This window comes from Geotrypetes seraphini, chromosome 10, assembly GCF_902459505.1.
Source record: "Geotrypetes seraphini chromosome 10, aGeoSer1.1, whole genome shotgun sequence".
In the NCBI taxonomy this organism is placed as follows: Eukaryota; Metazoa; Chordata; class Amphibia; order Gymnophiona; family Dermophiidae; genus Geotrypetes; species Geotrypetes seraphini.
In genome coordinates, this window is record NC_047093.1 from 127,332,057 (window position 1) to 127,566,976 (window position 234,920).

General features: G+C 42.4%; 5 protein-coding genes across 20 annotated transcripts; 4 read left to right on the plus strand and 1 right to left on the minus strand.

The window, feature by feature from the left end:
- The first annotated feature begins 764 nt into the window (after positions 1–764).
- Positions 765–30,760, plus strand: LOC117367999 (dimethylaniline monooxygenase [N-oxide-forming] 5-like). Of its 3 annotated transcripts, none has more exons than XM_033961187.1 (9): positions 765–1,423; positions 8,682–8,855; positions 9,961–10,149; positions 13,009–13,171; positions 17,402–17,544; positions 19,976–20,175; positions 21,501–21,856; positions 24,590–24,662; positions 30,141–30,760. In XM_033961187.1, the coding sequence occupies exons 2-9, from the start codon at positions 8,715–8,717 to the stop codon at positions 30,514–30,516; spliced, it is 1,641 nt and encodes a 546-aa protein (XP_033817078.1). In that variant the 5' UTR covers positions 765–1,423; positions 8,682–8,714; the 3' UTR covers positions 30,517–30,760. The 3 variants fall into 3 exon arrangements, with proteins under 3 accessions (XP_033817078.1, XP_033817080.1, XP_033817079.1); XM_033961189.1 differs by having other exon boundaries at positions 8,687–8,855; XM_033961188.1 differs by having other exon boundaries at positions 765–1,100.
- Positions 30,761–44,205: 13,445 nt separating this feature from the next.
- Positions 44,206–78,669, plus strand: LOC117368357 (dimethylaniline monooxygenase [N-oxide-forming] 5-like). Of its 5 annotated transcripts, none has more exons than XM_033961943.1 (9): positions 44,206–44,308; positions 51,491–51,628; positions 55,247–55,435; positions 57,590–57,752; positions 59,049–59,191; positions 63,140–63,339; positions 68,312–68,667; positions 74,260–74,332; positions 77,707–78,669. In XM_033961943.1, the coding sequence occupies exons 2-9, from the start codon at positions 51,497–51,499 to the stop codon at positions 78,053–78,055; spliced, it is 1,605 nt and encodes a 534-aa protein (XP_033817834.1). In that variant the 5' UTR covers positions 44,206–44,308; positions 51,491–51,496; the 3' UTR covers positions 78,056–78,669. The 5 variants fall into 5 exon arrangements, 4 of the variants coding, with proteins under 4 accessions (XP_033817834.1, XP_033817836.1, XP_033817835.1 ...); XM_033961942.1 differs by lacking the exon at positions 44,206–44,308 and adding an exon at positions 47,175–47,483; XM_033961944.1 differs by lacking the exons at positions 44,206–44,308; positions 74,260–74,332 and adding an exon at positions 47,174–47,483 and having other exon boundaries at positions 77,707–77,835.
- A 31,296-nt stretch (positions 78,670–109,965) lies between these two features.
- Positions 109,966–151,598, plus strand: LOC117368232 (dimethylaniline monooxygenase [N-oxide-forming] 2-like). 3 transcript variants are annotated; one of them, XM_033961669.1, is made up of 10 exons: positions 109,966–110,071; positions 120,637–120,774; positions 121,040–121,200; positions 124,298–124,486; positions 127,376–127,538; positions 129,463–129,605; positions 130,623–130,822; positions 137,250–137,605; positions 148,048–148,120; positions 150,603–151,598. In XM_033961669.1, exons 3-10 carry the CDS (start codon positions 121,069–121,071, stop codon positions 150,946–150,948), a joined length of 1,602 nt encoding a protein of 533 aa, XP_033817560.1. In that variant the 5' UTR covers positions 109,966–110,071; positions 120,637–120,774; positions 121,040–121,068; the 3' UTR covers positions 150,949–151,598. The 3 variants fall into 3 exon arrangements, with proteins under 3 accessions (XP_033817560.1, XP_033817559.1, XP_033817561.1); XM_033961668.1 differs by having other exon boundaries at positions 120,637–120,770; XM_033961670.1 differs by lacking the exon at positions 120,637–120,774 and having other exon boundaries at positions 109,971–110,071.
- A 2,458-nt stretch (positions 151,599–154,056) lies between these two features.
- Positions 154,057–183,918, minus strand: LOC117368048 (dimethylaniline monooxygenase [N-oxide-forming] 2-like). 2 transcript variants are annotated; one of them, XM_033961309.1, is made up of 8 exons: positions 183,489–183,906; positions 182,716–182,904; positions 178,904–179,066; positions 176,821–176,963; positions 166,643–166,842; positions 163,357–163,709; positions 160,336–160,408; positions 154,057–157,493 (listed from the first exon to the last, which is right to left on the minus strand). In XM_033961309.1, exons 1-8 carry the CDS (start codon positions 183,618–183,620, stop codon positions 157,139–157,141), a joined length of 1,608 nt encoding a protein of 535 aa, XP_033817200.1. In that variant the 5' UTR covers positions 183,621–183,906; the 3' UTR covers positions 154,057–157,138. The 2 variants fall into 2 exon arrangements, with proteins under 2 accessions (XP_033817200.1, XP_033817201.1); XM_033961310.1 differs by lacking the exon at positions 163,357–163,709 and having other exon boundaries at positions 157,359–157,493; positions 183,489–183,918.
- Positions 164,327–222,257, plus strand: LOC117368047 (dimethylaniline monooxygenase [N-oxide-forming] 2-like). Of its 7 annotated transcripts, none has more exons than XM_033961304.1 (9): positions 164,327–164,447; positions 193,209–193,472; positions 199,826–200,014; positions 201,118–201,280; positions 204,356–204,498; positions 206,481–206,680; positions 213,417–213,772; positions 216,331–216,403; positions 221,762–222,257. In XM_033961304.1, exons 2-9 carry the CDS (start codon positions 193,341–193,343, stop codon positions 222,132–222,134), a joined length of 1,629 nt encoding a protein of 542 aa, XP_033817195.1. In that variant the 5' UTR covers positions 164,327–164,447; positions 193,209–193,340; the 3' UTR covers positions 222,135–222,257. The 7 variants fall into 7 exon arrangements, with proteins under 7 accessions (XP_033817195.1, XP_033817197.1, XP_033817198.1 ...); XM_033961306.1 differs by having other exon boundaries at positions 164,427–164,447; positions 193,296–193,472; XM_033961307.1 differs by lacking the exon at positions 164,327–164,447 and adding an exon at positions 183,292–183,312 and having other exon boundaries at positions 193,296–193,472.
- The last annotated feature ends 12,663 nt before the right edge of the window (positions 222,258–234,920 follow it).

Sequence of the window (234,920 nt, forward strand, 5' to 3'; positions counted from 1 at the left end):
CAGGAAATTCTTTTTCACTGAAAGGGTGGTTGATCGCTGGAATAGTCTTCCACTGCAGGTGATTGAGGCCAGCAGCGTGCCTGATTTTAAGGCCCAATGGGATCGGCACATGGGATCTATTCACAGGGCAAAGGTAGGGGAGGGACATTAGGGTGGGCAGACTAGATGGGCCGTGGCCCTTATCTGCCGTCTATTTCTATGTTTCTATGTTTCTAATCCAGGTCACAAGTACCTGGCAAAATCCCCAAATATAAAACAGATTTTATGCTGCTTATCCTAGGAATAAGTAGTGGATTTCCCCCAAGTCCATCTTGCTAATGGTTTATAGACTTTTCTTTTAGGAAGTTATCCAAATCTTTTTTTTTAACCCTGCAAAGCTAACTGAAGGGAAAAGTTGGATTTCACAAAATGTACTTCCATACAGCTTAGAACTTAGTAATGTACCAACTTACTAGTTATTGGAAAAAGAGCAGCCAAGGCCACAGCACATCACAGTTAACACCCTCAAGGGGGTGTTACATTTAGACACAGTAAAAATACCCCTGCCACTAGAAAATTAGAAGGAGGGGGATAAATACAGAGCCACAAGAGTGCTGGTGGAATCTGAACCCTGGCGTGCCATGGGTCTCACTCATTCTGCTGGTCTAACCGCAAGGCTATGCTTTGCTTAATAAATTACTATTTAACTGGATAAACCACAAACTGTTCACATAAATGTGCGCATTTGTAGCTCTCTTAATGCCATAATCATCTCACGAAGCAAAAGGAAAGCCCAGCAATATTTAGAAAGATTCTGCAAATAGGGTAGCGAACAATCCTCCCCTTTCTCATACTGCCAGCTGTATTTAATGCTAAAAAGGAAAACAACTCTGAGGCTGATTTAAGAATTGGCTGGTATAGCCTTCCTCCTTCTCCTCTCCCTCCCTCCCTCCCCAACACACACATCTATTGCAATCATAAAGTTGCATTTTTGGAAACCACTCAAGAGTTCTTCCTATTGGTTTAGCGGTAACTGGCTTGCAAGAAGCAAAGCCCAGTACATAAGATTTTCTGGGGACAGTGTAAGCAGATTCAGAGGAAACAGCTGGGAGCAAACTTAGGCAAGTGTCTTCCTATGGTATAAGGCAGATACAATTCTACGATACTTATAGCATAATGATTTATCAAACAGATTTTTTTTCTTTGTTGTGGAATATGAAACGCCTGGTATTTCTCTCGTTTTCTGCAAGTGTTCTGATTTTTAAAGTTTGAAGCTTCAGAGGAAATCCATAAGCACCGAGTCAAGAGAATCGCTTTCGACTGAAAACAAAATAACTTATTTCAGTGACGGAAAACTACTACGAGGAGCAATCGTAGACATCTAGGAGCACCTCCAAAACATTTCAATGCCATTTCTTTCCCAGGGGACGGAAAAATAAAACAGGTGAAATCTACTTCATGAAAATAGATTCCGTTTACACTTCTATGAGAGAGATTCTTCAGTAGATTTTCAAATTGAATTTTAGCTGTGTAAATTCTTGAAGCTTTCTTTCAGAAGCACAACATGGGAAGGATGGGTGATATATACTGTAGAGTACCATGTATGTACCTTCTATACATGACAATAACTAGGACCTGTATGACAAACTTCAGTATAGTATTATACAGGAAAGGAAGGGTATTATACTTTCAACTGCTGTGTACTATATACTTATGTATAATATGGGGGCAAAAAACCACATGACATATACTTAGGTATAGTATTATATGGGGAGGGGTGGGTGATGGCAGATAGTGTGTTGTCTCTAATTAATTTGACATATACTTTGATATAGCATTGTATAGGAAGGGATGAGTGATATACTATATACCAGGGCCACAGTTTGGATAAGTAGATTCTTGGAGGGCCTCAGAAAAAAATAGTTCATGTCTTATTAAAGAAATGACAATTTTGCATGAGGTAAAACTCTTTATAGTTTATAAATCTTTCCTTTTGGCTAAGTCTTAATAATAATATTGTCATTTATAGCTATAGAGACATATGATCGAGAAACGGTTTTATTTGACTTTTGTGATTATGAGAAACATACCGAGGGCCTCAAAATAGGACCTGGCAGGCTGCATGTGGCCCTCAGGCCGTGAATTTTAGACCCCTGCTATATACTATGCTGTAGTCTCTAGTACATAAATCATCCTTCCCAGTACAATACTGAACTGCATGTTATATATTATTCATACCACAATAATTACTCTTCAGAAATTTGTCGAATTAGTCTATCACATATATTAAGTTTATCAAGTTTTATTTAAAATTTGATATACCGCTTTAAATAAATTGTCTAAGTGGTATACAGTATTAAGACTAGTAAAATTCAGGAGAAGACATTAGGTAACAAGATTTTACTGACTTACAAGATACAAATTGTATTGGGGGGGAAGTACAATTTGTAATAGGAAAGAAAGAATGTAAAAGGTCAACACATTGGGAAGGGGAGATGCTCTTCCTTCTAGATGCGATCTAGTGTCTACTTGTTAGATGCATCTTTAAAGAGGAAGGTCTAAGTTATTTCTGAATTTGTCCAATGAGATTTCTTCTCGAAGGTGAGAGGGCAGGGAATTCCATATTGTTGGTGCGGTAACCGAAAAGATGTTCTTTCTGGTGGTGTCATAGAATACATGCCGCGGGGAAGGGACCACCAGAAGATTCTGGTTGCTAGATCTTTAGTGTTCTAGTTGGGCAGTGTGGGATAAGAAGTCTATCTATGAATTCCGGGGTATGTGTTAACTTTGTTTTGAAGATAAGTAATGAGGGTTTATATATGATTCGATGATTGATTGGGAGCCAGTGTGATTTTATAAGCAAGGGGGGTGGGGGGTGACATGATCAAATTTTTTTGCGTTATATATTAGTTATAACTGCTGTGTTTTGAATGATTTGAAGTCTTCTTATCTCTTTTTGAGAAATACCCTGATACAGGAAATTACAGTAGTCAATTTGGGATATTACCAAAGAGTGTAGTAAGATATTGAGAAAAGAGGGTTCTAGTAGGCTCACAAGCGATCTGATCATTCTTAGTTTGTAAAAACTTTTCCTGACCACTGTTGGAAGGATAATCCATCGTCCTGGATAATATTGTACTGAACTATATGCCATCCATGAAGATTAAGGAGGGGTCAGAATACTATATTAATAATAATAATAATAAAACCCTTACCGCACATGCCCAGTTGACACGCCGTGATTCCTGCCTCCGTGATCCGTAGCTCTGTGGCAGAGACATGGTACTACAGCGTGTATCGCGTGCAGCACATGCGCCGCGTACATGCGTGCGGCCCTGTGGCAGTTTGCACGCATGCGGCGCTTTCCTCAACTTCCTCCAGGCTGCTGGGACACCTCTTCGTCCATCTCCGATGCCAGCTGACTTCCTGCTGCTGCCGGGGCGCCTCTTCTTCTCACTCCCGGACCAGCAGTGGCAGCAGCCGTGGCCTCCTCAAGCAGCTGCAGAACATTTACTAGGCCGGCCCACTTCGATATTGTGAGTCGGGCCGGCCTAGCAAAAGGCCCGAGGCTGCACGGCCTAGCAGATGCTGGACAGGGGGAGCAGGGAAGGAAAAAAATTTACTTCAAGGCTACTGCTGCACAGGGGGAGCAGGAAGGTTGCTACTGGACAGGGGGGAGGTAAAAGGAAGGGAGAAGGGCTACTGCTAGACAGGGGGAGTAGGGAAGGGGTGCTGTTGGACAGGGGGGAGGTAAAAGGAAGGTAGAAGGGCTACTGCAGTATAGGGGGAGCAGGGAAGGGGTGCTGCGGGACAGTGGGGAGGTAAAAGGAAGGGAAAAGGGCTGCTGTCGGACAGGAGGATCAGGGAAGGGGTGGTAGTGGACAGCCGAGGAGAGAGAAAGACAGAAAGAAAGACAGAGACAGACACATCTATTCTAGTACCCGTTAATGTAATGGGCTTAAAGACTAGTGATATATATTTTGACATGGAATGGTACCAGGAGGGATGGGTGATAAATGGTATGGATCAGTGCTTCTCAATCCTGTCCTGGAGGCCCACCAGTCAGTCAGGTTTTCAGAATAGCCCTAATGAATATGCATGGAGCAGATTTGCATGCCTTTCACCTCCATTATATGCAAATCTCTCTCATGCGTATTCATTAGGGTTATCCCAAAAACTGACTGACTGGTGGGCCTCCAGGACAGGGTTCGGAAACACTGGTATATACTTATATGTACTACACTTTTTTATAGAGTAGTGATTAGGAAGGAGTCAGTGTTGTGTTACATATACTTCAATATAATATTTTAAGGGGAGGGACAGGTGATATATTATTGGTTATATCCTTTTGCATAGGATAGTGTGGTTAGGGAGGAGTCACAATGCTGTGTGAAATATACTTAAGCATACTTTTGGTTGGAGCTATGCAACCTAAAGACCTGTTGCTTTTCAACCCAGTCCTCAGGGATCACCTGGCCAGTCGGGTTTTCAGGATACCCACAATGAATACATATGAGAGATATTTGCAAATGGAGGAAATGCATGCTAATATATTGAGCAAATTGAAGTTCGTGGCTATTCATTGTAGATATCCTGAAAACCCAACTGGTCAGGTGGTCTCTGAGGACTGGGTTGAAAACCAGTGCTTATAGACTATTGTGTACTGTAAATTTCCATATAGCACATTGCAATTAAATAAGGATTTGAATATTGTATAAAGCATACTTCTCTACAATAGTGATTCTCAACCAGTTTGCCAGGACACACTGGTGTGTCCCCAAGAGGTAGGAGATATGTCGCAAACTATTTGGTACGGTGACCCGTCAAACGTGTGCAGGACAAACAAGCTTTATTTTTCAGGACTCGTGTAGGGTTGTTATACTGTAGTTTATGTGTTTTGGGGTTGTTTTAATCTTTATACGAGTGGAAACAAACTAATTGGATGCTGTGTAGTCCTGGTAGTGACTTTAATTACATCCAGTTCCTGTTTGAGTTTGATGAGTTCCCTTGGCACATAGCACTCTGTCCCATGCCTCCATGTTTATAGAAAAATATAATTTCATAACACACTGCTCCAGTCTTCCTCAGCTTATAGTACACAGGACTACATTACATGACACTCTACTAGTGTTGTGGTGTTAAAATTGTAAGTTTTATGTTACACTGTACCTGCTGTGCACTACCTTGGGTGAATCTCTTCATAAAGATGGTGATAATAGGTCACAATACATAAATGCTGAGGCCTTCAAGCCCCTTCTCATACATCTTTTGTCACAAGTCCCATATAATTTTTGTCACCTTCTTCTGAACTGCCTCAAGAACAAGATATGGCCTCCAAAATTGAACAAAATACTCCAAATAGGGCCTCCCCAATGACTTCTGCTTAGGTAGTCAACACCTCCTTTTTTCTATTGGGATATGCCTCTCTCTATGCAGCCTAGTATCTTTCTGGCTACAGCCACTGCCTTGTCACATTGTTTTGCTATCTTAACTTTTAACTATCGTAATAAAAATTTTAAGTTACGCTGGTTCCAATCGTAATTATTTTAGCAAATTTTTGTATTATTCACCGTTATGATTTACGGCTATTGTAAACATAATGTAAAAAAGTCATACGTCTGTAAATTCAAATATTTTGTGTTCCTGGCTCTTTATTAGTCCATACAGACTGTTTATCCACTGTCTATGTCATTTTTGGAATGTCCCGTCATCCGGGACACACAATAGGAAAAGGTTAAGGTCCTCTGACACTGCCACTCAAGGTTTCTCTCCTGATCTGTGCTTATCAGCCTCTCACTCCCTAACAAATATGGAATTTTGGGTTTCTATACATAATCTAACATCATTCTTCTAGACCGCGTAACCATAGTTTCAATGCAATTTACATATTATATAAGAAATAACAAAAGAAACATAATAGAACTAATTATCAAGATATTTTGAAAAGAGAAAAGTTTTCAACTGAGTTCTAAAATGTTTAGAAGAACAGGCCATAAGCAATAACAGTCGAAATTATTTATTGTATGAAGCTGCCTGACATGCTAATGTACGATCAAGAAATTTTTTGCTTTTACAACCCTGAACAGATGGAAAAATGAACAGGGCATGTTATCTTTTACTATACTTATGAGATTCCATAAGAAATCTATTAGCCACATAAAGTGGAACAGTACCATACATAACTTTTATAACAAAAAGTGCATCGTTCTATATACTTCTTAAATTTTAACAGCCAGACTATTCTAATTTTCTAGATCACATCTCATATTCTCCACTCCATCCGGGATGTCTATTCTGCTGAAAATCTTTGCATCATCTGCAAAAAGCAGAAATTCCCTTCTAATCTTTTAGCAATGTCACTCGGAAATATGTTGAATAGAACTGGTCATAGTACCAATTCTTGGGGCACTCTGCTATTCACCTTTTATAATGCCAAATTTGTTAGACAGTCAGCACTTCACGGTATACAAAGAGACACATATTAGATAAGGCTAATTATGCTACTTTATTGGTTACATAAATTGTAAAGCAGTGATATACAAAGCACAGATAATTCAGAATGACCTCACCATGATTGATTATAACAACGCCGATTTCCTCACAACCGGGAATCTCCTTTTTAGGCAGTTGATAGAACCGGGTCAATCGTGGGACAATTTCTTTACAGTGCGCTGATCGATTCTAAAGAGAAAGCCCCAGGATGGCCTCTTATATACTATTTTATCCTGTCTCATACTCTGTTAGTTTCTGCAATAAACAACAGATGTTTCTTCCCAGCTGGAATGTTGCCCATTGTTTGACCTCCTCTCTTATCACTACCATGAGATTCACATTTCTTTCACACATACAGGCCAAATCCCAGCTTCTGGAAATGGCTGCACACCTTTCTTTCCTCCAAGTGAATTTCATTCACTGCCACCCTCTGACATCTATCAGCCAACCAGTTTCTAATCTAGTTTACCACTATGGGTCTTAACTTCAACTTGCTCAATTTGTTCACAAGCCTCCTAAAAGGAACCGTGTCAAAGGTTTTGCTGAAGTCCAAATAGACCACATCCAATGCATGTCCTTCATCCAGTTTTCTGGTTGCCCAGTCAAAGAAATAAATCAAATTTGTTGGACACAATTTTCCTTTGGTAAAACTATGCTGCCTCAGATATTGTAAGCCATTGGATTCTAGGAATTATATTATCCTTTCCTTCAGCAGCGTTTCCTTAATTTTTTCTACTGCCAAAATGAGGCTTACTTGCCTGTAGTTTCCCAATTCTTGTCTGTCACCATTTTTATGGAGAGGAACCACATTTGCCCTCCAATCCCATGAAACTTTCTCTTTTTCCAAGGATCTATTATACAATCTTTCTTCAAGAGGGCCTAAAACCTTTTTTGAGCTCCTTCAGTAGCTTTGGATATATATCTCATCTGGCTTTGTCCACTTTCAGTTTTTTCTAGTGGTTCATAAACACTTTCTTTCATGAATGGTGCAATATCTACTCCACTCCCATATATGTCTTTGTCAGCCAACAGAGGTCCTTCTCTAAGATAGAAGTATTTGTTTAGTATGTCCACCTTTTCCTCATCACACACCATATATCAATTCTGAAAAAAGTCTTATCACCTCTCTATAGGTCTCTAGCCATTTTTCTTCTGTTCTCACTTTAGCCAGCCATATTTCTCTCTTTACTTCTTTGAGTTATATACGGTATTCTTTTCTATATTCTTCTGTACTTCATTAATGTTGCCTAGTTTGCCTTTAGACGCTTGTTTGGTAAACCATATATATTTCATTTTCCTCTTACTTTTGTTTGCTTTCTTTTACAAAAGATCCATTGCTACTTTCAGTTTGGACCACTGACTTTCCACTTCTCTTATATTTTCCCATCCTGCTAGGGCACATGTATTCATTTTTTTCTTGCAAGCGAAGCAGTTGATTTGAGGTGTTTGGAGGCCTTCTAAGCCAGTACCGTGTTGTGGAAGAGTTTGTTGACCATTACTAGGCCTTTGAATATACATCATTTGTTGATCAGCAGCCAATGGGCAGTGCGCAATGCCAGGGTGATTGGGACTTGTATGTGGAGATTTTTCAGGAATTGGATGGTGGCATTTTGTACTTGTTATAGTTGAAGGAAATTTTTTTGCAGAGAGCCCAATTAGGAGCGCATTGCAGTAGTCCATAAGGAAGAGGATGAAGGCATAGAATAGCTGAGAGAAGTCCGGTTCTGAGAAGCATTGTCTGATTTTACATAGTTGTCAGAGGTAGTAGAACAAGGCAGATTCTACTTGTGAGATATGGTTAGAGAGCGAAAGTTTGCCATCCAGGGTCACCCCTAGGCTGCGTACTTTGTCTTTGGCCATCAGGGTGACCGATTCCCAAGAGATCAACGGGCAGGTGAGTTCAGAGTTACTCTCCATATAGCAGTTGAACCAGCGATATGAAAGCACTAATAAATGTTGATTTTGCACCCTCAAAGAACCCCTAATTAGCCAGAAATAACATTTACAATTTATAAACACTTACAAATAGATGTATGGATTTTGTAATTCAATATTGACAGGAATATACAGTATAATGCTGATTTACATCATGTTATCTTCCTTCCTTCCTTCCTATGTATGGTTCATGCAACAGACATGTGCAGCCAAGCTATGCTTCAAGGCATAAAACAAGACTATATCATCTTATAAAATTGGTCTTCTCCATACAGAACAGATTCTGCTGAACATCACCAACCTTGGCGATGAAGACCATGACAAAAAGGATTGCAGTGATTGGAGCTGGGTCAAGTGGATTGACTGCCATTAAATGCTGCTTGGATGAGGGACTTGAACCCACCTGCTTCGAGAGATCAGATGATATTGGAGGTCTATGGAGGTTTAACGTAAGGGAAACATTCTGCAGGTGTATTTTCTGTGGGATCATTAACACTCAGCATTAAGTCAGGAAATTTTAATTCTGCCAATATTTTTTCCTTTAATTAAAATTATATAACATAACATAATAACAGATTTCTATACCGCATAACCCTTAGTTCAATATGGTTTACAAAAGATTACGCTATGAGAAAATACAGATATAATATAATACACAGAGAATTAGCCAGCCAAAAATTTAGAAAAAAGAAACGTTTTCAAAAGTTTTCTATAATGTTTATAGGATGTTGATCTGGTCAATAATGGGCGAAATTCTTTGTCGAATTGAGCTGTTTGATAGGAAAGACAATGCCCATGATGTTTCGTACTTTTACAGCCCTTAGCAGAAGGGAACGTAAATAGGGCATGAGATTTTCTACTGTTCCCATGAGTCATAATAACAAATATATCAACAAGATAGAGAGGGGCAACACCAACGGCGACTTTATAATATAAACATCCCAACTTAAAAATTACCCGGGCCTCAACTGGGAGCCAGGGCAGCTCACAGTAATAAGGAGTTGCATGGTCGCACTTCCTCAGGCCATAAATCATTCTAACTGCTGTGTTTTGAACCAAAGTCAGCCTTGTACTAGTTCAGAATACTCAGTATATCATTTTCAAGCAAGTGAGGAAAGCGGGCACAGCATGGCAAATGGAATTCTTTCCATCTCCCCATCTGTGTGTAACGTCATGGGTTCATGAGAGGAAGAGCTGAGTTGGTGTGTACGTGTATGTGTGTTTGTATGACTACTGTTCCAATTCTGCATCAAGTGAGTTAAACCACTTCAGCATTCACCAGGAGAAGATTCAGACTCTTAGGGGCACTGTTCACTCTAGCTGGGCAAAAGTCCTCCGGTCGGTCGCATTACTGCCAGTATGTGTGTGTGTGTGTGTGGGGAGGGGGGGTAATGCTTCAATATTGTGTTTTCAATTGCTGTGAAAAGGCAGGTTCCTTGTAGTCCTGCAGAGCTTGTCTGGCCCTCACTTAAATACTGAGCCTGGATAGTTTAATTTGAAGAAATTTTGCTTATTGGAGAATACCTTGTGACTTTTCTTTGTCATTTGATGCAGGAAAATCCTGAAGATGGTAGAGCCAGCATCTATAAATCTGTCATCATTAACACATCAAAGGAGATGATGTGTTACAGTGACTATCCCATTCCTGATGACTTCCCGAATTATATGCACAATTCCAAAATAATTAACTATTTCCGGATGTATGCAAAGAATTTTGATCTTCTGAAATACATACAGTTTAAGGTAAGGTGTTATCAGCATTACTATCTGACTTGATTTTTAATATACTTTCCTTTGTATTTATTAAATTTTTATGTATTTTATGGATTCATATTTCACTCGATATACTCATGAATATCAGGTAAACCATCTGATTAACTGCAAATGGGTCTGTATGACCTACACAAGACCTATATACCAGCCTTTCTCATTGAAGACAGGGGACTCCTATCCAACAAATATTTTATAAAATATTTCCTTGTATACCCATCTAGGCCTGAGACCTTCCCACTAGTACAAATTTTAACTGCATATTCTATTCCATTCACGGAAACTGGCTCCTCCAGTCTAGCTCATACTTCCTCAAAGTTCTCAGGGAACTGTACAAAATCCAAAAAACTTTCTTTTTTCAGAAACCCCATGTTCCTCTTGTTGTTATAGCTCCCTATAAAACTCCAGATGCTGTAATTGGATATATATCTATAACGAGATATAAAAATACTCATCCAAAATACTCACATTCTTTTATACAATTCAGTTGCTCCCATGTCTCAGTCTCTGCAGTATATAGTCCATGGAACCAGTGTTCCCTTGGCCCCAAGGCTGCCCTGCTTTTATTTTATTTCTGATTATGTGATTCCCCCCAAAAACCCTACCAATCACATGTTATGCACCCATCCAGGAAGTTCTCTCCTGACTTCCTAAAACCACATAAATTCCACTGACCAGCTCCTAAACCAGGGCTAGTGGGAAAGGGGGGGGGGGGAGAAACCATCCACCCAATATGATTTGATGATCCTATTCCTTCCACAGTTCCCTCTATCATGCATTCTAAGAATATTAAGGTTCATATGGAAATGATAAATATGTGTTTTTTGATCCAGCCCAGGTGGAAGATTTTATTAAAGATAAACCTTTGTTGAAAGTTTAATTCCTTATATTTAGTTCATTTTTGGAGGATGATGTATAATACATATAATAGCCATTTGCCTGTTCCTAGATGGTAGACAGAAAGATTTGCTTTGATGTTTTATTTGTACTGGCGATCAGCTTTAATGTGGACTAGGATACGGTTGAATTAGTTTCCTCATATATTATGTTTAATTCCTGTTTGGGAATTTACATTTTGTATTTTTTTTTTGTGTTCATTCATGTATGTTTTGTTACAAAGATATTGTAATGAATAATCCAATAAATAAAGAATATTAAGGCTTTGAGCTAGCTTAAGGGTTCCAATCTCCTCTAACAACCAAGGCAGCCTTTTACATCCCCCAGCTCACTTTGCCCTCATGGCTAAAGGGGCACTGGCTTCTTGACACCTTTCACCTCAAAGCTACGCATTCATCCTCTAGAGACATTCACACATATGGTCACCACTACTTTCACAGACTCTAGGGCCACCTATTATAAGTTAGTATACTTTGCTGTCCTCTCAAATGGTGTTTTACTCACTCATGCATTCTTCAGACACATGTTCCTCTGCTTCTGAGTTCCAATCCATTTCACTTTCAGTCTCCATTTTGTCATGGAAATTGTCCTCTACCTCCATAGATGTAATTTCGCCAGAGAACCCTTCCTCCCCTTCTGAACCTAAAGACTCTTGCCTTCTTTGGTCAGGTTCTAAATAAATCTATGCTGGCTGCTGGTTTTTGCCTGGGAGCAGTGCTTCTGTCAGCTTTGTTGGGCCCTTGAACAAAGCTCCTGCGAGGCATAGGGATTGGAACTAGGCTTCCTGCATAGCATTCTCTGCCTTCTTGGAAGCTTGCTCCCTTCAGAGTTCCTTATTGCCTCCTCGTGTCTCCAGCTGTGCTTAATTTATCCCTCTGAGGTTTCTGCTTTGCCCTGTCTCCCTGGGCAACCACCGGCTGTGCTCAAAGCCTGCCATTTCTCTTTGAGCCACCCCATTCTTTAACCCTTTCTGTGTCAGTTAGTCTGACTAGTGGATTAACATGAGAGTCTGCAGTCTGTTTATAAAAGGAATGGTAGGGGATGTTAACAGGAATCCTACCCTTACTGCAGTATCCCTTCTTATCTGCACTCCCTGTTTTTCCTTTGGACTAGTGACAGACTTAGTGGGCTTGTTCCTTTCCGTAGGAACCGGAGCAGATTTCATATCTACTGGGCTTGAAACAGGGCAAGCACCAGTGGCAGGGTCTTCCCTGTCACGCTACATATAGAGTTAGGATGCTTTAGTTTAAAGTGATGAATTACTGCTGGAGGTTGAAGTGGTGTATGGACAAGTCGTTTAACCCTCCATTGTCCAGGTACAAAATAAGTACCTGTAGATAGCATGTAAACTGCTTTGATTGTAACCACAGAAAGGCAGTATATCAAGTCCCGTTCCCTTTCCCCTATTTGCAGTATGCAATGATTCAAACCAGGTGGGTCAAGGCAGGAAATAATGGACAGGTTTAGTTACAGCCAAGTCAGTACATAGACCTTCCAAGATGTATGCACCAATAAATTGGATAATGAGCTCTGAACTATCAATAACTGGGTGCTCACAACCAATTATAGATGTTAATTGGCACTCATTAAAATTTGCACTTGCATCTGGATGATGCTATTCTATAAGGCATGGCGCCTAACTCCCATGGTGTATATCTCAAAAGGGGAGGTGACCAAGGGCATGTCAGGGGATTCCAACAAATTGCATACAGAATTACAGAATTCTGCCTATTCGTGCCTAACATGGGTACTATCATTTACACTAGATTTTAGCAGGCTTAAATCTGGCACCCGAAGGTTAGGCATGAAATTTGTAGCTATTTTAACAGTACACATTATAGGTTCATTCAACTTCCATATCTGAACAGATACTTTAGGGTGACAAAGTCCTGAATCACTGTAATTCGGTCTTATGAATTTTCTCATGACTTCTAGACCACCGTGTGTAGCATCAAAAAGCGTCCAGACTTCTCCAGCAGCGGTCAATGGGATGTCACCACAGGAAAGGATGGAAAGCAGGAGTCGGCCATCTTTGATGGCATTCTAGTTTGCAGTGGTCATCACACCTTTCCTAATTTACCACTGCACTGTTTTCCAGGTAAATCAACAAAACACACTCCAAGATATGCTGCCACAAACTGAACTCAACACAATAATAAATTATTATTCCAGGTAAATCAAGCAAGAAGCATTCAGCAGTTTGTATGTGACATTGGGAGTCTATGGGGCTCATTTTTCAAAAACGAAAGATGTCAAATAAAACCCTGAATAAACTGGCACTTGGACATTTTAATTGCCCAAACATCCACGTGCCAATTTTCGAAACAGACTTCCTAGACATTATGCTAAGCTTTTTGATCTCAGTGCGCCCATATTTCAAGGGGGCATGTTGGAGGTATGTTATGGATGAGATTTGGGCATGCTTAGTGCTTGGACGTCTTGTGGCGATAGTCAAACATTTCCCAAGACATCCATGACACCATTTAGACATCCTGAGCTATACCTGTTTTAAAAGTGCCACAATGATACCCAAACTGACCAGATGACTACTGGAGGGATTAAGTCATGGCCCCTCCATACTCCCCAGGTGGTCAATGACTGCATCCCACCCCCCAAAGTTGTGAAGGAAACAATACATACCTGTCTCTATAACAGCAGCACGTGGTATGGGTAATTCTAGTAGCCTGGTGAGGAATGTAGTGAACCATAGAGAGGGGGATCTAGGCCCATATCCCACTCTACCCACTACATTTATTGTGGAAATTGTGAGCCCATTAAGAACCACTAAAACCTACTTATACTGCCATATAGGTGACACCTGCAGCCATAAAGGCTAATGGGTGGTAGACACATTGGTATAGTAAATATTAGGAGAGTTTTGAGGGTGAGATGTACACCTAGCACCCTTTATTTGAAGTTCACAGTGGTTTCTCCTAAGGTGCCCTACTGCCTTGCTGGTATGTCTGTGTGGTCAGTGTAGTATAAACTCACTATGGGGACACACCTGATTCTATACCACAACTTTTTAAATTCTCTAACTGAGTGAGTAGTGGTGCTGGCTGGTTGGTAGGGGGCACTGTAATGCGGTAATGGAATGGATAGTGTGCAAGACATGTTTGTGGAATATGTTGTAGATTTTTCTACATATGATGCCTCCTTTTCATATGGTTCTGGGTAAATCTAGTTAGATGCATGTATATGTTTTAGTTAAGGCCATGCCCAATAGAAACTTATGAAAAGTTGATACACAAATATAAACAAATCTGAATATGGATTGCAGCCAAGGCCAGAAAAACACTACAGATAAGGAAAAGCATAATAATATTCTCTTTATGTATTTTGCTATTAAGCCAGATCATAGAGGAAATCTGGTATTAGAGATACAACACACTTCTAGAGGTATTAATGACTCCATTTTGTATTAATCTTCCTCCATTTTGGTTTCTGTCCTTCTATGTGCTTGTTCTTTGTTAAAGGATTCGTGCCAAAAGATCCTCATTGCCTAATTGATAGCAGATGTTCTTGAGCTCGTTAGTTTGGAGCATATTTGATTTCACATTCCAATGCTGGGTATAGAAGAAAGGGTATATGTTTTAAAGAATTATGGAATAGGACTGAGATAGGAATGAAATATGAGTGTTGCTTGTGTATGGATGATGGATCCCATGAGTGATTATGAATGTATATTAAACATAGAAATTGGTTTGAAAACAGTATTTTATATATTTTAAACCTGAAGAAATCCTGAGAAGTAACACACCTGCAGTTTGACCTATTTGACCTTTCAGCTAGCCTACCATAGAAACTTGTGAAGGGAGGGCTGTTCAGCCCACATAGCAATTTCCAGTAAGGGAGGTTATTTGGGTTTTGTATGTGTCAGTGAAACTTGAAACTGTCAGTTTTTCCAAGGCAAGTTTTTGCCTGACACAGAAAGCTGTTTTGGATTCAAAGTTTCTGGAGGTATAGTATAATGGCAACCATGTTAAAAGAAATTTCTTTGTTTAAACCTAAGGATGGCCTCTGTTGGCTGATTGGTTGACAGGTGTGATGTCATACTAGGCATTGCAAAAGTATATAAGTGAACCTGGTGGCAGGGGTTTCTCGGAGATCATATTGGCCAGGAAAGATGTGCTTTGACATGCCTGACTTTCTATGATTTTCTTGCACAAATTATCTAATGAAAGATGATAATGATAATAAAGCTAATAAAAAAATAACCGATTGGAAAAGATTTGTGCAATTGTCATTATTCCTGGGCAACTAAGGGCAGGGTTTGGTAAGTTACCCTGTTCACTGAGACAGCTTTTAATTTAAGGCAAAACCATGCTTTTTGTTATCCTGAAATTAAAAATATAAAATATAGCAGAATTTATCATTCAACCTGGGCTTATCAAGCAGCTAAACTATGGAAAACTCTGCCTATTTAGATTATACAGCAAATTAACTTTAAGAGTTTTTAAAAAAGATCTGAAGACCTATCTTTTTGAAGAATTTGTACTTAAAGAAGTTATAATTGTAGGATAACCAATTCATAATTTTTGTATTAACCTGTTTGTTTTATGTAAACCGCTGTAAACTTCCTTGAGGTATTCGTGGTATATAAATAAAGATTGTATTGTATTGTATAAATGGTGAATGTAAACCACTTTGAATAGCAGCAGTACATAAGAAATATAAGTAAAGGCCCCCTTTTACAAAGGAGATTATTGCAGCAGGCCGTGGTAATTGCTCAGACAGCCAATGAGCATTGGAGCATTTGCAAGTAGCAGCCGCTGCCACGCCTTTGTAAAAGGGTAGGAAAATAAATAAAAACACAATAAATATGGTTATTTGGGGTCCCATTCCTTTAAACTAGCTGAATTGCCGCATTTTATCCTTTGGAATAAATGCCACAGGCCCCATAATGCATTGGGCTATTGTTGGAAATTCAGAACTGGACTCTCTCATGGAACGGCGCATCTTAGCAGCTTTTCTATACCAGATCACCTAAAGTTAGGGACCGATTTCATGTGTAGGTTATGGAATAGTAGCACATACATGCATGACTGTTGCAGTTGTATGTGCAAGTGTGAACCATACTCTCAATGGTATTCTATAACATATTATGCGAGGACGCACAACATATAATATGTTCATATAATGATTCAAAATGTTGTGTGATTGTGGAACCGAGGTACCCCCTCTTTAAACCCAGCATGCACCCCAAAAGAGGGAGAAAAAGCTTCAGACTAATGTAGTAACCACACAGAAAAAGCAGTATATCAGGTCCCATCCATTATAAGACCAGTGTTATTCCAGTTGATCTTTGGTTATTCCTATTCTTTCTTGAATTCCAAGCTTTTGTCTCCATTATCTCTAGTTGAAGGCTGTTACAAGCATTCACCACCGTGTCCATTAAGCCTGTAGTGAGTTTAGATCAGTGGTCTCAAACTCAAACCCTTTGCAGGGCCTCATTTTGGATTTGTAGGTACTTGGAAGGCCTCGGAAAAAATAGTTAATGTCTTATTAAAGAAATGACAATTTTTTATTTATTTTTATTTATTTTTTATTTATTTATTTTTATTTATTTATTTATTTTTATTTTTATTTTATTTTTATTTTATTTTATTTATTTTTATTTTATTTTATTTATTTTTATTTTATTTTATTTTATTTTTATTTATTTTTATTTATTTATTTTTATTTATTTTTTATTTATTTTTGGTTAAGTCTTAATAATAATATTGTCATTTATAGCTAAAGAGACATATGATCAAGAAACTGTTTTATTTTACTTTTGTGATTATGATAAACATACTGAGGGCCTCAAAATAGTACCTGGTGAGCCGCGAGTTTGACACCACTGGTTTAGATGCACAGTTTTTGTAAGGATATTTTTTTCATAAGAACATAAGAATTGCCGCTGCTGGGTCAGACCAGTGGTCCATTGTGCCCAGCAGTTCGCTCACGCGGCGGCCCTCTAGTCAATGACCAGCGCCCTAACTGAGACTAGCCCTACCTGAGTAAGTTCCGGTTCAGCAAGAACTTGTCTAACTTTGTCTTGAATCCCTGGAGGGTGTTGTCCCCTATGACAGACTCCGGAAGAGCGTTCCAGTTTTCTACCCCTCTCTTTAGGAAGTATCCAAAAACAAAGTCCCTGTAGGAAAAAGCGATACACTGCTTCAAAAAATTGGTTCAATAAAATGACTTGCAGGGATTTATTTTTTTTTTGCACTTTTCTCTTAATCGTGTTTGATCCATAAATCATGGCTATAAAACAGCTAACGTAAAAGCATTCAGAATTAGTAGGAGTATCTTTTAAACATATCACATTCTTCTCTCTTCATAGGAATAGAAAAGTTCAAAGGTCGGTATTTCCACAGCCGGGACTATAAGTTTCCATATGAATTTGTGGACAAACGGATCATTGTGATTGGCATTGGAAACTCTGGAGGGGATTTGGCAGTGGAACTCAGTGCTTTCGCTAAGCAGGTACGCTGATGAAAGACAGCTGTACAAGGAATATATTACTAATTAACTTCTTATGCTTTATTGTACTGAGGAGATAACAAAGCAGCGAGAATCGACAATAAATCTAAATCTGAGAGGAAAAAAATGCCAATTGTCAAATGAAAGAAAATAAATTGAAGGCGAGGGTAAGAAAAGTAATAGTCCCAGTAATATATTACTAATAATATATTACTTTTAAAAGTATGAGTTACCACTGTTGAGTAAGTTACTTTCCAAATGTAATATAAAACAGTCACTAGTTTCGTTAAGAAATGGGAATATGTCTAGTCTAGAAAGGTTCTTGTGAAAAAATAATGTATTACCTGTAAAAGTAATATATTACTAACCCCCCTCGTCTACGAATCTGCGCTAGCGTTTTTTAGTGCAGAGAACACGCTGAATGGCCCGCGCTGCTCCCGACGCTCATCGAGTTCCTATGAGCGTTGGGAGCAGTGCGGGCCATTCAGGGCGGCTCTCTGCACTAAAAACCGCTAGTGCGGTTTCGTAGAAGAGGGGGTAAGTATTTACCCAACTCTGTGAGAAACCATGTACACGAATTACATTGGGACAAGCAACAAGGCTGCTTGTCATCTGTGGTGCTGTACTCCAGCATCTGAGAATTTAGAAAAACAGACAGTGACGTTTTGGTGATCTATCTCAATACGATAGTGTGTAAATACAATACACTCATAAAGTATATATAAATGCGTGGAGAGGCATAATCAAAAGAAATGTCTAAGTCCGTTTGGGCCTAACTCACAAGTCGTCCAAAGTCGGACATGGGAAAAGGTCCATTTCAAAAAAAATATGTCCAGCATTTTTTTTTTTTTTCCGAAAATCATCCAGCTGTACATCTAGCCATTTGATCTTCCAGACTGCTAAGTCGTCCATCTTTATACCCCATTTTCGACCAAAAATTCGTCCAACTCAATAACGCTTAGAAAAAGACCTTTCGGACGTGGGAGGGGTTAGCAAAGTGATGGACTGGACATCCAGACATGGCAATAGAGTAATGGGGCACCTTACAGGGCACTGCCGTGAACTTCACAAAAAGGGTGCCACATAAACATTTCACAACAGCTCCCTTATAGGTCATGGTGAGCCCCCCCAAACACCCCCCAGAATCTACTAGACCTAAATATCTACCACCCCAATAGCCCTTATGGCTGCAGGAGCCACTTATATGGCAGTACAAAAGGATTTTGGGGGTTTTTGGGGGGTGCACATGTTTCTCCATGAATGCAGTGATTAGAGTAGCTTATGGGCCTGGGTCCTCCTCTCCATGGTTCACTAACCCACCTCTAAGACCACTTAAGCCACCTCTGTGCAGCTCTATTAGGCTTTCTTAAGCCATGTTGCCAGATGCTGATGTTCTGGAGGCAGATATGTACAGTTGCTATTACATTTTTTATTGGGGGGGTAGAGGGTCAGTGATCACTGGGGCTGTGTATGGGGGTCTGTACTTTGTGTCTACAGTGCTTATCAGGTCATTTTGGATACCTTTTGTGGACTTAGACCGGGTTTTAGATGGCCTAAGTCACAACGTCCAAGTTCCATCTAGGCAGTGTTGTAAAACCTTCGGTCTAGGACGTCCCACGTCCCGCCCAAATCCAGCCCTCACCATTCCTCCTAAAACGCCCCTTTTAGCTCTGGTCGTTCAGCAGCACCGTGAAGGCCCAAGTCGTTTTTAAATACGTCTAACACCCTGTTCGATTATCGGCACTTGGACGACTTTTATTACTGATCGCCCAAGTGCCGATTTAGGCTGGTTTGTAAACGTTTTTCTGTTTCGATTATGATCCCCACAGTCTTTAGTCATAAATTAGAGGTTCTCAATCCAGTCCTTGGGGTCCACCCAGCCATTCAGGTTTTCAGGATATTCAGAATTATTATGTGTGAGGCAGATTTGCCTTTCTAAAATTACCCCCATGAATCCATCTTGCGATATTACCAGTGATTTCGGATTTGGATTAATAATAATAATTTTATTCTTGTATACCGTCATACCCAAAAAGTTCTAGGCGGTTCACATCCGTTAATTAAGGTCCGCGATGACACACGGATTTACAAAATTTTAACAAAGTTACAGGCAATGAAGAGGGGGGCGTGGGGAACTCTTTAACTGAGATTTAGCAGAGGTAACGGTAATACAGAAGGTAGGGTTGGAAGGTATGAGATAACGAGAGAGAGACCAAGTGGGGGGAGGGGGTGGAGCAGAAGGAACGGGGTGAGTGTGGGAAAGGGGAGAAACAGGGGGCAAGGGGGATTAAAAGACCTGTTCGCGGAAAAGGTGCGTTTTGGGAAAGGGGAGAAGCAGGGGACAAGGGGGATAAATCCCCCCTAGTACCCTATCAGGCATCAGAAGTGATTTTTTTGGGATGTCATATGAATTTAATATCTATATTTTTTGCAGGTCTTTCTCAGTACCAGACGGGGTGCCTGGATAATAAATCGTGTTTGTGATGACGGCTTTCCTCTTGATGTGGTATTATACAGTCGGTACAAATATCTAATCAAACAGTTCATGTCTATATCTATGCTGAACGACTGGGCAGAGAAAAGAGCGAACGCACGGTTTAACCATGAGAACTATGGTTTAAAGCCCTGTCACAGGTGAGTTCCAGTGTACCGACATGCTATTTTTCAATGACTGTGTACATAGGAAAGTGTAAACTAAAACAAAAAATATACAGTAAATGAATCCTAGGATCCAGTCACAGACCTCAGAGAAAGAGAAATCTAATTAAGCTCTGGAACGCGTTGCCAGAGGATGTGGTAAGAGCGGATAGCGTAGCTGGTTTTAAGAAAGGTTTGGACAAGTTCCTGGAGGAAAAGTCCATAGTCTGTTATTGAAAAAGTCACAGGGGAAGCCACTGCTTGCCCTGGATCGGTAGCATGGAATGTTGTTGCTCTTGGGATTCCAGAACCCTCCTACTCCTTGGGTTTTGGACAGGTACTAGTGACCTGGACTGGCCACCGTGAGAACGGGCTACTGGTCTGACCCAGTAAGGCTATTCTTATGTTTTTATGTTTTCCCATGCACACCCCTATTGAAGATACTCCCAAGAGTGACTGTCTTTAACCTGGCATTATGGAAGCTTGGGCACACTTTGAACTGGACAGATTGAATCTAGATTTGAATTTTAGATTTAAATTATTCACTTTTTCCAAATTTGATCTCAGGGCGTGTTATGTCCAAGTGGACTTACAATTTCAGAGTACAATATTCAGACAGGTCAATTTACACCGGTAAATCATTATTTACCCAGGCAGTTGATTTATCTAGTAAGCTTTAGTTTGAATTCCTGTATTAATTTCTGGAAATGTGCAAGGCCAAGATACCACATGCATTGAAGTAAGAAACTATACGACAATCTTCTAGCGACACAGGCAGCGAAAACTGATCCTACCATCACCAAACTGATGATCAAAACAACAGACATTAAAATGTTTCGAAAAGAAATCAAAACATTTCTATTCAAAAAATACTTCCCTGCTTACTAACCTCCTCCCTAGTCGTACATGCTTTCTCCCCCGTGAATACCACATTAGTCAACTCCTCGAACCATACCGCCAATATATTCTCAGACTCCTAAACAAGCACCTCCATCTGTATCCAATAAACTTCTTCCTTCAATGTGAGGTAATTTTCTTCTGTTACCCGAATGTATTGATACTCTCCACCGTATTCCGTAATTACTTGAATCTTTGTTATGTAATTCCCTTGGAAAAATCCAGATATCTTCTAATTTGTAATTCTCTACCATATCATGTAACTTTCATGAATCTTTGTTATGTAATTCTCTCGGGATTGTCTAGATCTCTTCTAATTTGTAATCCGCTTAGAACCGCAAGGCACAGGCAGAATAGAAATCACTAATGTAATGTAATATCTCTTGAACCACCGTATAATAAAAATGATTTTCTTTACAAAACAGAATTGTTAGTCAGCACCCAACAGTCAATGATGATCTGCCGAACCGTATCCTAGCTGGAAAAGTCCTGATAAAACCAAATGTGAAGATGTTTACCGAAACGGCAGCCATTTTTGAAGACGGAACGGTGGAGGACAACATTGACACCGTCATCTTTGCCACAGGATACAGCTTTTCTTTTCCTTTCTTTGATGAACCTTCCTTAACAGTTCACAACAATAAGATCCCCCTATATAAATTCGTCTTCCCTGCTGACCTGGAAAAGATGACGGTGGCTTTTATTGGTCTTATCCAACCTATTGGTGCCATCATGCCTATAGCAGAACTTCAATGCCGCTGGGCTACTCGAGTTTTTAAAGGTAAAACTGCAGAATACTACAGGTACCTTTGAAACCAGAGAAAAAAAAAACCCCACATGACTGAGTTTGTTTTTTTCAGTTCAAAAATTTTTTATTGGTTTTGTGATAAAGCAAAAGGCATACAACAAGATCAAGGGATGCATAATACAAATGTAATGATTATACATATTATAACACAAGTACATCCAAAGATCAAGAACAGAAAAATAAGGAAAAGGGAATGAATTTGTGCAAAAAGTGAAACATGGCTCATCAAACGTACACATGCTCTAGAAAAAACATAGCGAAGAGCCATGAGAGTAACAATAATAATTTGGTAGTCCATACTGGATGAAGAAATGCTTATGTTTTGGTATAATAAGAGTAGTTTGGTATTAATTTAAAATGTTAATTTATGTCTTAGTATAATAGGAGTAGTTTGGTGTTAATTTAAAATGCAAAGAGTAAATTTAATTTAAAAAAAAAGACAAATTAAACAAAAGAATGTTAGGTCCAATGCTTCAACCATGAAGAAAACACTTCCAACCCAATTTTCCATTTGTCCCAGCAGCTTCTGCCCCCCCCCTCCCCCCAAAACTCTTGCCACATCTGTCAGCCTGTAGACTTTGTTTTATACTCACCTCAGACTTTGGAAAATACAGGCTATCAAGCTGAAAAATAGATAAATGTATGTGGGAAAAGAAGTGGTGCTGGCCTACCGGAGGCTGGAGTCAGTTTGAATATCCTCACATTCAAAATGGCGGCCGCTGACTGAAAGCAGTCCAGTGCCTTTTTGTGTATAGCCATAGGTTATTTAAAATGATCAGTTTTGCTCATTCTTTTTCATTTCATAAAAAAAAATTTGAAATATAACTGCAAATTTCATAAAGAAAAGTTTGCTTTATGTCAAACTAAAGAATGTCCACACTCCAACCCCAGGAACAGCTCCCGCTTAGCCAGCTATCCGTTGATATTCAGCGGGAGATAGCCAGCTAGCCCAGTGACTGGCTATGTCTGGTCACCGATGTTCATCGGCTGGCTGGCTAAGGCATGCAGTCAGGCAGAACTGCCTAAAAAGCAGGTCTCTTTTCAGCCATTAGCCTTAGCCAGCCAGCCGATGAAAATTGGCTTTGACAGCTAAGTATGAGCTACCGAACTTTGACCTGGATATTTTGAAGCTGGTGACCCCGGCATTGACATGCAGAAAACAGATCAACCCTCCCACGAACTAAGGGTCCTAATGTGCACAAACGAAACCCTAAAATGCTAGAGTCAGCCTGCAGTACAACACCCAAGGAATAGAAAGAAAGAGATTTCTTCCCCAACAGTGTAAAAATATAAAGACAACAGATGTAAATTCTCGAAACTGACAAATTTTAATCATCAAATTGAACATAAAATCATTTTTTCCTACCTTTGTCGTCTGGTTATTTTATTTTTTCTTATCATCTTGTTCCCAGCCTCTGGTTGAACTTTCCTTTGTTTGCGCTCTTAACTCTGTTTCCTATTTGCTGTTCACAGATTTTTTCATATTTGGCTTTCTTCCATTTTTCTGCCTCCATCTCAAATTTATCTACCTTTCCATCTATCCATGAATAGCATCTCCTCCATCCATGTGAACCTTGCTTTCCCACCCTTGCATTCAAGTGCTCCTCTCCTCTCTTTCCTTTGCCTCCCCTCCATCCATATGTGCCATGGCATGCCTCTCCTCTCTTCCCTTACCTCCCCTACATCCATATACATTGTTTCATCTCTCACCTCCTTTCATATGCCCCCTTTCTCTTCCTTCCCTCTCCATCCATGTGCACCATCCCTTCTTTCTCTCTTTGTTTTCCTCGCATCCAACATCACTCCTCTGTATCCCTGTCTGTTCCCCATGTCCAGCAATGCCCCTCTGTTCCTGTTCCTATGCTCTTTCCCCATCCATCTCTTTGCTGGGTCTCTCTTTCGCTGTCCATATCTAGGTTGTCCCCTTCCTTTCCTTCTTTTCACCTGCATCCATCAGCAATCACCCCCACAGCCACACCATTTCTAGCTTCTCCCCCTTTTCATCAGTATCCCTACTGCCCCTAACCTCACTTTGGCTTCACTTATTCAGTCTCTTCCCGAGTGTATATCTCTTCTACTCCCCCCTCCTTCTGCTTAGTTCAGGCTGATCTTTCTTTGTGAATCTGGCATCCCTCTCTGCCTGCCTACCGCCTGCCCGCTCGATGCTCTTACAGTCATCTTCCCCAAAGTCTTCCTGCACAGTCAAACTCAACTTTTTACTTTTCTACCCTCCCCACTTCACATGTCCACCATCCCTCCCTCCCCGCCTGCCTGTTTGATGCTTTTACAAATAATTGTCTTCCCAGCAGCAATTTAGCCAGGCTTTCTATGGCCAACCCCAGGGTTCTTTCTTCCGAGTATCCCTCCCATGCGGCAACAGGAAGTTGCTGCAGAGGAAAGGCCCCTGGTGTTGGCAAAAGGGAGACTGGCTGAATGCTGCTGGGATGAAAATCGTTTGTAAAAGCATCACGGAAGCAGGCAGGAAGGGATGGTGGGCTTATAAAGTGGGGAGGGAAGGGAGGGCAGGGAAACGGAAAGTTGAGTTTGACTTTGTGGGCCTCCTAAAAGGTCCAAGGGCTTTGCATTGAAGAATAGTGCTCTGGATAGAAGCAGTCACTATGAAGCCATGTTAATTTTCCTTTTATGTTCAAATGGTCTTCACAAGTAAAGTCTGGTTTACCTTCCATTTTCAATTTTACTTTCTAGGGCTTAACAAGTTGCCCTCAATGAGTGACATGAAGGCTGATATTGCCATGAAGAAAAAAGACATGGAGAATCGGTATGAACTTATACATACTGCATGACATATTTAAAGATGGATTATAAGTACATACCTATCAAAAAATTTTACCTTTACAGGTAAAATTACCTTTACAGGTAAAATTACCTTTACAGGTAAAATTTTACTTTTCTTTTGCTGACGCAGCTTCCCTCTAAGTTTCTGCACAAAGTTATACCTCTTTTGAAGCTGGCGTAACTTCTCTGCCCATGGGCTAATAGTTTTATTAAAAGGCACAACTATGTTACCACATGCTTACATGCAATTAAGTTTCCGATTGCCGTTAGTGATCTGTAACCTATCACTAAAATCGTCCATATTACCAATATTACGCCGATTTTTAAAAAGGGTTCCAGGGGTGATCCAGGGAAATGATACATCGGTAAGCCTGATTTCAGTGCTGGGCAAAATAGTGGAAACTTTTATTACAAAAAAATTACAGAACACATAGACAAACACGGTTTAATGCAGCGGTTTCAAACGCAAACCCTTTGCAGGGCCACATTTTAGATTTGTAGGTACTTGGTGGGCCGCAGAAAAAAAATAGTTAATGTCTTATTAAAGAAATGACAACTTTGCAACTCGTTATAGTTTATAAATCTTTCCTTAATTGCTTCTGATAGTTTCAACTATGCCCAACTGAAAGCAGTGCAATATGCAGAAAGTGAAGTTTAGATAGTTTTCCACTTTCTGCATGTTGCACTGCTTTCGCCGTAAAGGGATAGTCCCGTGATTGACCCAGTCCATCGGCTGCCTAAAAAGGGAGGTTTCCCGGCTGTGAGGGGCGGTATTGCTATGATCATGGTGAAGTTGTTCTAAATCATTTGTGTTTTGTATATTACTGCTATGCAATTTATGTAATGGTTAAATTAGTATAATAAGCATTACCTTGTGTATGTCTCTTTGTAAGCCATGAAGTGCTGACTACTTAACGAACTTGGCATTACACATGTCATGCAACATCAGAAAAATAGAAACAAAAACAGTGCATAACAAAGCCAACAGACAAATTCTCAACACTGACATAATTCAATCACTAAACTGAAAATAAAATAAATTTTCCTACCTTTGCTTTCTGGTGATATTAATATACTAATCATCTTGTTCTGCTTTCCTCTGTCTGTGCTCTAACTCTTTCCAGGCCTCCTTTCCATCTGCTATTTCTTTTCTCACCTCCTTTCTTCTTCAGTGCCAAACAGACAGACAAAAGGTGGGAATGGATCTTTCACATTCAGCTTTCTTCAGTTTTTCTTTTCTTTTTTGCCTCTGGCCACTCAAATCTTGCCTTCTTTATCACCCTTCTTCTTTTTAAATGTTCAGCTACCTCTCAATTCTCCATCTTCTCTCAGTCCCTAGCTCTCCCATTTCCCATCTCACTCCTTTCCCAGCCTCCTATTTCCTGCTATCGACTCCCCATTACCACATTTATACCAATGTACTCACTGCTCTCTCACTCATCTTGTCATCTCCCTTTTGGCCTCATCTAGATGGTTCACCACTTTCAGAATCCCTCTCCTTCTCTCCTCTGGTCAGGCTTTAACTCCTTGTCCCTATCTTCCCATCTCCTAGCATCTTCTTATCCCAGCTCTCCTCCCTCCTGCCCTCCCATGGGTCCATCTCTCCTCCTCTATCCCCATGGTCCAACATTTTGCTCCCACTCTTTTCTGGTTTTCTTCTTCCCTCCCCCCTTGATGCTGAACAATGAAATGGAGGGGAAAAAAAGAGAGATGCTGCATCTCTCTGCCTTCCATCCACAGGCCTAACACTTCCCTCCCTCCCTTCCATCCCAGATCCAACTTCTCTCCCTTTCTCTTCCTAACTGCTCCCCACCCATCTCTCCCCCTGCCTGCCTGCCTCACTTCCCCAGGTCTACCATTTCTCCCTTTCTCTTCCCAACAGTTCTCCCTTCAAGTATCTCTTTGCCTCTTAATCCACACCACCCCAGGTCCAACTTCTCTCCCTTCAGACCATTGCCCACTCTCTCTGTCCTCTGTTTCTGGCCCCATAAGCTCTCTCCCCATGCCCAATCTAGCACTTCTTTTAATACCTTCCCCCTCTGTACTAAAAAAAACAAAAAAAAAATCTAGACTTCCTCGGCCTAGTATGTTCTCCCTCCTTCTCTCCATGCCCATGCATCTCTACCTCACTCCTCTCCCACCACCATGTCCAATAATTCTCTCTCTCCCCCCAACAGTTCTCCTCTTTCTTCATCTCCCCATGTGCACCATCTCTTTCCCTCTCTCAGACACCTAATTCTCCCTTTCTATTCTCTCCTTCACCTCAGCATCTCTTTCCCTCACTCCCTCACTCCCTCCATTCTTCCATCTTATGGCTCATGCTCCCCTCCCTCTTTCCCTTCATTCTGTGTCCTAAGTTCATGTCCCTCCTTCCTTCCTTTTATAATTTGTCCTGTTTGTGCTCCTTCCCTCTCAAGTCCCAACACGTCCTTCTCCCTCCCTCCCTTATGTGCCACGGGTGTTTAGCTTCTTGCCGGCTCCCTCCTCCGTCTTGCTGCAGTGTTCACTCAAAGCTGCGGGCAGTGCTCCTACGTACCTCCCACGGCTGAGCTGGAAGCCTTCTCTCTGACATCGCAACGTCAACCGTAGAAGGCATTTAGAAGCTGCTATCTGCAGCTTTGAGTGAACACTGCAGCAAGATGGAGGAGGGAGCCGGCAAGAAGCTAAACACCCAGGCGGCAGAGGAAAATGCTGCATCACCCTCAAGCGGGGGCCACATGCGGCCCATGGACCGCGGGTTAGACACCCCTGTAGAGAGAAGAAATTGTTGCGGTGGGGAGATCAGGTACCTAGCAATCTACCAGTTGCGCTGATGCCAGGGGAGGGGCCCTGTGTTTCCAAGTTCAAGTTTCCAAATTTCTTTATTTTTGATATACCGTCTATCAAAATAAGTGTCTAGACGGTGTACAATATAAAAAGATTGTATGGGACAATTAAAATAGGTAAATAAAAACAATATTTTATCAAATATTAAAAATACTAGACGAATTCGAATTAACGTACATGAAACGGAGGGAAAGTAAGGGAGGGAAAGGTTATTTCAAATACATCAAAGTAAAACTAATAAAAAAGGGCGGTAAATGGGGAGTGGCAAAAACACTAGGAGGGGAATCATTAAAAAAAAAAAAAGTATTAGATGTTGCAAAGCTTCACATGAATCAAGGAATTAAGAGACTGAAGCTAATACTAAGGAATAAAGGCATCTTTAAAAAGGAAGGTTTTAAGCTTGGCTTTAAATTTTTCAAGCGAGTACTCTAATCGAACATCTAATGGGAGGGCATTCCACAGAGAGGGGGGCGGTAACTGAAAAGATGGATTTGCGAGTAGTATCGTAAAATAGTTCCCATATTGATGGTATGGAGAGTAAATTTTGATTATTTGAAAGGAGGGTCCTGGATGATGAATAAGGGATCAAAAGTTTATCTATGAACCCTGGTTGGTTAGAGTTTTTTGTTTTAAAAGTGAGGAGAAGTATTTTATAGGAGAGACAATGAGTAATAGGTAGCCAATGTGCTTTGCGGAGGAGGGGGGTGACATGGTCAAATTTTTTTGCACGATAGATAAACAGCAGTGTTTTGCAATAGTTGTAGACGACGGATTTCTTTCTGGGTTATACCTTGATAAAGAGCATTACAGTAATCTATAGTTGAAATTACTAGGGAGTGAATCAGGATGTTAATTGAGGAGGGATCAAGAAAAGAAGAGATAGAACGGATGAGCCTAAGCTTATGAAAACATTTCTGCATATCTGCACTAACTTGTTGATGAAAGGTGAGGTCTTTGTCTAGAATGACTCTGAGAAGTTTAACTTTACTATCTGTTTGAATTGGAGAGGAGTCGATACAGATGGGTTGACATAAATGTTCATCTGGAGAGGGCGAGAAAAGGATACTAGTAGTTGTAAGAATGTTCAGTGAAAGTTTATTATGCCGAAGCCAGAGGCTGATTTTATTGAGTTTTTGATTAATTTCAGTTATTTCATCAGGGGATGTAGGATTTAAGGGGGTGGAGTAGTTGGATGTCATCAGCATATGTAAATATGGTAAAGCCTATAGATTGATCCAGAGTAAGTAGTGGTGCCAGAAATATATTAAAAAGAAGGGGAGAAAGAATAGAGCCTTGAGGGACTCCATAGTTTTGGTAAATAGTGGAGGAGATAGAGTCATTGAAACTGACTTTATAGTTTCGGTCCTGAAAGTAAGAAGAGAACCATTGCAAAACTGTACCGGAAATATTGATAGATTCTAGTCGTGTAAGAAGTAGGGAATGATCAATTGTGTCAAAGTTGGAAGTGAGGTCTATAGAAATTAGAACAGATGCTGGTGGGGGCCATTGCCGTTGGCAAAAAAAATTGGAAAGTTGAGTCAGTGTGCCCCCCTGACAGTTTCGGGCCCTAGGCACGTGCCTACTGGGCCTGTCCATTAATCCAGCCCTGCAGCTCTCACCTCTTCCAGCACTGGCCACAACCACTATCTTACATCAAGCAGTCACTGCCAGGAGAGGTGCCGAATTTCACGAGAGGTACTTACACACGCACACACCTTACGTTCTGGAACGTTGCCCGCCTCACTGCTGTAATCTCACGCAAGGGCTTTCCTGCGTCTGTACACGATTGTCCTCGCCACTCCACCTCACAATCGCGTACAGATGCAGGAAAGCGCTTGCGTGAGGTTACAGCAGTGAGACGGGCAACGTTCCAGAACAATGGTAGCATACCGAGGGCCTCAAAATAGAATCTGGTGGGCCGCGAGTTTGAGACCATTGGTTTAATGGGACAGAGTCAGCATGGGCTCAGTTAAGGGAGGTCTTGCCTCACCAATTTTCTTCATTTCTTTGAAGGTGTAAATAAACATGTGGATAAAGGAGGACTGATTGACATAATATATCTAGACTTTTAGAAAGTTTTCTACGAAGTTCCTCATAAGAGACTCCTGAGAAAAGTATAGAGTCATGGGATAAGAGGCACTGTTCTGTTGTTCTCAAGTTAGGCGCCTACAGGCTAATTAATTTTTTAAAATTGTTTTTTAATAGCGCTTTCAATTATCACGACAACTACGAAAATTTAAGTTAGGTGCCTAGATCAGCGCCCCTAGCCAACCTATAAGCATAATTTATAAAATCTGGGCCAAATTCCGCACATATTGTGAAGCAATGCATTCTACACATTGACTCAACAGAAGTGAACAACGGTGCTAACTCAACATAAATACCGCGCAAGAGGTTTTTAGCGCTGACTGGCGTGTTGAATGCTCTGCACTGTTCCGACGCTCATAGGGACTCTAGGACAGTCGGAGCAGAGCAGACCATTCAGCGTGCCAGCCTCTTGCGCGGTTTTGTAATATGTAGCAGCCAGTGATAGCAAATTTCTGCAATAGTGAATAAATGAGCAGACCCAAGAGATAAATTTAAATATTGCGTGCATTTATGAAGGATGTGCTAATTGTTTTTCTTCTCTTCCCAGATATGTGGAGAGTCCACGTCACACTATACAAGTGGACTTCATGGAGTACATGGATGAACTCGCCAGGCAGATAGGGGTGAAGCCCAACGTGCTGTCTCTTCTCATTAAGGATCCAAAGCTAGCCAAAGAGGTGTTCTATGGCCCATGCACACCTTACCAGTACCGCCTGAAAGGGCCAGGAGTGTGGGAAGGAGCCAGGCAAGCTATCCTGACCCAAGGAGACCGCATTATCAAGCCCACAAAAACCCGAGTATCAGATAACCAAATGATGGACCATCTCTCCTCAGTGCCTTTACTTCTTAAAGCCGTCGCTGTCCTCTTTGTCCTGGCTGCAGTGTTTTTTAATTTTAGTTCATTTTCAGCCTTGCGGATCTAAAACGGCAAAACTATAACAGATTAGCTACATTTTTTTTTTTAACTTCTCACCATTGATTTTTTTAATCCCCCCTGCTTCTCCTTATCCATGAAAGAGAACTCGTTTTCCTCTTTCCATAGTCACATTTACCGTTTCAGTGGCTTGGTGCACTTTCACTAGCAACTGACAAAGCCCACTATTACGTCGCCATTTTTAAGACGTTTTAATGCAATGGAGGGGTGGGGGTCAGGGCTGTAGAAAGCAAGATATCATAGAAGTATCTAAATATAACTAAAATGGAATACTCTATAAAGTCTCCATCTGTTGGAATTAAAGAGGATGCTTTACCCTATGCATCTGTTTTGCATTTTAAAAAATAGGTTGAAAAAGTTACTTCTTAGTTCTCACTTTCAATTAAGGGATGCGATTGCCCTGAAAAATAGCAAAGTCTCTGGCGTATCTACATGAGCAGACATAATATATTTGTGACCAACTATCTAACATTATCAACCCTGTCTTTCAATGAGTGCACCAAGTTCTGGGTTTTGCCTCATGAAACAGTGGGGATGAAAGGTGGATGTGAGATGAAGAGATTGGAGTGCTTTTACCATTATTTGCAAACTTTATGGCCCGGATACAGTAAATGATACCCGTAGAAAGACATGGGGGAAGCCACTGCTTGCCCTGGATCAGTAGCATGGTATGTTGCTACTCCTTGGGTTTTGGCCAAGTACTAGTGACCTGGATTGGCCACTGTGAGAACGGGCTACTGGGCTTGATGGACCATTGGTCTGGCCCAATAAGGCTTTGTTAACCCCCTGAAGACTAGTAAAGCTACACCACTCACTATTATTTGGTTTACCATGTAGTGATTCATACTCCATCTGAAAGATGAAGAGATGTGAGTGCTTTTACCAGTATTTGCAAACTCTATGGCCCGGATACAGTAAATGGTACCCATGGAAAGACACGGGGGGAAGCCACTGCTTGCCCTGGATCGGTAGCTTGGAATGTTGCTACTCTTTGGGATTCTAGAATCTTGTTACTCTTTAGGATTCCAGAATCTTTCTACTCCTTGGGATTTTGTATGGAATGTGGCTACTCCTTGGGTTTTGGCCAAGTACTAGTGACCTGGATTGGCCACTATGAGAACGGGCTACTGGGCTTGATGGACCATTGGTCTGGCCCAATAAGGCTTTGTTAACCCCCTGAAGACTAGTAAAGCTACACCACTCACTATTATTTGGTTTACCATGTAGTGATTCATACTCCATCTGAAAGATGAAGAGATGTGAGTACTTTTACCAGTATTTGCAAACTCTATGGCCCGGATACAGTAAATGGTACCCATGGAAAGACACGGGGGGAAGCCACTGCTTGCCCTGGATCGGTAGCTTGGAATGTTGCTACTCTTTGGGATTCTAGAATCTTGTTACTCTTTAGGATTCCAGAATCTTTCTACTCCTTGGGATTTTGTATGGAATGTGGCTACTCCTTGGGTTTTGGCCAAGTACTAGTGACCTGGATTGGCCACTGTGAGAACGGGCTACTGGGCTTGATGGACCATTGATCTGGCCCAATAAGGCTTTGTTAACCCCCTGAAGACTAGTAAAGCTACACCACTCACTATTATTTGGTTTACCATGTAGTGATTCATACTCCATCTGAAAGATGAAGAGATGTGAGTGCTTTTACCAGTATTTGCAAACTCTATGGCCCGGATACAGTAAATGGTACCCATGGAAAGACACGGGGGGAAGCCACTGCTTGCCCTGGATCGGTAGCTTGGAATGTTGCTACTCTTTGGGATTCTAGAATCTTGTTACTCTTTAGGATTCCAGAATCTTTCTACTCCTTGGGATTTTGTATGGAATGTTGCTACTCCTTAGGTTTTGGCCAAGTACTAGTGACCTGGATTGGCCACTATGAGAACGGGCTACTGGGCTTGATGGACCATTGGTCTGGCCCAATAAGGCTTTGTTAACCCCCTGAAGACTAGTAAAGCTACACCACTCACTATTATTTGGTTTACCATGTAGTGATTCATACTCCATCTGAAAGATGAAGAGATGTGAGTGCTTTTACCAGTATTTGCAAACTCTATGGCACGGATACAGTAAATGGTACCCATGGAAAGACACGGGGGGAAGCCACTGCTTGCCCTGGATCGGTAGCTTGGAATGTTGCTACTCTTTGGGATTCTAGAATCTTGTTACTCTTTAGGATTCCAGAATCTTTCTACTCCTTGGGATTTTGTATGGAATGTTGCTACTCCTTGGGTTTTGGCCAAGTACTAGTGACCTGGATTGGCCACTATGAGAACGGGCTACTGGGCTTGATGGACCATTGGTCTGGCCCAATAAGGCTTTGTTAACCCCCTGAAGACTAGCAAAGCTACACCACTCACTATTATTTGGTTTACCATGTAGTGATTCATACTCCATCTGAAAGATGAAGAGATGTGAGTGCCTTTACCAGTATTTGCAAACTCTATGGCCCGGATACAGTAAATGGTACCCATGGAAAGACACGGGGGGAAGCCACTGCTTGCCCTGGATCGGTAGCTTGGAATGTTGCTACTCTTTGGGATTCTAGAATCTTGTTACTCTTTAGGATTCCAGAATCTTTCTACTCCTTGGGATTTTGTATGGAATGTTGCTACTCCTTGGGTTTTGGCCAAGTACTAGTGACCTGGATTGGCCACTATGAGAACGGGCTACTGGGCTTGATGGACCATTGGTCTGGTCCAATAAGGCTTTGTTAACCCCCTGAAGACTAGTAAAGCTACACCACTCACTATTATTTGGTTTACCATGTAGTGATTCATACTCCATCTGAAAGATGAAGAGATGTGAGTGCTTTTACCAGTATTTGCAAACTCTATGGCACGGATACAGTAAATGGTACCCATAGAAAGACACGGGGGGAAGCCACTGCTTGCCCTGGATCGGTAGCTTGGAATGTTGCTACTCTTTGGGATTCTAGAATCTTGTTACTCTTTAGGATTCCAGAATCTTTCTACTCCTTGGGATTTTGTATGGAATGTTGCTACTCCTTGGGTTTCGGCCTAGTAACCTGGATAGGCCACCGTGAGAACTGGCTACTAGGCTTTGGTCTGACCCAATAAGGCTATTCTTATGTTCTTATATTCTTATGTTCTTAGTTAGGCGCCAGAAAGATCCAAACTAAGATCAAATTCAACAAAAGGTGTTCTGTGCTGAGCACTCTTTATAGAATATTAGCTCAGCATGGATTTTGTGCCTAATTTCAGGTGCCATGCAGCGCTCACTTTCTTATTACAATATTTATGTGTGGTATATCTCACCAGGATGTGTACCAGAACTTAGTACATGTCCCAAACTCCTCACATCCAACAGCAAATCCCCAGCTCCTCAGAAGTACCACCTGGGCTCAAAGATTTTCACCGCCCTAGGCTGTGTGTACTATCTCTTCACTGGAGCAACAAACTTTATTTTGTATGATTTTATGTTATTTTTATAACACCCCTTAGGGGATATTCTATTCTTAAAAGTAATTAGCTTTTAATGTGGTCTTCCATTGAGGGGACATAGGAGCCGCCATGTTTCACCCGAACAAGGTTTTTTCAAGGCCTATCATCCCTTATTAGAACTTTACTCCGTCATACCGGACCACTGAATGGGTTGAATCACCTGAAGTCAATAAGGCAACGCTTCTATTTTACGTAGGACCAAACCATAAGAGTTTTGTTTTGGGGGTGTTCAGTTTCATGCGCACCAGCGAAGCCCAATCCTGAATCCTTGAAATGCAGGAATTTGCATGAGATGTTAAACCATTTACAGAAGGATCAGTTTATTTTCTTAGAAGAGTCTGTATTCAAAATATTAACCAACAAGTGACCGCATGTAGACTGTATTCATTTCTGATTAAAGTAGCATTAGATCAGGCTGATTTGTCTACTTTGTTGAATACTGGGATTCAATTCCTATGTTCTAATAATGATAATTTTATTTTTTATATATCGCCCTACCACATAGTTCTAGGCGGTTCACATACAGTAGTAAAAATATACAATCAGTGAATAAAATACAATATTCTAAAAAGTTGAACTAAAATTATACAATAGGTGAATAAAATACAATATACTAGAATACAATAAAATTCCGTATAAATGTACTAGCTCTAAGATCAGTTTATAATTTACCAGTCAGTAATCTGGGACATCAATTTACAAATTTATCAAATAAATCAGGTTTTTTTTTAGTTTTTTTTTTTAATTCTTTATTTATATTTTGGACATATTATCAAGAATAAACTTCTTGTACAGAATATGATTAAGTCAACATGATAGAAACCTTCAAAATCATGAAGGGCATAGAGAAGGTAGACAGGGACAAATTTTTCAGGCTGTGGGGAGCCACAAGTACAAGGGGGCACTCGGAGATAATTGAAAAAGGACAGGTTTAGAACAAATGCTAGGAAGTTCTTTTTCACTCAGAGGGTGGTGGACACATGGAACGCGCTCCCGGAGGCTGTGATAGGCCAGAGCACGCTACAGGGGTTCAAGGAGGGTCTAGATAGGTTCCTAAAAGAAAAGGGGATTGAGGGGTACAGATAGAAGTAGAGGTAGGTTGTAGGAATAGTCAGAAACCACGTCGCAGGTCATGGACCTGATGGGCCGCCGCGGGAGCGGACCGCTGGGCACGATGGACCTCTGGTCTGACCCAGTGGAGGCAACTTCTTATGTTCTAACATAATAAAATAAACAAAAGAAGTAGCATTTATATAACAAAATTACTTTTTACTCAATCAAATTTAAAGTCCCAAAATAGAGGTCCAAGATGTTCCTGAGTGAGAAAGCTATTTAAAAAGAAAAAAAGAAAAATTCAAGTTACAAATTAGGCGGTCAGATGAGAATGGACCAAGAGTAAATTTATGCATTGAGATTTTCTTTATCCCCTTCAAGGCGCCTCCTGGAGAGAAATCCTGTCAACTGAGAGGGTTCAAAGAAAATATAATTGCAAGATTTATACTTTACAATGCATTTGCAAGGATATCGTGAAAGAAATGATGCCCCCATTACAGCGACCCCAGGCTTAAGAAGCAAAAATTCCTTCCTTCGCTTCTGAGATTCCCTTGTCACGTCCGGAAATATTTGAACTTTATATCCAAGAAATTCGATATGTCTATTCTTAAAATAAAGCTGTAATATCCAATTTTTATCTGGTGATAATAAATCAGTTTTTAGCAATTACCTAAAGGACATATATGAATGAGCTTAAGAAATAAGACTTTCAATGAGTAATGCAACATGTCGCATATTTTAATCGTTGATATGATAGCACATTATAACACAGCAGCTAAAGCTTGGGATGCCGATTGAGTTCTGCCTCCCTGTCGTTTATAATGCAACTTTGTGCAAACTTAGATCGCATGCTTTCTGGAACGGGACATCAATATTATGAATGATGTCGCACAGTAATGAACCATTCATTAAGTACCATCTAGCTGCCCTATACGCCTGGAATAAACGACCTAAGTTTGTCTGCCACACCCCTTCCCTTGTTTAAAAGCAGACTGGCAATCCATAACCCTACTTTCCACCGCTCACCACCCTAGCCAGCAGATTAACCATCCCCCCATCCTGGCATGCTGTTTGGCTGTCTAGATTGTAAGCTCTTCAGAGCAGGGACTGTCTTCTCTGTGACTCTGTACAGCGCTGTGTGCGTCTGGTAGCCCTATAGAAATAATGCACAGTAGCAGTGTGAAGATTTTCAGTCTTTGGGAAGCAGAGCTGATTGTGATGTCATAATGCCTCATTCCACCAATAAGAGCTAACCTCCTCAGTGATGTCACAATGGCTTGATTGTCCTGTATTCCCTTCTGCCCTTCCAACCCAGCCAGCAGATTAACCGTTCCCCTTAACTGTATCCATGACATCCTGTTTGGCTGTCTAGATCAGTGGTTCCCAACCCTGTCCTGGAGGAACACCAGGCCAATTGGGTTTTCAGGCTAGCCCTAATGAATATGCATGAAGCAAATTTGCATGCCTATCACTTCCATCATATGCAAATCTCTCTCATGCATATTCATTAGGGCTAGCCTGAAAACCCGATTGGCCTGGTGCTCCTCCAGGACAGGGTTGGGAATCACTGGTCTAGATTGTAAGCTCTTCAGAGCAGGGACTGTCTTCTCTGTGACTCTGTACAGCGCTGTGTGCATCTGGTAGCCCTATAGAAATAATTCACAGTAGCAGTGTGAAGAGTTTCAGTCTTTGGGAAGCAGAGCTGATTGTGATGTCATAATGCCTCGTTCCACCAATAAGAGCCAACCTCATCAGTGATGTACTCCTTTCTGCCCTTCCAACCCAGCCAGCAGATTAACCGTTCCCCTTAACTGTATCCATGACATCCTGTTTGGCTGTCTAGATTGTAAGCTCTTCAGAGCAGGGACTGTCTACTCTGTGACTCTGTACAGCGCTGTGTGCGTCTGGTAGCCCTATAGAAATAATGCACAGTAGCAGTGTGAAGAGTTTCAGTCTTTGGGAAGCAGAGCTGATTGTGATGTCATAATGCCTCATTCCACCAATAAGAGCTAACCTCCTCAGTGATGTACTCCCTTCTGCCCTTCCAACCCAGCCAGCAGATTAACCGTTCCCCTTAACTGTATCCATGACATCCTGTTTGGCTGTCTAGATTGTAAGCTCTTCAGAGCAGGGACTGTCTTCTCTGTGACTCTGTACAGCGCTGTGTGCGTCTGGTAGCCCTATAGAAATAATTCACAGTAGCAGTGTGAAGAGTTTCAGTCTTTGGGAAGCAGAGCTGATTGTGATGTCATAATGCCTCATTCCACCAATAAGAGCTAACCTCCTCAGTGATGTCACAATGGCTTGATTGTCCTGTACTTCCTTCTGCCCTCCCAACCCAGCCAGCAGATTAACCGTTCCCCTTAACTGTATCCATGACATCCTGTTTGGCTGTCTAGATTGTAAGCTCTTCAGAGCAGGGACTGTCTTCTTTGTGACTCTGTACAGCGCTGTGTACGTCTTGTAGCTCTATGGTACCCTGAAATGCATCACCCATCGGTTACTGTTGCTTTCATTGTTTATTAACAATAACGTTTTGTCAGCCATTAACTGTGGTACAGATTTTTCTTTAACTGTAAAATCATGCTCTTAGCATGCATTTTTGTCTCATTCTTTTCGCTGGGGGGTCAGTTTTATAAAGAAGTTAGGCGCTAATGAGCCGATACTCAAAACCTATCGCCAGAGCTAGTGGCAATTAGCACCTGACTAGCGCCACTGTTGGTGAGCACAGAGGACTCTGGCACAGAAGATAATGCGTGCACCAAAGATTGGCGTTAAAAAGCATGCCTATGTAGTTAAACCAATGTTGATGAGGTCATTTCCTGTTGCCTCCCAATGCTCAGAGAACAGCGCAGGAAACAAAGCTGCCCTTATCACTGAGACCTAACGGCAGTTCCCAGCAGGCATTAGGGTGTTTGAAGAAAGAATTTCCCATGATTCTGTCTGTAAAATTTTTCCAAGCTCCTAGTTCAGTGACAGCGAGACAAATGCGGCAGCGAAACGAGTGTGTACGAGTTAGAGCAATCCTGAAGCTGAAAGCACTCATTGGTGCCTGTTTCCGGTTTAAATATAATAATAATAATAATAACAGCTTATATACCGCAATACCGTGAAGTTCTATGCGGTTTACAAAAGATTAAGCAAAGGTACAAATTGACTGACTTCAAGAGGGGAAGAAGAAAGAGAAGTCATTAGACAGGAAATTCATTGTTGAGGAGAAAAGTGATCAAAAGGACAGTAGGTCGCTATTGAGAGGAAAGAGATAAGTGGATCAGTTGTCAAAATGTTTTAGGAACAGGTTTCCTAAATTCCTCATAAGTAGAGGGCGAAAGTAATTGTTCTAGGTCTTTACCCCATGATGCTGCTTGGTGTGAGAGAAGGAGTTCATGGTGTTTTTTCAGTTTGCAACCTCTCACTGGGGGGGGAAACGAAGTTGGAATGTGAACTTCTCTGGTGTCTGTTGGTTGAGAAGGAGAAAAGGTCAGTCATGTATTTGGGGGGCTTTAAAGCAGAAACAGGCAAATTTGAACTTTACGCCTGCCTTCATCGGCAGCCAATGTAGCTGCCGGTAGTAGGGTGTCACGTGGTCAAATTTTTTTAGTCCAAAGATTTAGTCTGACTGCCGCATTCTGCAACAGTTGTAGGCGTCGCATATTTTTTGGGGAAATTGCCAAATAGGCGATGTTACAGTAGTCAAGCAGGCTTAGTACGAGGGATTGGACTAGGGTTCTAAAAACCGATGTAACAAAATAAGCTTTAAGGGATCTGAGTTTCCAGGGAGTGAAAAATCCCTTTCTGATTAAGGAATCTACTTGGTCTTTCATGGTTAGGCATTGATCCAGAGTTACACCTAGTATCTTTATGGAGGGCTGGATAGGGTAACTAAGGTTATTGATACAGAGGGGTGATTTAATGTCAAGTGAAAAAATGAAAAAAAACCGTCCAAGTAAAAAAATAGGATAGCTTATATTTATAAGCGCTGAAAATAGGCACCAATGTATGCGCTTATAAGACAAAAATTAAAATAATTAAAGAACCTCGAAGACAGTGAGATTCTATAACTCCCAGATGATAAGCTTTCACTATCAGATGTATTTTCCTCAGTTCCGTCAATTAAAGGTACAGGAGCCTAATGTCTGCCAATATTCCCTTATAAGGACTGTTATGAACTTTAGAACCGCTATGCTCAGTAGAGGTTCAGATTCACTAGAGCAGTGGTCTCCAACTCAAACCCTTTGCAGGGCCGCATTTTGGATTTGGAGGTCCTTGGAGGGCCTCAGACAAAATAGTTAATGTCTTATTAAAGAAATGACAATTTTGCATGAGGTAAAAACTCTTTACAGTTTATAAATCTTTCCTTTTGGCTAAGTCTTAATAATAATATTGTCATTTATAGCCAAAGAGACGTATGATCAAGAAACTTGTTTTATTTTACTTCTGCGATTATGCTAAACATACCGAGGGCCTCAAAATAGTACCTGACGGGCCGCATGTGGCCCCCAGGCCATGAGTTTGAGATCACTGCACTAGAGGATTCAGATAAATGACATTGTTTCTAACCTATTTATTTATTGCAATGTTTTGCGTTACAGAATGAACTATGGGCTAGATTCACTAAGCAAACCGATCGTGTATCAATCGGCTTGCGGCCCCTTTGCGCCCCGATTTTACTCCGGCCTGATTCACTTACCTCTCTGCCGATCCGATTCCGATCCGCGCATGCAAATGAGGAGGAACGACATGCAAAGTAGGCAGGGACCCGATTCGCTAAAGAAATCTTGCAAACCGACTGGGCTGGCCGATCGACACAAGAAGCGACTGCTGGGGACCAGTCACAAACGTCCTTTCCCACTCTCCAGCTCCAGCGCCGCCCTGCTCTCTGCTGCCCTGACAATATTTAGGAGCACTCGGGGCAAAGCATGATAGTCTGTTTAATTCCCCATGTCATTTGGAGAATTCCTCATTTGTTAATGTTTTTATTATTATTATTTCGCTGGACAAAGAGCAAACACTGTTTTTAAAATAGTGATAAAAATCATCTCTCTGCCCCGAATCTCTCCTGCCTGCCGCCCCGAATCATCACCCTGCTGTGCCCCGAATCTCTCCTGCCTGCCGCCCCAAATCGTCACCCTGTTGTGCCCCAAATCTCTCCTGCCTGCCGCCCCGAATCGTCACCCTGCTGTGCCCCGAATCTCTCCTGCCTGCCGCCCCGAATCGTTACCCTGCTGTGCCCCAAATCTCTCCTGCCTGCCGCCCCAAATCATCACCCTGCTGTGCCCCGAATCTCTCCTGCCTGCCGCCCCGAATTGTCACCCTGCTGTGCTCCGAATCTCTCCTGCCTGCCGCCCCGAATCGTCACCCTGCTGTGCCCCGAATCTCTCCTGCCTGCCGCCCCGAATCATCACCCTGCTGTGCCCCGAATCTCTCCTGCCCTTCCCCACACTGCGAGCCCATGGTTGTAACCTGCGGGTTAAAACCATGGGCTAGTAAAAGTAGTAAGAAAATTTTTAAAAAAGTCGCGGCTTAGATGGGTCTTACACGCATGCATCAAGAGATGGTCTGCGCATGCATCGGGATCGCACACTAGCGATCCGTGTGGTCAGAGGGGGGGGGGGGCGTTCTTCCAATCACCCTCATTTAAATTTTTTTGCTTTGGGAATTCATCGGGCCTGCACGGATCTGCCATGCAATTGAGGTTAGTGATTCGAGCCCGTACTATTTTATAGGACTGTCCTGGTGCCAAGAGGAATTTCCAAAACCTGGCAGTTTGTCTGGGCTTTGGAATTCTCCGAGTTCAGGGCCGCATCTGGAGGCCCTCTGCACATGCTCTCTTCACGTCTGCACAGCTAGGGACCTGCTCTGCTTATCTCAGGCTTTATTGCATTCTTTTACTGTTTTAATCTCCCTCACCTTCACTGGGAGTGCATTCAACTTCTGGGCACGGCACCAAGATGAACACAAATTTCTTAGAAGAATGCGATCATTTTTACAGTGCTATTGGATTACGCAGCACTTTGCAATAAGGACAAATACTAAAGTATTATAAATCCCTGACCTAAAGAGTTTGTAATCCAAGGGGTCTAAACTGCATAATTGCTCAATTACATGTACATTCATGCCAAAAACTTGCAACCCGAGCGTGAAACAATAATGAATTATGTCACATGCAAATACATGCAAAAGGTGGCTTGTATTAAACTTTGTAAATTGCATTATTGATTCCAGAGCTGTTGTTTACTCTCCTCCAGGATTAATGTAGAGCAGTGGTCTCAAACTCACGGCCCAGGGGCCCCTTGCGGCCCACCAGGTCCTATTTTGAGGCCCTCGGTATGTTTATCATAATCACAAAAGTAAAATAAAAGAGTTTCTTGATCATATGTCTCTTTAGCTATAAATAACAATATTATTATTAAGACTTAGCCAAAAGGAAAGATTTATAAACTATAAAGAGTTGTACCTCTTGCAAAATTGTTATTTCTTTAATAAGACATTAACTGGGGGGGGGGGGGTTCTGAGGCCCCCAAGTGTCCACAAATCCCAAAATGTGGCCCTGCAAAGAGTGGTTGATCGCTGGAATAGTCTTCCACTACAGGTGATTGAGGCCAGCAGCGTGCCTGATTTTAAGGCCAAATGGGATCGGCACATGGGATCTATTCACAGGGCAAAGGTAGGGGAGGGACATTAAGGTGGGCAGACTAGATGGGCCGTGGGCCCTTATCTGCCGTCTATTTCTATGTTTCTATGGCCTTGTAATTCTCTGGGTACGCGTTTCTTTACCTTTTTCGCTGTGAGGTCAAGTGTATTGCAGAGTTAATATCAGGAAGCTTAGCCCAAAACGACAGCGGAAACCAGAGAGGAGCTTAAATAATCAACTTGGTTCACTGAGAAAACTAGTTTAATAATTACAAGGGAAAATTCAATGCAATGAATCTGAAATACACAACTGGAGGCTTCACACGTAAGTCACAGCTTATTCTATGTATACCTAATTTATGAATAAACTGGTTTCTTTCCATAAATGAAACTAAATTCTTACATCAAATCAAAGGAAAACTATACATTACTCCTATTCTTTCTCTATGAAACAGCTCAAGATTCTGCAGAAGGGGGACCAAATCAGGAACAGGTCCCGATAGGTTTTCCATCCCTTTTATCAGCGACACGTCTGATAAAAGGGATGGAAAACCTTCCATACGCTGAGAGATTGGAGAAACTGGGTCTCTTTTCCCTGGAGAAGAGGAGACTTAGAGGGGATATGATAGAGACTTACAAGATCATGAAGGGCATAGAGAGAGTAGAGAGGGACAGATTCTTCAAACTTTTGAATAATAAAAGAACAAGAGGGCATTCGGAAAAGTTGAAAGGGGACAGATTCAAAACAAATGCTAGGAAGTTCTTCTTTACCCAACGTGTGGTGGACACCTGGAATGCGCTTCCAGAGAATGTAAAAGGGCAGAGTACGGTATTGGGGTTTAAGAAAGGATTGGACAGTTTCCTGCTGGAAAAGGGGATAGAAGGGTATAAATAGAGGATTACTGCTCAGGTCCTGGACCTGTTGGGCCGCCGCGTGAGCAGACTGCTGGGCATGATGGACCTCAGGTCTGACCCAGCAGAGGCATTGCTTATGTTCCTCTCCCTTCTTCCCTGAATAGTCTTTTATGCATAAATTCTAGACCATGTGATGGGTGGGAAAATCCCAAAGTCATGCATACGTGTCTTCAGGGCCCATGTCCTTCTTTGCACAACCCCTCCAAGGGTGGGAACAGAATCCACGACGCCAACCAATCTCCACTTGCCGGCATGTGCAACTCCCCTACATAGAGTTGCTAGATTTTACTATAGTAAAATCTAGAACCCCCTAAACCAACCCCTAGGCCCACCCAGTTCCACCCACCCCTGCTCTAGCCCCGCCCCCCGCTGTCTGCTCTTTTCGCAAAGAGGAAATCCGCGCAAGCCTTTGCTCACGAAAAAAAAAAAAAAAAATTGCTCACATGTACTTGTTCCTTTGAGGGAACTTTGCTCCAGGCCTCTAGTGGTAGTCTCACAGTACCACCACTAGGTTCAGGTTGCCAAATAGCAAACCTAGGGCTAGATTCACTAAGCAAACCGATCGTGTACCGATCAGTTTGTGACCCCTTTGCGACCCGATTCCCCTCTAACCTCTGTCCCGATCATCCTCCGATCCATGCATGCAAATGAGGGGGAACGGCATTCAAATGATGGCAGGCAGCGATTCACTTACAAAAATCCTGCAACACCGACTGGGCTGGCCGATCGCAAACAAGCGACTACTGGGGACCAGTCGTTCACTGCTTTCCAACTGTCAACTCCTGCTCTCTGCCTGCTGTCTACCCCGACTTTCCAGCTCTCTGCCCCCGACTCTCCTGCTCTCTCTACCCCAACTCTCTGTCGTGATTTTCTTCTGCCACCCTGCTCTGCCCCGAGTCTCTCCTGTTCCTTGCACCAACTCTCTGCCTTTTTCTCCTGCCCCCTGCTCTGAATCTCCTGCACGGCGCTTTGCCCCTGACTCTCCTGCTCTCTGCCCCAAGGCCTTCCCCTGCAATGCGAGCCCTTGGTTTTAACCCATGGGCTTAAAGCGGGTTAAAACCACAGGCTCACTGGGCTAGTTAAAAGTTTTTTTTTTAAAAGTCACTGTTCTTCGACGCATGTGCAGACCATCTACAGATCGTCTGCGCATGCGTCGGGTTGGGGACCTGATTCTGATCGCCCTCATTTGCATGAGGGCGATTCGTGAATCATACCCCTTGATACGGATCGGATCGGATCCCTCAGGGATCGATTCCTATCCGTGCCCTTAGTGAATCTAGGCCCTACTCTTACTGCATCTAAGAGAATGGTCCTCTAAATTTCTACCTGAAACAATGGATAGTAAAGTGACTTGGCTAAAATCACTAAGGGAGATAAGTGGATTTGCTTTTTATCATGCGGTTTTAAATAGAAGGACCTTTATGCCTCCTCCTTTTCCAGTGGGAAGAATATGCTGGTTATACTGTAATCAACTGCCAGAGGAGGAGATAACTACCTGCGGGTGGGTGTTTCTGGGTAAAGGTTAAGAATAAGCATGCCAAGGGGAGTTTTATATGATCTGGCCCTAGTTGGACAAGCTTGATAACAATTTAAAAAGAAAAAGCAAACATTTCACTGCCCTGACAAACTAGAAGACTGAACAGACATCTATCTCTGTGACAGGAGCGAGGAAGGCTAGCACGGCCGAAATTTACCGCAGAGGTAGAGTAATTCCCTTGTCTCTTCTCTCTCATCGCGATCCTTTCGCTTAGAGTTTCATACTTTTCGAATACCCAAGGCCTTTGCTGTGTTTAAAAGTGGCATTCTTGAGTGCTTTAAACGTGACACACCTCTGGATGCTTTAAAACACAGGTGTCAAAGTCGGTCCTCGAGGGCCAGAATCCAGTCGGGTTTTCAGGATTTCCCCAATGCATCTGCATGAGATCTATTTGCATGCACTGCTTTCAATGCATATTCATTGGGGAAATCCAGAAAACCCGACTGGATTCCAGCCCTCGAGGAGGGACTTTGACACCCCTGCTTAAAAGGATCAATGTGAGGCCTTCATGGTGGTCATCAGGGAAGCAGCCAATTTACTTACATTCCAACGATAAGTAGAAGGACTGTACAACAAACAGAAATACTAAATCTCCCTGGGAGTCTATGTTCAGGCTTATAAAAAGAGGAGTTTTGTTTACCTGCTATACCTTCTCTCATTTTAAATTTCTACAGTAATATGGAATTAATGCTTACTGATATGTTTGGGAATGAGAACTGCAAGGGTCCTGTGACGTTCAAATTTGTTTTTATTGTGAGTGAAGACAGGAAATAAACCAACAAGTCACAACTGTTCAAAGAAAACACATGACTCCATTCCCGGCCCCACCCATGTCCCACTATGCCCCATCCACAGTGCCGTACCCTGACTCTGCTTCCCATTAGTCTCCCCTCTACTCCGCCTACCCCCAGCACAGCCTCTTTCTTTCTCTCTCCCTCCAGCCCCCATTCGGGCCACCCCAGAGTTGGGTGTGGCTCTCAGTCTCCCCTGATCCCACATACCTCCTCCAGTGCTGCAATTTCAAACTTCGGTAGTGTTAGCAAACTGATCCTGCTGTCGTCAGTCTGTCCTGGATGCCTTCACTCTGCAGCATCTTGCCAACATGGGAACAGGAAGACGCTGCAGATTGAAAACTTCTGGGACAGGCCGACAGGGCAGAGCCATACACAACTCTGGGATGGAGGCTGGACTGGAGAGAGTGAGTCCAAAACCCGGACAAACGCCCTCTAGACCTAAAAACTGTCCGGACATGTCCAGGTAAATCCAGAGGTCAGATTATGGAGTGTTTCAGCTTGATGGGAAGATGGTGAGGTCCCGGACTGTGGAGCGAGAGTGAGACCTGCAGCTACGCACCAAAAGAAAAAAAATAGGGACCATATCCCTGAGGGTTTGTCAGTAGGGGAGGACAGAAACTTGACTGTGTGGATGCCCATCTCTGGGTGAGTGACTTCTGATCGCAGGGCCCCTGTGGAGTCTATAACACTTTAATCCTGTATCACTAAAGATCTCAAAATTCAAAAAACATACAGGATTAACCCTCAATTTGAGTAAATAAATAAAAAAAAAAATACGAGAAGTGCTCAGTGCCCGAGTCTCCCGGTAGAAGATCATTCAGGGACCGTCATTGTACTTTTGTACAATGCTACCTCATAAGTTTAAGTTTATTAGGATTTTATATACCGCCTATCAAGGTTTTCTAAGCGGTTTTACAATCAGGTACTCAAGCATTTTCCTTATCTGTCCCGGCGGGCTCACAATCTCTCTAACGTACCTGGGGCTCTGGAGGATTAAGTGACTTGCCCAGGGTCACAAGGAGCAGCGTGGGGTTTGAACCCACAACCCCAGGGTGCTGAGGCTGTAGCTTCAACCACCGCGCCACACACTCATTGTACATGCTGCCTCATATATATGTTAATAAGGTATCCTGTATATTTTTTTACATTTTGAGATATATTTTTACCATGCTTTGTAAACTTTGTTTTGCCATCTTAGTCAGACTTGCCCCAGGTACATTTGATATATTGTGAGCCCTCTGAGACAGACGGGGGAAAAAAGGGGACAATGTTTGAGTACCTGAATAAATTCATGCAAACCTTTCTGAGCTCTCCTGCGAGAACGGTATAGAAAATTGAATGAATAAATTTAAAAAAAAATTGAATATCTGAAGAGTTTTTGAATAGACATTTTGACCAATTTCTCTACTCTAAAGGCCTAGATGGAAATGCTTTGGAACAGCTAGGGTTAATAGATGTTCAGAAATAGCCCAGAAATAGCTAAGAAGAAAAAAATAAAATAAAATAATAATTTAAATTGAATCAGGTTGGGCAGACTGGATGGACCATTTGGGTCTTTATCTGCCGTCATCTACTATGTTACTAGAAAAACCCAGACATGTCCTTTTTTTTTAAGAGGACTGACCAGGTACCCAGAGGGATTTCCAAAACCCAGCAGTTTTTCCCGAATTTTGGAAGGCCTCAAACTCGGGGCTGCATCTGGAGGCCCTCTAGACATGGCCCTGAGCTCAGGGAAGGAGACACAAGATTCATGTGGGGGTGAGGCTGGGGAGTGGGTGTTGAACGGTGCGGAGCACGACAAGGCCAGGAGCCTTTTTTTAAAGAAGAAATCTACTAACAGCAAACGTATACTGTAATTATATATGTCCACGGAGAACCTACGTTACAGGTAAGTAACTACACTTTTTCTGAACGTGAATAACGATGTTTACAAGAAAGCTTGAAGCCAGGAAAAAAAAAAAAATGCACTCGAGTTTTCAGCTTCTCCTTCCCTTCCCTGCCTGGAAGCAACAGGCAGAGCTCCAGTCGCCCCTGGCCAGCAGCCTGCAAAATTCAGGTTTGCCTCTTTCACTTTCTCTCTCTACCTAGGAGAGAATCTGGCGCTTTTACATCTCACTTGGACTGTGCACTGCATGGTTGGATGTTCTGGGTTGTAATTGCAGTGTTTAAATAAAGAATTAAAAAAAAAAAAAAAAAAAAAAAAACAGCGATAAGCCACTGCTAGAGCTGAGAGAGGAGAGCGACAGGGACTCACACCCATAGAGCAAGTCGCCGTGGCCTAGTGCCCAGCAGGCCTAGTGCAGAGATTGTTTTCCAGCCTGAATAGACTGGAGTCTTACGCTGCCCCCCCCCCCCCCCCTCAGAGGAATGATATGCAAAGCTCCAGAAACGAGTCGGCTTCTAAATACTGCAGATGTACTTTTTCCTTTAAAAAAAAAATAGGAAGTCTGCGGAAATGCCCCAGGAAAGAAAATAAAAGATGCCACCTTCTCATTGGATTAACAATGCATTTTTGCACTAACTTTCGGGGAGTTAAAAGCTTCAGGTAAGGATATAAAACAACACTGTTTATTTAGTCAGTTTTCTATACCGTTCTCCCAGGAGAGCTCAGACCGGTTTTACATGAATTTATTCAGGTACTCCAGCTTTTTTCCCTGTCTCTCTGGGTGGGCTCACAGTTTATCTATTGTACCTGGGGCACTGACTTTCCCAAGTCCACAAGGAGCAGCACGGGGTTTGAACCCACAGGCTGTAGCTTTAACCACTGTACCACAATGGAAAGATGGGAGGAGGAGCTTCAGAGCAGGGAGAGATGGATGCCAGATTAGAAGTGACAAAGCAGTAGAATTACACGGTCTATAATATGATAGGAAACTTAGGCCCCTATGCACAAAAGGGTTCTCTGTGACTGCGTCCAATCCTCCTAACAGCCACTGAGAATCCTATGCAAATAGATTACAACCACTCATTAGTATTCTAACGAGTTCTCTTTGTGAAGCACTATAGGGAATGCCCCATCCTCCCCCTTTTATTAGTGGCGTACCAAGGGCGTGGGGTGCGGACCGCCCCGGGTGCCAGCCCTAGGGGGGGTGCATAGCCGGCATGGTCCGGAATCTCCCGCGCTCCTCTAAACAGCACCTGTACCTCAGCACAGAGCAGAGTCGGCAGCCACGTTGAAGTGCAGGAAGGTCCCGCGATGACTGCGTCTGCCGCCACCTCTGCTCCAGAAGACGTAAGTGACGTCAGAGTGTGGGGGGGGGGGGGACCAGCAGCTGCAGTCATCGCGGGACCTTGCCGCAACTCCTTGCATCTACCGGCCCACCCCCTCTGACCTCACTTACATCTTCAGGAGCAGAGGCAGCAGAAGCAGTCATCGCGGGACCTTGCTAGTTTGAAGGCAGAGAGGAGCATAGAAGTGTGGTGGAGGGAGAGAAAGGGGGTCAGGGTGGTATGGAAGGATGGTGGAGGGAGAAAAAGGGGGCAGATGCTCATGGAATTGGTGTGCAGGGAAAGGAAAGAGAGATATAAAGGGGAAGGATACTGGATGGAATTGGGTTGGAGGGAAAGAAAGTGGGGGGGAAGGGAGAGGAGAGAGTGAAATTCCAGACCATGGAGGTGTGAAAGAGGGAAGGGAAAAAGAGGAGAGGAGAGAGATGCCAGACCACTGCAGGAGGGAAGGGAAGAAGATGGATGCCAGACCAATAGGGGTGAAGGGAGAGATGGAAGGGGGAAGCATAAAGTTTCTGGAAGGGGAATAGAAAGAGAGAAGATGCCATATAGAAGGGGCAGAGAGAGGGTAGACAGTGGATGAAAGGAAGACAGTGACAAGAAGATGAGGAAAGCAGAAACCAGAGAAGACAAGGTAGAAAAAAACTTCTATTTATTTATTTTTTTGCTTTAGGGGAGATGCATCACTGTTTCTGTGGTGTTGTATTGCATGCAGAATCCAGCTTCTTGGTGGTTCAATTTAACCTTTTTCTACGTATTTCTATTTTATTCCCCCTTTTACAAAACGGTAGAGCGTTTTTTAGTGCCAGCCCTGGTGGAAACAGCTCTGATGCTCAGAACTCTGAGAGTCTGAGCTGTTACCACCATGGCTAAAAACCACACTACAGTTTTGTAAAAGGGGGAGGGGTTAGTTTGTGATTACATATTCCATACTAGGCGAAGGTGTTTTCTGAGTTCAAAAGACATGGTTTTCTGTTAGGATTGATTGTGCAGGATTGATCTGTACTAGTCTGGCTTGTTTAGCTTTACAATGGGTGCATTGATGTTGTACTGCTCACTGGAGTATGTAAGATGCAGCCTTTTCCTAGGTAATCTTGTGTGACGTGTGGAGTGTTACTAAAAATCATGTTTTTCATACAGATGGGGGGGGGGTCAAAATATGATTGGTCCAAGGTGCTAGGTACGTCACTGGGGAGGGAGCGCTGGGTGCAGATCCTGGCAGAGCAGGGCACTTGAATATTAAGCCACTTGACATATTCATGTCAACCATTTTCCTCCTTTTGGGGGGGAAAATGGGGGGGCTCGACTTATATTCAGATCAACTTATATTCAACTGTAAAGCTTAGCGCAATGAGATGGTTTGAGCGCTAAGTGGATCTACTGAAGCTTTGGAAAAAATTGTTATAAGTATTTTTCTGATACCCGAAGGACTGTTTGTGGTGGAAATTTGGTTAAATACTTCGGATTGATACTGTATGAGTTGATTTTGCTTTCAAACTTCAGCACATACAAGTTGTTTATTTAAAATTTCTTATACCGCCTAATCAAGCCTTCTAGGCGGTGCACAAAAAACGCCAAAACAATTCGCTGATTAAAATATAATATGAACAGAGACAAACCAAGGGAAATGACAATTTATAAAGACATTGACGAGCCGGAACAAAAGGGAAGAAGGGTTGGAACTACAATTGATAGACAGAAAGAGAACATTCACAGAAAATAACAAAGGAAGGGGGAACTGAAGGTAGAAACCTTTCCTGAATCTAAGTCATCCTTAGAAGGACGGTTTAAGTTTCAAAAGCATCAAGGAATAAAAATGTCTTTAACTTCTCCTTAAAATTGGCAAGAGTTGTTATTTCACGTAAGTGATTTAGAATACTGTTCCAAAGAGAGGGGCCAGAAACGGAGAAAATTGTGGTCCTCATTGTACTGATATATTTCAGTGAGAGAATGTAAGAAGGTTGTGAGCAGTAGATCTTAAAGTCCTAGTTTGATTGTATAGAATAAGTTGTTTATAAATTCAAGCTGGTTCAAGGTAAGTAAAAGAATTTTGTAGGTGATCCTATGTTCTATTGATAACCAATGAGCTTTCTGTAAAAGAGGAGTAACATGGTCATATTTTTTTTTGCGTTAAATATGATTTTTACTGCAGTGTTTTGTACTCTTTGGAGTCTTCTTATTTCCTTTTTCGTAATGCCTTTGAGGAGGGCATTACAGTAATCTATGCACGAGATAGCAAGGGAATGGATTAAAATGTTCAGGGATGAGGGCTCTTACAATTTTGCTAAGACGTAATCGATGGAAACAACGTTGGACGATTGTACTAATATGCAAGTGGTACGTAAATTTACTATCGAATGTAACCTCCAATAATTTTAAAGAAGGTACCACTTTTAAGTGTAAGAGGGGATTGAAGTGAAAGGCCATCTTTGAATGGAAAAATCATTAATTTCGACTTATTTATGTTCAAGGAAAGCTTGTGTGCGTCAAGCCAAGAGTTAATCTTTTCATACAGATGGGAGCTCTCTATCTGTATAATTTACGTAAATCTATGAAGCCCAGTCTTGGCATACACTGATTCTTACAGACTACTTTGTGAGCATGTAGTTTTCTTGTTTTGTACATCCAGTTTTTCAAGCTATGTAAGTGGCCAATCCAGAATTCCAAAGATGCACGAGAGTACAAGAATCACAAGCTGATTGATGGCTTGTATCTTATTTCTTGACGTTAGAGCACTTTTCAGTAGCAATTTCCGGCTGGCCTTTTCTCTCTGTACTTTGTGCTGGACTGTTACTACTTCCTCTACTCTTAGATATATATTTACCCCTTCCTGTTCAAATTCCTTGATGGCCAATCAGAGAGCATTTTAGTTTTACTCAGTTTTTGTCCTTAGCACATTTATCCAGGCCAAAAAGTATCCTGATGTCTTCTGAAAAGCTTTTATTAAACAGTTGTTCTACCAAATTTTGATCATTGGAACCGTAGACATCATCTACAAATAGCAGGTGTGATGTTACCTGTGGGTCGTTGCTTTGTAGCATCTGATGTGATGTCATTGTGAATTGATTCTTTTCTGTAACATCTACCATAGAATTATGCTTCATTAGAGAAAAGCATATAAATTATCTAAGTCATTCCATAGAGAACATTGAAGAAAGATGCTGATTTTGGAAGACGGGCCACATGTTAAAGACAAGAATCAACTTACTTGCAAAACCTAGTTGATAGTTTTACTATCAGGCTGATCAGTGTAATAACTAAAAAGTCATCCGATAGTCACATTTTTAAAATGTTTTTGCTGCTTGTAACATTACTTTGACACAGGGCACCATGGCGAAGAGAGTTGCAGTGATTGGAGCTGGGGCCAGTGGGCTCGTGTCTATCAAATGCTGCTTGGATGAGGGGCTTGAGCCCACCTGCTTCGAGAGAACAGATGATATTGGCGGGCTTTGGAAGTTTAAAGTAAGTGACCCAGCAATTCATATCAGACTGAACAGTGATCTTCTAGACTTTTTATCTGGCTGACCTCACAGACATAGCGCCCTACAAATCCAGTGACCCTGGCACTATTCAACCATTGTGATTTTAAATAAAGAAAAAATAATAATAAAATGTAAAATAAGTACTTTTAAAACCATACCATATTCTTTAAAATATGTGTTATTATTATTTGTAAATATTCAGTATGCCAAAAACGAATACAGTGTGGGGGCAATTCTGTAATTGGACGCCTTCATATAGGCACACCAAGGCCACACAGTAGGATTCTAGGGGCTAGATTCACTTACCCCCGATTCCGTGTCCGATCCGTGCCCGATTGCATGCAGGCTGACGAATTCACAAAAGGCCGGCATGCAAATGGAGACAATCGTTGACACGCCCCCCACTCACCACTCGGATCGCTAGAGAACGATCCCGACACATGCGCAGACCATCTGTAGACGGTCTGTGCAAGCGTCTAAGAGCTGTCAAAGCCGCAATTTTTTTTTGTTTTGTTTTACAACCCAGCAAGCCCATGGTTTTAACCCGCTTTAAACCCGCGAATTAAAACCAAGGGCTCAAAGTGCGGGGAAGAGCAGGAGAGTCGGGAGGGGGGGGGGGGCAGGAGAAATTCGGGACAGAGAGATAAATATTCGGGGCAGCAGAGAGCAGAGTGGCAATAGAGCTGGAGAGTCAGAAAGGACGTTTGCGACTGGTCCCCAGCAGTCGTTTCTTGGGTTGATCGGCCAGCTCAGTCGGTTTGCAAAATTTGTTCATGTGAATCGCATCCCTGCCTACTTTGCATGCCGTTTCCCTCATTTGCATGTGCAGATCGGCAGAGAGGTAAGTGAATCGGGCCGGTACACGATCGGTTTGCTTAGTGAATCTATCCCTAGGTACCCAGAATCCATTATAGAATAATAGTAAATCTCATTATCAAGACACCGTAATTTACACCGTCTTAAAGCTGGCATATGTGTGGGCACCTAAATATGGCTGGGACCCAAGTAAATGACAGTATTCTGTGAGTTATGCATGTAAGTAGGATCCCTGCCCTTGTGCCACCCATGCTTCATCCATGTGCACATCCCCCTCCCTTGAAATTGTACGCCATGTGTACGTTGAGAAGGCGCTTAAGTGCCTTGTTTCATTCACATGGATAAGTGCACACATAGTCATGCAAGTGCTAATATCTAAAATACCACTTCAAAATGCTTGATGTGATCAGCATTCATTATGCTCCTTATTACTGTATATATCAGCCTCCCAGATCCTCAGCGGGGCCACCACCCACTCAAATAATTCTCATAGTATGTGGCTTTATGCTCAAAATCGTCACTGGATCAATTTTATGCTACTTTTTAATTGTTAACTTATTTATCATTTAATAATTAAGTACTAAAAAGTACTTAGCTGAATGGTCTCGCCTCACACAGAGATAGATACACCGCCATGTTTCACCCATTGAACTTTACATAGATTTTCTTCCAAGGCTTTAAGCCAGGGATCTCAAAGTCCCTCCTCGAGAGCCGTATTCCAGTTAGGTTTTCAGGATTTCCCCAATGAATATGCATTGAAAGCAGTGCATGCACATAGATCTCATGCATATTCATTGAGAAAATCCTGAAAACCCAACTGGATTCGGCCCTCAAGGAGGGACTTTGGGGACCCCTGATCTAGGTTCTTCATATTGGTTGGATCTAGAGCAGAGGTGGGCAACTCCAGTCCTCGAGGGCCGCAATCCAGTTGGGTTTTCAGGATTTTCCCTATGAATATGCATTGAAAGCAGTGCATGCACATAGATCTCATGCATATTCATTGAGAAAATCCTGAAAACCCGACTGGATTCGGCCCTCAAGGAGGGACTTTGGGGACCCCTGATCTAGGTTCTTCATATTGGTTGGATCTAGAGCAGAGGTGGGCAACTCCAGTCCTCGAGGGCCGCAATCCAGTTGGGTTTTCAGGATTTTCCCTATGAATATGCATTGAAAGCAGTGCATACACATAGATCTCATGCATATTCATTGGGGAAATTCTGAAAACATGACTGGATTGTGGCCCTCAAGGAGGGACTTTGAGACCCCTGCTTTAAGCCATTCAAACAGACCATGGTGTCTAGTGGTAATATCTAGACGTGTGCATGCAAATCTGTCTAGCATCCTCCTTCTCATAACAAACATATCACATTTTTCACTCTCCCCCAGATCCAGCATCTTTATTTTCCTCCCTTGATCCTTTGTCTCTTCCAACATTCAGTTGCCATCAGCCCTGCCTTCGGCTCTGATCCTGCTAAACCGGGCAATAGTAACAAAGACAAAAGCCTTGGGAGCTTCCCTCTTGCCTGCATTGCTATAATCTCGGCCAGTCTTGATCCTGCCACTTAGAAATAGGAAGTCACGTCAGAGGTGGGAGGGATCGAGTCTGGCAGAGCCTAAAGTGACGCAAGCAAGAGGGAAAGCCCCACAGCTTGTCTTCGTTATTGTCATCCGGTTTAATGGATTTGGGGCCGAAGGAAGAGGCCATAGGAGTGTCTTTAGGTATCTGGCCAATCAGAGTTTTAGGCCACTCCAAATGCATGTTTCGCCACAGGCTGTTTCAAGGAATTCCCCCTTTAAATTGCCCATTCCATGTTACCCGCGTTGTAGTTCTCTATCTGTTATCAACGCGGGTAACATGGAATGGGGCAATTTAAAGTAGGAATTCCTTGAAACAACCTGTAGCGAAACATAGTCCTATGTTGGAATATGAACCCCCTAGCCGCGTTTATAAAGACGAGTATCTATTTAAAAGATATTGATTGAATAGAAAGCACTAATAAGCACTTTAACAGAATATTTAAAATATTTAAATAAATAGACCGATGAAGAGGTTGATGTTTTTGATCTGCAGCACCGCTGAGGTCTGCGAGTGGACTATTTAAGGCAGGGGTGTCAAAGTCCCTCCTTGAGGGCCGCAATCCAGTCGGGTTTTCAGGATTTCCACCAGTGAATATGCATGAGATCTATTAGCATACAATGAAAGCAGTGCATGCAAATAGATCTCATGCATGTTCATTGGGGAAATCCTGAAAACCCGACTGGATTGCGGCCCTCGAAGAGGGACTTTGACACCCCTGATTTAAGGTATAACAGATAATCTATTTTTCAAGATCATATGCATGTAGCATTATGAATGAATTTTTAGTTTTGTTACTTTTTGGGGTCATTTCGATTTCTGTTGCATTTCGATTTCTGTTGAAGAGGGCATTCAGAAAAATTGAAAGGAGACAGATTCAGAACAAATGCTAGGAAGTTCTTCTTCACTCAGAGGGTGGTGGACACCTGGAATGCGCTTCCAGAGGAGGTGGTAGGGCAGAGTACGATTATGGGTTTCAAAATGGGGTTAGATGATTTCCTGAAGGAAAAGTGGATTGAAGAGTATAGTTAGAGGGTTACTATACAGGATATTTAACAGTTAGGGAATAACATGTTTTAAGTAAAAGATCACTTACAGGTCATGGACCTGGGGGGGCCGCCGCAGGAGCGAACTGCTGGGCATGATGGACCCATGGTCTGACCCGACAGAGGCAATGCTTATGTTCTTATGTTCTTATAATCCCAGGAAGCCCCTGAAGAAGGGAGAGCAAGTATCTATAGGTCTGTGATCATCAACACCTCCAAGGAGATGATGTGTTTCAGTGACTTTCCCATCCCAGATGATTATCCAAATTATATGCACAATTCCAAGATCCTCGAATACTTCAGGATCTATGCGAAACACTTCAACCTTCTGAAGTACATTCACTTCAAGGTAAGCACCGTTCCATAATATCACTTTTCTATATCTTTAGCTCCCCATCTGCTGTTTATTTCTTTTCTTGTCTAGCCCTTACTCTGCCAGTCTAGCAGTTTGACCACCTACTTGCAATAATGACTTTACAAAATGACTCTCTAATTGTGTTCTCACATATTTTATAAATGCATTCGCACGTGGTAACTCAGCCCCTGCGCTATGCCCCGGGAATACCTGTAGATGGCGGTGTCAGGTCAAAAGCGTGCCGGGACAAAGGCGCGCGCAGACAATTGAGCGCAGCGCGGAGGTGCGCACCACACAACATTACTGTTTTTACGGCTCCGACGGGGGGGGCGTCTTAATAGAGATCACGCCGCGTTGTGGGGGTGTTGTGGGGGGTTGTAACCCCCCACATTTTACTGAAAACTTCACTTTTTCCCTGTTTTTAGGGAAAAAGTTAAGTTTACAGTAAAATGTGGAGGGTAACAACCCCCCAAACCCCCCCCCAACGCCGGCGCGATCTCTATTAAGTTAACTGGGGGGGCTCCCCAACAAAACCCCCCGTCGGAGCCCCTAAAAACTGTAATTTTCTTCGGCGCGCGCCTCCATCTTGCGCTCAGTTGTCGGCGCGCGCCTTTGTCTTTCGCCGACTTGTCTATGAACCGTAGATGGCACATACAGTATATGCGTATTGTCGCCCACCCGGTTTTCGAAGGCTAGAGGTTATATGAACAGAGTGAGTACAATTCTCTTGTAGGCTAAGAAATGCTTTATCTCATGAACCTATGCTCGAATTTGGATGGTCTTTGAAGCAAGGTATACAAAGAGAATATTTTGCCCATTTCAGGTTTCTATTGCCCAGATTTTCTCGTTTCTACAGGACAGCCCGAAAAAGAGCATAGCCCAGGTCTCTTTGAAGGTTCAGATAGCAGCTTTGGCTTGTTACCAGAATTGCCTGGGCTGCATTAAGATCACATCTGAATTCTGAATTCTGTGTGTTTCCTTAAATGCATGGCGTATGTGCGTCCTCTGAATTGTTTCGCGATCCCAACATGGAGTTTCAGTTTGGTCCTTTGGGCTTTGACAGCAGCTTCTTATGAACACTAAAGAAGACATCCTTGAAAGATCTTACGTTGAAGGTGGTGATTCTGGTCGCTATCTGTTCCAGAACTGCAAGTCTTGTCCTTCCAGAAAGCTTTCTTGTGTTTTAAAGAAGCAGAGCTTTGGTTAAGATAATTCCTTCCTCTCTCCCCAAAATAATTTCCCCGTTTCATATGAATCAAGTGGTGGCATTATTTTGTTTTAATTGTGAAGACCGAGGTGATAGCTGTAGTCTTCTTTGGCTCTTGGGTGTCTGTAGAGTGCTGTTGCAATACTTGGAACTCACGAACAGTTTTCACAGGTCAGACTCCATAATTGTGTTGTTTAACAGATCCAAGAAAGGTGAAGCTGCTAAAAAAACTGACTATTACACAGTGGCTGAAGAAGGTGATCATATTGGCTTATGTATTCAAAGGTCAAGGATCTCCTGAGTGCCTTTATGCACATTCAACCAAGGGTATGGCCATATCTTGGGCAGAATAGCTGTCAGTTTCTCCTGATGAGGTATGTCGAACACCACTTGGTTTTCCTTGCAGTCCTTTCCCAAGCTTTATAGCTTGGATATTTACGCCAAGGAGGATGCAACTTTTTGAGCTAGAGTCCTAGCTGCAGAGGTTGCATCATCCCATTCAAAGTATGGATTGGTTTGCTATATCCCATATATACTAGACTGATCTGGTGAACAAAAAGGAAGGAAAAATTTGGTCTTACTCTTTAATTTTCATTCCTTGAGTCAAACAGTTCAGTCCAGAAACTAACCCTATTACCTGTTTACTATTTTCTGTTACCTGGATTGTCAGTTACATTAGTAGCTTCCTGGTCAATTTAAGATGTGGTGAGCCAATGTTACACAGTGCCTCTTATAGGAAAGAGCTCACAGCTCTTTGGTCTCTATCTTTAACTTCTGGCTAAAGGGCATAAACCATACATTCTGGACTGGACTGGTTGGATTCCGGGAAAGATTGGCAGGTAAGACCAAAATTTTTCTTTTCAAGATTTATCTAGGTAAAATGACTGGATAAATCCTTAGAATGCCCACCTCATAATATTGGCTTCTCTCTTTTCATTTAGACCCTTGTTCGTTCTATAAGAAAACGCCCAGATTTCTCCCAGACTGGTCAATGGGATGTTGTTACAGAGGCAGATGGGAAACAGGAATCGACCATTTTTGATGCTATTTTGGTTTGCAGTGGTCATCATACAGACCCTCATTTACCACTGGCCTCTTTTCCAGGTAAGCAGGCAAGCTTTTGTGACAAAGTAAATAAAATATATTTAGAAGAAACTGAAGGAACTAGATTTTATTGTGTGTGATAGCAAGGATATCCTTTGATTTGAAACATTTCAAGTTGTGATCCAGGTTTTGGTTCTTCTGGTACAAACCCTATGAAAATGTCAAGACAACCCAAAAAAGTAGGAGGTGAATCATGGGATATTCAACCAATATATATAAGGTATTTCTCAAATGTATTGCTCTGGACAATCCTTTAGCTCTTCAGATTGATCTTTATTATAATATATCAATAGAATCCAACATGGTCCGTGTTCTGGCCCAATTGAGCCTGCCTCAGGGGTCAAAGAGTATATATCATATATAAATCATCCAAAACCAGATTCTATAAATGGCGCCTACATTGACAAGTAAGCCAAGTGACACCTATAATCAACCACTAGGTGCCAGTTATAAAATCCCACTTAGCAATTCCTAGATGTGCTTAGGCATCGCTAGGTGTCCTGGAGGTAGGCACCGTTATATTAGGCCAGATATTCCTTGACCTAATTTACCAGTACCTAACTTAGATGCCTAGCGATGCTAAAGTCAACCACACCTATTCTCTGCTCCTAACCATGCCTGATTTTCAGATAGGTGTCGGAGGGCCCTCGACGTAGGCATCGCCAGGCATCCTAAGAGCTTGGCGCCAAACTCTTAATTATTCATTTATTTTTTTTATTTTGATTGGCTGAAAACTGACTTGGTCAATTACCTCACCAATTAAGCAAATTTTTTTAAAAGTTGCACTTGGATTCCAAATTTAGACGTATCGCCAGACCAGCTTCCTCAGAGAACGCACTTCTGCATGACTGGAAAGCAGTATGAAGAACCTGAGATAAATCAGTGGACCGTTGTGGTCACTCTAGTCACGCAGAAGTGGATTCTCCGAGGAAGCTGGCCTGGCGATACGCGTCAGGAACCACAAGCCTTCAAAACTCCTTCAGCTAAGTGCATAAACCTTTATATATTTATGATGATAAGAACTGCACCGAGTTGAGCACATCAGCAGCATAGAAGAATATGTTAATTTTAAATGCTGTGATTGACCAAGAGAGGCACATTTAGGGGATAATCCCCAGTTATGATTTCTCTACTTTATTGGTTCTGAGCATATATAGATCTAGTTATATCGGGACAACTATATGGGTGATCTTGTTATATTTAAGCCAGTTTGTAGATTTTGATCTACCCAAAGAGATATATTTGTCCCAGTTGATGAGTTTGGGGCCTTATGTTTTAATGCCATTATCTCCCAAGGTATAGAGACGTTCAAGGGTCAGTACTTTCACAGTCGAGATTACAAGAACCCAGAAGAATTCCAGGGAAAGAGAATCATTGTGATTGGAATTGGGAACTCTGGTGGGGATATTTCTGTGGAACTGAGTCGCACTGCACAGCAGGTTTGGCTTATAAGAGATATATGTAAACACATATTCTGCATGCAAGACTTGGTAGCTAACTAGAAGTTATCAACTTACACAAAATTTGATATATATATCAATAAAATCTTTTGGATGTTATTTAAAAACCCCCAAATAATATATTTATTAGCTTGTTTAAAGAATTTAAGATTCTTTTGCCTTAGGTTGAACTCAGTTGTTATAGCCTTAGAGCAGTGGTCTCAAACTCAAACCCTTTTCAGGGCCAAATTTTGGATTTGTCGGTACTTGGAGGGCCTCAGAAAAAATAGTTAATGTCTTATGAAAGAAATGACAGTTATGCATGAGGTAAAACTCTTTATAGTTTATAAATCTTTCCTTTTGGCTAAGTCTTAATAATAATATTGTCATTTATAGCTAAAGAGACATATGATCGAGAAGCTGTTTTATTTTACTTTTGTGATTACGATAAACATACTGAGGGCCTCAAAATAGTACCTGGCGGGCCGCATGTGGCCCCCGGGCCACGGGTTTGAGACCACTGCTCTAAGAGTATTAAAAGGCAGAGGTATTAGATAGCTTATCATGTCTAAATTCTTTTGCTATAGTTTAAAAGTTAAATCTACAGCATGAAATGGTAGATATTAAACAGCTTAGCAGGTCTTAATTTAGTTTTATTTTCCATCCACCCCAGGCACATCGCTTCATTAAGAGAACATTTTTCATCACAGGGCATTTTTTTTTTCAGGATGCGATTCATCGTAAATAGTAATTATTCAAAGTTTAGTGAGAAGCAAACACAAATAAAATAATAACAAATATAAATAATTAATAAAATAAAATAATAGCAAATAAAATAAAATATAACAAATAGTCTTAAGGTCCCTTGTGTTATTTTAGGCATCCCTACTCCCCCTAGCATTCTAAAATAACTAAAGAAATCACCAATATTAAGATACAGATAATAGTCCAACAGCGAGATGGGAGTTGCACAGTATTTTGCACTGAATGCCACATGTATGATTATCTCCCATTTGATGAGAGGTCCTATGTGTTCACTCAGGCGCTGATTCTACAAATGGCATAAGAATATAAGAATTGCTGCTGCTGGGTCAGACCAGTGGTCCATCGTGCCCAGCAGTGCACTCGTGCGGTGGCCCTTAGGTCAAATACCAGTGCCCTATTTGAGTCTAGCCTTACCTGCATACGTTCTAAGTCCAGCAGGAACTTATCTAACCTCTTCTTGAATCCCTGAAGGGTGTTTTCTCCTATAACAGCCTCCGGAAGAGCGTTCCAGTTTTCTACCACTCTCTGGGTGAAGAAAAACTTCCTTATGTTTGTACGGAATCTATTCCCTTTTAACTTTAGAGAGTGCCCTCTCGTTCTCTCGATCATGGAGAGGGTGAACAACCTGTCTTTATCTACTAAGTCTATTCCCTTCAGCATTTTGAATGTTTCGATCATGTCCCCTCTCAGTCTCCTCTTTTCAAGGGCGAAGAGGCCCAGTTTCTCTAATCTCTCACTGTACGGCAACTCCTCCAGCCCCTTAACCATTTTAGTCGCTCTTCTCTGGACCCTTTCAAGTAGTACTATGTCCCTTTTCATGTACGGCGACTAGTGTTGAATGCAGTATTCCAGGTGGGGGCGCACCATGGCCCAGTACAGTGGCATGATAATCTTCCCCGATCTGTTCGTGATTCCCTTCTTGATCATTTCTACTGCCATTTCACCAGCCAATCGGGACACACATTAAATAAAAAATCCATGCCGCAAAGGGCAACAAGGGTCTGACTCCTGCCTATGGAGGTGTCTAGGCATGCCTACTGACGCCTAAGGCCGGTGTTGGTGTGTCTTGGGCATCCGTAAGCGTCCCTATGCATCTCTGTAGGCAGAGAAAGCCACCTTAAATGTAGGCCTGTAAAAAGCTGGCCTACATTTTAACTTGTCCAATATACACATCTATGACCTGTATTAATCTTCTAATCGACTCATTAATTATACAAATGTTTTTCTATGACATTTTCAATATCTCTTCAATACCTCTTCATCCCAAGCTTTTTCCTCTCAATTAACTCTTTTTATTGTTTAACCAGCCAACGCCATCAGAAGCGGCACTCTTTTGTGTATCAAACACAAGTTCTTTTTTGTAATTCTTAATTGTACTTATTAAATATTAAAAAGAGAGATTGCCGCCTGGGGTATTTGAAATCCTGATAGACGCCGAAGCAGCTGCAAGACATAATTGGGTGGGGATTGGGCTCGCTTGCCTTCACATACATTATCATTATCAGTACTGAAGTTAATGTAACAATGGGGAGGCCGCCTTCAGAAGATATGTGTCATATTAGGTGTTAGGATCTGCTGGTGCTGTAATGGGAACATGATAATGTACCGTAAAGGTTCCCATTGAATAATACAGCTATACAACCAATGCAGGTTAATATATGAAGTTTTTATTTTCCTATTCATAGATTCTTCAAGACTTATTTTGTCCTATGCCTTCTTGGTAATGTCAAAGAGACAGGGAAAGGTCACATTTTACCTTTTCTGCAATGGGGAAATGCTGTGCAGTGATCCATATGTGGTGTTAGACAACTAAGAAGAGGCTTCTTGAAGGTCAGGGCTCATTTAATTGGGGCCCCCTCATATTAGGAGGCCATTGGTGTTATGCTGACTTGGATTGCAGAGGGCACTGGTGACACTCACCTACGGAGGGTGCTTCAGATGTGTCTCCAGGCCCTCATAGAGACATTGTGGAGGGGCCTCTGGCCATGGTGCTCAAAGATATGCCTTCATTACCAGAGACAGAGCCCTACCAGGCACCAGGTGTAGTTGGGCTCTCTCCTCTCCTTACTACTCTAATCGATACCCTATATGGAAGTGACAGGGGACTCTACACCACTGAAAGGCCTCACCAAAACACACATTGCAGTCTCTCCTCTCCCCCATCACACCTCTCACACGCAGATTCACTCCCTCACTCACTCTCACTGAGACACTCTGGGGGAGCACTCACCCTCTCAATCATACCTTTTCTTCCTACACTTCTATCACACAAACAGGCTCTCTCACACTCACTCACACTATCACTCCTTCAGTCAGGACTCAATTTTTTTTTTTTTTACACCACCACTCCTCACACCACTAACAACCCCTAACACCCACAATGATTCGGATTCCACATATAGGACATTGAGATGCTAGCACAGTGACATCAACACATCTAGTAGAATGACCAGTACGCCGTATAATGGCCACTCCTATATGGAGTCTGTCATAGGGGAAAACACCTTCCGTGAATTCAAGACAAAGTTAGACAAGTTCCTGCTGAACCGGAACGTATGCAGGTAAGGCTAGTCTCAGTTAGGGAGCTGGTCTTTTACCAAAGAGCCGCCGCGTGAGCCGACTTCTGGGCATGATGGACCACTGGTCTGACCCAGCAGCGGCAATTCTTATGTTCTTATGTCTACACTTAGACGCATTGAAGGCTGCATAATCGATAGATTCAGACACATGGCAGAATGCTATTTACAAGGCGATCTTCTAGACGTTTAGTTGCACCATAATCAGAAGGCATATTTTTCATAACATGTCTTACCAATTATGGACACAAAATGTTGGACATACAGAGTTGTGCATGCCCGTTTGGACATCTACAGAATTTTGATTATGCCCTTCCACATCTACATATATTTTTGTGTAATCATTAGTATATTTATGTAGCTAATTTTGTAGCTGCTTGCCATATTTCTAAATATTTTTATCTAATAAATAATATATAATTCCACACCGGCATTATCTTCTTTTTTAAGGCAGAAATTCTAGAATCACAGGGATAGCTGAAGTGCTTTCATATTCCTAGAAGACGAGTCCAGAATAATTACCTACACTGTGGACCTCTAGGACCAGAATTGAATAGCCCTGGCATAGAACAAAATGTTGAAAGCAGTTCTGTCACTTTACACCCAGGTCTTTCTCAGCACCAGGCATGGTTCATGGATATTGAATCGGGTTGCAGATTATGGCTATCCAATAGATTTGTTGGGCACAACTCGCTTTCTGAACGCCATGAAACATACTTTACCATCATCTCTGGTAAACTGGATGGCAGAACTGAAGTTAAATCGAAGATTTGACCATGCAAATTATGGCCTAAAGCCCCAGCACAGGTAAGAAATGGGTATTATTTGCATCTTTCTCATTCTGGAACGTGAAACAATCAATATAAAAAGTTCATTTAGAGGTCTGTTCACTCAGGAACCGTCTTCAAAATAGCCCAACCAGATGAAACATTCAGGATAGAGGGGTATAGATAGAAGATTACTGCACAGGTCCTGGACCTGTTGGGCCGCCGCGTGAGCGGACTGCTGGGCACGATGGACCTCGGGTCTGACCCAGCAGAGGCATTTCTTATGTTCTTATGTTCTTAAACTGTAGAATTTTTACAAATTTTCAGTAGGAAAATTCTTTAAAAATTGTCCATGGCTGCAGTTGAATTATGGACTTTCTACCAGTTTTTTTTTTCTGCAGGCCAAATCTGAGTAAACACATATGGAAATTTTGAAAATACATTGCATACTTTAGTTTCTAATCTCAACCAAAGACTCTTCTCGGGGTCATCTTCCTTTTACTCAGTTGAAAATATGTAAGTTGTGGAATCCTGAGAGAACTTTTAGCCAAAAAAGGGTGGGCTATTTTCAAACAGATATAAAAAGGATGGAGTTGGTCCAGAGGAAAGCTACTAAAATGGTGCGTGGTCTTTGTCATAAGGCATATGGGGACAGTCGTAAAGATCTCAAACTGTATACTTTGGAGGAAAGGCAGGAGAGGGGAAATAAAATAGAGACATTTAAATGCCTATGTGATGTAAATGTGTATGAATCAACTCTCTTTCATTTGAAAGGAAGCTCTAGAATGAGAGGGCATAGGATGAAGTTAATAATAATAACAGTTTATATTCTGCAATACCGTTAAGTTCTATGCGGTTTACAATAGATTAAGCGAGGCACAAATTGATTGAATTTAAGAGGGGGGGGAAAGGAGAGTTAATAGGACCGGAAATGCGTTGTTGAGGAGAAAGAGATTAATAGGACAGAGGAATCACTATGGAGGAGAAAGAAGATGAGTGGGTCAGTTGTCTAGATACTTTAGGAACAATTGAGTTTTTAGACGTTTTCTGAATTCCTCATAAGTAGTTAAGAACATAAGAACATAAGCAGTGCCTCTGTCGGGTCAGACCACAGGTCCATCCTGCCCAGCAGTCCGCTCCCGCGGCGGCCCAAAAACAGGTCAAGACCTGTCTGAATCATCAGAAGGGGCTCCCCTGCCACCTTGGTTTCCCATTTAAGTCCTGCCTTCCTATCGAAGTCCTAGCCCTCCGGTCTACACATGCACGACCAGGTTGGTTTACTCGTTTCCTTGTTAACTTCCTACACCCGTGTTACATCCCAGCTCCTCCCTCAGTATCCCACGATCCCTCTATCCCTCAGGAATCCATCCAATCCCTGCTTGAATCCCTGTACCGTACTCTGCCTGATCACTTCCTCCGGTAGCGCATTCCAAGTGTCCACGACCCTTTGGGTGGAAAAAAAACTTCCTTGCATTTGTTTTGAACCTGTCTCCCTTCAGTTTCTCAGAATGCCCCCTCGTATTTGCTGTCCCCTTCAGTCTGAAGAATCTGTCCCTATCCACCCTCTCTATGCCCCTCATGATCTTGAAGGTCTCTATCATATCTCCCCTGAGTCTCCTTTTCTCCAGAGAGAAGAGCCCCAGCCTATCCAGCCTCTCGGCGTACGAGCAGTGTTGATCTAGGTCTTTACCCCACAATGCTGCTTGATGTGAAAGAAGGTGTTCATGGTGTTTTTTCAGGTTACAACCTCTCACTGGGGGGGGGAAACGAAGTAGGAATGAGAGCTTCTCTTGTGTCTGTTGGCAAAGAAGGAGAAAAGATCAGTTATGTATTCAGGGGCAAATCCGTTTAGCGCTTTAAAGCAGTTAAGTTAAGAGGTGATAGGCTCAGGAGTAATCTAAGGAAAGGCTTTTTTACAGAAAGGCTGGTAGATGCGTGGAACAGTCTCCCAGTAGAGGTGGTGGAGATAGAGACTGTGTCTTATTTCAAAAAAACCTGGGATAGGCATGTGGGATCTCTTAGAGAGAGGAAGAGATAATGGTTTCTGTGGATGGGCAGACCAGATGGGCTATTTGGCCTTTATCTGCCATCATGTTTCTACGTTTCTAGATCTGTTTTAGAAGTAATTTGGTATTTATCTGGCTAAGAGGCTCAAAATCAAAACTTAAACATGTCTAAAAACTTACCCAAGTCGGCACTTTTATGACCTAAAAGACAGGTTGCTCAAGTGCCGATAATCAAACCAACTTTCTAGACATATTGCAGGACTTTTAATGCCTCTGAATGCCACTATGCACCCAGAGCTAAAAGGGGCGTATTTGGAGGAATGATTAGGGCGGGATGTGGGCCGACCTAGACTTAGTTGTCCTGCATGGATAATTGAATGTTTTACTAGACATCCTGGACGAAACTGAAAAGCTGTGAGTTAGACGATGTGAAAACAGGTATAAATGACAAAAAGGTATCCAAAGTGACAGATAACCACTGCAGAGACAAAGTAAAGAGTCTCACACACTTCCCCAGTGTTCACTGACCCTCCTCACACACCCACAAAGATTAGAATAAAAAAGTACATAGCTGTCTCCAGAACATCAGCACCTGGTATAGGAAGGCCTAGTAGAGCTGCACATAGGTGTCTTAAATAGCCTGGGGGTGGGTGGGCTAGTAAACCATAGAGAGGAGGACCCAGGCCCCTAAGCCACTCTAACCACTGCATTTATGGTGGAAAATGTACACCCACCAAGACCCCTCAAACCTCTACTGGCATATAGGTGCCACCTGCAGCCATAAGGGTTATTGGGGTTGTAGACAGGTGGGTATAGTGGGTTTGGGGGATATTGGAGGGGGGGGGGGCTCACCATAACCTATAAGGGAATTCTGGTGAGATGTTTATCTGGCACCCTTTTTGTAAAGTTCATAGCAGTGCCCTGTAAGTTGCCCCGCCATGTCTAGGTGGCCAGTCCATTAGAAGATTGGCCCCTCCTATATCCAAATGGTCTTGTTCTGAGTGTTCGGGACTTGGGATGAAATTTTGGTCGAAAATGCGGTATAAAGATAGACGTCCTGGCGGAATGGAAGAACAATTGCCTGGATGTCCTGATAGATGATTTTTAAAAAAAATTAAAAATATTCTAGATGCATGTTGATTTGCCTTTCGAAAATGGACATTTCCTCACTGCCGACTTTGGGTGTCCACCGTCATACATCTGAATCAGACTTAGACGTATGTTTTGATTATGCCCCTCCACATGTTCTGTTCTACCACATAAGTAAACTAATGGAAGCTGGACAATTTAAGGCAGGCGCTTATCTAAGGTCCAAATGTTTAGTTGAGGCCCTCTCAGATGTGCCAATTCGGTGGCTCCCAAGGTAGATTTTTTTTCCCTGGTAAGTCAGCTGCTGGTATAAGAAAGACTGGTGGTAGTACAGGACTAAAGCTATCTGTCTATTCTTCTCACTCCTTCATTGTCCTACGAGTTGGCGAGCAACATAGTAACATAGTAACATAGTAGATGACGGCAGATAAAGACCCGAATGGTCCATCCAGTCTGCCCAACCTGATTCAATTAAAATTTTTTTTTTCTTCTTAGCTATTTCTGGGCAAGAATCCAAAGCTTTACCCGGTACTGTGCTTGGGTTCCAACTGCCGAAATCTCTGTTAAGACTTACTCCAGCCCATCTACACCCTCCCAGCCATTGAAGCCCTCCTCAGCCCATCCTCCACCAAACGGCCATACACAGACACAGACCGTGCAAGTCTGCCCAGTACTGGCCTTAGTTCAATATTTAATCTTATTTTCTGATTCTAAATCTTCTGTGTTCATCCCTCGCTTCTTTGAACATTTCTTACCTGCGTTTTCTCTGCAGTCAAAGTCACATTGGGCCCTGTTTGTTAGGGTTTTCAGAGATATTTATATTATCAGGGGGGCCCCTACATGTTTGTTTGCCTAAGGCCTTTGAAAAGGTTAATCCTGCCCTGTATGGAACCATGGATAAGTGCAGAAATTGATGTGTGGATTTGACACCCCCCCCCCCCCAACTCTCCTGACTCCTCCTCTGTGCATCTGCAGGATAATTTTTCATCCTGTTGCATACCTGCACAAAAAGTTGTGGGTTTTTTTTTTTTTCTAGGATTCTTGCTCTCACCAAGACTAGATAAAAACCCAGTTTCCGCCTGTCTTTCATGGCCAGTACTGGACAAACCACAGAAAACAATAGCCAAAAGGGAAATTACACATTTAAAGGGAAATTGTATTATTGAGTTTCTGCATTTGTTTGCTGTTGGGGGTGTGCACACTTGAGCAGTTAAATGCCAGCAAATTAAAAAAGGACATAGGCAAGGATGTGGCATAGCACCAAAATGTAAGGGGGTTGGAGCTCCTACTTAACATGTAACTTACTCCTGTCATGTTCAGGAGCCCACAGTTATACCAAGTCTCAGTGGCATAGTATGGGGCTGGGAGCAGACCGCCCTCTATGCGCCATCTTGGCGGGGGCGCCAACATCTCTCCTCCACCCACCTCTGCAAATCTTTGCCGGCAGCTAGCAGCATCTCCTACCTGCTGCTCGTGCCAGCTACGGCTCTCCTTGTAATGTCACTTCCTGGTTGCTGGACATCGGAGGGAGAACCAAGGCCGGCGAGGGTAGCAGGTTGGGGATGCTGCTCGCACCACAAAGTTCAAAGGTACGGGGTAAGGGAAGAAGCAAGTACATACGGCAGGGGATGGGAACGAAGAAGAGGGCAGAGATGAGGGCGGGGGGTTGCCACCAACCGGGGCGCCTCCCTCCCTTGTTACAACGCTGGTAGGCGCCTACTTTTTTCTATAGAATCGGACTAAATCAGTATATTCATGTTGCCTAAATATAGGTACTTTCTTATGGAATAAGCCTCCATATGCAATAAACATATAGTTAGAAAAAATTTATCACATTTATGCCAAATCCCCTTATAAAAGTCGGATTGGGTTAGATTGCACTCATCTTTATTGTCTGTTTGTTTATGACCTGTATAGGATATTTAGTCAGCACCCAATGGTAAATGATGACCTGCCAAACCGCATCCTTTCTGGCACAGTACTGGTAAAACCAAATGTGAAGAAGTTTACTGAAACAGCTGCCATCTTTGACGATGGAACAGTGGAGGAGAATATTGATGTTGTTGTCTTTGCAACCGGATACAACTTTGCTTTTCCCTTCTTTGATGAGTCGGTTATCCAAGTCCATAGCAATCAAGTATCACTGTACAAATACATCTTCCCTCCTGATCTGGAGAAGCCAACAGTGGCTGTCATTGGTCTTATCCAGCCTCTTGGTGCCATCATGCCTATTTCAGAACTCCAGGCTCGCTGGGCAACAAGAATTTTTAAGGGTAAGTGAAGTGAAAGAATTAGTGGAGTAGAATGGGTACAAGTGGATTGATTTTTCACTAGGGGACACTTGATGAAGTTACAGGGAAATACTTTTAAAACCAATAGGAGGAATTTTTTTTTTTCACTCAGTGAATAGTTAAGCTCTGGAACATGTTGCCAGAGGTTGTGGTAAGAACGGATAGCGTAGCTGGTTTTAAGAAAGGTTAAGACAAGTTTCTGAAGGAAAAGTCCATAGTCTGTTATTGAGAAAGATTGCCCTGGATCGATAGCATGGAATGTTGCTACTATTTGGAGTTCTAGAATCTGGTTACTCTCTGGGATTCCAGAATCTTGCTATTCTTTGGGATTCTGTATGGAATGTTGCCACTCTTTGGGAATTGGCCAGGTACTAGTCTCACGGTGGCCAATCCAGGTTCTATTATCAACTGTTGGAGCAGTTCTGTAGAGAATCGAGGACTTCCCTACTTCTAGGAGACCCCAGTCATCATCTAGCATGTTAAAATCGCCTATTAGCAATACATACATCCCCTTTGACAGCTATATTTTGAATGTCTGTCCACTTCTGTCCGTGAAGGAGACCTGTATATCACACCAATGTAAATGTATTTTCCATTCCCCTTTACTCGAGTGACCCACAGTGCCTCTTCCCAGTGGCGTACCTAGGGTATGTGGCACCCGGGGCCCATCATTTTTTGACACCCCCCCCCCCCCCCCCCCTCATGTAAAATTTTTTTTTTTTTTTTTTTTTGCAATAACCATGAAATGGAATAAATGGTCAGAATAGAAACAGGCAGTGAAAATTTTCTTTTTTTTTTTTTTCCAAAGTATTTTTATTGAGAATGGCAAAAGGTCCAGACAAGCAACCATGGTCTGTACAGAAACTTATACATTATCAAAAAGAACACAGAATGAGAGTAACAGCAACAACAAGCATGAACAAGCCTCTCCCAAGAGAAAATTGCCAATGAGAGGCATAGCAATACACAACAAAAGGCCAAAACTTGGGGCAAGCAAACAAATCCCACCCCAGAACCCACAAGAATAATAAGCCGGACTAGACCCTCAGCCATATTTTATAATGAAAAAAACCCCCACAAGCAACAACACCCAGACCGCTCACCAGACACACCAATCCGCACAACAAGCACCCAAGAAACACCCAGCCACCACCCAGACAAAACTACCAGACACACCTACCCCACCAAGCCCAGACCCAACCCCCCCCCCCCAGAGAGTGCAAGCGCAAAGTGGACCGTGAAAAGGGCAGCTGCAGAAGTGGAAAGCCCCAGATAAGTAGGTTAGCTAAAGAAAGCCCACAGATAGAAGAAATCAGGATAACAGAAGTTCCAACAAATGCTCCCACAGAAAATTTTCTTTTATTGAACCTCATTTATGTAACCATTATTCCAAACATAACATAACATAAATTATGTCTGAATTGTCATGACATCAGAAGTACATATGGAGTAGTTGCAGGTGATGCTTGGGACAGTTCTGATTATGTTAGTTTGGTTTTATGTGTTTTTTTAATAGAAGGGTTTTTATTTCTTTTTTTAAGGTTTTGTAGTTTGTGGTCGAGGTCAATAGGTTGTAGAGTTGGGGGTCAAGTGTTGCAGCTCGAATGGCTAGGAGGTTGTCGAACAGTTTTTTTCTTTTGACGTTTTTGGTTGGAGGGTGTGTGAATGGTGCGTGAGTTCTCCTATGTCTGTTTGAAGTGGATTGAATTATTTAGCTGAAGAAATTAGTTACCCCCCCCCATTCCACACACATTAATTCTCTTCCATTTTTGTTCCCATTATAAAAAAACACTGATAAGTTCCCAGGAAAAAAATACATTAAAATAAGAAGTGAAAACAAAGGCCCCTACAGATGAGAACATAACATAAGAATAGCCTAACTGGGTCACACCAATGGTCCATCATGCCCAGTAGCCCATTCTCATGGTAGCCAATAGTGCTGCCCGATTCAGAGAAAAATATTTCATTCGATCCGATTCACCCTGTTGAATCGATTTTTCGATTAGATTCACTGTTAATGACACCGCTTTTTAAGTTTAAACAAAGTATAACAATAAATTTCACAACAACAATAAATTTCACAAAGTACTTAAAAAAAAAAAAATCACATTTTTCCATTAAAGCAGTTCTGGAGACATTTGCTTGAACAGTCTTTTTTCCCAGTCCATAAGCAAGCAATATGAAAAAGATTTCCTTAATTATCTACTCAAACATTTTTGCTATTTACTTTCATTGTACCTATACTATTATTCAGTAGAAAAAATGGACTTAACTGTGCAGGAAATGAATCTCCTCATACACCCACCATATAGTGCAAAAATGTGCAAAGGTCTGTTTTTTTCTTTCGATCACTACATAGCCTAATGCCACACAAGCAGCGCTGTTACAAACATATTCTGAAGGTCAATGCTAAGGTTGACAAAGTTTCCTTCCTTGGACCAGAAGGAGATACTGACAAACCACTGGAAGAGATTCTAAAACAACTACCCAGAAATAACACCCAAAGACCCACTCAGTGTGTGAACCAGTTGAGTGGAGTGGACTAACTGGGGGTGGAAATGGGCCCAGAGTTTGCTCAGCAGAATTTCCCAGACTACCTCTTCCTCTCAACACACTGACATGCTACCACCACCACCAACACTAGGAACACCTCACCGAGTATGCCAGCAATGCTTATAAACTTTATAAAACACATTATTATATTTTCTTATAAAGCATATATTTTAACTGAACTCAGCCTTGCCATTCACAAAAATAGAAAAGTTCCCATTTCAAGCTGTCTCATGTACACTTTTCAAATCTAACATTGTAATCACAAAACAGAAAATAAAATTATTTTTTCTACCTTTTGTTCTCTGATCAATATTCAAATCTTGTTGGTCCCAGGCTCTTGTTGTCTTGCTTGCCAGGGTCTCCTTTCTCCGTGCTAACCATCCGTCTGCCATCTCTGTTCTCCCCTTCCGTTTCCCTTCCCTCTCCCGGAGATCTGGCATCTTTCCTTTTTTTTGTCTCCATCCACAGATTCACCTTTTCTCAACTCCCCACCACCCCAGGATCCACCATCTCTCCCTTTCTGTTCCCAACTATCCTCCTATCCAGTATCTCTATCCCCCCTCCACACCATCCCCTGTTTCCAAGTTCTCTCCCTTTCTGTTCCTTCCCTCCCTAAATCCCATTATGCACCATCTCTCTCCCACTCCTCTGTTTTTAGACCCATTATTTCTAACCCCCAAAGTCTGGCATATGCATGTATCTTTGAACCCCCCCTTCCCTCTCTCCCTCTGTGTACTTTTAACCAGGACCCCCCTCCCCCGAAGGTCTGTCCCCCCTCCGAAGGGCTACACCCCACCCCTGAAGACCTGCACCCCCCGAAGGACTTTACCTCCCACCCGAAGGTCTGTCCCCCTCTGAAGGCCTAAACCCCACCCCTGAAGGACTGCACCCCCCCCCGAAGGCCTGCACTCCCTTGAAGGTCTGCACCCCCCCGAAGGCCTGTCCCCCCCTTGAAGGCCTGTCCCACCCCCTTGTAGGCCTGTCCCCCCTTTAAGGCCTGCCTGCCTGCCTTTCCCCCCCTTGAAGGCCTGTCTCCCCCTTGAAGGCCTGCACCCCCCTTGAAGGCCTGCACCCCCCCTTGAAGGCCTGCACCCCCCCTTGAAGGCCTGCACCCCCTTGAAGGTCTGCCCCCCCCCAAAGGCCTACACCCCCCCCCCCCGAAGGTCTGCACCCCCCTGAAGGCCTGCCTGCCCCCCTTGAAGGCCTGCACCCCTTGAAGGTCTGCACCCCCCCGAAGGCCTGTCCCCCCCTTGAAGGCCTGTCCCACCCCCTTGTAGGCCTGTCCCCCCTTTAAGGCCTGCCTGCCTGCCTTTCCCCCCCTTGAAGGCCTGTCTCCCCCTTGAAGGCCTGCACCCCCCCTTGAAGGCCTGTCCCCCCCCCTTGTAGGCCTGCCCCCCCCCTTGTAGGCCTGTCCCCCCCCCTTGTAGGCCTGTCCCCCCCTTGAAGGCCTGCCTGCCTTTCCCCCCTTGAAGGCCTTTCCCCCCTTGAAGGCCTGCACCCCCCCTTGAAGGCCTGCACCCCCCCTTGAAGGCCTGTCCCCTCCTTGAAGGCCTGCCTGCCTTTCCCCCCTTGAAGGTCTGCACCCCCCCCGAAGGCCTGTCCCCCCCTTGAAGGCCTGTCCCACCCCCTTGTAGGCCTGTCCCCCCTTTAAGGCCTGCCTGCCTGCCTTTCCCCCCCTTGTAGGCCTGTCCCCCCCCCTTGTAGGCCTGTCCCCCCCTTGAAGGCCTGCCTGCCTTTCCCCCCTTGAAGGCCTGCACCCCCTTGAAGGTCTGCACCCCCCAAAGGCCTACACCCCCCCCGAAGGTCTGCACCCCCCTGAAGGCCTGCCTGCCCCCCTTGAAGGCCTGCACCCCTTGAATGTCTGCACCCCCCCCGAAGGCCTGTCCCCCCTTGAAGGCCTGCCTGCCTGCCTGTCATCCCCTCCCCCTTGAAAGCCTGCTTGCCTGCCCGCCCGCCCCACCCTGAAGGCCTGATGCCCCGACCCACCCCGAAGGACCGCTCGCCCCCCTGGCCTCCCCGCACCACCTATGAACAGCCGCAGCAGGATCGCGAAGTCAGCGTCGGGTACCAGCCCTAAGGGGGTGTTCCCGGCCTTGCCGTTCAGTCCCCCGCCACCCCCGCAGGACCGCTCGCCCCCCTGGCCTCCCCGCACCACCTATGAACAGCCGCAGCAGGATCGCGAAGTCAGCGTCAGCGATCCCTGCTGCTTCCTGCGCCACGGTCCCGCCCCTCCTCTGACGTCAGAGGAGGGGCGGGATCGCGTCGTAGGAAGCAGCGCAGGGATGCTGACGCTGACTTCGCGATCCTGCTGCGGCTGTTCATAGGTGGTGCGGGGAGGCCAGGGGGGCGAGCGGTCCTTCGGGGGTGGCGGGGGACTGAACGGCAAGGCCGGGAACACCCCCTTAGGGCTGGTACCCGGGGCGGCCCGCCCCCCCCCCCCCCCCCCCTAGGTACGCCACTGCCTCTTCCTTACCCTGCAGATTCTGCAATAGTATGGATTTAATATGTTCTTTAACATACGTATAATGCCACTCCTTCTCCTGTCTTTCCTGAACAGATAATAGCCCAGTCATGATTGCCCATGAGCCATGTCTCTGTGATCACCACGAAATCCAACACAGCCTCTACGTTCTGAACCTTGTTTCCCATACGTCAAGCATTAGTTTCTGCTGCTTTCCAGAAATTGACCCTTTTCCCCATTTGGCGCCGAGTTCTTGATATCATGAGATTGAGGGCTCCTTTCACGAAGGTGCGCTAGCGTTTTTATCGCACACACAAGATTAGCGCGTGCTATAGCGTGCGCTAAAACCATTAGCGTGCCTTTGTAAAAGGAGCCCTGAATGTTTAATGTTTTGCTTTTATTGGGTATGTATAATTGTGACCTGCAGAGTTTATATCCAGACTCGAAATGTGATAAATAAATATCAGACATTAGTACAAATGTTCTTTGCCAAAAAGAACTAAAGACACCAGCTCCTTCCTAGAATGATTCTTCTTACACTAATAGACTTTGTTTTGTAGAACTTACTAAGCTACCTACTACAAGCAACATGAAACATGATATTGTACAGAAGAAGGCGGAAATGCAGAAGCGGTAAGAAATTCTGCCTTTACTAGGAGTAATAACATCCTATAATAGTTTTTTCAGGGTCACATCACCATCCTCATTCCTTTTGACCAACCGATGCTCTTAATGTCAGACACACTACACAGAACTCTAGCTACAGTTACGACTTGGATGGAAGACCACAAACTGAAACTCAACCCAGACAAAACTAAATTCATCCTCCTAGAAAATAACAAAATCCCAACCATAACCAACTTAGAAATCAACTCTTTGCAAACCACCCTAAAACTTCTAGGTATGACTATTGACAGAGGCTGCACCATGCAACCACAAATTAACAAAACAATACAGAAATCTTTCGCAGTTATGAGAAACCTTAGACAAGTCCGAAAATTCTTCGAAAAAACACAATTTCAGCTCCTAGTACAATCTCTAATCCTAAGTATCCTAGACTATTGCAACATCCTCTACCTCCCCTGCCCTGCAATAATGATTAAACAACTACAGACAATTCAGAATACAGCTCTGAGACTCGTCTATTCATTGAAAAAACATGATCACATTACTGAGGCATTCATCAATTCTCATTGGCTTCCAATCCAGGAAAGAATACAATTTAAATTCTACTGTATACTATTTAAAACTATAAATGGAGACAGCCCAACCTACCTAAACAACTGCCTCATCCAAACCACCACTACCACATTCACCACATTCACTACCATTCACTTACCCCCGATCAAAGAAGTAAAACGGAAAAAACTATACAACGGACTACTGGCCACTCAGGCAGCGAAGATAGACAACCAAGTCTCCAACCTATTGACAACAACCCCAGACTATAAGATGTTCAGAAAGGAAATAAAAATGATACTCTTCAAGAAATCCCTTAATAAAGCTTAATACCATGATAAAGCTTAACCCCCCTCTTACCATCCCCTCCCTAACCCCAGATCCTACTTTTCCCTCTCTTGGAAACCTTCTCTGATCTAACATTGTAACCCTTCTTCCATAACTCTTTTTGTAATCCGCTTTGAACCGAAAGGTAATGGCGGAATAGAAATCTGTAATGTAATGTAATGTCTTCATAACATCTTGTTGAATACTGGAATACTTTCCATTAGTGGTGTAGTGGGGGGTGGGGGGAAAGACAATCCACCTTGGGTGCCATCTTGGAGGGGGCGCCCCCCCACACACACACTACTGCATGCGCTCCTTTCCTTCCCCTTCCCTCTTTAACATTCCTGGCAGTGTCAGCTCTTTCTCTGACATCACTTCCTGGACTTGTCCCTAGGAAGTGATGTCAGAGGAAGAGCCAACACTGGCGCCAGCAGCTGGTTGGGGGGTTGCTGCTCACACCGGGAACGTTAGAGGTATGTAGGAAGGGAAGGGGCAGGAGGGGATGGGGAGCGGAGAAGAGGATGGGGGAAGGGTACCACAACCCCGTGCACCTCTCTCCTTCGTTACGCCACTGCTTTGCATTTCATCCAGTATTATTCATTTAATACACTGCTTGCTACAAAGAAATTTCAGGTCTTCTAAGTGAATTTGTAAGATAGTCACTTCTCTGACATCAGCAACTCTAAAGATCTCAAACACTGAATCAATCGACTTGCAGTTGCAATCTATAAATGTCTTCAAATCTGCCAGCTGCAGTGAAATCACCTTGACCTCTGCAATTAAAGTGGTTGACTGTTACACTGACTTTTTGTGATATTTATTTGTACATGTTTGGACCATTTATGTTTATGCTAGACCAGGGATTCTCACCTAGCCAGCCAGTTTTCAGGATATTCAGCATGAATATGAATGAGATGGATTTGCATAGAATGAATACAGATTTTTCTCATGCATATTCATTGTGGGTATCCTAAAAACCTAACTGGCTAGGTACGAGGGGCCGCTGAAACGTTCTCAGCCCAACCAAGAAGAGAGTGATGTGGAGCCATGAAACTTAACAAGTTATTCCACACTTTTCTTGACACTTTTTCATTTCATTTCATACCACTGAAACTGCCATCCAACACCCCTCAACTTCCCTCAGCAGCAGGAGAGTTGCCCATGTTCTCCCGCCACCACACAACCCCTCCCCTTACCTTATTTTCAGATGGCTGGCCGGAAGGATGCCTACTCCTCTGACCAGCAGGCCCGCCTCTTCAAAATGGTGGGCCTTCCCCTCCCTGGTGCATCCTGGGATGCACCAAGGAGGGGCCTGAGTGTCTGATTGGACCAGGTTGTGTATGGCCCCTCCTGTGGGTGGGCCAATTAGAGTACCGGTTGCATCCAGAGAGGAGCCAGTCAGAGCCAATCAGGTGTCTAGGCCAATCAGAGTCTTAGATGCATTTGAGGAGGGGTCTGAGGCTCTGATTGGCCCAGGTTGTTTTAGGCCCTTCCTACGGGTAGTGCCTTATGCATCTGGGCCAATCAGAGCCTTAGACTCCTCCCTGGATGCAATCAGGACTCTGATTGGCCTTTAGATGCATAAGACCCCCACCCATAGGAGGGGCCTTAAGCAACCTGGGCCAATCAAAGCCTCAGGTCCCTCCACAGATACATCTAAGGCTCTGGCCCAGGTGCATAAGGCTGACTGGTTGCCGGATGAGAGGTAATCCTGGATCAATACGCTGCAAGATTATTCTGATCTTTTCCAAAGCTGGAAAGCAGCGAGTAAAGCTCAGGATCGCCTCCTTGCTTCAGGATGTCTTCTGAGATGTTTGCAGAATTATGCTCGTGGATCCCTGAGGAAGACTTGTTTGTCCCCAGTCAGCCCATCATATAGTTGGCACCACATCTACACAATGGGTATTGATCTCAATAAAGACTTGACTACCACAACCAGACACAGGAGAACCCAGACACCATTCACATACCCTCCAATTAGAGACATCAAATGGAAAAAACTATACGATGGCCTTCTAGCCACACAGGCAGCAAAACTAGACTACCAACTCTCCAATCTACTAAACGTGACCCCAGACTACAAAATTTTTAGAAAAGAAATAAAAACCCTGCTATTCAAGAAATCCATGAAGACTAATTAACACCGTATGAAACATTTCAATCCTCTGAAGCAACCCGCTCTACTCTGTAACACCTCTGGACATGTCCAGAAATCCTCTTCTGTAATCCGCATTGAACCGCAAGGTAATGGCGGAATAAAAATCACTAATGTAATGTAATGTAATTTTGTATATCGCTCCTGCAGTATCTCTTGTTTTTCTGGTTATCCACAATTACTGCAGTTATGTTGGAACTCTTTTTGTGCACAAATTAATTTTTTGGACCATCCTAATGATTTATGCATATATAAGAAAATGAGAAGATTGGGAGAATATCAATTTACATTCTTTTCAGGATCACACATCTTATGAGTTAATTTATGTGTTTTCTTCTTTTTTCAGATATGTGACTAGCAATCGGCACACTCTGCAAGTAGACTATGTAGACTATATGGATGAATTGGCCATACAGGTGGGTGTCAAACCCAACATTCGAAGCCTCTTTCTCACAGACACAAAATTGGCTAAAGAGGTTTTCTTTGGCCCTTGTACACCATATCAGTTTCGTCTAACCGGACCAGGGAAGTGGAATGGAGCCAGACAAGCCATCCTTACCCAGTGGGACCGAGCTATGAAGCCAACAAGAACTCGCATCATAACTAAAAATGTGAATCAGTCATCAGTACCAGTGTGGTTGAAACTACTCGGGCTTATTGTCCTCTTTGCTGCATTGTACTTTTATGGTTTTTAGACAACTAGATTAACTTTCTTCAAAATCTCTCTTTCTTATCATCATGGTATAAAAATAAGCAAAGAAAATTGGATCTTATGGGATCTTCAAAAGCATTTCATCGTTCAGCAGATTTATTTTCAATTTGAAATCTGATAGAATGTTTAAAATTCTAGTTCAGTAAGAACATCAATCTTGGCCAATAGCGACATCAATTTTGACTGCGAAGTGTGTAGAAAGCCTCATTTATATATTCCGCTCTGCCTCCCATCAGTCTTTCTACACGCTTGAGTTTATTTTCTAATTATTGTTTGGGGTTTTTAACCGAGCAGAGGCTCTTGGTTCCCCTGAGACATCTATGGCTGCGAGAAGACCCAGACTCTCAGGTTAGAGGTCTGTAGCCCACACACACCTGCTTTGCTTGATTCCAATATGACCAGCCTGCTTCAACAGTTCGGAGGATCGGGAGCCATTCCCTTGGGAGTAAGCTCAGCCCAGGTCTCATCCACACTAATTATACGTCCTGCCGATCTGATCGTCCAAGCCGCTAAATCATCCATCTTTATACCACATTTCCGTCCAACTTTCTGCCCAAGTCCAAAACGCCTAGAACAAGCCCTGTTGGACGTGGGAAGGGTCTGCAAAGTGATGGACTGCACACCCAGATATGCCACCTAAATAGTGGGGTACCTTACAGGGCACTGCTGTGAACGACACAAAAAGGGTGCCATGGCTTCTCCTCACTACAGCTCCCCAAACCACCTCCAGAATCCCCTAGACCCACTTATCTACCACCCCAATAGCCCTTATGGCTGCAGGAGCCACTTATATGCCAGTACAAAGGGTTTTGGGGATGTATAGGGGAGTGCACATGTTTAAGTATCAATGCAGTGATTACAGGGGCTTATGGGCATGGGTCCTCCTCTCCATGGGTCCCTAACCCACCCCCAAGATAACTTAAGCTGCCTCTGGGCTGGACGACTAGGCTTTCCTATGCCAGGCGGCCAGGTGGTGATGGTCTGGAGGCTAAAATTTAAAGGTGTGAATAAAAGTTTTATGGGGATGGGAGGTTGGTGATCATTGGGGTAGTTGTGGGGGTCTGTGTTATGTGTTTTCAGTGCTTATCTGGTGAGTTTAGGTGGGTTTTTGTGACTTAGACCATGTTTTACATGGTCTAAGTCACAATGTCCAAGTTCCGTCTAGGCTCTGTTGTTAAACTTTCGGTTTTACATGCTGTACGACTAAGTCTAAGCCAGCCTACGTCCTGCCCAACTCCTGCCCTTGACACGCCTCCCAAAACGCCCCGTTTAGCTTTGGACGTTGAGCAGCACTATGAAGGCCTAGGTCATTTTTAAATACGTCTAAAACCCGGTTTTATTATCGGCGCTTGGACGTTTTTGAGCAATGTTCGTCCAAGTGCCGACTTAGGCCGGTTTTTGGACGTTTTTCTCTTTCAATTATGAGCCCCTTAACGTGTAAAAGCGTACCACAAATTATAGCTTCATATGTTAAGGGAATTGCTGATTCAAGAATAAGATTAATTTGTCCCCAAATTGACTTCCAGAAATTAAGTATCAAAGGACAATAATATAACATATGATCCAAAGTCCTTAAATACCAAACTTTCAGGAAGTCAATCAAAACTTATCTCTTTGACAAATATCTCTGACTCCCGCCCTCCTTGTAACTCTACTTTTAACTATGCCTTGTACCTCCCACCTTCCTGCACCTCCCACCTACCTGCCTTCTCCCTACCTGCCCCTCCCATCTACCTGCACCCGACTTCCTAAGCCACTTGACTTGTTTATAACCTCTCTGTCTCCTTCTTGCCTGCTCCCGACTCGCTAAGTTATATTGATTGATTGACTTATTTGTAAATTTCGCTGTAGATGTACAGTCTCTTGTCATGTAAACCGCTCTGAACTATTCTGGTACTGCGGTATACAAAAATAAAGTTATTATTATTATTATATCACTATAACAATGCCAGCATTTATTAGACTTAGAACTGCTAGTGTTTTCAAAATGCGGATGCGACACATCAGGATTCACTTTACAAATATACTGTTGTTCTGTTAACAAAATTGTAAGTTTTATATTGAATTTTACCTGCTGTACAACCGTATTTGGTAAATCTCTTCATAAAGGCGGTTAATAAATCCCAATAAATAAATAACGAGAGTCTGCATGAAGGGATTTCTAGAGCTGAGTAAGAATAGGCTAGGCAATTCCGGTCCTCGAGAGCCACAGGCAGGTCAGGTTTTCAGGATATCCACAATGAATATATATGAGTGGATTTGCATTCAATGCCTCCTTGAGATGCAAATTAGAGAATGACACGGTGGCGGTTTACCCGCGGCCACCGCATTTTAGCCGCGGGTCACCCGCTGAAAACGGGGAAGAAAACTAGCAGTCGCTGCGGCGACGGGGACAAGGCCATTCACCGCCCGCGGGGCGGTGAATGGTCTTGTCTCCGCAGTGAGGTATCAAGGATCGCGCGGTCCCCGCAGCCACCGCCCGCCCGCCCGTAGCATTTAGCCAGCTCCCTCCCTCCACCTCACCTTAAATTTCGAGTTTTCCGGCTTCCTTTTTTCCGAGCCGCACATGTTCAAAAATCCGTGCACGCGCGGCTGCGCGAGTCAATCAATCTTCTCCTCTGACGCAACCGGAAACAGGAAGTTGCAGGAGAGGAGAAGTTTGATTGACTCGCGCAGCCGCGCGTGCACGGATTTTTGAACACGTGCGGCTCGGAAAAAAGGAAGCCGGAAAACTCGAAATTTAAGATGAGGTGGAGGGAGGGAGCTGGCTAAATGCACGGCTTTTTGAACGCGTGCGGCTAGGGAAAAAGGAAGCCGGCAAACTCGGAACGAATATAAGGTGAGGTGGAGGGAGGGTGGGGGCTGCTGGACCATTCTTCATTACTTTGCCATACTAATTCCATTCTATGTTAGGTGCCACGGACTCAGATTCGAGTCCTAGCGATGATGAGTTAAAGATCCCAAAAGAAGCCAACTTCTAAATCCAGTGGTTAGAGCTACACTACACTCCTTGTGACCCTGGGCAAGTCACTTAATCCCTATTGCTTCTGACACAATGGGCAGTTCCAAAGACCAAGACTGGCCAGTGTCAAAGACAGGATGCTGAGCTTGATAGACCCTTAGTCTCCACTGTTTTTAGTGATCAACAAAGTTCTATGTTTCTATAATCACCCTAATTCTGTTATCATTGGACTAGATATTCAAAATGATTTAAATGGCCAGGACAGGCTCCTGGCTGTTCAAATCATCTGTCCAGGGCTAACCAGGCATTTTCAATCTTCATGTTCAGCCCAAATGGTGTCACACAATTCAGCAAAAATACCCAATGTTGTTCCTCATAATTTAAATATTGCTCATAGAAGGAACAACATTGGGTATTTTTGCAAATGGAAGTTGGAGGGTTAATTCCCTTGAAACAGCCAATTGAGTGAAACATGAATTCATGCTGGGACACAAGATAGGTTGAATTTGTTTTGAATTTAAAAAGAAAATGATCAATGAAGAATACTATAATGGCAAGAAAATATAATGATAAAACAGCAACTAATTTTGCCTATTTTTATATATTAAAAAAGTACTACATAAGGTGAATGTCCATATTGCTGTCTGTTGTTCTGCTGAGCACTGGCATTGAAACAGCAAAATGCATTTATTGCATACTTGTCCTCTGTCGGAAACATTATGGTGGTATATTAGTTGTGTTAATAAAAATTTATAAACAAAGCCCTGCCAGCTGAACATCTCTTTCTCTAGTTCAGCAGAAGGAACTTTGATTTATAAGAATGGAATACGCTAAATATTAGAGTACTAAGGCTTATATGGATGCTGCGGGGACGGTGACGGGGCGGTGAATGGGATGGCAGTGGTGGTGACGGGGCGGTGAAAGGGATGGCAGTGACGGTGAAGGGGCGGTGAATGGAATGGCGGTGACGGGGCGGTGCAGAGGATGGTGGGCCGGGGACGGGGCGGTGACGGGGACAGATTTTTTCCCCGTGTCATTCTCTAATGCAAATCTATCTCATGCATATTTATTGTGGATATCATGAAAACCTGACCTGCCTGTGGCTCTCAAGGACCAGAATTGCCTACCCTTGGTCTAGATAAGACTGTAGATAAGACACCTTGACAAATACATGTTTTTCTTGGATGGGGACCTGGAAAGTGAAGACATATTAATCCAAGAGGAGGATTATCTACTCCCAAATTTAAGTTCTTCAAGTCTTTTGGGTGATTCTTTTGAAAAGAATATTCTCAGTACTGTTGGAGGCTATATAGTGGAGCATCAGATTGGCCTCCACTAACAATAAAGGTACAGATTTTATATACCACCCTTCTGTAGACACAACCAAAGAGATTTGCATATATGATATGCCTTCATGCCATCATGGCTTAACTCAGGGATTGAGGTATCTGATGATTAGGTTTTGCTTTGTCAGGATACAGAGCACTGATATGTTGATCACTGTTGCACTCTGTACCTTTCACCGTGTAATCAGATGAACATAAGAATTGACCTGTTGGGCCACCGCGTGTGCGGACTGCTGTTCACGATGGACCTCTGGTCTGACCCAGAAGAGGCATTGCTTATGTTCTTATGTTCTTATGAATTGCCAGTGGTCCATCGTGCCCAGCAGTCTGCTCATGCAGCAGCCCTTAGGTCAAAGACCAGTGCCCTAATAGAGACTTAGCTTTACCTGCGTACGTTCTGGTCCAGCAGGAACTAATCTAACCTTTTCTTGAATCCCTGTAGGGTGTTTTCCCCTATAACAGCCTCTGGAAGAGCGTTCCAGATTTCTACCACTCTCTGGGTGAAGAAGAACTTCCTTACATTTGTATGGAATCTTTTCCCTTCTAACTTTAGCGAGTGCCCTCTCGTTCTCTTCACCTTAGAAAGGGTGAACAATATCTCTTTTTTTCTACTAAGTCAATTCCCTTCAATATCTTGAATGTTTTGATCATGTCCCCTCATAGTCTCCTCTTTTCAAGGGAGAAGAGGTCTGTTTCTCTAGCCTCTCGCTGTACGGCAACTCCCCCAGTCCCTTAACCATTTTTGTCACTCTTCTCTGAACCCTTTCGAGTAGTACCATGTCCTTTTTCATGTACGGCGACCAGTGTCGGATGCAGTATTCCAGGTGGGGGCGTACCATGGCCCACTATAACGGCATGATAACATTTTCAGATCTACTTGTGATCCCTTTCTTAATCATTCCTAGCATTCTGTTTGCCCTTTTCATCGTTGCCACATTTATTGTAAATTCTGCACTTTCTTTAGCAATTTTGTGTGTTCTTTTAAAGGTTTCATTCTGTACCCATGACATTTTCTCCATGGATGAGGTTTCTTTTGAATAGGACATTGTTGGTATGGATCCTCTGCTTTATATGTAGTAGGAGAAAGATCATAAAGTATGGATGCTGTGGGCAACACTTCTGTCTTATACAGAGGCATGGGTCTCCTTGTTTTGCTGTATTTCTTGACTAGCGTATCATGACTAGCGTAAATAGCTAGCCTTGTTTGCTTCAAGTACACCAAACAAAAAGCTAGGATCATGTGCTAGATCTTGAATACACTGTGTGAAAAATTTGAAGGGAGGGAATCTCCCTTGTTTAAGGGACCATTTCTCCTTTAAGACATATGGCGGCTTTTCTGCGATGAGCCTTATAAGAACATAAAAATAGCTTTACTGGGTCAACCAATGGTCAGCCCAGTAACATGTCCTCACGTTGGCCAATCCAGGTCACTAGTACCCAAGACATGGACAGGATTGTCATTGAACTTGTTGAGTCCTGTGGATGTGGATTCTCAGTGAACTATTTTTATAAGGCTCGTCACAGAAAAGCCGCCATATGGCTTAAAAGGAGAAATGGTCTGAAGCCTCGGTCTGGATGGTAGAAGGCATTTGTCGAGGGCTGTAACGAGACTTGCCCCTAACAAGCTGTTTGCTTTGTCATCCTGAAACATTGACAAGGGATGCAGTTGCTCAGATGCCTTTGATTTAAACAAAAATGTTTGACTGATGCTATTGCCCAGATCTTTCTTGTGCACCAGAATGTGTGTTGAAGGCTTTTAGGGGATTTAGTGAATCCCCATCTCTATAGCCCTGCTTTTTTATTTTTGGCATGATGCAGTTTGATTTGTTGAGTAGGCAGGCTGCTCAACCAGTCAAACTGCATTTAGCAAAAAGTAAATGAACAACAACAACAAAGGCCCTGACATGTTCTGATCTGAATTGGGCTGAACAGCTTCTGTCCGTTGCCTGCTCAACCAATCAAATTCAGAGCAGTGCCCTCAGGGCCTTCAGGGGGTGGGGTGAATCCCCCGAAGGCCCTGACCGCATGCCACTGGCTAAGGTGAAGCATCTTCACTTGCGTGTTTATGTAGATCACTTTAATAGCAATTATTATCCATGGAATAATGCAAAATGGGCCACTTCTAATAGGTGAAATACCCACTGTAAATAAAGGATGCATTTCTACCGCATCTGAGAACTCCTCTGAATCAGATTGAATTTATGCACTAACATGCATAAACTACTCTTTGAAGCACTGAGCAGGATCTTTGTTGTGGACTGTCTCGAGTGCCTTGTGTTTTGTGAAGACCTTGTATGCTTGTAAGCACTACAATATTGTGAAGCAGTTGACTTTCAGTTAACCGGCACCCATGGGGATTGACAGATTTCGGATAAATGTAGTTTCTGGTTGCTTGAGAGTTACTATTAAATAGAGACCTTACTAATACTATACCCCCATACTATGCCATACCATAAACTGTTCCAAACTGCCGGACATGTGGTAGGCAAAGCATGGGCATACTCAGGTGTGGCGTGCCAAGCACTCAAATGTACGCCAGAAATTGATTTTATTTAAAGTACTGCAGTATTTCTTTGAGGTTTTTTTTTTCTTTTTGATGGTTACCTGAGAGTTCTGGTTGCTTGAGTTCCGGTTAACAGAGAGTCTACTGCAGGCCTGCCCAAGTCCAGTCCTCGAGATCTACTGGCAGGCCAGGTTTTCAGGATATCCACAATGAATATGCATGAGAGGGATTTGCCTGCACTGCCTTCTTGGTATGCAAATCTCTCTCTCATGCATATTCATTGTAGATATCCTGAAAACCTGGCCTGCCAGTAGATCTCGAGGACCGGACTTGGGCAGCCCTGGTCTACTGTATATTGTCCTTTATGGGCTACTTGCCAATTATTGGCTTTTTAATGCTGTCTATTACCTTATTCTGGTGTATCAACTCCATAGCTCACCGCGTATCTCTCAGGGCAAGACTTTCGTCAGTGTTTGTTCTAGTCGCTTGTTTACTCTTTCCAAAAGTACAAGGTTTAAGAGCATACAATGAGGTTACTAAGTAGAACGTGTAAAACAAATAAGAAAATATTTCTTCACTCCATTTGTTATTAAGCTCTGGCAGTCTTTGCCAGAGAATGTGATAAATGCTGCAGCTAGGTTTGGACACGTTCCTTAATCATAACCCAGCATCACATAAAAGGGGGAAATCAAGAAGCCTCAAGTCTCCCAGGAACACAAAGATGTGCCCGACGTAGCTGCTTCAGGGGCAAACCAGCTGGTGAAAGGCACACTAAAAACACCAAAGCTGCAACTAGAAATGCGCCTAGGTCCGTGAACATCTTTGATCCATTGTTTTTCCTCACTCAAAAATCTTTTAACATAAATCAAGTTAGTGTGCATTCATTTATAAGCTTCATGTGCACAATTTAGTTCATATTCTTTATATCAGTGGTCTCAAACTCAAACCCTTAGTGGGGCCACATTTTGGATTTGTCGGTACTTGGAGGGCCGCAGAAAAAATAGTTAATGTCTTATTAAAGAAATGACAACTTTGCATGAGGTAAAACTCTTTATAGTTTATAAATCTTTCCTTTAACAGTTAAAGGAAAGATTTATAAACTATAAAGAGTTTTACCTTATGCAAAATTGTCATTAACTATTTTTTCTGCGGCCCTCCAAGTACTCTATTTTTTTCTGCAGCCTTCACATTTAAAGTTTAATATCTTTCTTTTCTCAAAACTGACACATTTCAATCACTTTATTGAAAATAAAATCATTTTCCCTACCTTTGTTGGCTGGTGACTTTATTTTTCTGTGCATTTAACTATGTTTCCAGGGTCTTCTTGTCCTTTGACTGGTTTTCTCTCCGTCTTCACTTTCTGCCTTGCATCCATCTTTGGCATTAACTTAATATTCAATTTTTCTGCTTTCTTTTCAAAATCTGTTTCCATGTCTTACCTTCCCTTCTATCTCTCTCTTCTTCTGTCCCTATTTCCATGGTCTGACATCTCTTTCTTTCCTTTCTCTCCCTCCCTCCTTCCTTCCTTTCCCCTGGTCTGGCATCTGTCTCCTTCCCTCCCCCAACTTTTCATTTCTTTCACCCTGCCCCCTTCTTTCTTTCTCTCTCTATCCATGCCCCCATTCTTTCTATATGTCTGTCTTTCTCTCTCTCTCTGTGCCCCCTTTCTTTCTTTTTTTCTTTCTCCATGCTCTTTCTTTCTGTCTTTCTCTCTCCATGCCCCTTTCTGTCTGTGTCCCGTTTCCCTTCTTTCTTTCTTTCTGTCTCCCTGTCCCCCCTTTCTTTCTTTACTTCTCCCTGCCCTCCCCCAAGCCACCACCATTGGGGAACAGACCGCCTTTCGATTGGCTGGCCCGGAACTTCCTCTGCGACATTAGAATTGAGAATTGGTGGCGAGAATTGGTCGGCTCCGAGCTGGGGAAGATAAGCAGGGAGAGTTAAGACCTCGCGGTATGCTCCGACCGCCTCTTCCTGCACTAAAGTCAGGCCTCACCAATCAGGAGCTGCGTGTCAAAAAAATGGGTGAGTGAAAGTAGGGCAGGTCATTTACAGATAGAGACAGGGACAAGCGCACAAATGCTGCCAATGTATCACCCAGTAACTGCAGATTCAGACACATGCTCAGCTTTAGCTCTCAATCAGCACAGGATCGCTAGTGGGTCAAAACACAATTTGGGTATCAGCTTATGCGCTTTTTAAAGAAGTCTACCTGTAGGCATGTTTCAGCACGCCCAAGACAAAATGGTGTGATTTCCGTTATCATACTTGAACGTCCCATAAAAACGCCTATGGAACACCTGTGATAGACGTGGTGCGAGTTTGGACGTGGCTCTGGTTGGCTTTCGATTATCGGTACTTGGTCGTCCTGTCTATTAAGACGTCCAAGTGCCAACTTGGGTGGGTTTTTAGATATGTTAAAGTTCTGATTATGATCCTCTAAGGCCCCATGAAGTGTTTTGTGCGGCCCCATGAAGTGTTATGATCCTCTAAGGCCCCATGAAGTGTTTTGTGCGGCCCCATGAAGTGTTTTGTGCGGCCCCGGTCGATGCAGTGTTTTCCTCTGCTGCCCCTGGGTGTTTACCGTCTTACTGCAGCGTTTGCGCAGCCCCAGAAACATTTTTTTGGCCCAGGGAAGCCAAAAGGTTGGACACCCCTGCTCTAAGGTTTATGTGGGATGGGAGGAAAAAGGCATATGCTACTTATGACATGATTTGACTGCAGACAGTACTATGAAACCATTTCTGGACTCACAGTAGGAATTTTGACTTCAGCAAAGGGATCTTTTTGCCTAATTACAATTGTGTCACTACTTGTAGTCTTTCCCTAAGGAACATCTGTTGGAGGAGGTTCAGGAACACCTCGCCACATTATATTCTCTGGGATCTCTTCATAAAGTCTCTCTCAGTTGTCGTCATGCAGTAATCCGGAAGGTGGCTCCTCCGACATCTTATAGGGTGCTGGTGGCATGCTGGTCTAAGGATTTACAGACTACAATATCGGAGAACTGCATATATTTTTCTATAAAACGCTGTTCCAGGATCCCAGATGGGTCATCTTTATGGGAAATTCAATTTCAAGTTTTTATTGAGACTTTATATATCACCACATAGAGCATATCTTGCTTCTTATCAGCCGCGAGATGTTTGCCCCAAATGTCATGCCTCTTGGGCAATATTGGGACATGTTTAGGCATTGTCCCAAAGTAAAAGATTTTTGAATTGAACTGATCACATTTGACGCCACTGGAACTACAAGCTACTGGTGTCTCCCACGTAGTAGAATATTGAATTACCCTTGACCAGTTTGGATTGTATAAATTTGTTTATTTTATGGAATGCATTCAGTGGGAGGGGAAAGGGGGGATGGCGGGATTGTCTGGGGTGGGGTTGAGGGATTTAAGTAACAGTTGAGAGCACTGTTATTGTTTTAGGGGCTATAGCAATTGATTTTTTTCTGTATTTGGATTTCATGCTCCTGTTCTGGCCAGTTGCTTGTATTTCTCTGCCTGTTTTTCAATAAAAGTGATTGCAACATAAAAAAGTGTTTAATTGCTGATTCATCTAGTTATGTCTGTTCCTGTATACAGTTTTTTTGTTTGGTTTTTTTAATTAAAGATGATTTTTATAAGATTTGCTTATTTTATTTTTATAATAGTGATATTGTCTACATTGTCTTTAGATAAGATCATAGTTTTAAATTGTGTATGTTGAGCTGGAATCCTCCTTGAAATGTTTTGGTAGAGTGGAATATAAAAAAATAAATTTTGTAAAGGAGCTCAGTCATCTATTAAACCACCTGGACATTTCTTCAAAAATAAACAGAAAGCTTTCCTTGGGTATAAGATACAAATGTTCCCAGATCTGTCACGAGATACACAGAAACGTCGGCGTGAATTTTTGTTGTTAAAGCCAGGAGTTATTGCTCTTGGGGTAACCTTTTTTCTTCGTCACCCATGTAAATGTGTGATAATTTATCAAACGCAAAAATATGTATTCTTTGATCCTAGCCAACTTACAACCTTCTTGTCAATGGCTTCTCTGAAAAAAGGAGAGGGAATTTGAGTACTCATTGATTGTTGATTACTTTCTCAGCATTTTATTTTTGTAATGTATATTATACTCGCTGATTCTACATCTTGCTTTCCTTATTTAGAGGACTTGAGTTAAAGTTAAGCTTTATATATATTTCTTATTAAGATAGCAGATTATCTGTTTAGTATTATACTGTATTATATTCATTTTTGGCTTGACTTTACCTTTCTGTACAAGTGGATACTTGATATGTTATTGAAAAATGAAATAAAAAAAAACAAAAAAAAAAACACCTGGACATTTACAATGCTGTGGCTATCATTTCCATTTGATCTGGCCTTTGCAAGATCAACAGAAACTCTCTCCCAAAGGACAAGACTACTTGTTTGATTTTCTAAACTTTCCTACAATAACCCTGACTTTTCATGGGAAGCTTGGTATAGCAAGGTGGAAAAGATTTGCATATTCATTCTGCTTGGAAGATGTACTGAGCCAAATCAACAAATTAAAGAGTAGTAAATCTCCTGGATTAGATGGTATACACCCTAGAGTAATGAAAGAACTCAAACATGAAATTGCTGATCTGCTGTTAGTGTTATGTAACCTCCACACTACAATATTTTCATGTGTCTTAAGCACTAAGTCGTGTGCCAAATAGACCACCAATGAGTGGTCTTACTGATTTCAGAGAGGGTTATCTCCTGATGCGACTTCGCGAAACAAGGCCCTGAAGGATCTCTTGTTGAGATTACTTTTGGATTGCTTAGTTGGAGTCGAGTCCTCTTCCTTCACGATGGATTACAAGCGTCAGTTGATTTGAAGGCTTGATGACTTTTTGTGACTGGATAAGTTTTGCTGTATCAAGACACCAAGACTGGATGGTTTGGCTGGCCAGCTAAGTAACGTCATATATAACTTTTTTGTAATTATTTATTTTTCTATTTGATTAAAAAGCCTTGTGGTGGATAGACTATTTGGATTTGTGGTTTAAATACGACTTTTTGGCATGATTGGTTTTTCTCCCCTTGGTGATTTCAGGGGAGTTTTTTTTACTTCATGCCTTTTTCCATGAGCCTATGATGGAGTGTTATCCTTTGGATTTTGAGGCCATTGTTTTGGGTTTTTTTAAATAAATCTTTATTGAGTTTTTCAAAGCTAACAAAAATGCAATACAATATCTATACAAATAATAGTAATCATATATGTATTTATAATCAATCAGTATCTATACAACAATTTTTTTAAAAAACCCTTCCCGCCCTCCTTCCCCTGGGTGGGTGTATTAGAAAGACTCTAACTTGAGCCTTGAGCTTATGATGGAGTGTTATCCTTTGGATTTTGAGGACATTGTAATTGTGTTGGTTCATCGGTGGTCTATTTGGCACAAAACCTAGGGCTCTTTTTACTAAGCTACGCTAGCGATTTTAGCTCATGCTACATTGCCCCCATAGAGCTGGCGTTAGTATCTTCCACGTAGCGCGGGAGTTAGCGCATGCTAAAAACATTAGTGCAGTTTAGTAAAATGAGCCTTTAGTGCTTAAGACACATGAAAATATTGTAGTGTGGCAGTAACAGTGTCTTACCTTTCTATATTTTGATATAGTGTTATATAACCTGTTATTAAAATCGTCATAATATCTGAAGATTGGAAGGTGACCAATGTAATGCCAGTGTTTTAAAAGGGTTCCAGTAGACCTGATATCATTGTCAGGCAAATTAGAATAAAATTACTGAACACATATTTTAATAGGGCAGAGTCAATGCAAATTCAGGCAAGGAAAGTCTCGCCTCATCAATTTGCTTAATTTCTTTGAAGGCATTAATAAACATGTGGATAAAGATGAGCTGGTTGATGTAGTGTATCCAGATTTTTAGTAAGCTTCTGACAAAGTTCCTCATGAAAGACTCCTAAGGAAATTAGAGAGCCATGAACCAGTCCTAATTCATAACAGAACATTGCCTCCATGATCTATTGTTAATTAGGACTGGTTCATGGATAGAAAACAGAGGGTAGGGTTAAATGGCCATTTTTCCAGTGAAGAAGGGTGAATATTGGAGTGTGAGGGATCTGTACCGAGACTGGTGCTATTTAATATATTTATAGATTATCTAGAATTGGGAGCAACAAGTGAGACGATGACTCAACCATCAGGTAAGACTAGGCAGTCACCTAGGGTGGTATCGTCTAAGGTAGCAATCAAAGCAAAACTGTAAGTTCTGACAGCCGCACAGATTCATAGAACCATCCATGCATATTTTACTTGAAAAGCAGACAGGACCCAACTGCCACCCGCAAAATAAAAAGAGCTGCACTCTGGTCAGAAAAAGGGAAAGCAGAGTCAGGACAAGTACATTCAGCACCCTAGGCAAACCTTCAACCTTATGGTCTCCTCCCTCCCCAAATTCATTTTTAGGTCTCTAGCCCATCAGATCCCCCTTCAAGATGATAATAATTAAACTCTATAATCATGATCATTATACAACAGTTCTATGAAAATGTATAACTGGGCATCATATTTTTGCATGGATGGTTCTATGAATTTGTGTGGCTGTTAAGATTTACAGTTTTGCTTTGATTGCTGCTGTCACCTTAGACGATACCACTCTAGGTGACCACCTAGTCTTACCTAATGGGGCGTGATATACAGCTGGCCCATCATTCCCATATTGCTTCAGCTATTGGTTCAGAGGGTGGACCCTGGCCTCATCACCACCCAGAGCTGGTCCACCACTCCTGGGCTGGCTCTGCTTTTCATTCCGGAGGAGGGGCCTAGTCTCCCTGATACTCACAAGTAATGGAAGGGCTGTACACATCTACTGTATACAACTAGGAGCAAACATATGGATGGACACAGTCAGACAAACCTTCCCTACAAGGTGAAATGATGCTGAAAAAACATGATTGAAGAAAAAATGCCTGCACATAAGCATTGCCTCTGCTGAGTCAGACCATAGGTCCATCACACCCAGCAGTCCGCTCCCGCGGTGACCCCCCAGGTCAATGACCTGTAGTGATCTATTACTCTACTACTCTATTACTTTACAGCCTTCTGTACTGTATAGTAACCCTCTAATTGTACCCCTGGATCCCCTTTTCCTTCATGAACTCGTCCAATCCCCTTTTGAACCCCAAAGTCGTACTCTGCTCTACCACCTCCTCTGGAAGCGTATTCCAGGTGTTCACCACCCTCTGCGTGAAGAAGAACTTCCTAGCATTTGTTCTGAACCTATCTCCCTTCAATTTTTTTGAGTGCCCTCTAGTTTTTGCTGCCCCTGCTAGTCTGAAGAATCTGTCCCTCTCTACCTTCACTATACCCTTCATGATCTTATGAGTTTCTATTTCAAAAGAGCCTCATGCGTTTTTCTCAAGCTAAGGGTTTATCACTCAGAAGTTGGCGTGGTTAACAATCTTTCCTGTCTGCTCTTGTCAAAGAACTTTATTTTTCAACGCTATACCAAAAATGTGAGACAATATTTGTATAGGAAATAACTTCACATTTCCTTTAAAGATAAACTTTCAGATGCAAGGTTAATATAAACAGCATCTTGCTTAATCTAAAATGTATCCAATTCATGAGAGTGTTCTTTACAAATTAGAATGCATTCTTGGAATAGCAAAATAGAAGCCAGGCTTGGAAACTAAGAGTCTGTTTATGAAATGTTTTCTCTCATTTTATTGCGATGGAAAAATAGTAAACAGGGCCCTAAGCACTCCATTAACAAAATGTATGTCCAAAATATCTGTAGGCTGGCTGAATTGAATCAAATCAATTTGCTGTAAAAAAAAAAACAAAACCCCCCAAGAAAAAGACTCACTGATTCAGATATATTTGGGGAGGGGGGGGGGGGCAGTGTGCACTGGGTACAGTCCATAAGGGAGTGCTCCTGGGGTTGGTGTCAGCATCCAGAATTCTTCCCCTTCCAATTAGGGTGGAGAGGTAAGGAAGAAAGCCATCCAATTGGAAGAGGGGGAGAAAGAAGAGAAAGGAGAGAAGAAGAGAGAGTGATGCTAGACCATGGGAAAGAGAGGGAAATTCCAGAGCATGGGGGGAAGGAAGGGAAGGAGAGGAGATGCCAGACTATTGGGAAGAGAGGGAAGAATAGATGCCAGAACATGGAGGGGGAGGGAGAGTGAGATATGTAAGGGAAGAAGATGAAAGGAGCGGAGCAGAGCAAGATGCCAGAGAATGGATGAGGGAAGGGAAGGAGACAGATGCCAGACTATGGGGTGGAAGGGGGGGCTGGAAGAAAGGAAAGAGAGAGAGGGTGCTGGCCATATAGGGTCAGGTGGATTGAAGGAAAGAGAAGAGAAAGAAGGTGCTGGCCACATGGGGTGGATGGGGTGCTGGAGGGAAGGGAGAGAGACACTGGAATGGGGGCAGGTGTTGGAGGGGACAGGAGAGAGAAGGGAAAGGAAGGTATAGAGATGCAAGATGGATGGTGAGCATGGAGAAAGAAGAAAATGTCAAATGAGCAAGAGACCCTGACAAGCAACTTAACAGAAGACAAACAAAAATCAGAGCCTGTGACCAATATAATTTGAATAAAATGACCAGACAACAGAAGGTAAAATATATATATATATTTTTGTGATTACAATACATCAGATTTGAAATGTGTATCCTACTAGAACTGGTGTTAGCGAGCATGAGTTAGGACCTAACAGTGTGTTTAATTTACACATGACAGTGCCAGCGTGGAGTTGGAGAGGGCAAAGACAGGTGGGGTGGGTGAAGAGGCTACAAAATAAACCTGCCAGCTAATTTTATAGCTATATCATAGAAAGTGAATTGAATCGTATCAAATTGAAAAAAAAAAATCGATTCAATTAGCACAATCGAATTGAACTGAAAAAAAATTTCCTAATTTGGACAGCTCTACTCTACTTAACATCTTAAATATAACAGTAAGAATGATCACAGGATATAAAAATGGGAGATGGAGTTTGGTTGAAACTGGAGTGTACCAACTGTACACAATGATTCTTTAGCGAACGTTAGCTATGCATAATGTTATTTGTTCTATGTACTTTGTAAAAATGGGAGATGGGAACAATCCTCCCCCTCTTCTTGTGGCATTACACTAGCTGCTTTTGAGTTTACAGATTTGTTTTATAATCTTAAAAAGGAGCGATCAATATGTCAGAGGCAGATGTAGTGAAGGAATAGAGAGGACAGAAATGGCCAACAACTGCTTGAAAGAGAATTAGCAGAGAGACAGGAAAAGACCTACTTTTGCCATCTACTTTTTGGGATCTGCCAGGCACGTGATCCAATTTGGGCATTGTCAGAGGAGGAGACAGGGCTTGATGAGCCTTGGACTTAATATCTAGCAGAAGGATGATATGCTTAGCACAGTAATAAGGACCATACAGGTGGAGTGACTACACAGAGTATAAACATGGAGAGATGCAAAATTACCCCTAGCCTACCATTGGCAAAGCAAAGCAGACGGAGCTGGGAAGCACCAGTGAGCGAGTCATACCATGAATACAAATTTGGAATAATTCATCTGTTTTAGGACTAATGCTAATTATTGGAGGTCCTGTTTAAGAGTAAGAACCCTTTGGCATATGAATTGTATTATAAAACTTTTGTATCTTCCCACAGACTTTATTATATAAGGGGGAAGTCAATCAAGAAATAGAACAACGTTTAAAGATTTCAATCATTAACTGGATGCATTCTCATTTTATCTAGGTTTTAGAAATGTTGATTTATTTGATACTGTCGAGCTCTGCTAGTGACAGATCTGTGAAGTGGGCTATGCCGGGAGTTGTATTAAGACCTGCACTAAAATATGATTGTTTGCTATCAGGCCGCTTCAGAGACTTTTCTATCTCTTAAATTTGTTTCATTTTATCTTCTTTCATTCGTTCTATTTTCTATTTCTTTGATTTTGGAAATGTATTACGTGTTTTTATTTTAATCAGGTACTTAAGCTAGATTGTGAGCCTTCGGGACAGGTAGGGAGATTTTTCCTCAAATACCTCATTTCATTTTAGGGCTCCTTTTACGGCGGTGCGCTAGGGTTTTTAGCGCAGGCACAAAATTACCGTGCGGTAGCCGAAAATCTAGCACACCTTTGTAAAAGGAGCCCTTACTTTGATACACTGTAAACCGCTTAGGTCAGTAAAATGCAGGAGCAGTAGATCAAATCTTAAATAAACATCTCTTCCTAGAGGTCAACTTCATGTTTCTTTAATGCAGTTATGCCCATATGGTGAGATGCATAATTTAATTTGGAAGCAACAATGTCAGAGATTATAAGTATCCTATATAAGGCTATTGAACATTTAACTTTTGTGAATCTGTTCCATATTTTATATGCAGTAAAACCTTGGATTGCAAGTAACTTGGTTGGCAAGTGTTTTGCAAGACAAGCAAAACATTTGATTACAGTTTAGCTTGATATACAAGCAATGTCTTGCAATACAAGTACATACAGTGTACACACATCACAACTGAGCCGACGGTTCTTCTCTTTCTGATGCTGCGGGAGTGTAATGACTGTTCTAAACAAGCAAAGTCTTGCAATACGAGTACATACAGTATACACACATCACAACTGAGCCGATGGTTCTTCTCTCTCTGACGTTGCAAGAGTGTAGTGACTGTTCTAAACAAGCAAAGTCTTGCAATACGAGTACATACAGTATACACCCATCACAACTGAGCCGATGGTTCTTCTCTCTCTGACGTTGCAAGAGTGTAGTGACTGTTCTAAACAAGCAAAGTCTTGCAATACGAGTACATACAGTATACACGCGTCACATCGTCACAACTGAGCCGATGGTTCTTCTCTCTCTGACGTTGCAAGAGTGTAGTGACTGTTCTAAACAAGCAAAGTCTTGCAATACGAGTACATACAGTATACACGCGTCACATCGTCACAACTGAGCCGATGGTTCTTCTCTCTCTGACGTTGCAAGAGTGTAGTGACTGTTCTAAACGAGCAAAGTCTTGCAATACGAGTTCATACGGTATACACGCGTCACAACTGAGCCGATGGTTCTTCTCTCTCTGACGTTGCAAGAGTGTAGTGACTGTTCTAAACGAGCAAAGTCTTGCAATACGAGTACATACGGTATACACGCGTCACAACTGAGCCGATGGTTCTTCTCTCTCTGACGCTGCAGGAGTGTAGTGACTTCTAAATGAGCAAAGTCTTGCAGTACGAGTACAAACAGATCTTGCAGCATTTTCAGTGAGCTGGTGCCAACGTTTTGGAACAACTAGTTACTGTAGATGAAACATGGTTGTACCACTATGATCCTGAGACAAGACCACAGTCCGTGCAACTGTGGCACTCAGGTTCTCCAAGGCCAAGGAAATTCAAGACCCAAAAGTAAACAGGAAAGGTAATGGCCACAGTATTTTGGGATCAAGAAGGTGTTGTAATGACAATCTTCCCAGGGGCCAAACAGTTAATGCAGAATACTACTGTAACAGACTTTACTGATTAAAGGAGGCATTGAAAGAAAAAAAAAAAGGAGAGGGAAGATGCAGAAAGGAGTTCTATTTTTGCAAGACAGTGCTAGCAAAACGATGAATGTTTTGACCCAATTGGGGTTTCAGTACATGGACCATCCATCCTACGCACCAGATCTTGCTCCATCTGACTATTTTCTGCTTCCAAACCATAGAAGAGTTTGATATGGTGACAATTTTGGAGTGATTCAAAGGTGATTGCAGTGGCGGAGCAGTATTTCAATGACCAGACATCAGAGTATTTTCTGGAAGGGTTACAGAAACTTCAGACACAATGTGCCAAGTGTGTTGAACTTAGGGGTGAATAAGTCAGGGGTCTCAAAGTCCCTCCTTGAGGGCTGCAATCCAGTTGGGTTTTCAGGATTACACAATGAATATGCATGAGATCTATGTACATGCACTGCTTTCAATGCCTATTCATTGGGGAAATCTTGAAAACCTGACTGGATTGCGGCCCTCAAGGAGAGACTTTGAGATCCCTAGAATAAGTGGAATAATTTGTAAATTGCATGGCTTCTTGTCATTCCCTTCTTGGTTGGGCTGAGAACTTTCAGCATCCCCTTGCAGTGCATGCACATGCAAATTTTGCTGCAGGGTGCCTGAGTGTACCCTCCAGTAAGCACGAGTTTGTGCTTGCCACAGCTTAGGAAAAGGACCCCTTGAAGAGTAATTTTATAAATCCATTTCATGAAGAAATTCGCCCAACGTGGATTACAGTACATTGAATAGAAATCAGGTACTCTTTTAAGTATTTTTCCTATCTGTTCCGGCACCTGGGGCAAAGGTGGATCAAGTAACTTGTCCAGACTCACAAGGAGCAGACTGGGATTGAACTCACAAACTCAGTGTATTGAGACAGCAGTTCTAACTACTAGGCCAGTTCCCTCCTAGGTGTCCAGTTTCAAAGACAGGAAACATCTATTTTGCTCCATTGTTCAAGAGCAACCAAGTATGCAGACAAATTAGCGTATTATACAATCAATTTTTGTACTTTGTGAATCTGTTGTGCTTTTCCCAGGTCACACCCCAGCAATGTCTACAGTAAAAGTACCATGTTCATGACCTAATTTTGTAGAACACACACATATTGGCATACGTACACCGAATGACTTTTAGAAATGATTTACTTAATGTTCTACCTGTATATTGCCTAGCGAGTTGCTACAAGCAGAGCTGGTGCATGTCGATTGAACATGAATCTCATATTGCAACAATCGACTGTGAGTTGATGAATTTTGAGAGCTGTTTGTTTTGGAGAGGTGTTCCTTGTAGCGAGTTTGACTACCAGCGTGCTCAGTAAGGGAAGGGGCCTCTTTGGCTTCCCAGAAGGATCATAAGTGAGTTGTAAATGTATAAATGGATCGTAATGCAAAGGTATGCTTGAAAGGTTGGAGAGGAATTCCGAGCTGCGTTAAGACACTTTAGTGAAGTGTTGCCGACAAGGAATTTTAAAAATGGACGAGATCTGAGTATATCTTGGAAAGGCGTATGATGATAAGAAATGTGATTACAAATCTAATAGAGGCTGAATTGTTTTATAAGAAGGAAGTATTCAAAATTGTTATTCCAGATTTAGCCAAGTCTGCTGAGTGAGCTTGACTTCTAGATACATTTGAGGTCATTTTTGGTGAGTTAATGGCCTTATATAAAATACCAACTGGTGTAAAGGAATGCACATTGAGATGATAGAATATACTTTGGGTGGAACAATGCCAGATTTTACAAGTGCATATGTGGATTATAAAACTTACTAATTTGTGTGCATTCTTGAATGATCTAGGTGTGGACATTTATAGCTCAAGAGCAGGTAAGATCAATTTCTGCTGTTTATGGGGCTCATTTTCAAAAAAGATAGACGTCCAAAAAAAGACAGAATAAACTAGCACTTGGACATCTTATTAGACAAATCGTCCAAGTGGGCATGCTCAAAGCTGACTTTCTGGATGTCTAGCAGGACTTCTAACCCTCTGTGCATCCAGAATAGAAATGGGTGTTGGGAGGCGTGCTATGGGCGGGATTTGGGCAGGCTTAACCCCTGGATGTCCTGCAGCTATAATCAAAACCTTTCCTTGGCTGTCTTGGATGGAACTTTAGACATTTTCACCTAGACCTGTTTGAGAAGCGTCTAAGTGCCAAAAGGGTGCCCAAACTGACCAGATAACCACTGGAGGTAATCCCAGTAATGACCCACACACACTCCCCCAATGGTCATTGACCCCCCTCCCACCTACCCCCAAAATTAAATAAAACAGTACATGCCTGGCTCTAGAATAGCAGCGCTTGATATGGGAAAGCCTAGTAGAGCATCACATGCGTGTCTTAAGTTGTCAGGTGGGTGGGCTAGTGAACCCTAGAGAGGCGGAACCAGGCCCAAAATCCACTCTAAATTACTATATTTATGGTGGACAGTGCGAGCCCATCAAAACCCTACAATACTGCTGCATAGGTGCCACCTACAGCCATAAGGGCTATTGGGGTGGTGGACAGGCAGGTATATTAGGTTTTAGGGGAGTTGTGCAGGGCTCACAATAAATTAGACAGCGTCATGGTGAGATGTATTTCTGGCACCGTATATGTGAAGTTCACAGCAGCGCCTTCTAGTGTGGTCCAATGTTCTGTTGGCATGTCTTTGTGGCCAGTCCATTAGAAGATTGGCTCTTCCCATGTCCAAACAGACTTCATTTGGACATTTTCAACTTAGACAGCTTTGTGGTCAAAAATGGGGTATAACGTTAGATGTCCTGGTGGACAAAATGCCCAATTAGACGATTTTCAAAAAAAAAAAAAAAATTTGGACATCCAGCATTTTCAAAACTGGACACTTTTGGAAGTCCAATTTTGGACATCTAGTGGGAAAATTCAAAGTCAGACTTAGACGCACTATCGAAAATGCCCCTCCACGCTAATATTTGTTAAAGATACTGTTTATAGGCACTTGTAGGTTTCTGTTAAACAGTGTCTTCCTTAGATCAGAATATAATGGGAAAATTTCAGAACCAAGACTGTATGTCTCTTAGGGGCTCTTTAATGAAGTGACGGGAACCACTTACGCATGCCTATCACCAGGGCCGGATTAATGAATAGGCCCAGTAGGCATGTGCCTAGGGCCTGAAATGGTCAGGAGAACACTGGGAAAAAAATTTTTTTAACAGCGACGGGCCCCCACCCAGCATCAATCGGCAACACTGGGCCCCCCCCCAAGTCGATCGGCAACACCGAGCCCCCCCCCCTTGACAGAAACAGGGCCTGCGACTGCTCTCTCTCTCGCCCGCCACTGCCAAAGCCTGTAAAAAAATTTAAGACACGCTGCGGTGCGCTAACAGTGCTTGTGACGCTGCCGGATTCCCTCCTCCTCCATAAACGAAATGGGAAGTTACGTCATGAGGGGAAGGAAGGAGGAGGGAAGTCGGCGGCGGCACGCGCACTGTTTGAGCCCCGCGGCGTGTGTGGGTGGGGCAGGGCTAGGGGTCCCAGTGTACTTGTGTGCCTAGGGGCCCTCGACGAATTAATCCTGCCCTGCCTATCACCACCTAAAAATAACACTAGAGGCTTGCACTCAGGAGTCATGCACTAAATGTGGCTCAGTGCGCACCATCCACATGCTTAAAATGATTTATTTATTCACAATTTGATATACCATTTATGTATTTTATTCTTTAGCTTGGAGTGCATGTTTGGGGCCAGAGAGTTGGCATGCCCTACACTAATCGATGGCGCACACTGACCGATTAATACCGGATTAGAGCAGGAGCCTTTAATGTCTACTAAACAGGTGACATTGAGGGCTCATAAGTTGCCAGTTGAGTGGGCTAGTGAACCAATTTGTGTGTGGCTATTTATAAGAAAATGGCACTGTCGGCCATCTTTGAGCTGTGTTAAAAAGAGGCTTCAGCTTTTGGGAAACCCACGCTCTAACAGCATCAGCCATCTTTTGATACGGCTTAGTTGAAGGACCCCGTAATCTTTGAAAAGCGATGTCATATTTTATGTGATGTTTAACTTTGGACATACCTGTAGAAAAAAATCTGGTAATTGAAATAAGGAAACCACCAACCCCAAAAGGCTTAAATTATTTCCTAGAAAAGTGGTACTCTTTTTATATACAGTATATGTTCAAGATAATTACACAGAAAAAAACTTATTTTTAGGAAAATATAAACAATCTTTTTAATCTACCAGTATACCTGTATTTGAAAAAATGTTTTGGGAAAATAGTTAAAAGTCTCTCCAATAAGAAAAATCCTCATAAACTGTTCCAACAGAGGTGAGCGGATGAATGGTCTAACATAAACATTTAAAAATAGAGCATTCAATGAATACAATCCAAAGACTACTTTAAATTGATATATCAATTCTACTCTAACTTTGCTTCAACTGGTTTCACTCTTCACTCACTGTGTGGGATAAGTCATGCTCCTTATATGACATATGTGATGCTCCCTGAAGACGCCCATAGAGGGTGAAACCGGTTGGAGCAAAGTTGGAGTAGAATCGATATGACAGTATGAAATAATCTTTGGTTTGTATTCATTGCATATTCAATTTGTAAAGGTTTATGCAAGACTTCTCATCCTCTCACTTCTGCTGGAACTGTTTGTGAATAGTTTCCCTTAATGAAGAGATTTTTAACTGGTTGGTTTTTTGTTTTTTTTTAACTTTTTTGAGTTACAGGTGTATTGGTATCTTAGGGTCATGATTTACATGGTATACTGTATATGAGGCGGTGTTTTTGTGTCCTTTTTTCCTGTGAATTAATCTCCCTTCAGACTTGAGTGTGGTCCTATGTGAAATGTATTTGTGAGACAGAAGAACAAGAAGTAAACTGGGGCATTTTTGGAGATTCTGGCTTGGTACTCAAGCAGAAGAGAGAAGGTGATAGAGAGATCCCATTTGGAATTAAACATAGGCAGAAACCTATAACTTTTTTTTAGGAAATTTACCAAGGATAAGATGTATTTTGAAGAGACTATCAAGGAGGGGAGAAAGCCCCTGTGACAGTGAATTTGGAAGCCCAGTTCAAAGGACTAAATCCACTCAGCAAATGGGAAAATCCTGAAATCCTGAAGAATGATGGGAATGACAGGAAAAGGTATCACCTCGTGTTTGAGCACAAAATATGGTATACTGTACACTAGGTACAATATCATGGGTTTTCCCTGTGGGGGTCATTTTATTTTGGGAATAAAAAGATGGAGAAGAGATTATGGTTTCATTACGATAAAAGGACAATGCATAATTGTTGCTGTACAACTATGAAAAGATGCCTACTGTGCAACTTGGAGTAAAATTAGGTAGATCATGCCCAAACAAGATTATGGGCTCTTTTTATCACACAGCAGCAGAGCCTTTTACTGCGGGCTAGTGAGATAAAATCTCAGACACTCATTCAATTCCTATGAGCATCAGAGCATTTATCTTGCCGGCCCTGGTAAAAGGCTCTACCTCTGCTTGATAAAAGGAGCCCTATGTATTTTATTGACAAGTCTAAAGGAAACAATTTAGACCTTGAAGGGAAACCCCTCTACCTCCTTCTCCAGTTGAAGAATATACATTACTCTGGGGACCTGAAGTAAGAGAGAGATAAAGAAGTCCAGGGGACAGGAATTAGGGTTTTTTTGTGTCTAATCCTTGAACTTATAAAAACTCTAGAAAAAAGGTATTAAGAATACCAGAGTATACTTCTGACCCTTTAGATTTCTGTGTGTTCAGTCTTAGAAGCTGATATACAAAACATAATAACATAAACTCTGTGTTTATCACATCATTGATAAGCAAATGTGGTAATCAGGAAAGTATTTGCATCATAGAAACATAGAAATAGATGGCAGATAAGGGTCATGGCCCATCTAATCTGCCCACCCTAATGACCCTCCCCTTCCTTTGCCTAGCGAATAGATCCCACGTGTCGATTCCATTTGGCCTTAAAATCAGGCACGCTGCTGGTCTCAATCACCTGCAGTGGAAGACTATTCCAACGATCAACCACCCTTTCAGTGAAAAAGAATTTCTTGGTGTCACCTCGTAGTTTCCCGCCTCTGATTTTCCACGGATGCCCTCTTGTTGCCGTGGGTCCCTTGAAAAAGAAGATATCTTCCTCCGCTTCGATGCGGCCCGTGAGATACTTGAACGTCTCGATCATGTCCCCCCTCTCTCTGCGCTCCTCGAGCGAGTATAGCTGCAGTTTGTCTAACCGTTCTTCGTACGGGAGATCTTGGAGTCCCGAGACCATCCGGGTGGCCATTCTCTGAACCGACTCCAGTCTCAGCACATCTTTGCGATAATGTGGCCTCCAGGATTGCACACAGTATTCCAGGTGGGGCCTCACCATGGAGCTATACAATGGAATAATGACTTACGGCTTACGGCTGACGAAACCCCTGCGTATGCAACCTAGGATCTGTCTTGCCTTGGATGAGGCCTGCTCCACCTGACTGGCAGCCTTCATGTCCTCACTGACGATCACCCCCAAGTCTCGTTCTGCAACCGTTCTTGTTAGGATCTCACCATTAAGGGTATAAATCTTGTATGGATTATGGTTGCCTAGGTGCATGACTTTGCATTTTTTGGCATTGAAGCTGAGTTGCCAGGTCCTAGACCAGCGCTCCAGTAGGAGTAGGTCGTGTATCATGTTATCGGGCATTGAATCTTTGTCCGTTGTGCTTTTGCCCACTACATTACTTAGTTTGGCGTCATCGGCGAATAATGCCATTTTACCTCGAAGCCCTTCTGCCAAGTCTCTTATAAAGATGTTGTATATATGGCTAGCATCACAACTTAATTACGCATTCTTGAGGTGTAGTTACGTTTCTTTGATGACCCATCTGTGAGGCAGCTTGTGTGGGTGCTTTTCGCTTTGGTTCATGGTTTATTGAATATATTGGACCAACTTTCCTGAGGACATAATGTGATTTATAAGCTAAAATTAAGATAGAAAGGAATGCCATTCAATTGATAGGAAAGAAAAAAACAAGAAAATCAGCTGAGAAGACCAATTGTTCCATACATCAATTATAACATTCATACAAACATTCATAAGAGAAAACGTGCAGGCGGCGACCATCATGCACTGCTAGTGAACGAGCTATTTTGAACAATTTTGCATGGCTTAATCCTCACTAAGGCCCTCTTTTATCAAGCCGCATTAGATTTTTTTTTTTTTAAATCACCAGCCACCGCAGTAAAAGCTACGACGCTCACAGAATTCCAATGAGCATCGGAGATTTCACCACAGCGGCCGATGATAAAAACTCTAACGCGGAGACATTGATTCTAGTAGCATACCTGAGTGGGGATTCTTGAGCCCAAGTTTCAGATGTTCTGGTGACTATTGGGCATGATTCAAATTGTCTATTCCACCAGGCAAGACAAAGGTCACCCCCAGTGACATCACAGGGGGCCTCGCGGTTTCCTACAAGAGATTTGCACTTCTGTGGGTTATTGCAGAAGTTGTTTCTAGTAGCCTACCTGAGTGGGGATCCTTGAGCCTGAGTTTTTCAGGTGCTCGGGTGAAATATTGGGCTTGTTTCGAGTTGCTGATTCCATAATACATAACATAACACGTACTTATAAACTGTGTAACCATAAGTTCAACACGGTTAACAAAAGATTAAAAATAACATAAGAAACAGATAAGATTATTTGGCCAGATACTTTGAAAAAAGGTAAGTTTTCAATTGGGTTCTAAAATGTTTGTAAGAACAAGTGCTACGCAACAAAGGTCGAAATTCCTTATCATGGAAAGCAGCCTGGAATGCTAATGTATGATCCAAAGATTTCTTGCTTTTACAACCTTGAACAGATGGAAAGATAAACAAAGCATGCGATCCTCTTCTGTGTTTATAAGATGCTATAAGGAATCTATCAGTCATATAGATTGGAGCAATACCATATACAACTTTATAACTACGGCAACCCAACTTCAACAAAACGCGAGCTTCCATTGGGAGCCAGTGCAACTCGCGATAGAAGGGTATCACATGGTCATATTTCCTCAAACCATAAATCAATTTAATTGCCGTGCTCTGAATTAATTTAAGTCTAGCTATCTCTTTCTTGCTGCATGTTAAATAGACTATATTTCAATAGTCAAGAAGACTCAACAACAATGATTGAACTCAAAATACGGTTTTATGGTTCGTAACTTCCATAAAGTATAGGAGCCCTTTTGTACCATGGCATCTATTTTCTTTTTCATGGTCAAATGTTGATCGATAACAACTCCCAGTATTTTAATCATCGGATGAATTGTATACAATGTTGAGTCTATAGTAATTGATGATTCATGTGAAATTTTGTGTGGCGACGAAACAAAGAATTTAGTCTTATCATGATTTAATTTAAGTCTAAATTCCTGCATCCATGAATCCATCAGTTTTAATACAGACTGAGTAATATAGGGCAAAGCTGTATCACAGGGAATGACAATCGTAATATCATCAGCATAGCTAAACAGCCTTGAACCCAGTTCACTCAAATGAGAACCCAAAGAGGAGAGATACACATTAAATAATGTAGGCGAGAGTGGAGAGCCCTGAGGGACTCCACGTGAATTTTTCCAAACCACAGAAAGTTGGTTATCAGACTTAGCCTGATAAAGTGTAGATTCAAGAAACCCTTTAAGCCATGAAAGAACATTACCTTGTACTAGTGCTGCCCGATTCACGATTCGAATCGGTTCACCGATTCACTTTGAGTGAATCAATTTGAATTGCTTTTTAAAACAAAAAAATTGGCTTCCCGATTCGGCTGACCCTCTCCCCTCGCCCCCTAAAGCAGGATCGGCAACGCTGCTTTTTCTGGCCGGCCACTACCACACCTGCTTTAGAGGGCGAGGGGTGAGGGTCAGTCACAAAGTGCTGCTGTCCAGTTCTCCCCCTGGCATCCGGTTCCCCCACCTGGCATCCGGTTTCCCCCCCCCCCCCCCGGCATCTGGCTTCATCCCTGGCCTCCCCACACCATTTACCTTAAAGGAGCAGCCTGTAGAGAAGATCGCGGTACTAGCGATCTTTGCAAACTGCTTCGCAGCTGTTCCCTCCACCGCGATCCTGCCTCTGATGTCAGAGGAGGGGAGGGACCGCGGCAGAGGAAACAGCTCCGAAGCAGTTTGCAAAGATTGCTAGCACCACGATCTTCTCTGCAGGCTGCTCCTATAAGGTAAACGGTGCGGGGAGGACAGGAGGGAAGCCGGCCACCAGTGGGAGGCCAGGGTAAGCAGTGTGTGTGAGCAGTCCTTCGGGGTGGGGGTGGGACAGGCCTTCAGGGGGGACAGGCATGCAGGCCTTCAAGGTGGAGGAGACAGGCCTTCAAGGGGGGGCAGGCAGGCCTTCAGGGGGAGGTGCAGGCCTTCAGGGGAGGACTGGCTTTTAAGGGGGAGGACAGGCCTTCAAGGGGGGGGACAGGCCTTCAAGGGGGAAACAAGCCTTCAGGGATGGTGGCACAGGCCTTCAGGGGGGACAGGCAGGCCTTCAGGGGGGGACATATCTTCAGGGGAGGGGGGCCCTGATGTAGAAGTACAGGGAGGGAGGGAAGGAAGGGGGTTAAAAGAGACGTGCATATGCTGGACTTTGGGGGGGGAAGAAATAATGGGTCTAAAAACAGAGGAGAGGGAGAGAGATGATGGACAATGGAATTTAGGGAAGGAAGGAACAGAAAAGGAGAGAAGTTGGACACAAGGGATGGTGTGGAGGGGGGATAGGGATACTGGATAGGAGGGCAGTTGGGAAAAGAGAGGGTGGACCCTGGGGTGGTGGGGAAGAAGGAAGAGATGCTGGATGAAAGGGTAGTTAAGAAAAGGTGGATCTGTGGATGGAGACGAAAAAAAGGAAAGCTACCAGACCTCCGGGGGAGGAAAGGTAAATGGAAGGGGAGGACAGAGATAGAAGATTGATAGTTAGCACAGAGAAAGAAGAAAAGAAGGAGACCCTGGCAAGCAAATTATCAGAAGACAACCAGAGCCTGGGACCAACAAGATTTGAATATTGACCAGACAACAAAAGGTAGAAAAAAATAATTTTATTTTCTGTTTTGTGATTACAATATGTCAGATTTGAAACGTGTATCCTGCCAGAGCTGGTGTTAAACCGCAAATGTGAGCTAGGATTTATCAGAGAGAGGAAAAGTCCTTTTTGTTTCTTTATTTTGTTTACACCACAGCACCACTGTGGTTAGGAGAAGCCAAAGGGGGTGAAGAAGCTATAAAATAAACCCACCAGGATGTTTGAAAAAAACCCAAACAAACCCAATTGGGCAGGAAAATCGAATCAAAAAACCAATTCAATAGGCTGAATCGAATCGAAATTTTTTTTTTCCTGAATCGGGCAGCACTACCTTGTAATCCTAAAGCATCTAAGCAGGCCAATAATTTGGTGTGATCCACCAAATCAAAGCCACTACTCAGATCAAACTGGAGAACCAACACACCTCTACCCTTACTCAATAAACTGTTGAGATGATCTAGCATTGTAGCTAACACCGTTTCCGTACTGTAATGGGTTCTAAAACCAGACTGAGAATCATGAAGTAAGGAATGTTGCTCAAGATATTTTGTCAGCTGAATTTGGACCAAACCCTCCATGATTTTTACAAAAAAGGGGATTGATGCGACAGGTCTGTAATTAGATGGTAATGATATAGATTCTTACTTATTTTTAATTATTGGGGTAATAATTAAGTTGCCCTCCTCTTGTGGAAATTTCCCTGCCTTCAATAAGTCAGATAGCCATTCTAATAATTTTAGTTTGAAACATAAAGGTGCCGCTTTCATAAGGTATGAAGGGCAAGAATCTAACATACAGTATGATCTAGCATATCTACAAGATAGTGTAGAAAAATTATTCCAGTCCAGATTTTCGAATCTAGACCAATACAAATCTGCTCTTCATTTATACTTAAATAAGAATCACAATTCCCTAAACAAGAAGATCTCAAATGTAAGACTTTGGAACTAAAAAAATTCACTAAATCATCTGAGGTGGGAAAAAGCAGTCCCGAAGATTGTATATTTTGAGTCACATTGAACCCAGTGTTAACTAGTTGAAATAATTTTTTATGTCAATGCTGGTATTGCCAACTTTTGCTGAATAATAGGCTTTTCGTTTCTCCCATCAGGTAAGACAAAGGTTGCCCCCAGTGACATCATAGGGGGGGCCTCATGGCTCCCTACAAGAGATTCACACTCTTGTGGCACACAACCACAGGCACACAGCTTCAGGGTGTGGCCAGAGGGGCACACCCTGCCCCTTGGGAGGCCCTTGGATCTATATGGAGTAACGTGGAGTGAAAACAAAGGTACTTTTAATTGTTACCCAATACATTAATAATGGGGAAGCGTAAAGCTAAAACTAAGGTTTTTTACTCCAGTGCCAGTAGGCCCCATGGATTGCCACATTGCACCTGTTGGCTGTTTAAATCGTAGTCAAAATCAGAGCTCTCTGTCTTCAGAGGTCTCATTGTCTCCCCCCAGATTATATTCCCTCTCCTCCTCCTGGACTTTGTGATAAGAGGACCTAATTAGAAGGTCCTCTATCAGAGGCAGGGTATCAGAAGGTCTTACAAAATATTACAAAATTAACTTTTATTAAAATGCCTCAGATGGCGACTGTAACATTCTCAATTGAGTATGCCTATATCTGAAGATAAGCAAGATGTTACCCTTAAAGATTTGTGGGATATTAATCAAACGATGGAAGGGACAATAAGATCTGTTATTTCTCAGAATAAGGTCTTTACACAAGAAATATTTGACAGACTTGTTAAATGTGGACTCAAATGTTACTTTATCGGATAATTGTTGTAATGTGGTAGAATCTCCAGTTTCAGCTGTACAAGCTTCAAGAAGATGATGAAAGCAGAAACCAGAAAAGACAAAGGTAGAAAAAAAATTCACTGTTTCTGTGGTGTTGCATTGTATGCAGAGTCCAGCTTCTTGGTGGTTCAATTTAACTTTTGTCTACAATATTTCTATTTTATCCCCCTTTTTACAAAACTGTAGAGCGTTTTTTAGTGCCAGCCATGATGGTAATAGCTCTGATACTCAGAATTCTATAAGAGTCTGAGCTGTTACCACCTTGGCTAAAAATCACACTACAGTTTTGTAAAAGGGGGAGGGGTTAGTTTGTGATCATATATTCCTTACTAGGCAAAGGTGTTTTCTGTGTTCTGTGTGTTCGAAAGACATGGTTTTCTGTTAGGATTGATTGTGCAGGATTGTTCTGTACTAGTCTGGCTTGTTTAGCTTTACAATGGGTGTATTGATGTTGTACTGCTCACTGCAGTATGACTTTTCCTAGGTACACTCTTGTGTAACATGTGGATTGTTACTAAAAATCATGTTTTTCATATAGATTGAGGGGGTGTCAAAAAATGATGGGCCCCGGGTGACACATATGTGTGAAGAAGTCATTTAAAATTGTTTTATACGTATATGGTAGTAATGGAGGGTGTGGAAATTGGGAGAGGGGCCTCCCTCCTTAATTTCTGCCCTGAGCCCCAGCATGTCTAAAAGTGGCCCTGGTAGTAAGCAAAAAAAAAATCAACCTTGTCAAATCTTGTCTCCACAAAGCTTATTTTTGTCCACTTGGTGTCTTACTCATGTGCCAAATTTCAGCTTGATTAGACAATATTTAGAGGTCACCCTAGCATGCACTGTTTGCTTGTGTGTTGTGTATGTAGGTGATTGAGCATAATCAGTTTGTATGGCGTCGTCTAGCTTGCGATCTGCCCCCAAAATCTGGCTCCTTGGGAAGTCAGTCTGTCAGCTGTCAACTGCTAGACTGCCACATGGACTAGATATTCTTCGACTGGTCAATTTTCATCACTATGACAAAGGAAAACCTTTTCCAGAAAGCTTTACGTTGGCGTGAGTCAGCGATGGCGGTATGTGATTGAGCCAGGATATTGACACAACGCATAGACTCTTGCATTAGGAAGTTGAAGAAGCTACATGAATAAAACTGTTGCAAACAAGCCTTTTCCAGACATCTATGGTTTCTGTCTGAGCACCTAGCAGCACTTGCCTTTAATGATAGAATTGCACCAGAAACAAAGCTACGAATGGTGCAAATCTTACAGCATCTACCGTTGCCAGACGTTCCACAACATCTTATGCACCTTTGAAAGTCTTGTAACACAGAGAACACTGACATTTTACGATCTCGTGATTGAAGAAGGAGGATCAACAAAAGTGAACATATTCCTGAAGAAACATCCCACAGAGCGGGCTGATGATCCAGTTTTCAAGGAACTTTGGAATCGAGCATCCAAACTGACTGTTGTTAACGATACAGCAGAAGAAGGGGATGGTGGTTGTGGTAGACAGGTCTTGTATTAGAGGTAATAACTAATGCAGAACTAAACTGTGGGTTTTGCTTATAAGGAAAGGATGATTCTGTGATAGTCAAGAGAGCTGGACATAGTGAATTATCTTTTGTCGTCATAGAAAGGGCCAAATGTTTCCTTGATGTAGATCTCTCAGCAAATAAAATTAATACATAGAAAAAGAGGCGTTTTGGGTTGTTCTTGGGGTTTTTTTTAAAGGGAAAACTCCTCCCCTTTTTTCTTGCAGAAGTCCCATTGCATAAACCTTTTCATCTCTTCCATTTCCTATCATACCAGCTTGGGCAGCTGCAGTGAGTGTAGCAGGGCAGAATTAATGTGAGCTGGAGAGAAAGGTGAGTAGTGCCAAGCTTGTTCAAGTTCTTAGACTTGTTATTTTAACGTAATGAGTAATGCGATTTGAATCTTTACAGAAATGATTGCTAAGGGAGATGCTAGACAGGTTTCATTAGGTGAATTCACTGCATTTCTAAATCCTCGGAAGAATTAGCAGCTGCGGTGCTCTGTAAAAATTAAAGGCAACGTTTAAATACCCTGAATTCATTCAGTGCAAAATGTAATTACTTATTCCATGATTGTTGGTGAGTAAAAATTGAAGTTTATAATACTAGAAGGAAAACTTCATTGGGATCCAGCAATTGAAAGTTCTCAAACTGACCTTGTGTATTAAAGTTGGTGGAGGGAAATTGAGGGGGGGGGGGGAACCCCTTTAAATGCAGTCCTGAATCCAGAGCACATCTGCGGTGCATCAGTGTTTGTTAACTATTTGCAGTGCTCCTGTCTGAGTTACCACCTCATCTCACCTCAGTCACCCTGACAGCCCTTCACTAAACAGAATAAGAAATTAGAAATTTCAAACAGAAAAATGCAGTCAAAAACTGAGTTGGGACCTCTAAGAAGCCAGTGCCCCTGGAGAAAGAGAAAGGTTTTGTTTCCTGTATTATGCAAAATACAGAGACCTCATAGTGCACACTTCCAAAAGTTGAGAGAGAAAATAAAAGATTTGCCAAACAAGGATAAGAAAGAGGAAATCTGTATAGTCCTGAGAGAAAGAGGAGACAAAACAGCAATAGAAAGGTTGCATTGAGCAAGGACAATAGGAACCAGCATCAAAACATGACAGCCGTCCTTGATTTTGTACGCTGTAAATTGATCTAATTTGTAAATTTTCTCCTTTCGTTGTAATTGTGGAGGGGGGAATTAATTTTCTAAATGAAGTGGTTCCCAAACGGGTCTTAAGCGTTCCCCAGCAGGTCAGGATACCCACATTGAATATTCATGACAGAGATTTGCATGCACCGTTCTACATCATTGCATTTTCCTGTAGAAACAGGCTTTTATAAAATCACCTTCCCAGTGTGTAAGGAGAGCTGCATGTGTAGTGGAGCTGCTTAGAGAACGGAGATGGGTTTGCATATGTGTTTGTTTGGGTTTCTGTTTTGCTTTTTAGAAAGCCTGAGGCCGTTATTCAACCAGTGCAGTCACCATGTTAACCCCACCCCTTGTACTAAGCCGCAGGAGAGGTTTCTACCATAGACCAGAGTGCTAAATGCTCCAATGCTCGTAGAATTCCTTTGAGCGTCAGACCAGACCTCTACCGCAGCTTAGTAAAACAGGGCCTAAGTTAGCATCAGCTCAGACATCTACTCCCATATTCTATAACTGGCGCTCTAAGTTAGGCATGTAGAGAGGTTTGACCAGTAGAAATATGGAGGTATGGATGCCCCTGTATAAGACTCTGATGAGACCTCATTTAGAATATTGTGTACAATTCTGGAGACCACACCTTCAAAAAAAGATATAAGCAGGATGGAGTTAATCCAGAGGAAGGCTACTAAAATGGTGCGTGGTCTTCGTCATAAGGCGGCTTGGGGACAGACTTCAAGATCTCAATATGTATACTGTTGACGGAAGGCAGGAGAGGGGGGGGAGATGGACACGTTTAAATACCTACGTGATGTAAATGCATATGAATTGAGTCTCTTTCATTTGAAAGGAAGCTCTGGGAAGAGAGGGCATAGGATGAAGTTAAGAGGTGATAGGCTCCGGAGTAATCTAAGGAAATACTTTTTTACAGAAGGGATGTTATGGTGAAGGATTCACCTGCCACAAGGCTCAGGATATTTCTGTATATAAAACTCAAAAACACGCAGGCACGATTTGGAGACCAAATTCCATCATGAATGAAGATAAACGCACTGTGAACAAATACAAGTGCACAGAAATGTGTCATTGAGGCAAATAAGTGCACTAGGCCATGTTCTATAAGGTGGCAAATAGCTACAATCTGGGCGGGCCGTGGACATGTCTCTAACAAGTGTGTGAAACGTATAGAATACTATAGGTTACATGTGAAACATGTCACACTTGGACACCCGGAATAAATGGTTGCCACTTAATTTAAACGACAATAACTAGGTTGGTATATCAATATTCTAAGAGACTTAATCGAAATACCTCAGCCCCCACCACTCTATTTCGATTAAGTCTCTTAGAATATTGATATACCAACCTAGTTATTGTTGGTTTACACGATCTAGCTGAGTGGGTTGGTTACATAACTACATAAATTACTGGTTCCAGATTAAAACTTAATTTAAGCGAAGCATCTACAGGAGATTCCTTGACAGAACTCTCTCTTTCCAAGCTGGCAGATGGAATGATTGCCTTACCTCCCTCATCTCGTCTGCTCCATCCTACCAATCCTTCAGGAGATCTCTCAAATCTTACCTCGTTGATAAATTTCTCTAACCCCTTCCCTCCCGGCCAAACGGACCAAACTTTAACCACCTCTCTTTCTCCCCCCGGTCTTTCCCTTTCCTCCCCCCCTCAATCCAATGTACTTCCTTTATTCCGGCTTCTCCTTCCCTTCTCGGTACTCTCCTGTAATTGAAACTGATTACCATTATACTTGACAATTAATTCTCTGTATCTTCGCTGTGTATGTACAGTCTCTTGCATTGTGAACCGCTCTGAACTGTTTGTGGTATTGCGGTATACAAAAATAAAGTTATTATTATTATTAGTAGTAGTATTCTATAATGGAACCTTGGTGCCCAGATACCGTTATAGAAAGCATTGCCGCACCTAATGGAGCAATTCTACATTGAGGGCCCAAGGATTTAATGCACTGAGACATCTTCGAGCAATTCGAAATTTTTGAGATGAGAAATCTTTACATGCCTCAATCCATGCTTTTGTACTATCAAAGTTAGCTTATGGTAATCAGGAATAACGGCAGGGCAATCAAAACGTTTACAAACAGTACAAATTACATATTAGAGATCATGTGACTCCCTTGGATTTGAAATTTCATACAAATGGAATTTAGGATTAAGGCCCTCTTTTAATAATAATAATAATAACAGTTTATATACCGCAGTACCGTGAAGTTCTATGCGGTTTACAAAAGATTCAAAGAAGAATACAAATTGATTGAACTTAAAAGAGGTGAAAGATAGTGGTTAACAGGTCAAGAGAACCGTTATTGAGGAGAAAGATGTACAGGTCAGCTGTCTAGATACTTCAGGAACAGATATGTTTTAGGCGCTTCCTGAATTCCTCATAAGTAGCGGGCGAAAGCAATTGTTCTAGATCTTTATCCCATAATGCTGCCTGATGTGAGAGAAGGTGTTCATGATGTTATTTTTAGTTTACATCCTCTAACTGGGGGGGGACACGAAGTTCAAATGTGAGCTTCTCTTGTATCTGTTGGCTGAGAAGGAGAAAAGGTCAGTTATGTATTTAGGGGCTAGTCCGTAACATAGAAACATAGAAGATGACGGCAGATAAGGGCCATCAGGTCTGCCCACTCTACTGACCCACCTCCAAGTCTACTATTCTAGGGATCCCACTCCTGGTGACAGGTTCTCTTGACTTGACCCTCTAAGGGATCCCACATGGGCATCCCATTTGCTCTTAAATTCTTGCACGCTGTTTGCCTCGATCACCTGCACCGGGAGCTCGTTCCAAGGATCAACCACTCTCTCGGTGAAGAAATATTTCCTGGTGTCGCCATGAAATTTCCCGCCCCTGAGTTTGAGCGGATGCCATCTTGTGGCTGAGGGTCCTTTGAGAAAGAGAATCTCTTCTTCCATCTCGATACGGCCGGTAATATACTTAAACGTCTCGATCCTGTCTCCTCTCTCCTTACGTTCCTCGAGTGAGTACAGCCGCAAATTTTTCAGCCTTTCCTCGTACGATAGATCCTTGAGCCCCGAGACCATCCTGGTGGCCATCCGTTGCACCGACTCTACTCTCAGCACATCTTTTCGGTCGTGTGGCCTCCAGAATAGCACTTTAAAGCAGAGGCAGGCGAACTTGAACTTTACGCGTGCTTCCATCGGTAGCCAGTGCAACGGCCGGTAGTAAGGTGTCACGTGATCAAATTTCTTTAGCCCGAAGATTAGTCTGACTGCTGCATTTTGCATCAATTGTAAACGTCGCATATTCTTTTGGGAAATTGCTAAATAGGCGATGTTATAGTAATCAAGTTGACTTTCACAAAGGTGCGCTAAATCAACGCATGCACTGACCGCTAATGCGTCCATAGGATAACATGCACGCGTTAGCATGGCTCACCTTAACAAAAGAGGGGGCAAATTTAAAATCTTGATGTTGGCACATAGGGCATTTTTTTTGAACCTTCAAATCTTTCTAACAGTATTATTTTATGCGCCAAGGCGTTTATGATGATCTTTGATCTTTTTTCATAAATTAAAGATAGAAACACCACTGAAGCCACAGGATTTCCCTTTCGCCGTGTCTCTCATCAGAGCTGCACTGTACACATTATAAAGCCCGTGTCTCCTATTATTGTATTTACATGAGAAGAAACTCCACTCAAGTATGAGAAAATTTCTTCACATTTCCAAACACGCCCTAAGAGAAGACATGCAACACAGGGTTGGCCTAGAGAAAACCAGAAACAAACAAACAAGAAAAAGGAAGCCAGACTACAAAAGTTGAAAATGCAATAGGCGTCAGTAAGTTTCAAGTTTATTTAGGCTTGATATACACTTCTCCCTCTGAATTTGCGGTTTCGATTATTCGTGGTTTTTAGCTTGCATAGAGAAATCGCTGATTCCACCCCCCCCCAACCAATTACATCAGCTTGCCATAGAGAAATCGCTGATTCCACCCCCCCCAACCAATTACATCAGCTTGCATAGAGAAATCGCTGATTCCCCCCCCCAACCAATTACATCAGCTTGCATAGAGAAATCGCTGATTCCACCCCCCCAACCAATTACATCAGCTTGCATAGAGAAATCGCTGATTCCACCCCCCCCCCAACCAATTACATCAGTTTGCATAGAGAAATGGCTGATTCCACCCCCCCAACCAATTACATCAGCTTGCATAGAGAAATCGCTGATTCCACCCCCCCAACCAATTACATCAGCTTGCATAGAGAAATCGCTGATTCCACCCCCTCCAACCAATTACATCAGCTTGCATAGAGAAATCGCTGATTCCACCCCCCCCCCAACCAATTACATCAGCTTGCATAGAGAAATCGCTGATTCCACCCCCCCAACCAATTACATCAGCTTGCATAGAGAAATCGCTGATTCCACCCCCCCAACCAATTACATCAGCTTGCATAGAGAAATCGCTGATTCCACCCCCCCCAACCAATTACATCAGCTTGCATAGAGAAATCGCTGATTCCACCCCCCCAACCAATTACATCAGCTTGCATAGAGAAATCGCTGATTCCACCCCCCCAACCAATTACATCAGCTTGCATAGAGAAATCGCTGATTCCACCCCCCCCCAACCAATTACATCAGCTTGCATAGAGAAATCGCTGATTCCCCTCCCCCCCAACCAATTACATCAGCTTGCATAGAGAAATCGCTGATTCCACCCCCCCAACCAATTACATCAGCTTGCATAGAGAAATCGCTGATTCCACCCCCCTCCCAACCAATTACATCAGCTTGCATAGAGAAATCGCTGATTCCACCCCCCCCCCAACCAATTACATCAGCTTGCATAGAGAAATCGCTGATTCCACCCCCCCCAACCAATTACATCAGCTTGCATAGAGAAACCAGACGTTTACAGATTATCCAAAACGCTTCAATTAAACTCATAATGAAAGCTAAGAAATTTGACCATGTGACACCCCCCTCCTTACGAAAGCGCATTGGCCTCTTTTGCAAAGCTGCACTAGTGGCTGCGCTGCGCTAACGGCCCTGAAGCCCAAAGAGATTTAAAGGTTCATAGACAACGGCGCGAAAGACAAAAGCGCGCGCCGACAATTGAGCGCAGCGCGCGCCGCTCTAAATTACAGTTTTTAGGGGCTCCGACGGGGGGTTTTGTTGGGGAACCCCCCCAGTTTACTTAATAGACATCGCGCCGGCGTTATGGGGGGGGTTTGGGGGGTTGTAACCCTCCACATTTTACTGTAAACTGAACTTTTTCCCTAAAAACAGGGAAAAAGTGAAGTTTTCGGTAAAATGTTGGGGGTTACAACCCCCCACACCCCCCACAATGCCTCCACAATGCGGCGCGATGACTATTAAGTAAAGTGGGGGGGTTCCCCCCCACGTCCCCCCGTCGGAGCACTAAAAACAGTAATTTAGAGCGGTGCGGTGGGGCACGCTGCGCTGAATTGGGCGCGCCTTTGTCCCGGCGCGCTTTTGACCCGACACTGATTTAAAGGGCTTTGGGGCTGTTGCCACGCGGCAGCCAGTGGCTTTATGAAAGAGGCCGTTAAGTCCGCTAACTCTCAAATCTCTTCTTTGCAAAACTCCCGCCTTCATCTATAGATTATTGATTCTCCACGCTCCAACGAGATTACTGAGGTCCAACGACCAACATTTATTAATCGTTCCCTCTTCTCAAAAACATTAACACACGGCGGCAATTCATCTTTTCTGTCACAGCCCCCCCCCCCCCAAACATGGAATTCATTTAAGGGAAGAACGCAACCTAGACAGATTCAAGAGCAAGTTAAAAAGCTTGCTTTTTAAAGATAAGAACATAAGAACGTAAACATCGCCTCTGCCGAGTCAGACCATAGGTCCATCGTGCTCAGCAGTCCGCACTCGCGGCGGCCCCCAAGGTCCATGACCTGTAGAGTTTTTCACTTAAGACATTTTATCCTTTATAGTACCCCCCTAGCTATACCCCTCAATCCCCTTTTCCTTTAGGAACATGGCCAACCCCTTTTTGAAACCCAAAATCGTACTCTGCTCTACCACCTCCCCCGGAAGCGCATTCCAGGTATCCACCACCCGCTGGCTGAAGAGGTGGTGCATTTGACAGCTAGAAAGCTAGATTAGGAGCCTCAACTGAATCCTATTTCTCAATTTATTTGCAGCCCACCGCTCTCACCCTTCCCCCACTTGTCTTATTTACTATCAACAACTTGTATTTCTTTTCCCATTTCTTCCTTTTGTTTAATATGTTTACATTACATTACATTAGTGATTTCTATTCCGCCATTACCTTGCGGTTCAAGGCGGATTACATCCAAACTAAAACAAAGAATTACATTTCAACTTTGAAGTAATAGATTAAACGATGAGATAAAATTTTAAGGGAGAATTATGGTAACTAGAAAAATTAGAGGTTTATAGAGTGTTGGATTTTGGGTTAGATTATTGTGCTAGGATAGGTTTAACGTGTTTTTTTGAAGAGTATGGTTTTAATTTCTTTCTTGAAGGTTTTGTAATCTGTGGATGAAGATAACAGAGTGGTGAGTTGTTTGTCCAACTTAGCTGCTTTGGAGGCTGTTAGGTTGTCATAAAGTTTTCTTCATTCTGCTTCTGCTACAAAACAGTATTTGGTCTATCACCAAGATACCTCTTTCCCCACTTCACTACGAATTGCACCAATAAGAAATCCCGCAGAATTCAGCTGTTCGCCTTCCCCTCCCTAAAATTATGTCAGCTCAAAAGATTCCTCGACAAAACCTTTGCCTTCCAGGCGGCTAAGCTGAACCCTTGGCTAGCCCAAACGATGCTCGAGGCCCCAACCTACCTCGACTTCAGAAAACCATTCCAAACGTACCTATTCCACGAACAGGACCCTTAACCCTCATTCCCCTGCAATAAACTAACTCCCGCCCTCTCCCCCCTCCTTCTACTCTTCCCCTTCCTCCCCTCCCCTCCTTTGGTTCTCTCTCCCTCCCTCTTACCTTCCAATCCAACCTTCGTTGTTGCTTGTAACTCCGACAAAATGTTGTAAATCCGTGTTCAGATCGGATCTTAATTAATTGATGTGAACCGCCTAGAACTCCTTGGGTATGGCGGTATATAAGAACACAATAATAATAATTTTTGGATGATGGGTAATAGAATAGTGAATGGGTTCTTCTGTGTCTGATTGAGGAGGATTGATTTAGTCTGTTATTCCAGTAACAGTACGTTTAGTCAAGTTAGTCTTATTCGGTTGTTTTGTTTCACCCAGATTTTACTTTTTTGTACATCGCTTAGAATTTTGAATAAGCGATTAATCAATTTTTTAATAAACTTGAAAAGGGCGTGTGGTATAACTGAAAACAAAAGCGTTTTTAAAAAGAAAGGTTTTAAGGTTTGCTTTGACTTTAGCAGTACAGTGTTCCCCCGGTTGTTCGCGGTCGGCAGTTCGTTATCCCGGTCATTCGCGGTATTTTCCGACCGCGAACCGCCGACAAGAAGAGGGCATCGGGAGAGGCAGGAGAGAGCAGCCGGAGCACCGCGAGGGCAGGAAATCACTCGCGGTACGCTCCGACCGCCTCTTCCTGCACGAAGTCGGGCCTTATCCAATCAGGAGCTGCTTTGACAGGCAGCTCCTGATTGGATAAGGCCCAACTTCGTGCAGGAAGAGGCAGTCGGAGCGTACCGCGAGTGATTTCCTGCCCTCGCGGTGCTCCGGCTGCTCTCCTGCTGCCCTCTTCAGGCTCCTCCATGAAAAACCGTATTTGCGGGGGTTTTTTGAGATTCGCGGGGGTTCCTGGAACGGAACCCCCGCGAATCTCGGGGGGAGCACTGTTTTGGTTTCTTGTCTCATATTCGATGGCAAATTGGGCAGCCGATACTATCCTAAGCAGATGAGTCGGCTCGACAGAGTTCGAATGTGGTCTTCCTAGAGGGATTATCAAAAAATATGAATTCAATAATGTATAATCTAATCAAAATAAACAATAAAATATTATTATTGAAATTAAGAGTGAGGTTTGTAGAATGAAGATGTATGACTTCTACATCATTGCACTCACCTGCCTACCATCCTTATTAGCTCTTGTTGAAACTGGACTAACCTAATTAGTAGTGACAAAACAATGATTGAAAAAAATATAAAGTACTTAGCTGAATCTTGATGATGTTAGTTTCCAAATGAAAAGGTATAAAGTCCAGGATCAATTAAGCAGTCCTCACAAGATGAAAAAAGGAATGTACATATTCTTAGGTAGAGCAGATGCTGATGATCTTATACTGGACAATTCCATAGTTGTATAGTTGGTTTTGAAGTAATAACAAAATTGTGAATTATCAAAAACAAGAAAAACGGCTCATCTTAAAACAAAAGAACCAAATGTCCTAAACTCCTCAGCGTGAAGTGAAAAAAACATCCCATATTTCCTCAACACCGATCGTGTTTCACCACGGGTTGCTTCTTCAGGAGGAAAAAGTATGAACCTCGGACTTCCCACCAGAGGGAACTCGCCGCCAAAAGATCTCCCTCTTCCTAGAGCAGGGGTGTCCAATGTCGGTCCTCGAGGGCCGCAATCCAGTCGGGGTTTCAGGATTTCCCCAACGAATATGCATGAGATCTATGTGCAGGCACTGCTTTCAATGCATATTCATTGGGGAAATCCTGAAAACCCGACTGGATTGCGGCCCTCGAGGACCGACATTGGACACCCCTGTCCTAGAGGGATGCAATTTTATTTATTTCAGACTGCAAACTTTGGGGTCTTTTTGATAAGGTGCACTAACCGATTTAGCTAAGGTGCCCATAGAATATAATGGTATACCAACACTACAAAGCAGGGTACAATTAACCAAATTGCCTATCTCAAAAACTATCTAATACATATAATATATCTAGACAGGTTTTTTATTTAAATATACCGTATTTTTTATTAAATAATACAAATCTTAACACTGTGGGCTCCTTTTACGAAGGTGCGCTAGCGTTTTTAGCACGCGCTAAAGCGTGCGTTAGCCCAAAAAATACCGCCTGCTCAAGAGGAGGCGGTAGTGGCTAGCGCGTGGGGTATTTTTGCGTGCGCTAATCCGCGCGTTAAGGCCCTAATGCGCCTTCGTAAAAGGAGCCCTATATTATACATTAAACATAAATGAATCCCATTTTGCACTTTTAGTTCCTAAAATCTGTCTTATCCCAGAATGCATTGGAAGAAAACCCGGAGCTTGTACTCAGACCATTCCCAAGCCTTTTCTGATGAAACTAAAGCTGTTCCACGTCAAGGGTCTCTCGTACGAAGAGAGACTGAACAAATTGCAGCTCTACACTCTCGAGGAACGTAGGGAGAGGGGAGACATGATCGAAACACTTAAGTATCTCACGGGACGTGTCGAAGTGGAAGATGATATTTTCTTTCTCAAGGGACCCTCAGCCACAAGAGGGCACCCGCTCAAACTCAGGGGCGGAAAATTTCATGGCGACACCAGAAAGTATTTCTTCACAGAGAGAGTGGTTGATCATTGGAACAAGCTTCCAGTGCAGGTGATCGAGGCAGACAGCGCGCCAGACTTTAAGAATAAATGGGATACCCATGTGGGATCCCTACGAGGGTCAAGATAAGGGAATTGGGTCATTAGGGCATAGACAGGGGGTGGGTAAGCAGAGTGGGCAGACTTGATGGGCTGGAGCCCTTTTCTGCCGTCATCTTCTATGTTTTCTATGTTTCTAATCTGTGTGTATTATTTCATTTCTCCAGTATTCTCCAATGTTCCAACCAGCATATATTGATTCTTAGACAACGCTGTTATAAAGCCTACTCACTCCAATTCAGACTGCGTCCAGCCAGCCCGACGTTTCGCTATTACGGCGTCTTCAGGAGCTGAAACTGTGGCAGGTTTTCAACTTCTTTACTGCTTCATTTTATTATAGGTTCACAAGCCCACTCTCCCCTCAGACAGGATACGAACAGTCCCTGTAGGATATAATGGGTGCCTTAGAAATGAGCGCGCGCTAATCTTTAGCAACGTGCCGAATGGATTAGCTCATGCTAAATCAGTTGGCACGCACCTTAGTAAAATGGCCCCTTTGTTCCTTTGTCACCCAATTGTAGCCTAGCTCCAAAAATGGAATAAATAAACAGTATACAATTAAACCAACAGGCTCTGGTTGAACCTCAGATCGAGACGCCATGGCGAAGAGAGTTGCGGTGATTGGAGCCGGGGCGGCTGGATTGACCGCCATTAAATGCTGCTTGGATGAGGGGCTCGAAACCACCTGCTTTGAGAGGAGCGATGATATTGGTGGGCTCTGGAGATTCACAGTATGTAGGAATTTCATTATCTGATAACCTCTGCGGAAATAAGTGTAATCGGAGTTAATTTCTCTTTTGGTTCCCCAAATGTTTTTGCCCTGATGCTTTCTTAATTGACCTAACATTTGTATAACCTTCGCTATGGCCATATTTTGTGTATGATGGACTCTGAGAATGAAGATACATTCTGTCTCCCTGCAAAGTGCTCATTGGTGTCGGAATGGGGGGAGGCCCCAGGGACCATCGCCTCCCCAATGCCTTTTCTGTGTGGTTTACGTGGGGCAGTGAAATGTTACTTGACTTGGCTAGAGTCACAAGGAGCTGCAGTGGGAATTGAACTCACAACCTCAGAATGCTGAGGCAGCTGGTCTAACCACTAGGCCACACCTCCAAACTTAACCACACTGATCAGACCAAATGCTAACATTGAGCGACTCTTAAGCAGAGAGGGCCTGATTCAATAAATGGCTAGGCATTGTTTGGCATGGTTGTCAATCAACTGCTAGGCGTCATTTATAGAATTACGCCTAGAGGTGTCTATCTCTTCTTAGATGCCGGTAGGCACCTAACACAGATGTCTAAATCATAACATGCCTATTCTCCACCCCTAACCATGCCCGCTTTTTGGGTAAGTGAGGGTAGGCGTCAGTAGGTGCCTTGACTTAGGCGTCAGGTTCCATGCCGATTTCTGAGTGGACCTTTACACTTCTCCCTCCGTGTCCGCGGTTTCCGTGTCTACGGATTCGCTTATTCGCGATTTTTCGGCTGCTGACTCCGCACCCAAAAATTACACCATCATTGAAGTTCTTTTTCCTTTTACTCTACCGATAAAAAAGTTTATCGCTTACCATTCACTCTGAAAATCGCTGCTTTCATGCTTTCTCCCACAAAATCACAGCTTCCCTGCCTGCACTGAGAAAAATGCTGCTTCCCAGCATCCATAGAGAGAAAGGCTTCTTCCCAGCATGCATGGAGAAAATCGCTGGGAATCGCTGCTGGCCTACTTCAAGCCCTGAAATCGCTGGGAATCGCTGCTTGCCTATTCCAAGCCCTTAATTCTTTGGGAATCGCTGGGAATCGCTGCTTGCCTATTCCAAGCCCTTAATTCTTTGGGAATCGCTGGGAATCGCTGCTGGCCTACTTCAAGCCCTGAAATCGCTGGGAATCGCTGCTTGCCTACTTCAAGCCCTGAAATCGCTGGGAATCGCTGCTGGCCTACTTCAAGCCCTGAAATCGCTGGGAATCGCTGCTGGCCTACTTCAAGCCCTGAAATCGCTGGGAATCGCAGCTTGCCTATTCCAAGCCCTTAATTCTTTGGGAATCGCTGGGAATCGCTGCTTGCCTACTTCAAGCCCTGAAATCGCTGGGAATCGCTGCTTGCCTATTCCAAGCCCTTAATTCTTTGGGAATCGCTGGGAATCACTGCTTGCCTATTCCAAGCCCTTAATTCTTTGGGAATCGCTGGGAATCGCTACTGGCCTACTTCAAGCCCTGAAATCGCTGGGAATCGCTGCTTGCCTATTCCAAGCCCTTAATTCTTTGGGAATCGCTGGGAATCGCTGCTTGCCTATTCCAAGCCCTTAATTCTTTGGGAATCGCTGGGAATCGCTGCTGGCCTACTTCAAGCCCTGAAATCGCTGGGAATCGCTGCTTGCCTACTTCAAGCCCTGAAATCGCTGGGAATCGCTGCTGGCCTACTTCAAGCCCTGAAATCGCTGGGAATCGCTGCTTGCCTACTTCAAGCCCTGAAATCGCTGGGAATCGCTGCTTGCCTATTCCAAGCCCTTAATTCTTTGGGAATCACTGGGAATCGCTGCTTGCCTACTTCAAGCCCTGAAATCGCTGGGAATCGCTGCTTGCCTATTCCAAGCCCTTAATTTTTGGGGAATCGCTGCTTGCCTGCTCCAAGCCCTGAAATTGCTGCTTATTTCAAAAACCGCAAATAACAGCAGTAAAGTTATTCACGGTTTCAATAATAAAAACGACGAATAACATATAAAAAGTTATTTGCGGGTTTTCCATATTTGCGCCTATGGTCTGCCCGCATCCCCCGCGAACACGGAGGGAGAATAGTAATCATTTGGCTTTTAATGGCATTTTCAATTATCACACCATTTAGGCCAGTTAAGTTCTGCATGGAAATCAGCTAGGCACTGTTTATAGAATCAGGCCCAGAATGCCGTTGAATATTAGCTATGACCGCTGCGGCACTATCGGATACTACTGGTGTAATCCAAGGACAGAGTCAATATAGGCCCGGAAATCTTCCAGAGAGACCTAATACTCAGTACTAATGCCTTAACTAACCAGGCAAGTAGAACCCCATAAAATGTAGCCCTAACAATTCCCAATTAGTTATCTAGGTACTTGGACTCAATCAGCCAAACCAGGATATCTTCTGTCGGTCTGCAAAGACCTGGAGTGGGCTTGGACTCGGTACTGAACATCTGGATCTAATTCAGCCTAGAACAGTGGTTCCCAACCCTGTCCTGGAGGACCACCAGCCAGTCGGGTTTTCAGGATAACCCTAATGAATATGCATGAAAGAGATTTGCATGACTTTCATTCTCCATTAAATGCAAATCTCTCCCAGGCATATTCATTAGGAGTATCCCAAAAACCCGACTGGCTGGTGGTCCTCCAGGACAGGGTTGGGGACCACTGGCCTAGAACACATTATAAATTACTGACGGGCCATGGACTGAATTTGTTTCTGTGGATTAGCAGTTCTGCTTCTCGTAGAAACTGAAACTACAACTTTATAATGGGATGGAACTGGAATCGGGACAGGCTCATCCTCTCCTTGGAGGACTTGGCAATACACAATGAACCCTAGATCAAGAAGAAGTGCTGGCTACCACCAGGCACTTTTGCTACAGAGCAGTGTCCTGGAGGACCACCAGCCAGTAGGGGTTTTCAGGATAACCCTAATGAATATGCATGAGGCAGATTTGCATGACTTTCATTCTCCATTAAATGCAAATCTCTCCCAGGCATATTCATTAGGACTATCCCAAAAACCCGACTGGCTGATGGTCCTCCAGGAACCATCGGTATAAAGTACCACTGTCAAATGTAATAGCTTTGTTTGTCATATTTTGCTCAGGAAAACGTCGAGGATGGCAGAGCCAGCATCTACCGCTCTGTCGTCACCAACACTTGCAAGGAGATGATGTGTTACAGTGATTTCCCAATGCCTGACCATTTTCCAAACTATCTACACAATTCCAAACTCCTGGAATACTATCGGGCATATGCAAAGCACTTTGACCTTTTAAGACATATCCGGTTCATGGTAAGTCATCGTGTGGATGGGTTGCTCTTTTTTTTAAGCATGAATCCAATCTGCTCAAAGCTGGTAGAAAGAATTGAGCTCTGGCCTTATTTCTCAAGTGATCCAATGCACACAGTTTAAAGAAAGTATGATTCATCAGCTGACCAAATTAACATGAAATCATATTGTTTGCCATTCACTGCACTAAGATGTGCTGAGGGGTCCTCCTACCTACTAAGCTGGCTAAATAGACACCTGCGGACTTGTTCTCCGCGTAATAACATTTTCCTCAATAGTAATCAGTCTGTAAACAGACCCTGGCTTATGATACTATAGGTGTTGAAAGGGAAACAGATTAGCCACCAAATACAATCGCGCTGGTGTCAATGAAGTAATTACACAGATGCTTGAATCGAGAAAGCAGACCTCTTGACTTACAAGATCATGAAGGGCATAGAGAGAGTAGAGAGGGACAGATTCTTCAAACTTTCGAACAATAAAAGAACAAGAGGGCATTCGGAAAAGTTGAAAGGGGACAGATTCAAAACGAATGCTAGGAAGTTCTTCTTTACCCAACGTGTGGTGGACACCTGGAATGCGCTTCCAAAGGACGTTATAGGGCAGAGTACGGTACTGGGGTTTAAGAAGGGATTGGACAATTTCCTACTGGAAAAGGGGATAGAGGGGTATAGATAGAGGATTACTGCACAGGTCCTGGACCTGTTGGGCTGCCGCGTGAGCGGACCGCTGGGCGCGATGGACCTCAGGTCTGACCCAGCGGAGGCATCGCTTATGTTGTTATGTTCCAAGCCACTAAGGCTGTGGTTTTTATTCATTTTTTAAGTTGGGGTGACTTTGGATTCTATTGAGCTGCAGGAGAATTGCCAAATGGCTTCCTATGTGGGGCCATAACACTGCTAATTAGTGTTTCAATGGCATCCTTCCCCCCCCCCCCCCCCCCAGAATATGCCAATGCTTTTTCAGAACTTTTTAAATATCTTGTGACAATTCAGAAAACTTCAGAGTGCAAACAATATCAGGATTAAGAACATAAGAAGTTGCCTCCGCTGAGGCAGACCAGAGGTCCATCCTGCCCAGCGGTCCGCTCCCGCGGCAGCCCATCAGGTCTAATTGCCTGAACAGTGTCCCTGACTAATTTTGTAACTGCCTCTAATCCTCTAATCCTATCCCTATAACCTACCTCTACTCCTACCTCTAATCCTATCCCTATAACCTACCTCTACTCCTACCTCTAATCCTATCCCTATAACCTACCTCTACTCCTATCTGTACCCCTCAATCCCTTTGTCCTCCAGGAACCTATCCAAACCTTCTTTGAAGCCTTGTAGTGTGCTCCTGCTTATCACATCCTCCGGTAGCGCGTTCCATACCTTGTCAGTCTCTAGTAGCTGTTCTCTATTGGCTGCCCATACTCCTTTGTGATAACCTCTATGAATCCTTTCTCCCTAATTAATGCTTGTCTATCAAACTCTTCCATTGCGCTACAGTCTTAATCTTAAAACAAGCCCCCTTGGAATTTACGTAGATGAACAGGGGACGACCAGCCTAGAAAGATGTCTAAAATATGGGGTTTTTAAATAGTGATTTGGACATTTTAGCTAGAAAAACGTCCAAATGCCACTTTATGCCGGTTCATAGACAACGGCGCGAATGACAAAAGCGCGCGCCGACAATTGAGCGCAGCGCACACCGCTCTAAATTACAGTTTTTAGGGGCTCCGACGGGGGGTTTTGTTGGGGAACCCCCCCAGTTTACTTAATAGACATCGCGCCGGCGTTATGGGGGGTTTGGGGGGTTGTAACCCTCCACATTTTACTGTAAACTTAACTTTTTCCCTAAAAACAGGGAAAAAGTGAAGTTTTCAGTAAAATGTGGGGGGTTACAACCCCCCACACCCCCCACAACGCCCCCACAACGCGGCGCGATGTCTGTTAATCTTCAGATAATCTCAGGGCCCCTTACCCGACTCTTCTCCTTCACGATAGCTCCTATCTCCCCCTGCTTCTCCTACCCACTTCCTTCCTCATCCACCAAGTCTGACCAAATCCGTTGTAAATCCGATAAATTTGTTGTAATTCTGCCCTCTTCATCTACGAAGTTGGCTAAATTTGTTGTAAATTTCCCTTTTTCATCTGCCAAGTTTGGCGACAGTTGTTGTAAATCCGATAAATTTGTTGTAAATCTACAAGTCTATGCGGATCCTAATCTAATTTATTGTAAACCGCCTAGAACTCGCTGGGTATGGCGGTATATAAGAATAAAATTATTATTATTATTATTATTATTATTATTAAGTAAAGTGGGGGGTTTCCCCCCATGCCCCTCCCCCCCGTTGGAGCACTAAAAACAGTAATTTAGAGCGGCGCAGCGGCGCGCCTTTGTCCCGGCGCGCTTTTGACCTGACACCCTTTATGCCATTTGGGGATGTTTTCCCCTTTTGTAAATGAGCCCCTAAGGAGGATTTTGGGCACTTAACTGCTTAAGCACCACTTCAAGACAGGTTTATCATTTATATGGTCCAATTTAACTTAAGTGGTTAAGTGATAAATATCGGCACTTAACCACATCAATGCTGACTCACTTTACTGTATGGTGATATCCAGCAACGCTAACCTATTAAGTACTGCTGAACATCAGTGGATAGTTTAGCACAAGCAATTTAACTGGGCCAGGAATTGTTTTTAGCCAGTTAAATCTCTGAATATTTTTTTTTTTTTTTTTTATTTAATTTTATTCAGTTTTCTATACCGGGAGCTCAGAACGATTTACATTAATTTATTCAGGTACTCAAGCATTTTTATCCCTGTATGCATTCCCTACAATTATGGGCTGGGCTAGCTGTTCCTAGGAAAATTTAAATTCTTATCCATTCTCTCTTTTTAATAACAGACTGTAGTTTGCAGTGTAAAAAAGTGCAAAAATTTTGCCACTCTTGGACAATGGGAAGTCATCACAGAGGCAGATGGAAGACGAGAGTCGGCCATCTTTGATGCTATATTGGTTTGTGTTGGTCATCATGTAGAACATTATCTACCTTTGAATTCTTTTCCTGGTAAGTCAGATCTTTTAAACAATAAAGTAGTTAGACATATAAATTTGCTGAATTTTTTCCTAGGAATGATCTTTACCTGTAAAAAAAAAATCAATTAGCTAAAATCACCCAATATTTGTAAAAAGAACTGATAATTTAGAGAAAGCAACACAATAAATGAAACATAGAAACATGATCTAATCTAATCTAATCTAAACCTTAAGTTTATATACCGCATCATCTCCATGAGAATGGAGCTCGACACGGTTTACAAGAACTTAAAATAGTGGGTAGAGAAGAAGAAAAAGGATTACATGAACTTATGTGTAGAAGGGGGGAGAGAAAGGGGGGAAGGATAGAGCTACAATTTGCTGAAAAGCCAGGTTTTCAGTTGTTTGCGGATAGCAGATAAAGGTGAAATGGCCCATCTAATCTACCCATCCACAGTAACCATTAACTCTTTCTATCTCTCAGAGATACCATGTGCGTATCCCATGCTTTCTTGAATTCAGACACAATCTCTGTCTCCACCACTTCTTCTGGAAGACTGTTCCACGCATCTACCAACCTTTCTGTAAAAAAGTATTTCCTTAGATTACTCCTGAGTCTATCACCTCTTAACTTCATCCTATGCCCTCTCGTTGCAGAGTTTCCTTTCAAATGGAAGAGACTCGACTCAGGTGCATTTACATTACATAGGTATTTAAACATCTCTATCATATCTCCCCTCTCCCGCCTTTCCTCCAAAGTAGACAGATTGAGATCTTTAAGTCTATCACCAGACACCTTATGATGAAGACTACACACCATTTTAGTAGCCCTCCTCTGGACCAATTCCATCTTTTATATATCTTTTTGAAGATGTGACCTCCAGAATTGAACACATTATTCTAAATGAGGTCTCACCAAAGTCTTATACAGGGGCATCAATACCTCCTTTTCCCTAATGGCCATACATCTCCCTATGCAACCTAGCATCCTTGTAGTTTTTGCCGTCACCTTTTCAACCTGTTTGGCCACCTTAAAATCATCACATGCCATCACACCCAAGTCCCGCTCTTACACATAAGTTCTTCACCTCCTAACCAGTAGTCTCAAACTCGCGGCCTGGGGGGGTCACATGCGGCCCACCAGGAACTATTTTGAGGCCCTCGGTATGTTTATCATAATCACAAAAGTAAAATAAAACAGTTTCTTGATCATATGTCTCTTTATCTATAAATTACAATATTATTTTTAAGCTAAAAGGAAAGATTTATAAACTATACAGAGTTTTACCTCATGCAAAATTGTCATTTCTTTAATAAGACATTAGCTATTTTTTCTGAGGACGTCCAAGTATCGACAAATCCAAAATGTAGCCCAGCAAAGGGTTTGAGTTTGAGACGACTGCCCTAAACTGTACCATTCCCTAGGGTTTTTTCAGCGCAAATGCATGGCCTTGCATTTCGTAGTATTAAATTTTAGCTGCCAAATTTCAGACCATTCTTCAAGCTTTGCCAGGTCTTTCTTTATGTTATTTATACCATCCGTATTTTGGTTCAGGTTTTACAGCACTGTTTTTGTAAAAACAAAAGAAAATAACAACCCTTTAGATCAGGGGTCTCAAAGCCCCTCCTTGAGGGCCGCAATCCAGTCGGGTTTTCAGGATTTCCCCAATGAATATGCATGAGATCTATTTGCACGCACTGCTTTCAATGTATGCTAATAGATCTCATGCATATTCATTGGGGAAATCCTGAAAACCCGACTGGATTGCGGCCCTCAAGGAGGGACTTTGAGATCCCTGCTTTAGATGAAGGAGGTCAGTGTTTATAGTTAGTCCATAAAAGAGTTGTTCAATATCCTATCTCCTCTCCTTTAAAAGCAGTAATAGCCGAGAGAGAAGAGGACAGATTTAAACATATGTACATTCAACTAATATATCATTTCTTTTTCTTTCCAGGAATAGAAAAGTTTAAAGGGCTGCGTTTCCACAGTCGGTTTTACAAGACTCCTGAAGAATTCCAGGGGAAGAAAGTACTGATAGTTGGAATGGGAAACTCTGGTGCGGACCTGGCTGTGGAGCTTAGTCACGTAGCTGCTCCGGTACTGTGATCTGTAGACCTTATTCATTCATGTAACTAAGGATTGGCAAGAGCCCCAAAAGGTCATACGAATGTCCAGTTTTGATGTGAAGAATTTGTTTTCTCTGCTAAACTGTGTCTCGTTGGTTTCATGAAACAGTTCCAAATTCTGGAATGTCTCAGGTGCTGAACACTTGCTTCATATGGGGCTCATCCAAAAGACGGCATAAACCAGCACTTGGACGTCTTACTAGTCAAAACATCCAAGTGGACATTTTTGAAACTGACTTTCTAGATGTCTTTCCCCTATGCCACATTTGCACCCTCCCTACCCCGCATCGTACCTCTTTAAAATCACTGCTAGCGCGAGCAACTACTCTGGCCTGCTCCTGAGGCCAGCCTGGCTCCCTCTGTTATAGGGCCAGGAAGTAATGTCAGAGGGAAAGCCAATGCCAGCGCAAGCAGCAGGCCGGAGAAGCTGCTCGAGTTGGCGAAGATTTAAAGAAGTACCAGGGTGGTGTATCCCCCTCCCTCTTTGACTTCCAATTCCCACTCTCTTAACTTTTAGTCTTAGGTTACCTAACCAGATAAAGTAAGAATTATAACAAAAAGAGGGAAAAGCTGCTTTATTATCACGTATATTATGGAATAAAATTAAAATAGGCATAGAAGGACCTGTAGGTTCTTGGTATTTACTCCCAGACCTCGAAGGCAGCCAATGTGTCGGATTTTTGAATATACATGAGAGAAATTTGCATTCAACAGAGGTAGCAATCATGCAAATCTCTCTCGTGCATATTCATGAGGGACATCTTGAGAACCTTACCTGTTTGTGGCCCTCAAGGACTGGGAGAGTATATCAAGGTCATGTAGGGCCCCTTATACAAAACCACGGTAGATGCACCGAAGCCCAGAGGAACTGAATGGTCTTCAGCGCTTTCACTGTAGCAGCATCACTACTGTGGCATTGTAAAAGGGACTCGTTAAAGGGAAGCACATCAGTCACCACCACAATTTAACACTGCACTAATGTTTACAGGTATTTCTTAGCACTAGGAGAGGCTCCTGGATAATGAGCCGAGTCTATGACAATGGTTTACCCTGGGACTATTTGTTCAACACCCGTTTTACAAACTGGTTCCGAAATGCCCTTCCGACATCTGTTGCAATCTGGATGAATGCAAGAAAGATGAACCAACGGTTTGACCACGCAAACTATGGCTTGCAGCCCCAAGACAGGTATATTATTCTTTAATTTTACTGTATATTGCATATATTCTTAATTCGAAGCAGCTTTGGTTGCTTCTGATCTTTAAGATGAACGGTTGGAAAAGAGGGCTGAGGGGAGATATGATTGAAGTCTACAAAATCCTGAGTGGAGTAGAACGGGTACAAGCGGATCGATTTTTCGCTCCGTCAAAAATTACAAAGACTAGGGGACACTCGATGAAGTTACAGGGAAATACTTTGAAAACCAATAGGAGGAAATATTGTTTCACTCAGAGAATAGTTAAGCTCTGGAACGCGTAGCCAGAGGATGTGTTAAGAGCGGATAGCGTAGCTGGTTTTAAGAAAGTTCCTGGAGGAAAAGTCCATAGTTTGTTATTGAGAAAGACACAGGTGAAACCACTGCTTGCCCTGGATCGGTAGCATGGAATGTTGTTGCTCTTGGGATTCCGGAACCCTGCTACTCTTTGGGGTTCTGGAATGTTGCTACTCCTTGGGTTTTGGCCAGGTACTAGTGACCTGGATTGGCCACCGTGAGAACGGGCTACTGGGCTTGATGGACCATTGGTCTGACCCAGTAAGGCTATTCTTATGTGTGTCATGTAAAAGGCCTTCATTGAAGGCAGTAGTATAGTAAGGACTGGATGGGCCCCCTATAACACCATCACTAGGGTTACCATATTTTGAAAAAGAAAACCCCGGGCACATAACCCTGCCCCATTCCGCCCCCTCCAGCCCCCCCCCCCCCCCCCCCCCCCCCCCCCCGGCAAGCCTCCTGTCTTCTGCAACCAGTTCCGGCCACATCTGGAGGGCTTGGAGCATGATGTGTGTGACGTCATCGGCACATGCTCAAAGGCCCTTCTAGATGTTGACAGAACTGGTCCGGGTTTTCCTGGATGTCTGGGAACCCTACCATCACTCATAAAGGTAGTGGAAAGAGGGAAAGGGGGAGGGAGAATCTCTTCAGTGCTCCAGTAAACAAATCCTGTACAATACAGTGTACTGATACCTTGTCTCTGGACTGTCTCAGATGTTCCATCTTCCCCGGGGTGTGGAAGCTTGCTCCACCCTGGGTGCTGTCATCAGAAGGGAAAGATCTTACATTTCTAGTGAGTTAAATGGTTTTTTGGGTTTTTGAGGGTGAGGTTTGCTGCTATCATTTGCTGATAACTGTATGAAATTGCAAGAAACAACAGTAGGGAAGGTTTTTCATGTTGGATGTCATTTGCACGTAGATTGTGAGGTTTTATTAACAAAATAATAGCCTATTTATTCACCCTTGAGGAAATAATGAGCTTATATGATGATTATAGGGGTATTCAATTTCCTGTTAGTGCACCTAGTACTTAAAAATCTTGGCTTAGGCCTGCTAGAAAGATTACCAAAAGATGTCTATTAGATTGCTCTTTGATTGTGAATCATAGCATTGATGTAATTTATCTAATTTTAAAGATATAAGAAAACAGAATAGATCTCTAGAGCAGGTATTGAGAAGATTTCTGCTATAATCCTTTTCGTATGAAAAGTTCTCAGTCCAACCAACAAAGTTGGGGCAGTCTCCGCTGAGGGCTATACATTTAGGGCCTAATTCTGTATAGGATGTTAGTCTTGGCTTCCACCTAAGAAGCGGCCGAGATTCACGTGTCAATCACGCACCTGCATCCCATACAGAATTACGTCTACCTTAAGGAACAGATGCCTTACCCCTCCCCCCCCCCCAATACTCCAGTCAGCGCCCATGTCAACCGGCGCCAGTTAGACAATCACGCCTGCCTGATCGCAAAGATAAGCGGCTCAGCCACCTATCTTTCCCGAAGGATCCCTTGCCATCAGCTGATTGCGGCATGGGAATCCTCGATCAGCTGAGCCAGCAGGCCTCCCCAAAACCGCAGCCTTGGGAAGTCCTGCCCGCTCAGCTGATTGAGGGGAATTCCTCTGCTGCTATCAGCTGGATGGATGCCCACTCCCTACTGGCCTTCACCTCCAACAACCCCGAGATTGGGAAGAGAGATGCCCACTCCTTCCTGCCTGACATCCCGAACACCTTCCCCGAGATTGGCAGGAGAAATGTCCACTCCCTCCTGCTGCCAGGCCCCTTTGACTACCCAACCTCCCACTCCAAACTCCCGACATCCCTGAGACCCCCATACCTGTAGAAGACCATCAAGAGGGATGCCTAGTCCCTCCTGCCGGCAGGCCCGCCTCTTCAAAATGGTGGGCCTTCCCCTTCTCGGTGCATCCTGGGATGCACTGGGGAGGGGCCTAAGGCCCTGATTGGCCCAGATACCTAGGGCTTCTCCCATAGGACGGGAGTCACAGCTTTCAAATATACTCATAATTGCAATGGATAAGGTCAGAGATAATTGGTGAACTGTCTTCAGCACAAATTAAAGCTTTAATATTGTGGCCCTGAATTTGGGTTGCAAGCTCACCCACAGCACTATGTATGTCTAGCAATATTCTAGAAATTATAAATAGTAGTAGTAAGTGGATCAAGAGAATGGGTAGTCAGATGTACAGAGACAAGTGTATTTGATTTTTTTTAAAATGGAAGGGTCTAGGCCAGGGGTGTCAAAGTCCTTCCTCGAGGGCCGGAATCCAGTCGGGTTTTCAGGATTTCCCCAATGAATATGCATGAGATCTATTTGCATGCACTGCTTTCATTGTATGCTAATAGATCCCATGCATATTCCTTGGGGAAATCCTGAAAACCCGACTGGATTGTGGCCCTTGATTAGGGACTTTGACACCCCTGGTCTAGGCCAACCAGATAAGCATTATTCTTCACTCATACACTTCTCAAATGAGAAGTTAATCACAGGTTATATATAAGATGTAGATGTAAATGCTATCAAAAAAGTTTTCCAAGATTCAGTCCACATACAGTATATTACTATCCTAAAGTACAGAATACGCATTGAAGGGTTGTTCAAACTATGCCCAAGGTACACCTCTCCTTTACATATTGAGATGCTGCCACATATACATATATGTTTCACCTTTTCTAAACAATTGTTACTTTTACATATATAGTCCTGGATTCTCTAAATCAGGGGGTGTCCAACCTTTTGGCTTCCCTGGGCCGCCTTGGCCGAAAAAAATGTTTCTGGAGCTGCACAAATGCGCAGCAAGACAGAGGAGGGAGCCGGCAAGGTGGTAAACACCCGGGGGCAGCAGAGGAAAACACTGCATCGCCCTCGTCCGGGGCCACATAAAATCCTTCACAGGGCCGCATGCGGCCCTCGGGCCGCAGGTTGGACACCCCTGCTCAAAATGGTGCTGTTTTTGTAGGCGCTGGTGAAAAATGCCATTTAAATAATGCTTTAAACTGATTTTCAAGGTGCCTACCAGCGCCTAAAAATCTGTACTGGAATCATGCCTCCATAGGTGCTTTACAGCGCCTAATGCCACTGTAGACATGGCTAGCACCGAACGTCAAACACACTCAGCTACAGATATGGTACAATTGTTATCCACTGGGAGATTAACAGAGGTCCTTAGGGGTATCAGACGGCCCTCCAAACAGCATAGTTTGAATGGGTAAATTCTTCATTTGCCCCGTGGTACCTCCTCCTCCTTACTTTTATTCGTAATATAAATATTGCTTTAAGACTTTTTTATATATATATATTTTATATTTGAACTTTAGTTAACTTATTCATATTAAGGGTACTTAGCTTTCAACTTAGCATTCAGCTGCAAACTATTTCCCCGAACGCCAACGCATTAGTTGAAAGCTAAGTACCCTTAATATGAATAAGTTAACTAAAGTTCAAATATAAAATATATATATATAAAAAAAGTCTTAAAGCAATATTTATATTACGAATAAAAGTAAGGAGGAGGAGGTACCACGGGGCAAATGAAGAATTTACCCATTCAAACTATGCTGTTTGGAGGGCCGTCTGATACCCCTAAGGACCTCTGTTAATCTCCCAGTGGATATTAAGTACCTGTTGCGGCAGTTGTACCGAATCTGTAGCTGAGTGTGTTTGCCATTTTGTCTTTATACAACGGAAGTTTGTTGTAAGATGGCTCAAATGCAAGGTAGCACCGAACGTGGCATTAGGTGGCATAAAGCACCCCACTGTAAGTGGGTGAGATTCACATCGAAGGTAGGCACCGGAAATGTGGGCCTGGAAAACCCTGGCCTACCTTTGCTCGAGACACTATTCTCTAAACCAGTGTTGTTGCATGATTAACGTGAGCATTTCTTTTTTTCCTCAAAACGGGATAGGACCCCCGGATCCTCCCCAGAACCCATTAAATATAGTGCAAACTATAGACAGCAGATATAAATTCTTAAAACTGACACATTTTGATCACTAACTTTAAAATAAAATCATTTTTACTACCTTGTTGTCTGGTGATTTCATGAGTCTCTGGTTGCACTTCCTTCTGACTGTGCATCCTCTCATTCATTTTTTTTTTCTTTCTCTCTCCCTGCCCCCTCCCCCACAAGCCATGCTGCTTCCCCTGCCCCCCTGACAAGCCAAGCCACCCCGCTTTCCTGATCCAGCAACACTAAGGTGAGTGCAGTGACTGCACTGCACAAGCGCCAGGCCTAAAGTCCCCCCCCTAGACGTCAATTCTGACGTCAGAGAGGAAGTTCCAGGCCAGCCATCGATTGAGTGGCCCAGAACTTCCTCTCCGATGTCAGAATTGACGTCAGTGGGGAAAGCTTCTAGGCCCGGTGCATGTGCAGTGCAGTCACTGCAGTGCTTGGCCTTTTGCTGCTTCGAGGAAGCAAGAAGCAGGAAGAAATCCTGGGCTCCGAAAACGGGACATTTCAGGTGTGCTTCGGGACAACGGGACAAGGTGATTAAAAACGGGATGGTCCTGTTCAAAACGGAACATATGGTCACGTTATGCATGATTGACACATGACCGGCAGCAGCCGACAACGGCACTGGTTAGAGAATCTGATCTATAATGATCTACCATTCTAAATCGACTTTTTAATGTGTATAAACACAAAGAGAAGCGCAAGTCTCTGGATGTCCAGGAACTAAACAAACACTTTAAAATCAGGGTAAAAGCAACCTCAAAATGAATAGGTACAAGATGTATCACAAAAAAGAGAGATTCGTCCCTACATGGTCCATGAAATCTGCCTTCCTCAGGGGTCCTAATTTGGTGGACACAAAAGTGTGGTAGCTAATGCCTCAAATAAACTTTGTCGATGGATCGTGAACGGAGCTGATCTGCCAAATGTGTATAAAAAGCATCTAAAGTTTCCTAAACATCTTCCATTTGTTATCTCAGAGTTGTAATAATTTAATCTAAACTCTTGCTGTTTATAATGAGCAATGTTAGGAAATTCTACTTTATGGAGAGGGTGATAAATGCCTGGAATGGGCTCCCGAGAGAGTTCAAAGAAGCATGGGATGAACACAGAGTATCTAGAATCAGAAAATAATATTAAATATTGTACTAAGGCCAGTAGGATGGGGGCGGATGGGCTGGAGAGGGCTTCAGTGGCTGGGAGGGTGTAGATGGGCTGGAAGATGTTTTGACGGAGATTTCGGCAGTTGGAACCCAAGCACAGTACCGGGTAGAGCTTTGAATTCTTGCCCAGAAATAGCTTTAAAGATGCATTTGACAATGGATAAAACTAGTTTCAGTTCATTAACTTGACAACAGATTTGGATCTGGAGCTTTATATCAGCCCAGGCTCCGATTCCCTTGTGGTTTTTTGTTTTTCCCCTCCCTAATGTTCTTCTCCCTATATGTTTTCTTTACTATTCATAACTTATATTTCTTATCCTTCTTCCCTTCTATTGTCCTGTCTTGTAAGTCATATTTATATAATTTTGTCTCTCTTTGATTATGTAACTCAATATTTTTATTTTCTGTATATCGCTTAGAAATTGATATAAGCAATTAATCAAATACACAATAAACTTGAAACTTGAACTTGAAACTTGAAACTAAAGAAGAAAATTAAAAAAAATTTAAATTGAATCAGGTTGGGCAGACTGGATGGACCATTCGGGTCTTTATCTGCCGTCATCTACTATGTTACTATGATATGTTACTATAAAATAAGATAACATAAGTTTATTTTTATATACCGCACTAATGGCTTTCAGTTCAAGGTGGTGTACAACAAGAATATATTTTTTAAAAATTGTTAACATCAGAGACAGGATAAACCATGCCAGGACGCATAGATATCCACTGTCTGTCCCAGACGGGATCTCAATCTATGCTTAGAAGTGTAAAAAAAAAAAATGCATATAAAAGAAGAAATAAAAAATGGAATGGGAAGGAAAGCAGAATGTAATAAAAAAATTAAAATGAAGCAAAATAAAAGTTCAGTTCGGCTCAGTTCAGTGTAAGGTAGTCAACACCACCACAGCTCACTCTTGATAACATTTATCCATATTGTGAATTTTATTTAAGTTATTTTATCTGTGTTCCTTATCTTTCTATGTAGAACCCAATGGAAAGAGCCGTTATTTAATGATGAACTTCCAAGTCGCATAACTTGTGGTTATGTGGTGGTGAAGCCAAACGTTATAGAGTTCACGGAATCCTCTGCAAAATTTGAAGATGGGACAGTTGAGGAAAACATCGATGTTGTCATATTTTCCACAGGATACAGATATTCTTTTCCTTTCCTGGATGAGTCCATTATCAAAATTGAGAACAATAATGCTTCCCTTTTTAAAAATATTTTCCCCTCTAGGCTGGAAAAGCCAACTCTGGCTGTTCTTGGCCTCCTCCAACCACTTGGACCCATTGCGCCAACGATAGAACTACAAGCCCGTTGGGCCACCAGAGTTTTTAAGGGTAAGTGAACACAGATTCTGCAAGAAATGAATATTTTAGAGCATAAAAGAGGTGTGGCCTAATCATTAAAACTCGGGACTAGGAGTCAGAATTACTGGCAAAAATTCTCAGTGGCCAGGAAGTGATGCAAAGCTGAACCTCCATTTTGAGCTGTTATATCCAGGCACATAACTGATAACATGGCAGGCCGAGACCCAGAATTTTTTTAAAAGTTGAGGTACAGCAGCAGATTTAAAATAGCGACATGAACCATCCATCTCTGCCACAAAGAGCCAAGTAGAAGCTAGAAATGGATTCCCAAGGTCCAAAAGCCCCATCAGAAGACTGAACCCCAGGTCAGAGTAGTGTTTACAAGGTACAAAATGATGGCTCCAGTGGCAAGGATGATGAAAGTGAAAAAGAAAATAAGAGATATCTGATTGTGGACCGTAAAAATAAGAGAAAACAAAATGGACACTATTGTGGAGAAAGTGAAAATAAAGTTCCATGGATTAATGCATGCCAATTACAGAATTGCTACACATTGATAACGAGCTCTACGAACGTGGAGATGATGCGGTATACAAGCCTAAGGATTAGATTAGATTAGATTAGGTGAGCATACAGTATGGAGCAGAGAGGGTCTATAGAAGATCTGTACTTTAGCATTTTCCAGCATAAGAACATAAGAATTGCCGCTGCTGGGTCAGACCAGAGGGTCCATCGTGTCCAGCAGTCCGCTCACGTGGCGGCCCTTAGGTCAAAGACCAATTCCCTAACTGAGACTAGCCTTACCTGCGTACGTTCTAGTTCAGCAGGAACTTGTCTAACTTTGTCTTGAATCCCTGGAGGGTGTTTTCCCCTATAACAGCGTTCCAGTTTTCTACCACTCTCTGGGTCAGGGGTGGGCAACTCCGGTCCCCAAGGGCCGGAATCCAGTCAGGTCCCCAGGTTTTCCCCAATGAATATGCATTGAAAGCAGCGCATGGAAATAGATCTCATGCATATTCACTGGGGAAATCCCGAAAACCCGACCCCGGCCCTCGAGGACCGCAGCAGACAGATGACACGTGCTACAAAAGTATTTGTCACATGGAAGCACTGTATAATGTCTTTAATATTAAGCCAGTGATAGGAGTCTGCAGGGAAAATGCTTCCGTTTTCTTGTTTGTTTTATTTTATTGGAAGAGAGGGTTATGTTTTGTTTCATTTTGATTTTTCACGCTGGTGCATATTAACATGACAAAATTCATTTAGCATCCACTGCTGAATTATTTGAGGTAACACAGGGGCTCACATTTAGAAGACACATATGTGCGTATATACAGCAAACCCCCGCGAACTCGCGATTTGCGAATTGCGGACTCAGTAATTCGTGGTATTTTCCGACCGCCTCTTCCTGGTACTGAAGTCATGGCTACACCAATCAGGAGATGCTATCTGGTGTGTCAAGGCAGCTCCTGATAGGTGCAGCCTGATTTTAGTACCAGGAAGAGGCGGTCGGAAAATGCCGCAAATGAATTTCAGCACCCGCCGTCGCCCCATCGGCCCTCTCCTGCCTTCGATCAGCAGAGATTGCTGTGGAAGAGAGACACTGGGCGAAGGAAACACCGTCTACAGCTTCTGATAGACAGGGATCTGATTGCCGCTAGCCTCCTTGGCTCGGACACTCCTCATGGTCATCTGGCAAAGGTAACAGAAACTGGAGATCTCAAGCCTGATGCAATTGCTATGCCTGATGACTCACCACTCCGCTCTTAAAACGTTTATTTAGCTGTTTTTATCTGTTTTACCTTTGAAAAGTCTTTTATATTTTATGATTTAATCTTAATTTAATCCTATTTTTCAAGTTTGTTTTACTTACTCGTTTTACACAAATACTCCTACTGCAGGTATTTATATCTTACTTTTACAATTTAAATACTGCCTGTTTTATCCGCTTTTATAATTGTTTTTATTGTCTTTACCTGTACCCCTCTAATGTCTGTCTTCTCCACTCTCAACAGGCCCTCTCTCTCCCGTAAAGGACCGCCGCCGCGAAGCGGCGGCGCCGACGACTCCGCCCATAATTCTTTGCTGGTAACTGCCCCTATAAATTTCACTGCCTTGCGGCGCACGCCGCAAAGGCGCGCGCCAAAGGAGCGCACCTAAGGAGCAGGTCCTGCTCCTTTATGCGCTCCTTCAGGCAGCTCCTTCATTTACTACAAACTTCACGTTCTTACCCTCTCTCTACGTCATTCTCGTTGGCTCTCCCTTCCTCCTATAGATTGTTTTATTTCATCTTCACCTTATACTTCTTTTTTCTCTTGAACTTTCATAGTTCAGTACTTGATTTCTATAGTTTTCCATCCATTACCCCAAATTCCATGTCGTTCATCCCAACTATCTGGGGCCGTCGCCATAACGAACCCATAACTTACAAGCATCAACCCAAACCTCATTTAAGGCAACTCATTTCCGTCCCACTTCATTCCCCTTCCAATCCCTGCTTTAACCAACCCCACCACCCCCTGACAATTAATTTTGGCCTCATAAATGTTCGTTCTATAAAAAACAAACATCACCTAATCCACGATATTATTACACAACACAAGCTTCATATCTTATGTCTTACAGAAATCTGGCTAACTCTGGGAGATGATGCTTACATTACTCAGGCCTGTCCACCTAATTATAAAACATTTTTTCAACCCCGTTCCAATAAAAAGGGAGGTGGACTAGCAATTATATATCATGCCTCAATTCCACTCCAGGTCAATACTTCCACCTCCTTTTCTCATTTTCCTATTGAATCTCTCCAATTCTCAACCAAACTCTTCTCCTCTCTTAATTTTCTCCTTATCTATGCACCTCCGCCAATAACTAAAACTTCTCTCTCATCTCTTATCTCCACTATAACTGAATTCAATATTGCATACCCTAAGTCTATAATTCTTGGAGACTTTAATATTCATTTCAACTCCCCTAATCACTATAACACTTCCGAACTCTTAACTCTAATTGCTGATTTATCACTGTCTCCTCTCATTCATACGCCCACACATACTGCAGGAAATATTCTAGACATGATCTTATGCCCAACCACAATGACTGATTCTCTCTATAATTTTGATTTCATTCGAGTACCATGGTCAGATCACACCTTAATCACCTGGCAATCTAACATAACAACCCATTCAAACATCATCAAACCGATAAACAATTCTTTTATCAACCGTAATTTAAATACTATAACTCTTCCTGCTATTCAATCCTCCTTTGACTTAAATCTCCATAATTTTTCTTCACTATCTATCACAGAACAATTCTCTAATTGGGAAACTGCTACAAAATCCCTACTAGACTCACTAGCTCCTAAATCTGTCAAACAAAAAAATAAACCAACTCTCAACTCTACATCCAAGAAACACCAACCCTGGTTTAACGAAAACCTGATTCTCCTCCGTCGACAGGTACGGTCAGCTGAAAACAAATGGAGAAAACACCATTATAATAGTGACCTTTTGTCATACAAAGATAAAGCTACACATTACAAAAAAATCATCCAACAAACAAAAAAAGACTATTATTCAAACCTTATCTCCACCACTAGTAACTCATCCACTCTTTTTAGTATTGCACAATCTCTTTCTAAATACTCAAAAAAAAAACTCCCCCCTCCAGATTCTTCTCTACCATCTGCTAAGGAACTATCCCTCTTCTTTGACAACAAAGTCACTACTATCCGAACTCACCTTGGACCTTCTCCTCCAGCTTTTTCGCCTCCTACTAATAATGATTTAACTTTCTTACCTCTCAGCTCCTTCTCTACTTTCAAACTACCGTCCTTAACTCAACTATCTTCTATTTTACAATCTATAAATTCCTCCAATAACTCTATTGAAAGTTTCCCCCCATCTCTTCTCAAAAAATTCTTTTCCTTCTTTGGTCCCTATATAAGGGAAATGATTTCCAAATCTTTTACTGACTGCTGCGTCCCTTCTACATGGAAATCAGCTCTAGTTTTCCCTAAACTTAAACAACACAACTCCGATCCCTCTATACCAAATAACTACCGCCCCATAGCGAATTTGCCATTTATCTCCAAAATTGCTGAAAAAATTATCCATTCTCAATTATCAGAATTTTTTGATCATACACATGCATTACATCCTTATCAGACTGGTTTTCGAACTTCACATTCCACAGAGTTATCATTACTTGGTTTAATTACAACTATACAATACTCTCACGATCACTTAAAATCTGTAATATTAATTTCCCTAGATTTATCAGCAGCCTTTGACACTATCGATCATTCTCTCCTCTTATCTAGATTAGCTGAATGCAACATTACAGGTCATGCTCTCAAATGGTTTACATCCTATTTTCATCAACGTAGCTTTACAGTTCACGCTAAAAATCAAACTTCTTCTCCGATAACTCAAACTTTTGGAGTTCCTCAAGGCTCTATTTTGTCACCATTACTGTTCAATATCTTTCTCTCCCCTCTCCTTTCTCTCGCCCAATCACTGGGATTTTCAATTTTCGCCTATGCCGACGATATACAGTTACTCTTCCCGATAAACACTTCAAACCCATTAGAAATAAAAGATCTAAATACTAAACTAGATATTGTAAGTGATTGGCTTTTTGCTAACAAACTTTCACTAAACATTGATAAATCTTGTGGTATTCTGCTCCCTATCAAAAAATCTGAAACTTTACCTGGAACTGTTTATATCAAATCCACACCTTTAGCAATGGATACTAAAGTAAAACTATTAGGAGTAATTATCGACCAAGATCTTTCCTTTCATGACCACATAAGCTCAATAGTAAAAACCTGTTTCTTTAAATTACGCATTATCCGTTCACTTAGTTCTATTCTAAATAATGATTCAATTAACATCCTCATTCATTCCCTAGTCATTTCACATTTGGATTACTGTAACTCTTTATTAAATGGATTACCTCAAAAAGAACTTCGACGGTTGCAACTTATTCAAAATACAGCAATAAAACTAGTCTACAAAATAGGTAAATATGAACATGTCACCCCTCTTCTCAAAGAATCACATTGGCTCCCAGTCACACATCGCATAACCTACAAAATCTTACTGCTTATCTTCAAAATCAAACAATCACACTTACCTTTATTTCTCGATAAATTATTAATTCCCAAAAGTTCTCCCCGATCCTTACGTTCCACCGATCAAAAACTTCTTTTTGTTCCGTCCCTAAAAGAGTCCTACTATACCAGGAAAACTAACTTTTCTATTACTGCCCCAACCTTATGGAATTCTCTCCCTCAATTTCTCCGTGATGAAATTCAGCTACAAAAATTCAAAACCAATCTTAAAACTTTCCTATTCCAAGATGCCTTTACCAAATCCTAATCCTTACTTCATCCATTAATCTTTCAACACTCTCTCGATTCTTATTTTCTTCATTAGGGCATCTCATAACATCACGCACAATTACCCTTCATGTTCTTTCCCTTCCCACTATATCATTTCTTCTAATATCATGTAACTTTTCCCCTCCTCCCCATCTATCCTCACGATCGTGTTTGTCTGTATATGTTTAATATGTTTCCCCTATACTCTTTAATACACTATTAACTCGTTCCTACTCTTCTATTTTAAATTTTTATTGTTAACCGGTCAGATATTTACTTTATGATCGGGATATGAAAAACTAATAAACTTGAAACTTGAAACTTGGAGATGACCACGGCAGGTGTGGGACTTAGCTGTCTGCGGTATTACGAGATCTTTCCCTCACTGGCTGCTCATCTACGTCATATGTGCCCGGCTTCGTAAGTACAATTTACCAATAGAGTTAAGCACCCGGCGCCCCAGCCGGCCTCTCCTGCCTTCAATCAGCTCCTAAACTGCATTCGCGGTTTTTCAAAATTCGCGGGTGTTCCTGGAAAGGAACCCCTGCGAATTTTAGGGGGAGTACTGTAATTGGAATGCTATCACATCTGCACGTAAGTGTACACATCTGCATGCACTTATTTATTTATTTTAAAGTTTTTCTAGACCATTTTATAACATCCATCATTCGAAGGGGCGATATATAAAAATCTTAATAAGCATAAGCATACCACTAGGGGGGACACCCGATGAAGTTACAAGGAACAGTTAAGCTCTGGAACGCGTTGCCAGAGGATGTGGTAAGAGCGGATAGTGTAGTTTTAACCCTTTCAGGACCATAAGGATCGTAGGCCAATTTTTGTGGTTTTGACGACATTTTTATGGTAAAAAGGGCTTGCAGATGCCAAAAAATTGATTTTTTTTTGTGAAATATCATTTTTTTTTTTTTTTTAAATCAAACTTCTGGCTTATGGACAGTGTGGCAAGTGAATCTTCTCATCAATCTGGCAACGACGCTAATGAATGAATGTCGGAACCAGTTTGTTTACATAAAGGCAGTATCATATGGAATCCGTACATATCAAATTTAGAACTGTAGACTATCCCAATCAAAATTGATAGGATTTTAAAGTTATGGGACAAATATGTCCCTTGGTCCTGAAAGGGCTACGAAAGGTTTGGACAAGTTCCTGGAGGAAAAGTCTATAGTCTGTTATTGAGAAAGACATGGGGGAAGCTACTGCTTGCATGGAATATTGCTACACCTTGGGTTTTGGCTAGGTGCTAGTGACCTGTATTGGCCACCGTGAGAATGGGCTACTGGTCTTGATGGACCATTGGTCTGACCCAGTAAAGCTATTCTTATTTTCTTAAGAACGTAGTCATAGCTTCACTGAGCAATATTTCCAGTAGCATAGACTCCTACACTTCTCCAGAAGCAGATTCATGAAACATGCATGGCCATTAAGAACAGTGCTTGGGTTGTGGATGCTGTACCTTAGAGGGAACATTGGTAGGGACAGTTCGCCATTTTATCAGCTGGGAGTAGAGGTAAGCAGCATGAATCTTAAAACCTACAAGTTCTGAGTTACATAGGACAGCTTTAAAAACGTAACTCGTTCTTAACCCAGGGATTGAGGGGTACAGATAGGAGTAGAGGTAGGTGATAGGGATAGGATTAGAGGCAGTTACAAAATTAGTCAGGGACACTGTTCAGGCCTGATGGGTCGCCGCGGGAGCGGACCGCTGGGCAGGATGGACCTCTGGTCTGTCTCAGCGGAGGCAACTTCTTATGTTCTTAATTAGAAAAAGTTTGAAGAAGAGCGGCCAAAATGACAAAAGGGATGGGTCTCCTTTCAAATGTTAACATTACCAATAACGCAGTGCAATCTTCAAAAGAATAGCCTTTATTTTAAAAAATGGTATGAAGTGGGAATAGAGTCTAAATGAGTCCTTGGTTGTCGTTGAGGGTCAACCAATGTTGGGCTCAAGCAATGCCCATGCCGGAGTACAATCTTGGATGGGAAATGGGCCATAAACTCTTTACTCCCATGTGTAAGATTTAAACACACAGCACCAGTCTTTCTTCTTAGGGGGGTGATCTGGGTCTTCACCTGTGCTAGAATTTCAAAGGCAGACTATAAAAATTCCATGGCTATTTTGAACCTGCAACCCTACAAGCAGTGGTGAAGCTGGCACTCAGTAGGCCCTGGGCAGGAGGACTGGTGTTTCCCACCCCCTCAAGTGCACTTGCATAAAAGAGTTTGTTAACTCCCCCCCCCCCCCAGGTGTCTTCCCTCTAGTTTGGCACCTCCCTCTGGGTCCAGCACCTGCCTCTTTTTAAAGGCACTGGGTCTTCCACAGCTACAGCATCAGAGACAGTGCTAAAGGCTTTCTTCTGCCATTTCCTAAGCACAGGAAGTTGGATCATCGCTGCAGGACACAGAAGAGGATAGGTTCCACTGACCAGACCAGGCAGCCTTTAGTGCTGTCTCTGATACTGTAGCTGCGGAGGACTCACTGGGCAGGTAAGTAGCTGAGCGCAGGGGGAGGGAGGTGCCATACCTCAGCACATGGAAGGGAGGGTTTAGCTGCAGGCAGCCCCTACCATTGGACAGCTCTGGGCATTTTGATAGGCTCACTCAAGTGTAGCTATGCCCCTGCCTACAAACCAACTTTCAAAATGAAACTCCCCACAGAGTTTCCGTTTGAAAATTCAGGGCCAGTAGGGTGGACTTTGTGCTAGTTTATAATATGGTATTACTCGAGAGGGGTCAGAGGAGAGCGACACGTCTGATAAAGGGGATGGAAAACCTTTCATACGCTGGGAGATTGTAGAAACTGGGTCTCTTTTCCCTGGAGAAGAGGAGACTTAGAGGGGATATGATAGAGACTTACAAGATCATGAAGGGCATAGAGAGAGTGGAGAGGGACAGATTCTTCAAACTTTCAAATAATAAAAGAACAAGAGGGCATTCAGAAAAGTTGAAAGGGGACAGATTCAAAACGAATGCTAGGAAGTTCTTCTTTACCCAACGTGTGGTGGACACATGGAATGTGCTTCCAGAGAGCGTAATAGAGCAGAGTACGGTACTGGGGTTCAAGAAAGGATTGGACAATTTCCTGCTGGAAAAGGGGATAGAGGGGTATAGATAGAGGATTACTGCACAGGTCCTGGACCTGTTGGGCCGCCACGTGAGTGGACTGCTGGGCACGATGGACCTCAAGTCTGACCCAGCGGAGGCACTGCTTATGTTCTTATGTTCTTAACTGTAGTGTGCCTGAGCAGCTTTCAGAATGAAATGTGTGTGCATACTTAACCACTGGAAAATTGCATGAGGATGTCCCCACTCCATCCCTGCAAACTCAAACGCCATACCCACCCCATCCTCACAACAATGCAAAATCTCATACACACAAAATGCAAGCGATTGTCTTTTAGCAAAAATGGTGGCGCCATACACGTGGATGATAAATGCTGCCGTTTCATCACGTACAAGAGGGGATAGAGTTTGAATTTGCAGGGGCAGGATGGGGATGGGGTGGGAACATGGACAAACTTTGGTCCTGTGTCATTCTCTTCCAGCCCTTATTTCCACCCCCACCTCTTCTGCCGAAAGCTCAGAGTAGGTACACAATGAAATAAGGCTGCCCTTTCAGCCCCTAAATTTCTCAGCTTGAGGAATTTATCCAGGAAACTGTTTATTTGCCCAGACAAATTTCATTTGAAACTAAGCTAAGTTATTATACCATTAACTTGTGCTATTTTAAGTTTCAAGTTTTATTAAAAATTTGATTAATCGCCTACCCAAAGTTTCAAAGTGATGAACAATAAAATACAACCAATAGGTTTAATTTTTGCTTTCTACAAAGACCAACACTTACAAACTTACAAAACAAGGACTGGAGACTTATTGTTACAATAGGGGAATAAGAGGAAGAATTACAATTTAAGAATAGGAAAGAACATAAAAGGGAAAGAACAGAAGGAAAGGGAGCAAGTTGTGTCTAAAATTCCACTAAAAGAAAGAATTAAAAATTAACAGTCCTTTGACGTCCTGAAAAGGACGTTCAAGCATTAAATGCATCTCTAAATAAAAAAGTTTTAATTTAGATTTGAACCGATCCAGTGACGGTTCTTCTCTTAGATCCAGTGGAGCAGCGTTTCAAAGAGATGGGGCAGTTACCGAGAAGATAGATGTACGAAATGTGTATATATATGGTTGAGAGAGGGAACGGATAGAAGGTGAGTTGAAGAGGAACGTAGAGTTCTTGAGGGATTATAGGGAATCAAAAGTCTATTTAGCAATTCAGGACCGTATATGTGTATATATATGGTTGAGAGAGGGAACGGATAGAAGGTGAGTTGAAGAGAAGATAGATGTACGTAATGTGTATATATATGGTTGAGAGAGGGAATGGATAGAAGGTGAGTTGAAGAGGAACATAGAGTTCTTGAGGGATTATCGGGAATCAAAAGTCTATTTAGCAATTCAGGACCGTATATGTGTATATATATGGTTGAGAGAGGGAATGGCTAGAAGGTGAGTTGAAGAGAAGATAGATGTACGAAATGTGTATATATATGGTTGAGAGAGGGAACGAATAGAAGGTGAGTTGAAGAGGAACGTAGAGTTCTTGAGGGATTATAGGGAATCAAAAGTCTATTTAGCAATTCAGGACCGTTAGTAGTACACATTATAAATGTCAAAAGAAGAATTTTATAAGTTATCCTGTGTCCGATTGGTAACCAGTGAGCCCTTTTCAATAATGGGGTAACATGATCGTATTTTTTTAGAGTTGGTGATGATTTTTATTAATGTGTTTTGAATGATTTGGCGACGGAGCTCTTTCTGCATAAAATATAATCCTGTGCTAAAGGTCGTCCATTTGATTACTTCTCCCCTTTATGAATATACCACTATAGGATTGAGAGAATAAAAAGCTTATGGAATGTATTCAGTTTCTTTCTCTCCGTATGACAGGGCAAAATGATTCTCCCAGGATTATGTGCCAGAGGGAAATGCACATAGCTCTGTGCCATCCTTCCTCTCATCAAACAGGAGAAATGACTAATAGGACTCAACTGTTTCTGTTTTTCAGGATTATGTAAGTTTCCCTCATCAAACGAAGTCAGGGAAGATATTGAGAAGAAGAAAGAGATATTGTTCCAGAGGTAGGAAATGGTTAATAGACAAAGCATTTTACCCATAGACACCTAAAAATGGGAGAAAACCTTGGTATACACAACTCATAGTCTTGCTTCTACTGGAGTGGCAAATGTTATGGCTCTACAAAAGCTGTTTTAACAGTAGACCACTTATCTGAAAAGTCTTTTTTAAACATCAAGTGTATAAACCAAAGGACTCAGGCACCTCACACTGCAAATAAAATCAATACAAAAAGCTCATCCTTCCGGCTTCCTGATGTAGCATAGAGAAACACAGACTGTGTTGGAGCCGTGAACTGACCTTTTCAGATAAGTGGTCTACTGTTAAACAACTTTTGTAGAGCCATAACATTTGCCACTCCAGTAGAAGCGAGAATCCTTGCTCCATACATTGTGTTATGATTAAAATTCAAGTACCTTTCCAGCGACATTGTACCGCTGCTGTGGCGCCTTGCTGAAGAGCTTATGAGCACATTTAAATATTTAAAAGCCTTTAAATGTTATCTAATATAATAAAACTCTAAGCCGCGCATGTGCACTCCCACTGCGTGCGCCGGTTTTCCGTGAGCTGTAGGGGCCCGCAGGTAGGAGTGCGCATGAGCAGCTTAGGGTTCTGTTTTTCGTCCTATTTTTCGGTCTGGCCTGCTCCCTGCTTGCCTTGCCGTATTGTATTTTTTAGTTGAAAGACGCGGCGGTGGCTCCTCTCACAATCCCCGCCTGCGTCGGCTCCACGATTATAGGAAGCCTCTCGAAGGCTACTATGCTTGCCCCTTGTCTCCACCCCGCTCGGCATCCCCCTAGCCTTTCCAGTCTAACTTTGAACAGTAATTACAGCCACCAGAGGATCACCAACGCTGCACGGATACTAACAAACTGCCCGCAGCCTCCACTACACTTTTCCTCTGCCACGGTACATCCCAGTTTGAATCAGGACGTTACATAAGAGGAGGGGCAAGACCGCAGCAGAGGGAATGTGCAGCAGAACATGCAGCGGGCAGCCTAGTAGTATCCGTGCAGCACCGAAAATCCTCTGCAGGCCATAATTACTTTTCAGAGTTAGACCGGGAAGGCCATGGGGGTGCCGGACAAGGGTGGAGACAAGGGGGAAGCATGCTGGCCTTTAGGGGGTTCCCCTAAAGCCACAGGGCTGAGGACAACTGCCCTGTTTGCCCCTATTAATGCTGGCCTTCAGTCATGTGATGTCACCAAAATATTGGGGGTGCTCAGGCACCCCCAGCACCCACAGAGCTGGCGCCTATGTCAGCACATGCTTCACAAAATTAATCAGGGACCACTGTTCAGGCACTAGGCCTGATGGGCCGCCGCGGGAGCGGACCTGCTGAGCAAGATGGACCTCTGGTCTGACTCAGCGGGGGCAACTTCTTATGTTCTTATTAGAATATTTTAAGTTGTATAATCTTTTATCAGACTATGATAAGAATAATTATCGGGTTATAAGTTTTGAGATCACATATATCCCTTTTTATTTCCCATAGCTATCAATTTACATAAGCATGATGCACGCTCTTCCATGGAAGTGAAATCCCTCTCCCTTGATATGCAAAAACACAGTAACCATACTTGCATCTTACAGTCATGACCCTGTGCTTCTGGATACGAAGGGGTAGTGAGCCCTGTTCCCTTTTAAGCCAGTGGTTTCAAACTCAAACCCTTTGCAGGGCCACATTTTGGATTTGTAGGTATTTGGAAGGCCTCAGAAAAAAAAAAAGATAATGTCATGTTAAAGAAATGACAATTTTGCATGAGGTAAAACTCTTTATATTTATAAATCTTTTCTTTTGGCTAAATCTTAATAATTTTGTAATTTATAGCTAAAGAGACTTATGATCAAGAAACTGTTTTATTTTACTGTTGTGATTCTGATAAACATACCGAGGGCCTCTAAATAGTACCTGGCAGGCCGCATGTGGCTCCCGGGCCGCGAGTTTGAGACCACTGCTCTAAGCCGAGCAGAAGTCCTCCACCTATAGTCCAGCCAGTGGAGGGCACTGTTTCACTATCATATTTTCTACAATGTGAGGCAAGCCATCTCTGCAGTATTCTAGGGAACCTGCCTGTGCCCTAGTGACTGAAAACACAATATTAAAGCAACCGCACACACTGGCAGTAATGCAGTTGGAGGACTCGCGCTCAGGGGCACTGAGTTTGCACTGTGACTGCTACTGTTAATGCATACTCGCAGAACTGCATATTATAATGACACAGGAGAAAAGCTGAAATGGCTGCTCTAGACATCCAGTGGCATAAAGGGAAGAGAGATTCCCGATACAGATTACTGGAAGTTCTTCTAATGGGGATCCTTCGTAAAATAAAGGACATGAAGTGTGCTGTGTTACAGGGAAACACTATTTACCAGAAGGTTAACATCTTAATCTTCATAAGCATGTCTTTTATCCTTGGCATAATTTTGATTATAGGATCACAACATTTTATTTAATCACTTAATGTTTTTTTTGTTTTAATTAAGGTTTGGCAAAATTCAAGGCAACAGCTTACAGGTGGATTTCATTGAATACTTGGATGAGCTTGCCTCTGAGATTGGCGCCAACCCCAAACGTTTGAGTCTCTTCTTGACGGACCCAAGGTTAGCACTAGAAGTGTTCTTTGGTGCATGTTCACCATTCCATTATCGTCTCTTCGGGCCGGGGAAGTGGCCAGGAGCTAGGACTGCCATCCTGACCAACTGGAACCGGATTCTGAAAGCCACAAGGCATCGAGTTGTAAAGCAAAATTCCGAACACTTACCAATACCAGTGCTGGCTATGCTTCTCTTTTTAATTACTTTGCTTGGTGCTGTGCTTCTCTTTCATTAGGTTCGAGTTTAAAGGGTCTTGAAAGCTGTTTCTCAAATGATATTCAATTGCAGTTTCCATACTCTCTCTGTTTAAGAAGACGACTACTTGCCATCTATTTAAAAAAAAAAAAAATAATAGGATGGTTATGCAGTTGTGTAGCCATGGGTGGATGGGGCCCATCCAGTTTGGACTGGGGCCCACCCAACATTCCAGCACCCTTGCTATGGCTGGTATCCCCATGTTCCACCAGCTGAAAAGGCCTTCCTCTGGTGGTCAGAACACTCCTTATGCTTAGTGTCCAATGGCTGCTGCCTTACTGCCGGCAGAGAATAGGGGAGTGTTCTGGCCTCTGAAGAAGGCCTCTTGGGGAAGAAAAATGTGCCCACCTACTTTGGGTTCAAGTCCACTCAAAATCGCACATCTGGTTATGCCACAGCCTATTTAAATTCTCTTCGCACACGCTCATTAAAATTAAGAGCTCAAGCTACAAATAATAGTCAGACTTTGGGAAATTTTTACTGAGAGTCTGATGAACACTAATAGCTCTCTTCCTGTAACAAAATACATGTCTTTTATACATGTTTTATGTATGAACTGGGCCCAGAATGTTATAATTAATTAAATTTGCATTACAATAGGCCTATGATGCATTTTCCCTATATAGGTATGAGAGTAAGACTCCTGCTCTGGCCTCTTTGAAAATTAGCTAGGATTGAGGGCCTAATGCAGTGGTCTCAAACTCAAACCCTTTGCAGGGCCACATTTTGTACTGATGGGTACTTGGAGGGTCGCAGAAAAAAAATACTTAATGTCTTCTTAAAGAAATGACAATTTTGCATGAGGTGAAACTCTTTATAGTTTATAAATCTTTCCTTTTGGCTAAGTCTTAATAATAATATTGTCATTTATAGCTAAAGAGACGTATGATCGAGAAACTGTTTTATTTTACTTTTGTGATTATGATAAACATACTGAGGGCCTCAAAATAGTACCTGGCGGGCCGCGAGTTTGAGACCACTGGCCTAATGCATGCTCAAGTTTCAAGTTTCAAGTTTATTAAATTGTTTGATTAAACGCTTTTCCAATTTCAAAGCGTTTTACATAAAATAAAACAGAATTTAAAATGGACTCACTTATACATAATATTCTACTAAACAAACAAGGGTTACATCCTTTGGACAAGAAGAAAACTGGAAACAATGGGAAAGCGGGAGAGAAATACAATATTTGTTAAAAGAGTACATAAAAGGGAAACAAATTAGGGAAATAAGGGGAAAAAATAAGAGACCAAGAAAGGTCATAAGAATGAGTATTTATAGTCTATATTTAAGGGAAAAGAAATTAACTGATATTATTGTAAAAGTAAACTGTCCGTTAAAGGCTTCTTTAAAAAGAAGACACTTTAAGTTCTTTTAAATATTTGCAAATCTTGTTCTAATCTTAAGTACAAAGGGAGAGAGTTCCATAACATTGGTGCAGTAACGGAGAAAATTGAAGCACGGCGGGTTCCGATAACTTTTAAAGAGGGAACATTTAAAGTAGATTGTGAAGCTGATCTGAGAACTCTGGAGGAACTATATGGAATCAGGAGCCTATCTATGAAAGCAGGAGTATTGGTTTTTAATGCCTTAAAGACTAAGAGAGCTATTTTGTAAGTGATCCTGTAAGATATAGGCAACCAGTGAGCATTTTGTAATAAGGGTGTGACATGATCAAACTTTTTTGAGCCTGAAATAATCTTTATTGCAGTATTTTGAATGAGTTGCTCCTTAGATAGTACTGATCACCGTGGGCTGAATAACAGCTCCTATGCTTCTATACAGTATTTATGTCTGCCATTTATTTACCTGGATTTTGAGTCACTTTTTTCTCCACCCTAAATCCACACCCTGTTGTCACCCACTTTTAATCCTCCTAAATCTAAGAGTTTATTGAAATGCTAAGTAAAAATTTATGTGCTCAGCCCTAATAAATTTTCAAAGAGATCAATTTCGAGTGTTAGAATCTGGGCTCAACATGTCCTAACGTAAGACTTTTCCACGTATTAAACGAAGATTCAACTCAGGACTGTAAGGGATTTAAAAATTTGTTGGGGTTTTTTTCCAGGTTGTGTACTAATGTTAAAGTTAACACGGGAGGCACTAAGGGACAGAATTTACAGAAAGACACAGGGACAAATTTTTCCCCTCGCTGCAGGATCTCTCTATCCCCCTCCCGTCCCCACAACCTGTCCCTGTCCCATTCCTGCAAGCTCTGCCTTTATCTGCACAAGCCTCAAACTCTTTAAAGTCATAAGGGTTCGAGGCTCGTGCAGTTAAAGCAGAGCCTGCAAGAATGAGACAGGGCCAGAACTCGCAGGGACAGGACGGGGATGTCGAAATTCTGCGTCATACTCTAGGTCAGATTCAGTAAAGGTGCTCGAATTTAAGCGCCAGGGAAATCCATGCTAAATGCTCCAGGCTGAATATACATTTGTATTGAGATTTCCCTGTAAATGTTTGGTTAATTTTAAGAGAGCTAGATATATTTTCTTTGAAACTGCACAGTTAGGTTTATTTTGGATAAGAAGGTGATGACCGCAAATACCCCTATCAGTAGCCAAGATAACGTTCCTAGTAAGCAAGTTGGGTCCACTTCAGGCTGCCTGATTGTTTCCTGATGAAATGATGGAATAAAATAGTCTTCAATCTTTGAAACCCCTCCCTTAATGATTGTGGACTAATTAACAGTTGAAAGAATGTTTAATTTTTCCTTAAACTCTTCTTAAATGATTTGATGTATGATGGATACTGTTTTATTTCATTATGATTGTTGACATAAAAATTCAAATTCAATAAAGATAAAGTTAAAAAAAAAGAGAGTTTATCTAGCATTTTGGTAGGGGGGAATAACCACATTTGATCAAATTTGACAACAATATTTTACATCTTGCGGCTGCTGTGGAAGGAGTCCAATTGAGCAGTGTTTTCCCAAGTTGGTCAACACCTAGGGTTCATGGGTTCTGAAAAGAGCTGCGGCCTGTGGCCTTCAGCAGAGGATCGTCACTTCAATGATTGGATAGAGTTAGGGGAAGGATAATAAATGATGGGGAGGGAGGGCATACTCAGATTGTCATAGCTCAACAGAAAGTGGCATCAATTGATCTGGAAGTCCGAAATAAAGAGAAAACTATTATGGAATGACTTTTTAGTTTTGTTTTGTTGTCACTGCCCTCAGACTGATCTACTGTTTGATCGTACTGTATGTTTTACTTAAGGACCTTAACATTTCATACTATAGTCCCGTAATAACAACATCCGTATTCCAAATGGCCTAAACCTATACTCAGGAATTTTACTACAGTTATGAAGCATGCCGTTAAATAATAATGTTAAATATAAAATATTGACTGTCCTAGATTCCTATTTATGATATTGGGATCCTTTTTCCATTCTTTGAAGAACGTTCTTATGACACTAATAGCCTCTACCACTTCACCTTTAAAGCATGTTGGCCCCCAACCAAACATTGGCACCCCTGAATAAAACTTAGTGCAAATAAAAAATTTGCATTAAATTTCTGGTCCCTGCTTGAGAAATATGCTCCAGTTTATAAATTACGAGATCAGTGTTTCTCAACTTCTTCAAGCCAAGTACCCACTATGGCCCGGGTTCTGTAACTGGTACCCATCGTGTGTCCATCACGCAACAGCACCGGGTACAAAACTGCTCCTCTGGCCTGCATTTCCAGCACCCAATTACGATGTGAATCTAGGGTTTTGAAAAGCCATCCGGACCCCTGGACATGTCCTCGAAAGGACAACATATCCGGGGAAATCCAGCCGTCTGTGAACCCTACTCTGTGGTAACATGAGTGAGGGCAGGCCTGGATCCACTCAATAGGTGTAGGTGAAAGAGAACACAAATTATTATAAGTATCGGATAAGGATCCAGTTCCATTCACTGGTGGAGAAATGCCAACCATAGAAATGTTCTTGGGTGGCCTACTTCTGCAGGGCTACCATGAACCTTACTGCCTCCCAGTTTGGCAGCATGCCTTACTTTTCTCTGGCCTGGACCCCCAGAGTTATCAAGGTAGTGTCCAGCACTCATTTGGGACAAGCATCCCGACTCCACACCTCCTATGTCACTTCTTCTTAGGATGGGGCTATGGGTGACTGACGCTTCAGAAAAAGTGGCAGCTTTCTCACACAGTCTCATAGAAGATTTGACAGTGAATTTGTTTTTGGTTTTGTTTTAATATAATTTTTATTAACTTTTTCAAATACTACATCTTATACATAAATTACACATATCGATCAAAAATAAAGGTAATCGAATAACTTAATACAAATTTAAACATAAAACAGAATATACTACTAAAGTAAACATAAAATAAAACAAAAATACACAAGAACTGCAGAATCTTTAATCAGAAACAAAGGAGTCTCAGTTCACAATAGGGTTCTACAAAAATCATCCAGCAGGGCCCATTTCAGAATGAAATTAACAATGCTATTAAATTTGAAAGCTACCATTTATTCATACAGTCAAACCTTGGTTTGCAAGCATAATTCGTCCCGGAAGCACGCTTGTAATCCAAAGCACTCGTATATCAAAGCAAATTTCTATACGTACTTGTATTGCAAGACCTCATTCATTTAGAACAGTCACTACACTACAGCGTCAGAGAGAGAAGAACCATCGGCTCAGTTGTGATGTGTGTATACCTTATGTACTCGTATTGCAAGACTTTGCTTGTATATCAAGTTAAAATTTAATCAAATGTTTTGCTTGTCTTGCAAAACACTTGCAAACCAAGTTACTTGCAATCCAAGGTTTTACTGTATTTCCTAATCATACACAAGTGATTCCACCATTCATGAAAATTGAGATTGGAGTTATCTTTCCAATTGCAGGCAATATGATGGATAGCCAGAGCAATCAGTGTCAAATATTTTAAAGTACTTTGATGGGATCGAGATATCTGGGCACGAGGAGCGCATAATGACTCTGTAAGAGATGGAGATACCACTGTCTAAATGAGTTATAGGAAGTATTTTCGGCCAAATGCTTGACCAGAATAAATATACATCTACTTTTTGAATGTCCTAATGTACAAGAGTGCCAGGCTGAGAAAATAGAGCAGTTTCTAACTTCCTAACAGAAAGACTTTTGCAAAAATGTACTCTGTATGGCAAGTAATCTCAAACAGATAAACACAAATGTGACCCTACTTTATTTACTAGTTTTCATTAATAGAGATTTCTAAGCTTTTTCAGAGACTTTAAGCTAATGTTAAATACTAAACACAGGTTTTCCTCAACTACTATCTGTGCTCTAGACTGATGTTATCTTATGCCCTGAAATGCAACCTCAACTACTAATCTAGACTAAAACACTTTTTATATAAAATCCTAACAGAGACTTTAAAAGCTACATTATTGCTTAAACTGATTTTGCTAATGAAGCAGAGTAATTAACTAAAAAGGTCAAAGAAAAATGCAATGATATAATTTACTAAAGCCCAAGTTTACCTTTTCCCAAGTCTGAATGCCTGCAGGTAAAGTATTCCAATACAGTTTTTCTTCCACTTAGTAGGTCCTCACTCAGCATCTCTCAGCATCTCAGCCTTCCCCTCCCTAAAACTTTGTCACCTCAAAAGGTTCTTCGACAAAACCTTCGCCTTCCAGGCAGCCAAACAGAACACTTGGCTAGCCCAAATTCTGCTCAAGGCCCACTCCTACCTTGATTTCCGAAAAACACTCAAAACGCATTTATTCCACGCTCAATATCCCTAATCCCATCTCTTCCATTTCTCTCTCCCCTCCCTCAAACGACCCAACTCGCCCGGTCCCCTCCCCCCCTCTTTTAGATCTCCCCCATCTCACTAACTCCAATGACCTACTCATTCCCCCCCTCTCATGCCCATCTTTATCACCTCATTGCCTGTAATTATGATCAACTGTAACCATGATCAATTGTAATTTCTTGTTAATTTTGTTCCAATACCTTCTTTACTTGTAAAGATAGTTTATTGTAATTTCTTATTAAGTTTTGTTTAATTGATGTGAACCGCCTAGAACTCCCTGGGTATGGCGGTATACAAAAATAAAGTTATTATTATTATTAAGTGCTAGTATTTTAGCCATTTGTGTATGCATTGGGTGCAAAAATGTATGTGCCTAGATTATAGAATTGCCCTTTTAAATATGTAAAAGATGTAGGCCTTAATCATCACTTCCGTACCTAATCATAAATACAGCAGCAAACACAATAATGAAACTAAGAAACACAATCAGCATTAATGAGTACTGTGGAACATCTTTTGCAACCCGGGTCCTTGTGGGTTTCAGAATCCTGTCCCAAGTTTTCAGGATAGTATTCCTGGCTCCATCCCACTTCCCTGGTCCAGTCAGGCGGTACTGGCTTGGGGTGCACGGGCCAAACAGCACACGCAGGGCCAACTTTGGGTCAGTGAGGAAGAGGCGTGAAATGTTGGGTTTGACACCAATCTCAGAGGCGATCTCATCCAGGTAACCAATGACATCAACTAACAGTGAGGCACTTCGATTCTTACCAAACCTTGGAAAGAGATAGAACAAAGGTCAATATATGTAGCAAGGTTCGTAATCTATACAACTATTGTGTATACAGAAAATTAGGTGACTACTTCTCATTATACAGGGTGGGCCATGGAAAAGTAGCCCACCTCTAATACCAGTCCCACGCTCTTGGGAGGAGGGGTTGCCCCGTGTACAGTGTTCTGGCTTTATTTTGACGTCCTATTCTGTTGTAACTTGTGGGTAAGGAATTTTTAAAAATCCACTTGCTCGTTCATCTTGTCATACTATTGCCAGGAGTGGGCTAATTTTCCATGGCTCACCCTGAAGAATAGGCTCCAACTAGGTACCTAAAAATAAGCACTCCTCTCCTCATAGGTGACCCCATTGAGGCACCTAGCGGGTGCCAATGTGGGACTGTGTTCTATTTAGGAAAGTAGGTGCCTACTTTGCTTTATAGAATAACAGCATAACTAGATAATATACGAGGGTAACTAGGTAATCTAATCTAATCTAATCTAAACCTTGAGTTTATATACCGCATCATCTCCATGAGAATGGAGCTCGACACGTTTTACAAGAACTTAAAATAGTGGGTAATATACAAGGAATGACCAGTGAAAAAGACCAGTTAGGCCCAAACAGGTGATTTAGCCAGCCAGGTGCCATTTCTGGCCAATTAAATCACATTCTATATTAACCCCTTGAATGCTATGGATGTATTATGAAGTCTGTCTAGATCAGTACTATGGATATGGCAGAACATAAAAACGGTGTAAAATCAATCAATAAACAATTGCCTTGACCCATTCCTTCAGGCAACAAATTCCAGGGTTTAATGGTGCATCAAGTGAAAACCTGCTTTCAGGCCTCTAGTCTTAGTAAGACTTGAAAGGGTAAACAACCATTCCCTATTTACCCATTCTACCACCCTCATGATTTGTGCTACTGAATCAGGAAGGAAATGCTAGTGTCTGTTTTCGATTCTTAACCCAGGCCTGGATAATTGAGCATAATCCTTATCACTAAAGCAGTCTCACACTACAGTCCTATGCGTGCTGCTTCCAATAATGGGCTGTCTACTTCCCAGTTTTGGCGAACTTCTGTTCTCAAGCAGAGGGAGCCGATGCCTTTTCTCAATTACTCGTACCATTTATCAAACCAAGGAATGTACTTTCCTTTATAAAACAGTAGCATAACAAATGAAATACGCCCCTATTTAAGGCACAAGCCCTTAAGCCCACCTTGAAGCTACATGCCCTGAATTTAGGCATTTGTTTCATAACAGAGTATGCAATAAGAAATACCAAGTAGAGTAGAGGAATATTTCACGTTGCTACAGCAGCCCCTGAGGGAGTGCTGCCATGCTATTTTCCCAACTGTACAATAGTTAAGAGTTAAGACCATGAGATTTCTCTTCTAGTTCCTATACAATTTATTCCCTTTAAAGAATATTTTTTTGGGAGTGAAACAGAACTAAAGAATATAGTGGAAAGATTCCCCTTTTTATGATTTTGATTCTTAAAGAATTGTGCCTGATGTTTATTTCTGTATCCCTAACAACATGAGTGGTGTAATATCAAGTTTAAGTTTTTTCAAGTTTCAAATTTATTCAGGTTTTTGTTTAAACGCTTATTCAAAATGCAAAGCGATTTACAAAATATAAAAAATAACTTATAGACAAATAAATATTTTGACATACTGAACATACTTGGCCAAGATAACAAATCTACTAGGGATCAGACGAGTAAGTCGTACATGACTAATAACAAGTACATACTGGGTAGGTGGAACTGCTTGTACAGTTCAAATAAACTAAGAGCTCTCCCCTCCACCATCATGTCCCCACCCCCATCTTCTTGGTTGCTGATGCTTTGTGGGACAAGAAATTGGTTAAGGCCATGGCCCCTTGTGGCCAACCCCATTCAGTTGCCTGTATCTAAGGCTACACAATGCAATACTAGGCCCTGAAAATGGAATTCTCTACCATCACCATTATCCCCCTTTCTAGTCCCCAAAGGAAGAGCTCACAGCTGAGCTCCAAGCTTCACTGGCTTCCAGTACCCTCCAGGGTCCTCTTTAAATGTGCCTGCTTAGCCTTCAAGATCTTACACGGCATCCTTCCTCCCGTTATTCCACTCTTTTGGAATTCCTCAAACCCTAATTCCACCAGATCCTCCCAAAAATTAAAACTATCATTCCCTTCTACAAAAGGTCTATCTCGTGCAGGAAAACTAGGAACATCCCTCCCCTTTAGAACCACAGAACTCTGGAACAACCTTACATCCCCTCTCAGAAATTCAAACTCCCTCCAACTTTTTCGCAAACACCTGAAAACTTGGCTCTTTTCTAAAATGTAACACCTCCGCCCTCTCTGGTACCCTGGCCCCTCTATACCCTCTTAGTTCCTATCCTATAACCCTTCATTGGAGTTCCTTTCTATCCTAACTCTGTAAACCGTGCCGAGCTCTACACTTGCGGAGATGGCGCGGTATACAAACCTAAGGTTTAGTTTAGTTTAGCTTGTAGAAATCACTGGATAAAAAAGAGAACCAGCTAGAGAATTGACAGTGCCCTCTTTAAGAGAATGAGGGGCTACAATGGGAAGCAGAAATTTGGGGACTTCGTAGTGCAAATCCTACAAGAGGTTTGTAGCTCTAAGACAGGGGTGTCAAAGTCCCTCCTCGAGGGCCGCAATCCATTTGGGTTTTCAGGATTTCCCCAATGAATATGCATGAGATCTAGTAGCATACAATGAAAGCAGTGCAAGCAAATAGATCTCATGCATAGTCATTGGGGAAGAACGTTCCAGATTTCTACCACTCTCTCTCATGTAAGAAATGGGGGTCTGTACCATTTTATACCTTTTTGTTAATATCTCTTTCACCTTGGATATTTCTTCCAGTTGTTCATGTGATGAAGGCAACCGATTCAACCCTACAATAAGAACACCAGAGGTTTAGTAAAGCGTGCATGTACCCAATGTGCTATTCCCACTAAGGGGCTAATTTTATAAAGAGACTTTTATGTGCTCATATAAACTCTTATAAAATTGCCTATAGTACGCTTGTGTAAAAACACAGAGAACCTATTTTTATTTACTACGAGGGGACGCTGAAGAATTCTCAGCCCAACCAACAAAGTTGGGGCTGTCTCCATCGAGGGCTATCCACTTAGTCTGGTGATTTTCCCCTTTTTTTTCCCTCCATTGGAAAAATACAGAACGAATAAAGTGGAAAATTGCTAGACTAAGTGGACGGCCCTCGATGATGACAGCCCCAACTTTGTTGGCTGGTCTGAGAACTTTTCAGCGGTCCCTTGTATACGTATGGATATTCCCAGGGCAGAGAAACGACAAAGCACAGTCGATACTTATATACCCGTTCTTCTCTTTTTGTACATTCACAGAATTCATCCTGCCTCGGAACAGGTATAAATGTGTGTTCAAGTTCACATTCACATCTACTGAGGTAATTTTATGCTTAAATAGTATATTGGTGCCTAACTGCGGATATTCAGTGGGAGATAACCAACTAACTACCACTATTTGTCCTTATCTATATTGCGCAATGTTCAGTGTCAAACTGGATATGTTTAGCAGCTAATATAGGCCACATAAATAGCAGGCCTTTCCTTAACTACTAAACACTTATCCAGTTAGCACTGAATATCAGCTTAACCATTTTAAGTTGCCATGGCCAAAAATGAAACCAGATATTCAATGCTGGCCACCGAAAATGGCCTAGCATTGAATATTTGAGTTTAAACCTGGTGGTGGGACAGCAAACCTGGTGGTGGGACAGGTTTGAGTTTAAACCTGGTGGTGGGCCCATTCTGTCTATCTGCCTTTCCTAAAGAGGCACAAGAAACCAGAAGATACTACCTTCCCAAGGTAGAAAGGCAAATAAACAGTGAAGGTGACCTAAGGTGCTCAATCTCTTTATTTTAATAATTGAGACCCAAGCAAACGTGTTTCGGCCAAAGGCCTGCTTCAGGAATCTGAATGACAATCATGTAAAGAAAACTGGATAATATCAGCTATAGTTACCTTATCATCAATGTCCTCAATACATAAAACACATAATCTCTTTCAAAATCTATATGACAACTGCTGCTCGTGAAAATGCAGATCTGGATATTGTCGCTATCACAGAGACATGGTTCAGTGAATCCCATGGATGCGATGCAAACATACCGGGATATAATCTTTTTAGGAAGGACGGAGATGGTCAAAAAGGTGGAGGAGTAGCTCTCTATGTAAAGATCGATATCCAAGCGACCGAAATGCAAGGGACCTGGGGAGAGGAAGAAGCAATATGAATCGCTCTGAAAAGACCTCCGACTCAATCGCAGCAAATTGATATGATCTGATTGTGGATATCCAAAAGTTTGGAAGGAAAGAGAAGGTGCTGCTGTTGGGAGATTTCAACCCGCCGGATGCAGACTGGAATGTTCCATCTGTGGAATTAGAAAGAAGTAGGGAGATTGGGGATGCCTTTCAAGAGGCTCTGCTCAGACAAATGGTGACAGAACCCATGAGGGAAAAAGCGATATTGGATCTGGACCTCACAAACGGAGAGAGTATCTCTAATATTCGAGTGGGTGCTCACCTGGGAAGTAGCGATCATCATACGGTTTGGTTTGATATAACAGCTAAAGTGAAGAGAGGCCACATGATACTTAAAGTCCTAGATTTCAAACGTACGGACTTTAATAAAATGGGAGAGTACCTGAAGAAAGAGCTGTTAGGCTGGGAGGACATAAGAGAAGTGGAAAAACAAAAACATTGGTCTAAGCTGAAAGGAGTGATAAAAATGGCTACAGACCTTTATGTGATGAAAATAAATAAAAACAAGAGAAAAAGGATACCGATATGGTTCTCTAAACTAGTGGCAGAGAAAATAAAGGCAAAAGAGTTCGCGTTCCTGAAATATAAAAAACCCAAGAAGAGGAGTGCAGAAAGGACTACTGGGTGAAAATGAAAGAAGCTAAGAGAGAGATACGTCTGGCAAAAGCACAGGCGGAAGAACAAATGGCTAAAAATGTAAAAAAGGGAGACAAAAATTTTTTTCAGAAATATTAGTGAAAGGAGGAAGATGAAAAATGGAATTGCTAGGCTAAAAGATGCTGGGAACAAATATGTGGAGAGTGATGAGGAGAAAGCAAATGTGCTAAACAAACACTTCTGTTCTGTGTTCACAGAAGAAAACCCTGGAGAAGGACCGAGATTGTCTGGCAAAGTAACACAAGAAAATGGAGTAGATTCTGTGCTGTTCACGGAGGAAAGTGTTTATGAACAACTTGAAAAACTGAAGGCGGGCAAAGCGATGGGACCGGACGGGATCCATCCCAGGTTACTGAGGGAGCTCAGAGAGGTTCTGGCGGGTCCTATTAAAGACTTATTCAACAAATCTCTGGAGATGGGAGTGGTTCTTGGGGATTGGAGGAGAGCGGATGTGGTCCCTATTCACAAAAGTGGTCACAGAGATGAAGCAGGAAACTATAGGCCGGTAAGCCTCACTTCGGTTGTTGGAAAAATAATGGACGTTTTGCTGAAAGAAAGAATAGTGAACTTCCTAGAATCTAATGGGTTACAGGATCCGAGGCAACATGGTTTTATTAAAGGTAAATCGTGCCAAACGAACCTGATTGAATTTTTTGATTGAGTGACCAGAGAACTTTTTATGTTTCTATGTGCAGAAAAAAGGTACTTTGAAAACTGGTGCAAAATCTAAAGATTAAAAACACTCCTGGTCCTTGTAGCATTGCGGATACTTTTAAAACTGTTCCAGTTATAGAATGAAACAAATATTTTTTTATTTCCATTTCCTAATGTATAGCATCATGTCATTTATTTGAATTTCCCTGTCTTACCATTCACTTACCTTTGAAAACCCTTGTTGCCCAGCGAGCCTGAAGCTCGGAATTGGGTATGAGAGAGCCTAAAGGCATAACAAAGCCAATAAAAGCCAGTGTTGGCTTCTCCAGTTGAGGAGGAAATACGTTTTTGTAGAGACAAATTTGGTTGTTGTTAACTTTAATGATGGATTCATCACAAAATGGAAAAGAGATACTGTAGCCTGTAGCAAAAATGACGACATCAATGTTCTCTATGGTCCCATCGTTGAATATGACTGATGTTTCAGTGAATTCCTTTACGCTTGTTTTTATCATCATGGTGCCACAAGCTATGCGGCTGGGGAGCTCTTCGTTTGCAATTGGCTCTTTCCATTCAAGACTAGACAAAAAAGAAAAGGAAGACTTCCAATACAGAGGAAAGTAGACCCCGACACTGTTGAAGCAGAAATTTTAGACTTTAGATCACTTAGATCCATTGGACAAAACCTACTATTCGTACCTTCCCTAAAGGTCATCTACACCCATCGCACAACCATTTTTTCAGTAACAGCTCCTCTTATGTGGAATTCTTTACCCATCCACCTAAGGGTGGAAAGAAACCTAGACAAATTCAAATTAGCATTAAAAAGTTTTGTTTTTAAAGAAGCTTTCGAGTCCTAGGCTTTTCAGCCTCTCCAGTTTTCCAGCTCTTATTTATTCTTGATTAACAGCTGAAACTTTCCGCCCCTTCCTATTGTATTATATTACCTTATATGTCTGCTTTTCTGGAAATATTGTAGTTCTATATCATCCCACTTGGTTTAGAGTTATGTCTGTTAATGTCTTGACAATTACTGTTATGTTTTCTTGTTGATTACAAGTAACCCCCCTTTTTTTTTTTTTTAGTGTACATCGCCTAGAAATCGCGATAGGCAATTACGGTTATCAAAATTTTAATAAACTTGAAAAGGAGACAGAAGTATAGAACCAAAAGAAAGCATGTTGGATACAACTCAGGAATTGTTGGAGACTTCATGATTTCTAAACATATGAAGTGCAGCATAGTTGGAATTCAATGTCTTTTGCTTCCTTGGAAACAAGGGTCTTCTCTTTTAGTGGCATGAAATTACATCATTAGGTAAAGCAATGATTATTACTATAATGAGGGTTTAATTTGTAGACAAAAGGAAGTGGACTTGTGGAGTTGGCAAAAAGGGTGGGCCAAGGGCAGGAGCTCTGATCCAGGCTTACCCCCTCCCTTCCTCTTCCTTGCAGGCTACTTAGAAGCGAGAGGTTGGAATATATTACCCTTCCTGCTCTGGAGCCTAAGAAAAAAAAAAAAAAAGTGAGAGATGCAACTGTGTTCCGGACCTTTTCCCCAGAATTTAACCCTTAACTATTACTGTGGATTTACGTTCAATGGGATATGGTTAGAGGTTCAGTATTTTTCTTCTCTGCCTTGCACTCCTTCTCTCACTGCTGGATTATATCACAAACTTCATTTTAAGAAGGGACCTATAGGCTCTCAAAAGCCCATGGCGTATGTTGATCTCAGAAAAGCCATTACAACCTGCAAAGATTCTTCTAATATGATCATTACATCATGTACTATCACAATTTTTGGGCAGAAAACAACAGCAAGGGCTTCACAGATTAGGATAAACAAATTCACTTTATTAGAAGACCCGACATGGGCTGTGTTTCGGCACAAAATTCCTGCCTCAAGGGTCCAATCTATTCAGTCCATCAATCAGACAAACCTTATGGACTTTCAGGAAAGTTCGCAATAAGCTAATACAAAGAAGCTCTTCAACTGTGAATGTTGTTGATGGTTGAAGAGCGTTTCTTTTTTTTTGGTTTGTTTAAATCTTTATTGATTTTCAAACTTTGATAATGCAATACAATTGGTAAATCATAAATATGGCATGGAACGCACTAACTATACAATTATTACATTAAATAACCTTAGGAGATAATTAATGTGATTCAAAGTACCCAATGCAGAAAGATGCTATTCAATGAGTTTGTGCCAACTTTAAGTGCTCTTAAACAAATTTGAGAAAAGTATTGGAATTTGATTGTTTTCTCATTCCTGTATATAATTTTGGGGATTAAGTGACTTGCCCAGGGTCACAAGGAGCAGTGAGGGATTTGAACCTACAACCTCAGGGTGCTGAGACTGTAGCTCTAACCACTGCGCCATACACTAACTATTGTTTGGATGTTATAGACCAGGGGTGTCCAACCTATGGCCCGAGGGCCGCATGCGGCCCCGTGAAGTATTTTGTGCGGCCCCGGTCGAGGGCGATGCAGTATTTTCCTCTGCTGCCCCTGGGTGTTTACTGTCTTGCCGGCTCCCTCCTCTGTCTTGCTGCAGCATTTGTGCGGCCCCAGAAAATTTTTTTTCGCCCAATGTGGCCCAGGGAAGCCAAAAGGTTGGGCACCCCTGTTATAGACTAACCAATTTATTGAGTTATGAGCTTGGTCAAATGCATGAAGTGAGTTCAGGCGGTAGGTCAGATCAATCACAAACCATTCAATGATAATGCCAGCTCAAGCACCAGTTCCTGCCACAAACTCCGATACCAGCTCTGTTCCCGTATCTATTTAGGCAACGCTATTACAAGATCTGGACCCAACCACATTGACTACAACATCTGTGGCTCATGCCTCCGCATTTCCTCTAATGTCCTATGATATATGCCATTGTCTGCTAGCAATGTCCTTGTGCTGTCTGCAAAGAACAGTCCCTATAAAAATGTATGCTGGAAAGAAAACGCGTCTTTTTGCTTCCGTGACCTGCCCCCACCCTTGTCACACTGCTCAATGTACACACGTTGTGAATGTGGTCATGCTTCTTCTTACCCTGAAGAGGCCCAAATATTCAAACTGGGTTTTTACCCACCTAAAATCATGTCTCTTCATGGTTTTTGGTACAATCTTGCACAAACAGCTGCCTTAAAACAAGTATATTTGAGAAACACAGGGATACTTAAAAATTGCTAATGATCATAAGAAAAATGAATCGATTATCCCCCCCACCCATATTAATTCATCACTGCAATTTGCCTTCCTGTGGTATTTTGATATCCTGAACAACATTGCCCGTGAGAAGTAAACAAATCAGTTAAGGCAAGGTGCTATATTTTTCCAGATTTAGTTAGATTGTGAGCCTTCGGGAATGTAAGGGAATTTCTAAGTACCTATCTTACTTATAATTTTAATGCACCCTAATGTATATTTTCTGTAAACCGCTTAGAACTTAACGGATTAGCGATATATAAGAAATAAATTACATTACATTACTATATAAAATGTTCTGTGCAAATTTACCTTTTCTGAATTTCCAAGCCAAAGGCTGCATGATCAAACCATTTATTGACGGACTTCTCGAACATCCACATCTCGAGGGAGAAAGGAAGCAAATTTCTCAACCATCTCTTTATGCGAGTTATATATATCGCATCCCAAGGGTAGCCAAGGCCAAAAATACGACTTAGTACCAACACTCCTCTCCTTGTGCTGACAAACACCTAAAAGAAAATTCAAGATTTAAACATTACACTGTCATCTTTTACCAGTGCTTTTTTGTAAGAAAAAAAGGTACTGGTACTTATACCAGCAACCTTAGGGGTAGGATCACTAAAGCTACTCTCTTACAGCAGCCACACCCTCTCCCTCCCACCCGAATCCATCTCTCCCCTAATCTGATATCTTCCCCCTCTTCCATTACCACAACCCCATCAACATCTCTCCCTCCCTCCCTTCTTTCTAGCCCTTCAACATCTCCCCCTTCTGCCTCCTGTTCTCGCTCTTTCCCCCCACTACTTCCCTACCCCCACCATGGCCTGGCATCCCCCCTCTTTGGTCCTCAACCTCCCTCCCCAAGTCTTTTTTGTATTCAATATTTTTATTGTTATATAGAACAAAACAGAAGACCAGTACAATAAGCATATAAAACAAAGGCAACAGCAGAGTAGGTAAACTAGGCAAGGTACCAGTGTCCGTCAACCATCAAGCAGATAACATAAATCAAAGAAAGTACAACAACCAATGCACTCCCGAGAGAGGTGGTGGAGAGGAAAACGGTGACTGAGTTCAAAGAAGCGTGGGATGAACACAGATGATCTAGAATCAGAAAATATTAAATATTGAACTAAGGCCAGAACTGGGCAGACTTGCACGGTCTGTGTCTGTGTATGGCCGTTTGGTGGGGGATGGGCTGGGGTGAGCTTCAGTGGCTGAGAGGGTGTAGATGGGCTGGAGTAGGTTTTGACAGAGATTTCAGCAGTTGGAACCCAAGCACAGTACCAGGTAGAGCTTTGGATTCTTGCCCAGAAATAGCTAAGAAAAAAATTAAAAATTTTAAATTGAATCAGGTTGGGCAGACTGGAAGGACCATTCAGGTCTTCATCTGCCATCATCTACTATGTTACTACGTAACCATCAGCAATTATAAAATAAAAGGAAACAAAACAGTATATATCAGGCTGGCTATAAGAAAGAACAAAAGTAAGATACACAGCAGACAATGGAGCAATAAAATAAAATACCTGAAACCACAAATGTAAAAAGGCAGAGTCAATATGTCAACATAAGTCCATTCTATCAGTTATTAGCAGGAATGTGAAGAGCAGTAATCTTATCATAGTGTCCCAAATCTCATGAAATTTTCTTAAAGAGCCAGTCTTTTCGGCATATATCTTCTCATATTTTATAATAATGGAAACATAGGGCCACCATGCAGGATAAGTAGCAGAAGACAAGTCCTTCCAATTTGAAAGGATCACCTTTAGTGCCATAGCCAAGAGACCTTTCAGTAATAGTGATGCCAGTTTAGAAAGGGGGTGAGTGATTGCTTCAGCACCAAAAATGACTACAGCATAAGATAAAGTTTGTGTAATAGTTAAGATGTCTTCAATGGTTGACCAGATTTGGTTCCAGAATTTCCTGAGCAAGGGACAGTCAAACAACATGTGTTGGAGAGTGCTGGGCATAGTATTACAGGACCAACATATATTCTGATGAGGGGGTCCAAGTTTAGTGATGCGGTGAGGAGTCCAAACTGCTTTATGTAATGTGAAGAAAGCAGTCGGAGTCAACGATGAGGAATGGAGGACTTTACTAGTGTTAAGACCAAATAGATTTCCAGCAATCATCATCAAAATTCAGGTTCACATCAGTATACCAGAACTCTCGTAAGCAAGTATCAGTTTTGAATTTATGTAGTTGAAGCAACTTATACCAACGAGATGCTTCTTGCCGTTTAAATGAGATCTTATCGCAATATGACAAATAGGAAGGATAACGAGATGCTTCTTGCCGTTTAAATGAGATCTTATCGCAATATGACAAATAGGAAGGATAACCGGTACACAAAGATGAGGGGAGGAGGTCCTTTTTGATAGAATGAGTGAGCTGGAGCCACTGAAAAAATTGCGATGGAGGTAAATTAAAATTCCTGCAGATAGTGGCAAAAGTGAACCACTGATGACCATCAAATAAATGACCCACATTCCATATGACATGGTCCTGCCATAATTTTCATGATACCAGATTGTTTTGTATCCGAATATTGGGGTTGTTCCAAAGAGAAGCAAGCGAAGAGGATCCCCACTTAATATCTGAAAAAGATTTAACTTCACGTATCACAGATATTGTAGATAGCAAAATGGGGTTCGATGTTAATGAGATAGAGCTACTCATGGCGTGGACATATTTCAGTTGTCATGAACTAGTGGCTGAAGTTTAGGAGAAGCCAAGGTGGTAAATGAGGATTCCAAAACATAATTCCATTTGGCATCCTGCCGTAATAAGAACGAGACATGGTATTCATAGATACTTGGAAAGGAAACACCACTGTCCTGTTTTGTGCATTTGAGTTTCTGTAAACTAAGGCATGGTGTTTTATGATTCCATAAAAAGTCAGTAAGGAGAGATTCAATTTTCTTATAGAAGGTTTTCTGAAACAAACATGATAGCATGCTGAGGACGTATGTGATAACTGGTACCACCATCATTTTTATGGTATCAAGGTGGCCCCATCACGACAGCTTAAGTGGTGTCCAAAGTGTTAAAAATAATTTAACCATGTGAAAAATATATTCAGAATTGAGGTCCAAGGTTTCCTCAAGTGATGGGCTGAAAAAAAATACCCAGATATTTGATCTTATCTTGTGACCAGTGGAAACCAAGTTTAACATCTGCACACACCTCTGGACAATTTAAGGGCATGATCTCAGACTTGGAGAGGTTGAGTTTGTATCCGGATACCACAGAGTATCTATGAATCATGTCCAGTATGTGAGGAAGGGAGGATAGAAATGCGTATATCAAGACATCATCCGCATAAGCAGATATTTTAAATTCAAGCAAACCCAATTGATAACCAGTGATATCTTTGTTGATATGAAGAGCAATCAAGAGGGGCTCCAAAGCAAGGTTAAACAAAAGGGGGGATAAGGGGCACCCCTGTCGTGTACCTCGTGATGGTCAGAAAGAGGATGAATAGATGTCATTGATAAATAAATTAGTGGAAGGATTGGAATATAGTATGCAAATTAGTGAGATGAAATCCATACCATTGTAAAAATTTTAAATATATAGGCCCATTCAATGCGGTCAAACGCCTTTTCCGCATCTAGACTTATTGCCAGCAGAGGTCGCTGTGATGACTGGGATCCATGTATTATATTTGCAAAAAGTCTGGTGTTGTCTGTGGACAGTCTACCCGCCATGAAACCCGTCTGGTCTGGGACAATGATGGAATCCAAGATAGCCTGTAGTCTAGTTGCAACAAGTTTTGCAAATATCTTGGCATCTGTGTTGATCAATGAGAGCGGTTGGAAGTTCTTATGTTGGCTAATTGACTCATAAGTAGACCCTGTTGCAGCCGAAGAGAGCAAAGTTTAGTGAGGAGAGAAAAATCACTAGGAGATTGAACATAAGAACATAAGCAGTGCCTCCGCCGGGTCAGACCACAGGTCCATCCTGCCCAGCAGTCCGCTCCCGCGGCGGCCCAAACAGGTCACGACCTGTCTGTATCATCAGAAGGGGCTCCCTTGCCACCTTGGTTTCTCATTTAAGTCCTGTCTTCCTATCGAAGTCCTAACCCTCCGGTCTTGCACCTGCACGACCTGGTTTGGTTTCTACTCATTACCTGATTAGCTTTCTATACTTGTGTTACATCCCAGCTCCTCCCTCAGTATCCCATGATCCCTTTATCCTTCAGGAATCCGTCCAATCCCTGTTTGAATCCCTGTACCGTACTCTGCCTGATCACTTCCTCCGGTAGCGCATTCCAAGTGTCCACGACCCTTTGGGTGAAAAAAAACTTCCTTGCGTTTGTTTTGAACCTATCTCCCCTCAGTTTCTCCGAATGCCCCCTCGTATTTGCTGTCCCCTTCAGTCTGAAGAATCTGTCCCTATCCACCCTCTCTATGCCCCTCATGATCTTGAAGGTCTCTATCATATCTCCCCTGAGCCTCCTTTTTTCCAGAGAGAAGAGCCCCAGCCTATCCAACCTCTCGGCGTATGGGCAGTGTTCCAGCCCTCTTACCAGTTTCGTTGCTCTCCTTTGGACTCTCTCAAGTACCGCCATGTCCTTCTTGAGGTGCGGCGACTTGGATGTGTTCCTTTTCAGTTTGTTTGATGTTAGATTCCATTTCTTGCAAAACAGGTATTCTCCTTTTTTTTTTCAAGTATGCAGCAAAGGAAATAATCTTCCCTCTTATAAAAGCTTTAAGAGTGTCCCATAATATTGCCCAGTCTGTATCTGCAGGCTTGTTGGTCAAAAATAATTCATCAATAGCTGAATCAATATGGGTAACAAAATCAGGCTCGTCAAGCAACGAGTTGTTAAATCTCCAACGCCATTGGGGGACTGCGCTAGTCAATCCACAGAGTTGGAGGGTCACTGCTCCATGGTCAGAGAGAGCTATTTCTTTATTCGATGAAGTAGAGAGAAAAGTTGACAAAGAAGCGCTCAGGAGGAAAAAAATCAATACGGGAATATGTGGCATGAGGTGCTGAAAAGAAAGAGAACTCATTAGAATGGGGGTGTTGCAGTCGCCATGGGTCAATAAGGTGGAATTGAAGTATCATGTCTTGGAGTTTGTGCCAGGCCCTGGATTTTTTATATACTGCATGAGACTTCTGGTCCTTAAGAGGATCTAAAATCAGGTTGAAATCGCCTCCCACTATGAGAAAGTGTTCTAAAGAAGAGGCCAGTTGGTCAGACAGCTCATCAAAGGGTCATCAAGGTTAGGGCCGTACACGTTAAGGCAAGTGAGTATTTTATCATTAAGCCGTCGACCCTGAGTGTCAGTGCTGTGGGTAAGAAGTTCAATATCCTGACTTTTCCTGATAAATGTGAGGACACCATTATGTTTATCAATGGCAGGCAAAGCCCAGGGGAAGGAGAGTTTCGCCGAGTCTGAAGCAGACAGATGGGATTCCTGCAAAAACAAAATATCCGGTTGCAATCTATTAACATAATCCCCGATTTTTTTTGCTTCTTCAGTGGATTAGTCAAACCTTTTACATTAAAGGAACAGACATTGAATGACATAATAAGATATAATGAAATACTAATGCAAAGAGCAAGCAAGAGGCATTTGGTCCAGTAATAAAGGATAAAACCAGCTCCAATGATAAAACATACCAGAGAGTAGAGACCAAAAAATGGCACAGAAAGCCATTTGCAGCTGAGGGAGGTAATAAAGAAGCCAAGCATTAAACATCCTGATGGGATTGTAGAAACATTAGTTACATCTGCAGTAGAGGGAAAAAGAGCAGAGTCAGACATAGGTACAAAAGAGCAGATAAAATGTAATTAATCTTTGGTTTATATACCGGGTCATCTCTTAGTGGAGCTCGACTCAGTTCACATATAATTAAGACTAGAGTACATAGCAGAAAACATAGGAGAAGGAAGAAATAATTAAAAACTAAAGTGCATAAGAAAAATAACTATAATATCATCATTTTGTTGAGGTTGTAGTTAAACCATTTAAAAATTGCGAAAACAAAGTTTTCAGGAATTTACGAAATAATTGCAGCTGGCCTAAAAGCCTAATGGAGTCAAAAAAGTTCATTCCAGATCTCTACATACTTGAAAACAAAATGGGTTAGCAAGACCACAAGAGCAGCAAGCAGGTGACCCAGCAGACAGATAGTAAATAATAGCTGCAATTAGAGTTATTATGTAGGAAACACATGTAGAACAGCACCATACATAGTAAAGAACATAACCCAGAACAATATAACAAATATAGGATCTTGATCCAATTAACAGCAGTCATATCTGCATAAAGATAAAGCAACAAGCAAATATGGAGCATAACCTTGGAAAAGCACAGCAGAACATAGAAAACAGGGTATTTTAATAGGTAAATGCAGAATCATCCAGGCGTAATACCAGAGGAGAAAGATGTGTGCAAAAAAAGGACGGCAGGCAGGGCCCAGGTGGGAAAGCCCATGTTGACTGTAATGGCATCTGAAACAGATTAAATACAGGAATCTAGAGATCTTCAATGTGCTATACCATTAAATCTCATCAATGGCACTTGGTGCCTTACGCTCAAGGTAATCTGCAAGGTCAGAAGGGCTCACAAAATTCTTTGTAACGTTGTTGTAAGTGGCATGGTGGCAGGATAGAAGAGGCCAAACTTTGCTCCGATAACTTTGAGTCGGCGACGGTATTTTAAGTGTTTTCAGTCGCTTAGCAGTCTGTTTAGCAAGATTGGGCACAATGAGCAGTGTGGAACCATCAGATTTCAAAGAGTGTTCAAGTTTGGCCTGCTTCATGATATCCATTACTTGGATATAATGAAGAAGCCTCACCACTATGGGATGAGGGTAGCGTGCACTGGGGTCAGCTTTGTGCGACGGCATCCGGTGGGCCCGATCAATTTCCAGATCATGCTTGAAGTCCAGGTTGAGTATTTTCAGGAGCGAAGATTGCAAAAAGGATATTATATCACAACCCTCTCGTCCTTCAGGAATCCCAAGTGCCCAAAAATTATTGCGCCTCGATCTGTTCTGTACGTCTGAGTTCTTGATCCAAGATCACCATCTTTTTTATTTGGTGTTGCAGCATTTTGATATTCATGCCGTTCGTTTCAACATGCTGTTCTGCTATATCAACTCGTGATCGAAAGACGGTCATCTCAGTCAACAGGGAGATGAGGTCAGTCTTAAGATCCTCCGTGTTTGAGAGTGGTCTGGAGCAAGTCAAGCATGGAGCAGAGCTCTTCCATGACTGCGTGTAAGGCCTCGGTCTCAGCCTCGACTTTGTTCGCCGGTGCTTTCTGAGGCGAGATCGGCTCAGTACTCTTTCTCTTTCCTGTTTTGCATGAGGCCATAGCGTAGTGCCTCCGTTAAACCGTGTATAGTCCAGCAGAAACAGGTAGGGCAGCATGGATCGATTCGTTAAAGTGATCAGTTGGTGGAGCTTAGCCACTATGCAGCCATTCTTTATCAGGCTCACTAGCGCCCCCCCAACCCCCTTCCCACGTGCTGTGGTTAAGGAAAGAACGTGCTGTGTGCTTTTGAAGCCCTTTTTCCTGATGAAGCAGTTTGAATGTGAAACAAGATTCTTGTAGAAGGAGGGTTTACTTTTTTGTTTTCCACTGGCTGGGAGTACGTCCTGGGAAGAGTGGGAATAGTGTGTTTGGGCCTCCATAGGGAGTGACCGAAGAAGCGTTTGCCTCTAGGATCAATGTATTGCAACACATGAAGCTGGACTAAAGTTGGAACTCTGTGTGGGACTGTGTTGAAACACAGATAGCTCCAAGTGTGCTTGCTGTATGAAGCCAGCCGTTGTGAGACTGGAGTGTGTGTAATTGGAGCCGAGACAGTTTCAGGACTGGACTGGATGAACTACTATTGCTGCTATTTTTTATCCCAGCTAAGTACTTGGCTTTTTTTGTTTTTTTTTTATTTTGGAGTTTTTTTGTTTTATGTGCATTTTTTGTTTAACTTTGTGGCACACTGCCATGTGACTGTACACTGTTAACTATATATATTGCTCTAAAATCGGGTGGGGTTCAGGTTTTTATTGGACTTGGTCTGAGTTTATTTTACTGAATTTTCCACTCGATGTGTAAGAGGAACCGATGATTAATGACATGTTGCCTTGTTGGCTTAAAGTACCTGACTTGAAATTGTGTATGATTAACTGTTTGTATGCAGTGACAGTTTACATGGTAGTGATTTTTTTGTCTGTAAGTTATTCCTGATGCTGTTAGAGACCGGTTGGGCTTTTTAGGGGAATATTACTTACTGGTGGATTAAGTGGGCAACTTCTCCTAGTCCTTCCTGTGCAGTGCTGCTGAATCAGAGCAATTTGCCAAAATCTAAATGTGAGCTCCTCCCGAAAAATGCCTCTGCTGCAGAACAGGAGGTGGGCGATTCTTCTGGGCGTCACTAGAGAAATGATCTATCGAGGAACATCTTTGAGTTGCTGGAGTTGGAGAACCCAGCCTGAAGGAGATGGGGATGCAAGGGGATAAAGATTTGTACTGTAAAAGAACTGGGTTTTTGGTTATTCTCTGACCCCCACCAGAGTCCAAGTAATAATAATAATAATAACAGTTTATATACTGCAAGACCGTGAAGTTCTATGCGGATTACATAAGATTAAAAGAAGGTACAAATTGATTGAACTTAAAGAGGTGAAAGAAAGTGGTTAATAGGTCAAGAGGAGAAAGAGATGTATGGGTCAACTGTCTAGATATTTCAGGAACAGATATGTTTTTAGGCGCTTCCTGAATTCCTCATAAGTAGTGGGCGAAAGCAATTGTTCTAGATCTTTGCCCCATAATGCTGCCTGATGTGAGAGAAGGTGTTGATGGTGTTTTTTCAGTTTACATCCTCTAACTGGGGGGGGGGAGAAACGAAGTTCAAATGTGAGCTTCTTTTGTGTCTGTTGGCTGAGAGGGAGAAAAGGTCAATTATGTATTTAGGGGCTAGTCCGTATAGTACTTTAAAGCAGAGGCAGGCGAACTTGAACTTTACACGTGCTTCCATGGGTGTCATGTGATCAAATTTCTTTAGCCCAAAGATTAGTCTGACCGCTGCATTTTGCATTAATTGTAAAACGTTGCATATTCTTTTGGGAAATTGCTAGATAGGCGATGTTACAGTAATCAAGTTGACTTAGTACGAGGGATTGTACCAGGATTCTGAATGCTGACGTATCAAAATATGATTTAATGGATCTAAGTTTCCAGAGAGTGAAAAAACCCTTTCTGATTAAGGAGTCCACCTGGTCTTTCATGGTTAGGCACTGATCCAGAGTTACACCCAGTATCTTCATGGTAGACTGAATAGGGTAGCTAAGTTTATTGATGCAGAGTGGTGTTTTGGTGTCAAGCGGATGTGGTGAAGCAATGAAAAATTTCATTTTTTCGGAGTTAAGTTTGAGCTTGAAGTCAGTCATCCATTGCTCCATCAGATTTATAGCTTCTGATGCCTTGGGAGTAGTTTCCGAGATAGAGTTAGTAAATGGGATGATGATCGTAAAGTCATCTGAATAATTTTATCCCCTGCTGGGTTAATTGCGCGCCCAGAGAGGACATGTAGACATTGAAAAGCAATGGGGGACTCCTGGAAGTGTTAGCGGGTGAGGATCCAGAGGCCAAACTGTGGATTGTTAATTCAGCTTGACAGGGAAGAAGGTGGAGTGGCTCACCAAGAAAAGAACCAAGGGGACCGTACGCCCTAAGACTGTTGTCAGGAGGAGGCAGAGAAAAGACTGTGTGGATGCTAATTTCAGTTGGTAAAAAGGAGAGTGTACTGGACTCTGCTTACAGACTTATGACTTAAGCTGCCTCTGGGCTGGACGACTAGGCTTTCCTATGCCAGGCGGCCAGGTGGTGATGGTCTGGAGGCTACAATTTAAAGTTGTGAATAAAATTTTTATGGGGAGGTGATCACTGGGGTAGTGTGTGGGGGTCTGTGTTATGTGTTTGCAGTGCTTATCTGGTGACTTTAAGTGGGTTTTTGTGACTTGGACTATGTTTTACATGGTCTAAGTCACAACGTTCAAGTTCCGTCGATCCTGGGGCTGTATAACTTTCGGTTATACATACTGTACGAATAAGTCTAAGCCGGCCCATGTCCCGCCCAACTCCTGCCCTCGACATGCCTCCCGAAATGCCCCGTTTAGCGGCACTATGAAGGCCTAGGTCGTTTAGAAATACGTCCAAAACCCGTTTTTATTTTCGGTGCTTGGACGTTTTTGAGAAATGTTCGTCCAAGTGCCGACTTAGGCCGGTTTTTGGATGTTTTTCTCTTTCGATTATGAGCCCCTTACTGTATATCTGGCATAAATGTTAGTATCTTAATATCGGTGTGTTTATGCTGATTTAAACTAGTATTCTAGAATGGCAATTATGGATGTAAATATCATTATAGAATAGACTCGGAGCCCGTATAATGTGGGCACCCGAATTGTGCTGCCCCGTGATAGAATGGCCCCCTAAACACATGGCAGAAAGGAAATGCACCTGATCAGCGGTATAACTGAGTTCTGTAGCAATATCGGCTGCAGAATTTCCCAATCCGACAACGAGTATTCTCTTCCCTTCGAATCCTACTGGGGTCTTGTACATCCGGCTGTGGAAGCGTTGACCTTTGAACTTATCTATTCCTGAAAGAAATATAGGAACATTTTAAGCCAAGATAACAGAACAAGTTCTGTCATGTTTAGAACTTGCTAGAATTTTATGAGGTTGATTTTTAACAGGACATATAGTATGTGACTGATTAACTTGTTGCTCACCAGTGGGATAATTCTATAATCTAGGCAGTTACTTGAATTGCACAAATGTTTAGAACTAGCATTTAGGTGGATATGTTGGCAGATACACACATAAATACCAGCCTGGTGCCCAAGTACTAATCTTCAAATACATGTTTAACTTACATAGCATGGGTATACACAAGGGTGGGACATATGCATGGCTTCCATTTATGCATCTCATTTACTAAAATTGTTGGGGAAGAGTGAACAAAGCCCCCAAGTAATTCAAAATTTCCCAGGCAAAACATAAAATATTTTTATAGAAATGGGAAAAATGGGCAATATCTGGAAAGCTTTGTATACCAATGTCTGAAATATGGGGGGGGGGGGGGAGAGAAAGGTGACAGTGGTTGAAAGATGGTTGAGAGAATTAAGTGGGGAAGGAGAGATGGAGATGACTGAGAACTCAGGGTTAATCTTGTGAACCTTCTCATGGAAGTGCTCATTCATAGTCTGGGGAGAAAGTGAAAGGGGGAACTTTGAGGAAAGATTTCAGTGTGGCAAAGAGACAGTCAAGAGAGTAAAAAGTTTGTCAGATGGATGAAGTGGTATTGTTTGGCAAGTGACAGAGCGGACTGGGAGGCGGTCAGCAAGAATTTGAAATGAATGAAGGCAGCATGGGATTTTAGGCCTCCATTGAACCATGCCATTTCTTGCAAACACACCCCCCAACAGGAAATTTACCTCAGAGGGAGGCTGTTTTTGACAGTTCTTGAGCAGGAGCCTAGGCTTAAAGGGCCCTTGCAATATCCCACTCTTGTTTAAGCTTGAAACTGACCCAGAAATAGATGTGTGTGAAGGGGGAGGGGAGAGGATCAGAAAAATTAGCAACTCCGGAAGGTGGAAGGATATCGTGATGCTGTCACCATTCAAAGGAAGGGAAGCAGCAATTTCTGAAAATGTAAAAAGAGGTGAAAATTTTTATAAACCCATTGGACTACATCAGAAAGTAGCAAATGGAACCCATATGGGCATGTTATAGCAAAGAACAAAGAGCTTTGCCTCCCTCAGCGACATGGAGCTGAAATGAGAAACCTCTGTAGCAACAGAGAGATCATGGGGGAATCATCAAGGAAATGAACCAGTGATAGCAACTGCATTGCAGACTCAAGGAGGAGGAGATACTCCAGAGCTATCCTTGGTCTAAACTAAAGCTTAACTTTGTATACCGAGTCATCATTCTGAGAAGGCTTGACTCGGTTTACAGCAATTAAATAAACAGGGAATGAGGCAGTTGGGGGGGAAGAATAGCGACAGAATGGAAAAGGAGGCTGAGGAGGAGTCAATGTCAGTCCAAGCATGCTTGTACCTGGAAGGTCCAGCAACTAATGGGTTGCTGAAAACGAAATGATTAGGAGGGCCAGTATGGTGTGAGATGAAGGATATATGGGGGAAGAAATGTGTTGGAAGGGCAGGTTTGGACTGTGAGGGCCAAAACAGAGGAATAACACATGCTATGAGAGGAAGCATGTGTGTGTCTGGGACTTGAGTAAATGAGAAGCTTTACGTAAAACTTGGGATGGGGATGGAGGGAGGATAGGCTACTGGGAAGTTTATAGCATTGCATAAGGATGGGATGGAGAGGAGGGGGAGAATTATAGGGGGCGAATACAAAGGGGATATTGCAAAGAGATTTTATGTACTCATCAGCCTTCTTGAATTGCCAGGGTCTTCTTTCCAGCCTCAAATTTGAGTGAATTGAGCCCTTTTAGATGTCCATTTGTTTCATACAGATAAATGACTGGAACCCATTCGAATAGTAAAATGCAATATTAAGCAGAACTTGCCAGGAAAGAGCTCCATTGGTAGATAAGGTTCTGTAAAATGACCAGTGCAAACCAACACAGCATCAAAGATGGCCGACTCTTGTATCCCATCTGCCTCTGTAACAATGACCCATTGCCCAGTGGTGGAGAAATCTTGGCATTTTCTTACAGTGCAAACCTTGGTCTTGTAGAAAAAGTAACATTTAATAAGGAATCTTTCACAATCTCACAATATTGAAAAAGGCAGATTATAAATAAACAAACCATAAATTCATCTATATTAAGGTAATAAGACAAAACATAACATTTTAAAAAGGTTACATGATGTGAAGATATAAGCATATTCCATGCAAAGTATTCCTCTGGAATGCATTTACAAAAATTGATTTTAATTAAAAAAAAATGTTAATAAAAGAAGCATTTTAAAGATTTATCTGTACTGGAATAGACTGAGCAGGAGTGGCTCAAGGCAGTCTGCTGCCTGAGATAGCACACATAAGAGAGGATCCTGTCCAGGGCCAGCTCAAGGGGTTGTGTTGATCTAAGCCAACTTGCTTTGGTACCACCCCCCAACCTACCCCACCGCTTCTGCCTGCCCCCTGTTCCCACAGGTTCAACCCTTCTTCCCTTCCTTGATCTACTATATCTCCACTTCTTTCCCCCACCTCTCCTCTCCTAAACACATTCCAAGTTCCCACTCCTCCACTTCCTCCCTTCCCCCCAGGTGCACCCACCTCCACCTCCATGGTCCTATAAACTTTATATCAGTTGTTGGCAGTGCAGCATGGCGGGCTGCTTTTGGCAAGTCTCCAGGTCTTCCCTGTACTGTGTCCTGTCTATAGGAAATTGCATTAGAGGAGGTAGGATGCAGCAATGAGAAGACCCAGGGGTAGCTGAAAGCTGCTGCCAGCCTCTGAAATAATATTTACAGAATCATGAGGGGGGGGGGAGTCAGCAGAAAGGAAGGGGATGGGATTTAATAAACAGTCTTTCTGTGGTTATAATCAAAGTGGTTTACATATTATATGCAAGTACTTATTTTGTACCTGGGGCAATATAAAGTTAAGTGATTTGACCAGAGTCATAAGGAGCTGTAGCGGGAAGCAAACCCAGTACCAGGAACTTGTCCAAACCTGTAGTCGGTCAGCCGGCACCTGCGCCTCACATCCTTGCTAGTGCCTCTGCTCCTTCTCCTCACCTCTCCTTCTGCAGCACCCATCTCCACCGGCGGTAATAGGAGGCTCAGGGCCGCAGCTGGAGGACATCTGCGTATGCATGGACATCGATGTGGTAATATTACATATGTGCAAGACGTCATTGTAGCGACGTCCATGCATTTCTGTTTGCCCTCCAGCCGCAGCCAAGAGATTAGTGTGCCGCACCTTAAAAAGTTTGAAATACACTGCTGTAGCAGGTCACCTTTTGGGAACAGCTCCGATCTATTGCCAGTTCATTGGAAAGAGCTATACAGCCAAATGCTTGCAATAAAGTAATACCTTTATTTCCACGTATACTAGGAAATTCTATATATGGTGTATAATGTCATATGCTACGCCACGCAGAAAAGCATTATAATGAATGCAAAGTGACAAAATAGGCCAAAAATGTCAGATCCACACAGAACTCACACACAGAGTTATAGAATGGTGCCTAAGTGCTTCTGCGGGGATCTGAACAGAAGGGCGCAAAGATGGGAGGGGCATGGACGGGTCAGGGGTATGCCAATAAAATGCACACGCACAGAAATTGGGCACAGATTCTGGTGCTACAAGCGATTCTATGAGGATCATTTCATAAATAATGGAACTATTTTTTTTTTTTTTAATTTACATGTTTTATTTTTTTTCAAGTATTTCTTTACAATCCTTCAATATAGTCTCCCTGCTTTGCAATGACCGAGGCCCAACGTCCGGGAAGGTTCATTATTCCATCCAAGACACCGTTTTTGTTCAGTTGCCGAAGGGCTTGGGTACTGACGAATGAAAGCTCTACCAGAGATGCAAAACGATGTTCACGCATAGGTTGTTTCAACTTTGGAAAAAGGTCGAAGTCTGGTGGACTCATGTCTGGACAGTAGGGTACATAAGGTAACCCAGCCGTATTTGTGTAGTTTTTCAATGATGAGTGGAGAGCTCCATCAAAAGTCAAACAATTGATTTTTGCTTATGATCATGAAGGCATCATCATCATAGACAAAGTTTCATGTGGAAGTAGTGTCACAGCAGTGTATTATCGCGATTTTTTGCAAAAAATGCACAGAACAATGCACAAGTTGCTCTTAGCTGGGCCACTCATTCTTCATGACAACGCTCACCCGCATATAGGGAATGTTGTCAATGAAAAACTACGCAAATACGGCTGGGAGGTGTTACCTCCTGCTCCCCACAGTCCAGACATGAGTCCACCAGACTTCGACCTTTCTCCAAAGTTGAAACAACCTATGCGTGGACATCGTTTTGCATCTCTGGAAGAGCTTTCTTCCGCCGGTACCCGAACCATTTGGCAACTGAACAAAACGGTGTCTTCGATGGAATAATGAAGCTTCCCGGACGCTGGGACTCGGTCTTTGCAAAGAAGGGAGACCATATTGAAGGATGGTAAAGAAATACCTTGAAAAAAAAATAAACATGTAAATTTTTTAAAACTAATATGCATTATTTATGAAATGACCCTCATATAAAGGGCACCCATCCTTAGGCTCACTGTTACTGAGGCTTTTTTCTTTCCGAGTTTGGGACGCCGAGTGACTGTGTGTGTTCTTTATGGCGGAGTGTTTTTGTAATTTTGCTTGTGGTATTTCCTCCATTCCTACTTTTGTTTGTTTTGCCCTTTATAGAATGCCAATTAGCACTGATTGTTTGGATGCAGATTTTTTGGCAGTGTGTTTTTCCACACGTGGCAACACAGTTTCTCCTACTGTAAACCACGTCGAGCTCTACGAACGTGGAGATGATGCGGTATACAAACCTAAGGATTAGATTAGATTAGTTCCGCACCCTGTCACTAGTTCCCTTCAAGACACTAGTCAAGTGATGTATAAACAGGTTGAGTTAAGCACTATTCTTTGCACATACAATATTTCCAGGCAACTCAATGGAGGTCAAAATACCATGCCTACTTGAAATGTAATTGTAATTGTAATTGTAATTTATTTCTTATATACCGCTACATCCGTTAGGTTCTAAGCGGTTTACAGAAAATATACATTAAGATTAGAAATAAGAAAGGTACTTGAAAAATTCCCTTACTGTCCCGAAGGCTCACAATCTAACTAAAGTACCTGGAGGGTAATAGAGAAGTGAAAAGTAGAGTTAGAGGAAAAATAAAAATAAAATAAACATTTTAACAAGACAGCATTGATCTAAATACTTTGGAAGGTAGAAGAGAGGAGAGAAAGAAATAGAAGCATGATGAAGTGATGAAGTGGAGCAAGAAAGTGTAGGAGGAGCGATTGAGGCGGTCCAGAGGAGGGCGATGAAAATGATAGGAGGCTTGCGCCAGAAGACGTATGAGGAGAGACTGGAAGCCCTGAATATGTATACCCTAGAGGAAAGGAGAGACAGGGGAGATATGATGTCCTTCCTTAAATCATCTCTGCCTGAGATCACTTCCTTTATCTAAGAGTAAATACATCCCCCTAGTCAGATTAGCAATTTTTGACCAGGGGAATGTCATTGTGAAGCCTCTTAGTCACCTGTCAGTTTTATTCATATTACCGTACTTTGGTTTTCTATTTCCTCCACTCAGAGCTAAATTATCTCAATATTTGGATATAATTGTAGGTTAGACCCGTGCTACAGATATCGTAAACATTCCTATGCAAAAGCATTTACCTTAAATTTGATGTATTTCAAAATATTAAAGTGATCTATATAGAGTCGGAAGTAATCAATGACTTTGAAGTGGCTCAGATAGTTTGAGAAATGGTCGGGAATTGGAAAATCACTGTAGGTCATCATCTCTTTGGAGCCGTTGGTCACCACAGATCTGTAGATGCTGGGTCTGTCGTCTTCTACCTCTTCCTGCATCAGACAGAAAAATCAAAAGAATTATCTTGCAAAAATCAGTAGCAACAGAAAATTAGCATGTGTTTTTCATTTATATTTATATATATTATAGCATGCTAATTTTCTGTTGCTAATTATTTTTGCGTTCTATAATACAAAATACATCTCCTGAAATCTCAAGCCTCTAAAAGCCTCTAAATGATGCCGCTCTTCGTTCTGCCATCTCAAAGCAGGCTGGCAGAGCTGCAGCATTTGTTTCCAGTCTTTCAGGAGCAGGGAAATTTAAACGGAGGATTCGCTTTTGTGGTATTGGCCTGGCTCGACTAGGGATATGGAATTAGAAGCTGACTGGGACTGAGGGTAGTGAGAATGGAAGGAAAACCTGGATGTCTCAATCCGTCCTCCTTTTTCTGGAGCCATAAGGTAACCCTACTTTTTACTATAGCTTCGTGTGCACATGGAATTAGTGCATGCTAAAAGCTAAAAAGCTTCTTAGCATTTAAGATGTGCTAACCTTTAGGAAAAGGACCCTATAGACACAGCTAATCAATATTAAAGACACCAATGCAATGCTTTCTACTATAACGCTCTCTTCTTACCGTGTATTGCCAGAGTCCCCCAATGTCACTGCTCCTCTCAAAGCAGGTGGGTTCAAGCCCCTCATCTAAGCAGCATTTAATGGCAGCTAATCCACTTGCTCCAGCTCCAATCACTGCCACTCTCTTCACCATGGTGTCTTGTAGCCCAATGGATCGCAGAAAAGAAGAGCTCCTTTTGCTGTAACCTAATGTTATGAAACACGCTTCAAGCCTCTTTTAGAAAGAAAAAGAACACGTCCTGCATTTCCACCCTTATTTTATTGATCACTTCCTATCATTTACCTTTCTTTTTTTTGGGGGGGGGGGGATTTCTGTAGCGCCACTCCAGCTACGTGGATAAGTAAAAGCAAGCTCAGAAAACGCAGTTTAATAATCAGAGAGAGAAAGTATCTGGGAGGAGCTGCTCTCAACCCTGCATTTGCTAGGAAACTTTCCAAATCTGAATTGTTTCTTGGAATTTATATGATGTCATAAAATGTTATCACAGAAAAACTAAACAAGAACTGGTAGATTGGGAAATGGTTAGGCGTTAAAGAAAGTCTAGTTACAATCAAGTCTGCTTTTCTGGGGCAAAGGGGTAGACAAGTACTGCATGCAGCGAAAGGTGTGGGGGGGGAGGGCAAGAATAAAAAATCTACAATGCTAGAGAGCAAAAAAAAAAAAAAAAAAAAGGGATCAATAAGATCATAAGCACATAAGGAGGAAGCTTAGTCATCATGTCGGCTGGCGCCATGTCGTGCAAAGATTTGAACCCTAGCATCGGGCCCTTGAAGACACAACGTTTGGCTACGGGCTGCCAGTGAGCTGATGTTAGAGCCTGGGAGACAGGGTCATGGGCACGGAGGTTTTTCAGAAGCCCGATTGCTGCGTTTTGAACATGCTAGAGATGTCATGCGTCCTTCACCGTGTGACTGTTGAATAGTGCATTGCAATAATCCATGCGGAAGAGTACTAAGGCACAGCGTAATTGGGCAAAAGTCAGACTCTGAAAAGTAGTTCCTTATTTTTTGGAGTTGTCGCAAATAGAAAAATGAGGAAGATACTACCCGAGAGATATGGTCGGAAAGCGACACTTGGCAATCAAGGAATATTCCTAAGCTGCGTACTTGGTCTTTCGCAGTTATTGTAGTTGAGTCCCAGCACAGTATTCTGTGTGGATTCAAAGGAGTTCCGTCTTGGAGGTGTTCAGTTGTAATTTGTTGACAAACATCCAGTTTTTGATTTCCGAGAGGCAGGTTAGGTTAGGTTTCACAATCCGGGCGTCACGGGCTTCTCCTAGCGCTAGGTACAGGTTCAGAAAAAACAACTTTCTTCGTTGCTTCACCGCATCCGCTTGACACTAAATCAACCCTTTGTATCAATAACCTTAGTTACCCTATCCAGCCTTCCATAAAGATACTAGGAGTAACTCTGGATCAATGCCTAACCATGCAAGACCAGGTAGACTCCTTAATCCGAAAGGGATTCTTTACTCTCTGGAAACTCAGATCCATTAAAGCTTATTTTGATATATCGGCATTCAGAACCCTAGTCCAATCCCTCGTACTAAGTCTGCTTGACTACTGTAACATCGCCTATTTGGCAATTTCCCAAAAGAATATGCGACGCCTACAGCTGATGCAAAATGCAGCAGTTAGACTGATCTTTGGACTAAAGAAATTTGACCACGTGACACCCTACTACCAGCAGTTACATTGGCTGCCGATGGAGGCACGCGTAAAGTTCAAATTTGCCTGTTTCTGCTTTAAAGCATTACACGGACTTGCCCCTAAATACATTACTGACCTTTTCTCCTTCTCAGCCAACAGACACAAGAGAAGTTCACATTCCAACTTCGTTTCCCCCCCAGTGAGAGGTTGCAAACTGAAAAAATACCATGAACATCTTCTCTCACACCAAGCAGCATCATGGGGTAAAGACCTAGAACAATTACTTTCGCCCTCTACTTATGAGGTATTTAGGAAACGTCTAAAAACACACCTGTTCCTAAAGCATCTAACCAATAATAATAATAATAACAGTTTATATACCGCAGTACCGTTAAGTTCTATGCGGTTTACAAAAGATTAGTGAAGTACAAGTTGAGATAACTTAAGGGATGTGGGAACAATAGGGAGAAAGGGCAAGAACACCGTTGGCGAGGGGAAAGAGAGGAGTGGGTCAACTGTCTAGGTATTTCAGGAATAGGTGAGTTTTGAGGCGTTTCCTGAATACCTCATAAGTGGTGGGCAATAGGAGTTGTTCTAGGTCTTTGCCCCATAGAGCTGCTTGATGTGAGAAAAGATGCTCATGGTGTTTTTTTAGTTTGCAACCTCTAACCGGGGGAGAAACGAAGTGCAAGTGGGAGCTTCTCTTGCATCTGTTGGCTGAGAAGGAGAAGAGGTCAGTGATGTATTTAGGGGTTAGACCGTAAAGAACTTTAAAGCAGAGGCAGGTGAACTTAAACTTTACACGAATTTCCATCGGCAGCCAGTGTAGCTGTTTGAAGTATGGCGTCATGTGATCAAACTTCTTTAGACCGAAGATTAGTCTGACCGCAGTGTTTTGCATTAATTGTAAGCGTCGCATATTCTTTTGGGGGATTGCTAAATAGGTGATGTTACAGTAGTCGAGTTGGCTCAATGCGAGGGATTGTACCAGGATTCTGAATGCAGAGTTATCAAAGTATGCTTCACTGATTCACTTATCTCTCTCCCCTAAATAGCGATTATCTTGTCCTATTGATCACTTTCTCCTCAACAATGAATTTCCTGTCCTTTTAATTCTCTTTCTTCTAACCCTCTTGTAGTCAGTCAATTTGTACCTTTGCTCAATCTTTTGTAAACCGCATAGAACTTCAAGGTACTGCGGTATATAAGCTGTTATTAATAGTATTATGTCATCCGCGAAGGAATGAATCTGTATTTGATATTTGCGGGCTATCTCTAGGACAGGTTTAACGTAGAGATTGAATAGGAGGGGGGGGAATAGCAGAGCCCCCTGCCAAACATCGTATTTGATCGGTTTTGGTTTCAATAGCACGTCGTTGAGCAGACCACTTTGGGATCTGTTATTTAGGAAAGAGGAAGATCATTGTATCGCAAAGTCTCTGATTCTAGTATCGAAGAGCCACTCAATGAAGAGAGGATGGTCAATAGTATCAAAGGCTGTGCTGAGATCCAGCAGCACCAGAAGGACATCATTACCCTTGTCCATGAGTTTCCAGCAGTCGTCGACAAATGTCAGTACTGAGGAATTTCCTGAATCCCAATTGAAAGGTGGATAGGGCGCCTTGTTTGTCAATGATGGAATGTAATTGGAATAACACAGTTTTTCCAGGATCTTGGAAATAAAGGGTAGGTTGAAGACAGGTCTGATGCCCATTGACTTCCAGTTTGCGGGCACTACATCTGTTTGTAGGGAGGTATTGATGAGAGGAAGGATGGAGTCTACAAAGGTATCTTACACCACCACTAGGAAGTGTGGAGGATAAGAGTCCAGGTTAGAGACAGAAGGGCAAATCTACTACTGCTAGTACTACTATTAATAATTTCCATAGCGCTACCAGTCGCACGCAGCACTGTACAGAGCCACAAAGAGTAAGAAAACAGTCCCTGCTCGAAAGAGCTTACAATCTAAACAGGTAAGACAGACAAACAAGATGTCATGGATACAGTTAAGGGGAACGGTTAATCAACTACCTAGTATCTCAACGATGTCGTTGCGGGAGACTGTATTGAAGTTAGTTAGGTTCCCAGTTGTGGTTTTAATAATAATAATAATAATATTTTATTTTGTATACCGCCATACCCAGGGAGTTCAAGGCGGTTCACAACAGGTAGATGAATTACATACAGTGCGGTTCGAAAAAGTAAGAACATAACTAGGCAATCGTGGGGACGAACTCGTTTACATAGACGATTTAGGAGGGGGAAGGGCTAAATACGGGATACATACAGTGTGCTGCAGTAGGATACAATACGGGATACATACAGAGTGCTGCAGTAGGATACAATAGAGTTTAAGAGAGGAAATTAGATAAGAGCATATTAGTTGGAAACAGGGGGGGGGGGGCAACCAACTTGGAGGGGGGGTGGGAAAGTAAGGGGGGGAGAGGGAAGAGGAGGGTTTAGATGGGGGAAGGGTGGGCTAAGGGATAGGTCTGTTGCAAAGGAGGGGTTTCATCAGTTTTTTAAGGTGGAGAGGGGGTAACGTTACGGCGTTAGGGATTTGGTCCGTTAAAAAGTAGAGTTTTGAGCTTTTTTCTGAAGGGGAGGTATGAATAGCTGTCAAGTATGATTTGGGCGAGCCATGAGTTTAGTTTGGCCGCTTGGCAAGAGAAAGTTCGTTCGAGGAATCTTTTAAGGTGACACGATTTCAGTGAGGGAAAAGCGAATAGAGTTGTTCTGCGGGGGCTCTTCTTATTATAGTTCAGGTTGAAGTGGGGGTAAAGATAGGCTGGTGACATACCAGAGACGGTTTTGTAGCAGATGCAAGAGAACTTAAATAGGACTCTGGATTCGAATGGCAGCCAGTGCAGCTTGTGGTAGAAAGGGGATATGTGATCCCATTTCTTCAGGCCAAAGATAAGGCGGATGGCGGTATTTTGGACCAGTCTCAGCTTTCTGGTGATTTTCTTGAAGGCGCCTAGATAAATGATGTTACAGTAGTCCAGGACACTAAGAATGGAAGATTGGACCAGCAGACGAAAGGAGGCGTCATCAAAGTATTTTTTAATGGTGCGGAGTTTCCAGAGCACCGAGATGCTTTTCTTAAATACTAGGTCGGTGTGTTTCTCCAGTGTGAGGTGCTTGTCTAAAGTGACACCTAGTATTTTTAGTGATTGCTCAATAGAATAGTCAAGACCATTGATGTGTATCGTGGTTTCCTTAATTTTGTCATTTGGGGATGCTAAGAAGAGTTTGGTTTTTTCTGGGTTTAGCTTTAGTCTAAACGCTGACATCCAAAGTTCGATCTGATTTAGGGTGAAAGATAGCGAATTTAGAATTTAGAATTTAGTTGTTTTGCCTTAGTTACAGGAAGATGGGTCCCAAAGTGACGGGCTGGGTCAAGAACTGGTTGAGTGGAAGGCGACAGAGGGTAGTGATAAATGGAGATCACTCTGAGAAAAGGGGTGTTACCAGTGGTGTGCCTCAAGGTTCTGTTTTTCGGCCTGTTCTTTTTAACATTTTTATAAACGATATTGCTAAAAGGTTGTCGGGTAAGATTTGCTTCTTTGCGGATGATACCAAAATCTGCAATAGAGTAGACACGCCAGATGGTCACTATAAAACCACAAGAAATCATGTAAATTAGCTCCCAATACTCCCCCCCCCCCCCCCACCAGCTTCACATCCTGAAAAATGCAGCACACTGGCACACCTATCATCGCGCTACTCCATTCAACAACTGCCATTACTCAGACTTCCCAAGTCCTCCAACCACTGAAATTCCATCGCACTACTACACATAAGAAAACCTAAACCACAATACACCGTGCCAAAAACGTATAGAAATGTAAAAGGAAGCATTTATTCATTTTATAGCACTATTTTCCAAAGCAGAAGGTCTTATTTCCCACAGATTCCCTTACACCCTGTCCCAGCCACTTCCTCCCACCCAACAAATACAAAAGCCCTCCAACCCTTAATATTCTACCTCTCCTCCCACCCCTTTTCCTTACTAGCAACCAATCCCTGTTCTCCAAACTTCTCTTCACAGTTTATTCTGCCCAGATACCATCCTTCCTTTCCCATTATAATTATACCTCATTTATGCATTTCCCCATTCCTTCTAATCACCATTTCTTTTCCCAGTTTAGTCACTCTTTCATCCTCTTCCCCTCACTCTTTTCCCCATTTTTCATACTTAGCTTGATCTAAAAGCCCACTGCTTATGTCAGTGGGCTTTCCTTATCTATGCCCATTAAGGCTGAGACTAATAGCAAAATAGTTATCCACAACTTCTTGTAACCCCAGTTGTTAATGTAAATTGGTGGTTCTCAAACCTGTACCGGGAGACTACCAACTAGTTGGGTTTTCTTAGGCATGAGAGAGAATTGCCTGCCTACTACTTGCATGATAGGCAAGCCTCACTTCAGTTATTAGAAAAGTAATGGAAACATTGCTGAAGGAAAGAATAGTGAATTTCCCGGAATCCAGTGGGTTACAAGATCTGAAGCAACGTGGTTTCACCAAAGATAAATCGTGTCACATGAACCTGAATGAATTCTTTGACTAGGCCACTAGAGAATTCAATCGACATCATGCACTAGATGTACTCTACTTGGATTTCAGCAAAGCCTTTGACACGGTTCCGTTTAGGAGGCTCTCAAATAAGCCTGAGAGGCTGAAATTAGGACCCAAAGTGGTAAACTGGATTAGAAACTGGTTGACAGACAGACACCAGGTGGTCAATGGAATTCTCTCGGAGAAGAAAAGGTGAGCGAAGTGACTCAAGGATTGGTGCTGGGGCCAATTCTATTCAATATATTCTTGAATGACATTGCCAAAGGGTTAGTAGGTAAGGTTTGTCTTTTTGCTGATGATACCAAGATTTGGAAAAGAATGAAAAACATGAAAAGTATCTGCAAAAGTTTGAATGGCCTAATGTCTGGCAGGTAAAATTTAATACAAAAAAGCACAGAATGATACATTTGGGGAGTATTTATCCAAGGGAGCCATATGTCCTAGGAGGGGAGAGGCTGGTAAGCACAGAGAGAGGAACCTTGGGGTGAAAATGTCAAGAGGACAAGGTAGTGACCTTAGCCAGGAGGATAATAGACTGCATAGAAAGAGGCATAAACAGCAGAAGACAGAAGGTATTGATGCCCCTGTACAAGTCACTGATGAGGCCCTCTCTGGAGTATTGTGTTCAACTTTGGAGGCCGTACCTTTCTAAGAACGTAAAAAGGTGTCTGCTTGTATGTCTTTGCTGTATTAATGCACTGTTGAAGTGTAATTAGTGCTCTGCTTCTTTTGCTTTTGGTTGTACGGTACCTTGACATTGGATTCAAAAGGCAGATTTTTATTTATTTAACCCGCCTATCCACAATAATCAAATCAAATAATCATTATTATTCCCGTCCTTTCTAGTAGCTCCTAACTGAGCAAATAGATCAAGGCAGAGTGAAAAGCATATAAATTCTTTTCCTTTGTAAATTTGTCAGGTTAGGCGGTATATTTAATCCAATATGTCATAAGAGAAACCCCGCCTAATTCCACCTAATGCTGCTAGTTCTGATGTGTGATGCTTGAGTATTTATAGCAGATTAGCTGCGGGTTCCTGTCTTTTTTTTCACAGACGAAACCTGCACTGCTTGTTTCAAGGAAAGAAAAGCTAAAGGGTGAGAGTGGAAAATGAACTGCCTGAACGGTGAAGGTTTTGATCCGTCCCTTCGTGTCATTGAGTTCTTATTTTTAATTGCTTTTAGGTTATATCTGAGATTTTTATTTTCTGGATTGCTATTTTTTTATTTGCACATGGGTGTGTGGTGGGGGAGAGTTTATTTTTTTATTATGCATTCAACCTTGTCCTCTCATTCTAACTGAAACGGTCAAGTGGCGTGATAGCTGAGGGGAGATATGATTGAAGTCGACAAAATCCTGAGTGGAGCAGAACGGGCACGGGCGGATCGAATTTTTTTTTTTTTTTTTTTTACTCCATCAAAAATGACAAAAACTAGGGGACACGATGAAGTGACAGGGAAATGTTTTTAAAACCAATAGGAGGAAATATTTTTTTCACCCAGAGAATAGTTAAGCTCTGGAACGCATTGCCAGAGGTTCGGGTAAGAGCGGATAGCGTACCTGGTTTTAAGAAAGGTTTAGACAATTTCCTGGAGGGAAAGTCCATAGTTTGACATTGAGAAAGACATGGAGGAAGCTACTCCTTGCCCTGGATCGGTAGCATGGAATGTTGCTATTCTTTGGGTTTTGGCCAGGTACTAGTGACCTGGATTGGCCACCGTGAGGATGGGCTAGTGGTCTGTCCCAGTAAGGCTATTCTTATGTTCTTATAAAGGTAATAAATAGAAATAACAAAATAAGATGATACCTTATTTATTGGACTAATTGGTGTCAGGTCAAAAGCGCGCCGGGACAAAGGCGCGCCCAGACAATTGAGCGCAGCGCGGAGGCGTGCGTCGTTCTAAATTACTGTTTTTAGGGCTCCGACGGGAGTGTGTGGGGGGAACCCCCCCCCCACTTTACTTAATAGACATCGCTCTGCGTTGTGGGGGCGTTGTGGGGGGTTTGGGGGGTTGTAACCCCCCACATTTTACTGAAAACTTCACTTTTTCCCTGTTTTTAGGGAAAAAGTGAAGTTTACAGTAAAATGTGGAGGGTTACAACCCCCCAAACCCCCCATAACGCCGGTGCGATGTCTATTAAGTAAAGTGGGGGGGTTCCCCAACAAAACCCCCCTGTCGGAGCCCCTAAAAACAGTCATTTTGAGCGGCGCGCGCCTCCGCGCTGCGCTCAATTGTCCGGGCGCGCCTTTGTCTTTCGCGCCGTTGTCTATGAACTGGACTCATTTAATACATTTTTGATTAGCTTTCAAATGCACAAAAGCTAATCAAATAATGTATTACGGCTGGGTTTTGCTAAATGGCGCTAGAGGGTTTTAGCGCAGGTCGGCGAGATAAATGGTCCGATGCTCATAGGAATTCTATGAACATCGGAGCATTTATTTCACCAGCCCCGCTAAAATCCTCTAGGATCATTTAGTAAAAGGAGGCCTAAGTTGGTGAACTTTAAAAAAGGTTTAGATAATCTATATATATAAAATCGGAGGTATGTATGTGTGTGTGTATGTGTGTGTGTGTGTATGTATGTATGTGTGTGTATGTGCCGCGATCACACAAAAACGGCTTGACCGATTTGAACGAAACTTGGTATGCAGATCCCTCACTACCTGGGGTGATATGTTCTGGGGGGTCTCGCGGCCCACAACTCTATGTTGCTTGCTCAAGGCTGGGTTCACCCAAGAATTTATACGTTCTTGCTCCAGGAGGTGAAACTAAAATTGTTGTTTACAATCACGTTTTGCGTTAGTTGTATTGTATTCATTTTGTCAAATATTTCACTTTATAATTTGAATATTGTATTTTTTATTAAGCTGTAAAAAAATACTTTCATTCACCACTATAAAGTATCTTTATTTGAATCCATTTACAGTGTTTTTGCTATAATTAAATACCCGTGCAACGCCTGGGCATCAGCTAGTTTCCTATAAAAGAAGCCCATAGGCCATTATTGGGATGGCTTGGGAAAATCCACCGTTTATTCCTTGGATAAGCAACATAGAATCTGTTTTACTACTTGGGATCTAGCTAGGTACTTTGACCTGGGTTGGCCACCGTTGGAAACAGGACACTGAGCTTGATGGACCTTCGGTCTGTCCCAGTATGAAAATTCTCATGTTCTTATGTTTTGGGGTTTTTTTTCTCTGTTTTGTTTTATCTTTATTATCTGACTAAAAAGGTGGAATTATCAACACTGGAATTAAATTAAATTTTATCCTTCTTCATAGTCTTTGACAAGGTTGCGTAAGATTTATACAGCTAGTGTAAAATACAAACTTAAGATGTGCTGCTTTTTTAAGCTTATTCCAATTTTGTATTTTTCATAAGGATGTATATGTAATCGCTTTTGGAATCAGTTTATATAAAATGTTAATTTAAAAAGAGAAAAATAAAATAAAATTATGTGCTTACCACAGAATATCATCTATTATACTCAGGGTTCTGTGTCCTTAAATGCTTCTAGCATTTCCAACAAGAGATCTAGCAGAAATAAGATCTCCTAAAAGATCCTTGTTCTGCTACAGCAAAACCTACACGAGAGGCTTTGACAGTTCCTGGCACAGGACACCATGGCTAAGAAGGTTGCAGTGATCGGAGCTGGGACCAGTGGGTTGGCTACCATTAAATGCTGCTTGGATGAGGGGCTTGAGCCTACCTGCTTTGAGAGAAGTGACGACATCGGAGGTCTCTGGAGGTACACGGTAAGAGGTGATTTTATACAAAGTTGAGGGGATTCTTTATATTTTAATTTACTACAGTTCTTGCATACTCAGAATCTGTCTGCACCCTACACGTGCCACATTTTTCTATTCTCCTAGTTCACCAGTCTGTAACTGCAGGGCTTGGCACTTGTATTTACAGTATATTATATGCGTAGTGATTTAGGAACCACCTTTATGAAGACATCCACCCAAGGCAGTGTACAGCAGATACAGTTTCGGGACAAAAACCAGGAGAGAAAACCTCCACACGCAAGTCCAGAACCACCAAATCACAGTGTGGTGTGGCCGCTCGACACGCATGTGTTTCGACCTCTACGGCCTGCCTCAGGAGCCTTTGTTAACCACAACCGCAATTTTTCAATGAATGAGAAAATGGTTGTACACAAACGTTAGAGAAATCAACCGTGAAAGCGCAGATTCACACCGCACATGCGTGTGTACAGCCATATTGGGTCGCGGATAAGGATGCTGGTCTCTTTTTAGAGATTATTGGCCTCTAGAGGGGTGACCAAAACCTTTTCTGATTTCAGATGAAACCCAATCTGTGACTGAATTTTATCCCTCAATCGCAGCCAAACTGAAAATGGCCATTCTGGCCTGCCCCCCAAACAGTCACACCCCCCCCCCCTTTCTGGACCCTTCCCACCACTTATAGTCCCTCTCCGTGTCTATCTTACACTTGCTGGCAGTGTAATAGCAGAGTTGTGGAAGCAACAATCCCCAGCTGCTCCTGCTCATGCTGTCTCTGCTGTCAAAATGGTCACCATGACCTCCAGAAGCAGTCTCACAAACTGGAAAAGAAATTAGGTTGGCCTCTGTTGGCTTCTTTGGTACAAAAAAAGGATGCTTTGTCCAGAGGACAGACAGGGTTCCAAAGGAGAAAAAAGGACAGCTTTTTTCTTGAACCAAAAATGGAGAATTCTGCTCTGTGGAGGAGGGGTGCAATGAATACCCATAAAACTAGAGGCAGAGGAAATGACCAATAGGGTCAGAGCACGTACTTTTGGTTGAAGCAGGAACCTGGAAGGTTTCTCAGTGATTGGAGAAATGGGCCACCTGCAAGAGGTGACCTATGAAGACAGAGATTACAGGTCCTATCAGGGATGCTAGCTTGAATTGTTATAACACAAATACAATACACATATCATGCAGACTAAGAGCTACTTGCATGCTTTTCTATAACACAATGCTTAAGAGGTATTATGCAGATTTATAAGGGGCACATGGAAGCAGAACAAGGGTGGGACATAGGTTCATCTCCAACTGATGCACATAAGAACATAAGCATTGCCTCTGCCGGTTGGATAGGCTGGGGCTCTTCTCTCTGGAAAAAAGGAGGCTCAGGGGAGATATGATAGAGACCTTCAAGATCATGAGGGGCATAGAGAGGGTGGATAGGGACAGATTCTTCAGACTGAAGGGGACAACAGGTACGAGGGGGCATTCGGAGAAACTGAAGGGAGATAGGTTCAAAACAAATGCAAGGAAGTTTTTTTTCACCCAAAGGGTCGTGGACACTTGGAATGCGTTACCGGAGGAAGTGATCAGGCAGAGTACGGTACAGGGATTCAAACAGGGATTGGACGGATTCCTGAGGGATAAAGGGATCGTGGGATACTGAGAGAGGTATCCAGGTAATAAGTATAGAGGTATCCAGGTAATAAGTATAGAAACCCAACCAGGTCGTGCATGTGCAAGACCGGAGGGTTAGGACTTCGATGGGAAGATAGGACTTCAATGGGAAACCAAGGTGGCAAGGGGGCCCCTTCTGGTGATTCAGACAGGTCGTGACCTGTTTGGGCCACCGCGGGAGCGGACTGCCGGGCAGGATGGACCTATGGTCTGACCCGGCGGAGGCACTGCTTATGTTCTTAGACCAGGGGTCCATCGCTCACAGCAGTCCGCTCCCACGGCGGCCCCCCAGGTCCATGACCTGTAAGTGATCCTTTACCTAAATCTTTTATTCCCTAATCATTTAATATCCTGTATAGTAACCCTCTATCTATACCCTTCAATCTCCTTCTCTTTTAGGAAATCATTCAATCCCTTTTTGAAACCCATACCTTATAAAATACTGCAAGACGAGGCCCCATTGGAATATTGTATTTAGTTTTCAAAGGCATATCTACTAAGGACATAAGACTTCCAGCAGTTCTGAGAAAAGCAACTAACATGGTATGGGGTTTGTGCCAAAAAAAATGCATGAGAAGAGACTTGATGACCTGACTATGTATACCCTGGAGGAAAGGAGGGATAGGGGAAATATGATACAGATGTTTAAATACTAGAAAGCACTGTTCCCTTTAAGCCAGCGGTCTCCTATGTGCGGCCCCCAAAGTCCTCCATTGTGGCCCTCAAACAGTTGGCTGAAATGCTCTTCAAATCTTTTGGTGGTCCTCGGAGCTCTCTCGTATTCACATTGCAGCCCTTTATCAAATTTTAAATAAACCTGAACAAGGTTGAAGATCACTGCTCTAAGCTGAACACAAGTTCTCCAACAGTATTGCTGTCAGTGGATGGGTGGCTCTTCAATATTGTGTTTCCATTTGCTAAGGCCAGTCAGGTTTCCTGGAGCCCTAGAGAGAGGCCAGTCAGGTTTCCTGGAGCCCTAGAGAGCTACTTGTCATTCACTATTGAAAATGGAACCGTGAAATTGTATGCCCCACTGGCAGGACTGTAGGTGGACGACTCTCACTCAACTAAACTAAACATTAGTTTTATATATCGGGTCAACCACCAGAGGAAGCTCGACTCAGTTAACAATAATTAAAAACAATGCTACAATTGCAAGAAGATTAATTTTCAAAATATGTAGCAAATAAAGTTTTTAATGATTTGTGGAAGAATTGGAAAGGACTAGGGCATCTCAAAGTAAAAGGAGTTCTTTCCATAATTGGGAAAAATGTAAAAGCCAAAGAAAGGCTAAAGTTCTTGACTCCTTTAATACCTTTCCAAGAAGGAAGGGAAAGTTTAAATAGTTGAATGCCTCTTGCATAGGAAAATCTATAAACGTTCCATAGCAGAGGAACAAGAGGAATAAAAATACCATATAAAATTTTAAAAGTAATGCAAACACATTTCAATTGAATCCTGAGATGAACCGGGAGCCAATGAAGGCTCAAAAGCAAAGGAACCACATGGTCGAATTTGCTTTTTCCATAAATCAACTTCGCAGTAGTATTCTGAATCAGTTGTAACTTTTGAAGACAGATCTTTGTGATGCCAAGATAAATAGCATTACAGTAATCTAGCCGAGATAGTATAATTGATTGGACCAAGACAGAAAAATGACATTGATGAAAAAGATTTAACCTTCCTCAACATTCGTAAACTGAAAAAGCATTTCTTAACCAGAGAATTTATTTGATCCTTAAAGGTAAGAGAGGAGTCGAAAAGGGTTCCCAAGATCTTAGAGGAGAACTCGATTTGCAGGGAGGCCCCAGAATCCAAAAGTATGGTGGAAGGAAGGCAATCCAGTTTTGGACCTAACCACAAAAGTTTAGTTTTGGCTGCATTTAACTTCATCTGGACAGACATAGCCCAAGCCCAAGCAGGGAACAGTGCTTGAAAGGCATTAATATGAGGGTGAATCAAAAATGAAAGGCAATTATTAAATGACATGATAACCGGAACAGAGCTAGCAAAATGCAACATATGTGCCTGTTAGATAGTTTGAACACGCACAGCACAGCCTTAAGTTGTGTGGCAACCACGAGGTCAGAAACACGGACACTCCATGGTGAGATTGCACCATCGAAGGACAACGTGTGGCAGGGCACTTTCTTTGGGCAGAGGGAGTGAAACCTGTGGAAATTCACTGTCAGATATTGACTCAGCTTGGGCGTAGCACCGTGAATCAACGGAAGGTTTATGGGTGGGTAAAAAAGGTTTAAAGCGGGAAGAACAATTGTAATCGACGAAGGCTGGTCCCCCGTTACGTTGCGCGCACAAGAGCACATCGACAGGGCGGTGCCTTGATTAGAGAAGACCAATGGCTAGCGGCGGCTGTCTCGATTGGCTGCAAATCTGGATATCAGCTATGGATCTGCATTTGTCATCATGCATGATGACTTGGGATGCAGGAAAGTCTGCGCACGATGGGTGCCCAAGTAGCTTACTGATTTGCCCAAGCAACAGTGTGTGGAGGTTGCGACCCAGTTCCTGAGACTGTATGAAGATGATCTGAGGATTCTGGAGAGACATGAGTGCATTACTGCAACCCGGAGAGCAAAAGACAAAGCATGATGAAGTAAAGGAAGTGGTGCTCACTTGGCCTTGGGAGCAGCCAAAAACCAACTCTGCAGGCGTGCAGAAGCTAGTTGTATGATGCAACAAATGCGTCATCTTGCATGGGGACTATGTAGATAAGTGATATGTTCAATTGCTCACAGTTACTTCCATTAAAGCTGTTAAATATATTTTGCCTTTACTTTTTGATTTACCCTCGTACAATCAAATTTTTCCAGTGACAGGGAAGTGGTACAATTAGAAGACATGAATTAAGGTTACAGGGTAGTTGATTTAAGAATAAGATCAGGAAGTTCTTTTTCATGGAAAGGGTAGTACATTTCTCCGTCCGAATCTGCGAGAGTTAGGAGCAGAGCTGGCCTGTGAATATGGAAAATCGCGAATAACTTTTAGGGCTGACCCTGACCCACCCCTGCGTCCCGGACCTCCCCTAGTTTTTAAAGGCTGAATCACTATGTCCTGGACCTCCCCAGACCTCACCTGGTGGTGTACCAGTGATGCGGGGCAAGAGCGATCTTCCTACGTTCTTGCCCCATGCAAAGCCGTCAACAAAAATGGCTGCCATGAGTTTTTGTTGTAGTCTCATGAGACCACTGGAACTCACAGCAGCCATTTTTGATGACAGCTCTACATGGAGCAAGAGCGTAGGAAGATCGCTTCTGCCCTGCGTCTCCACTAGACCACCAGGTAAGGTCTGGGGAGGTCCGGAACACAGTGATTCAGCCTTTAGAAACTAGGGGGCAAAAAATTTCAAATAACTGAATTCGCAAGTACTAAACCCATGGATTCGTAGGGAGAAGTGTAGATGCTTGTAATGCCTCCCAGGGAAAACGATGAAATTCAAAACTGCATGAGATAAACACATGAATACCTATACGGATAAAGGATGGAGTCAAAACAAAACTTAGGAATTGGTGCTTAGACTAACTATAGTAGCTGGAAAGTAAAGCCACGACTGAACAGACTTCCACAGTCTGTGTCCCAAATATGGCAAAACAGAGCAGACGTCTATGATCTGTGTCCCGATAATGGAAAGGCAAATCTGGATGGGCTTCGTTGATAACTCCATCAGTTGGGAAGTAAGGCAAGTGCCAAACAGACTTTCACGGTTTCTTCTAAAAACAGCAAGGGCAGATCAAGTGTGCACATTTTTAAAAATCACATTCATATCATATGGTATGACTATATCTCAGAGGAGGAGGGGAAGACACCTTAAGGCTGATAGAGTAAAATGTTTTCAGTTTGCAACATTGTTGGATTATGAGTCTATTCAAGTATTGACAAGGAATGCGATTATGCTACCACCAAAATTATAAAACCGCTCTTCCGAGATTATTTCGCCTACCTAAATCGGAACCTTACAACCAGACAAAGGAGAACTGACCCCATTTTCCTACCCCCCATTCAAAGGTACTCAGCGCAAGAAGATGTATGACAACCTACTAGCGAAACTAGACCCCTCCATCACTAACTTGCTGACAGCAACAAGCGACTTCAAATCATTTCAAAAAGAAATCAAAACCTTGCTATTCAAAAAATGTATCCATTTATCTTAACTCTTCCCTTGCCCTTTCCCCCTCCCTTCATAAATTCCCCCTCAAATTGCTACTCATCTTGCACTTCTTCCTCAAAGACTCAACTATGAAACCAGTCCCCTAGAGTGTAATTTCCCTGTAAATGTCCAGTTTTCTTCTGATTTCTACTCATCTTGTAATTTATCCTCTAAGACTCTATTATGTAACCAGCCCCCTAGAGTGTAATTTTCCTGGAAATGTCCAGTTATCTTCTGATGTAATCCGCCTAGAACTGCAAGGTACAGGCGGAATAGAAGTCACTAATGTAATGTAATATCTGATATAACTGTCTATATGTGATTGGCATTGTGACAAGTTGCCAACTGTCCAAAATGTAATGCCAATATTTGATCATGAAGCCTACACAGAGTGGCAGGTGCAGCTCTGGTCACTTTTTTGGGCAGACTGGGTGGGCTGTGTGGGTCTTTATCTTTTTATTACGTTACTATAACCAAAAGGTAGTCTTGTCTTTATGACGGTATACTAACATTCTTTTGCTTTGTGACTCAGGAAAAGGTGGAGGATGGAAGAGGCAGTATCTACAAGTCTGTGATCACCAACACGTCCAAGGAGATGATGTGTTGCAGCGACTTCCCCTTCCCAGAACATTTCCCAAATTATCTGTCTCATACAAAAATGTTAGAATACCAAAGACGCTATGCTGAGCATTTTGGCCTTCTGAGATGCATCAAGTTCAAGGTAAGGCATCACAGGCGAGTTATAATCCATGCCTAAACTTTGGGTGCCAAATTTACACAGTTAGACACAACCTGTGCACTATGCTAGTATTCTATAAATACTGAAAATAACTTAGCCAGGCTTCTTCATCAGTCCGAAAAGAATCTCTCTTAAAACACTTTTTACTAAGCCACAAATCAGTTTTCTATTCTAATTTTCCAAATATCTTTGAGAGAGCATGATATTTATGATATTGGGAGCCTCAACCCTGAAGAAAAACTACTGAAACATGGACATGTCGGTAGAGGCGCTCCCTGAATGCAGTACAACACCAGAGAAATAGAAACAAATGCATTTCTTCTTGAACAGTGGTTAAATAATGTTTTAGACCCAAATGTGGGAGCGGGAGCGGACCGCTGGGCAGGATGGACCTCTGGTCTGACCCAGTGGAGGCAACTTCTTATGTTCTTATGTGCCCTATGATACCTTGAAGAGTATAGTCTGTTCTTGTATCCATTTTCTGTCAGTAGCATCAAAAGCATAGAACGATGCCAGCACATCCTCCACCTCCCATGATATCATTACACTGCTGTTTCAGCACAAAATAAAGGTTCCTAGAGGCAACAGGAAACCCTCTACAAGATAAGTGACAGACTGCTTGAGTCTAAAATGATTATCCACTCAAGTGTTTCACCGGCAGTAGCTGAAGAATGTGGGCCCAATATTCAAAAAAGGCAGATCTCCTATATGTAGGCTCCTAATTTAAAAATATAATAGATGGGTCTCTTTTGAAGAATCTGGACACATTTTTCATTAATAGTTCCCACTCGAATGCTCCTTTTTATTATGGACCAAAATTGAATTTGCTAAACCAAGTTTATTAACATTGATATACCAACCATAATGGTACCTCTGAGTGGTTTATAATAATAATAAACTGAGCAGGAAATAGAGAAATGAAGGGGGTAGAAAAGGTTGAAAAATAAAAAAAGTATATGGTAAAGAGGAACTACAATTTATCATAGGAAATTGAAAAGGGTAGGTATCAGTTGGTCATTGTATCTGGCTTTGTAGTCACCGGTCTTCTGATCTGATTACCTTTTATCTTCTTTTTTTTCTGAGAGACTCTGGTCAAAAATATAAGAAAGCGCTCGGATTTCTCTTCCACTGGTCAATGGGATATTGTCACAGAGAAAGAAGGAAAGCAGGAGTCAACCATCTTTGATGCTGTGTTCGTTTGTAACGGCCATTTTGTAGAACCATATTTACCACTGGAGTCTTTCCCTGGTCAGTCTTTTAATCGGTGATGTATATTTTTATGTCTTTTGCATAAACTAGTGTTGTTGCTATATTAGTTCATTTCTATGAATGGAAATAAATGTTAACAAATATGATGCAGATTCTACTTTTCAATTAAACTAACAACTTATTATATCTGTGACTAGGTTTTGAGAGCAGTGCATTGCATTGACTTGATACTACTTCCTGGTGCGCTGAGCAAGTCTTTAAAACCACATTTTACTATATATGTTTGTTTTATTAGCATCTCCCTTGAGAAGAGGAGACTGGGAGGGGACATGATTGAAACATTCAAGATATTGAAGGGAATTGACTTAGTAGAAAAAGGGAGATTGTTCACCCCTCCAAGGTAGGGAGAATGAGAGGGCACTCTCTAAAGTTAAAAGGGGATAGACTCCATACAAATGTAAGGAAGTTCTTCTTAACCCAGAGAGTGGTAGAAATCTGGAACGCTCTTCCAGAGGCTGTTATAGGGGAAAGCACCCTCCGGGGATTCAAGAAAAGGTTGGATAAGTTCCTGCTGGACCAAAACATATGCAGGTAAGGCTAGACTCTAGTAGGGCACTGGTCATTGACCTATAGGCCGCCATGTGAGCCGACTGCTGGGCACGATGGACCGCTGGTCTGACCCAGCAGCGGCAAATCTTATGTTCTTATCTGTTATTCCGCATTAACATATTACAGACCTAAGCGGTTTACATTACAATACAAATAATTTATGACAGGAACTCCATTAGAGATAGGAAAGCACTAGATAGGATGCATATATCATCATATGTGTTTAACGAGAGATAGAGAGAAAATAAATAAATCATGATGCTGAACTGAATTCAATCAATAAATGAGGGATTTCTAATGAAGAACTGTCCTTCCCAAATGATTCCTCAAAATAGTAACAATGCTTATTTGGCATGCACCAAGAAAGAGATGGCTAGGCTTAGACGGATTCAAAATATGGGGGGTTAGATTAATTTATGGTCTACAGAAATATGATCATGTGACTCCTTTCTACCGTGAGTTGCATTGGCTTCCAGTGGAGGCGCGTGGTCTGTTTAAGCTGGGTTGTCTTGGTTACAAAGTTGCGTATGGTATTGCTCCAAACTATATGACCGATAGATTTCTCACAGCACTCCGTAAACATAGGAGAGAATCACAAGCATTGTTTAATTTTCCGTCTCCTCAAGGTTGTAAGAAATCCTTGGGACATACGCTAGCATTTCAGGCTGCTTTCTATGACAGGGAATTTAGGCCACTTGCGGAGTGCTTGCTCTTAACAAGCACTTTAGAACTCAATTCTTTCAAAATATTTAGTGAACTAATTTAAATCATCCTTAGGTTATGTTATTTTTAATCTTTTGTTCACCGCATTGAACTTATGGTTAAGCGGTTTATAAGTACAGTGGTACCTCGGTTTACGAGTGCACTGGTTTGCGAGTGTTTTGCAAGACTAGCAAAACAATTCGCAAAATCGGCACCTCGGAAACCGAGCGTGGCTCGATTGATGAGCACACCCTCCCCCGTGATCAGCACCCTCCCCCCGCCATGATCAGGCACACACACACACACCCCCGCCATGATTGGGCACCCTCCCCCTGCCACTTCTTACCGTCTTCTGGGCCTGGGCACTGGCACCGGCATGTCCTGTGCATTAGTGGCGGTGCCAGAAGATCGGCCTCCTCTTCCTGCTGGGCCTTGAGCATCTGCGCATGCTCAAGGCCTGCGAGTTCACCATTCTCTCCGACGTGAACTCACAGGCCTTGAGCATGCGCAGATGCTCAAGGCCCAGCAGGAAGAGGAGGCCGATCTTTGGGCACCGGCACCAACACACAGGACATGCCGGTGCCGGTGCCCAGGCCCAGAAGACGGTAAGAAGCGGGGGTGCCAGATCATGGGGGGGGGGGGGAGGGTGCCGGATCGCAGGGAGGCCTTTGGGGGGATCAATGCCGGTTCTCGTGGGGGTGGGGAACGTATCAAAGCGAGTTTCCATTATTTCCTAGGGGAAACTCACTTTGATAAACGAGCATGCTCCTGGAACGGATTATGCTCGTAATCCAAGGTACCACTGTACAATGTTATGTTATGTCTAGACTTGAATGTGTACTTACTTCTAATCTAATGTCTGTAACACCTCTGGACATGTCCAGAAATCCTCTTCTGTAATCCGCCTTGAACCGCAAGCTAATGGCGGAATAAAAATCACTAATGTAATAAGAGCAGTTTACGTTTGGCTAATTTTGTAAGTCCAATTGTGAGTGCCATACATTGCCACACGCTTCTTCTTATAAGTGTGGGTTTTTGTTCATATAGTTTTGAATAACTTTTAACCACACTGATTTGACAGCTACCAGGGAATAATTTTTCCAGCTATGACAGAGCTTTCAAAGTTAAATGTAAGCTGAATTGTTCAATTTGTGGAATAATGACGCGCTTTCTGTGTAATTTCTTTGCATCTCATTTTGTAGCCCAAATTGTAGTAAAGTCACATGCGTTTAAAGTAAAATAATGCATGATTTAGGGCTCCTTTTACAAAGGGGCGCGCGCGCTAAAATGCCACACACGCTAGCTGCTACCGCCTCCTTTTAAGCAGGCGTGAATTAAAAACGCTAGTGCACCTTTGTAAATGGAGCTCTTCGTCATTTAACTTTTTTGTTATTTGGCAAAAATCATGTGTTTTCCCCCTAACCAGAACTAGTAACTACCCTGTATAGGAGGTACATAAGAACATAAGCAATGCCTCCGCTGGTTCAGACCTGAGGTCCATCGTGCCCAGCAGTCCGCTCACGCGGTGGCCCAACAGGTCCAGGACCTGAGTAGTAATCCTCTATCTATACCCCTCTATCCCCTTTTCCAGTAGGAAATTGTCCAATCCCTTCTTAAACCCCAGTACCGTACTCTGCCCTATAACATCCTCTGGAAGCGCATTCCAGGTGTCCACCACACGTTGGGTAAAAAAGAACTTCCTGGTATTTGTTTTGAATCTGTCCCCTATCAACTTTTCCGAGTGCCCTCTTGTTCTTTTATTTTTGTGAAAGTTCGTAATAGGGTTCCTTATTTTCTTCTCAGGCATAGAAAAGTTCAAAGGGCGTTGGTTCCACAGCCGAGAGTACAAGACTCCAGATGGATTCCAAAATAAGAAAGTGCTCATACTTGGAATTGGAAACTCAGCCGCGGATATTGCTACAGAGCTGAGTCACACAGCTTCTGAGGTACATATTGCTCTGTTTTCTCGAATGCGCTATCCAGTGGATAAAGAAAAAAACAAATCATAATGGACTTAGGGTTATGGGCTATGAAAAAAAACACACCCTAACAAGAACATTTTGGGAGGCAGACATAAGTATGAGGGGGTGCTGAAAAGTTCTATCCCAACCAAGAATAATAATAATAATAATAATAACTTTATTCTTGTATACCGCCATACCCAGTGAGTTCTAGGCGGTTCACATTAATTAAACATGGTTACATGCAGTTAAGTATTAATTGAACAGATTTGCATAGAGTTAATTGATTAAATTGAACAGTGAGCTGCGACGGAGTCAATGAAATTGGGGAGTAGGATAGGGTGGATCGGGGGGTGGGGATGGGGTGAGATGAAAAGGGGGGGTCTTAGGAGGGGGCAATTTAGTATCATGGCGTTGGAAGAGGTGTGTTTTGAGTAATTTTCTAAAGCTGAGATAGGTTGGAGCCTCGAGGATTAATTGGGCTATCCATGGGTTTAGTTTGGCGGCCTGGAGGGCGAGGGTTTTGTCGACGAATTTATTGGAATGACAAAGTTTTAGGGAGGGGAAAGCAAACAGCTGGATTCTGCGGGAGTTCTTGTTTCTGTGATTCAGGATGAAGTAGTTTGGGGCTAGGCCGAATACGGTTTTGTAGCAGAAACAGGCGAATTTAAATAGGACTCTGGATTCCAATGGTAGCCAATGAATTTTGTGGTAAAAAGGAGAGAATGATGTGGATATGGTTCAATCAATGATCTGAAAATATCAAAAACAGAATTTCGTTTCTTAACGAAATAAGATAACACTCTTTTCAGCTACAGTGGCTGAATAACGCTCAGAATTTAGGAAGATGGTTGGTTGGGCTGAGAACTTTTCAGGGGGTTGGAGACCAATGCAAGGCAGTGTAAGTACTATGGCCCAGATTCACTAAAGATAGCAACTCAGTTTCTGTTGGCCGATTCTCTGGACGACTTTAAAGCAGCGATTGATTTGCTATCAAGTTTGCTTGCAAATGATTTGCAAGGAGGTGTAAGTCGTTTGCATGCAAACTCACCAACTCAATCGCTCAGTGAGCGATTGAGTCGGTACTGAGCCCTGACAGTAGTCACAGCTGGGTTTTAGTTTTATTCTTTTTTTTTTTTTTAATGACACAGATATTTTGTGTGTATTACACACACAAAATATCTGCCCAATATTTTAAAAAGCCCCCCCTCCAACAAAGCGTCCCCTCCCTCCCTGATCCCCCCCCAAAATGGCAGGAGGGATGCCAACTCCATCCCGCCATCGAGCATGCACACTCCCCGAAGGAAAAAAAAACCAACAAAAAAACGGCAGGAGGGATGCCCACGGGGAGGGACCTAAGTCCATGATTGGCTCAGGCGCCTTGGGCTCCTCCCTTGGAAAGAGCCCGAGTCGCCTGAGCCAATCAGGGACTTTCCTTAGGGAGAAGCCTAAGGAAGTCCATGATTGGCCATTGTTTTTAGAGGACTGTCCAGAGGGAGCTTTTCATAGATGCCTATTATTTTTAGTTATCTCAGCTAAAACTGATGAATTATGCAAGAGCCCTTCTTTCCACTCTATGGTATTTTTGTGAGGATTGTATGTATTTTTACTTTTATTATGAGTATTTTACTAAGTATTTGTTTTTATGTTATCATCATTTTAACACTGTAACATGCAAACCATTTAGTTTTAGACGGTATATAAATTTTTAAAATAACAAATATAAATTGAGTCTACAATCATCCAAATATAACCTTTCTTTCGCTTGTGGTGCTTGATCCTCCAGTCATTGCAAAGGTCATTTAAATGTTTGCATTTTGGTGGGAAATATTATGCATTTGTACCAAAAGAAAAAAAGAAATGGGGGGTGAGATCCATGAAAGAAACAAACAAAAATTTCTGTGAAACCAAAAAAAAAAAAAAGACATTGAAAAGTCAAGACAACTGAATTCTGTGTTATCTTTTAGGTGTTTCTTAGTACCAGAAGAGGGATCTGGGTACTGAATCGGATTTTTGGCAATGGCTATCCATGGGATATTATCCACTTAACTCGTGTAAAGAACTGGATCCGAAATTTCCTTCCTCCAGCCATTAAGAAGTGGCTAGAAGCAAAGAGTTTTAATCGGTGGTTTAACCATGCAAATTATGGCTTGGGGATGCATGAAGGGTAATTTGATGTCTCTTTATTTAATAAGTGCAGACTTTGTACACGATGCAGGCAGACTTTATTATAACAAGTAGATCTTTGATTAAAAACCTTTTACCAGGTAAGGGACCCAACACGGTCCGTGTTTCGGACTAACCTTCGTCAGGGGTCCACTTTTGATAAAGAAGAAAATTATCAAAAGAAAAAACCACTCGGGCGGTCTTTTTCAGCGTGTCACTGATCGCTATTTATCCAAGGTTTTTTCTTTTGATAATTTTCTTCTTTATCAAAAGTGGACCCCTGACGAAGGTTAGTCCGAAACACGGACCGTGTTGGGTCCCTTACCTGGTAAAAGGTTTTTAATCAAAGATCTACTTGTTATAATAAAGTCTGCCTGCATCGTGTACAAAGTCTGCAGTTTTTTGGTTTGTTTGTTCTGGACTGTTTTTCACTGCAGACAGTTGAACCCTGGTCTGTTCCTTGGTTTGTTTCTTTATTTAATAAGTCCATTTTGTTGGCACATTTATCTTCAGAAAGAAATTTTTAACATGGCTCAGAGTGTGTCAGGATCCTAGCCAGGAGGTAGGCAGCCTCGTTTTGGGATCCCTTTAATGAAAAGAAAATAAGAACATAAGAATAGCCTTATGGTCCATCAAGCCCAGTAGCCCGTTCTCACAGTGGCCAATCTAGGTCCCTAGTACCTGGCCAAAACACCAAGGAGTAGCAACATTCCATGCTACCGATCCATGGCAAGCAGTGGCCCCAGACTATGGACTTTTCCTCCAGGAACTTGTCCAAACCTTTCTTAAAACCAGCCCTACTCTATCCGCTCTTACCACAACCTCTGGCAACACATTTCAGAGCTTAACTATTCTCTGAGTGAAAAAAAATTTCCTCCAATTGGTTTTAAAAGTATTTCCCTGTCACTTCATCGAGTGTCCCCTGGTCTTTGTCATTTTTGACGGAGTGAAAAATCGATCCACTTGTACCCGTTCTACTCCACTCAGGATTTTGTAGACTTCAGTCATATCTCCCCTCAGCCATCTTTTCCAAGCTGAAGAGCTCTAAGCTTGTGGAGATGGTGCGGTATACAAACCTAAGGTTTAGTTTAGTTTTAGTTTATTTTGGTATGGGCAGACTTGGTGGGCTATAACCCTTTTCTGCCATCATTTTCTATATTTCTATGTTTGTAACCTCAGGGTGCTGAGGCAGCTGCTCTAACTACTAGACTACTACTCTACTCTACTCCCTTCTACTAAACTGCAGCAGAATATGACCTTAGCACATGCTTATGCATGTCATTCCTGTGCATTAAAATCATTTTTGCTGCCAAGTTAAAATGGCAGATTTTTCAATTTTCCCCATTAAAAGCCATACGCTAAGGGCTCCTTTTACAAAGGTGCTCTAGCATTTTTAGCACACACACCGGGTTAGCACACACTACCTGAAAAACAACCACCTGCTCAAGAGGAGGCGGTAGCGGCTAGTAAAAGAGGGAGTTTGTTGATTTATTGATCTGGATTGCCCAAAATTTATTTTATGCAAATTGCAAACTCCACAAAATACAATACCATATAATCTGTATTTATATACCGCCAATACCTCTATGAAGTTCACAGCGGCTTAAATAAATAATTAAGAAGATACAAATTATTAAATAGTATTATAATATTTAGAAATTATTAATAACAAATTCTTGAAACAGATAAGGCCTTTTTTCAAAATTTTAAAATTAGACTGCTGGTTAGTTAGTTGGTAAAGTTTTCCAAAGTTTTGCCGCTTCTTAAGTCCATGTGGAGTTAAAAGATCTATTGTATCTTGAGCAACTACACTGGCTACCCATCCCATCACGAATAAAATTTAACACTTTATGCATCATGTAATATACCAAATAATTTAAAGAAACTCAGCTGCTCCACTCATCCAGCTCTTCTCAAAGGCATGGTCTACCTCCCACAGAACCCTTAAACGGATCCTACTAAACCTTCCTTCTACAAAGAACCTCCATTAAGAAGGGTATCTCGACCAGAACGAAGGAAGTCATCCTGCCACTGTACCGGGCTATGGTGCGCCCGCATCTGGAATACTGTGTACAGTACTGGTCACCGTACCTCAAAAAGGACATGGCAATGCTTGAGGGAGTCCAGAGAAGAGCAACTAAACTGATTAAGGGTATGGAAAACCTTACATACACTGACAGACTGAAGAGGCTGGGGCTGTTCTCCCTGGAGAAGCGGAGACTCAGAGGAGATATGATAGAGACCTTCAAGATCCTGAGGGGCATCGAAAAGGTTGACAAGGACAGATTTTTCAATTTGAAAGAAACCACAAGAACAAGGGGCAATCCACTCGATGAAATTGAAGGGGGACAGGTTTAGAACAAACGCAAGGAAATTGTTTTTCACACAGAGGGTGGTGGACACATGGAACACCCTTCCTGAAGCCGTGATAGGAAATAGCACAGTACAGGGTTTCAAGGAAGACCTGGATAGGTTCCTGGAGGAAAAAGGGATTGAGGGGTACAGATAAGAGCAGTGGAAGGTTTAGAGATAAGTGTAGAGGTAGGCATAAAATTAGTCAGGGACCGCTGCTCAGGCAATATGCCTGATGGGCCGCCGCGTGAGCGGACCGCTGGGCAGGATGGACCTCTGGTCTGCCCCGGCGGAGGCAACTACTTATGTACTTATGTACTTAATACAAGCACATTGCACTCCATGCTTACCTTCCTAGGAGTGAAAACCTGAATGACCTCACAGAAACGACCAGAACGGAACCCAACGACACCACATTCCGGGGGGAAAAAACTGAATACCTACCCCTGACACTTGGGGCTCCTCTTACTAAGGTGCGCTAGCGTTTTTAGCGCGCGCTAAACCCACGCTACGCTTCTAGAACTAACGCCAGGTAAATGCTGGCGTCAAAATCTAGCGCGTGCAGCAATTTAGGGCATTAAGGCCCTAACGCACCTTTGTAAAAGGAGCCCTTGAACATCTCTGATGCTCCCCCATTTCTCCTCCCCTCTCTCCTCCTCTCACTTCTCTTTGTAGGTCGCCTTGAGCCTGCTTAGGTATGCGCGATGCAGAAATAGATTATTATTTCGCAAATTCAAGGATGGATTATTAGAAAAATTAAAGAGTTAAGGCATATAATCTGGAGTTTCTCCACAACGTATTTTCAATAGTATACGATAGAATTTATAAAGTATTCTCCCTTCTATAGGTAGCCAGTGGATTGAAAAAAGGAGATAAAATTGCATCGTATTTGATGAGGCTCCATTTGCTTCCTGTAGAAGCCAGAATATGGTTTACATTTTTCTGTATGATGTTTAAATTAGAGAATGACACGGTGACAGAATTCATCACCGTTCCCGTCCCCGCGGATAACCGCGGGAAACCATCTTCATGTCATTCTTTAAGGAGAGAGGGAAGAATCGGAGTATGAATGGCCACAACCACTGACCCACAAGCTTTGCTTTGAAGAATGCTGGTGTAGAAGGACTGAGGTTGAGAATGACAGTCTCTGGTATCCAGAGCAGATATTGTGATGTCACAATGGCTTCATTATCCTTGGCTCCCATAAGAATCAGAGTATGAATGGCCACAACCACTGACCCACAAGCTTTGCTTTGAAGAATGCTGGTGTAGAAGGACCGAGGTTGAAACAGACACTACAGAATGACAGTCTCTGGTATCCAGAGCAGATATTGTGATGTCATAATGCCTCATTCCACCAGTGCCTAAGAGCCAATCACATCAGTGATGTCACAATGGCTTCATTATCCTTGGCTCCCATAAGAATCAGAGTATGAATGGCCACAACCACTGACCCTCAAGCTTTGCTTTGAAGAATGCTGGTGTAGAAGGACTGAGGTTGAAACAGACACTACAGAATGACAGTCTCTGCTATCCAGAGCAGATATTGTGATGTCATAATGCCTCATTCCACCAGTGCCTAAGAGCCAATCACATCAGTGATGTCACAATGGCTTCATTATCCTTGGCTCCCATAAGAATCAGAGTATGAATGGCCACAACCACTGACCCTCAAGCTTTGCTTTGAAGAATGCTGGTGTAGAAGGACTGAGGTTGAAACAGACACTACAGAATGACAGTCTCTGGTATCCAGAGCAGATATTGTGATGTCATAATGCCTCATTCCACCAGTGCCTAAGAGCCAATCACATCAGTGATGTCACAATGGCTTCATTATCCTTGGCTCCCATAAGAATCAGAGTATGAATGGCCACAACCACTGACCCTCAAGCTTTGCTTTGAAGAATGCTGGTGTAGAAGGACTGAGGTTGAAACAGACACTACAGAATGACAGTCTCTGCTATCCAGAGCAGATATTGTGATGTCATAATGCCTCATTCCACCAGTGCCTAAGAGCCAATCACATCAGTGATGTCACAATGGCTTCATTATCCTTGGCTCCCATAAGAATCAGAGTATGAATGGCCACAACCACTGACCCGCAAGCTTTGCTTTGAAGAATGCTGGTATAGAAGGACTGAGGTTGAAACAGACACTACAGAATGACAGTCTCTGGTATCCAGAGCAGATATTGTGATGTCATAATGCCTCATTCCACCAGTGCCTAAGAGCCAATCACATCAGTGATGTCACAATGGCTTCATTATCCTTGGCTCCCATAAGAATCAGAGTATGAATGGCCACAACCACTGACCCACAAGCTTTGCTTTGAAGAATGCTGGTGTAGAAGGACCGAGGTTGAAACAGACACTACAGAATGACAGTCTCTGGTATCCAGAGCAGATATTGTGATGTCATAATGCCTCATTCCACCAGTGCCTAAGAGCCAATCACATCAGTGATGTCACAATGGCTTCATTATCCTTGGCTCCCATAAGAATCAGAGTATGAATGGCCACAACCACTGACCCTCAAGCTTTGCTTTGAAGAATGCTGGTGTAGAAGGACTGAGGTTGAAACAGACACTACAGAATGACAGTCTCTGCTATCCAGAGCAGATATTGTGATGTCATAATGCCTCATTCCACCAGTGCCTAAGAGCCAATCACATCAGTGATGTCACAATGGCTTCATTATCCTTGGCTCCCATAAGAATCAGAGTATGAATGGCCACAACCACTGACCCTCAAGCTTTGCTTTGAAGAATGCTGGTGTAGAAGGACTGAGGTTGAAACAGACACTACAGAATGACAGTCTCTGGTATCCAGAGCAGATATTGTGATGTCATAATGCCTCATTCCACCAGTGCCTAAGAGCCAATCACATCAGTGATGTCACAATGGCTTCATTATCCTTGGCTCCCATAAGAATCAGAGTATGAATGGCCACAACCACTGACCCTCAAGCTTTGCTTTGAAGAATGCTGGTGTAGAAGGACTGAGGTTGAAACAGACACTACAGAATGACAGTCTCTGCTATCCAGAGCAGATATTGTGATGTCATAATGCCTCATTCCACCAGTGCCTAAGAGCCAATCACATCAGTGATGTCACAATGGCTTCATTATCCTTGGCTCCCATAAGAATCAGAGTATGAATGGCCACAACCACTGACCCGCAAGCTTTGCTTTGAAGAATGCTGGTATAGAAGGACTGAGGTTGAAACAGACACTACAGAATGACAGTCTCTGGTATCCAGAGCAGATATTGTGATGTCATAATGCCTCATTCCACCAGTGCCTAAGAGCCAATCACATCAGTGATGTCACAATGGCTTCATTATCCTTGGCTCCCATAAGAATCAGAGTATGAATGGCCACAACCACTGACCCGCAAGCTTTGCTTTGAAGAATGCTGGTGTAGAAGGACCGAGGTTGAAATAGACACTAGAAAATGACATGGGATTATTTCCCGCGGTTATCCGCGGGGACGGGAACGGTGATGAATTTTGTCACCGTGTCATTCTCTAGTTTAAATCAAGGAGAAATGCAATCGTATTTCTCTTGCCATGCTATTCCGAAGTAGGCTTAAGACAGAATTCTCCATTTTCGATTTCCTGAGGTTAGAGCAGGGATCTCAAAGTCCCTCCTCGAGGGCCTCAATCCAGTCGGGTTTTCAGGATTTTCCCAATGAATAGGCATTGAAAGCAGTGCATGCACATAGATCTCCTGCAGATTCATTGGGGAAATCCTGAAAACCCGACTGGATTGCGGCCCTCAAGGAGGGACTTTGAGACCCCTGGGTTAGAGGAATAAAGTACACCAGATTGTTTACCTCTACAGTTGCTTATCAAGCTGCAAAACTTTGGAAAAAATTATCAGACCATATGGCTTCAGAGAATGACTATAAACATTTGAAGAAGGATTTGAAAATGTATTTGTTTAATAAGCATGTGGTAAAGGAGCAATAAATTCAATGTTGATTTTAAGATTGTAATTCTGGACATTGTCTCCTTCTTATTAATGTTAAACTGCAATGAACTTTGTTGAGGTATTTGTGGTATATAAATAAATGTATTGATAGATATCTAAAGTATAGAATTAGACACTTGTTGGGGTATCTCATGCCTTCTTCTGAGCATATGCTTGTCTAATTGCCATTCATGCCTCTCCTACTGTATTTGTTTTCTGAATGTTACTCATTTTCCTCCTAGTGAACCATGATGATCTCTGTATTCTCTTCTCTTGAGTCACTTTTCTAGTCCTATCCATAGTTCTTCGTTATCTCTTAGAAGACCTACTGCTGATAAAGCTTTCTTAAGATAACAATTCACCTCAATGGATCTGATTAGCACAGTACTGGAATTTCTTTTTGTGTTTTCTGCAGTGACCAATGGAAAGAGCCAATTGCTAATGAAGAACTTCCCAGCCGAATAATTTCTGGTTGTCTTGTGATAAAAACAAGTATTAGGGAGTTCACTGAAACATCTGCCATATTTGATGATGGATCTGTAGAGAAAGACATCGATGTGGTGATCCTTGCTACAGGATATAGTATCTCCTTTCCATTTCTTGATGAATCTGTCGTTAAAGTAGTCGACAATAATATTTCTCTCTATAAAAGTGTCTTCCTACCTGCCCTGGAAAAACCAACTCTCGCTTTCATTGGCCTTATTCTGCCCATAGCGGCCCTCATGCCAACTGCAGAAATGCAGGCCCGCTGGGCAACAAGAGTTATCAGTGGTAAGTGAACATCGAAAAAGAAGAACTCAAGAGCCCAATGAGGATTGATGTTTCTGAAATTTGAGGGAAAGGCTATTTTCAAGTGTCCTCGGTATGTACAGTAATATAAATCATTATACGTGTGGACAACAATTTCATTCTATTTCAAGCCACGTTAATGGGTCAAACTTGATTTTACACCTCGGTGGTGGCCAAAAGCATGTGTGTGGCTTCCCAATGTGCATACTTTCGGCTTCACCAGAAAGAGTGAAGCTGGGGAAAGGAAAACGCATAGGGGAAATTCAGTTTGGACTCAGCACAGGAATTTTTGAGAAAGCAGGATGTGGAATCCATTTCGACTTTTGTACCTATGGTCCCCACTAGCCCATATCCGAAGAGGAACATGTAAATTCTCCAAATCGCAACCTACTGAGCTACCCTCAACATTTGAGGGTAAATTCTATAAGAAGCACCCAAAAGTTAGGTAATGCTATAGGCACCATTCAGCGCGATTCGAGTACAGTTGGGTGCTGTTTAGTGAATCACGGTACCTATTTGAGCACCTATTTTGGAGGCGCCTACTAAATAGGCCAGCTGTAGGCACAACTAAAAGTGAGGCGCCCGTGCGAGCGCTTAAGCACAGCGATTCTGTAACAAGGCCTAACACCAAGCCCACGCCTAAGATGCATAGCGCCTACTTTTTTCAAGGCCACCTAAATATTTAGAGGCGCCTTGTTACAGAATCGCTCTTTCTTAATAGGCGCCTAAGTTTCGATGAGTGCTGATTTAAAAGCTTAATTGAGCTTGTTATTCAATTTAGATAGGCGCCTATCTCCTGGTTTTTGGCAATGGCGTGCGGATGTGCATCAATTGGCCTGTTGGGAAGCCCGAGATGCGACCGGGTCTCGTACAAAGGGGAAGTTCTTTTTGAAAATTTGGGACCCGTATATTCAGCAATTGCATCATAAGGGTCGTAGTCTTCTTTTGAATGTTTTGGGTGAAGTGTGAGGGCAAGGGGTTTTCTGGATGATGGGCTTTGGGGAGGGTTTCCGCTCTACTTCTTTAATCTGAGGGGTGCTTGTTCGGGTGATGGGAGTTGGCTGTTTTTTTTTTTTTGTGGGATGGGACGTAGGGTATTGTGGTGGGAGGGAGGGGGCTGGTTTTTGGATCTGCTATAATAGCGTGCGGGAATGATCAGAGTTCAAATTCCCGGTTTGTTTAGGCCTGGTGGTTACGCAGGTCCGGGGCTGGTTCTTCTTCTGTGGGGGAAGGGGATTGGGGGGGTGGTTTGGGGTATTGGGTTTGTGCTGTCAATTGTTGCTGTTTGTCTTGCAAATATAATAAAAACTGTTTCAGAATTTGAGCCTAGCTTCCTAAATAGTATTATACATTATAGTATTATACATTACAATATATTAGTCGTGCTGGTGCTTAAAATGTAAAGATCTTAAAAACACAGAAAATTAAAGGCAGATAAATGTTTTCCTGAAATTTACTTATCTGCATTTCTGTAGCAAGTGGATACTTGTGTATGGTGTGTTTTATGGGGGAGGGGGGGGGGGGGTTTGAAAATGAAATAGATAAATAATTGCTGGCAGATAAACATAAGAATAGCCTCACTGGGTCAGACCAATGGTCCATCAAGCCCAGTAGCCCGTTCTCACGGTGGCCTATCCAGGTCACTAGTACCTGGCCAAAACCCAAGGTGTAGCAATATTCCATACAGAATCCCAAAGAGTAACAAGATTCCGGAATCCCAGAGTAACGAGATTCTAGAATCCCAAGGAGTAGCAACATTCCATGCTTCCGATCCAGGGCAAGCAGTGGCTTCCCCCATGTCCTTCTCAATAACAGACTATGGACTTTTCCTCCAGGAACTTATCCAAACCTTTCTTAAAACCAGCTACGCTATCCGCTCTTACCACATCCTCTGGCAACGCATTCCAGAGTTTAAATAGTCTCCGAGTGAAAAAAAATTTCCTCCTATTGGTTTTAAAACTATTTCCCTGTAGCTTCATCGAGTGTCCCCTAGTCTTTGTCATTTTTGACAGAGCGAAAAATCGATCTGCCTAACCATGCCGTATACTATCCCCTCCTCTCCCAACATAGCTAGCCCAAGCTTTCTTGAATTCAGATACATTTTTTTGTCTCTGCCACGGTAGTTGTATTTAGGGGCATAGTTATGAACATGGACTACAGTTAAGATGTATTATTTTACCACAGGTCCATTTTATGCAGTGAGATCTAGTTAATAATAACTTGGGTTAAAAAGGAAAATAACCTGTCTTAAAGGTAGCCTACATTGATAAGCCCTCCCCCCCCTGCTTCCCTTCCCCTCCCCCCCCCGAGCTCTCCAGCAATCAAAATACAGGGTGGACCAAAATATTTATTCATTATTTCGCTTTTACTTCATCATCATTCAGTAGTGTATTATACCTGTTCAATACCTGTACAAGAAAAAAAAAAATAATGAATACTGTATACCTACTTTTGGTCCATCCTGTATATTGAAAAAAAATTAATAAATACATATCAGCAGAAATGAATTAGCTCTTGTCTGGTGTTGTACTTTTTTATAGGTTTGAAGAAATTACCTCCGTTAAATGAAATAATGGAAGATATCGAAAAGAAAAAGAAAATATTAATTAAAAGGTAAATCGTTTTATCTATATGTTAAATAGAGAGCAGAACTAGTTATTGTGAAGGTTCAACAATTTTGGACCCTTCATATTTTGTTACAGATATTAACCCCCTTCCCTCCCTCTCGTTTTCCTTTTTATGTAATTTTCAATATAAAATGAATTTGTAACTTTCCCCCCCTTTCCCTCTTTAATCATGTCCGTCTTTAATCTGACTGCAAATATGTTAGTCGGTTTATTTAATTTGTATGTTGTCTTTTATACCCAATTATCTGTGAGACCACTAACTAGTGGCTTTTTAAACGGTTCATCGCTTAGAAAGTTTGTATAAGTGATTCATCAAACGGTAATACAACTTGAATTGATAGACCCTGGATAGCCATAGCCTGCTCTCTACGAGGGGCTGCTGAAATGTTCTCCACCCAATCAAAAAAGTTAGGGCGGTCTCCATCGAGGACTATACACTTAGTCCAGTGATTCTTCACTTCTTCATTCCTTCAGAAAAATATTGCACATAAAAGTGGAAAATTGCTGGACTAAATGTATAGCCCTCGCTGGAGACTGCCCCATCTTTGTTGGTTAGGCTGAGAAATTTTCTACGGCCCCCTCATAACTAAGGAACCCAGAAAATGAATCTATAATCTTCCAGATTCAAACCATCAACTCTTCCAGTAAGATGATGGAGTTCTCTTTGCTATGCTAATTGGACTGCTCTATTTAGTTCACGCAGGTTGTTACCCCTTGCTGTCAGTGTCACCTAACTTCTAAGCAGTTTTTCTATTAACCCTTATCTGTCTCTGTCCAAGATTGGATTCATAGAAACATGACGCCAGATAAAAGCCAAATGGCCCATCCAGTCTGCCCATCCGCAGTAACCATTATCTCTTTCTCTCTCCGAGACATCCCACGTGCCTATCCTAGGCCCTCTTAAATTCAGACACAATCTCTGTTTCCACCACCTCTTTCGGGAGACTGTTCCATGCATCTACCACCCTTTCCGTAAGAAAGTATTTCCTCAGATTACTCCTGAGCCTATCACCTCTTGACTTCTTCCTATGCCCTCATTGCAGAGTTTCCTTTCAAATGAAAGGGACTTGACTCATGTGCATTTACGCCATGTAGGTATTTAAACATCTGTATCATAGCTCCCCTCTCCTGCCTTTCCTCCAAAGTAGACAGATTGAGATCTTAAGTCTGTCCCTATACGCCTTATGATAAAGACCACGCACCATTTTAGTAGCCTTCCTCTGGGCCAATCCCAATCCCGACACAAGCTGAAGGATTTAAAACTTGCTGTTCTCTCTAGAGTGCCATTACCTATTTTCCAAGTAGAGAAGAAGCCCAAGTAGTTTGAGCAGGCTAAAAACTAGGGTTCAAATCAAGCTGACATTTCGTGTAACCTTGAACAAGTCACTTACCCGCCGCTCCATTTTTACAAAACCGTAGTGTGGGTTTTAGCACCAGGCCACGGCGGTAACATCCGACGCTCATAGAATTCCGCTGTGGCCGGCTTTGTAAAAGAGAGGTTTATCCCTCCTTTAATTCACATACGAACTTAGGAGCCCTTTTCTAAACTGTGTTAAATGCTAAAGCATACTTAATACATGAAAACAGGCTCCCATAAAATGCCTTAAAGGTTTTGCATTATTTTGCCTGTTAGCATGTGCTACCTCACGTGTTAGGTATGTTTTGAGAATATTTTTACTAAAAAAAACTCAAGGAGAAGCTACTATAATTACTTGGGTTAGATCATAAATAATAATTTTTTAAAAAAACCCAACTATCTCCACAAGTTTACTCAGTTTCAATAAATAAAACTACAAAAAATCCAAAATAAAGTGATAATCTTAAATAAAGTAAATAATGATAGTCCCTCATTATAACCAGCACTGGTACGTTTGATGGCACTACTGCACTTTTTTTGGTTGGTGACTGAGCACTTTATGACATTTTTTACAGCACTTTGAAAGCATGGTGCACTTTATTTAGGATTTTTGTAGTTTTATTTATTTATTTATTTAAATTAAGTAAACTTGTGGAGATAGTTGTTTGTTTGTTTTTTTAAATATTTTTCAAGGTTTCAAGGTTTATTAAATATTTGATGAATCGCTATATCTTTATACAAAGCGATGTACATTAAAATACAATTAGTTAAGATAAAAACATACAATAAATATATAAACATTAGATATTAGACAAGACCAACAACAATTGGGAGGAAAGGGAGGTTAAAGTTACATATCTTATAATAAGAAACACATTTAAGGATAAAACATTGAGGAGGTAGTAAAATTCTTGAAACGAAAAATTTTTATTTAAAAGAAAAAAATTTTTTTATGTATTAAAAATCTTTTTAAAAAGATAAGTTTTTAGAGATTTCTTAAAAAAGGGAATGTCTTTTTCATTTTTTATGTATTGGGGTAATGAATAACAGGACATGGCATAGGTGGGCAATGGGCATGGACGTGTTAACCAGCTAGTGCCTTCAACCTGACTGGCTAATGTGTAGCTAACCCAGGTTACTTTTTTTCAAGTAATGAACGCTGAAGTAGATATGGTTTACCTATTCAGTGTAGCCCAAGGCAAATTATAGTCAGGTACGTTAGGTATTAATCTTTCCCAGAGAGCTCATAGCTCATAGTTTTTACTAAAGTATGATCGAATTTGGGTTTAGCACATGCTAACAAGGAGGTTTGAGCAAGGAATAAGCCCAGAATCAGTGTAGCACTATTTTTGACCATTTTCTTTGAAAATTATTTTTCCAGTAATGTGCTGATTTTGCCGTTCAAGACATTGTCTCCAAGTGAATAACAAAAAGCTTTAACCTAGCTTAAATATTATCTACAGAGCCTCGGTGGCACCACTCCACCGCTCAAAAAAAGCTTTCATAGCAGCCAAGATTTGTGTGGGTCGAATCATCATTGGCTCAATCCTTTAGAACATAAGAACTGCCATCTCCGGATCAGACCCTGGGTCCATCAAGTCCGGCGATTCGCTCACGCGGAGGCCCAGCCAGGTGTAACCTGGCGAAAAACTTAGTCACCCGTAACCCTTTATGCGCCTTCCGAGGAGATGTGCATCTAACTTGCTCTTAAAACCAAGAGCGGTGGGTTCCGCAGCAACTTCCACCGGGAGAGCGTTCCAGGTGTCCACCACACGCTGCGCGAAGCAGAACTTCCTGGCATTTGTCCTGGACTTGTCTCCACTCAGCTTCAGTCCATGACCTCGTGTCCTGGTCACATTTGACACTGTAAATAACATTTTGTTTGATATCTTTTATATCTTACTCTGAGACGCTCTTCAATGCTTTAAAAAATATTAAATATGTATATATACTATATAAATTCATTACTTGAAAAAGAGTAACTTCCTCTTATTTAGGCTGTGCTAACTGCTCCTGTTTTAACTACACATTAGCCAGTTATAATTTAAATAGTATATATACATATTTAATATTTTTAAAAGCATTGAAGAGTATCTGAGTAAGATATAAAAGAAATCAAACAAAGGATTGAGCCAATGATGATTCAACATGTAAATCTCTCTAGTCTTTCTTCTGCTTACAAACCCCCCCCCCCCCTTTCTCTGGCTCTCTCTGTCTTCCAGCCTTTGTCCCACCCCCTCCCCCGAAGCCAGCCTGCCTGCCTCCCTCCAGTGCCAATTCAACCTCTCCCCCTCCGCTGCTGCTAATTGCCACCCAGTAGCCTTCTTCCCAACGTCAATTCCCTGACGTCTGAGAGGAAGTTCCGGGCCAGGCAGGCAGCGATTGGCTGGCCCGAAACTTCCACTCCGACATCAGAATTGACGTCAGGAAGAAGGCTTCTGGGTGGCAATTAGCAGCAGCAGCGGAGGTTGTTGAATTGGCGCTGGAGGGAGATAAGCAGCAGCGGCGGTGGACGGGGAGTGGAGGTTTGAATCGGGCGCTGGAGGGAGGAAAGAAGGGAGGCTTTTTTTTTTGCGCGGCGGGAAGGGAGGGGAAGCAATCGCCTGTCCCATTGTCCCCATGCACATCTTCGGGACGTTGTCCCTGAAAACGGGACATTTCGGCATCCCAAAGCTGTGTGTGGGTATAACGGGACAGGAGATCTAAAAATGGGACGGTCCTGTTCAAAACGGGATGTATGGTCACCTTAGCAATGCCAGAAGTGGCGTTAAGGCAGCATAAAGCGCCTACAGAGGCAGAATTCACGTCAAAGGCAGGAACTAGAAATGTAGGACTGGAAAACCCTGACCTGCATTTCCGGTGTCTACCTTTGCCGGTAGGGTGTGCAATTCTCTATCCGGTGCCATCGCATGACTGACACATATTCAGCGGCCACTTTTAAAGTGCACCAGTTAGAGTATCTGGGCCTAAGCTCTAATTTAAATTAACCTCTAATTTCTTATTATGTCCTTCCCTCATTTATTGAATTACCTGTAAACCGTGTCGAGCTCTATCTTTATGGAGATGATGCGGTAGACAAACTTCCTCTCTCTCTTCCTCCTTTTTTTCTCTCTCCCTCTTTCTCATTCTTCTCTCTCCCTCATTCTCTCTTTTTTCTCTCTCTTCCTCATTCTCTCTTTTTTTTCTCTCTCTTCCTCTCTTTATCTATTCCTCTCTTTCTCTTCCTCTCTCTCTCTTTCTCTTTCTCATTAAAGGCCTCTTATATGCAGGTAAATTAGGGAAATCCCTTTTCTTCAAATTCACTGAGCTTTGGAATAACCTTCCTGCCCCGCTCATTCCAATTATTCCGAAAGCATCTGAAAACCTGGCTTTTCTCCAAAACGTTAAGCTATCTATTTAAAATGTAAAGCTAGCTAATCCTCTTCATAACCTCTAATTTCTTATTATGACCTTCCCTCATTTATTGAATTACCTGTAAACCGTGTCGAGTTCTATCTTTATGGAGATGTTGCGGTATACAAACTTAAGGTTTAGTTTAGTAAGGCAGCAGTGTCAAAGTCCCTCCTCGAGGGCCGCAATCCAGTTGGGTTTTCAGCATTTCCCCAATGAATATGCATGAGATCTATGTGCATGCACTGCTTTCATTGTATGCTAATAGATCTCATTTATATTCATTGGGGAAATCCTGAAAACCTGACTGGACTGTGGCCCTCAAGGAGGGATTTTGACATTCCTGGACCTAAGGGTTCCCATGTTATCCACACCCTATCCAGGTGTATTAAGTGGTTAGCCCATTCTCTGTCCCTTGCACACACCCTCAAAAACATCTGCAACAACTGATTTAGTACACAATTAGCATGGACAAACGCAAAAAAATATTGCATCCCACGGTAGTCTTTTTTTTTTTGCTGCATTAGGCAGCTTAGAAAAAGGATCCTTAAAATATACAATGTAAAGACAGTATGGTTTTTTTGCTTACTTTCTAAGGTTTGGTACAACCCGTGGCTGTACATTGTTGGTGGATTACATTGAATACATGGATGAGATCGCTGCAGAGATCGATGTCAAACCCAATATCCTTCATCTCTTTCTCACCGACCCAAAGTTGGCATTGGAAGTATTCTTGGGCCCCTGCACACCATGTCAATACCGCTTAACTGGACCTGGAAAATGGGATGGAGCCCGAACCGCCATCCTAACTGAATGGAATCGGATCCTGAAACCTACACGAACTCGGGTTGCAAAGAAATTGGCTAAATCTTCGTTGTCTTTGCCACTTTGGTTTCTCTGGATTCTTGCATTGTTTGTTTCTGTGCTTGTGTTTAATTTTTACTCCCAAACACGTCAGGGGAAATTTTGAATAGCTTGCAAATAATAGAAATGAATAAATATACCGACACGTTTGCTCAATTTATCCCATCGAGCTACAGTGAGATAGTATTAGATACTAACTTTAATTGTTAATTAAAAAAAAAAAAAAGTATTCAGCATCTAAACAAAACTATGGTGTTGTTCCAATGTTTGAAATCTTTTGCCTGATTCATTGCCACAGAAGAGAAAGATGGAGAAACATTAGCATCACAGGAGACAACTTTTTATAATGATCGTAACTCATAGCAAATTTTATGTCACCCAGCAAAGAAAAGCAAAACAGAAAAACACGAAATACATCTGGTAGTGAATGACCAGCTGGTACCCAAATGTCAAGAGTAGGTCAGGTAATGTGGATAAATGAAAAAGCTACGGTCCTGCCACTCATTCATAGCATTTTCTCCAACCAGTTCCTTTCTTCCCTCAGCCCATTTACACCGTACCTCTTTTCACCCAATTTTTCACTTTCCCCCCAATTTCTTCTACGTCCTTGTCCTCTTTCACCTCTCCCTCTGCACTTTTTAAATTTTTCTTCTCCTGCCCAGGCGTAATTTGATGTTTTATATTTTGGGGCAGGAAATTTAATAGCTCTCTTCCTGCTCTACATGCTAATGATATTCAAAGCAATTTAAGCAGGCAGGCAGCGCTCCTGCCAGCTTAAATCACTTCTCATTACCTAAGTGGCAATTTTCAGTGGCACTTAAACCAGTCCACTTAAATATGTCCTCAGACCATCCAACTAAAACGTGGACATGTCAGGGACTGGGAAAGCATAAGTAAACTCTACAACTGTCATACATTAAGTCGCTTAGCTACCTAGGTGCCAGCAGTAAATATCAGGCTGGCACCCACATAACATTTTTTTAATTAAAAAAGAAACAGCCCCGGAGCCTCCAATCCCTCTCCCAACTCCACACCCGATCATACTCCCCTCTATCCCTCCCCCTCCCAAGTCCATAGCAAAAGCCCAACCTCACCCCAACTGTACAGGTAGGTCCCCCTGGTCCTATCATGTATCCCTTGTGGTCCAGCGGGGTTGGTGGGAGCAGGAACGTAGCCCCCTCTCTCCTGTCCCTAGCAGTACCTTCTCAAAATGGCTGCAGTGACCTCTCACAGCAACTTGTAATACAGGAAGTAATGCAAGCTGCCAAGAAGATGCTACAAGGGTCAGGATGTGCGCCTGCCCGTAATGACTCCACTTGACCACCAGGGATATGGGTAGGCCTTGGGAGGGCCTCACAGTGGGCTGGGCTTTTGCTACAGGCCTAGAGCGCTAAATGCTCTGATGTTGCTCCAATGCTCATAGGCCTATGAGAGTAGCCTTAGGCGCATGGGCCAATCAGAGCATTAGGCCCCTCCTAGTGCATCCCAGGATCCAACTGGAAATGGAAGGTCCACCATTTTGAAGAGGTGGGCCTACCAGCAGGAGCGAGTGAGCATCCCTCCTGCTGTCATCTGAATAAGGTACGGGAGAGGGGGGTCCGGTTGGCCAATGCAGGAGGGAATGGGCATCCCTCCTGCTGATTTTCATGGTGGGGGAGTCTGGGTGGCCCAGGTAGGAGTAAGTAGGCTTCCCTCCTGCCGGTTTTGTTTTTTTAAAGTTCGAGGGCTGTCATTAGGGGGCGCCAGCATTACTTTTTTTTAATGGGGACCGATGTGCGCGTGTAACACATGCATAACATCTGTTCCCATTTAAAAATAAAGTTTCCTGCCCCGAACAGCTAAGCAACAGGAGGCTACTTCAGGGCTTCCCCTGTCGCTAAGCTGTTTGGGCTTCTCCTGCCGGCTCCACATGTCAGTCGCTTTTCCAATGACTGATCAGTGAAAGTCATTTGCATGCGAAATTGTTTGAACATCAATTGCAGTTTTCAAATCAGATATTTACCAGACCCTCTGCAAACCACAGGATTTTAACAGCAATTTTTGAGCATCCAGGCCTCGGTGACCTCATGGAAAAATCCAGCATACCTTCACACTGCAGCAAAGGCATTTTCCAGGGGTTCAGGTGATACTTACTAGCTAAAATATCATTATTACTTTCTTTGCATGTTTATTCTGATTTTTAGAACAGAGGTATATAATCGAAATGGAAATACGTCTAAAAAAATCCACCTAAAACGGCACTTGGACGATCAAAAAGACAGGTCGTCCAAGCGCTGATAATCAAAACGGGTTTTAGATGGATCTAATAATAGCTTAGACCTTTTCAGTGCTGCTGTAAGCCCAGAGAGAAAAGGGGCGTTTTTGAAGGAGTGGTTAGGGCAGAAGGTAGGCGGGATATGGGCCGAGCTAGACTTAGTCGTCCTGCAGCGATAATCAAAAGTTCAACAAGACTTCCTAGACGTTGTGACTTAGACGATCTAAAAGCAGGTATAAGTGCCCAGAAGGTATACAAAGTGACCAGATAACTACTGTGATCACTGAACCCCTCCCCCCCCCCCCCCCACCGCTATAAAAATCGGAATAAAAACGTGCATACCTGCCTCCAGAACATCAGCACCTGGCAAAGGAAAGCTTAGTAGAGCTGCACAGAGGAGGCTGGGCTAGTGAACCATAGAGAGGATGACCCAGGCCCATAAGCCACTTTAACCACTGCATTCATGGTGAAAAATGTGTACTCACCAAAAAAAACCAAACCAACCCAAATCCCTACTGTACTGCCATATAGGTGGCACCTGCAGCCATAAGGACTATTGGGGTGGTAGACGCGTAGTTATAATAGGTTTTGGGGGGTGGCCTCACCATAACCTATAAGGGAGTTGTGGTGAGATGTTTATGTTGCACCCTTTTTGTGAAGTTCACAGCGGTGCCCTGTAAGGTGCCGTGTCTGGGTGGCCAGTCCATCACTTTGCTGACCCCTCCCACGTCCAAAAGGTCTTGTTCTAGGCATTTTAGGCTTGGACAATTTTTTGGTTGAGAATGGGGTATAAAGATAGATCGATCAAACAGCTGGATGTACAAGTAGACAATTCTCAAAAAATATATATATTTTGGACGTATTTGAGAATGGACTTTGGATGCTGCCGACTTAGGCCCAATATGGACTTAGACCTTTATTATGCCGCTCATACTGTATACAAGATTTAGCACGCATTCTGGCCCAGGAGACACTTCTAGTAACCCAGTCAAATGACACTTCTCATGAAGTGAATTTAATCTATACGTTGTATAGACAGAGAAACAAAACAGTTCAAAAAAAATTTATGTGGAGACGTTGACTCCATCACTAACTAAAATATTTATTCCTCTTCTGCAAGGGAATAAGCTCCAGCTGTAATTTTTTGTTTATTTGCAAGCCTGCCAAAGAGCCGCTGGAACCCTGCTCCCATCAACCTATAATCCTGTTGAGTTACGACATGAAAAATATTGGCTAAGGCTTTTGCACGAAAGTTGAAGTAATACCTTCCCTCGACTATTAACGGGGGATCAGACCAGGATTATAAAAGGCAAAAAATAAAATACAGAAAACCTTTAAGCACACTTTAAATCTCAGGAGGACAATATTTAAATATTCAAAATCATTTAAGGTAAATAATAATAATAACTTTATTTTTGTATACCGCAACACCACAAGCAGTTCCGAGCAGTTTACAGAAGAAGAGACCGTATACAGACAGCGATGTCACCAAAAAAAGTCTTTCAGATTGCATTAGCACGCCAAGAGTAGTCAGGATTTATCCGGAAGCATTTCAAAAGATACTGCGAGACAGGAAAGGAGTCAGAAATTTATCAAAGAGATAGGTTTTAATTGATTTCCTGTCCGGAAGTCACCTTCCTTTCAAATGGGCAGTCGTACTATATTGAATCCCAATGCAGAGATTTGCATTTAACCTCCCACCCACCCCTTTTTACAAAACCGTAGCGTGGATTTTAGCGCCGTCAAAGGCAATAACAGCTCCGAAGCTCATAGGAATTCTACGAGTGTCGCAGCTCTTACCACCGCGGCCGGCACTAAAAGCCGTGCTATGGTTTTGTAAAAAGGGGGTGGGGGTGTTTAGTTCAGTGGAGTAAAGCTGCATGCTACAACTGCTTTTTTCATTTTTACTTTAAGATTTCCGAATCACTTTTCAACACGTTAGTGATATGCATTCATAAATACAGAGAAAGGAATCGTGTGATATTTGGCACACACACACAAAAAAAATCTTGCCCAAAAACCAGGTGGAAATGTCCTCAAGTACGGTATGCTGTACACCAGGGGTGCCCACACTTTTTTGGCTTGCGAGTTACTTTTAAAATGACCAAGTCAAAATGATCTACCAACAATGAAATTTTTAAAAACACAAAGCAGACTGTACGCAGAGAAAATGTTAATCATTTATATATTCAGGGTTTTTTTTCAAAGAAGTCAAGGCAGATGAATTAAAATATGCAATGTCACCTCAGTAACACCTATACAAAAATAGACAAATATACCCCCTCCCCTTTTACTAAACCGCAATAGCGTTTTTTTTTATTGCAGGGAGCTGCGCTGAATGCTCCACGCTGCTCCCGACGCTCATAGGCTCCCTGCGTGGTTTAGTAAAAGGGGGCCATAGTGCAAAATATAGACAGCACATATAAATTCTCAGAACGGACACATTTTGATCACTAAATTGAAAAAAAAATCTTTTCCTACTTTTGTCTGGTGATTTCATGAGTCTCTGGTGGCACTTCCTTCTGACTGTAAATCCAATATTTCTTTCTTTCTGCCTTTCTTTCTCCCCCTGCCTCCCTCTTTATTTCTGTCTCTTTCTCCCCCTGCCTGCCTGTTTTTCTCTCTCTCCCTGCCCCCCCCCCAAGTCACCACGCCAATTTCTCCCCGAGCCTTCTTCCCCGAGCCAGGCCTGGCACGTCCAAGAACCAGGCCCACAAGCCTTCCTCCCCCTGACATCAATTCTGACGTTGGAGAGGAAGTTCCAGGCCAGCCAGGCAGCAATTGGCTGGCCCAGAATTCATATCGGAGGGGAAGGCTTGTGGGTCTGGCGCTTGTACGCGCCTGGCCTGGTTCGGGGAGGCAGGAAGAACAAGATTGCAAAGGCAACGCGATTGACTCGCGCTGCCTTTGCGATCTACTGGTCGATCGCGATTGACCATTTGGGCATCCCTGCTGTACAGCATGTTTCACACAGCGGGTGGTGGACGCTTGGAATGCTCTCCCGGAGGAGGTGGTGACGGAGACTACCATTCTGGGTTTCAAGCGTAAGTTGGATGTATACCTCCTTGCAAAACACATCGATGGATACGGGTGACCAGGGTCTCCATCTGGGAGCACCTGGCTTGGCCTCCGCGTGTGCAGGTCACCGGAATAGATGGACCTAGGGTCTGATCCAGCAAAGGCGTTTATGTTCTTATGTTCACAGCAAAAGTGTGTGTGGGCTTTCAGTTTGAAAACTGGTGCAGAGTCCATGGGTAAAAAGTGCCATGGGTAAAAAGTGCTTTCAGAGGTAATCCTTCTTCAGATCAGACATAAGAACATAAGAACATAAGCATTGCCTCTGCCGGGTCAGACCAGGGGTCCATCGTGCCCGGCAGTCCGCTCCCGCGGCGGCCCCCCAGGTCCATGACCTGAAAGTGTTCCCTACCTAACCTAAAATATCCATACCCTATTCGCTCAATGTCCTGTAAGGTAAACCTCTATCTGTACCCTGTTATTCCCTTTGCTTCCAGGAAATCATCCAGTCCCTTTTTGAACCCCAGAATTGTACTCTGTCCTATCACCTCTCCGGGAAGCGCGTTCCAGGTGTCCACCACCCTCTGAGTGAAGAAGAACCTCCAAGCAAATGTAGAAAGTTATCAGTCTATAGAGTAAAACATCAAAGTACCTCTGAAAGCTATTCTAACCCATGCTCTCTAGTTACAGAAACAGAGAAACATGGTGGCAGGTAAAGGCCAAATGGCCCATCCAGTATCATCTGAATTCTCCTTATCTATCTTTAGGAGTAGACTAACACAGTTGCTACACCATTCCTATTTAAAAAAATGGAAAGTGGATCCAAATGAACAAAAGAGAAAAAGCGTAGAGAAGGAAATTTTTGGCCTGTTGAAGACAGTCTGTGGGCACTTTTTACCCATGGACTCTGCACCAGTTTTCAAACTGAAAGTCCACACACACTTTTGCTGTGAAACATGCTGTACAGCAGGGATGCCCAAATGGTCAATCGCGATCGACCAGTAGATCAACTTAAGAACGGTTTACAAAAACGGAAGGCGTTCCTAGCCCCTGAGCTAGGAACGACTTCCGTTTTTGTAAACCGTTCTTAAGTTGAATTTGTATGCAACTCGGATCCTGCACAGTCTACAAAAACATTAAAGAAACAGCGGTAACAGCTCATAGAATTCCTACGAACGTCAGAGCTGTTACTGCTGCAGCCAACGCTAAAAAAAACAAACAAACCGTGCTACGGTTTTGTAAAAGAAGGAGTTAATTAGTACAAGTTGAAACACTTGGGCGCGATTCAAGTAACTTGGGGTGCTGTTTAGTGAATCACGCTGAGCGGCACCTATTTTGGAGGCGCCCAAGAAATAGGCCAGCCCTAGGCACAACTAAAAATTAGCCGCCTAGATGAGCACTTAGGCACATTCAAGAGCAACGATTCGGCAACAAGGCACCTAACACATAGCCACCTAAATTTTTAGAGGCGCCTTGTTGCAGAATCGCTCTCTTGATAGGCGCCTAAGTTTCAATTATTGCCGATTACAAAGCTTAATTGAACTCGTTATTCAATTTAGATAGACGCTTATCTAGTTGGGCGCCGATTACAGGATTTGAGCCTAGATCTATAGTAGGGTGATCTTTAAATTGGGATGTTTATATTATAAAGTCGCCTGTGGAGTTGTTCCGTTATATCTTGCCAACAGGTTCCTCATAGTATCATAAGAATAGAAGAAAATCTCATGCCTTCTTTATAGTTCTGGCAACTAAGGGCTGTAAAATTAAGAAATATCAAGAGCACACTCTTATATAAAGCAGCTTATTATGATAAAGATTTCCATCTCCTCTACTTCAATCTCTCATGAGCATTTTAGAAAACCATCGAAAACCTTTGTTTTCAAAATGTCTGACTAAATAGATCCTTTGCATTCTTCACATTAGAACATACCTGTATTTTCTTAACATCATTTTTTGTTAACCGCATCAAACTCATGGTTATGCGGTCTAAAAATCTGCTGTTATGTTATGTATGTCTCTCTGGGGGACTCTATGTACCCTTCAACGGTCCTGAAGTGACTGTACCTGCTCCGATTCCTGGCCTTGCAGAAAGAATAGTTCAACCACCCCGAGATCATTCATTCATTGGGTTAATATGTAGACATTCTGACTTAGCATTCAAACTTTGTAGCCAAAATAAACAGTTTTTCAGTCTCTCGTGCAAGTTCACGTGGACATGAGAAACAGCAGTTCACGCCAGCACTAAAAAACTTTCTCACATGGGGCCCACTGCCAACTGTTATGCAACCGACAGCTTCAGAATTACTCTGTCAAGACACAGTGAATGTAAAGCGGCCTACATTTTCTGCGGAAAATGTCATGGAAAGCTGGTAGAGACTCCCGGCAACATTCAGAGTAATTGAATAACAGGTCATGTGGTAGGAGTAGGTAGTCAATGGGAAGGCCACTGCTTGCCCTGGGATCAGTAATGTGGAATACTGCTACTATGTAGAAACATAGAAACATAGAAGATGACGGCAGAAAAGGGCCACAGCCCATCAAGTCTGCCCACTCCAACAACCCTACCCCCTTGAATTTACCCCCCTAGAGATCCCACATGTGTATCCCATTTCCTTTTAAAATCCTTCACGCTGCTGGCCTGAATCACCTGAGGTGGAAGTTCATTCCAACGATCGACCACCCTTTCGGTGAAGAAGAACTTCCTGGTGTCGCCATGAAATTTCCCACCCCTGATTTTCAGCAGATGGCCTCTAGTGGCAGAGGGGCCTTTAAAAAAGAAGATATCATCTTCCACCTCAATACGGCCGGTGATATATTTAAACGTCTCTATCATGTCTCCTCTCTCTCTACGTTCTTCAAGTGAATATAGCTGCAATTTATTCAGCCTTTCTTCATACGGGAGGTCTTTGAGTCCCGAGACCATTTTGGTGGCCATTCTTTGAACCGACTCAACTCTCAGCACATCCTTTTGGTAATGTGGCCTCCAGAATTGTACACAATACTCCAGATGAGGCCTCACCATGGATCTGTACAATGGCATTATAACTTCGGGCTTCCGGCTGATAAAACTTCTTCGGATGGTTTCTGCCAGGTACGTACTTGTGACCTGGTTTGGCCACTGTTAAAAGCAGGATACAGGGATAAATGGACCAAGTTTCAAGTTCAAGTTTCAAGTTTATTAGGTGACTTGATTAATCGCTTAATCCAATTTCTAAGCGATGTACACATTAAAATTTACATTGGTTTACCATTGGTTTGATCCAGTATTCTTATGTTCTTAGGAGCCTATCTATAAAGAAACATAGGTGCCTACTAGAGAATGACATGGGGGGAAAAAAAAATAAAAATTTTATCACCGTTCCCACCCCGTCCCCGTGAGCTCAGTCCCTGCCACATCCACACAAGCTCAATCCCTGTCCCGCAAACTGTCAGATCCCATCCGCACAAGCCTCGAATAGTTAGGATTTTAACTTATTTTATTAAAGTACAAAAAGAGATAATATTCTGTATAATTGGCATTTTATAAACACAAATAATAGAGAGCAAGGATCAACCAAACCCCTGTCTCCCCTCCCCTTCACAAATATCCCCTCCACTATTGTGAAAACTGAACAAACCAAATTACTACAGAATGCTGCATAGAAAAATCAAGCTAACAGAATACTTCACTCACACATGGCAGGAATAGTGTTAGGGGAGGGCAACTAGGGCAACTGCCCCCTGGTCAGAGAAAGAGACCTAAGACAGCTGGAAGCTAAAGAAGCACAGCCTGGACTTTGCAGTCCCCAGTTATGTCTAATACCAGCTCTAGCAGGATACATATTTCAAATCTGAAATATTCGAATCACAAAATATAAAATAAATTTTTTTCTCTACCTTTTGTTGTCTGGTAATTTTATTATTCAAATCACATTGGTCTCAGGCTTTGGTTTCCTTCTGTCTTCATCGTGGCATGGCTGGCTCCTGAAGGTAAAATAGGCCCAAGAGGAGCTGGGGAGGAGATGCCGAGGCTGACACGGGTGCTGGTTTTAAGAAAGGTTTGGACAAGTTCCTGGAGGAAAAGTCTGTAGTCTGTTATTGAGAAAGACATGGGGGAAGCCACTGCTTGCCCTGAATCGGTAGCATAGAATGTTGCTACTCTTTGGGTTTTGGCCAGGTACTAATGACCTGGATTGGCCACCGTGAGAACAGGCTACTGTGCTTGATGGACCATTGGTCTGACCCAGTACGGCTATTCTTATGTTCTTATGTAACCCATTGCTTTGGTGTTTCACCTATGCACAGTGCCATCTTGTTGGCACACTTACATATATTTATGTAAAAGGTCACACATAACATAAGAAAAGCCGCTGCTGGGTCGGACCAGTGGTCCATCGTGCCCAGCAGTCCACTCCCAGGTCAAAGACCAGTGCCCTAACTGAGTCTAGCCTTACCTGTGTACGTTCTGGTTCAGCAGGAACTTGTCTAACTTTGTCTTGAATCCCTGGAGGGTGTTTTCCCCTATAACAAGGGAATCTTTAGATTGTAAACTACTGTATATTGGGCAGGGACTGTCTCTTGCTGACAGCACTGTGTGCGTCTGGTAGTGCTATAGAAATAATTGTTCCTAGAAAGGAAAAAAAAAAATACAGGGAGAGTTCCCAGAATCCAATGCTAAGTACAGGTAAAGAGAGGGAGATGCATATAAGAAGAAAACGGCAATGGGGTAAAACAATCTCTCTCAAACTGTGTCCTGAAGAGATTCCAGAATTTTACTTTATTTTTAAACAATTCCCGTCATGTTTAAATTATATTGATTGATTTTCAAATCAAATGAACCAAGAAACAACTTGTACAGAAAGCAAGATTAGCAACCAAATACCGAACAGGAAAATCATCAGATATCATTAAGAATAAATTTTAGTTAATTATGCTCAAGTCCTCAATTACAAGATCCAAGGTGTTCCAATTAGCGAGAAACAAAGAAACATGAACTAATGCATGATAATGGCTATAGAGCCGAGTGCAGGGATTAATTCTATAATCCGTAGGGCTTATGATTTTCCACTTCCAAACGGGATAACGCTAAGAAAGACGGCAACTGAGTAGGCTCAAAGAAAACATATTTAACAGTGCGGTAATGCACTATACACTTACATGGATGTCGCAAATAAAATGTAGCACCTAAAGATATAACACCTGGTTTCAGCAACAAAAATTCATGGCGACGCTTTTGGGTCTCAACATAAGAATATAAGAATTGCCGCTGCCGAGTCAGACCAGAGGTCACGTGGCGGCCCTCTGGTCAAAGACCAGCCCTACCTGTTTACGTACTGGTTCAACAGGAACCCGTCCAACTTTGTCTTAAATCCCTGGAGGGTGTTTCCCCCCTATAACAGCCTCCGGAAGAGCGTTCCAGCTTTCTACCACTCTGGGTGAAGAAGAACTTCCTTACGTTTGTACGGAATCGATCCCCTTTCAACTTTAGAGAATGCCCTCTCGTTCTCCCTACCTTGGAGAGGGTGAACAACCTTGTCCTTATCTACTAAGTCTATCCCCTTCAGTACCTTGAATGTTTCCATCATGTCCCCTCTCAATCTCCTCTGTTCAAGAAGAGGCCCAGTTTCTCTAATCTTTCGCTGTACGGCAGCTCCTCTAACCACTTAACCATCTTAGTCGCTCTTATCTGGACCCTTTCGAGTAGTACCGTGTCCTTCTTCATGTCTCCCGTGAAAGATCAGGGAACATCTGTATTTTAAATCCCATAAATTCTCTCTGCCGATATTTAAAGAATAATTTTAACAACCAAACTTTATCAATAGAGAGAGCTGCTGCTTCTTTGTCCGAATCTGTCCAGTAACGCAGATACATTCAGTGGTCCTTGATCTAGGGACCTGTTTTGAGATTGGCTTTTATCAGGTAAATTATATGCTCGTGATTAAGAGGGTAACGAATCTTCAGAAACCCCCAAAGCTTCAAGAAGATGCCTCTTAAACATTTCCCTAGGTGTTACCGACGTTAACCTAAGGAAATTAATTAATCTTAAGTTATTGTATCTGGCATTGTTTTTCCAGGTTTTCCATCTTTCTCCTAAGACTAATGTTATCTTTCATAAGACTTTTCTCTAACTGTCTAGATGTCTTAACTTCTTGTTCAAGCTTCTGAAAAGAGTTAGAGACAGTCGTTTCATTTTTCAAATCTTTAACAATTCCCTTCATAAGTATATACTAGAATAGATCCCACTAAGATGGTTATTTCTTCAATAGTATTCTAACTTGGAATCGCATATAGCTCATAAATACCTCTTATTCCAAGTGATAAACATCCTTTGTAATTTTAGCTTTAGAATGGGCTTCTCTGTTTTGATCTGATGTGTGGCAATGACGACATCACGGGTCAGCTGATCTGAAGGGAGTATAACGAGACAGAGAAGTAAGCCGCCATTTTGACGCATTGTAAATGAATGTTCGGATGACGACGGAGTGATTGTGGTAAGTGATAGGATAATAAGATAATTTTTAACATACATATCTGTTAAAAATTATCTTATATCTATCTTTCTTTTTTTAATATTTCATGTTTACTTTTCTAGGGAAACGATCCTTGATAAAGCATTGAATGCGTAAAACATGTCAGATCCGAGTTTCCCCTATCATAAAAACTGAGATAAGTCATAAACCTTTAGTACATATGTAAAAGCATTTGACTAGTAGCATTTTAAGGCACTTTAAGCACCTTGAAACTGTTGCACTTTTAAAAACTGCACTTTAAATACTGAAATCCAATTAGGATAAAAAAGTGGGCCAGTAAGGAGACAACACGTCAAGCTTATCGCTATGATAAACATTTAAGCGATGATTGGTGTTTGAGGTACGAAGCTTCAGTAGAGTTATAAAATTTATAGCTATTAAGAGTGGTTGAATCATATATCACAACGGATATTTATCACTTGGGATAAGAGGTATATACAGTATATACTAGAATAGATGACATACACATTGCGTATGTAAGAGACTGTCAACGTTATGAGCGTCTATGTACGTGAAGATATAACTGCCCAGACAAGCATCATTTTGTGACGTGATTCGTCCTTGAAAACTAATGGCAAGTAATTTTTTAAAAAATATTTTTTACACAGTAGATATCCTAATCTGAGCAACAAAGCAATCGGGGCTTTGTTACCATTTAGATCTTCTTATCTTTGCGAATTTGGGTTTTCAGTTCTGACAAATTTAATTGGGAAAAAAAAACCCACTGCAGATGGTGGATAATGAAATGTGTGTTTTTCCTGGTGACTATCGAGCCGCGTTTTGAGTTCATGTGCACTCAACAACAAGCACATCTATCGCATTGATTAGCAATTCTATTCCATCTATTTTAATTTCACCATTGTTACAATTACCCATACATAGCTCACAGAACTGTATATAAATAACTCTCAGATTTACACCCCCCCACCCCCCCTTTTACATAATCATAGCATGGTACAGTATTTAGAATTGGCCACAGCGGTAACAGCGCCGACACTCAAATGAATTCAATGTGTCAGAGCTGTTACTGCCACTGCCTGCGCTAAAAACCTCAGTATGGTTTTGTAAAAGGCAGGGGGGGGGGATCATTTTGTTGGGTTTGCAATTATATAAT

Coding starts and splice junctions, on each gene's coding strand:
- LOC117367999 (XM_033961187.1), top strand. CDS start 8,715: ATGAAGACCATGACAAAAAGGATTGCAGTGATTGGAGCTGGGTCAAGT. Junction 20,176..21,500: donor GGTTTAAAGCCCTGTCACAG/GTGAGTTCCAGT, acceptor TTTACAAAACAG/AATTGTTAGTCAGCACCCAA. Junction 21,857..24,589: donor GGCTACTCGAGTTTTTAAAG/GTAAAACTGCAG, acceptor TTTACTTTCTAG/GGCTTAACAAGTTGCCCTCA.
- LOC117368357 (XM_033961943.1), top strand. CDS start 51,497: ATGGCGAAGAGAGTTGCAGTGATTGGAGCTGGGGCCAGTGGGCTCGTG. Junction 59,192..63,139: donor TGAGTCGCACTGCACAGCAG/GTTTGGCTTATA, acceptor CTTTACACCCAG/GTCTTTCTCAGCACCAGGCA. Junction 63,340..68,311: donor GGCCTAAAGCCCCAGCACAG/GTAAGAAATGGG, acceptor TGACCTGTATAG/GATATTTAGTCAGCACCCAA.
- LOC117368047 (XM_033961304.1), top strand. CDS start 193,341: ATGGCTAAGAAGGTTGCAGTGATCGGAGCTGGGACCAGTGGGTTGGCT. Junction 204,499..206,480: donor TGAGTCACACAGCTTCTGAG/GTACATATTGCT, acceptor GTTATCTTTTAG/GTGTTTCTTAGTACCAGAAG. Junction 216,404..221,761: donor AAGAAAATATTAATTAAAAG/GTAAATCGTTTT, acceptor TTACTTTCTAAG/GTTTGGTACAACCCGTGGCT.
- LOC117368232 (XM_033961669.1), top strand. CDS start 121,069: ATGGCGAAGAGAGTTGCGGTGATTGGAGCCGGGGCGGCTGGATTGACC. Junction 129,606..130,622: donor TTAGTCACGTAGCTGCTCCG/GTACTGTGATCT, acceptor TAATGTTTACAG/GTATTTCTTAGCACTAGGAG. Junction 148,121..150,602: donor AAAGAGATATTGTTCCAGAG/GTAGGAAATGGT, acceptor GTTTTAATTAAG/GTTTGGCAAAATTCAAGGCA.
- LOC117368048 (XM_033961309.1), bottom strand. CDS start 183,620: ATGGTGAAGAGAGTGGCAGTGATTGGAGCTGGAGCAAGTGGATTAGCT. Junction 166,843..176,820: donor TCAGTTATACCGCTGATCAG/GTGCATTTCCTT, acceptor ATTTTCTTTTAG/GTGTTTGTCAGCACAAGGAG. Junction 157,494..160,335: donor AAAGAGATATTAACAAAAAG/GTATAAAATGGT, acceptor TCTCTTTCCAAG/GTTTGGTAAGAATCGAAGTG.